At 37.5% G+C, this 288,358-nt stretch overlaps 22 protein-coding genes and 3 long non-coding RNA genes across 58 annotated transcripts in view; 10 read left to right on the plus strand and 15 right to left on the minus strand.

Moving 5' to 3' along the window:
* Positions 1-20,334: 20,334 nt before the first annotated feature.
* Arf79F (ADP-ribosylation factor 1) lies at positions 20,335-25,141 on the minus strand. Of its 2 annotated transcripts, none has more exons than XM_033484418.2 (5): positions 24,992-25,141; positions 23,624-23,795; positions 23,300-23,409; positions 22,969-23,094; positions 20,335-22,758 (listed from the first exon to the last, which is right to left on the minus strand). In XM_033484418.2, the coding sequence occupies exons 2-5, from the start codon at positions 23,769-23,771 to the stop codon at positions 22,594-22,596; spliced, it is 549 nt and encodes a 182-aa protein (XP_033340309.1). In that variant the 5' UTR covers positions 23,772-23,795; positions 24,992-25,141; the 3' UTR covers positions 20,335-22,593. The 2 variants fall into 2 exon arrangements, with proteins under 2 accessions (XP_033340309.1, XP_033340308.1); XM_033484417.2 differs by having other exon boundaries at positions 24,711-25,096.
* Positions 25,142-25,816: 675 nt separating this feature from the next.
* On the minus strand, positions 25,817-34,387 carry LOC117228620 (uncharacterized). Of its 3 annotated transcripts, none has more exons than XM_076520076.1 (18): positions 33,335-34,387; positions 32,583-32,676; positions 32,441-32,508; positions 31,872-32,004; positions 31,705-31,808; positions 31,052-31,247; positions 30,510-30,731; positions 30,310-30,438; positions 29,600-29,741; positions 29,372-29,539; positions 28,884-29,145; positions 27,726-28,103; positions 27,426-27,648; positions 27,207-27,355; positions 26,975-27,145; positions 26,732-26,894; positions 26,539-26,673; positions 25,817-26,440 (listed from the first exon to the last, which is right to left on the minus strand). In XM_076520076.1, the coding sequence occupies exons 1-18, from the start codon at positions 33,523-33,525 to the stop codon at positions 26,252-26,254; spliced, it is 3,117 nt and encodes a 1,038-aa protein (XP_076376191.1). In that variant the 5' UTR covers positions 33,526-34,387; the 3' UTR covers positions 25,817-26,251. The 3 variants fall into 3 exon arrangements, with proteins under 3 accessions (XP_076376191.1, XP_076376184.1, XP_033340352.2); XM_076520069.1 differs by having other exon boundaries at positions 26,762-26,894; positions 30,268-30,438; XM_033484461.2 differs by having other exon boundaries at positions 30,268-30,438.
* A 1,432-nt stretch (positions 34,388-35,819) lies between these two features.
* Positions 35,820-39,128, minus strand: LOC117228580 (uncharacterized). The gene is given in 8 exon segments (XM_076528573.1): positions 35,820-36,170; positions 36,710-36,948; positions 36,951-37,082; positions 37,761-38,025; positions 38,103-38,241; positions 38,559-38,709; positions 38,783-38,875; positions 38,996-39,128. Coding segments are annotated over 8 exon segments (1,290 nt in total). The 3' UTR covers positions 35,820-36,032.
* Positions 39,129-39,508: 380 nt separating this feature from the next.
* Positions 39,509-47,304, minus strand: Chro (chromodomain-containing protein chromator). 4 transcript variants are annotated; one of them, XM_033484537.2, is made up of 11 exons: positions 47,111-47,304; positions 45,871-45,968; positions 45,368-45,510; positions 45,028-45,265; positions 44,779-44,939; positions 44,566-44,699; positions 44,296-44,505; positions 44,123-44,205; positions 42,946-44,022; positions 41,686-42,861; positions 39,509-41,449 (listed from the first exon to the last, which is right to left on the minus strand). In XM_033484537.2, the coding sequence occupies exons 1-11, from the start codon at positions 47,302-47,304 to the stop codon at positions 41,352-41,354; spliced, it is 3,612 nt and encodes a 1,203-aa protein (XP_033340428.2). In that variant the 3' UTR covers positions 39,509-41,351. The 4 variants fall into 4 exon arrangements, with proteins under 4 accessions (XP_033340428.2, XP_033340427.2, XP_033340430.2 ...); XM_033484536.2 differs by having other exon boundaries at positions 41,686-44,022; XM_033484539.2 differs by lacking the exon at positions 47,111-47,304 and adding an exon at positions 46,821-47,080 and having other exon boundaries at positions 41,686-44,022.
* Positions 47,305-47,346: 42 nt separating this feature from the next.
* Positions 47,347-51,999, plus strand: Ssl1 (general transcription factor IIH subunit 2 Ssl1). 5 transcript variants are annotated; one of them, XR_013032950.1, is made up of 11 exons: positions 47,347-47,485; positions 47,587-47,928; positions 48,015-48,095; positions 48,177-48,378; positions 48,459-48,587; positions 48,660-48,833; positions 48,904-49,160; positions 49,239-49,488; positions 49,566-49,707; positions 50,690-50,966; positions 51,465-51,999. XR_013032950.1 is itself a non-coding variant. In XM_076520091.1 (8 exons), exons 2-8 carry the CDS (start codon positions 48,037-48,039, stop codon positions 49,695-49,697), a joined length of 1,203 nt encoding a protein of 400 aa, XP_076376206.1. In that variant the 5' UTR covers positions 47,503-47,928; positions 48,015-48,036; the 3' UTR covers positions 49,698-49,898. The 5 variants fall into 5 exon arrangements, 1 of the variants encoding a protein (XP_076376206.1); XR_013032952.1 differs by having other exon boundaries at positions 47,587-47,717; XR_013032951.1 differs by lacking the exon at positions 47,347-47,485 and having other exon boundaries at positions 47,502-47,928; positions 50,694-50,966.
* Positions 50,827-85,177, plus strand: slif (cationic amino acid transporter slimfast). 3 transcript variants are annotated; one of them, XM_033484540.2, is made up of 10 exons: positions 50,827-50,966; positions 81,531-81,796; positions 82,371-82,499; positions 82,573-82,833; positions 83,072-83,355; positions 83,439-83,779; positions 83,873-84,039; positions 84,117-84,283; positions 84,356-84,464; positions 84,540-85,177. In XM_033484540.2, exons 2-10 carry the CDS (start codon positions 81,568-81,570, stop codon positions 84,659-84,661), a joined length of 1,809 nt encoding a protein of 602 aa, XP_033340431.2. In that variant the 5' UTR covers positions 50,827-50,966; positions 81,531-81,567; the 3' UTR covers positions 84,662-85,177. The 3 variants fall into 3 exon arrangements, with proteins under 3 accessions (XP_033340431.2, XP_033340433.2, XP_033340434.2); XM_033484542.2 differs by lacking the exon at positions 50,827-50,966 and adding an exon at positions 79,499-79,616; XM_033484543.2 differs by lacking the exon at positions 50,827-50,966 and having other exon boundaries at positions 81,753-81,891.
* Positions 85,178-85,254: 77 nt separating this feature from the next.
* On the minus strand, positions 85,255-95,937 carry Pex23 (tectonin beta-propeller repeat-containing peroxin 23). 9 transcript variants are annotated; one of them, XM_033484550.2, is made up of 26 exons: positions 95,746-95,937; positions 95,076-95,334; positions 94,816-94,998; positions 94,352-94,504; positions 94,186-94,278; positions 93,745-93,925; positions 93,381-93,604; positions 93,109-93,312; positions 92,820-92,995; positions 92,613-92,745; positions 92,319-92,545; positions 92,074-92,205; positions 91,825-91,981; positions 91,594-91,756; positions 91,418-91,521; positions 91,196-91,338; positions 90,777-91,125; positions 90,549-90,699; positions 90,268-90,464; positions 89,927-90,136; positions 89,750-89,851; positions 89,541-89,676; positions 87,721-87,912; positions 87,365-87,508; positions 86,872-87,029; positions 85,255-86,802 (listed from the first exon to the last, which is right to left on the minus strand). In XM_033484550.2, the coding sequence occupies exons 2-26, from the start codon at positions 95,298-95,300 to the stop codon at positions 86,752-86,754; spliced, it is 4,188 nt and encodes a 1,395-aa protein (XP_033340441.1). In that variant the 5' UTR covers positions 95,301-95,334; positions 95,746-95,937; the 3' UTR covers positions 85,255-86,751. The 9 variants fall into 9 exon arrangements, with proteins under 9 accessions (XP_033340441.1, XP_033340439.1, XP_033340440.1 ...); XM_033484548.2 differs by having other exon boundaries at positions 95,591-95,937; XM_033484549.2 differs by lacking the exon at positions 95,746-95,937 and adding an exon at positions 95,431-95,509.
* A 1,171-nt stretch (positions 95,938-97,108) lies between these two features.
* On the plus strand, positions 97,109-98,268 carry LOC117228611 (uncharacterized). Its single transcript, XM_033484451.2, has 4 exons — positions 97,109-97,229; positions 97,318-97,462; positions 97,692-97,757; positions 97,958-98,268. Coding segments are annotated over exons 1-4 (312 nt in total). The 5' UTR covers positions 97,109-97,227; the 3' UTR covers positions 98,057-98,268.
* Positions 98,269-99,218: 950 nt separating this feature from the next.
* On the minus strand, positions 99,219-101,384 carry LOC143259153 (uncharacterized). The gene is made up of 2 exons (XR_013032966.1): positions 101,119-101,384; positions 99,219-100,036 (listed from the first exon to the last, which is right to left on the minus strand). It is a non-coding gene; the product is annotated as an uncharacterized LOC143259153 (long non-coding RNA).
* LOC117228609 (UPF0764 protein C16orf89 homolog) lies at positions 99,842-105,170 on the plus strand. Of its 2 annotated transcripts, none has more exons than XR_013032960.1 (7): positions 99,842-99,955; positions 100,992-101,090; positions 101,252-101,401; positions 101,869-102,183; positions 102,690-102,825; positions 103,422-103,524; positions 104,714-104,882. XR_013032960.1 is itself a non-coding variant. In XM_033484450.2 (7 exons), exons 1-7 carry the CDS (start codon positions 99,856-99,858, stop codon positions 104,847-104,849), a joined length of 1,020 nt encoding a protein of 339 aa, XP_033340341.2. In that variant the 5' UTR covers positions 99,842-99,855; the 3' UTR covers positions 104,850-105,170. The 2 variants fall into 2 exon arrangements, 1 of the variants encoding a protein (XP_033340341.2); XM_033484450.2 differs by having other exon boundaries at positions 101,869-102,164; positions 104,714-105,170.
* A 2,389-nt stretch (positions 105,171-107,559) lies between these two features.
* On the minus strand, positions 107,560-132,966 carry LOC117228616 (uncharacterized). 2 transcript variants are annotated; one of them, XM_033484456.2, is made up of 6 exons: positions 132,776-132,960; positions 132,592-132,693; positions 109,438-109,510; positions 108,920-109,081; positions 108,639-108,792; positions 107,560-107,817 (listed from the first exon to the last, which is right to left on the minus strand). In XM_033484456.2, exons 3-6 carry the CDS (start codon positions 109,507-109,509, stop codon positions 107,702-107,704), a joined length of 504 nt encoding a protein of 167 aa, XP_033340347.2. In that variant the 5' UTR covers position 109,510; positions 132,592-132,693; positions 132,776-132,960; the 3' UTR covers positions 107,560-107,701. The 2 variants fall into 2 exon arrangements, with proteins under 2 accessions (XP_033340347.2, XP_033340348.2); XM_033484457.2 differs by lacking the exon at positions 132,592-132,693 and having other exon boundaries at positions 132,776-132,966.
* A 3,800-nt stretch (positions 132,967-136,766) lies between these two features.
* Positions 136,767-147,505, plus strand: LOC117228638 (uncharacterized). The gene is made up of 8 exons (XM_033484491.2): positions 136,767-137,063; positions 138,053-138,176; positions 138,264-138,512; positions 139,811-140,202; positions 140,290-141,232; positions 142,369-142,663; positions 142,969-144,461; positions 144,555-147,505. Exons 1-8 carry the CDS (start codon positions 136,989-136,991, stop codon positions 147,377-147,379), a joined length of 6,396 nt encoding a protein of 2,131 aa, XP_033340382.2. The 5' UTR covers positions 136,767-136,988; the 3' UTR covers positions 147,380-147,505.
* A 310-nt stretch (positions 147,506-147,815) lies between these two features.
* Y-h (yellow-h) lies at positions 147,816-177,045 on the minus strand. 2 transcript variants are annotated; one of them, XM_076520106.1, is made up of 7 exons: positions 176,952-177,045; positions 172,632-175,362; positions 166,848-167,077; positions 155,317-155,456; positions 153,734-154,081; positions 152,803-153,052; positions 147,816-150,312 (listed from the first exon to the last, which is right to left on the minus strand). In XM_076520106.1, the coding sequence occupies exons 3-7, from the start codon at positions 167,068-167,070 to the stop codon at positions 149,372-149,374; spliced, it is 1,902 nt and encodes a 633-aa protein (XP_076376221.1). In that variant the 5' UTR covers positions 167,071-167,077; positions 172,632-175,362; positions 176,952-177,045; the 3' UTR covers positions 147,816-149,371. The 2 variants fall into 2 exon arrangements, with proteins under 2 accessions (XP_076376221.1, XP_033340385.2); XM_033484494.2 differs by lacking the exons at positions 166,848-167,077; positions 172,632-175,362; positions 176,952-177,045 and adding an exon at positions 159,330-159,616.
* Positions 177,046-178,552: 1,507 nt separating this feature from the next.
* On the minus strand, positions 178,553-183,128 carry LOC117228641 (major royal jelly protein 9). Of its 2 annotated transcripts, none has more exons than XM_033484496.2 (7): positions 182,963-183,128; positions 181,787-182,024; positions 181,085-181,257; positions 180,639-180,860; positions 179,959-180,233; positions 179,385-179,517; positions 178,553-178,905 (listed from the first exon to the last, which is right to left on the minus strand). In XM_033484496.2, the coding sequence occupies exons 2-7, from the start codon at positions 182,010-182,012 to the stop codon at positions 178,678-178,680; spliced, it is 1,257 nt and encodes a 418-aa protein (XP_033340387.2). In that variant the 5' UTR covers positions 182,013-182,024; positions 182,963-183,128; the 3' UTR covers positions 178,553-178,677. The 2 variants fall into 2 exon arrangements, with proteins under 2 accessions (XP_033340387.2, XP_033340388.2); XM_033484497.2 differs by having other exon boundaries at positions 181,787-182,016; positions 182,963-183,113.
* Positions 183,129-187,228: 4,100 nt separating this feature from the next.
* On the minus strand, positions 187,229-202,376 carry Y-e3 (yellow-e3). The gene is made up of 6 exons (XM_033484495.2): positions 201,407-202,376; positions 197,845-198,051; positions 196,562-196,740; positions 192,057-192,520; positions 189,749-189,992; positions 187,229-188,761 (listed from the first exon to the last, which is right to left on the minus strand). The coding sequence occupies exons 2-6, from the start codon at positions 198,047-198,049 to the stop codon at positions 188,573-188,575; spliced, it is 1,281 nt and encodes a 426-aa protein (XP_033340386.2). The 5' UTR covers positions 198,050-198,051; positions 201,407-202,376; the 3' UTR covers positions 187,229-188,572.
* Positions 202,377-209,110: 6,734 nt separating this feature from the next.
* On the minus strand, positions 209,111-225,974 carry LOC117228643 (dopaminechrome tautomerase). The gene is made up of 6 exons (XM_033484498.2): positions 225,781-225,974; positions 214,645-215,140; positions 213,797-213,899; positions 213,640-213,728; positions 212,083-212,375; positions 209,111-209,379 (listed from the first exon to the last, which is right to left on the minus strand). The coding sequence occupies exons 1-6, from the start codon at positions 225,783-225,785 to the stop codon at positions 209,202-209,204; spliced, it is 1,164 nt and encodes a 387-aa protein (XP_033340389.2). The 5' UTR covers positions 225,786-225,974; the 3' UTR covers positions 209,111-209,201.
* Positions 216,672-217,951, plus strand: LOC143260716 (uncharacterized). Its single transcript, XR_013035006.1, has 2 exons — positions 216,672-216,901; positions 216,986-217,951. It is a non-coding gene; the product is annotated as an uncharacterized LOC143260716 (long non-coding RNA).
* On the plus strand, positions 220,727-222,268 carry LOC143260726 (major royal jelly protein 9-like). Its single transcript, XM_076527153.1, has 3 exons — positions 220,727-221,090; positions 221,617-221,789; positions 222,014-222,268. Exons 1-3 carry the CDS (start codon positions 220,742-220,744, stop codon positions 222,251-222,253), a joined length of 762 nt encoding a protein of 253 aa, XP_076383268.1. The 5' UTR covers positions 220,727-220,741; the 3' UTR covers positions 222,254-222,268.
* Positions 225,975-258,577: 32,603 nt separating the features above from the next.
* Positions 258,578-266,077, minus strand: yellow-g2 (L-dopachrome tautomerase yellow-g2). The gene is made up of 3 exons (XM_033484499.2): positions 265,773-266,077; positions 263,639-263,894; positions 258,578-260,066 (listed from the first exon to the last, which is right to left on the minus strand). Exons 1-3 carry the CDS (start codon positions 266,033-266,035, stop codon positions 259,443-259,445), a joined length of 1,143 nt encoding a protein of 380 aa, XP_033340390.2. The 5' UTR covers positions 266,036-266,077; the 3' UTR covers positions 258,578-259,442.
* Positions 265,686-271,601, plus strand: yellow-g (L-dopachrome tautomerase yellow-g). Its single transcript, XM_076520192.1, has 4 exons — positions 265,686-267,400; positions 267,484-267,978; positions 269,830-270,244; positions 271,272-271,601. Exons 2-4 carry the CDS (start codon positions 267,493-267,495, stop codon positions 271,502-271,504), a joined length of 1,134 nt encoding a protein of 377 aa, XP_076376307.1. The 5' UTR covers positions 265,686-267,400; positions 267,484-267,492; the 3' UTR covers positions 271,505-271,601.
* LOC143259163 (uncharacterized) lies at positions 269,179-272,941 on the minus strand. The gene is made up of 4 exons (XR_013032984.1): positions 272,245-272,941; positions 272,103-272,174; positions 271,815-272,031; positions 269,179-271,534 (listed from the first exon to the last, which is right to left on the minus strand). It is a non-coding gene; the product is annotated as an uncharacterized LOC143259163 (long non-coding RNA).
* A 156-nt stretch (positions 272,942-273,097) lies between these two features.
* LOC117228649 (uncharacterized) lies at positions 273,098-276,062 on the minus strand. Its single transcript, XM_033484508.2, has 6 exons — positions 275,869-276,062; positions 275,513-275,762; positions 274,069-274,192; positions 273,765-273,946; positions 273,443-273,586; positions 273,098-273,368 (listed from the first exon to the last, which is right to left on the minus strand). The coding sequence occupies exons 1-6, from the start codon at positions 276,045-276,047 to the stop codon at positions 273,168-273,170; spliced, it is 1,080 nt and encodes a 359-aa protein (XP_033340399.2). The 5' UTR covers positions 276,048-276,062; the 3' UTR covers positions 273,098-273,167.
* A 118-nt stretch (positions 276,063-276,180) lies between these two features.
* Positions 276,181-279,400, plus strand: Rfwd3 (ring finger and WD repeat domain 3). 4 transcript variants are annotated; one of them, XM_033484503.2, is made up of 4 exons: positions 276,181-276,895; positions 276,980-277,373; positions 277,663-277,773; positions 277,859-279,400. In XM_033484503.2, exons 2-4 carry the CDS (start codon positions 277,355-277,357, stop codon positions 279,343-279,345), a joined length of 1,617 nt encoding a protein of 538 aa, XP_033340394.1. In that variant the 5' UTR covers positions 276,181-276,895; positions 276,980-277,354; the 3' UTR covers positions 279,346-279,400. The 4 variants fall into 4 exon arrangements, with proteins under 4 accessions (XP_033340394.1, XP_076376287.1, XP_033340393.1 ...); XM_076520172.1 differs by having other exon boundaries at positions 276,980-277,097; XM_033484502.2 differs by having other exon boundaries at positions 276,181-277,373.
* An 864-nt stretch (positions 279,401-280,264) lies between these two features.
* Positions 280,265-284,297, minus strand: Ubc4 (ubiquitin conjugating enzyme 4). 5 transcript variants are annotated; one of them, XM_076520202.1, is made up of 6 exons: positions 283,566-284,297; positions 283,094-283,263; positions 282,380-282,532; positions 281,928-282,010; positions 281,680-281,843; positions 280,265-281,630 (listed from the first exon to the last, which is right to left on the minus strand). In XM_076520202.1, the coding sequence occupies exons 2-6, from the start codon at positions 283,226-283,228 to the stop codon at positions 281,482-281,484; spliced, it is 684 nt and encodes a 227-aa protein (XP_076376317.1). In that variant the 5' UTR covers positions 283,229-283,263; positions 283,566-284,297; the 3' UTR covers positions 280,265-281,481. The 5 variants fall into 5 exon arrangements, with proteins under 5 accessions (XP_076376317.1, XP_076376322.1, XP_076376319.1 ...); XM_076520207.1 differs by having other exon boundaries at positions 283,187-283,263; positions 283,566-284,256; XM_076520204.1 differs by having other exon boundaries at positions 280,265-281,618; positions 283,566-283,955.
* The window catches only part of Prps (phosphoribosyl pyrophosphate synthetase), a 7,685-nt gene continuing 2,115 nt past the window's right edge, over positions 282,789-288,358 (plus strand). The window contains exons 1-4 of one of the 3 annotated variants that reach the window (XM_033484509.2): positions 282,796-283,085; positions 284,735-284,942; positions 285,674-285,857; positions 287,114-287,185. In XM_033484509.2, coding sequence (XP_033340400.2) covers positions 283,019-283,085; positions 284,735-284,942; positions 285,674-285,857; positions 287,114-287,185 — 531 coding nt within the window. In that variant the 5' untranslated portion in view covers positions 282,796-283,018. Of the gene's footprint in view, positions 283,086-284,734; positions 284,943-285,673; positions 285,858-287,113; positions 287,186-288,358 lie in introns of all 3 variants that reach the window. The other 2 variants (XM_033484510.2, XM_033484511.2) reach the window with 2 other exon arrangements.

Genomic DNA, 288,358 nt, shown 5'->3' on the forward strand with positions numbered 1-288,358 from the left:
CGGGATCGGACCGTCGAGCGATCAACACCATCTAATTCGAAGATCTCTAACATATTCTAATTCAGTTGTATTATAGTTCGTGTTCTCTATTGTAAATAAAATGCCGCGACGCGGGAGAAGTGTTGTAATTCGTAACAATATAGTAATATATAATACTAATAATATTATAATACAATATAATAATATAACACTAATAATATATATATAGTAATATAATACTAATAATACAATAATATAATAAAATAGAAAATTTCTACTGCTTCTATCATTCGTTTAGGTAGACTCTTATATAACATTTCGTTAGTAAACTAGTCCAAAACGTCCAAAAACAATGCAAGTCGCTTGGCCCGATTTCGAACAAATTATTTCGCTCGAAATGTTGTTCAGTTAACACGATGGAACAGCGAAGAAGACATTCACCTTTTCTGTTAATGCATGAAACGCGTTAAGATTGATGCGAGAATTTCATCGACCATTAGTAAAAGCACTTCGAAGTTATTATACGTATAAAATGGCCGGTCCGTCGCCGATCGGGGGTATTGTGTTCGAGCACTAACGACTACGAGGAGGAGGGACCTCCGAGGAGAGCTGTTGGTGCTTTCTCGGGGTCCGTAGTGGTATTACTCACGCCAACCCTGTCCTGAAACATTATCGTCGTCGAAAAAGAACCCCGCCGACCCTCACGGACGTCAGGCTTGTTATGATCTCCTGCTTTCACCGGCGTTCCACTCCAACAATTAATTAATCATGCCTTCGTACACGCGTTTCTATACCGTCGGAAGTAATTGGCTGGAAATTCTTTGTCCGGAGCGCATTCGTATACACAGCGAGGCGTCTGAATGAGTATAACGCATAAATGAGTGTGACGTGCGGTCGGGACTGATCAGGAGGGAGAATGACAGATTTCACACTTTCACGAGATAGCTTTTTCAAAATCGTATCTATACCGGCCGCGATCCGGCCCGTGTGCGCACGAACTTCTGCAGCGTCAAATCAAACATTTCGAAGGATTTAATTCGAAAGATCGGCCGATTAAAATTTCATTCGTAAAGTTTGTTCGAATCGTTATACGAGTAATACTTTATTCGAAATATTGTTCAAAGAATTCATTCGAAATATGTATAATGGAGTACGATTTTATTTGAAGAATTTATTCGCTGTATTATTCGAGTAATACTTTATTCGAAATATTATTGAAAGAATTCATTCGAAATATGTATAATGGAGTACAATTTTATTTGAAGAATTTATTCGCTGTATTATTCGAAATATCATTAAAAGAATTTATTCGAAATATAATGGAATAAAATTTTGTTTGAAGAATTTACTCGAAATAGAATGGAATAATATTTTGTTTGAAGAACTTAATCGAAATATAATACAATAAGATTTTGTTTGACGAATTCATTTAAAATATGATTGAATAAAATTGTATTTGAAGAATTTATACGAAACATAATGGAATAAAATTTTGTTTGAGAAATTTATTCGAAATAGAATAGAATACAATTTTTTATTTGAAGAATTTATTCAAAATAGAATAGAATAAAATTTTATTTGAAGAATTTATTCGAGATATAATGGAATAAAATTTTGTTCGAAAAATTTATTCGAAATAGAATAGTATACAATTTTATTTGAAGAATTTATTCAAAATAAAATAGATTAAAATTTTATTTGAAGAATTTATACGAAACGTAATGGAATAAAATTTTGTTTGAGGAATTTATTCGAAATAGAATAGAATACAATTTCATTTGAAGAATTTATTCAAAATAGAATAGAATAAAATTTGATTTGAAGAATTTATTCGAGATATAATGGAATAAAATAGTATTTGAAGAATTTATTCGAAACATAATTGAATAAAATTTGATTTGAAGAATTTATTCGAAATGTAATGGAATAAAATCGTGTTTGAAGAATTTATTCGAAATATAATGGAATAAAATTGTATTTGAAGAATTTATTCGAAATAGAATAGAATAAAATTTTGTTTGAAGAATTTATTCGAAATATAATGGAATACAATTTTGTTTGAAGAATTTATTCGAAACATAATGGAATAAAATTTTGTTTGTTCGAAATTTATTCGAAATAGAGTAGAATACAATTTTATTTGAAGAATTTATTCAAAATAGAATAGAATAAAATTTTATTTGAAGAATTTATTCGAGATATAATGGAATAAAATTGTGTTCGAAGGATTTATTCGAGATATAATTGAATACAATTTTATTTGAAGAATTTATTCAAAATAAAATAGAATAAAATTTTATTTGAAGAATTTATACGAAACGTAATGGAATAAAATTTTGTTTCAAGAATTTATTCGAAACATAATGGAATAAAATCGTGTTCGAAGAATTCACTCGAAATAAAATAGAATGCAATTTTATTCGAAGAATCGATTCGAAAAATTCTACTCAAAGAATTTATTCCAACAACAGCCAACTCCGCCATCGATCTCGGATTCGTATCGTTGCAGTTTCCCATTCCATCGACATCGAACGATCCAGAGAAGGGCTGTCTGAAGTTTCTCATCGAATAGAGACGCCGTGCGTCTGTGTCCGTCGAAGGTCCACGCGCGCCTTGTTTCCTGCGATGACGAATTTCCTCGTCGCATTACGCTCGCTGTAAATTATAGGTAATCGTGTCCGCGGTGCCTGTCCCATACCCGTGCGCTGCCTACTTTTGTTACAGTTCCGCGACAAGAAAAGACCAAACAAGTTGCTCCATTCTCTCAGCATCGGCGGCGGCGGCGGCGGCGTCGGCTCCGTAAAAATGCCGACGGTTTCAAGAATAGAATCAAGCCCACGCGTCTAACAGCTTCACCGGCATGGATCAGTGCATAAATATGAAATACACGTATGTAAATAATCTGTCCTTAATATATGTGCATAATCGGCCCGAAGTACACACCCTGTGCATTGATCCGGGCCTACGTGTCCGGAGCAGAAACGTTCTCCCTTCTTGCATCCGCAAATATACGTCCGCGTGGATATCTATTAGTCCACGCCTGTGGCATACATGCATTCGAATATATTCGACGATGCTCCAATGAGATTATCCCCTCTGCCTCCGGTGACCCTAGAACGTGTCTCTCGACCTTTTGCCGAGCCATTTTTCGAATTATTGACAACGCGGAGCAAGCTGCGCTAGTTAGGCGAGTCAGTATCTGAAGCCAATAGTAGTTGGACTTTCTATATCTTTACCATTGTTAATTCTCGGTCGCCGATGTTACACACGCACACACACACACACGTAATTGAATTTCTACGACGCTCGCGGTCATCTTTCGCTCCCCTTCTTGCGTCACATTCACGTTTAACAAACAGATTTCCTATCTGATCCAGATTCTGCGTTCTCATTCGTTTTTTCTCTTTTTATTGTCATGGTCAAAAAACGCGGTAGGCAACTTGTAAACATTGTAAATAGTTCGGAGAACGTTGAGACAAAGAAGAACGAGGAAACTGTAAAGAAACGTAGGAATGTTTCAATCAACCCTTTGCGCTCGGATGTCGCCGATACAGCGACACGATATATTCGTGTCAAAGCGGTATCACTTTTTGGTTATTATTTTTCTTCGAACTGCAATGTAATCACGTGAAACGCATAAGTGAAAGTATAAAATATTTTATTTGTCAGTTCCTATGCAATTTTCGAGCACGGCGTAATGATTTTTCTTTCGATTCAAGTCTGTAAAATGAAATCACAATGTTTGCAAAATCTGATCCGAGTGCAAAGGGTTAAAAGGGGGAAGAATGCAAAGAAACGTGCAAAACAATTAGAACGATCGTTCGATTCGAGCAGAGATAATGCAGTTTTACAAGAAAATGATACATTGTTGGAAGAATGGAAACAAAATGAACGCGTGAGATGCAGAAAGGGCAATTATTTATAATTTATAATAATTTAACCGCAAAAAATAACGACTGACTTAAATGTGCGAGGTGTAGTCGTTGCTATCACGAAGGATGCTCCAAATATGAGAATTTTCGCGATTTATGCGAGAAGCTGAAGAAATAATACCATAAGAATTACTTTCTTTATTTATAATACTTTTTGTAAGCTACGGTCAAGGCTAAATTTCGAGGTCGCTCTCACCTATAGTAAGTGGGCGCTCTAACCCGGTTATGCGGATGAGATCGTCCACTCGGAGTATTTTCGTCTTTTGCTTGAAAATGGTAGTATATATTTTAAATTAATGCAAAATATTGTTTATATATATGTATATGAAATTACTTAGACATTCCTGAAACTTGGTTAATACAATAAAATTCTCTCTAACCCGGTTATGCGGATGAGATCGGCCACTCACAGTATTTTCGTTTATTATTTAAAAATGATAGAATATATTTTAAATTATCGCAAAATATTGTTTATATTAGGGTGTTCCATAAGTTTCTTCCCTTTTTTTGATGCGAAATGAATACACGATATTTTTTGTTTAAGATGGATTTATTATGATATATATGAACCGTTCTGTTCTATAACCTTCTTCCATCTCTCAGGAAGCCTCATTATGCTCTCTTTCCAAAATTGTTGAGGCTTATTTGCAAAATATTGTTCAAGGTGCGTTTTTATTTCGCTTACGAATTTAAACCGTTTTTCATGGAGAGAATTTTTTAACGAGAAGCACAAGTAATAATCGGGTTGGAGCAATGTCTGGAGAGTACGGAGGATGAGGTAGAACGTTCCAATCGAACTGCAATAATTTTTGTCTTACGAGCAACGCAACACGCAGTTTTGCGTTATCGCGATGAAAAACGTCGCCGCGTCGGTTCACCAATTCTGGCCGTTTTTCTGCTATGGTGGCTTTCAATTCATCGAGTTGATTACAATATTTAGCCGAATTGATCGTTTCACCTTGAGAAAGAAGCTCGTGGTAGACTACGCCTTTCCAGTCCCACCAAACGCACGAAAGAACTTTCTTCGGATGAAGTCCTGACTTCGCAACAATTGAGGGACTATTTCCTTTTGACCAAGTTCGTTTTCGATGCACACATTTTGGTATAAAATCCAAGTCTCGTCTCCAGTGACAAGTCTCTTTAGGAAAGGATTTCTTCCATGTCGTTGGAGAAGCAAATCGCACGTAGAGACGCGGTTCATAAGGCTGGTGTCAACACCTATCGACGGTGTGGAACTTCGAATCGATTCAGATATTTCATCTTGAAAAAATGCTTATGTACCGTTGTCCTGGGTATGTTAGTGGCATCCGCTATCTCGCACGCACTATATCGCGAATTTTCAGCGAGCATATCTTTGACAAGGTCCGCATCCGTCGTTGTTGGACGGCCGCTGCGGTCTTCGTCTTTCAAATCAAAATTGCCAGCTCTAAATCTCTCAAATCAATTGCGGACTGTCCTAATAGTCGTAGAACCATCACTGTAAACGGTACAAATCTCGTTTGCAGTGTCCTTTGCCCTATCACTTTTTTTAAAGCAATAAAGCATAACATGCCGCAAATGCTTATTTTGGCTATCCATATCGAACGGCGCAGAAAAAATTTGATAAGGAACTTTGTCACCAACGAAACATACTCTAAAAGAGCTCTGGGACGACTGCAACCGATACCCTAAACAGCCAAGAGATAAGCCTTCGTGTTTATATAAACACAGCCAGTTAAAGTCATTCGTAGCGCGGCGCGGAAGGAACATTGTTGCAATTTGGTTAATACAATAAAATTCTGCAAAACCACAGCGATGCGATACTTTTCTCAAAAAGCGGTCGGGCTCTCGCGCACTTACCCTATTTACTTACCCCTTTCTTCGAAGAAAACGCGAACAGACTTATATCATACTTATATCATCAATTCAAGAGGATCGCGCTACGTTTGCAATCGTCGAGAACGATATCGACCGTCGTTCGTCGATCTCTTGGAGCCAGGACGACGGAGTCCTCTTAGCGGCGCGCATAACAAAGTTCTCTCATCGGCGTATAAATGGAACATTTATCGCGGGCGGTTCCCGATGAAAATATCCAATAACGAAAGAGCCGTGAGTTACGAGGGTCCGCGAAACAGTGTCTAAAACCGACATTATTGCGTTCGGACTGTACATAGCGCCGAGGCATTATTCGTCCCACACGAAGCGGTCGTTACATCGCGCGGCCGCCGCGCCGTCGAACCCTCCCGTGCTTTATGGTGAATGCGTTTTAGCCGGTGTGCACGTGTTTATGTAAATTCCGCGGGCATGCATCGAGTGACTTACACCTCGGAACGTTATCCGCCGGTGCGAACATTAAGAACGTCGCCGGCGCGGCACTTGTGCGAGCCCGATGAAAACCCCGGATACGAAGCGACGCGACGCAACGCGATGCGATACGAAGCGACGCGACTCGACGCGATGCGACGCGATACGAAGCGATACGAAGCGACGCGACTCGACGCGGCACGAGTCTACGCGACGCGACACGAAGCGACACGAGTCTACGCAACGCGAGTCTACGCGACACGAGCCTACGCGACGCGACACGAAGTGACACGAGTCTACGTCACGCGAGTCTACGCGACCCGAGTCTACGCGACCCGAGTCTACGCGACCCGAGTCTACGCGACCCGAGTCTACGCGACCCGAGTCTACGCGACCCGAGTCTACGCGACACGAGTCTACGCGACGCGACACGAAGCGACGTGAGTCTACGTAACACGAGTCTACGCGCCACGAGTCTACGCGACGCGACACGAAGTGACACGAGTCTACGTCACGCGAGTCTACGCGACCCGAGTCTACGCGACCCGAATCTACTCGACCCGAGTCTTCGCGCCACGAGTCTACGCGACACGAGTCTACGCGACGCGACACGAAGCGACGCAGTTCCGCGGAGGTAGACCCGATCCTTGGTTCCGGGGCGTAGTTACGAGCACGTGCGCCTTCGATCGAGGGTCCCGTAAGTCGTCGCAACGAACCGACGGAATTTTCGAAGATCGCCGGGGCCTCTGTTGCGAAATTTACGAGCGCGATCGAACGCCAGTATTATTGCTCGACGAAACATTTGCAATCCGGATGACTGCTCGCCGACTTCCTGCGACGATTTCTCGAGAAACATTCGATATTCGATGCTGAATATTGCGATGCTGTTGAACGCGTCTGTTAAGGGTCGAAACATACTGATTTTCATGTCACGTGAGATCACGTGACATTAGAGAAGCCAGAGCCTGCGTATTTTTATTGCTGCGGGTCTAGAAACTAGAAACTGATCAGGATTTCGCACATGATTTCATGTGATTTTCGTGTGTTTCTACCTTGAATTAATGGCAAATTAATAGATCATTAATAGCGAAAGAAGAAGGATTTATTCATTCTTTTTTAGTTGTTATTATTTTTTACTTATTGTTACTTATTTATTTAACCCTGGACCGGGTGCGTCAGTTGAAGTGAAAATCGTCGTAGCAGAATAGCTTTCTTTTTTAGTCTAATTTGATTGTTTTGTATTTTATTTTGTCTCTATTTAGTTTTTATTTAGGTTCTACTTAGTCTATTTAGCTTTTAATTAAATTTTACTTGGTCTATTTAGTTTCTATTCGGGTTTAATTTAGTCTACTTAGGTTTTATTTAGATACTTATTTTTTAATTAAGTTTTATTTAGTCTATTTAGGTTTTATTTAAGTTTTACTCGGTCTATTTAGTTTTTATTCAGATTTTAGTTAATCTATCTAGTTTTTATTTAAGTTTTACTCGGTATTTAGTTTTTATTCAGATTTTATTTAGTATATTTAGTTTTTATTTAAGTTTTATTTAGTCTGTTTAGTTTTTACTCAGATTTTATTTAGTCTATTTAGGTTTTATTTAGATACTTATTTTTCATTTAAGTCTTATTTAGTCTATTCAATTTTTATTCAGATTTTTATTTACTTTTTATTTAGATATCATCTAGTCGATTTAGTTTCTACTTACAAATTTCGTAAAATCGTTATACTTTTTGTCTGTTCGACGTAACGAATGTCTCTTTTCATAGTAAAAAATTCTAGAGTAGAAAGAACACGATCATAATCCAATTAAGGGCCAACGAAGAGCAACTAAACCGTGTCCGTTCGCGTCGTGAAAATGAAAATCACGAAATTCCGCCGGCATTCGGCCGGAGCCGAGGACAAAAGAAAAGGCAGCCGAACGGAACGTATTCGGCCGGCGACGAACAACCATCGTGATCGTAAAAGTTCGCTTATTTTTTCTCGTGCATCGTTCACGAAGGATCTTAAAAGTCTCGACTTCCGTCGGACCCCGTTGAATGGCGCACTCTCGACACCGATCCGCGCGCGCGCGCGCGCGAATATAAAAATCTGTCTGCTCGCGCGACCGTTGTTATTGGCAAAGCCTTATATTTAGCCGGCGTCGAACAAGTTTCGACGCGGTCGTTTGCTCGCGAATGCTTTAACGAGCCTAATGCATCCCGCGAGCGACCATAACGCCTCGCGCGCGCGCGCGCGCTCGCGTATCCTTCCCGTTCGTATTTCTTTCATTTTCGTTCCTTTCTCGTTCCCGCCGCCGTTTCTTTTCCCCCTTCGACTTTTTCCGTGACCCGACCGACCGGCCAGCCGCTCATTTTGTCCTCGCCGATCCGCGCTGCCAAAAATGTACGCTCGAAAATTCCCGGTCGACGCGCGCGAAACCCCCGCTCCCTCCTCCGCACGGTAAACTGTTTGAGTTTACACGGCCGTCTGTGTTTTCCCTTCGACGTGGCGCGGGTTATCAATTTCCCTCGGACATTGGGAAAATATTATTCCAAGTCCGAGGCCGGATTGTTGTTGCGCCGGCGCGCCGCCGCGCAGAAATTCCGAAGGGGTTGATCCTCGGCTGCCACGAGCCGGAGGAGTTTTTCGGGGACGAGCTCGAGCAGCTAACCCCCTCGTGTTCGCTGCCACAGCAACGTCGACGCGACCCATACGATGTCTCGACTTATTTACCGTCCTCTCGACCGTTCTATTTATTTATTTTTGTTTACACTTTCACGGGAGGATATGCGACGAATCAACCCTCTGCGCCCGCAGAATTTTCACCGGCCACGAAAACTGTAATTATTAGTTGAACTGGTCTTTGGTTAAGTGTAATTGTTACATTGCACGTTAGTTAAACTGTAATTATTAAACTGTAATTGTTATTGAACTGTAATTATTACTAAAGTGTAATTGTTATTAAACTGTAATTATTAGTAAACTGTAGTTATTATTACACTGTAATTATTAATCTGTAATTGTTATTATTGAACAGTAATTATTATTAAACTGTAATTATTAATAAACTGTAATTATTAGTAAACTGTAATTATTATTGAACTGTAATTATTATTAAACTGTAATTATTATTAAACTGTAATTATTATTAAACTGTAATTATTATTGAACTGTAATTATTAGTGAACTGTAGTTATTATTAACCGTAAATTTTAATAAACTGTAATTATTATTAAACTGTAAATATTATTAAACTGTAATTATTATTAAACTGTAAATATTATTCAACTGTAATTATTATTAAACTGTAATTATTAAGCTGTAATTGTTATTAAACTGTAATTATTATTAAACTGTAATTATTATTAAACTGTGATAATTATTAAACTGTAATTATTATTAAACTGTAATTATTAAACTGTAATTGTTATTAAACTGTAATTATTATTAAACTGTGATAATTATTAAACTGTAAATATTATTAAACTGTAATTATTATTAAACTGTACTTGTTATTAAACTGTGATTATTAGTAAACTAGTTAGCAATGCTTTAAAGAAAACAAAAAATGACAAAACGTTGGGAATAATTGCTCTGTTTAAGTAAAATTTGACAAGAGTTTGCTTCGATACAGATTTTGAGAAACCAAAATTATTCATTTTGAAAGTAGCGTAATTATCGGCAGTTTAACCTTATGTCTCCTCTCTGGGAACGTTCGAGTGCAAGGGGTTATTAACCCTTAATAATTATTATTATTAATAATAAATAATTGTTAATAATAAATGCCGTTCGCCGGGTAGGAAAGCCATCATTAAAGGTGTTTCGTTACGTCACGCTTGAACGAGACAGTCGAGGACGCAGAAGAATCCAAAGGCAGTTGGTATAGTGTTAATTCATAAGGAAACGAACGAAGTTCATTTATCACGATTTTCTTCGCTTTATAATCCACTCTTCGAAATCGTGACACACAGTATCAACGCTTCATCTGCAATCGATGTTTCTCAGGCATTAAAAAAATAACGCCACGGAACTACAAAGCATTGTTCAACCATTGAACAAACTCCGATCCAAATAGCACATTTGAATAGAATCTTCCATTCGTGTTCCCGCTGTTCCTTTCAATCAGTTCGCAGCGTTTCCCACCGTTACTCGCTCGCCATTGAACTCCGACTGAGAACAATGGCAGGAAAATGTTTCTGATTTAAATAACATCGCCTTTCCTCTACGGCCAACTAGCGAGCCGCTAATTGCTGCGGTAATAGCTACTTCTGAACCTAATCGATTCTACCAGCAAAAGGGGTCGAACGAATCTCGAATAATTCGAGCGAATCGACGAACAGCGATCTTTTAATGTTCCAACAAATACGAGCTGAATATTATTAAAAAAACAAAGTCATAGAGTAGACAATTTTTCGATAGAAATATGTATTCGAATTACAGTAATTTCTCCCTAATTCGCGCTGAGATTGCGCGCAAAAGTAGACGATCTCAGAAGAGAAGGTGCGATTATTTGAGCCTTGCGGCTCGTTTTTATAGTTACCGATTGTCAAAAATTATACTACTATAACTATAAAACTATACTGAGTTTAGTACTGCTATGATTATACTATAAATTTTGATTATACTGTATATTTACCGCTATGATTATACTAAAAAAGAAACGCAAGGCAATAATCGTATCTCCTCTTCTCAGATTGTCCATTTCTGCGCGCAATCTCAGCGCGAATTAGGAAGAAATTACTGTAATCCCTTTGAGAAATCGCAAAAATCCTCGTATATACTTGTTGCCAAAATCTTATCGTCAATATTGCAAATATTAAACGTTCTTCGAAAAGCATTTCACGTTTCAAAATCATTTTCATTATAATCAAATTCGTTTCTACACTGTTTAAACAAAATCATAGAGTAGACAATTTTTCGATAGAAATGGACCAACTTCGACCGTCGATAATTCCGCGAAAAATCATCGTAGGCAGATGATCTTCCTTTCAAATTGAAGCTTGAAACCTCTACTTTGAGACAGTGTTTCTCGATTTCAAGTTAAACGCACCCTCGCCGCTGTAACTATTTAAATCCGAGACCATGTTCGTCACATTGAAAATTGCCAACTTCGACGAAACGCGCGGACTTTGTGCAATTTTTTTCGGGGATGCCGTTTGCAGTCGAACAAAACTCCATACTTTCCCTCTAATTTGAAAAAAGCGGAACGCGGATGCGATTTTTTTCGCGAAGTTACAGCAGTTTGAAGTAACCCTTGCATCTTCGTTGCGTACGACGTGCATCGGCGTCATCGGTAACTTCGCGGAATAAAATAAAACGGAAATAGTACAAGTCGGAAAAGCTATTTTAGATTTCTAGTTAAAATGATTCCATAGGAAAATCCCAAATTGAAAACTGTCCGCAATAATTGCAAGAAGCGATCGCAGCTCAGAAATCGATTACTTTTCTTATCAATTCTAAAAAGTAGTAAACAACACATTTTTATAGTTGCCGATTGTCGATAAATGTAAAAACGAGGAACAAGGCTCGAATAGCGATATCTTCCTTTCCCAAATTGTCCATTTTTGTGCGCGATCTGAGCGCGAATTAGAGATAAATCGCTGTACAGTAATGTCTCCCTTACTGACGCTCAAATTGTCCACTAAAATGGACAATTTGGGAAGTGGAGATACGATTATTCGAGCCTTACGGCTCGTTTTTATAATTGTGGACAATTTATAACTATAAAAATAAACCGCAAAGCTCGAATAATGATATCTCCTCTTCCCAAATTGTCTATTTTTGTGCGCGATCTGAGCGCGAATTAGGGAGAAATCGCTGTACAGTAATGTCTCCCTTACTGTCGCTCAGATTGTCCACTAAAATGGACAATTTGGGGAGAGGAGATGCGATTGTTCAAGCTTTTTAGCTCGTTTCTATAGTTACCGATTGCCAATAACTATAAAAACGAGCCAAAATGCTCGAATAATCGTATCTGCTCTCCCTAAATCGTCCATTTTTGTGGACAATCTGAGCGTCGATTAGAGAGACATTACTATATGCATCTCCATAATGTTCATCTCTCCGGACCGCATAATTTCTCTCCGAAAGAAACAAGGATTTTCGACGAATGCTCGCCGCGATTGCGCTCGCGTTCCTGTCCGCGTGGACAAGGCGACCTAAAGCGGTCGGTTGAGCTTACGGGGCGGCCAGTGTATTAGGTGTCCCGATTGGTAACTTCATCGTGTTCCTCGGTGCCCGGCGCTGGCCGTAGATCGCGACCGATCGTTCAACGTTCCTCGGACGGAACGACAGAACCCGTTCGGTTCCCTGGGAATTCAATTTATTTCATTTTTGAACCGCACGCGTCCGAGCCGACAGGCAATATCACTAAATTCGCGCGGCCGACGTGATTTATGGCGGCTGTAAAATAAATGACGCCGGTTGCCCGCGGCTAGGCCGATCGGTAAATCACGGGGTGTAGAGGGCCAAGGGAGGGAGAAAGGCCGAGGGAACCGGGGGGGCGCAGGTATCACTTGCGAAAATGCTATCGGGACTCGTAAAGCCGCTTCCGCTTTCCGCCGTCTCTACCAGCAGCAAGCTATATATTCATCGGACCGTAGTGGTGGATAAATATAGACCGTCCGTTATTCCAAACAGTCATCAATACTCGCCGGTCGTGATTGTATAAAAAAAGAAAAATCACCGACGCGCCCGATCCGATCGGATTCGATCGATGCCCGACGCCGCGGCGAAACAAAACGGTCTGACAACGATTGAACAATTGATTTTCCGTAAAACTCTGAACACTGAACAGAAAATTGCTGTTATTTGAGAAACAATTAACCCTTAGCGGCTTAACCCAGAGGCTGTATATACAGGGTGTCCCAAAGATGTATCGGAATCCGGAAATGGCGGGTTCCTCGGATCATTTGAAGCAACTTCTTCCTTTACAAAAATTTTCTCCGAGGCACCGTTAACGAGTTATTAACGAAAAACGCTGACCAATGAGAGGCGAGCTCGGCTAGCACGAGGCGGCCGAGCCAACGAGCGCACGGAGCCCAATGCTGTTCACTGGCTCGGCCGCCACGCGCCAGCTGATCCCGCCTCTCATTGGTCACCGCGAAACTGGGCGCTACCGGAGCTCGCCTCTCATTGGTCACTGTTTTTCGTTGATAACTCGTAAACGAAGCCGCGGATCGTATTTTCGCTAAGGAAAAAGTTATTTCAAATGATCTCATGAACCCCTCGGTTCTTGCAAATATAATAATTTTGGGACACCCTGTATATTAGAGTATTAGTAATTAGTTACCGATTGTCGACAACTATAAAATTTTTATGCGCAATCTGATCGCGAATTAGGGAGAAATTACTGTATCTCCAAGACACTCTCGACACTTATTTTCACAATTAAAATCGGTACGGTTTTCCGAACGAATTAAAGACACTGCAGACGATCCAGAAATAGATAAACAATTACAAAAGAAAATTCGTGAAATCGCGCTCGCGCGGTGCTTTTGTTCCTCTTTTTTTTTCACGGAAACGAATGAAATCATTTCGGTCAGAGCCTGTCGAGACCAAATATGTACAGCAATACGTGCGGCCCGACGAGAAAAACGGAAAATGTCAAGCGGCGATTCCACGGTTAAAAGGCCGGCACGCGAAAACATATATTTCTAGCTGTCCAACAGGCGACGACTTCCATTTAATCGGATTTGCATGAGTGGCAATCAGCCGTCAATTAATTGCTGAATTATACGGCATTCCTGTACGCGTCTGGATTTACCTACATTGCGCGCGATTAATTCACCTTATATTCCATATGTAGCACACGCAGACCACCGTTGACCGCCACCCACCCATCCGCGTACACGCGCGCGCGCGCTCGTTCCGTTATCACTGTGCCTTGCGCACGTTTCACTCGGAACATTTTGCGGCGCATACGCGGTCCGACAGATGGGAATGTTGGCGCCAACCTCCCGTACCATTATGCGTATGCACATAGACTCGCGGTTGCCCGTGCGTGGCACAATCAACGATGATGAAGCAAGTCGAATCTCGTTTGCCATTCGAACGCTTATAATCCTGATCGGGATACGGCGATGTTGAAAGTCTAGCCGTAGATAGTTATTGTACGCGCGGCCGGGGTCGCGGAACACTATCTCGAAGTGCGGCTGATTTGCATTTCGAAGGGTTACAAAAAATCGTAGGGACGCGCCGATGTCTCTTGTTGCTCCATTTCCTTGTTTTCTTTCTTTTGCCGAGGAGAAGGAACGAAGTAGAAATCGGTTTTTCAACGAAAAAGTGTGTAAAGAGTATCTAAATATTACAGTGTTCAACTTGGAGATATTGTTATAAGTTATAAACAATTCTCTGTTTCGGTTTTACTGAAAAGGAACTTTTGTCTTCGAATGCTCGCCGTTTTTAGTCGAACAGATAATTCAGAAATATTTAGAAAATATATACATTTTTCCGATTTAGAAAATAGTTTTCGTTCTAAAAGCAAATTTGCAACAATTATATTGTAAGGGAAATTATTAACAATTATGTCTAGGGAAACGCTGAATGCGCAATCGGCTGCCTTGATACCGCCATTTTGAAATGAAGAAATAAGAAAATCCAGACAAATATTCAATAGACGTAGAGAAAAGTGCCACGAGCAGATGTCCCATTTACTGATTTGTTTACTTCTGATCGAACGAAATTTACACTTTTTGTAAACTGTAGTTTGTTTATCTCCGCAGCGGATCTCGCCCATAATGCATGGTCGCTCTAAACCCGCCGGTGAAATCGACTAGCGCTTTTTCTCGAAAGTTAAAACAAACATTTGAACACCGACGTCCGCAAGTATGACCAGCGATCCTCCCATGTGTCGCCGATGTTTGCGTTGTTGCTGCGAACACGACGCCAACGTGGTGTCACCGGTACTTGCGCGTTTCGCGAGCGACACCACGCTGGTACCGTTCGACGGCGAAGCGATGATTCGTCGCTAGATTACTGTCTTATTTCGCCCGAAACAGTAAAAATTGGAAAACCGGCGATGCTGTCATCTTTTCCAAAATGTGATGAAACTGTTCACAACTTATCCCAGATATACAGGGTGTCCCAGGTTTTAATGTTCAAACTTTGTTAGTGTATTCTATGGCACAAAGTAAGAAAAAAATGTTACGTAAACATAGGTCGTATAGAGCTTTATTAAGAAGTTATAAGAAAAATTCAGAATATAGGAATAGTAATCAACTTGCTGTTACGGCGAGCATTGGCTTGAATAGATCAGCACATGCCGTGTGTTTATGTAAGCTGTGTTTATTATGCTTATTTTGTTATTATGTTATTATGTTATTTATATGTTATTTATTATTATTTATATGTTATATTATGTTTATTATTATGTTTATTTTGCTGATTTACATTATATCCACGAGTGACACCATACTTACACGCTATGTAAAAAGAATTGTACTATTTCTCAACAATTTCGAAATGTATTAATAACCGTTGTTGACAATACATGATTGACATCGATCGAAGACTTTTTTTATTTTTTATTTTTTTTTTGGTTGATTACTATTCCTATTCTGAATTTTTGCTATAACTTCTTAATAAATTATAAGTTAACTTCTTCTTAATAACTTTATTCTTAATAACTTATAAATTATAAGTATAAGGTCCTTATAACTTCTTAATAAAGCTCTATATGACCTATGTTTACATAACATTTTTTTCTTACTTTGTGCCATAGAATATACTGACAAAGTTTGAACATTAAAACCTGGGACACCCTGTATAATGTAATTACGCAATGTAATAAATTAATACTAAGCTCCGCATTGACTTTTACACTACTGGTTGCCTATTTTGCTGATTTATATTATATCCACAGATGACACCAAACTTACACGCTATGTAAAAAGAATTGTATTATTTCTCAATAGGTTGCAAAAATAGGTTGCAAAGCAACATATGGAAATATTATCGAATTATGTAACATCGAAAAGAAGAGGCACTTTGAACCGCAAATATTTAACCCGTTGTCGACCAATATCGACGCAGTGGCGACATCACGACTATAAAACTCATTCCATAGGTTATAAATATGAAATTTGATGATGTATAATGTATACAAAAAAATATATAATTTCATGATGTATAATATATACAACAAAATATATAATTTCATGATGTATAATATATACAACAGATCAGCATATACGTACTGTTAATTGTTCCCATTATTCAAGTGTTAGCTACATAATATAACCTCCTGTGAAAATCTTCCCAAAAGTCATCCACAAAGGATATATACGTATACAGGGTGTCCCAAAAATGTCTCGCAAACCGGAGATGAGAAGTTCCTGGGATCATTTGAAGTAACTTTTTCCTTAGCGAAAATGCGACCCGTGGCTTCGTTTACGAGTTATTAACGAAACAACACTGACCAATGAGAGGCGAGCTCGCTCAACGCTTGGCGGCTGAGCCAATGAGCGCACGAAGTCCCAGTTCCGCTCATTGGCTCGGCCGCCTTGCGCCGGCATATCTCACCTCTCATTGGTTACTCTTTTTCGTTGATAACTCGTAAACAAAATCGTGGATTGCATTTTCGCCAAGGACGAACTTACTTCAAATTACCTCAGAAACCTCTCATTCTCGGATTGCGAGACATTTTTGGGACACTGTATAATATGCTTACATATCGCTAAGTCTTTGTATTGTCGCAAGATACATTAGATCTTCGATTATTAAATTGGCTAAGTAAAGTGACGTAAATGTTCCATTAATAAAACAGTTACTTTGTTACAGTGTCACACTTCGATTTGATTGATTTGTACAGCGAATCGTTTTGCAAATGTATCATCTCCTAACCTAAGCTCTGGCTCAATAGCTAATCACATGTGAAACGTATTTGGGCAACCGAAGATTTCTGACCGGATATAATCGGGGTTCTGCTGTGATTGGGAATTGTATCTGGACATCTGGACTCACCGTGTTGAGGTTAGAAGGGACAGACAGCCGAAAATGTCAACTGTTTCGACGCATCGCCTTGTCCTACCGAGCCTTTCAATACGGGTAAGCCTGTTAACCGTCGGCGCTCCGGTAGGCCTGCAAGTGCGCATTACCGCGTGGACAATTACCATTTCGCGAAGGATGTTGCGGCTACCTCGGCACGGCGTCCAGAAGCAACGGAACGCGTCGAGTTTGCTATTTGTTATTCGGCGATGAACGGTTTTACGTGGAGGTTGTGAAAAGACGCGCGCGCGAGATCCGAAAGGCCGCGATGACGAGTACCGAACGGTTCGTTATTGCCGGCGTGGAGATGCCTGGCGCCGTCTGCGAGGCATATCTATCACAAACAGCTTCGTCTGACATTCAATACGTGATCGTTACTCTCTCTCGCAGGTTGTTAATAATTCTAAAAATACAGGGGCGGGAGGGGGGAGGCACCGGATTTGCGCCGTTTCACAAGCAATACGTCCGCATCGCGAACCGCATACGAACACACGCGGCAAGCGGCAACCGTACAAACGTGATGGATAGGAAGTACGCCGAATAGATACGAATCACGCACTGGCCCACATCTGGTTGATAGCGCCATCTTTTTTTCGCATTTGCATCTCCTAAAGATAAAGAAAGAACGGGGGGGATCCTCGCCGCATCGATATTACAGTTCCCGAAATAGGTTATATTTTTCTTTCGATAAAAAGGATGAGAGAAACTGGATGGAACTGTAGCAGCTATTTGCGAAGATAAGTAATTATTATTAAAAATTAAGTTAGTTTTCCGATACAGCGAAATCGAAATACAATTTCAGCTTTTAATCCTGATCAACTTGGTCAGAATAAGGATGATTAATTTCATTTATAGTCTAATGAGAAATGTTAAATACAGTTTATGTATATATTGAATAACATTTTAACGTTTATTTAGTTTTAATAGAAATCTTTGATAAATAATTTTTTTTAAATGCTTGAATAAACACTTAACGATCTTGACATAAATAATAACATAGAATTTATGGTATACATTTTAATAACAGATATATGGGAAATAAATGTTGCTTATTTAATCATATTAATAATTACATTAATAATTATTCGTTCAAGAATATCTAAACTGTTCGTTTTATTAGGTTTTCTAGCTTCCTTTGTTGACATAATTTCGAACTTTCTTCGAATAAAAATAAAAAGGCGCACACTTATTAACATTATGCCACATAAAGTTTCTATGAAAATGATCTTATACGTAAATAATACATTAGGGAAAGAAGAGTCTTTAAACATGGTTTATTGTTAAATATAATAAAATGTAAATATACAGAGATTATAAGCTTTGAGAAGGAAATAAATCATACGCGATCATTTCGAATGAATGAAAACAAAAATCTATGGTTTAAAAGATAATCAGAATCTACACCTCGAGTTTGCACAGACCATTAGATCAACCTCAACCCATTCTCTCCAGCAAATTGCCATAACTCCTGAACCACTGGCATCTCAACCGGTCACTTAATTGTAAACTTAGATTATTATATCAGGTTAAATTTAAAAAATATCCATTTTCTTCGTATTACCTGCTTTGAGTGTCGATAAAAAAAAACTTTCAGGCAAAATATAACATATTTATAAAAAGGTAAAAAATTATTGTTCACTTTTAAACGGTTTGCAATATTGTTCATAATTGTTGATTGATTTTCACATTGATTACAGAGTACAAACCTTCGGATCATTGAAATGGCTCCGTAAATCGGAGAAATTTTTCGATACAATTCTTTCAACCGTTTCAAATCGGTGTACCGTAGGCTCAAAAAATCAGATTAAAAATCCGTCCAAAATATTCGTAAAAAATCTTATCAGTACATTAAAAATCGCGTAGTCCAACTTCGGTGGAACGAGTCTTCGAGATATAATTTTTTTTCTCGTCCGGCAACATAACATTGCAAAATCATGTTCCATTTCGCGCGTTTGTCCCTCGATCGGCCGCAGAAACGTTTCTCCGACAGCGTTTGCGCAACCGAAAAATTTCGTGAAATCACGCTAAGCCTGTACACGCCTGATTTTTCGGTAGAAACGGAATTGCATAGAGATTATATAATCCGTTAATACGGGGCCTACGGATACGATTAAGCAATCGGGCGAATTAACGATTAACTTATCGCGGATTTTACGACGGCACGTACGTCGTTAAGCGTGAAAGGCTCTTATTACATTTTCGCCTAATTTATTTACGTAGCGAATGCTCTTAATGAAACCGGATTCACTGGCGCACGTATAATTTACAGTCGAAGCGGAATGACAATGCACTGTATTGAGTACTTACTCATACAGCGAAGGTTACACGCGGGAAAATGTCACGACACTGAGGTCATGCACATAGGAGCGATGCCATGAATGCAATTTATAAGCATTTAACCCATTTATCGTTGTCGCCGGCGATAATGCAACGTGTATACAATACGAAAATTACAGTATCGGTCCCGAATCGGCCATAATCTAGCGGAGCGTAAATAACACCCTACTATACGTAATAATCAAGGGAACGAATGACACAAAACAATGACAGCGGGAACAACGACAAAACGTACAACACTAATTTTTACGACACCACCATGTTCTTAGAGTGTGCCATCTAATTTTTTGCATCTACGAATCATTTCTCTTCTAAAAGGAAGATCGTATAGGCAGATTTCAATATTCTGATACAGAAAGAAAACGAAGCAATTAATCTTTTTATTAATTGATATTTTTATATTGTAGATTGTATTCTCATATTGTAATCCGAAACAGTTTTTATTGCAGAGTTAATATTCGAGACAGTATTATTGTATTTTAATGTTCAAATGGGAAAGAAGAACACGGTTGACTTATTTTCCTTTGAAACTAGCGATAGCTATAAAAATATTGACAAAATCTGTTACATCGTGAAACGCCATGGAAGAGTGAACTTTGGAACATCCTGTATATAGGTACGTGTAACGAAACGATAGTAACGGAAAGAGTGCATACGTGGCGTTTTTTCTTTTTGTTTGTTTTTAATATACAGTTCTGGTTGCAACAGTCTATGACGATTCCAAGGCGTGAACTACGAACTATTTGAACGAACAAGTGTCTAATTCAGGATGGAGGAGTCTCCCATCGCGGCGGCGGGTCGATAACCCGTGTATCGGTAATAAAATGTTATCGTACACCTTAAATATTACGTTCTTTATTTTTGTTCTGACAGAGTCGGGGAAATAATATCCTCGTCGAAGTCCACAATTATCGCTAATCGTAAAACATACACACGTTACTTAAACAAGAGAAAAAAAAAAGTGGAAAGAAAAGTTTGTCACACAATACGTATTCGTTTTTTTTGCTCTTTCACCGCTAATGTCGTACGATCTCGCACAAGTTTTCTGTTTCTTTTCTGTTCTGGTCTTTCGGAAGATTATTTTAAAAAAAACCTACAATTCCATAATTTATATCCGTTAACTATTCCTATAATTAGTCAATAGAAAAAAAAGGTAGAAGTAGAAGTAGAAGAAAGGGAGAACTTATGCGGCTAAATGAAACATGCGGTATGAGGCGGTGCGCAGTCTTTAGTTGTTTAAGAAACAAAAGAAGAAAGGAGAAATGTAATCGTGCTTGTGAACTGAAGTACCATAGTCTGAACGACGGGGGGGGGGGGGATGCGTGCAGGCTGAGCTCGAAGCCACGAGGATAAGAGGTGTGTGTTCGTCTCTTTCTCTCTCTTCGCATGATTTTCAATATATATGTATGTAATTATGGATGTATGCGTATATACATTTTTCATACGTATACATGTATATGTTTTATTTTGTTTAACGTGTACACATATACATATATACATATCGTCTATGATATTTATGGTTCTCGCATCGGTGCGGAAATACCTTTATCCTGGTCATTCCCCGCACAATATGCATGCACCCCGTAGGGGAGGACTCTATATTCTATGTATATGTTAATCAGCCAGAACAAAAACAAAACTATTTTCAACGGCAAATAACACATAGACTACATAAAGCACAATTACAGTATATTTCACAAATTGTTTAAACATTCATATATAATTATACGAATCTTCGCATTATGACGGAAAGGCGATTTGATCAAATTTAGGGGAAGATTACTTTGTAAAAACAATGTATTTTTTGTTTGTTTGTTTAAAGGACAGGAAAACATTAGGAGATTGAAAGGGCTTGCAAAAATGGCTTTATCTGGCGGATCGCCGTGCCAGTATGGATTTCTGGCTTAGAAATTGCGAGGCCTATCCTCTCATTGCTGCGAGAGGTTCTTTCCTAGTTCTTCCGTATTTTTTTTTTATGTTTCACACGTTTTTTAGCGTCTCTCTTATCTTTTACCTTTTTTTTTATTTTATTTTTTTTTTGTTTACTCTTCTTAAATGATTCGTCTGCATTTCCCGCCACGATCGATGCATAATTTCGGAATGTTGACAATATTCTAATTCTTGTTTTACCTTATCAAGGTGCAATAAATAAATGATATCTCTTTTACACTGAGATATACATGGTTGGCTAACTGTTAGTCGGTATCGCGAGCAGGTGAAGGAGGGTGCACTTACTGCACCTGCCGATAGTCAAGCAGTAAGACAACCACTTGTATAGTTTTGCTTTGCATTTCATCGTTTCGTTTTTTGTTTTTTTTTTCGTATCGACGTATACCACTGAAAACTTAAAAAAATAGAAACAAACTTTTGTAACTAGAAACAGTAAGTCATTGCACCGTCAGTTACCACTCACTGCATCATATTTTGTTTTCGTTTTTTTTTTTTTTTATGTCAACTGATGGGCCGATGTGACATTTTGTAATGTAGTGGACAGAGCAACATTCTCTCATTCTATTGATCACATTTTTATCATCGTATTTATATAATGTAATGTACAATATGCAGCTACATTATGATAATCAGTATGTCCAACGCATTCAAACTGACAACACCGTGGGTACTTCACGTATGGTATATTTTTTTTTTTTGGTTGTTCGTAAAATTTTCTTCAAAGATATTCAAATTATTAATTAATCAAATTGTGTATTGTATGTTTCAGAGTTAGGTACTTTAATACAATTACTTCCAAGTTTCCCACTTTTCTCGTGGTATCTCTGTGTAAAAAGTGTAACTATAATGCTAATGTAATAATAATTATAATAATAAGTTGCACAAGGCAATAGTCCTGTGTGGCCGTTCGAATGTGTGCTTCCGGCCGGATTTCCCCACTCCCCTCCCCCCGGCAAAAACTTCCTGGCACAATGACAACTTTCGATAATCTTTTCACCCTCCACTCAAGATACAAGACAATCTTGCAGTTTGCACTTAGTATTACCTCTTTTTTTATATTATTACTCATTCATGGGGGGGACAGGTGTGCAGCTGATTTTTTTATGATGTTAATATAGCAACTGAATGTTGACAGAATAACGGTCCAATTAGCGATTGGCATTTTTGAGCTGATTAGAGAGCCAATCAAGACCCTCGTAAAGTCCGTCTCCACTTGTGGCACACGTTGCTTGAATGTACCAGTTACGATTACGTAGTGAGTGCAGGCCCAACTTGTCAGTAATCTCTGCCGCATTCATCGCATTTGGGAGATCCTGAAATATTATTCATTGATTAGCTTATCTACGTACAACGATTTTGCCATTACGCCTATGTTGGCACACATCCATTTTTCAAATATAGCATACGTTGTTTACACAACAAACATTAACATACTTTAAATTTTTTAACAGTTTATAAATGGCTATATTAGAACTATGTATGTACACAACTGAATGTATTAATATTATCAAGACTATACATACTTGTTTGTTAGCGAATATAAGAAGCACTGCATCTCTAAGTTCATCTTCTGCTAACATTCTCATCAATTCTTCGCGCGCTTCACCAATACGTTCCCTATCATTACTGTCAACGACAAATATCAGTCCCTGTAAGTAGGTTTAATCCATGAATAAAAGGTCCATTATATTTCATACGCATCTCAAGTCAACTATGAAATAAACATATACAGTTTGACTACAGGAATTTACAACGAAACGGAAAGCAAGGAACTACATAAATTTAATTTCAGTTTAAACATAATATGACCAGTGCAAAAAATAATAATTGAGTGAATAAATCCGTAGTACATACTTGTGTGTTCTGGAAGTAATGTCGCCAGAGAGGTCTGATTTTGTCTTGACCACCCACGTCCCATACAGTAAAACTTATATTCTTGTACTCAACTGTTTCTACATTGAAACCTAAAATTCATAATTGCGCGTAAGTAATTTGTATTAGGTCTTCTCCATTTGGCATGAAAATATCTGGAATTTAATCCCGGAACCTGCCCACAGTAGAATCGATTAACGTTACTAGTTCCTCTTAGTTGTATCCGATTCCATTGAGGATATGCTTCGCGATTAAATACCATATGTTTATCAATGAGGTTGAAAGAATTAAAAAAAGCAAAGTTACCTATAGTGGGAATCGTAGTAACAATTTCCCCTAATTTTAATTTGTACAGAATTGTGGTTTTACCCGCTGCATCAAGACCCACCATCAAAATCCTCATTTCTTTTTTGCCAAAGAGGCCTTTGAATAACGTTGTGAACATATTCCCCATGATTGGTGCTGGTTATGTAAATACCTATAACAAGAAACAATAAACAAAAATTGAATTAGTAATGTATTTGTTACTGTCTATCGAGCTTAACAAACTGTAAGAGGATATTTTAATTCAAATCCATCTTACACGATGTAAGAACACGTCAATGTGTCACTTATATATTTCATGAGTCACAATATTATCGGTTCGTTGTTCAATTCTTTAAGTTATGTTAAAACGACAGACTTTTTTAAACAATGATAAGTAATTTCGAACCTTTTACCAATCTAACCGAAAACGAGCACAAATATTTATGAAAAGAACGAGATACAGATAAGTTAGTATATGGGGCAAGAGCATCATCTGTAGGGACACAAAGATAATAAAAAGTATATACCGTCGCGAAATTATAACTAACAAATCGTTCGAACGCGGCATTTAAAATTAGTACAGAAAGAAATTAACTGTGCCCGACATATGCGAACCTACGATGCACGACCAATCGACGTGCAACAATACTCAGGCCTTTAAACTCTGTCGACGAAAGAGACGAGATATTTTCAATAAGGCAAACGGAAAAAGTAAAAAGAACCGATGGGACAACGGGGAAACAACGAGCAAAATACGATTTTCACAGAAAAGACAGAATTCACGTACACGAAATATTGAAATTTTTTAGACAGAACGAACGAAGCAGACACATGCGTAATGTACTGATACGCCGCTGACACAAAGACTAAAAAGCTAACCTGCACATTTACGAAGAGCGCGCGATCGAAAAAGGAAAGAAAGGGAAAGAACATCGCGAACAACCTGAGATGTAGTTTTTAAATTGACGAACGAAAGAGAAGGAAAGAAAAAAAAAAGAGGAACGTGTAGAGACACGCACGAGATGCTCACGCTGCCCGCTATTGATTCTCATTTTAATACATCGCTATGATTATCGGACTAGCATACCGTCAGGGATCACTCTAGAGTTTTTCGCCGGTGGTTTATGCACTTTTAAAACGTGATCGGCTAGCTAAAACGCCAATACCGAGGTATTGCAAGCAAGGCGGAAGATATTGTGCGGTTTGCGAAGCCACTGCGTACACCCGGTTGTCTGTCACCTTCGACCTACTCCCCAGCGAATCGTCAAAGGTTCCCCGCTCAAACTTCCATTATTTAGAAATGTCGTCTGATTATCGAGAGCTTCTCGTAATGTCAGGCCGCCCGTACAAGCCACTTGCGTTACTTACGTTTCAGTAAAAAAGATTATTTTCACGAGAAACGACAAAACATAAAACCAACACTCTCGAAAAGTACCGTATGTCAAAATGGCGGACGTGGAAAGGATTCATGCCTTATGCCACGTATAGGGCCCTCGAAATTCTCAGATTGGTTACATCGGTCACGTGACGGTGAGAATTTACAATGATTTCCGTTTGGTTCGCCAGGTGGCGATGCCGATGCCGCGACTCGTGTAAGTCATCAAAAATTCTATGAGTGTGTAGGCGAGTAAGTGAGCCGTGTACTCGTGGAATGGCCCACGCTCATGAAAGCGAAAAGATACTCTTCTTTTTTCCCCTCTTAATTGCGAATTCCGATAATGACGTTACAGGGCAACGAAGCACTTGGTCAATGACCAGAAGATGCATTAAGGTAAAAACTCTGAAGTTTTCTTTTATGTTGTATGATTTTAAATTCGGTCTGAATAAAGCAGTATGCTGTATATACAAAGTTTGAAGCGTGATTGAAGTATATAACGTTGATTATACCGTTGACGTGCCGACATGAAAGTCAACGAAATACCAAAATGCCGGTAGTATGAATTTTAGAACCTCAATCTTCTTATGAGATGTTGTTTTATGTTTTATTAAGAACTTCTGTCTATTCTTAACCCTTAACTGGTACAATGGGGTCATGAGTGACCTATATTTCTACTTCACTTTCTAATAAAAGTTTAATTTTCCATATTTTTATTAGTACTCACATGTTTCTATATAGAATTAAATTAACATGCTTTTGTGAAAATCATTATATCAATTAAGGATGAGTATATGGTTAGTTAAATGATAATCGAATTTGATATAAGTTTATTTTTATTGTTTTGCGTGTAGACATGGATAAACATAACCATAATAGTAAAAATGTATTTTAATGTTGTATAGTTACTTTTTATTTATACACCTGGTTTATGAAATTTTTCATCTAATGTTCCTTCTCCTAAAAGTTCACACTCCTCCACATTATATGGAAAGTCAGTTATTATCTCTAATATTTCAGTGGTCTGTCCAGGTTTTCTATATTTAGTGACATAGTTATGTATTATAAGCAATATTAATTTAATTTAACAACATTATCCATCGAGTTACTTTGGTTCGAAGAAAATTGTAAGGGTAAAGTATCTGCTACCACTGCGGTTGCTTAAAAATTTTCCTTGTTCTTTATCAACAGCGAAGTTAGCATTCTTATGTTTACCTTTCACTTTAAAATGAAAAGCAGCCTCTATATTATATTTAAATAAAGAAATATGTTATCATTGGAAAGAATTCATATAATAACTCATTGACTATAACTGTACTTGATAAATTTTCTAGAATCAATGTTAATTTTTTGGTTTCACTTATATAGACAGTACCAAAATCTAACATGTATGTTGATAATTTTAATGAAGGTATCGATATTTGTAAACATAATTCCACTTCCTGCAATTGTATAATTAAAATCATATGTATAAACTTATATTAATTGATTTAGTTTGTATTTGTTTGAAAATCATAAAAGAAAAATTCAATTTTCAAACCTGATTGGTGTTATCCGGGTATAGAATGTGCAATGGTTCCTTTAATGTTATTACTGAATTACGAAACTCTTGCACTTTGTCTGTGTGCAATATAGTATTAATTAATTCTTCATCCACATTGCAAGCAATTTCTATCTACAAAGACAGTATCATTTAAATCTTTAATAAACTTTAAAACAAACAATTTTAGTACCTGTGCACATCCATGTCCACTTATACTAACACCAGACAATGGTGTGGGTGGATTTGTAACAGAGTATACAGAAGTAGATTTGATATGAAATGGGTAATATGTTTCCATAACAACATTTGTTAGAGCATCCTGATTATTGTAGAAGAAGTATGTTTTGGTTATTCTGAAGTTAAATATGATAACATTAATGTATAATCACAGAATGTGTTTTTATATATATTTAAATTTTAAGCTAATTTGTACTCCAATTGTTTTGATCTTGATTGTATCACGTTATTGATGCAACACGTAAATGTTCTATCGGTCTTGGAAATATCGAAAATCAACCGTGGTTTAAAAGCAGTTGTAGCAACATCAAATTCTACAGGAGACAAGTATGGTCCATCCGATCTGTAATACTGATTATCTTGATATCTGAAAATTGATAATACGTTCAATATTCAAAATGCATAGAAAGTACTAAATGTATACAAACTTATCGATTGGAGCTATTCGTATCAAACCCAAAACCTTGCAGACAAATTCTCCTTCAAAATGACCATGCGACACACATTTATCTGGATAAATATTGATATCGATTGTATCATTGTGTTTTGGTATCATGAACATTTCTCTAGGTTCAACCTTAAGAAACATTACACAATAAATATTTTATATTTAAACAAATTGCAGCACAAATATTTTATCATCTCACAGTGCAAACATTATCATTAACTTCACCATAATAAGGCAATACTGAAATCCTAAATTCAACGTCTTCTTCGTAGTCTGCATCACTTCGCTCTGTATCTGACGTCGCGTTATCTTGACTACATAAGTATTTCAGAATTCTTTTGACTGCATTCATATGCAACTGTTCAACCTTTTCTGGAGTTTTATCACGCATTGTCTTAGTTGAGACAATCGAGGACTCTCTTCTAAGCAGGGATTATGTTTAAAATTATGAGTTGAAATAAAAACATTATACATTACAGAGTTTAGCCGTAATACTCACAGTTGATCACAGATGTCTTTTTCTTTATCAGAGATGTCTGAATTGTCTTTTAACAATCCTACAAGAGTGTCATTGATTATAGTAGGCTTGTAGAGTATACCATGAGTGCTTGGAACAACCGCATTTTTATCAATGGTCACACGTCTTTTCATAAATACTTCCCTGTGTCTCAACAATTTGCAGATTTTCAATTCCTTCGATAAATCATCAGTAAAAGGGGTGCAAATATCGTAAACGACATTGATAGGGGGGATCTTTTCAGTCGTAACCGGCTTTATCAAAAACACGTGCCAGTCGATTACTAAAGGTACACTGCTTGTATTTCTTATCAACACTCTCCTGGTGTGTAGACGGCTCCCGACTGGCTCTAATCCGTAACTGTAAACAATAAGGCTCCATAGAAACAGGAATTGTTCAAAATCTGTTCTCAGAAGCCAGGACTTTAAATTCGTTTGTTTACTAATCCTAAACGCTTCACTACAATTACGGATTAATTTCGCATCGATTCTAAATAAAAAAAGAAACTACGTACAGCTATTCTTGAAAATAAAGTGAGATCAACGTAGAACTGAAGTACTCAAATTGGATCAACTTAGGGCTGAGAAGCTATAATCGAATCAACATACGGAGACACTCGAATTGGATCAACTCTCGGTGTAGAGACATCGATTGTAACAAGTACAAACAAAGAGCCAGAGAACGGACTTTTAGAGTCCAAGAAAGGGAAATCTGTAAAACAAGGGTCCAAGATGGAAGACTGTAGGCTAGAAGATCCTAGAATCCAGAAATTTGGGAAATGTGATATCAGCTGCTTCGATTCTTGGATTCCTACTGCTTTGATCTTCGGATATCACTAAGTCTAGGTCTCCCACTGTTTTTATTTTTGGGTTCCTGGATCTAGGATTCTTTCTGCTTTGATCTTTGGATCCCTGGGTCCAGGATTTCTGTTGCAATAACCCTGAATCTCTAGGATCAGGATTCCTTCTGTTTTGATCTTTAAATTTTACGACTCCTCCTGCTTTGGTCTTTGAATATCTGTGTCCAGAACTCTTCCAAATCGAACCACTGAGTTCGTGATTTCTGAGTCTTGGCTCATTTTGATTTATCAACCAATTGGAGCGTCTCGGCATTGTGCTACGAAATCAGTATTTATCTTACTTGAGAACGGGTACCGCGGTTCGAGTGCTTCGCGTGATTGACAATGATATCGGCGGTTCCACAACTTCAATGTAGATCGCTAGTGTGTATCGGGGCAAACCGGTAATACTAATTTCTAATTCGTCGACGTATATGCCCCATGTGTCAGCTAAGACGTATATATCTACAGGAACGGCTACGAACGGATCAAGATCGGAACTTAAAGGATCTAAATAAATTACAACACCTGAATCCGGTTGCTTCACTCGGTTTAACATTTCCCCTAAAGATGAAACAAAATAACAGATGTCATTCATTAAGATCTTGATGCTTTCCCAAACTCTAAAGCCATCCCATATAACTAACAAGAATTATTATAATTAATAATGATATTATAATAATAATATTAATAATGATATAATAATAATGGTAATAATAATGATATTATAATAATAATATTAATAATGATATAATATTAATAATATTATTATAATTAATAATTGGTTTACCGATTGTGTTCCTAGTTTGCCCAAATGCTTGCTTGAACATGAAATTTACACGATTTTCTATTATCTGCTCCTCGCAACTACACTGAACGGGGTGAAAATTCTTCACGGAGACCGAAAAATCCGTCGGAATTGCAGTTTCATTTTTGATTATGAACGTCTTCTTTTGCACTAAAAATGATTTTCACATGAAATCTGTCACAGTGTTTCAGTGTGCGACTATTCACATACCCCTTTTAAGCGGTAAATTCAGAAATTCGATTACTACTGGTTGCGTCGGCGATGGCAAGATTGTTTCACTAAATGGTACCATGTCACAGCACGCCGTGATATCCTCTCCGTAACTCCCTTCTCCCGTCGAAAAATTATCCATCTATAATTATTTAATCGGACAATATTTTCTGGAGACTGATACAGAAAAATGTTACGGGACACGTTCTTTCTTATATTATAATTAATTATTACGAGAATGACCCACAATGCTTTATTTTTATTTATATGCCTTTAAAAAAAACTTCGATAAATTTAAGGAAATTATCATGATAAAAAGCTAAAAATCTTTGATTCTTATGGGATATTCTTTCACTGTTTCATGAGAGAACTAAATAGCATAATTGCAACTTCAAAAATAAGATGGATGGATATTTTTGTTTATTAAACAATAACGAATTTTTGTATATGTTTTTGCAAAACATAAAAGACTATAAAATTAATATAGCTTTCACTTAAATCAGTAAAAACCTATATTGATTTTTAAGGGATATTTTCACCCTTAACAAAATGTTGTATGATACTTCCATAACGTTTTCAAAAATTTCTATTTGCCTTCAATAAATTTTGAAACTTCTTTAGAGATTGAAATTTTCCTGTTATCGACGTTTCATTCTAAAATCGTTTACTTTAACGGTTTCTGAAGTACGCGTGCTCGGAAAATATTCCACCTCCAGTCCCGCCGCGTCCAGGTCAGTCGCCGAAGTATTCGCAGAAACATCTTTAAGAAAGTCTCCTTGATCCAGATTCATGTTCGTTAATTTCCGCTCCGCTCGGATCTTGTACTTGTCCAAGAGATTCTGCAAAATTGCTCGTTAACGATACGCTTTACGTACGACGTGCACCATTTACATATTTCCTTTCGACCCACCATGGCTCCTTTGGACTTCTCCTCCATACAAGAAGCCATGTATAAATTTTCCACGCGCCATTCGACTCGTGTGAAATTTGTTTTCCACTTGAAAACGTCCGAATCATTTTGGGGGAGATAAAATGTGACGCATAGCGGTTCGATGGCGCACTCGATCGTCAACATTATAATTTTTTGCGTGCCGTCGACGAAACAGGGTACACGTAAAAATTGTACGATTCCCTAAAAAATTCGAACGCGCGCGTTGCTAGATCATTATATTAATTACTTGATCTTTTTGAAGCGGACGAAATTAAAGAATATTGCTACACCGTCTAGATTATGCGATTCTATATGATTCAAAGTTTGGATTTACAAATGAAAATAATAAAATAATAATAATTAAGAATAATAATAATAATTATTTATGAAAATAATTCGTATGCAGTTCATTTCATTTGTTTCAATCACATATTCGTTCAATCGTTTAAACGTAAATGAATGATGATTTCCTGATCAGTCATTGTACGATTAAGATTCAACGAAGAAGTAAAATATTGCACCTCTTGCACTGGTACCACAGTTATTTTCACTTCTTCCGTGTCCTTAGCGGCCACTGTGCCATTTTGCGGGCATACGCAAAGTTTCAACTTGTCCACGTCAAGACCTTCCGCATCACCCCATGAAAACGTCATAGATTTATCGGAGAGATTCTTCACGGACAATAGATACGTTTGCTCGACGCCGATGTAGAGAGCCCTGTCGAACTTATTTTTATGAATAGTATACGCAGACTAATTATAGCGGATCCAAAACAAACGTCCACACACTTCGATTACAGGCGAGCTTTGCTTTTCACATGTTTACAAACATGAAATGAAGATTTTCGTAACTGCGAAAATATTCTTCTTCTAATTAACAGAAGTATGTCGAATGAATTAATTTAATGTTATTTATAATAATATTGTATTATATTGTAGTATTAACAATAATATACTAATATATAACATTAATAATTATATATATTATAATATATAATATATGTATATTATATTAATATATTTATTAATATAATTTTAATATACTTTTTATTATAATATATTTATATATAATATATATAACTATATAATATTAATAATATTGTTTAAAATATTATCATCGAAGTATGTACACGTTTTGTGAACCCGTATACTAAAGTCTTTGAAGTATCATAAACCTCGTCGGCCTGATTATCCCAACGCTGATTATGCGCTCCCATAGGTAGGGTTCAAACTGTTTTAAATCGAACATATCGTAATGAGAAAACATTTCTTCCATCGTCTGCAACAATTAGAACAATGTTAGAATGTTGCGGTTGGAAGTGGAGATCGTCGATCTACTCACTAATTTACACGGGCATAGATCACAGGTAATCCCTTCGGCTATTTCTTCGATATCTTCTTCGTCGCATCGACAATATTCATAGCTCGAAGTGGACACTGTAATACTGCTACTCATATCGCCAGATTTAGCAACACTTTAAGGAAATCAGGAGTGTAAACAATGATCTCGTAAATATACAGGGTGTCCAAAAGATGTCACGCAATCCGAAAATGGCGGGTTCCTCGGGTTATTTGAAGCAACTTTTTCCTTTACAAAAGTTTTCTCCGAGGCACCGTTAACGAGTTATTAACGAAAAACAGTGACCAATGAGAAGCGAGCTCGGCTGGCGCGAGGCGACCGAGCCAATAAGCGGAACTGGGCTTCGTGCACTGGTTGGCTGGACCGCCTCGCGTCAGCCGTACTCGATTCTTATTGGTCACAGTTTTTCGTTAATAACTCGTTAACGGTGCCTCGGAGAAAATTTTTGTAAAGGAAGAAGTTGCTTCAAATGATCCGAGGAACCCGTCATTTCCGGGACACCCTGTATAATCATCGTTTCATATTGTTCAAAGAACAATATTGAAACCAACGTTTTTATTTCGTCGTCGGTGGAATATTGCAGCCGGACTTCTACGGCAGCGACCCAGACATCTACGGACTGACGATATCGTTGACGATAATAGCTTGATAAATATTTAGCAAATATAGCGAACAAATCAATGGAGAATTTACGCTGGTAGCTTTGCGTCGTCTGTTAGTGCAGGTCTCGACGTGCAGCTGCAGTTCCGGCGAGATGGCTGCCAGCGGTATGTCCTCAACGATTAGCCTAAATACGATTGAAAACAACGACAATGCGGATCAAATTAGCAAGGAACATTATCAGAACTGAGCGCGTTAATGCGGTCGAGACAACAGAGGTTCGACAGCGAAAATAGCAGGGGTTGAAAACAGTTATGATATGGTACAAGAAGATGGCGGATTTTTGGGCATAATAAAAATTGTCTTTATCGAGTCCAAGAAGTATAAACTAAGTGGCGAGTTCTTTCTTCCTCCAATTACTTTAATGGATTGAAATAATGACATTTTTTAATTCCCCCACTACTTTAAATTGCAACTGTCCAACTTTGCCATAAATGCATCTAATCTACAGTGTAATTACAAGTAGACCCCGTACTTTATGCATTTGTGACAATAATGAGTCGATTAGAAGAATTTATGGACGCTGTTACATTTCTTTTTTTCAACTTGATACAATTATTAAAAGACGAAGGACATTTTTATCTAACTCGCGTTTCTCATAACTAACTTGGGCAATTTTTATTTTGCGTGAAAATCCACCGTTTATAAGTTACAAAATCTCGTCGATTTTTCATAATTATTTCAGTCAGAATCAACGTTTTTGTTTTAGTTTGAAACGATCATTTTCGAGACATTTTCAATCCCTGGTAAACAGCGTTCGTTTACAGAAGTTCTCGAAGACTTACTTCAGAACAGCGGAATAAAGTTTCGGCGGTAAGCCTTTGCATTCGACGGTGACATTGAAGTGATGCGCAGAGATAGGCGATAAAATCCCGCGTTCCGGGTCGACGCGAAGACGGTTCAGAGAAAGATGTTCGTAGTTCTTGCCATCCGTCTCGTTGTCGCGCGTCATTCGTTTCGTCCATCGGAAATACATGCTTATTTCGCTGAGGAATTGATCACGTGGGATTCGTTTAGCGTTCGAACGCCGAGAGTCTATGTGGCGTCCCGATCGTCGATATTCATTCCGAAGCGAACGAACGTCGAGGATCCCGGAATTAGAGACGTTTGGAACAGGCGTTACCTAACGTTGCTCACGCAAACCGTGCATTGCCCAATTTCATCCGGAACACTCGCGTTCACGTTTACGTAATAACGTGCATGTTTATCAGTGGCCACATTCGGCAGCCAGTCCTTTTCCAACTGCTGAAAGTTTAACGGTTGTTTCTGTCGGTAGCCACCTCGTAGTCGGAAGTCGAATTATGTAAAGCTTTCTATGGTGTTACCATTGGAACTATACCAAACCAGTCAAAATGTCTAATTACGGCCTATTTTTACGGTTACCGAAATTATACAAATTCCAAACGTTTTCGATCCGTGCGTATGTCATAATTAACAATTAGATCAAATACTGAACTGATCAACGTTGAAAGAATTTGAAGACACCGTCGCATCACATTCTGCTTGATAAAGTAATTAAACGGAGAAAGAAATGTACCTCGCAATTAATGCAGACAATATTTACGTTGCATAAAAATCAATGTCGCACGAAGTTCGAGCAAAGCCAATGTTGTCATTGTTCTAAAACAATGTATTAGGTTGGGGAATAAGTTCGTAGCGTTTTTATATTTTCTTTTATTTTACGACTTTTTTGCTGTTCGACAAAGTGTATAATATTCGTTCGATAGAGCTCTTTCTGCTCTACAAAACTGTGCTAATCGTCTTTTCGAGTAATTTAATTTTTTAATTACTTTCGAGACTTAGAAATGGAATATCCATAAGTTATATATTATTATTATTACTATATATTATTATTATTATTATTATATATTATTATTATTATTATATATTATTATTATTACTATATATTATTATTATTATTATATATATTATATATATTATTATATATAACCATAAAAAGCAACATTTTCGACACCTTCTCTTCTTCACTTTTCATCGAGGCCAAAAAGCTGCCGAAGCAGCCAGGGACATTTGCAACGTATACGGAGAAGGTGTCATAGGCGGAGTCTACAGCACGGAAATGGTTTGCGAAGTTCAATAATGACGATTTTGACGTCGACGACACGCCCCGGGGCCGAAGACCTTCCGAATTCGACGAAGAGCATCTCAAAGCACTTTTGAAGGACGGTCACCGAACAAGCCGTGAATTGGCCGAAAAAATGAACTGCGATCATAAAACGATTCTCAATCGTCTTCATTCAATGGGACTTGCCGAAAAATTGGGAGCCTGGCTGCCTCACGAGCTTAACGAAAACAACAAAGAAAATCGCCTTCAAATAAAAACGCTACGAACTTATTCCCCAACACAATAATTAAACGAAGATTTATCTCGCAATTAATGCAGACAATATTTACGTTGCATAAAAATCAAAATCGCACGAAGTTTCAGCAAATCCAATATTGTCATTGTTCTAAAACAATGTACATATTAGTCGCGTTCAGAGCGTGGTAGTCCCTGCGTTGAACGTAAATATTCGAAGTATACATGGTACTCCGAGCAGATGCACGAGATATAATAATAATGCAACAAAAAGATCGCCGGTGATTCATCAATTCTGTCCCCCGTTTTGTACGTTCGTAATGTCGCATTGTGCGAAACTCTTTGAACGTAAAGAGTTCGTAGGGACTGAAACGCGACAATTAGATAGGCGGCCGTCTAAATGCCACTTTACGGCATTCAGAGTTCATTGATTCTGTACGACATTCCATTGGTCGCGGCCACGTTTTCGAATACCTATAGCGAAGATAATAACAGACGTTGTATACGCATGTATCTCGTGGCCGGAATTTTCAGTTAGGACACCGAGGAATAAGAATAACAAAAACACGTTCTTCGTAATCGGACACCGGCAGAGACTACGATTTAGAAAGTGTAGAACCACGTTCTCGCCTAACTGGCAACGTGTGTTTACGTTCCCGCAGCGATCGAGAGACAAACGCGACCCTATGTTTTTTCATACTCGAGTTCATATCCGCTTGCAGTTTCGGCAGATCCTTCGTCTCTGCGTTACAGTTTCGTTTATATTAGTGCAATAATCAAAAGTCGAGCGAGAACAATTGCAATGTAAATTAATGGAAAATAAAGTTGGCGATAGCGAGGCAACGCGGAAGATTTTTCGGAACATAGCGAGATTTGGGAATACGTGGCACAAAATAAGGAACAGCTTCCGATAAATTCCAACAGGTGACCTACTTACTTTGCGAACGCGACGGGAACGCAACCTACGGCCATGTAAACAGAGCGCTATTTCGTAACGATGACGTAGATACATTACTAAGCTGGATGAAATTCGGCTCGTACGACAGACCATCCCCGATGATTTCCAGTGCCAGCATGGTGCAAGTATCGCTGAGTATGTACAGCTTGTCGACCTGGCAAAAGTAGATAGGACGAGAGGGTTTGGCTGATGTATAAAGACCGTTTTATCGTTTTACGTGAATCCCGCAACTGTCCGGCGTGAACTGCATGCGGAACGTTATCTCGTCCTGCGGCTTCAGCTTGAAGTACACGGGCCAGAACGAGAACGGCGGTATCTTCAGCACATTTTCCTCGGTGACATCCTTGAGGGGGGAAACATTGTGCGAACGGAGGAATTCGAATTATTATTATCGATAAAATTATTGATATGGTTAAGACGTCGCCGAGACGAATCGAAGGGCCGAACTGGCTGCACGTTGTATCAATTTGGAAATGCATTCAATTACCAAATTTCTATACAGGGTGTCCCAAAAATGTCTCGCAATTCGAAAGTGGCGGGTTCCTCAGGTCATTCGAAGCAACTTTTTCCTTTACAAAAATGTTCTCCGAGGCACCGTTAACGAGTTATTAACGAAAAACAGGGACCAATGAGAGGCGAGATCATTTGGCGCGAGGCGACCGAGCCAATGAGTGGAACTGGCTTCGTTTGCTCGGCCGCCGCGCGCCAACCGCGCTTGCCTCTCATTGGTCAGTGTTTTTCGTTAATAACTCGTGACGGATGCCTCGGAGAAAATTTTTGTAAAGGAAAAAGTTACTTCGTATGACCTCAGGAATCCCTCATTTCCCGGAAGTAGCATAATTTTGGAACACCCTGTATACTATGTACATGATATAATCTTACTTCTATGTACATGGAACTCCAATCGATCTCGCTTATCACGAAGAATCGTCCTTCTCCCCCTATATTCTTGAATTTCATCGGCACACTAACTTCCTCCCCCACAAAGCTTCTCTCGCAATCGAATAATTCGATTTTCGTTCTCTTGAAATCCACGTCGTTACTGTCGCTGGACGTGCTGGTATTTGTACATGTTGACTGTAAAGAACGGTATTTGTTAATAATAATAGAGCAAATTATCGTTGCTACTTTGAAACGGCACATAGATGTACTTCCGGGTTGTTCGAGTAGGCCGACCCTAGTTCCGGATGAGAAGTGATCGAGCACCTTCGGATGCTTCTCACGTTGACGCCCTGCTCGCGTGGACGGTCTTGCACTGTGGAACAAAATCTTCTCGATGCTAGATGTTCATTGATAAATCGGAGATGCTGCTTATTCAATTATATAGAAATATTCTTTCTTTCTACTTTGATACCTCGATTTACAAAATGTTTTTCTATGACAAATGGGAAGGAAATGGAGGGGTTCCTGAGGTCAATTGAAGCAACTTTTTCCTTTGCGAAAATTTTCTCCGACGCTTCGTTTACGAGTTATTAACGAAAAACACTGACCAATAAGAGGCGAGCTCGGGTGGCGCGCGGCGGCCCAGTCAACGAGTGCACGCAGCCCAGTTCCGCTCATTGGCTCGGCCGTCACGCGTCAAATGATCTCGCCTCTGATTGGTCACTGTTTTTCGTTAATAACTCGTAAACGAAGCCGCGGATTGCATTTTCGCTAAGGAAAAAGTTGCTTCAAATAACCTCAGGAATCCCCTACTTTCGGATTGCGAGACATTTTTGGGACACCCTGTATATTAAATACTGCATTTTTCTATCTATCAGACGCCATTGCTGGGTTGTTTAACAAACATTAGACCGCGGATCTTTATGCAAATTGAAGGAAGGAAAATTCCCTTCGTCGAATGAAAATTACCCGTTGTAAAAAGAAAATAAAAACACATGTCATAAATGCACGCAAGTTCGCAGCCTAATTATCAGCCTTTGCACGAGTCTACCTAACAGAACCGGAGGATCCTTAAACGCGTGGAGCCTGATGATCACTGGTTTTCCGTCTTGCACATTCACCACGAGAAGTTCTTCCGGTTCATCGGTAACGTTGCAGTAAAACGAAACGATGAATTTCATCTCCATACCAGGCGGAATGATAGAGCTGTTGTCCGTTATGGGCTTTACCACAACGTGGAAATAGGAGCGAAACGGCCAACTTTGTATTCTAAATTTCGCCGGTGACGTCGTAATGTTTTGTAATCTGATCGTTTTCTAAGACACACCGTGGCACGTTGGTTACGTAAAGTCGAATCGCATCACTATTTAACAATTTGTAGTCGAAAACGTACCTTGTAGAGCTTGTTCAGTTTGAAGTTACGAAACTGCACGTAATTCGAGTCCGCAACCAGTATTGCTTTCAGATTTTCCAGTCTCATTATACTTCTTTTCGACGAGGCGCCTCGATACGGCTGTGACTTCAACAATGGTCTGATTTTTATACAAATGGATAATTAGTGCGACGTGTTAGCGATCCAGTATTTTATTTTACATCGACTTGCATGCAATCGTAACTGTATCCACGGTTTATTGAATTATTAAGTTTAGTTATTTAAGACATTCGACATTACGAATTTGAAAAATATTTTCTACTAATTGGAATATATAATTATTATATATATATATATATATATATATATATATATATAAAATTATATATTCCAATTATATTCCAATATTATTATATATATAATTGGAATATAATTTTTTTGGAATAGTGTTATATATATATAGTTTTGGATTAATACTTGTCGACGCGGACTCTCGGATAGCATGTCATTTCTGACAACAGAGATTGCAAATCCTTTTGTTGTTTATAAGTTACGTTGAATAATTGTAATTTCTTGTATTCTTCCCAAACTTTCAATTTCGGCGGCTCCAACATCGAATCACTGCGATCTACGAATAATAATATTCGCGTATTCCACTGTGTTTATACTATTTATTTATTTATTTTTAGTAATATCCGTACTTAATTGTGTTTCATATTCTTCACCGTCGTCATCGATCCGCCTAGTTTCTGCCTTAACGCCGCCCGCATAGTCTTTCAACAGTTTTATGTCACCTGGACATGCATTTTGTAATTGACGTCTGTAAGTCTATAAAATATGCAATTATTCCTTCGATGTTACATCGTTTTAAACTTCGTTTTGAATTAGGCACAATAAAGATATCGCATCGATACCGACACAGAATGTGAAAGAAGACTTTTTTTCGAATATTATATCTCGTCGACCAGCGTTGATCGTGGTATATGACATTTTCCAATTGTATAATTTAGGATTTTGCGACTCTTTTCGAACATTTTCAGTATCCATTTTCTGGAACCCGTCTCGAGGCCTTTATACAACTAATTCGTCAAGTGCAAGTAACGTTAGTTTTGACAAGCGTTCATTACAGATTGACAAAAGAATGCGTTATTATTTAATTCGCCAATCAAACGATGCGAGGAATTGCGTGTACAACAAAGGAAAAAAGCTTACGTCGCAAACATGTAAAAAAAAGATAGGATTCTTTAAATTTTATTTTCTAATCTTTCGATATGTTTAATATAATTACGTTTGAACAAATAAATTTTTAAAAAATCAGCAAATAAAATTTCAAGAATTCTAAACGTGTAGTCACACGTATGCATTTGAAATGTCATACGGTCGAAAAGCTGACAAGGAGACAATTTTAAAAAAAAGGAACGTTTACATTAGTTTTAAGATTATGATTTATTTGGAAACAATTTTTTTTATATAAAGGTTTAGAGAATGAAGTTCTATGTACAAAAGGGTTACGTTAGTAAAATACTAGGATTTTATATTCCTGGCCGTACACCGTGCAAAATAGTTTCCTCTTACACTGAGAGACATGTATGTATAATGGATTTTTGTCACGTGCAATTTTTTCTCCTTTTTCCATTTATTGCGAGCTCTTACGGGCTCTCTATACTTAATCGCTTGAATCTAGTTTAACCCTATGTACGCTGACAAAACATGCTGCTCTCTTGTTCAACGTCGCGATCACATAAGGTACACTTATTACATTTACCATAATCCGCAATTCGTAAATACAAAGAACTCTTAATTCGTAACTGTTGTGTTGTTGCATTATTATGTTTTCGTGTTTTCTTTTTTTTTATCATTCAATCTCTCTATGTATAATTCTTTTGTAACACGCATATAGACATCATATGTATGATTTTTTTCACGTATACAAGATTACAGATTACGCTTTGTACAGTCTAACGAAAGATCATTTGTTCTCTCAGGACATCGGATCGAAATTGGACGCTTCAATCTTGTTCTCTTTCAACTACGTGTTTTCATAACGATTTCCCATCGTTTACAGGTTCGACTAACGTATGGAAAAAAATAATAATAATAATAAAAAGAAATTAATACTATGTTCGCATGATTGATAAGAGCATACGGCGCAGAAGCATTAGTCTTACTTATTATATTTGCTTTCATTTTAAATCGGTGTATCTTTAAGCTGAAAAGGAATGGGCTCAATAACGAGACGCGTGTCATGTTCCATTAAACAACACTGTATTTTCGTCTCTCTTCTTTCTTTTCGTTTCTTAAAGCCTGCATAGATTTAGAAATGATGTGATCTTTGATAAGAGTGCACTTATTTAATCTATACGTAAGCATACATAGTCCATGAAAACGCAAAACAAGATTTTTTGCGCTCGCGAGGAAGATGATTTACAGTGTGAATTTCTAAAATTCATCCGTAGACATCATCTTTTGACCTGTTACAAAAATTTAATTTAGAATCGATCGTCCATTGAGAATATTCAACACAGAGTCAAACTAGGTTCAAGCTTCCCGTGAAACTTTTCTTCTCATTTTTTTTTTTTTAATTAATCAATTACATATTATATTTACATCTGATAGCTTTTTTTTTTCAAACGCCAATTGATGTCGGTAACTACCATAGCTTGTCTGGCGAGTCCTCTATGTTGCGATGACGATAAGCTTGGACGTTGTATGCAGGGAATAAAGGTCTTTATTAAAAGCCTATTATTGTTTAGAAAATATAAAACCCCAGATTATACTTCACTATCCTACAAATACAATGCTTACTTCAAACTTGTGTATGTAATGGTGTCGGTTTGTAATGTGATATTATTCCATCCGCTTCAATCTTAGGCGAAAACCTGCGATCCCCCTCGTATATGTTTTTTTTCTTTTTTTTTATAAATTAAACGATAAAAAGTAAAATTCCAGCGGGTTCATTTTACACTGAGACATGAATTTCTAAAAGAATCGTTCCATTCATCGTAATCTAATTCTAGATTTCTCCTGGTATCTTTTTTACACAATGCACCAGCTATGTTTTATAATTCACATTTTGCATTCGTTTATTCTTTTTCAGCTGGAAAATGTCAATATATGATTTTATCCATTGCAATTGTACGAAGTGAACGTTCTTACATATATACAACCCACGATCACCCTTAAGCGTACAACTTCCATGTAGATTGTTATAGTTCGATGCACGATCGCTTATTACAATCCATTTGTGTCAGTTACTTTCGTGAGTTCTCTTCACTTGCCCAGTCCTAGTGCTGCATACTGTTCCTCCGTCACTTCTGTCATCATCAGGTTGCCATCCGGTAAGAGTAAAACTACTCTTCTGGTACCTCCTGATTTTCGACACAGAAAAATATATTGGCATGAATTTTCCAATAAAAGAAGAAATTGCATTCCGTGCGCAAGGTACGTCGAACATTTAAATACATTATTTCTTTGCACAGAAAAGACTCTACAATGCACAATATTCCTTATTATACGGTTTTGTTTCATACTTCAAGAAAAGAAATACGTCAAAGAAAAATTCAGATGTTCTGTTCAGATTCTATATAATTTCATTATACATTACCTGGTGTTGGTTCTTCTGCTTGTACAACTTGAGCTACAACTTGTCCATGACCATCGCCATCTTCCTGGCCCTCGGCCACGTCAGTCGTATTCGAATTATCCATGATAGACATCACCATTGGATTTTCAGCGGGTTCCGACGCACCTTCCTTCACATAGAATTGAGATGCCAAGTTCACCTGATCGGGTATTAGCTGCGCGACAGCTTCGGCGACTGCATGATCCAATGTCAGCACCGAGCCACCGTCTCCTTGCTGTTCCGTGGTAACGTAGACGCATTGTTGTTCGCCGTCGGCTTCACGCGTGACCAATAATGTTTGACCGTCGTCAGCTTGTCCGGTCACTTGATAAACGACACCATCCTCGCCTGTTATCGTTACTAAATTCGACGTGTCCTCTGGAGTTACCTTCCTCTCCTCTGGTAGCTTCTCTTCGGATTTGGTCACGTCAGCGGACGTGATGGCAATCGTGCTGGTAGAAGTGACCGTGGCTGTTGAGAGTGCAGCTGCGATAGAAGCCTCAGGAGTTGGTGTTGTTTCGGTTAATGGTGTAGACGTAGTTGTTGTCGGTACTGCCACAGCTGGAGCAGTGTCGTCCAAGCAGGGAAGATCCGGAGCAGGTACGGACACGTTAGACAAGTTGATTTGTGCAGGTTCGCTTGTCTGAACGATAGTGCCTGTTGTTCCACCGGGACTCATTTCGACTCTCATTATGCCACTGCCATCTGTAAGGGACTCGAGGGAAGGTAGGACCAACTCTGTAGTGGTGGTTGTAGCAGGGACACCGATGCTATCCGATGTAGTGGTGGTGGGTGTTTTGACAGTGGACAACGGTGTCGTAGGCACAGGCTCCGGTTCCGGCTCGGCTTGCTGTTCAACGGGCTCGCCATCTGGCCCAATGATACGTCCCGTTAATGGACAAAGAGTAAATGGTCGAGGTGGACTGTCCGGTTCTGTGGTGGTTATGGTATCTGTCTCCGGCGGCGGTAGCTCTGGTTCACCCTCGCTGCTACTTTCTTCGGAGCCGACCTCGTGGAATTCCATGTGAAGACCATCGCCCTCGGCCAATTTACTCTCTTTCGGTTTGTTTCCTGGCGTTGTGGCTGATGGCGACTCCGGCAACTTTCCTCTACCTCGTCCAACGCTAACACGAGCCCCTGCCAGGAGACCTCGGCCACCTGATTTAATACCCGCTGCTTCTTGAGCTTTTCTTTTAGCCATTAATAACTTTTGTTGTGGAGATAATAATGACTGTGGCTTACCGATCGGTGTTTTCGGTGATTGTTTCACTTGTTGCACTGGACTAGTTCCAGACTTTACCACTTGCTTCGACTGTTGACTAAGCACCGTGAACTTCGGTCTAATCTGCGTTACGTTTCCAGGGCTCACCGAATTACTTTGCGTGGTCACGGTTGTCGTTCGTTTCTGTAGCACCTGACGCGTTTGCTGCGATTGAATCTGTCTCGGGGCTGGTGCCCTGACAGGCGTGCGAATCGTGGATCCGATTCCGAGTACACTAGTCGGCGTCGTCGCGCGAAGCGGAGGTCTTGGTAACAGTGGTCGACCGTCTGCAGTGCGTTGGCCGGTAACAGGTCCGGGTCGCACTCCTGTACTTATTCTTGGCTGCAAAGCGATAGGAGTCGGCACTGCTGTCACGACATGTATCTGCGTCGGTAACTGTGTCGGATCCGGTTTCGGCTGGATCTTTATGGGTTCGGTTTTCTGTGTGCCTCCTGGTTTTGCTGCAACCGCCTTGGTAACTACTTTCATCTGAGTTACTACTTGATTTCCATCGATTTTGGACACCACTTTGACCGGCGTGACAGAATTCGATGGGGAGGCCGATATTACTTGCTTTCTTACCACATTAGTATTATCTCGATTTTGAACCATCAAGACACCTTGCGTAGTTGGCGAACCTTTCACAGCCAACTTTCCGCTAGGAGACGAGTCCAACTTGATGATGCCATCCTTCCGTGACATCACGTACACGCCAGACGTTAAGTTCGGCATTTGCTTAGGGTCTACTTTAACGACTCCCTTAGCATTAGCAACCAGAACGGGCGGTTGGGTTGATTTTGCTCCTTCCGGGGACTGCAATCCCAACGAAGTCGCAAGATCTGTCGATGAACTGCTCGGCCGGTTTGATCCATTCGATTGAGCATTGGCACGGTTAAACGCGCGTTGTATAACGTCACTACGGCCCAACAATCTGTCATCGTCAGATTCCCCAGTCCAATCGTCATCACTACCCGTATCACCTTTCGCTCGTTTCGCAGCACTGCTACCTCCGTCTTCCGAATCGCTATCGGAATAGTCCATTCTTCTCTTACCCAACACTAAAAGATCAACAAATCTTAGTTACTTATCCTATTCAATGTGCATTTACTAAAAAATACATAATGTTTTGTAGTCTATTTATTATCGAGAGGTACGTACAATCATTGTCTTCGTCTTTCATAGAACCACACCATTGTTTCACTTGATCCATTGCTTTTGATTTACTTGAACGCATTGGTCTCCTAAATATGTAATGTACTCAATTATTATTTAATTATTCCGAAATTTATGATATTTTTTGACGAGTGAGAGATAAAAAATCGTTGCCTTACCCTACTTGAGCTGCAGTACTTGGTCCAGGTTTAGCATCCGTTTTTATTACTGTTTTCTGAATAGGATGTGCAGCTCGCGCAGCTGCTTTTGCATTAGCTTGCTGTTGTGCTGCCTTTAACTCTTTCTGTTTTGCAAGATTTCTTTCAAATTCTTCTAATAAATGTTTACATGTTGCTACATGCTCCGCTGGCTCCCATGTATTGTGATCACTACAAATATTACACGTGTTTATTTACCCGAATGTATATGTAGCTTTTCGCAAAACTTACTGTCCATATCCTTCCCATTTTAGTAAATATTCCGAGCACCTCTTTTTCGGATTGAATCGTTTAGCTAGGATCTTTTCTACCGTATATTCTTCATCGGTTGTGACATCTTCTTCACCAGCCTTAGTAGACTTGCCCTATATAAACGAATGAATTGCTTTTATAATGAATATGAAAAATGAGAATTAGCTGAGTGATTAAATGTAGTAAGCTAACTTTAGGTTTTATAGATGGTTTCAACTTCGGTTTTTCCTTCTTTTCTCCTTCAGCATCCAAGAATTCTTTTTGATTCTTTGCTTCTGGACCTTTAACATCCTTCTTATCCGCGTCTTCCGGTTGCCCGTTTCTAATAACTTTGCGAACGACCACAGGTTTCCCTACAAAAGCACAAATTAAGTTCCAGCATTCTTTCTTTGTGAAAAATCGTTCGTTTTCTATAGTCTTAGATTCTAGTATATAATCAACCTTCTGCATTGGCTGTTTGATTTTGTCTTGGTACATCTTGCATTTTTGCATTACTAATTTTTGTGAAAGTTTGAATGGTCTTTCCAGCTGCAATCCAGGAATCCCGAATGTGCGTATCCATTTTGCACCATTTTTGATAGAGTTTCCATGAGTTTGTAGAATCTCTATCTGAACCTTCTTGCTGAATTTGTGAATCTTTCCATAGTAGAAAAGCCCAAACTTGTGCTTTCTGTTCATTCTACAAGAATTCATGATACAATTAAATGGCATTGTTGCATCTGTATTGTTTCTTCTACTAACATATACTAACTAACTACTACAACAGATTCTTGATACTAACATTACTATTTTCACGGAAGTGAGATACTTGAGTACAAGCGCCATCTTTTGTACGATGCTTTTGAAACTCTTCAATAAAGTGAAAAACTGAATGACACTGGCCACATACAAGAACATCTAGTCTTCCCATTTCTTCTTGCGCAGCTGATAACATAACAAAGTTATATTCAAAATAATAAATATAACTTGCATGAATTTCTTCCTGTATTTACATTCATTGACAAAGATCGGTACGTCAGGTTCCTCATTTTTATGTACCAATGATCTACCGACTTGCTAATTCTAGAATTCCCTATGAAACTGTACAAAAGGATGTATTTATACAAGTTTCAAAATTTAACAATATATTCTTTAATAATTACTTTTTTATTGTGCCAAAGGTTGTTATTACTGCAAAAATTTCTGTGTCTTTTAAGACAGATACAGGATACATAAAAATATTTATAAAAATACAAAAATAATTTATTGTAGCAATCTTGTGCATAAGAAAGTAGTAAATATTACCTTTAATAGCAGTAGGATTACTACTGATGGCTGAAGGGCCATCGCCTCCCTCCATTTTGTTCAGTACGATATTTGAATCTCTATCCACAATGTTCGTTCTAAAAATTAAATGTACTTTTTAATTCAATGTAAAGAAAGCTTGCATATATTACATAATGAACCAAATTAACATTGTGTCACCATGGCTTAATTATTTAATAATTAAACACATACAATGGCATAAAATTAAAATTCACTGTTAATTTTCTACCAATTGTAGCATATTACAGGTTCTTATAACAAAGAAATTTCAGATTTTCATTGTGGGAACAATGTAATGGATTGTATTGTAATTCATGGGTGATACACAAAAATCAAACAAGAAGAAATAATTACAAATAACAAGTTCTATTGTTTAACTCTCCCTATAAAATACAAAACATCTATAAATCAATATTAATAACTTAAATAGTACATCAGTGAATCCGGTTAGTATTGTTTTCATGAAAGTTTTATGGATGGCTAAAATAAAAAAAAAATTTGTTTATACCAATAAGCAGTATAATGACCCATTAATATTGTTATGCCGTAACACAAGCGAACAAAGTCAAAATTAGATAAATCGGAATTCAAAGTTTCGCGGGTCTCGGAAAAATTTACACGCAACATGCCGGTGGAAATCGAACTGCGAACATTTTTTAATAAGACACCACTGACGTTGTTACGGCGATACGGAGGTTCACTGCACTCACACACACCGTTACCAATGGTAATTTTACAAAGCGTTTGCGATCCTACAAGCTATGACGAACCTTACGCGTGGCTACTTTTTATTTAAACTAAACAAATTCCCGCATAAATGGTAAGACATCCGAGCACAGCATGGAGTCATTGTAAACGCGGCCAGTGGCGTAAGTTACCAACGAATAAAACTCACAGATAATTCGATCTTGAAATAGTAGCCGGCTCACCCGTGAAAGACCGTTACCGATACAACGTGACTATTCTAACTGTAGACAACACGGCCGTTTAGAATCGAAAGAAACATTTAGAAACGATGCCATTGCCGCCGTCGCCGTGGTCGCCGCCGCAGACTCGTCCTCCGTCTATCATGAGCAAGCCGATGCTCGTCAAGATGGCTCTCGTCACGAAAACTCTCCCCGACTATTCACTTCCTGTCCACCCATGAATATTTTTCGAACACACCTGTTCGATACTGATTTCAATGGAACCAACAATAAAACCAATGATATTCACTTACGTCTGGTATACCGTGGAAAAATCAGACTTTCTTGTTCTCGAAAATTGCCGTCGCCGCACGAGATGGGATGAAAACAGTGATCGCGTCTGACGACGGTGGCGCCGTGGCGCCTGCTCGCCGCGGGAACAGCTTACCTTTTGGCGGGAAAATATTACTCTACAATTCACCTTCCCTTCTTTTTTCCGACGACACATTTTCTAGAGAGTTCTTTTTTGCAGCCGAACTATTACACTTGATACGATTCATCTGGAAATACATTGAAAAGTTCGATTTAAAAAGCCGCGGAATCGCAAACGTTTCGTTATTGATTTCAAATCTGCCGCTTTAATCCATCGGGTTCTCTCATGTTCCGGCACTGTATTGAGTATAGAAAAGGCAAGTTTATGTTAATTAATGTCAAGACGATTTCGCAAATAGTCATTGGTTATTGCGCGCAGATTTATGAATGGTGTATGATTAATTGTTCTTTCTTTTAGCTGTATAATTGCAAGTTTTATACGCCCACGCTTCGCTTTTGTCGACAATGCGTTTCCCCTGATTTACGAGGAGAAATTTCAAATAATAGGTTCCTGTATTGACCGAGCGCACGCGGAAAAATACTGGTTCGGTGTGTGCATACATCAATATGAATTAATATTAACTTTTCAAAGAATTTTTTTTAGTAAACACCACTTCACGATATCACCAATTTGAAAGTATGGGATCACCTTGTTGTTGTTTTCTCCAACGGTGATTTTAGCCCATTGTATTTTATGTTAATAGTAGTATAAACAACATTAACCTAGTTCATGTTGATTTAGTTTATCATAACCATTAAAGTGAGTATATTTTTAGATAGACTTGTGGAAATACGTTTGAATTATGGTTTTTCATTCAAGCAAATTATATATTCTTTTTATTGTAGGTTTATTTTAGAAATTGAAAAAATGGCTGATGAAGAAGAAGAGAAAGAATATCGTTGGGAGACCGGTTATGAAAAGACATGGTATTTATTTGGTTATTGAAATGTTCTTTCTTTATATGTATTTTGTTGGCTTGTAAATAATGGAAATTGTTTTTTATTTAGGGAGGCAATCAAGGAAGATGATCATGGCCTTTTGGAAGCATCAGTTGCAGATATTATTCACAATGCTAAAAGAAAACGTCAGATGGATAAGAAGGTTGGTGCCAGGTTGGGGATGATGAGGCACCTTTACATAATTCTCGATGCTTCTGAATCAATGGGCAATCAGGATCTGAAACCAACTCGTTTCTTATGTTCTTTAAAGGTGTATATTTGATAATTGCTGGTTATTATTTTTGTTTACTGTATTATTTTATATTACTTATTATCATTATGCGGTTTAAGCTTCTAGAGGATTTTATTGATGAATTCTTTTATCAAAATCCTATAAGCCAACTAGGAGTAATTGTTACAAGAAATAAAAGAGCAGAAAAAGTCAGCGATTTGGGTGGAAACTCTAAAAAACATATTAAGGTAGATCCTTTTTTTTATTATTATCTACCTGTGATCTGTCGTGTTAAATACATCTTTTTGTTTATTTTTTAGGAATTACATGCTATGCAACAACTTCAACCAGCAGGCGAACCATCGTTACAGAATTCGCTGGAATTAGCTTTAAAATCCTTGCGACTTCTACCATCGCATGCTAGCAAAGAAATATTAGTAATTATAGGAGCTCTAACAACATGTGACCCTGGAGATATCAATGAAACGATACAAGTATGTGTTATTGTACATATAGTTCAGAAGCTGTTTTCGTTATTTTAATAATAATTTACTATAATTCTAGAGCATGAAAACAGATTGTGTAAGGTGTAGCGTGATAGGATTAGCTGCTGAGTTATTTATTTGTAAAAGAATGGCCACAGCAACCGGTGGAGAGCATGGTGTTTCATTGGATGATAAGCATTACAAAGAGCAGTTAAATATGCACATAGATCCACCACCAGCTGCAACCAGATTGGATGCTGCTCTTGTAAAGATGGGTTTCCCTCATCATGCTTTACAGTCTTCTGGAACTGAAACATCCATGGCAGTGTGCATGTGGTAAAATTTATAAACATATCAAAATTTTATTATACATTTGTTTAATTGTATAATAGAAACAACATATTTGCTTTACAGCCATGCAGTGAGCGCAGACGAAACTGTTAAACTTACAAGTACAGGATATCTGTGTCCACAGTGCCTTAGTAAACATTGCGAACTTCCTGTTGAATGTAGAGCCTGTGGACTCACCTTGGTATCTGCTCCTCATTTAGCTCGATCTTATCATTATTTATTCCCTGTTGAGTCATTTAGAGAAGTACCATTTGAAGGAACGCCCTCAATTTGTTACGGCTGCCAAAAAACTTTATCCCAAAAAGACAAAAAGGTATAGCGCACACTTTTTAGTAGATAAAGATATGTATATACACGTAACTCTATTTAAATTGAAATGTATGTTTACAGATATACATTTGTAACAAATGTAATCAAACGTTTTGTTTGGACTGTGAAATATTTATTCACGAGTCTTTACACACGTGTCCAGGCTGTGCAACAAATCCAGATACATATCAAAGGACCACGGAAATAACTTAATGTACTGAATGTATGTAGGGTAATATTAATAATTTTAATTATTTTGTACTAAATATTTTAATAGTGAATACTGTGATCTAGAATCGGTTTTATATAGAAGAAATTCTTAGAACTGATTGATTCATGATACACGTATATGAAGATCTCCTTTTCCAAGAAAGGAATAGATAAATGAAAAGATAAATAAGTTACAAAAAGTAATTATAACGGTAGTTATTTATTTTCTCACAGAAACCATTTCCTCCAACACACGAGTTAATCGTGTTATTTGGAGATTAATCTTCTAATTCATATTTTAATATCTCCAATGAACTAAAATCAATTTCCATAAAGTTGACGTGATTATAATTGATGAATGAATTAATGATGAAGTGATGAATGATTAATGAATTGTTAAGCGACGATTAATCTATTAAATGCCAGGGATCATTAATCATTATCTAACCTGATCGAACATTCGGGAAAATTATTGCAATCTGTAATATCCATGAATGAATAATTGTAATTATATGATCAATTATAATCAAGTTAAACTCAAGGAATTATCGTAGAAAGTGTGTGGTGCATACTTTTCAGTAGAATACATGTTAAACTGATATTTTATTATTTTCTCTGCATTAGGTAAAAACTATTGTAATATAGAGTTCTATATTACTTCCTTAAAACTCCCTATTTTTCTAATTAACTTTGCATGGATTGTACACTATAGTTAAACCTAATTCTTCAAGCATTACCATTACCGACAGCCGTGTCAAAAGATGATTATTGATGTGAAATAATCGCTTTATCATTTGCCGGAATCCTGGTTCGTCGTTGTATGAAAACAGAATTTGCTTTAGTTTGTGACTAACGATTAATGTTTTATAATAAGGTCCCTAAAACCGCGTTTGCCGGTTCACGATGAACCAAGCCCGTCGAAGCGAAAGCAAAACAAAACATCAAGTAGCCGTTTGTGTACAACTGAATGATACAGAGATATTTCTTTCCCCCAGACAGAGAACCCGAAGTTTTTCAAGCGTTAACGCGGCCGCTTTAAAATCATGGTGGGAGGTGATTGAAGTTTATTAGCTAGCGGACAGGTGGAAGCGAGCATCGTTATATTAGAGCACATTATTAGTTTGCGATCGTACTCCAGTGCGACCGGTTCCACAGTGTCGACCTACTTCCGATTCAGTTACGTATGTCCATCCTGCCTGGACAAAGTGTCCTCGTATGCGAGACGTTTCCCTCGCGCCTGGTTTTACTTCTAACACGCATCCCCGAAATTAGGTAAGATTTTTACCATGAAAAATTTAACATGTTTCTATTCTCTCATTTATGTTTGTTCGAAACATTTGTCGCATTTGCTTCTAAGTGGACTGCGGATCCTCTTCCGAAAGAAGATCTTTGTGGCATGAGCTGTAAAAGTTAAAGCCAAGCAGGTGGTCGTTACTTCGGTAGATTAATTTTAACATGTTAAGTTCGAAGTAAGCTAAATATTGAATTTAACAGGGATACTTCAGACTGTGTTTCTTACAATTTCATAACATTTTTGTATATTTTCTACTTTTACTAAAACCGTCAACTATTTCTTCATTCTTGCTTTTTATCAATTTATTGGTCAGTTGCTATTTACTTTTTGCTTCGCTTATGTCATGTCCTTATCGTTTGATCTACCAAGCAGGCCCAAGTGACCTGCTTCACATTTTTCGTTTTTATTTTAAAATTCAATTTGTTTATTTATGCTTGTATCACGATGAACAAATTTTAACAAGTGTTTTCTTGTAGGTTTCATAATAACTTAAAAATGAGTCACCTTGTCCGCTCGTTACTGACAATATTAACGTTTCGATTTGCAAGTAAGAGTAACGTATTGTTTAGGAGTGTGACAAGTACAATACGCGTGTATGTACACGTGCACCGGTTATGTGTGTAACCGTGTATATTTCATACGCGTACGAGATATACTAGAAATAGTCAGTCAAGGGAAAATAGAAGGCTAATTTTGCAATATTTCTTCGCGGTATAGTCAACGAACTTGTATGTTGCCATGCACATGCAACAACATGCATATTTATCTTTATTTCATCGCAACGATAGCGAGCTCTTTTCATAGCAATAAATTTGTAAATTAAAATTCTGCGAATCATTTCAATTCTATAAACGTATAAAATTGCGCTAATGAAGACAATAAGCGAATATACGATTTGCATTCTTTTTTTAATTAAGAGCATTTTCGCGAAACTACAGGAAGTTAATTAGAATAGATTCGACGAATGTTAATAAGTAAATCACTGTTAATAAATTCAACATTTACAAGTCATATATTTTTTCGTTTATTATCGTAATGTAATTGACATCGGCCCCAACGTTTCGTTTTTACCTCCTACACGTTTTTTTTTAATTTTCGATAACATCGAAAGATGAAAATAATCTAGATACCGTATCGCATGATTAATAATTGCTGGGATTCGTCGCTGATAGTACAGTATAAAAGCGTTGTCGGTGGCTATCACTACCTTGTGTAACGAAATGTGATCCATTGGGTTTCAAATTAGTTCATTTGAATTTAGTTTTTATGATTACACTATTTTTGCTCGATTTACAAATTTTTCGAAGTACTCAACTTTTGATCACAAAAATATTCAAGTTCTAACATTTGATCTCTACTCAAATTTTGATTAAAAAATGTTCAAGTAGTCAAGCCCTGATTAAAAAAATGTTCCGAGTACTTAAATCTTGATATTCAAATTTCATTCATAAATTTTAATTTTTTTAATTTTCGTACGCTTCTAGTAACTGAATAAGGAACGAAAGATAATAGAAAGTAATTACGGCTATAGAAGAGTATGTAAGTAAAACAATAAAGATTCTCAATCCTTAAAATCTATTTTGTCTTTATTTTAAATTTCGAAATTGTGTCGACAGTAAAAACATTACCGTTAAGTAAATCTAACATTTCAGTAACAACAAACTTGCATAAGGATAAACGAACCAATTTACTTAGTAACATTATCGTGTTTATTAAGTAACATTACCGTAATCGGTTCACCTTAGTCTACATTTAAAAGAACGCGTTATTTAACTGCTACCTGTTGGTATGAGTTTCATACGAATGGAATGTACCTGTTGTAATCAATATACAAACCATCAGAGGCAACTTTCATTTCATTCACTTGAGACGGTTTGCAACGCATTTTGAATAATGGTGAGGCCTAGTGAATCCTTTATCTCGCCTCTCCAACATGATAATGCTGATATGATAAAAGACGTGCGAAACCTCCCTGTTCGCGCCGGTATTAATCGTTCGATTACGCTTATTATACAACTGATTAATTGGACGTTATCGTATAACGGCGTTTATCAAGAACAGACATGTTGTTCCAAATGAATGATGGATTGTTTAAAATTGAATTTTTTTATCGTTTTTAGATTTTCGATTTCTTTTTTGTCCATCAAATTGGAACAATTCGAATAGATAGAATTTTTTTTAATTGAAAATTAGTAGTATTTTAAGTTTACATACTTTTTGACGGCACTGTATAACTAACAATGACAAAGCCGGTGTTTAACGGTGTTTATCAAGAACGGACATGTTGTTCCAAATAAATGATGGATTGTTTAAAATTGAATTTTTTTTTATCGTTTTCCGATTTCTTTTTTGTCCATCAAATTGGAAAAATTCGAATAGATAAAATTCTTTTTTATTGAAAATTAGTAGTATTTTAAGTTTACATACTTTTTGACGGCACTGTATAACTAACAATGACAAAGTCGGTGTTTAACGGCATTTATCAAGAACGGACATGTTGTTCCAAATAAATGATGGATTGTTTAAAATTGAATTTTTTTATCGTTTTTCGATTTCTTTTTTGTCCATCAAATTGGAACAATTCGAATAGATACAATATTTTTTCAAATTGAAAATTAGTAGTATTTTAAGTTTACATACTTTTTGACGGCACTGTATAACTAACAATGACAAAGTCGGTGTTTAACGGCATTTATCAAGAACGAACATGTTGTTCCAAATAAATGATGGATTGTTTAAAGTTGAATTTTTATCGTTTTTCGATTTCTTTTTTGTCCATCAAATTGGAACAATTCGAATAGATACAATATTTTTTTATTGAAAATTAGTAGTATTTTAAGTTTACGTACTTTTTGACGGCGCTGTATAACTAACAATGACAAAGTCAACTGGCAAGAAATTATAATTTCCGGTTCGTGTCAATTTCAAAATGAAATCTGAGGAACTTTAGATTGACGGATTCCGCAAATGTAATGCGAACATCGTTTAGCCAGATGCAATTGGATAATGAGGGATAATGTGTCGTTGTCTCGAAGAGAGAAGAAAAAAAAATATAAGATGTCCGCTGGAACGTTATATAATGATTCGCGTGTACATACAGTTGACCACGTGCCGTCGAGTTCTCTTTTTTCGTTTCAACCGCGTGTCGCACGGTAACCAAAAGAATTCCTTTCTCTCTCATTATTGCTTTCAGGCCGCGTAGCAATAAACTGGTTGCGCGCGTAACATTCGATGCCCCGACAAGGATAAATATCTCGAAAAGGTCTTGTCTTTGCTTGTCAGAGAATTAGTCTTGCAGGATTTCGTCATTTTCCGCAATCATGCGCATTCTTCAGAAAATGGCCATCTTTTTTTTTTTTCCTTTCCGCATCTGTTCATCAGTTAATAATCAGCTGGAACTCCGGCAATTCCGTGTACACGGTCGTTCTTCCAACAAATTCATGTTCCATTAGTTAAGCATTGTATGTTCCGCGCGATACGGTCTCTCGCAATTTGCAATAATTTCGAAAGTAGAAGTGTTAATGGATAACGGCTTTTAGCATGGAACTAGATGTGTGTTTGAATTGCTAATTTTCTCGTTCGCTAATATATTATAAATTAGACGGAACAAGTGATTTAGGATAGGAAATTTTCTTCTAGGACTGAGAAGAAAATTTTGATTTAATCATGCTTTCGAACTATTAGTCAAATTTTTTCAGATTACATTTATTGAATATTATTATTATATATTATTGATTATTATTATTATTATTATTATTATATATTATTGAATATTATTATTATTATTATATATAAATAGAAATAATTATATATATATTATTTATTGAAACTAGAGTTTCCATCAATTTACAGAATATCTGTGCTCCAGTTAATTTCACATACAAAATTCCAATCAAGCTGCAATCAATCAAAAATAATTATTTAAAAAAAAATCATACTATATTCATGTCATATGAGAACGAAAAAAATTTCAAAAGAAATTAATTACTGTATCGTGACTTCACTCTGTTACTATTGATTAGTGTAAAGAAAATCGATTTCATCAAAATCGGCAAGCCGAATTTTGCCATTGAACTATTTTTATTATTTGTTAGATAACAAATATACACTCAAAAGAAATAATGAAGTACATTTTGTAGTTCAAAGGGACTGTACAATTTTTAAGTTGATGTTAACATTGAACGCACGACAGAAAAAAAATGAAATAAACGGCTTGATAATTGAATCTCTTTAGTTTTTAATCATTAAAATCTCTTAACAATAAAAATCATCGAATTCAACATCATTGTTCTTGAAATTTTTCTTTTTTTTCTTGAAAATATCACCTATTTCCCGTTCGCGTCGTGTCGAACTGAACAGCTGTCTTTCGTCCGAAAAAATTTCGCACGTCATTAAGGACGACGGCGATATCTCGAAGTGCGGCGTTGGGAAACCGCGCGCCTTAGGAAATTACATCCTATGCAATGAAAGTATCCTGCACCGCGCGCGGAACAGGTGTTATGGTTGACAAAATATACAGGTCTGCATCGTACTTTCTCGTGTTTTCAAGGTTGTTGTTGTTTCTAAACCAAACATTAGCCGCGCGTATTCGGAAAAGTAACCGAGCCAAGTGTCGAGCAACAGGCACGCTAATTGGCCCGCTGTTCGTGCGAACACCTGACGGTTTATCTAGAGAGAGAGAGAGAGAGAGAGCGCGAGAGAGAGACTGCAAGAGAGGGAGAGCGATAAAGAGACTGCAAGAGAGAGAGAGAGAGAGCGAGAGAGAGACTGCAAGAGAGAGAGAGAGAGAGAGCGCGAGAGAGAGACTGCAAGAGAGAGAGAGAGAGAGAGCGCGAGAGAGACTGCAAGAGAGAGAGAGCGAGAGAGAGACTGCAAGAGAGAGAGAGCGAGAGAGAGACTGCAAGAGAGAGAGAGCAATAGAGAGAGAGAGAGAGAGAGACTGCAAGAAAGAGCGAGAGAGAGACTGCAAGAGAGCGAGAGAGACAGAGCTCGAGAGAGAGAGGGAGAAAAATTACCGCAGAAAATTTTTTATCGGTTATTGCGATACCATCCGGCGTATCGATCGGCCCCTCGAATTATCGATCGAATATTATACTTCTGGCGCGCACAGGTTTAAAAATAATTTTCGATGGCCGGTGCCACGTGCTTTTTTACATACTGATCGCATCAGAGACGGGTCTCCGGTTTGTCGTTACGAGGGCGTTGGACCCGATCCAGGCCCGATTAATCGGACCTGATCGATATTCAAATCGTCCGAATTAACAAGCTCAACCCTTTGCCGTGCTTTGACGAGTCTGACTGGTCACAGAGATTTCTAGCAGTAGCCTGTTTAACATTAGATTCACGAAACCCGTCGAAATGACGGTACACTGATTTTTTAATTTACGATTATTCATATCGTAAAGGTACATTTACGAGTTATTTATTCAATTTATACGTAACTCACGGCAAATGTTACAATAAAACTCGTTAAAGATCAGAATAAATGTGTTATTGTTACTTTTATAAACTAATGTAAAACATTGTTGTTTTTTGTGCTCCGTGAATCTAGCGTTAATCATTAATGTTATTCCGTTCTTTTAGTTGAAGTAAAATCCTGTTCCCTTGTCGCATCGATGTTTAAACATTCGAGTAAACGTTGCTGCACAATAAATATAAATTTTCTTCTTCTTTCGAAGAAATTATTACGATCGACGAAGAACTTGAAATCGTTGTAACTGTAAAGAAAAATCGTACGGCAAAGGGTTAATAGTCTTTTAAATATTCGAGTAAACGTTGGTGCACAGTAAATATAAATTTTCTTCTTCTTTCGAAGAAGTTATTACGATCGACGAAGAACTTGAAATCGTTGTAACTGTAAAGAAAAATCGTACGGCAAAGGGTTAATAGTCTTTTAAATATTCGAGTAAACGTTGGTGCACAATAAATATAAATATTCTTCTTCTTTCGAAGAAATTATTACGATTGACGAAGAACTTGAAATCGTTGTAACTGTAAAGAAAAATCGTACGGCAAAGGGTTAACAGTCTTTTAAATATTCGAGTAAACGTTGCTGCACAGTAAATATAAATTTTCTTCTTCTTTCGAAGAAATTATTACGATCGAAGAAGAACTTGAAATCGTTGTAACTGTAAAGAAAAATCGTACGGCAAAGGGTTAACAGTCTTTTAAATATTCGAGTAAACGTTGATGCACAATAAATATAAATTTTCTTCTTCTTTCGAAAAAATTATTGTAATCGACGAAGAACTTGAAATCGTTGTAACTGTAAAGAAAATCGTACGGCAAAGGATTATAACAGTCTTTGACCGTTTACTTGCCGAAATTTCATCCTTGTAATATTTTTTATCAAATTGTCGAGACTCGAACACAATTTTGGGTTACACCGATAAAATAGTAGTCGCTTGGTTTTTATTCTTCCAATCCTGACCTTATTAACACAAGTATCCCGTTGGCGCAACCGGAACCGTCAGCTTACCGGCCTGACGCTCGGATTCGTATCATCGCACGCTCTGTCATCGTTACTATACCCGTAACTCTTGATTCCGTTACTCCGAAACTATCATATGCGCACCGCCTTTCCATTTTTCAATTAACCGCTCGAGTCACAAGGATCATTGAAAAAAATCACGGTCGAGGAATGTCGAACACCGCGACAGCGCTTGTCATAACGCGCGTACTATCGGTTGTTTATAAATATTTCAGGTTTCGTTCAGTAGAGATTATTGTGAGAAAATATAACAATGAACTGCAAAATGTGTTAGTTGTATTATTTACGTTTAAAAAAGCAGCTGTGCGATGTACGTGCTGTCCGTAAATTCTCCGCAATTGTAAACAAAAATGGACGATTTGGGAAGAGGACATACGATTATTATTTTCTTCTTATTATTAATAATTAAGCATTATAATTACTATAATTGTAATATAGTTATAATTGATGATTCATCATTATAATTACTATAAATATGTTATTGCTATAATTAATCATTATAATTACTATAATTATATTATTGATATAATTAATCATTATAATTACTATAATTATATTATTGCTATAATTAATCATTAATAATTATAATTACTATAATTATATTATTGTTATAATTAATGATTAGTAATTATAATTACTGTAATTATATTATTATTATAATTAATGATTAATAATTATAATATTACTGTAATTATATTATAATTATAATTAATGATTAATAATTATAATTACTATAATTATGTTATTATTATAATTACCAATTATAATTATTGTAATTATATTATTATTATTATTATATTATTATTATAATTAACAATTATAATTATTGTAATTATATTATTATTATTATTATTATATTATTATTATAATTAACAATTAATCATTATAATTAGTATAACTATATTATTATTATACGATTATTGTATATAGTTACCAATTGTCAAAAACTATAAGAACGAGCCGCAAAGCTCTTCTTCCTTCTTCCTCAGGGAGAATTTATTGCATTTCGACAGTGTGTGGACTGCACCGTCGATTGTTAATAGCTTTCAAACAAAATCTTTTCGACACAAAATCTAGACAGCACGAACGGTGAACATTCGATCAGCTCGAACGGTTAATATTCGATCAGATAAACAGGATTTTGAGAGAGTCGTTTCTTTCGTGACACTCTGTTTTCGACCTATTTTTTCATTTTTTGCTCGAATTGTACGCTCTGCTCCACATTTTCAGCGTTCGAATTAATCAGCGCGATGCCAAAAAGATCTCAGAAATATTAGGGGGACCGGAAAGTTATGTCGTTTGTTTACATTAAATTCAAACAGATAAATTTTTAACTAGTTTTTATTTTCAATCAATGATGTAATCACCCTCGTTATCAACAACCTTTTTTCATTTAGTATGCAAATTTTTAGTATGCAAAAATTAGTATGCAAAAAAATAAGGAATACTGACATGCGCAGAAACGACATTACTTTCCGGCCCCCCTAATATATTCTCGTTTCAACCGCAATATCGAATGCTTCTTCTTCTTCTATCTTCGCTGTGGATCTTCGCGCGACGTGTATCGAGTCTGTTTTGATAGAAATTATCGTCGGACAGCAGAAATTGAGGTTGTTTTGTTAAAAATTATCGTAAACCCTTGCAAAAAACGCCCGATCGTATTTCGATAACTAATTTAATCTGTCAATGCGTCCGTCTAATAAAGTCGAAGCCATCGCGAAACCGATAAAAATGTCTGTCTGAACAATATTATATCTGCTTGCCGAGGATCGCAAAAACTTGGATTACGCACTTGCTTTCTATGCCATGTCAATCATGGTAATGTGTCAACAACCATAAGCGAACAGCGGTGAAGCGTGCGACGTGTCTCGCGGTGGATCCATTCAGTCTTCTTCGTCCTTCCCCCCACTCCGTTTTCAGCATACACATACATCTGCTCTCGTATGTTTACCCGAAAGATAGCCTCAATCACGTCAAGGCGATTTCTGCGATTACATTTAATCCTCCGCGTTTGATTTGATGTATGCACGTTAATGGAATTAACTTTATCATCGTGAATTAATACGCGAGATAGTGGCCGCGTTATTAAAAATAAATTTAATTATATATATATTTCATATAATATAATTTTTTTAGATATATTAATTTATATATATATATATATATATATATATAAATTATATATAATATATAAAATATAATATTATATTAAAATAAAAAATTAATTGACTACAATTAATAAAATAATATTATATTAAAATATAATTATATATATAATTATATATAAAAAATATATATATTACTATTAATTTTTTATATATATAATTTTTATTTATATTATTAATTTTATATATGTAATTATATATATACAATTTTTATTTATATTATTATATATTATGTAGATATATATTATATACATATATATGTATATAAAATTAATATATAATATAAATATAATATAAAATTAATAATATAAATAAAAATTGTATATATATATAATAAAATAATATTGTATAATAATATTGTATATATATTACTAGGGAGACACGATATAAAATGCGATGCCTAATAAAAACACAGCATGCTTTTCTTGTATCTATTGATCTTAATTTGTTTTGTGACAACGCATATATCGCGTGTCTCTAAATGATAATGCAAAGATTGATTGAAAAAAAGTGACACGAACAAATTTCGATGTATGTATATAATAACAATAACCTCGGCATTTGATTTTATCGATGCTAGTAAATGGAATTATAACCTTTATTATCGCGAATTAATATGCGAGATAGTAGCCGCGTTCTTAATATTCAATTTATTTTTAGAACGAGTCATTATAAATATCAATATAAACTGATAGAGAGACACGATATAGAATGCGGTGTCTAATAAAAAGACAGTATGACTTTTTGTATCTTTTAATTTTCATTTTTTTATTTTTTTAGGCAACGCATACATCGCGTGTCTGTAAATGATAATGCAAAGATTGATTGAGAAAAAAGTGACACGAAAAAAATTTGTAACAGAAACGTGGAGTCGAGGAAATTCAGTTTGAAGATTCATTTATTTAAGCGATGCATAATGAAACCGGCTGCTGCGTCTGATCATGACGCGCTGGTTCTACTTACAGAAAAGACTGACCGACCTGTTTGCTTCATCGTGCCGGGTTTCTTAGTATTGGTAGCACAACCAGGCAGGAAGAAATATGGAAAAATAAATAAAACAATGTGGATCACTGTATTTTATGTCAGATAACGTTTTCAAGAAAAACGATCGAGCCACATAAGATATCTGTTTATCTGTTCTGAGCTTTGCGATTCTACTTGGCTACCGATGGATACTCCACGAGTTTTTAAACTCAATCTTATCTTAAAAATTAACGATAAATTTGACTTTATTCGTATAAACCAAGAAATTGTCTCGTGCATTGTAGTCAATTAATTTTCGTTGCAATTTTTATTTAAAAACACAGCAAATAATTTAACGCTAAACTTACTATCAACCTAACTGCCAAATAATTTTTGCGATTATTGTTATCGCAAAGCTATATTTCTATCGAATATTATTGAATATATTTCCTTATGCAAGCCCATATTATTATAAAAATTTAAACAAGTTGAATCTTGTAATTTCGAATAAGCTCGCTTCTCATTGGTCACTGTTTTTCGTTAATAACTCGTAAACAAAGCCGCGGATTAGATTTTCAGATCGCGAGACATTTTCGGGACACCCCGTACATTATTCGCATTTAAGTTTCGGTAGTTCTGGTGTTAAATAAATCGTATGGCAAGTTGTTAAAAGCTGTTACAACTATACCGCGAATATTTACGAATAGTCTTATGTTCGTACATAATTTTATAAAAATTCTAAATCAGAGAAAAATTTGCTTCGTCGACTAAAAGATCGATTATTGCAAAAAGAAATGAAAAATGTTATTATATAACTCGTTAATTTCTAAGTTTCCTGACATTTAACCCTTTACCCTCCAGTGGCGACTCCGAGGCGCCGTTAAAAATTGTTGTCGCGTCTCAAAATAATTTTATTAATGAAATTCCTTCGTATTTAAAGAGCTGTTGAAAGCCTGACTGTTGCACGGGTCACGATATTCGATTTCATATGCGTTAGATCATATAAAATGGAAAAACCGTGGGTGAGAAAAGTTATTTTAAATTTTGCGTCAATTCGGCTTCGAGTGCAAAGAGTTAAAAGAACCGCGCATTTAACCCTTTACCCTCCAGTGGCGACTCCGAGGCGCCGTTAACAATTGTTGTCGCGTCTCAAAATAATTTTATTAATGAAATTCCTTCGTATTTAAAGAGCTGTTGAAAGCCTGACTGTTGCACGAGTCACGATATTCGATTTCATATGCGTTAGATCATATAAAATGGAAAAACCGTGGGTGAGAAAAGTTATTTTAAATTTTGCGTCAATTCGGCTTCGAGTGCAAAGAGTTAAAAGAACCGCGCATTTAACCCTTTACCCTCCAGTGGCGACTCCGAGGCGCCGTTAACAATTGTTGTCGCGTCTCAAAATAATTTTATTAATGAAATTCCTTCGTATTTAAAGAGCTGTTGAAAGCCTGGCTGTTGCACGGGTCACGATATTCGATTTCATATGCGTTAGATCATATAAAATGGAAAAACCGTGGATGAGGAAAGTTATTTTAAATTTTGCGTCAATTCGGCTTCGAGTGCAAAGAGTTAAAAGAACCGCGCATTTAACCCTTTACCCTCCAGTGGCGACTCCGAGGCGCCGTTAACAATTGTTGTCGCGTCTCAAAATAATTTTATTAATGAAATTCCTTCGTATTTAAAGAGCTGTTGAAAGCCTGACTGTTGCACGAGTCACGATATTCGATTTCATATGAGTTAGATCATATAAAATGGAAAAACCGTGGATGAGGAAAGTTATTTTAAATTTTGCGTCAATTCGGCTTCGAGTGCAAAGAGTTAAAAGAACCGCGCATTTAACCCTTTACCCTCCAGTAGCGACTCCGAGGCGCCGTTAACAATTGTTGTCGCGTCTCAAAATAATTTTATTAATGAAATTCCTTCGTATTTAAAGAGCTGTTGAAAGCCTGACTGTTGCACAGGTCACGATATTCGATTTCATATGCGTTAGATCATATAAAATGGAAAAACCGTGGATGAGGAAAGTTATTTTAAATTTTGCGTCAATTCGGCTTCGAGTGCAAAGAGTTAAAAGAACCGCGCATTTAACCCTTTACCCTCCAGTGGCGACTCCGAGGCGCCGTTAACAATTGTTGTCGCGTCTCAAAATAATTTTATTAATGAAATTCCTTCGTATTTAAAGAGCTGTTGAAAGCCTGACTGTTGCACGGGTCACGATATTCGATTTCATATGCGTTAGATCATATAAAATGGAAAAACCGTGGATGAGGAAAGTTATTTTAAATTTTGCGTCAATTCGGCTTCGAGTGCAAAGAGTTAAAAGAACCGCGCATTCCGCGAATGCATAAAGATCCGCAGTCCGGTTCTAACAAGCTATCAGCAACTAGATTGTTAGGATACAGTATCCTCGCCGCAGACAAACACGAGCCGCCGAATCCCGAGCGAAGCGTCATCGATTGGTGAAATTGGTAATTGGCCCGTGCGCGTATTGTAAATAAAGGCATTACGCCGAGGATCGTTCGAGGGGAATCACGCAATGGGGACACGGTACCCCGGTGCCTCGCCTTAATTGGCTTGTAACCTTGTCACGTTGGATAGTACCAGCAGAATACGTTTTATTTGACTCTCCTATGCGCGCCAATGTTATCGTGGATTCTGAATTTTCGGTCGATCCTTCTTTCAAGGATCGAAAGCGCCGAGATCACAATTAGGTACTCGCGAATTGGTACGCGAAACGCTGTCTAAAACTACTGCAAACGGGCGTATAGTTGCAAATATAGATGCAAATACAGGAAATTATCGTCGTCAATTACTCCTGCTAAGGAGCGGTTTTTTTTTAGAAAGCTGATTCGAGTTTTCTTTGTTGTAAAAAAGCCTGCTTTTTTATTGTAGAAAAGAAATGATGCAATTGACATCGTAGACAAATGATAGAGAAATTGTAGAACAATTGTAGCAACATTTAGATTCAAAATAGAAAATTAATTTAGGCAGTCTTAATTGATTTAAACAGTCTTAATTGAGTTAGACAGTCTAAATCAATTAAGTCTTAAGAGAAAATAATTTACAGAATATAATCTACAGAAAATAATTTAGACAGTCATAATTAATTTAAACAAAGCTGATTCAAGTTTTCGTGTTGCAATTGAGCCTGCTTTTTTATTGTAGAAAAGAAATGTTGCAATTGATATCGTAGACAAATGATAGAGAAATTGTAGAAAAATTGTAGCAACATTTAGATTCAAAATAGAAAATTAATTTAGGCAGTCTTAATTGATTTAGACTGTCTAAATTGATTTAGACTGCCTAAATCAATTAAAACTGTTTAAATTAATTATGACTGTCTAAATTATTTTCTGTCTTAAGAGAAAATAATTTACAGAATATAATCTGCAGAAAATAATGTAGACAGTCATAATTAATTTAATCAGTCTTAATTGACCTAGACAGTCCTCATTGATTTAGACAGTCTTAATTAATTTAGACAGAACAATTTAGTTTTACGGTGGACACGTCGATTTAGTATGATTGATCATAAAGAAGCGACTGCGAATGTTATTTAAACACCCGGTATATTTCTCTCACGTGTGCACATTAGAGAGTCGTCTGTGATCGCAAATCGGCTCTCGTGTTTGTTTTCACGACTCGTTTTCACATCCTCCTTCCAAGCGTTCTCTCGATCAATCATACGAATTTCAGTCAATTTCAATCAAATATTTGGACACATTCGCGACATCCTATGCGTCTCTTCGAATATCCAGAACGTTGCAGGTTTAACCCTCGGACAGCGGATTATTGTCACGGTTGTATTATCGACGACGTTCACAACAATTCTGAGCTTCGTTCAGCAATTTTTCACAACACATTTTCGAAGATATTCCTTCCAGACTTATTAGCCTTCCCGATGCGACAGCAATTTATCTTATTTAATCGAGCAATTAAGCGAACGATTTAAAATACTCCGAGCCACCGCCTAATGCGACGATAATTGCAATGTTAACGCAACATTTCCAATGTTAAATTGCCTGTAATCACTAGACTGCGGGTTTCGCGCATTCACGGGCAAAAATGGTCGAAGACATTAAAAAAAAATCTAAGAATCTTGTCGCACTATTTTTAACGCGTTAAAAATATCGAACGGTAACTATCGTTTGTTTGTTTACCGTACAATCGACGCGGGCAATTTTTCATGCTGCATTAGGAACCGCGGTCTAGTAATCGCTCTTGATAACATTAACGATGACCTTAAAAACAATGATTTCGTAAATTATGCGATAAACGTGACGGTATTCCCCGGAAACGGTATTTCCCCTATTCCGTTCTCCGAGATACCGCAAACGACGACGCCGGAAGGAATTGTAATAATTATCCGCGCGACGCGAACGATCGTTGCCTAATCGACGGGAGAAGAGAGACGATTATTCGATCCTTGCGGTTCATTTTTGTAGTTACGAATTGTCAACAACTATAAAAAAACGAGCTTCAAGGCTCGTATGGTATATATATAATGGTAATATAATAATAATATAATGGTAATATATAATGGCAAATAATGGTACTTTCTCTTCCCAAATTGTCCATTTTTGAACTATTATTAAACTACTATTATTAAACAGGAATCAGCTGCTACGTCTGTCAATGACTAGCCTATTCCACTTATCTCGAACACACTGACGCAAGCACATGAGAATCTGACAGGCTGGTCAAACTGATTTCCCTTAAAAATGAAGTCTCGAGCGATGGAAATGGCATTTTTCCTTTATGGACTAACAGCAATGTCTCTCTAATTGTCGCACAGATTGTCCACGAAAATGGACAATTTAGGGAGAAGAGAGACGATTATTCGATCCTTGCGGTTCATTTTTATAGTTACGAATTGTCAACAACTATAAAAAAAACGAGCTTCAAGGCGCGAATAATGGTATTTTCTCTTCCCAAATTGTCCATTTTTGTGCGCAATCCGAGCGTCAGTTAGGGAGACATTACTGTATATGGACTTTTACTCGGCGCAAATATGGACGCGATGTAGCGGCAACTAAAAACTGATGCAAAAATCATTTAAATGGGAAGACAGTGCTAAAATAATGGCGCATTTTTAATGTCAGTTCTGAAATACTATACAATAGAGCAGGGGTGGTCAAAGCGTCGATCGTGCAACTATAGTAATTTCTCCCCGATTCGCGCTAAGATTGCGCACAAAAATGGACAACTTGGACGATAATGGTCGATTATTCCAGCTTAGCGGCTCGTTTTTATAGTTATTGAGACAATCGGCGACTGTAAGAACGAGCCGCGAGACTCGAAAATCCTCTTCCCAAATTGTCCATTTTTGTGCGCAAAATTAGGGAGCACGAATTAGTATATTCCTACATTAGGAATATACTAATATAATAGGAATATATCACTATATCCCTATATTAGAAATATACTAATATTACTAATATTACTAATATTATATATACTATATTCCTATATTAGAAATATACTAATATAATAGGAATATATTACTATATTTCTATATTAGGAATATAGGATTATTATATTCCTATATTAGGAATATAGAATTACTATATCCCTAGTGGCCCGCCCGTCTGATATTATCTATGTTTATTTAAAATTTAAACTTATTTCTGGCTTTAAATTACTACTTTTCTTATGATCACTTAATACAAACTATATTAATAGACCGCCGCTTATAATTTTAAAAAAGCAGGTCGCCCGTAGAGATCAAAAGTTTGGCCACCCCTGACACACAGTAAATTCTCCCTAATTGTCCTTCAACGTTTTTCTAGTTGCTGACAATCAGCGACTGTAAAAATGAGCCGCGAGGCTCGAAATTGTCTCTTCTCAAATTGTCCATTTTTGTGCGCAAAATTAGGGAGAAATTACTATATTCCAGGTCGCTCGCCCGTCTAATATTGTGTATATTTATTTAAAATTTAAACTTATTTCTGGCTTTAAATTATTATTTTTCTTATGATCATTCAACAGAAACGATGTTGATAGACCGCCGCCTATAATTTAAAAAAAAAACAGATCGCCTGTAGTGATCGAAAGTTCAGCCACCCCTGATACACAGTAAATTCTCCCGAATTGTCCTTCAACGTTTTTATAGTTGCTGATATAATCGTCGACTGTAAAAACGAGCCGCGTGGCTCGAATATAATCCTCTTCTCAAATTGTCCATTTTTGTGCGCAAAATTAGGGAACGCGAATTAAGGAGAAATTACTATATTCCTTTATAATATATAATATAATAATATAATATAATTCATATATATATATATATATATATATATATATATATATTTATATATATTTAATTAATATTATAAAATAAATTAATAAATATAATAATAATAATATAATAATAATATAATATAATAATATATTACTATATTACTATATATTCCTATATAATATATTCCGCCGAACTATCGGCGGAATTTCAACGACGAGACGCAACGGGGGGAGAAGGGGGGAACACGCGCGCGCGTCGAGAACGAATCTTTCTATTGACAAACGCGGCGCGCAGAACGTGGATACGTAACGACGGTTGTGCCCCTCTTTTTAAACCACCGATCACGATCTCAAAGCTTAAAGGGATCAAGGCGATTCACAAAGATGTAAACGGCCGTGCAGCCTTGGGAATTCTTGTGCATATAATGCGCGCCGGAATCTGTATGTGTATGCGCGCGCGTGTCTGTGTGTCAATATATTGTACGAGAAATCGAGTTTATATTGTTCGGCGAACAAATGGCGTAAGCGCGATAAAATGATGTTTTCTGCTGCGTACTAGGTTGTTTCACTCGAAATCCCGGATGTCGTAGATTGATGCGTCCGATGATCGCCTCCCGGTTGACAAACGCGACAAGGACGCGTGTCGTGTCTCTCTCGAAAATGTGATTTACTACTGGTAGCGTTTGATCGGCCGGCTTTGCTTCCCGATAAAACAGGCGTTAATTTCTCGTTTACGGAAAGCAACGAACCGAAAGTCTTTAATCTGTTTTCCAGCGGACGCCATTTTATCTCTGCGAACGGCAGCCGTGCAGTCTCGATTCGATCTCGACGGTGCGAAAGACTCGTCGAAGACGATCGGTTTTGCTGTATATTTTAATATATTTAAAATAAATATATATTAATATATAATAATAATTAATATATGATATAAATATATATTAATCTTAATTAATATATGTGTTTTATACGGCATAGAAAAATACGGAGAAACGGAGCATATTTTTCGAGACCGACGAAAACCGTAAACTAGGCCAATAAAATCTAACAATAAGCGCAATCGAACGCTAAAATATTGTTCGATTAGTAAGCCGATTAACCGCGAAGCTATCGTTTCTATTGTCGTCGGACTTTCGTGCACAGTTTCAATAGCACTCGAACGATTTAACACGTTCGTCGCCGCGTCACTCAGATCTGGGCGACGGGTATGCTTCCGTGGGGGCCCCGTCACCCAAATGTGGGTGACGCTCTTCTTATTCAATTTATAGGACTTTCATATAAAATCCAACTATAGTTGGATTAGTAAAAAGTATAGTATAATATTTTTAGTATTTTTAAGTAAATATAAGTAAATTTAAGTAAATATAAATTAGTAAAAAGTATAGTATAATATTTTTAGTATTTTTAAGTTGTATATCCTATATTTATATTTCAGTGCTTATTCCATTTTATTCCTTTTAAAATATTATACTATACTTTTTACTAATTTATATTTACTTAAATTTAAGTTGGATTTTAATAATTTGGATTTAATAAGTTGGATTTTAAAAGGAATAAAATCGAGTAAGCACTGAAATATAAATATAGGATATACAACTTAAAAATACTAAAAATATTATACTATACTTTTTACTAATTTATATTTACTTAAAAATGCTAAAAATATTATACTATACTTTTTACTAATTTATATTTACTTAAAAATGCTAAAAATATTATACTATATGCATATTATACTATACTTTTTATTCATTTATATTTACTTAAATTTAAGTTGGATTTTAATAATTTGGATTTAATAAGTTGGATTTTAAATTATAGTTGGATTTTAAAAGGAATAAAATGGAATAAGCACTGAAATATAAATATAGGATATACAACTTAAAAATACTAAAAATATTATACTATATGCATATTATACTACACTTTTTACTTATACTATACTTATATTTTACTTTTTATTTATATTTAGTATAATACATTACATTATACTATGTCGTATGCGTTATGTTGTGCGTTGAAACATTCTAAACACATTTGACGTGATTTTGGACAATTCGAACAATAGAACGTAATTTTTTCTACATTTTCTCTCGCTTCTCGTCGTTCAGTTTATGTCAAAGTTAAATTTATTTAAAATTATTTATTTGAAGAAATTTATCGCTCTGTTTATGTTTCGGTGCTCCATCGATCGGATTTGGGCCCCGCGAGAAACTCAACCGAATTGCGCTGGGCGACGAACGTGTTAACAATGAATGAACGATACGAAGAAAATATTGCAGTGTTCTCGTCGAAATGGAATTTTATCGAGGCGCGATTGTTGGCCTCGCGTGTTGGAATGAAATGGTTATCAGACGGCAGATATCACGAATGGGTTTTACTCTTTAATCGAAACGGCAAAGATACGACGAGGAATAAGCTATCTTTCTCGGTCCGTGAGCGATCGTTAATGTCATCTTTGCACTTTCACACCAGAAGTCCCGTCGTCCCGTTAGAAACTCTCTCTCTCTCTCTCTCTCTCTCTCTCTCTCTCTCTCTCGTGTTTTTCCGTAATTTCTAAAAACAGCATAAACGTTCTCCGGAAGAGAAGTTTTCCTCGCACTTGAATGCGAGTTGGCAGACATGCCGGCGAATGGTCGCGACAACCTTCAAAACATGTAGCGTTCATTGAAGGAGCCGTTTAAGAGGCTCGACATTGAAATTTAAACCTCGAAAGTTCGAAAGCAAGGTCCGACGTTGTCGAAGCGACACGCTCCGTAGATCTTCGAGGACATCCACGATGCTTCGGCAAAGAAGATTTCCATCCCGAACAATTAATTCGTCATCGATGCGATTAATCCGAGCGCGACCTTTTCGTAAAACGCGCCCTTCGCGCGATGGTAATCGTTCTCCGATTAGTATCGCGACATCCTTTGTCGTTCACAGTACAGCATAGAATTTTTCCCATAGAATTTCTTCCTTGCTGTTTTAATTCTGTATTAATTCTGTAATAATTCTGTAATAATTAATATTAATTCTGTATTAATTCTATCCGATCTTCCCTTAGATCTTTGCTTCGGCATTAGTATCGCGACATCCTTTGTCGTTCACAGTGCACCATAGAATTTTTCCCATAGAATTTCTTCCTTGCTGTTTATCAATTCTTCTCGATCTTCCCTTAGATCTTTGCTTCGGCATTAGTATCGCGACATCCTTTGTCGTTCACAGTTTACCATAGAATTTCTCTCATAGAATTTCTTCCTTGCTGTTTTAATTCTGTATTAATTCTGTAATAATTCTGTAATAATTAATATTAATTCTGTATTAATTCTATCCGATCTTCCCTTAGATCTTTGCTTCGGCATTAGTATCGCGACATCCTTTGTCGTTCACAGTGCACCATAGAATTTTTCCCATAGAATTTCCTCCTAGCTGTTTATTAATTCTACCCGATCTTCCCTTAGATGTTTGCTTCGGTATTAGTATCGCGATATCCTTTGTCGTTCACAGTGCACCATAGAATTTTTCCCATAGAATTTCTTCCTTGCTGTTTATCAATTCTTCTCGATCTTCCCTTAGATCTTTGCTTCGGCATTAGTATCGCGACATCCTTTGTCGTTCACAGTTTACCATAGAATTTCTCTCATAGAATTTCTTCCTTGCTGTTTTAATTCTGTATTAATTCTGTAATAATTCTGTAATAATTAATATTAATTCTGTATTAATTCTATCCGATCTTCCCTTAGATCTTTGCTTCGGCATTAGTATCGCGACATCCTTTGTCGTTCACAGTGCACCATAGAATTTTTCCCATAGAATTTCCTCCTAGCTGTTTATTAATTCTACCCGATCTTCCCTTAGATGTTTGCTTCGGTATTAGTATCGCGATATCCTTTGTCGTTCACAGTGCACCGTAGAATTTCTCGCATATAATTTCTTCCTTGTCGTTTATTAATTCTTCTCGATCTTCCCTTAGATCTTTGCTTCGGTATTAGTATCGCGACATCCTTTGTCGTTCACAGCACAGCATAGAATTTTTCCCATAGAATTTCTTCCTTGCTGTTTATTAACTCTTTGCACTCGAAGCCATTTTAACTCTGAATTCAAAATAGTTTCTCTAACTCACAGTATTTCCATTTTGTACAACTTAAGCGCATTTTATATATGTGAAATTGACTTTTATAACTCGCGCGACAATTGCGCTTTTGTCAGTTTTTAAGATATAAACAAATTTGATAACGTTAAAATTATTTTGAAATGTTATACAACAATTCTCCCCGATCTTCCCTTAGATCTTTGCTTCGGTTTCCTTCGAAAACCGCCGAGTGTTCCAACCGTGACGACTTTCGAAAATGAAATTCTCTGCTGGTTACACGTTCGAAGTAAAAACGTTGCAAACAAAAGAACATTGCGAACAATTTACAAATCGTGCCGCGTTTTTCTTCCACGACGGCAGGATTTCTCGAAAATCCGGTGCTTTCGAAATCCTGAAAGGCGAAACTCCGCGAAATATCGCGCGCGAGAACGTCGGCGCGATCAGCCATTTTGTCGTTCGTTCGGCCGCTCGAAGGGAAAAGAAACGCGCTCGACGATTAGCCCATAATTGTGCAAGATGCCATAAATCAATCATAAAGCGAATTCTTTGACCGATCCACGAGCTTCGATACTTTCTTGCGATAACGCCACGCTTACATATGTATGCACGCTTATGATACTGTACCGTTGACGCGAATTAATGGACGGTGACGGCGAAATGGATGGCTGTTTGCACGGCCGTTGCAAAAACATTCCTGCCGGGTTTCTGTTTTTGCCGGGTTTTGTACCTCATCACGATCTCAGAGAGAGAGAGAGAGAGAGAGAGAGAGAGAGAAATGAAAAACTGTTGCCGGCACGTTGTAACAGCATTGTGGAATCTCTTTAGACCCATCTGTCCGCTTATGGCATGCCTCTGTGATTATTCTATTCATTAAACAGGATCTTGCCGAGCGGTTTTGAAATAATTCGGTTTTAATTGTGGAGACTGCTGAGCATACGATAATTTGTAATATAATGTAATATTTAATGTAACATTTAACATAATATCTAATATAATATACAATAATAATAATAATAATATAATATTTAGTGATTATACTAATATAATATTTAATGATAATATTAATATAATATTTAATGATAATAATAATATAATATTTAATAATAACAATAATTATAATAACACAATATTTAATGATAATAGTAATATAATATTTAATGATAATAATAATATAATATTTAATAATAACAATAATTATAATAACACAATATTTAATGATAATAGTAATATAATATTTAATGATAATAATAATATAATATTTAATGATAATAATATAATATTTAATAATAATTATTATTATAATAATACAATATTTAATGATAATAATAATATAATATACAATAATATTTCCTAAAGAAATATATCAATTATAATAACATAATATTTAGTAATTATACTAATATAATATTTAATAATAATTATTATTATAATAATGCAATATTTAATGATAATAATATAATATTTAATAATAATAATATAATATTTAGTAATAATAATAATTATAATAATACAATATTTAATGATAATAATAATATAATATACAATAATATTTCCTAAAAAAATGAATTAACCCTTATCCGTCTCTCGCGTTAATCTGACGCATCTTTCGCTGCTTCCAAAAAAGCGGCACGCGCTGCATTTACTGTTTATTGACGTCGCCGGTAATCTTATTCTAATCTCGTCCCGCCTTATCGCGGCTCTATAGATGATTAAAGAAAGACTTTATACAAATTTAATTACTTGCCTTTTCATTGTACCGATCTTTCGACGTTGCTCTTTCAATTCGGCATTAAGAGAGAGACTGATCGAGTCGAAAAAATAAAGGATGAACGAGAATTAAATGCCAAGATTAGATTCGATATCGTCAGATTCGGTCGATTTTACAAGGAAGGGGCGCACAAGGAGTTCTGATACAATAGCGTTCGTTTCTCCTCTCTAATTCTGCACGATTCGAAACCCGATTCGCTTTGAACATCGTTAAATTCGTCGACGGAAAATCAACGGAAACTTCGTTGTAAAGTCTAATCTAGGCTGTTTCCTGCAAGTGTAACCGGTTGAAGTGGTTAATCATCCGTTAAATTATTTACTGATTAACGGTATCTCTATCCGACGATCTGCCAGATCTGTCGTGAAGATAGCGAAGCCGGTGAAAATCTATTGTTTCCTCTATCCTCGTTCATTGTTTGCCGGCTGTCGGATATACAAGTGGTATGCGACGTGGTAATCGTCGTTCCAAGTATTCACGTGTGCGCGAACCGAGGAAATATCTTCTTCTCACAATTGTAACCCCGTTCATTATCTGACAGTCGATTAACGACGTCTTTCCTCCCTAAGTCTACGCACGCAAATTTATGCTATTTTATTTATCTCGTGTTGCGCGCCGCACGTGTGGACAACCTTTCCACATTCCTCGTGCCGATAACCGTCGACATTGAAGATCCTCGAACGCTATACGACGAAGCGAACAATTATAACAGAATTGTTTGCGGTATGATACACGTGTAAAAGTATTTAAAATACGCAAAGTAACGTAACGCGTTATGTAATAAAAGACAAATTGATTAGTCGCGAATATTAGAAATTGCTCCGGGTTTTTCTGTTCAACTGCAATTATTTAACAATGGACCAATGCGGTATACTGGGCTAAAATATTATTTTTTTAGATCTTCGTCGTTGTTTTCTCTCTTCTTCTCTATTTCTTTTTGCTCAAGTCAAAACACTTAAAATTGTATCAGCTAGAAATCTTTGTTAGATTAAAATCCTTATTGTGTGTGTGTGTGTGTGTGTGTGTTATCATTATAATTGATTTTAATGATACAATAATTATAATTAATTACGATAATAGAATTATTGTCATTATAATTAATTATGATAATAGAATTATTGCCATTATAATTAGTTATGATAATAGAATTATTGTCATTATAATTAATTATGATAATAGAATTATTGCCATTATAATTAGTTATGATAATAGAATTATTATAATTATAATTAGTTATTCTAATAGAATTATTACAATTATAATTAGTTATTCTAATAGAATATGATTACAATTATAATTAGTCATTCTAATAGAATTATTATAATTATAATTAGTTATTCTAATAGAATTACTATAATTATAATTAGTTATTCTAATAGAATTATTACAATTAAATTAATGACAATAATATATTTATTATAATTGTAATTAATTATAATTAAATTAATGACAATAATACAATTATTCTAATAGAATTATTATAATTAAATTAATGACAATAATACAATTATTATAATTGTAATTAATTATAATTAAATTAATGACAATAATACAATTATTCTAATAGAATTATTATAATTAAATTAATGACAATAATACAATTATTATAATTGTAATTAATTATAATTAAATTAATGACAATAATACAATTATCATAATTGTAATTAATTATAATAATACAATTATTATCGTTACATGATTTAATTATTGCAACTGTTATCCTAATTAATTAAAAATCCTAATTGGAAAGAAGTTTGATTGGCCGATACGATACCGAGCGTTCTGATAAATTCGAGACAGAACAAAACGCGAGTAGAGAGCTTTCTCATAAATATCGGCGCGGCTGTTCCGATAATCGACCGAACCGAATGTCCTATTTCATTGTTTTGAAAACGACGGCGCTTCGAAAAATTCGATTCCGACGAGATTCCGATAAGCCCGCCGAAGATTCTCTCCGAATGTGGAATCTGTGAGACCGGGGTATTATATCTCGAGATACCGCGCGAGCCGTATCATAAAATAAGGTTTCTAGGTATACTTGTTTAAAGTTCTATCTATCGGACGATCCGTATCACGTCCTCGCATCGGGCGTCCGTAACTTCGTTGTTTCTATCGATTTCGATAAATTCCTGCGCAAAAATACGTATGTAGTTTCGATCGCATCCATCCGAGAAAAACGTCGTCGGCTCTCGTTATCGCGATTATCGCGACCGTTTAGGTATCCAGATCAAAGGTAAACGATGCGAATAAAGCGACCAGAGCTTGCTGCAATCGGAAGTTATTTTTATCCAATTTCAGGTACATGGAACAATAACGTTATCGCGCTGCACAGTACTTATTGACGCGCGCGGCACCGCTTTACGATGCCTTCTATCGTTTCTTGTTTCGTAGAATCGTCGCCTCGCGATCAGCCAGTCGATCTCTTAACGAGTGCATCTTCTTCCTTTAATTGCTTACACGCTGAGATACAGTGACTCTCGACAATGTTTAAACATTCTTCTATCTGTTTTATTTTTGTTTTCTTTTTAGATAGAAGAACATTTCTAGACTTGTACCGAACTAACTGAATTTTTTCTGACAACATTGTAAGAGTTAATTTTCTGGATAACGAGTCGGGGACATTTTAGAAAATCGCTGTCGGTCGTTTTTATCGGCTATTTTTATTTTTTATTTTTATTCTGCCGCGCCGTTTATGCGGACAGGAATTCTTGTGGACAGTAATTTTTAGCAGCTCGTTCGTAATTCTCATTGGCATTGGACAGATAAATTTCTTCAATTTAATCTAATATCGATACGAGTCGCCGTGTTTGTGAAACGAGTCTGAAACGAATGTGTACAGTGGCCCACAAAAGTATTCGTGCGTCTTTTAAAACGTAACAATTTTTTGAAAATTGAACTAGATAACTTCAATTTCTTTTTTTTTAGATGACAGAGGTCATCTAAAGTCTACTAGACGATGGCTAAAAAGCTTTTTTATTTTTATTTTGCTATTGGAATGAAAAGAAAAAAATTAAAATGTCACGTTTCTTAATTAATTAAAAATTTAAAACATACCTTTCGTAGATCTCGGTAACTTATATGAATGCTGAAAATTTCATCGAAATCGGTTAACCCAGAGTCGAGCTGCAGGCGCAGAAGGATTTTAAAAACCGCAGATTTTGTACAATTTTTGGTGAAAACCGTGATAAAACTGTGATTTTTGCGATCTTTAATTTGTTGTAACTCGGAACAACGTGAAGATAAGAAAAGTTAAAAAAACGAGAGATTTTTATTTCTCTGTCATTCCAAGTAACAGCAAAATTAAAAAGAAAAAGCATTACTGTCATCGTCCCTCTATCATCTAAAAAAGAAAAATCCAAGTCGTTTAATTCAGTTTTAACCCTTTGCACTCGAAGCCATTTTATATCTAAATTCGAAATAGTTTTCACGATTTACAGGATTCCCATTTTGTTTGACTCAAGTGCAATTTATATATATGAAATTGAATTCTGCGACTCGTGCAACAGTTACGTTTTCAACCATTTTTAAAATATAAACAAATTCGATAATGTTAAAATTACTCCGAAACGTTATATAACAATTTTAAGTTATGAGTCGGAGTCACCAGTCGAGTGCAAAGGGTTAAAATACTTACTGCGCTCTTTAGAAGGTGTACGAACACTTTTGTGGGCCACTGTATGCCCACACGAGGAAACCGTGGTTTGATTAGAGGAACATTAATCGCAAAACGCCATAAACCTTGGACCGCGCAATACGATAAAGGACTCTCTTCGTGTCCGCAGCGTTGTACGCCGTTCGTGACGCATTCTGTTTTCTTTGAAATCGTATTTGAATGAAAAGTTTCGCGTTGCTAAATTGTGTCGCGTATCGCGAACGTTAGTGTTCGATTCGATAAGAACACATTTCAGTTGTGTTCTAGAATTTAGCGCTTTTACATGCGCGACGAAAGATACGTCTCGCTAATATTTACGTTCGCATGTCGCGCGCAGGTGTACAATAACGTTGCAGAAAAGTCGCAACGATACGCTAACAATGTAGAAACGATCGGTCAGTTCGGATTTTCGAAAGTGAAACAGTGAATTCGACATTAACCCTTTGCACACGAAAGCCATTTTAACTGTGTAAATTTAAAATAATAATAAATAATAATAATAAATAAAATAATAATAATAATAAAATAATAATAATAATAATAATAAAATAATAATAATAATAATAAAATAATAATAATAATAATAAAAGAATAATAATAATAATAAAATAATAATTTATTGTATTGGACAGTTCGGAAAGTTGTTTCGTTCTTCCACGAGAAAATAAAAGACAATTTTTTAACGTTTCAAATAAAAAGAAAACTTTCCGCCATTTTTCTGGTATCTTCAAAATCTTATCTCGTGGAAGCCCCGTTCGATTGCTGAATCACGTGTTTCTTTAACGAGCTTACAAAACGAAATTTTGTTTCAGAAACGAAACAACTTTCCGAACGCCTAATATTTCTATCTTATATGACAAAGCGCATTTTATGCGTATGAAATTCAGCTTTGCGATTCCTGCGATAGTTATGCATTTAACAATCTTTTAAATCTAAACATTGATAGTTTAAACATTATCTCGGAACGTGATATAACAATTTTAGCGGTGCCTCAGAGTCGCCATTCGAGTGCAAAGGGTTAACTTTGTTTCCTGACGCTCTTCGAATTTAATCCGTTCACAGTGGAATCTTGTGTACGTTTGCCGAATCGACGCTTCTGACATGAATAAACACGATCTCTGCTCGATCCGTGTTATTAGTCATTCTCCTTCGAAATCGCGAATTTCTACGGAAACTCCTGCAAACGCGAACCAATGAAAAGAAGCTCGCGGTGAAAAGAAATCTTTGATCCGATCCGCACGTGTCCAATTCTCGCAAGTCGTTCGGTCTCGTCGCGGATAAAGAAATCTCTGGTTATCGCCTTACCTTTTGTGCGAACAGTGATTTCTTTTTGCTTCGCTTCGATTCCGCGGGTACGCGTTCCAGGAAATCGATTCTCGAAACGCGCTGGTGATCGCATCAGGATCGTTGATTCGTTACATTAAATTGCACTTAACTTCGAGATGATACTTTGTACTCACCCCGATACACGGTATGTATCACGATCGATAGAGATTTGAAGTGTTCATGTGCAACTTTCTATCGATCGAGTGATTTCAAGATCAACTTGATTGCTTTGTTTTTCCTTTCTTTTTCTTTTTTTTAAAGAACGCTGTATCTGCTTTTGTGTTGCACGCGACCGATATCTCGTAGATGCTTCGCGGGGAAGCACTGTTAACGATATCGCAGATTAGGTAATTAGTGGATTCAAGGGAGCGGGCTAATATAAAAAGCCAACCAATTGCAGGACAAAGTAAATAAGGAAAGCGAGAATACCGCGAAATCTAATCTACTCGCAGACTACTGTCGGATCTATTGAGAGCAAAGAAACTGTTATCGCGTCGAAATAATTCTTTTTATCGTGAAATAATTTTTCTAATAAATATCATTGTTCGTGGCGCGTCATTTTAGATCAATACTTAATCTGTCCGTTGCGAAATCACTTTTCGAACGTGCGATCGAATTAAAGGTGATCCGAGTTGCGGTAAATTCTCCCCGATTGTCCCTCAGCTTCTAAACGAACATGGACGATTAGGGGAAGAGAATATACGGTTATTCGAGGCTCGTTTTTACAGTCACCGATTGTCTCAATAACTATAAAAACGAGCCGCTAAGCTGGAATAATCGTCCATTATCGTCCAAGTTGTCCATTTTTGTGCGCAATCTTAGCGCGAATCGGGGAGAAATTACTATAGTTGCACGATCGTCGCTTTGGCCACCCCTGCTCTATTGTATAGTATTTCAGAACTGACATTAAAAATGCGCCATTATTTTAGCACTATCTTCCCATTTAAATGATTTTTGCATCAGTTTTTAGTTGCTGCTACATCGCGTGCATATTCGCGCCGAGTAAAAGTCCATATACAGTAATGTCTTCCTAACTGACGCTCGGATTGCGCACAAAAATGGACAATTTGAGAAGAGGATTTTCGAGCCTCGAGGCTCGTTTTTACAGTCGCCGATTGTCTCAATAACTATAAAAACGAGCCGCTAAGCTGGAATAATCGTCCATTATCGTCCAAGTTGTCCATTTTTGTGCGCAATCTTAGCGCGAATCGGGGAGAAATTACTATAGTTGCACGATCGTCGCTTTGGCCACCCCTGCTCTATTGTATAGTATTTCAGAATTGACATTAAAAATGCGCCATTATTTTTGCACTGTCTTCCCATTTAAATGATTTTTGCATCAGTTTTCAGTTGCCGCTACATCGCGTCCGTATTTGCGCCGAGTAAAAGTCCATATACAGTAATGTCTCCCTAACTGACGCTCGGATTGCGCACAAAAATGGACAATTTGGGAAGAGAAAATACCATTATTCGCGCCTTGAAGCTCGTTTTTTTTTATAGTTGTTGACAATTCGTAACTATAAAAATGAACCGCAAGGATCGAATAATCGTCTCTCTTCTCCCTAAATTGTCCATTTTCGTGGACAATCTGTGCGACAATTAGAGAGACATTGCTGTAAGTCCATAAAGGAAAAATGCCATTTCCATCGCTCGAGACTTCGTTTTTAAGGGAAATCAGTTTGACCAGCCTGTCAGATTCTCATGTGCTTGCGTCAGTGTGTTCGAGATAAGTGGAATAGGCTAGTCATTGTCAGACGTAGCAGCTGATTCCTGTTTAATAATAGTTCACCCTTTTAAACGCGTCACTCGCAAAGATCCAACTGTAAAAAATGATAACGCTAGCGTGTTTGTTTTAGCGATAGCACTATTCGACTCGAAATAGCACGCAGTTGACTAATCCGACTAATCAGGAAGCAGGAAAAATTGCACCGTCATCTTACAAGTGGTCCACCTTCGTAAGTACAGGGTGGAGCAACCAACGGAACCGCTGCAAACCTTGTTTGCAAAGTCGTTCGCTACGGAGAACGAATCTCGAGAAAATGTTACAATAAAACAAGAGAATTACATATATTGCAACGATTCCTTTTCCCCTGAATTTTAGTAAAATATCGAACGCTGCGCAAAAACTGTTATACCATGTCTATAGTTAACATTAATAGCTTTTTAAATACCGTTGAGAAAATATTTTCGTGTCAAACGATGCTAGATTTAACGTCGCTCGACTATCATCCTTAAGGAGCAATGGAAAATCACGTTCGTCGTGAATCACTAGCGATCGCAGATGACACGCGAGAACGTATTATTACAGCATATATGTATGTACATACCGTAATCATTCCGGAAACGCTTCGGAAAGTGTCCGATTCTCTTATTATGCGATTGCGCAATTGCGTTGACCGTAACAGAGAACAGTTACCATATTATTGTTGTCGCAGCCAAAAACCATTGTACGACGATTTAGAGCAGGGGTGTCAAACTCAAAAGCTAACTTGGGCCAAATAAACAATGCTTAACTTTAGGTGGGCCGCAAAAAAAGATCAATGTTCATGGAAACAAATATTTTTATTTTGACTAGTACATTGTAATAAACACATATATAAAGTTAAATTATTGTTTACGTCCTGATACTTGACATCTCTTCTCTGATACTATCTTTCCTATTTCGGGAGAAATTTTATTGGCCGAGACTATTTCTATTTTATTTTTATTTTGCGTCGGATATATTGACTGGGCCGCGAGTTTGACACCCCTGATTTAGAGACTAGACCTTACAGTTGAGCTCATCGAGTACCAAAACGGTCAATCGGAGGCTGTCAATCAATTCTGGCCACCAGGAACCGATCGAATATTCGATAATAAATATTAATAATTGTATTAAACATAAATAAAATCGTCCAGCTTCTCAGATAGCTACAGCAGTCCAACTGCTTAATCCTTTGTGCTCGGATGTCACCTCTCTTGCGGATGATACATGACTGCTGCCGATTATGCTACTGCAAAGATAACAGATTTTGATCAATATATCCTCTAACGAAATTCTATTTAACCAATTAGCTGTGGTGTCTCCTTTTTTTCTAATCTTATTTATACAGTATGTCCCAAAAATGTCTCGCATTACGGAAATGTGGGATAGCTGGGGTCATTCTGAGTAACTTTTTCCTTTGCGAAAATGCAATCCGCGGCTTCGTTTACGAGTTATCAACGAAAAACGATGACCAATGACCGGCTGGCGCGAGACGGCCGAGCCAATCGGCGGAACTGGGCTTCGACCGCTCGTTGGCTCAGCCGCCATACGTCACTCACCTCGCGCCAGCCAAGCACGCCTCTCATTGGTCACTGTTTTTCGTTAATAACTCGTAAACAGAGCCGCGGATTGCATTTTCGCAAAGGAAAAGGTTACTTAGAATTACCTCAGCTACCCCATATTTCCGCAATACCAGACATTTTTGGGACACTCTGTATATAGACCTATATTGGCCTGAAAATATTCTAAACATCATGATGATAATATTGACATGATATTATCTCGATGATAATATGTTTTTGCTTTCACTAAAATTACAATTTAAATAGCCAATGGTCACTATTTTTTTTAGGCACGACGAGTATACTCGTCGTATATTATATATATAGTTATACCGCTTCTCCTTGACGAGTATACTCATCAAACACAGCTAACTGATTAAATAGAGGCCTAGCTAACATTTCCAACGTTATATTATTTTATATTATTTCGAGCTGTCGACAGCATGTCACCCGAGAAAATTCTGCAAACGCAAAGGGTGAAATTTGCACCCTTTTGAAATTTACGAACATTGAGAAATCTTGATCGATCACTTAACTGATCTCGAAACCAATTTTGTTCGCAGACAAGAAACCAGGAACTGAGAGCGAAGGCGGCTGGGGATGGCAAGTCAACTGTGGAAAGTGTTGACCAGGAGGCGCATCGATGAGAACGCCGAAAACAAAGGTGAACTCGCTCGAGTTCTCGGACTGATGGATCTCACGGGGCTCGGCGTTGGCTCTACCCTCGGTCTCGGTGTCTATGTCCTCGCCGGTAGCATCGCGAAAGAAACGGCCGGCCCGGCCGTTAGCATCTCCTTTCTGATCGCCGCCGTCGCTTCCGCATTTGCCGGTAAATCAGTATACCTCGCAACCTTCGTCAACCGGATAATTGTTCCCGTCACGCGGAGACACTTTGAAATATTTTTATTACTCCTCCGTCTGCTGGTAACTATTACACGTGTTCTATTTTTTTTATACGCGTCACGGTACGAAACGGTACAAAGACGATTTCTTCAGCGACCACAATATCTTAGGACTTTACATGAAGAAACTGCGTCGCGGGCCTGAAATAGAATCTTATTTCGATTTTTGCAAAAATTGATCGAATATTCTGACGTTTCCTGCTGGAAATCTGCGAGGTTAATTAGTATGAAAAAGAAGTAGAATGGATGGGTCATGAACAGACATTTGAGCCTTAAATTTAAGAATGTAGAAATTACTTTGTATAATACCACTGATAATTTCACTAATCGCTACCAATAATTTTTGTTTTCTCTTTTTAAGTATTAAAAAATTATTGAAGGAACTGTCATTGTGGTCGCACAGAGGTGGAACATTCAAATGAAAACTTTGTCTCTATTGGAAAATTATTTCTTCGATGTAACTGCGCAAGATTAAAATAATCACGACAATTATAATTGCAGGTATGTGCTACGCGGAATTCGCTTCCAGAGTTCCCAAGGCAGGATCGGCGTATGTTTACAGTTACGTGACAGTGGGAGAATTTGTCGCTTTTATCATAGGATGGAATTTAATTTTGGAGTATGTAATAGGTAGAGAAATTTTATAACATTTTTCTATCAGCTATCATAGTATTCGTTTCTTCATCGTCTCTTTTGTTTTCAGGAACCGCGAGCGTCGCCCGCGGCTTGAGTAATTATTTGGATGCGTTAACTGGAAACGTGATAAAAAAAGCATTGACCGCCGCTATGCCTATGAATGTATCGTTTCTATCAGAGTATCCTGATTTTTTTGCATGCTCTGTGGTGTTCCTGCTTGTGATTTTATTGAGTATAGGAGTCAAAGAGTCTTCAATCTTGAATAACATCTTATGTGTTGTGAATCTAATTGTTATTGCAATTATTATAGTAGCAGGAGCATTAAATGGTATAATCATATAGCCAGAGTACACGTTAAATATTAGGTCTAGTAGTAAGTGTCGTTTCTTAGTGTTCGTTCACCTTGACATAACCTTGACATAACCTGTTTTTAACCTGAGCGTTGGGCACAAGTAGTTTTGTTTTGTTTAAATTAATTAGTTTTAAAAATGTATTGGAAAACGACATTAATTATTACTAGACCTAGAAAATAGACTTAAATTTTAAGACGAACATTGAATTACTAGCTGATCCCGCGAATTGGAGAAAACGACCGGAAGACATACCGGACACAGTCGAACATCCTGGCGTAGGAGGTTTTATACCTTTTGGTATAAATGGAATAATGGCAGGTGCAGCCAAATGTTTCTTCGGTTTCGTGGGATTCGATGCTGTGGCAACTACTGGTGAAGAAGCTAAAAATCCTCAGCGAAATATACCTCTAGCCATTGTTATATCTCTAAGTATCATCTTCGTAGCTTATTTTAGCATTTCCACTGTATTAACTTTGATGTGGCCTTATTATGCTCAGGTAGAGTAGCATATAATTCTTTTCGAGTATAGAATCAAAACGTGTTAGAAGCTGTTTCTTTTATTTAAATTGTATGGATATAGGATATCGATGCGCCATTTCCCTTTGTATTTGAACAAATTGGTTGGTTCGTTATCAAATGGATTGTCAACATTGGAGCAATATTCGCATTGTGCACAAGTTTGCTAGGCGCAATGTTTCCCCTACCGCGTGTATTGTACGCCATGGGTAGCGATGGAGTAATTTTTAAATATTTTGCGAAAGTACACCCCAGAACCATGACACCTATTTTCGGCACAATAGTTTCCGGTTTATTTATTGGATTCATGACTATTTTATTTAATCTTCATCAATTGATCGATATGATGTCCATCGGAACGCTGTTGGCGTATACAATAGTAGCAATTTCTGTTCTAATATTAAGGTACACGCGCCAAACAAATATGCAGTATTAAGTGAGAAATATATGAGTTGTTTAACAACATCGGAATTATATTTATCTTATTGTAATTTTTAGATATCAAGGAAAAGAATGTACCTCTAACCATCATACTTTAGCAACATCAACGAATAGTTTTAAATTTTCACCAATTAATATCCTAAAGCATATATTTAATTTACACAATCAGAAGGAGGTCAGCGAAACTACTACTAAAATTGCAAGCTATGGTATTGCAATGTTATGTAAGTATTATTACTGGAATAACTGAAAATTTCAACATCGTTAACATTATCTTATTCTTTCACTGTCGTTATTGCAGGTATTATTATATTTGCTATAGCATTGTTAATTAATGTTGCGGGTGCAAACGCCTTCGGTAACCACGTAATAGAAACTGTGATACTAGTCATACTTATAATAATATTATTGCTGAATTTAGCAGCTGTTGCAAGGCAGCCTATTCAAGAAGTTGATATAGCATTTAAGGTGCGCATTATAAAAATCTGTTTCAGAAAAGTAAAAAAGATAGCTCGAGTTAAACATTACTGTTATTTCTAGGTACCATTAGTGCCATTTTTACCATGTTGTAGCATTTTTGTAAATCTGTATTTGATGCTACAGTTGGACGCTTTCACATGGATCAGATTTGCTATATGGATGATTATCGGTAAATATAGCAGTAAAGCCAATAAGATAATATATTAGCGTTTTCTTTTGTTATTAATGTTCTTTATTTTTGTAGGATTTGTTATTTATTTCTTCTATGGTATATCTCACAGTGAACAAGGAAAAAGAGATAAGATGGAAGCTGAAATGATAAAAAGAAAGTATGCGGATCAAGTTAGAAGTGTAACAAGATTCTGAAAACAATGTTGAGCTATGTAATACGTGTGGAATTAATTTATAAAGAACTTCTCAGAGAAAGCGCTAGGTGTTATAGGAAGTGATTACCATTACGACATTAAAGTACGAATGATATACAGTTCATGTAAGTGTGTTGTTGGAAAGACATAAGGACGTTAACAGTACAACTGTATAGAAAATTCTTCGCATACTTTACTATAATGCAAAATAGTTCTTATTGTGAAACTTTAATATGTCAGTAAAACGCTGGCTATTTGACATCAGTACAATTATTACGCATCATAAGATTAACATATATTGCGTGTTTTAAATATATTCACACCATTTATTCCATAAAATATTGCTGACCAACTGTATAGCGTATAAGGATTTTGTAAAACCTGTTTGTTCCTTTTTGTATTTATACATATACTACACATGTTGATATAGTGTACATATTTCTTACATAAATTTTACTACGTTTATTGATTGTTTAAGTGCTTTTCGCACCGAAGAAATATATTGTTTTATATTAAACTATTGTGTGTACCTTTTTTAAACACAATTCTTACAGTAAACTAGGAATATCTGTGTGTCGGAACAATAATACGAGATTTAATAACAATAATTACGTTTAATGAAATTTATACTGTACATACACAATTAATAATAATTTATTTATTTAAGACAAAAATTCAAAGTTTAATTAATTTCATAAGCAGTTGAAAGTAATATAATACATATAATGATCTATAAAAGTGGATCATATGTAAAGATGAAACTTATTAAAATTCATCAAGTTCATTGCAGTAGTACTGGATAAAACATAAAAATATTACTTATACATGCTATTGAAAAACCAATAAGAAAAAATTTCCTTCGTATGAACGAACACTTTTGTACACCATTGTATGTAACAAATGAATTTAAACAATCTCATGACAAGGATGCACTATCAATAATGTAAGACCAAATACATGTTGTACGTTATACATAATAAAATGAGGTACGATGTTAATAACTAAATAAATACTTATATTATTATACTTCAGCAATAAAGCGCTACTAATATTATCCAAATATAGCAAAGTTGTATTTTTCGTATAAATCTATACTATTTTGTTTTAATAATTTTGTGGAGGTATACGTTTGCTATTTTTGAATAAGTTTTGAAGACATGATGATTTAAATACATATTAACACAGAGTTACTATTATCATTACAGGAACAATTAAAATAGTTCTCAAAAAATCTTTAAATAACGACTTCATTAAACATAAACGTACATGAAATTATCAATTTCGATTAAACATTTACACAATTGATTCATATTTCATACTACTTCCATGGATTCGGTTTTTTCGGAATCTATTTCTTTTTAATTACAGCGAAATCTTTCAATATCACATTGAACTTATACATAAAACGTTGAAAGTATTAAAATAAATACGTGTACACGATTATGCATCATGATTTTAGTTTCTTAAATACTTGCGCTAACAGTCTCATATTTATCATAGAAAACTATTGTGGATATTTTTTATACTGAAATAATTAAAATAATTTATACTTACATAAGGCATCTTGTAGAATCAATATGATTATGAAAAAATAAAATAAATATTTTACCCTATTACTATTATTTATGTAAAAGTTTTCTTTGGAATGTCACAATAATTATGTTAAGTACAAAATTTTGTGGCATGATTATAAAGGACAAATTTTATAGTAATTTTCTTTTCATAATTCTGTTACTTTGTGTTTCGCGTGACTTCTTCTTACAAAGCAAAAACAAAATGAAAATTGTACCAAATGCAAACACAATTATATGTACAGTTGGCATAATCATTTGTACGTTATAGATAATGTTTTCATTTCATGAATTTGTCACGATTCAAGCTTACACCATAAGGTCGAGTGAACTGCAAAGCGAAGTCTTACACATTATAGAAAACATTTATCCCGTACGTATATGCATATACTTCTCATATCGGTGAAAAAATTTCCTATGAGAATAGAAAGCTAGAGTATCACATTGCTAGATAATAATATAATAATACTTCATGTAATTTATTACAGGAATCATCATTGATCTAAAAAAAACGAATTGTTTATTTCGCTCTATTTACAAGTCCTCCCACGGTTATGTATTGCCAATTCGCCTGTTAAAGGTAACCATAAGTTTAGACAAACGTCAACGTATTGTTTACACATAATTTAAATCGACTCACCCCAATCCCAGTCGCCCAACCAGTTCCAGCTGGATTCTCGTCACTGATTCCAATTCTACGGCAAAGTATTCCTGCACCAGAAATCGCCCATACTTGTCCTTGCTCTTTACCGACAGCTACATGTCTAAAACCTTGTTTTGCGTTTATGACAGACATATCTAAAATAAGAGAAACAAAATTATAAATTGCAACGTGTAAACTACTATAAAGTGAATAGGACATGCAGGCAAAATACAATAGAAATATTGGTGTATTTAGGGTCAACCCTTTGGGTGCTTACAGTGTCTGTAACTGCTCAATACATTTCAGTACTATCAACGGTATAGTTGATATCCGAGGGGATTAATTTAAATGGGCACTCTGTAGTTAAATAACCAATCAAAAAACATGCTCAACACTTGCATCAAAAGGGTTAATGCATAAAAACTATTCCATTGGAAAACTCGTCTAAAGTAAAAGGCCTAAATCGTAGTCATACGCTCCTAAGGTATACCTATGTCAGAGGGGTCAGAGAATGTGTCTAAATAAACAGGTGTGTCGTTTATATCAGCGTTTCCCAACGCAAAGCGTTTTTTATTGGATAACTTGCAGAGTTTTCCACGAAATACGGCCTTTGGGGAGGGCATCTTACATTTGTCTGAAATTTTTCAAACAAATTAAGTGGATAGATTCAATTATCTAAACGACGGACAGCAATAGCACAATTTAATTTGATAGCTAATACTCGTTAGCAGAATACTCGTAAATAATTAGTAGCCTACTAAATTCAAGGAAGTGTCTATAGGGTAATACTTGGATTCTACGAAATTGGGAAACGCTGGTGTGTTTTGTGACGAATTTGTTAAATACCTATATGAATAGGATCATTCGGCATCGCAGGCAAAGTTTGCCAGTAGGTTCCCTCTGGGAAAACGTTCGGTTGCACATCACGACGCACGGATAATCTACCATTGGTGTCCAACGCCCACACTACATTTCTTCCTACAGATATTTGTTTTAGGTGAGCACCTGATGGCGGCTCAACGTTTTGCCATTGCGTACCTACAAGAATTCAAATCAATATATGTGTACAACACAAAGATCAATATTATATATTGATCTTTAATATATCAAATATACAGGGTGTTCCACAATTATTTTAATAGCCGAAAATGAGGGGTAGCTGAGGTCATTTGAAGTAACTTTTTCCTTTGCGAAAATGCAATCTGCGGCTTTGTTTACGAGTTATAAACGGAAAACACTGACCAATGAGAGGTGACGGCGCGAAGTTCGAGAGTCCGCAGCATGAGGCTTTGACAGATGGTCGGGGGACGGACTCGAGCCGCGTTCGAAGTATTGAAAAAATCACGAAGCGAGAACTTTCCGGATTTTTTTTACTACGTAACAGTGATATTTTTAAGAAAAACGCTGTTCATCTTTACTTTAGAACGTCTGAAGAATATTTACTAATTTTTCGGACCCGAAATAGTAAGTAATTTAACCGTGACGGCCGTTTTAATTTTCTAGTGTGCATAACACCTTGTGTGTAACATATGAAATTTGTAAGCAAGGTGTAAGTGAAGATTAACAAAGTACGTAAATGATACTTTAATTTAAATAATTCCGTAAATGATATTTTAATTTAAATAATTCCGTGTTCGAAGTTCTCACTGTTAACGACACGTATGTACCACGTTGTGGAAACAAACTGCAGAAGACTGGCATGATGGCCGACAGTGTTCCGTTTTCAGACAAGCGAATTTCAACTGTTTCCCATCGAACGCGAACATTGTTCAGCCATCGTGCTAGTCTTCCGCAGTTCATCCCGTCAACGCGGTATGTGACGATATGAACTTCGAACGCGTCGCATAAAACAATCGGCTCTTTTCAGAGCCATACATATTAACCCAGGAATGTTGGTCCATAAATATTATTGATAAGTGATCAGTGTTTAGTGATAATGCAGTGAAAGTAAACGTTGAAATTGCCTGCCCAGAGACATCCTTCTGTTCGTCGCCGTCGGATACATGAAGTGGATTTTACAACTAAATAGGTGAGTATCTTATTGATAATATTCTTCATATTTCTAACAAACATATCCCTTACGTCCTTTAACACGATTATTATTTATTAAATTAGCTTTGCGAATCATTCGTTGAACTGTGTTCAGACATGGAATTATTTAAATTAAAGTATCATTTACGTACTTTGTTAATCTTCACTGTACAACTTGCTTACAAATTTCATATGTTACACACAAGGTGTCATGCACACTAGAAAATTAAAACGGCCGTCACGGTTAAATTACTTACTATTTCGGGTCCGAAAAATTAATAAATATTCTTCAGACGTTCTAAAGTAAAGGTGAACAGCGTTTTTCTTAAAAATATCACTGTTACGTAGTAAAAAAAAATCCGGAAAGTTCTCGCTTCGTGATTTTTTCAATACTTCGAACGCGGCTCGAGTCCATCCCGACCATCTGTCAAAGCCTCGTGCTGCGGGGTCTCGAACTTCGCGCAGTCGCCTCTCATTGGTCAGTGTTTTCCGTTAATAACTCATAAACAAAGCCGCAGATCGCATTTTCGCAAAGGAAAAAGTTACTTCAAATGACCTCAGCTACTCCTCATTTTCGGCTGTTAAAATAATTGTAGAACATACCCCCTGTATATACTATATAATATTATCCATACCAGTGGGTTTTGCAATATTGATTCCTAATCTCCAGTATGAAGAACCGTTTCTTCCTACAGCCCACACTTGACCAGCCGGACCGCACGAAATACCTACTAAAGCCTGATCACTTGGTATATGTTCCCATGAAACTCCCTATAAATAAATGTTAAACAATTTTATTCTTTAATAAATACACTATTAGTTCAATCAAATTTCTTATTTTTACCATTGGACACGATTCTGAAACGCCTCTTCTAAATAAAGCTTCACCGTTAGAAGCCACTGCCCATATATACACTTGCGCGTCTGTACCAGGACTTCCAGTTGCCTAATAAAGAAAGTTCCGAATTACTTATTAATATTTATAACATTGGCGTTATGAACTTTTTAGATCGTTTCGTACGTATAAAGAAACATCGAGTAGTTTTGTATTTCCTAACTCTTGCCAGGGGCCACTAGTCGTTAATTGACATCTTCGAAACCATCTTCGTCTTCTGACATAGTCAGTAAAATATTTTTTTCCATGATATTGAAAAGGAAAATCAGTTGCATATTGCCAGCCATCCCTGTCCACACCACCGGGAGTATGAAAATCTACTATCCAGTCTGATACCTGTTCCAAAAACATGTGTTGAACTTATTAAAAATTACTTATTAACGATCAATGAGCATACAAGAGAATAGACTATAAAGATAGTGTCAGGTCGAGAAAATGATCTCTATAGATGATATGTTACTTCTTACCCAACGCCAGTGCATCGATAACAATTTAGTGTGCTCTCGTGTACGTTTTTGACGTCCCGTCGCATCGCTCCACATATAGCGGTCTGTTGGAAGACCATGGGAAGTGTATCCAGTTACCGGATTCCAACGTTGATTTTCATAAACATAATAATTATGAGTATCCACCATAGAGTTTATTCCTGTATTGCTATCTAGACCTAAATGTATCAACTCATGTAAACTTACATTCACACACCGCTTTAGTTTTTTTTTTTCATAACTTTATAATGTTAACACATTACCTTTTACAACTAAACCACCCCATCCACCGGTATAAACCCATGAAGTACTGTCATATCCTATTCCCCACGTCACACCGACAGAACAGGTTTCAACCTTTTTCAAGTGGCCACCCATTTGTCTCCAAAATAATGACATTGGCTCAATGATTACCTAATCATAAAGTAATATTATGTTAACGTTGTTTCTGATTTAGATAATTATCAACTAACATTAAAACGATTACGTACAGATGGAGATTTATAAAGTACACTGCATAATGTCATTAGTCCCTTAATTCTTAAATGAGTGATACTCTGTGGTGCTATTCTATGGTTGTAAAAAGTAAATTCTTTATCATCGATAAGTATCCTGTATCCCCGCGCATCACAAACAATTTCTAACATGAAATCAGAGCCAGCTTTCAATGGACTATTTCCATTTCTTTCTTCATCACCCCACTGTCCACTCTGATATGTATTGCGTATGATTGCGTTCTCTTTGAGTCGTGGATTAAAATGTAAAGCTACGTCGTGAGTATCCATCATGTTTTTTTGTTTCAACGATGTCGTCGTATAACAGACAAGATTAAACGATAACCTAACGAATAAAATACTTAGAAGTTCCAGTAAATTGAATTGCATCGATCCTGTTTGAATTATATATTTACCTATCAGCATCATCATGTATGCAAACTGTAACTTTAAGGGAACTACCGCTCCCAAAACCGTTTTGTAATATACACTCAAATGGTAATTCTTTCCCTGCCACATCTAATTCTTGTACGTAACCATCATTAAGTAACTGATTTTCCTAGCAATAATTTAAATATGGAAAAGTTTTATTATAGCAATTTTACTATAATTCTATCTACGTATATCGATCAACTTACTTCTGCAGCAGTCGGATCATACACGTACACATCTCCTAATGCAGTCGTGGTCCAAATTGAATTAGGTCCCGGCCTCCCATAAACGTTATTCATCTGGCAAGAAACTAAAATTGCGGAAATATCGTATGATCGAAATCTGTTATTTTAATTATCTTTAAATTCCAGAATTATGGTACCTGAAGTTAAATGATTTAGCCAATCTTCCATATCAGTGTCGCTAAAAAATTGCAGCCTAAGAACTTTAAGACGAGCTAGTCGAGGAGTATGAATTGCTATTCTTGGACTACCTGGTTCGCTACAGCACACTGCACACATAATTTCAGATATAGGAAATTGAACCTAAAAAAAGTGTTTATTAATTTGAATCCTTTCAAAAGTATTTATCAAAAAGTACTTAAGAAACTTACGATTGTTGTCGCTCCATTTGCATTTAAAATAGTTATAGTTCCCGAATCTAAGGAACCACTGTCACTACTTATCCATTCTAATTCGATAATACAGTCTTCATATGTAGTGCTGCCTTTAACTTTACATTTTGCGTCACCATTTTTTACCCAAGATGACCTATAAGATAAAATTATGGAGGAAATGTTTTGAAAAATATTTCTGTAAAAGAAATATTAAAACATTAATCGGATCTATTTCTAAAATCTTACTTTTCAACTACTTTTTCATATATTAACGGATCATATTGTATTTTTTGCAATCTTTTTTTCAACTCATCTAAAATATGTATTCTCCATGGTTCTCCTATATCTCCATGACTTGTACCATTAGTGTCTGCAATCCTATATGTTTAACATTTAAACAGCGTGTTTAAATATATATTTAATATGTACACTTAAAGGCTACATTATGCAATGTTTTAATCCTTATCCATTCTTTTAAATATTAATTATACCATTTTGGAGGATTTGATGGATCTACGAAACATGCCCCAGCTTCTACTTTGTACCAGGAAGCATCGCATTCAGCCCAATACATTGCGCCAGAACTTTCATCTTCTCCATAAACACCAGAATCGCTTGTTAAATCAGGATCAAATATGCTACCATCCGTTTCTGGATGAGCTTCCACGCCTACCATAGACCCAACTGAATGAACAGGACTCCAAGCAGCTGGATTAATCTATTTCAATTTTTAATTTTAATTTTGATTGACAAAACAAGTGGTAAGTAATTAAGTTCGTATTAACCTTGACAGTGCTGCTCATGCCTTTTCCAGAAACTACTATGGATTCTCCAGTTTTTGTGAGTGATTCGTTTGATATAGTTATATTTGCAACACTAGCTTCAGTAAGGTCACCCATATCCAATGACTGCGTGGATCTATGTTTATATGCGTATGTATAAATATACTGAAAGGCGTAGTTATAATTAAAATTAATAAAACATATTCTTACTTTTTCTTTCCTTCATTCAAGTATATATCCTGGAAAGATGTTTGTTGAGGATTCTTGGTAGCGCCTTCGTTTGATCGTTGCCATAATTTTAAGGATGTCGGTGTTGGCGCCGATCGCGATTGTTCTTCCCATTCTCTAACCAATGTTGTACCTTCGCTAGTACTGTGTGGTCGATTCTGAAAACAAGCATTGTTTTAGTATTATGAAATATAGGTTTATAATAAATATGTAGGATTTATTATAAAATTAATAATTGACAGCATTTCCAACATTTTATTGAGATAACTACCAATGAACCCCAACTCTGATGTCTCTGTTGCTGAGGAGTACCACACATACTATGCCTGTTACTTGATGTTAAACTGGCATTACTGCTTGCTCTGCTAAGTTGGAGAGGTGCGTTTATTGATCTCCATTTTTTACCTGTTAGTTCTGATCGTGTGATACAAGTGCGATAGTATAAACACCTATCTTCGTGGCCAATGGCCCAGACCTGATGAAAATTAAATAAGTAAATCATATTGTATATATTGCTACGAACATTTTAATAAACTGAATTACCTGATCGTTCGGGGCAACTGATACTAGAGACATTTTACTCAACATTTCTACCCAGCCAGTACCAGTAGCTAATTGTTCACAAACTCCACTCATTTCACCTTTAATACCTTTCCTAAACCACACTCTACCATCTTGTGTTACTGCCCAAACAGAATCTGTACCTACACTAACTTGTACTAATTTCAAATCTTTTTGCGGAGGTTCAATCTCAGTCCACTCGTCTCCTATAAAATAAAGTTACATTTGTGATCGAAGAAGAAGAAGAAGAAGAAGAAGAAGAAGAAGAAGAAGAAGAAGAAGAAGAAGAAGAAGGATTATAAATACATATATATGCCAATTTTAAAACTTTATAAAATTTATATACCCATTGGATTTTCTCTAGTAACACCTGTACGCACCAGTGCTTTGCCAACCATTAGTACAGCCCAAACAAGACCAGTTATTCCAACACTGATTTGGCATACCTCAAAACTATTTGGTAATTTTATAGCACTCCACCTCTGCCCTTCAGGACAGGTAGTACTCGTACCAACACGAAACATTACCTGTACAGTATAATAATTAGAACCATGTTATTTAACATGTTCGCTGCCATTTTTTTGTTTGGAAAAGGATATTAGCAATCGACATACGAGTATAATCGTAGCTGGCAGAGAACTTGTTAACTTCTTTGGAACCAAAAGTTTTTATAAAAATCAGTAAAAACGTAATTATTAAAATTATATACTACATTATTTTCAACAATTCATTGTAAGAGCTTATGCTTTATTAGATTATTTAAAAAAAATTTTTTTAAGAGTTATACCCTCCCATGAGCAGTTACTGCCCAGACTACTAGGCATCCAGGATTACCTCCAGGAATTTGATTTCCACCAACAGATATGTCAATAAATGGTTCCTGAAAATTCGATAAATTCTTCATATATTAGAGTAATATGGAAGAAACTACAAACTTCCAAATCAGAAGCTACCTCTGTTGCATCTTTGTGAAGAGGTGCAATAGCACACCACGAATTCATGGCACTGTATCTTCGATAACGAACCCATTTCCTCCGTCTGACACATGACTTCCACTGTTTTCTAGTGCTATATGTAGCCGGGAAATCAACCGCATACGTCCATCCCTACCAAAATATCATATTCTCTGTGATCATAACTCTTTGTTTCGATGATGACAACTGACAACAAATCTACATATAAACAGAATGCTATTTCTAATAACAATGTAACTAATAACAATGTAACAGAAGGAAAGAAATTTGTTTACCCTAAGTAGATTTTTCACTTCTAACTTCATGAAAGGTAAGACTTTATTTAACAAAAAAATGATGAATAGAAATTACGCTAAAAAAATAACAATGAAGATTTGGTAAGACGTGTCACATACAAAGAACAAGAGTTAACAAAAGCTACAATGAAATAACTTTAAACTTACATCATGATCCAACGGTTGTCCATCCAAAGTGGTCTCTATTTGCCAGTCACCTTCCCATTGCCAAGCCATTGATGGCAATTTAACCTTATCTCGACTACGATCGACTGTACCATCTTGACTAGAAAAGTTATACCTATCCGTAGGTAATAATCTTCCGCTGAATCCTTCTAAAGGAAGCCAACGCTAGAACATTTTTTATTATTATTATATGAATATATTTTCTACATTAATAAGCTTTTTTCTGATTTTAATTAACATACCTCGTTTTCGTATATCTCTTCTTTAATTCTTATAGGTACATCTAAACCATGTACATGTACATAAACTTGACGGTCACCTCCAATAGCCCACATGAAATGTGGAACTGCTGACAGCTGTTTGAATTCAAGACCTAGGTACATAAACTCTCTCCACATGTTCCCAGATGTTGAAAGTCCGAATACACGTCCCTCATTGTTTATGGCATACAAGTGTGAACTTGGCATTTTAAAGTATTGTTGCAAGAATGTTTTAGTTCACCTGCAACATGTCACTTTTAATAGAACAACATGTTTATCCCAAGCTGTTGTAAATATTCAGAAAAAATATTTTCCAATATTGCAGAAAGAAACATACAATGTAATATTTAGTTGTAGATATTAAATCTATGAATACTAATTACTTCATATAAAACGTAAGAATTGATAACAATAGTCAGAGTGTGATGAATCAACCCATAGCGGTAACAAACTGTATATATATACATATGTGAGACATAACAATGCAAATATAATACCTTTTCCCTTACGAAATAACAGGTTATCTTTGACTTAGAGATAATGTTAGATAGATGACATAATTTTCTCGTATAAACATAATAATCTAATCGTGTACAACTGACCGAAGGTTTGATTTTTTTGTTCACTTTTATGTAGTTTATAATATATTTACATTCTACAATTGGGACTAAATTGTACTTCGATGTCGATTAAGTAATTCAAACAAGATAATTTAAACAAACAAATTGGAAATCACAAAAAACATGACTTTATAGCGATGTACAACCAATTGTTACTGACACTTGCTGTCACTGCTTCATTCAATATACCGATACCGATCATAAGTACGAACTACCGTACATACATACAATGTGTAATACATGTACGCATACGTACTGCTGCACACTGGGTGACTTTTTCGATTCACTATTTAACCTAAAAAATCAGTTGTTTCTCATTCAAAATAAAAAATAAGTGTATGCACTTAGAATGCTGCTATTGAATTATAAATTTTATAATGATATCTAATAATAATTGTTTAACAATTCCTTTTTGATACAACTGGCACCGAGATGTTATTGAATCAGGAGCCAATAGAAAATAGCGTCCGATAATTTGGAACGTCGCATTCTGTTTAGCAGAGCACGCGACGTTAATAAGGAAAGTATACATTTCATGTATGTACTCGAATACACACATCGGTCGTCTAATAAATTTTAGTTGAATCGTTTAAATTAAAACATTAATTTCATAAGTTAAATTTAGAAAATATTCTTTTATCGTATCGGGTCGTGTCCTCGGAAGACGACGGTGGCGCCTCTTCCGGAGAAAAACTGAAGGTCCGTTCGGGGTCCGTGCAGCGCCAAGTAGCGTAGTGGCGAAACGCTCAAACTATTAGCCAAATTACCGACAGTCGCTACTGGCTAACAGTTCGAGCGTTTCGTCACTATGCGTACCGGCGCTATCTTCATATTTTAAGGAGCAAATAATTCGTGCCGGATTTTGTATTGTACCGCATATCAATAGCGGCAAGAATCATCTGCTCTCTACATTTGCAATAATAAACGATGTTTTCTTGCATGCTGTAGATGCAAGAGAGTCTCGTGGACATTTATGTACCCTCGAAACAATTTTTCAATCCTTGAATTGACAGATTTCATGCCATTTTCTACATTCCCTATTCTCTTGATAGATAGATCGACAAGAATCATCCGTGTCTGTAACAAATATTAAATTTTGTCTGCTATATCACTAATAACAAATAGTTCTCCTGACACGAAATTGTTGAGATACTCTCACGGAACAAATTTTGTTAATGCATACGAATAGTTACGGAGTGGTAGCTTCAATACGAAAGAGAAAGCTACGATATTTCATTGAATTATAATAACAAAATATTTATTCGCAATGATTGTTTACATAATATTATTCGAGTCCGATACAATTAAAACGATATGGTCCGATACATATGTTTCGAAAATGATTACAACCCCATCCAGAGGGAATGAAACCCTCATTTAATTGATGAGTAATTGATTGGCTTCTCCAGCAATATAAAAGACACCTCTGCTGTAACCATTGACAGTACAATATCCTTAATCGAAGTTTACGAATCGTTCGTCTTACAGGCAGACATTTCGCATTTGACATTAGCATGTGAGTTACGTTCTACCAAATTTCAAATTTAGCTGTACCAGTTAATCCGAACATATTTTCTATTGCAATTATTTATCCAATTTTTCAGGACATCCAGCAGCTACCTTTACTGTATCATCCTAATCGCTCTTTCGGAGTGCAGAATGATCCTCGCAGCGAGAACATTGGCGTCGAACGAAATGATGAACAACAACGTTCAAAGTCCTGTAATTATGACACATCTACCCAACGTGGTAAACGTTAAAATTATTTAATAATAATTCATTGTTAAAGATGAAATATTTAAGAGCTATTTAAGAGATATTTAATTCTATTTAATTCAGAGCTATTTAATCCTATTCAATTCAGAGATATTTAATCCTATTTAATTCAGAGACATTTAATTCACAATTCTACGCGTTGTCGACTGTATATATGCTTCCGTTGTTGTATATATATATATATGCTTTCATTCGATTCTAGATTCAATCGATGCAAGAAAATCTGGAGAACAGCGACAATCGATTATGCGAGATAGAGTACCAAGTTGTAAGTATTTTTGTCGTTATATTGCCGATAATATTCTAAAATTAAATAATAATTAATAAAATAATAATAATAATAATAAAATTAATAAAATTAAGCTTTTATTTTCGAAACAATCCCTTTAATGCTAAAAGAAGAAAAAGGGGAAGCAAAAATGTTCAATTATACTAATAATGTTCTACCAACAATAATGTTCGTTTCAGACAAGAAAGACCATAGGGAAATGCGTGAAGTTGGGCCACGGATTGAACGGCTGCGTATCGGAGAACTACGTGAACCCGTTTCACCAAGACTGCATCTAAGCTTCTAAGCTCGCCTTCAAATTACCTGCGAAGCGGATTCAACGTTCGTTAAACCCTTGCCGTACCATTTTCTTCATAGTTACAACGATTACACAGTTTTTCGATTGTAACGATTTCTAAGAAAAAAAAAGAAAAGATAATTTATATGTATCCTGTGTCTACATTAATCAATTAATATCTACTTAAATGTCTAATAAATTAAATCTACTTAATTATTACTAATAAATTAAATCTACTTAAATCAGTATTTAAATACTGATGACAGGAAATTAGAATTTTATGCAGACTAAGAAGAACGGAATAGCATTCGTATTTAACAGATTATTACTAGAAATAACTAATAAATTGAATCTACTTAATTATTACTAATAAATTGAATCTACTTAAATAAGTATTTAAATACTGATGAAAAGAAATTAGAATTTTATTCAGACTAAGAAGAACGGAATAGCATTCGTATTTAACAGATTATTACTAGAAATAAATAATAAACTAAATCTACTTAATTATTACTAATAAATTAAATCTACTTAAATCAGTATTTAAATACTGATGACAAGAAATTAGAATTTTATTCAGACTAAGAAGAACGGAATAGCATTCGTATTTAACAGATTATTACTAGAAATAACTAATAAATTAAAACTACTTAATTATTACTAATAAATTAAATCTACTTAAATTAGTATTTAAACACTGATGACAAGAAATCAAAATTTTTATTTAGACTGAGAAGAACGGAATAGCATTCGTATTTAACAGATTATTACTAGAAATAAGTAATAAATTAAGTCTACTTAAATCAGTATTTAAATACTGATGACAAGAAATCAGAATTTTATTCAGACTAAGGAGAACGGAATTATTTAACAGGTTATTACTAGAAATAACTAATAAATTAAATCTACTTAATTATTACTAATAAATTAAATCTACTTAATTATTACTAATAAATTAAATCTACTTAATTATTACTAATAAATTAAATCTACTTAAATCAGTATTTAAGTACTGATGACAAGAAATCAGAATTTTATTCAGACTAAGAAGAACGGAATAGCATTCGTATTTAACAGATTATTACTAGAAATACCGAATAAATTAAATCTACTTAACTATTACTAATAAATAAAATCGACTTAAATCAGTATTTAAACACTGATTGACAAGAAATCAGAATTTTATTCAGACTAAGAATTTTTAACAGAAGTTATTACTAGAAATCTCGATCGAACTCGTCGAATTACTCGGCAAGGGGTCAATACCGCTACGGCGTCGACATCGTGAAATCAATTCTTAAGAAAATCGTCGCACTTATCGACTACTTAAGTATTCGTTCGGAGAACCGATGTAAACGCCGACTCGATGTAACGTTACCGCAAATCACACAGGTGCCAAACCGGGCCGAAATAAACATCTTCAAGCGAACACGTGTCGTCCCCTTTCGATCCGCCTCTCCGTCTTGTTTACTCGAGCTACGACGCGCGGCGAAGCGAAAGAATTACGAGAGGATCGAATGATTTCCCTTCGGAGCCTTAATTCGAGGCTGCCACGAGTGGATCGTTGGAAAATCTCGAGCCGAGAGATTGCCAGGAGCCTCGAGAGACGGATGGGCGTAGGATCGAAACCGTCGAGCGTCATGAAGAAAAACTGGCCCCCGTGTTTCCGGTGCACGTGACGAACAGACGCCGTTCTCCCTATCAATTTCGTGAAGTCCTCGTGGCACGGACGCGAGTGGGGCTGCCGCTATAAAGTCTCTGGGAACACGAGGACATTCCTCTAGATCGCAGCCGATCCGGATGAAGGGACTTCGAGGGCTCGCCGGCACCTGGGCGACGATCTGGCTGCTCTGCGGGTTCACGCCGTGGATCCGCGGAAAAATGATTCCCGAGGACTTTGGTAAGGCTCGCGTTCTCGTTTTATCGAGGTCATCGGAGCGACAATTGTTCCGTTGGCTCGTTGCTTCTTCGACGCTGCTTGCTGTTTCGCGATAATAATAATAATAATAATAATTCTTCCGACTTATGGTGTTTTCGGTTTACTCGATAAAGCGCGTTTTACGCGTATGACATTGAGTCTTGCGACGCTTTGGTTACAATTACGGTTTAAACAATTTTCTAGATTTAAACTTTCATTGTAGATGAATTATTTTGGAACGTGATATAACAGTTTTAGTTATGTTTTATTATGTTTTAACAAAGTGTTGATATCCTGGGATTCTTGTAATTTTTCCAAATCTCCCAGCTATTTTGCTCGCGAATGCCCACAGTCTGCTAATTAGCAAAAATTTATATATTATGTAATTATTTTTTATTATATTATATTATATTGTATAATTATATTGTTATATTATATTATATTGTATAATTATATTGTTATTTTATATTTTACAATATAATTATATTATAATATTATTACGTTATATATATTATACAATTATATTATTATATTATATTTTTATATCATATATTAATGTTTAGTGCAAAATAAATTCGTTTACACAATTGCGCGCCCTTGTTTTCCGGGACGAGGGTGTCGAATCAGATCAGACTGCGGATGTTTATGCAAAATAAAAATTTCCGGTATCAATTGTAAGACGACAGTAGCCACGCGCACGTCTTTTTGCTCTTCTTTAATAATTATAACAAGATCAAATTAATACATCAACCTTCTCAGTTACTTTGAATCTTTTCAGTAAAATCTGCAGTAAATTTCTGCAGTAAAATCTGCAGTCCAGTAATGATTACGTACGTATATACATACGTACGTATAATAAATGTAATTGTTACATAAATAACAATTTTAATTATAACAATATAAATTGTATAATAAATATAATTTCTCGATCACTTTCGTTTTTACGCGCGTCACTGTGAAAACAGCAAGCAAGACGTTGTTCGTTTCGCTAATATAAATTGTTTCTTCTCCGTTGCAGAGGAAAAGCTGACAGCGCTCTCGAAAGTGGTCGATTATATTCACGAGAGGCCGGATCAAATGAACGCCGACGCCACCTTCTCTATCACTATCGTCGAAGGTAACGAAGATAAAAAGAAAATAGTTACCTCGCGAGAATGCGTGTTCTGTTTTCTCGATGTCTTGGCATCCGACGCATGGCCGCGACTGTTGAAATCGATGGAACAACGAGGACGAACTAATCACGAGTACATAATTATCGGCGTTATCTTTCTGTAACAGCCAACATAGCGGCCACGCTTATGCACAGAAACGCGCGACAGCTCGATAACGGATACTGGGAAACGTTGACGAGGATCTTGAAGCTCTGCGACGCGATACGACGATACCTGCTCGACACCCTCGTCCCGGAGAACAAGGACGTGCAATTGTGTAAACGAGTTTATTTCACGCGAAAATATTATTGCTGAGATCGGCTGACTGCGGGCGTTCGCGAGCAAAATAGCTGGGAAATTTGGAAAAGTTAATTTGGAATCGCGGAATATCGATACCGTATCAACCCTTTGCGCACTCGAGTGGCGACTCCGAGGCACCGCTAAAATTGTTATGTCGCGTTGCAAGATCATTTTTGTATCGTCATAGTTTAGATTTGGAAAATTGTTTAAACTGTAATCGTAACTGAAGCGTCACGAGACTCGATTTCGTACGCGTGAAAATGTCGTATAAAATGCAAATAGCATAAGTCGGAAGAATTATTTTAGGTTCACGGTTGAAATGGCTTCGAGCGCGAAGGATTCGTTTGTGTGTTTTATTTAACAATTTTGCATTTTACGGCGAAGATCGGCAGTCAGCTGATCGCGATCGAATAATTTCGAAGAAGAACGCTGTTTGGATTGCAGTGCACCACGCGTTGAATAATCCTGTTCTCTGGCTGCGACCCATATTCTGGCAAGATGGCGGCGTGGACAGAGGCAGACCGACGCCCGACATTACTTATCAGGATATCAGCGAACTGATAATGCAGGGAACGCCCAAGGAAGAGGAGAGCGACCGATGTCTCGGCGAAATCGTTTCGAACGGACTGAACCATCGATATCGAATGCCCGATACGTGCAATCAGATTCTAATGAGACGGGACTTAACCAGAGGGTATCCTCTGACTCACAGGCTGCTGATCGTCCAAGTGGCGAAGACGGTTCGGGACATTATATATCGTTTGTATTATAAATCGGGAAAAATTCAAATTTGAAAAAAGACAAATTTATTTTAATCAAAATTTTTAATTTAATTTAATACAATTTTTTAATTCGATTTAATAACATTTTTAAATTCGATTTAATAACATTTTTAAACTTAATTTAATAAATTTTTTTAATTTAATTTAATAAATTTTTTTAAAATTGTATTTAATCGAATTTTTCTAGCAGTAATTTTTACTGCCGGTCTGACCACATTCTTTTATGCTAAACATTTTTAACCCTCTGCCAGTAAATATTGTTTTGTCACGTTGCAAAATAATCGTTACATTATTGATTATAATTAAAAAAAGAAAACTGTTGAAATTGTGACCGCTGCACGAATCACAAGATTTAATTTCATACGCACAAAATGTACGAAGTTATGTAAAATTAAAAAATAATAGGATAGAGAAGCTATTTTGGATTTAGAGATAAATTGGCTACGAGTGCAGAGAGGGTTAAGAGCTTCCGATTTGTTTCAGCTGAGGTGCGAGTACGGTTTGCCGATACGTTCTTCCGATTTGGTGGCTTCTTACTGTTCATCGATCCTTCAGGATCTGGTCGACATCGAGGCAGCTGGATTTCCTTACCAGACGCCGGACTTGATGATGGAACAAGGTGATAGAAAGTGGCAGCGGATCTTCGCTAGAAAATCGTTTTTCATATACAGGGTGTCCCAGGTTTTAATGTTCAAACTTTGTCAGTGTATTCTATGGCACGAAGTAAGAAAAAAATGTTATGTAAACATAGGTCATATAGAGCTTTATTAAGAAGTTATAACAAAAATTCAGGATAGGAATAGTAATCAACTTGCTGTTACTGCGAGCATATTGGCTTGAATAGATTAGCACATGCCGTGTGTTTATGTAAGCTGTGTTTATTAATAAATTTCAAAATGTCTACCGTTGTTGACAAATACATGATTGACATCGATCAAAGATCGAATTTATGACCGTGCGAATTTCGTCTCTATTCTCTTTCATTTCATTGAACGAATTTTTGTTATAACTTCTTAATAAAGCTCTATATGACCTATGTTTGCAGAACATTTTTTTCTTACTTTGTGCCATAGAATATACTGACAAAGTTTGAACATTAAAACCTGGGACACCCTGTATAATATATACATATATAACATCTTTTTATTTTGCATGTGTGCGCGCATTATTATATTATATTATATATCTTGAATTATTTCTTGCATGAATTCGAAGTTCTTCTGTGCGGAATGGAAGGCTTCCTCGAGTTCACCGGCGGCCATTTTGAACGGCTCGTGCTGCGCTGGGCGCATCCGAGCGGATGCTTTAGTTCCTTTGGGTGAGTTTTATCATTAATTATAATGATAATTATCAACCCCCATTCGCGATGTATCAACCCCCATTCCTGTTGTTCCTACTGCAACAGCAGCTTATTTCATTTAACCCTTTGCCCTACAACCACGTCTGGGAGACCTGGTAAAAAAATTGGGCCAGAAATGACTATCACGTCTGAGAGACGTGGTAAAAAAATCGGGCCAGAAATGACTATCACGTCTGAGAGACGTGGTAACAAAATCGGGCCAGAAATGACTATCACGTCTGAGAGACGTGATAAAAAAATCGGACCAGAAATGAGAGCCGTAGTGCCAAATATAAACATTTGTCGGGCCAAATATAAACACAACTAGTTAGGCTCGTGTTAGACTACGGAATACGTATTATGTGGTTTTTGTTTTTCGTCATTTAATTGTTTAATTGCCGAAAATTGAATGATCAAGTGAACGATTTAAACGTTACAGCCAGATTTATATAATAATACAAAAAAAATGAATTAAACGATTTAACCTTTTAGGTACGGCTGAATTCAGCGTGAGGCTATTTCTCTGGACGGCAGAGTCTGATGTGTACTGTACAGAGTCTGATACTGTATATACAGAGTGTCCCAAAAATGTCTCGCAATCCGAAAGTGGCGGGTTCCTCAGGCCATTCGAAGCAACTTTTTCCTTTACAAAAATTTTCTTCGAGGCACCGTTTACGAGTTATTAACGAAAAACAGTGACCAATGAGAGGCGAGCACAGCTGGCGCGAGGCGACCGAGCCAATGAGCGGAACTGGGCTTCGCGCGCTGGTTGGCCGGGCCGACTCGCGTCAGCCGTACTCGATTCTTATTGGTCACTGTTTTTCGTTAATAACTCGTTAACGGTGCCTCGGAGAACGTTTTTGTAAAGGAAGAAGTTGCTTCAAATGATCCGAGGAATCCGCCATTTCCGGATTGCGAGACATTTTTGGGACATCCTGTAGACTGTTGTAAATTGATGTGAAGACAAAAGAAGTGTGAAACAATGCATATGAAGACGATTATAGCTACTAGAGCAAGCCACTATAGTGGCGCGGCGTCCAGAGAGATGACATCCGCGAAAGCCACTATAGTGGCGCGTCGTGCCTAAAAGGTTAAATGCAGGGTAAACAAACTAAGTTTCAGCAGATGTAAAAAAATATGGGAATTATGTTTCTTTTGTTTCTGCCAGAAACGAGCTCCAGCCTCGAGTGATGCGACGAGCTTCGACACCGACGGACTTCGGTTGCGACAGCCATGCCACCGGCCTCGCAGCCGCAACTCTTTCGCTGTTCATCCGCGAGAACGTGGAAAACGCATTCAAATAGCTGAATAAAAGTTCTCGCGAGCGATCGCGAATATACCTCGCCTTTACCTCCACGTTCGAATTCCTCTCCGCTGACGTAAATCCGAGGATAACTCTCTTACTCGGTATTCCATTAATTTCATTCATTTATTGAGAAACAGCCTTACATAATATTTGTACTTTGCCGTTTAGTAGCAGCTTCGTAGTAGCAGCGGTAAATAATGAAACACTTCGAGCAACATAAGCGTTCGTTTGCTATATCAGACTTGAATCATCTTCGAAGAATCGCTTCTTTGTTGTTTTTCTTTACAAAATAAAGTCTTATCTGTACGCCGATGAACAACACTGTGTCGATGGTTACTGTCTCAGAGAAATAATAAAAAAAAAAAAGAAAAAAGAAAGAAGGAAGAACGAAAAGACGACGTCGAACGTATTAAAATAGAAACACGATAGAAAAATCAAAACAGTTCGTTCCCCGCGTTACAAATAAATCGGTTCTCGCCGCGGTGAAATAAAAAAAATCGGGCCTCGGAAAAATTCTCTAAAACAATTCTCTACCTAAAAAGCTACTCTGTATGTCCTGGCTCCAGATTTCGCGACCCTGTCGCCGCCGAATTTTGTAGAGTATTCGTCCGTTCGATCTCGGAAACGTCGAAAATTCGACGGGGGTGGAGAATTCGATTCGCGGCGAGAGGGTCGAAAGGAGAGACCGGCGAGTCACTCGGCGCGGAAGAAATCGGGACGACGTTACGAACGTGCGATAATTTATCGGACTCGTTCTAACAACGAATTACAAGCGGCGGTTCGTTCGGCGCGCGTTACACGGCCGCGCGTGTAACATTGCGGGTTGCGGGGTGCGGCGGGAAATGACGGAGCGAAATAAATAAAGTCAGTCGTTAACCTTGCGTAGGAGAGACTGGTTCTCGGCCGGTGAGGCAACGCGTATATTTTTGCATACGCTTTACATTTTCGTTATCCTTGAAAACGGAATCTATTCCCGTCCAGCGGAGCATCGGCGCCGCCATATTGATGCCGCGAGGCCCGAAACGCCGCGAAACGAATGGCGGCGGCGGTGCCGCCATATTGATGCCGCGATGCCCGTAATGCTGCGAAACGAACGGCGGCGGCGGCGGCGGTGCCGCCATATTGATGCCGTGACGCCCGAAACGCCGCGATACGAACGGCGGCGGCGGCGGCGGTGCCGCCATATTGATGCCGCGAGGCCCGAAACGCCGCGATACGAACGGCGGCGGCTGCAGTGGCGGTGCCGCCATATTGATGCCGCGACGCCCGAAACGCCGCGGTACGAACGGCGGCAGCGGTTCGGCGCCGCGGCTCTCGCGTCGTAGAAAAATATACCCCTCCTTTGCGCGACTCGGAAAAATAGTTTTATCGTAGAACGGACCCTCGAACGATCCTCGGTATCTCTTTGAAAGGAATTACGGAACGAAGGCACTGTTTGCGAAGAATAATTGTAGTCGTCGGTAGACCACGGATTTTGATGCGAGATAAAAATTGCCTGCGTTAATAACCCTTTGCGCCCGGATGGCGACTCTAAGGCACTCGTGAAAATTGTTATGTCACGTTTAAACATAATCTTAACGCCATCAGATTTGTTTATATTTAAAGAACAGTGTAACAGTTGCATCAGAGCATAGAACTCAATTTCGTATGTATAAAATGCATTAGGTTGTATAAAATGGAAATGTTTACAGATTCGAGAAACTATTTTGGATTTCGTGTTAAAATGCTAGCTGCGTGGACAGCTTACTTTCGTTCTTGAATTAATAGAATATTAAAAATAATAGAATTTCGTTCTTGAATTAATAGAATATTAGAAATAATAGAATTTCGTTCTTGAATGAATAGAATATTAGAAATAATAGAATTTCGTTCTTGAATTAATAGAATATATTAGAAATAATAGAATTTCGTTCTTGAATGAATAGAATATTAGAAATAATAGAATTTCGTTCTTGAATGAATAGAATATTAGAAATAATAGAATTTCGTTCTTGAATGAATAGAATATTAGAAATAATAGAATTTCGTTCTTGAATTAATAGAATATATTAGAAATAATAGAATTTCGTTCTTGAATTAATAGAATATATTAGAAATAATAGAATTTCGTTCTTGAATTAATAGAATATGAGAAATAATAGAATTAGAATAATAAAATAGAAAATTAGAAATTCTCTGAATTCTAAAAATATACATTTTTTAAATTCTTTAAATGTTTTCACTGTTCGATAAATAATAATAGGAACATTCATCATAAATGCGCGAAATCCGCGGTCTGGTGATCGGTTTAAGCCGCCGAGTTCGTCGACTGAACGAACAGAGAAAAATTCCATCTGTTCGAAGTCTTTCGAAGGAGGACGGTCTATCGTTTTCCGCAGCATTTTCTTGCTCCGTAGTTTTCATCCGAAGTTCGCGCGTCGACCACCGTTCCGGACAGAAGATAGATTGCCGAACGAACTGATAGAAAAATAACAAAACTGCTGAAATATTTGCAATCGCTCGTTTCGAAATTTTTATTCCATTTGTACCGTGTGTCCGAGCGTTCGAGAACGTTGCAAAAGTTCGTAGATCCCGATAATCGTCCGAGAGCGCAATCGCCCGTTGCCATAAATACGTTCTAATCTATCGTTCGCGATTAGCGTTGCGTCACGAGACACGACTCCGCGGTATCCGATGGATCTTCCTGCCGGCGGGAAGCCGCGGTGCCTCGTGCTTTGGTGTGATTGCGCCGATCGAACATCAAGCGACCCCACTGCGAAGCAATTGGACCGTTCTCATCGGTTAATCTTCGGGGGAAATTCGCGCGTTTTAGATCGTTCTTGTCGCGTGACCCTCCTGCCGCGGCCCTTTTCAAGTCCGCCGGTAAGTGTACGGCTTGCCGTAGGGACCGATCCTGCTGTTCAGCTTGTTGTACTTCAGCTGCTGGAAGTAGCTGTAGACCACCAGCCACAGATACGAGAAGGTCGCTGCAAGAAAACAGTGATCGTGTTTATTATTGTTTGTTTGAAAGTGGCGGGTTCCTCAAGTCATTTGAAGCAACTTTTTCCTTTACAAAAATTTTCTCCGAGGCACCGTTAACGAGTTATTAACGAAAAACAGTGACCAATGCGAGGCGAGCTCGGTTGGCGTGAGGCGACGGAGCCAATGAGCGGAACTGGGCTTCGTGCGCTGGTTAGCCGGGCCGCCTTGCGTCAGCCGTACTCGATTCTTATTGGTCACTGTTTTTCGTTAATAACTCATAAACGGTGCCTCGGAGGAAATTTTTGCAAAGGAAGAAGCCATTTCCGGATTGCGAGACATTTTTGGGACATCCTGTATACAAAAATATATGGTACAAATTTTTGGTGTCCCAAATTATGGTACTTCAGGGAAATTACAGATTCCTGAGGTCATTACAAGCAACTTTTTCCTGTACAAAAATTTTCTCCGAAGCTTCGTTCGCGAGTTATTAACGAAAAACAGTGACCAATGCGAGGCGGCCGAGCCAATCAGCGGAACCGGGCTTCGTGCGCTCGTTGGCCGGGCCGTCAAGAGCCAGCCGCCTCGCGCCAGCCGAGCTCGTCTCTCATTGGTCACCGTTTTTCGTTAATAACTCGTAAACGAAGCCTCGTAGAACATTTTCGCTGAGGAAGAAGTTGCTGCAAATGACCTCGGGAACCCATAACTTTGGAACAAGAAGTCGCGCAGTTTCTTTATAAAAAAAAAATACCCAGAAAAGGCAAACAAAAAAATCGCGTTCTAAACTAGAACAGCCTCGTAAGTATAATAGACGGTCGAAGGTACTCACCGGAAGCAGCGCTGCCGATGACAAGCCACAGAATGCCGGTTTCGGTAACATGATTGACGAAGAACATGATCGCGGTGTAGATCACGCTGATTAGAAGCCCGACCGCAAGGATGATACCCAGGGCGACCCACGGCAGCATCATGAACGTATTTTGCTATAAAAACGTATTTTTCCGTGCTCAATGAATATCGGAAAGGGGCGACGCGCTACGATTACGGTCGTTCCGTTTCACCGGCAGCCAAGGATTGCCGTTGCCAAGGAATCGCGGTTTTTCTCCTTACTTTGACTGCGCCGACGATGAGTAACGTCGAGATCAGGATCGTCATGCACAGATTCAACGCGTAGATGATCTTGACGATGCTCTGGTCCAGATTTTCGAACAGTATCGTCTTCCATTCCACGTCCATAGTGAAGATCAAGTACAGCGAGAGGATCGAGCAGGCCTGAACGACGACAAAGAGAAACCGAGTGGTGAGAGCTTCTCGTTAACCGTTTGAGTCCCAGGGGTTATTCGGAAAACACGGCCGAAAAGTGGCGAACAGCGTAATTAGCGTTCGTCTTAATTGATTGCGAAGAGAACCATGCGGCGCGATGGTGCTCGTCAAGATCGACAAACAAAACAAAAGGAAAAAAAAGAGAAAAAAAAGCAGCTACGCGATGCACGCGCGTCACTAAAGTTTGATGCTTGCTTAAGGCTCCTTTGCTGTTTGGGACTCAAACGAGAGTTTGGGTCTCGAATGAGAGTTAAGGAAGCGAACGCCGAATATTGTCGCGTTAAGAAGAATTCGACGACACTCACTATGCTGAGTACTCCGGTGATGATGGTACCAGTTTTTACCGTGTAACAACCGCAGCACGACGTCAACTGCATTCTGCGAACAATTATGAAAAATTTTCATAAATCGCTTTTTTTACTCGACTCGACACTGTTCGCTCGCTCTGTTCCCGGGTTTTGTTTTCACGGATATACGATCGCTGAACGGAGTTCCCGACGAGAACGCGACAGGGAACGAGATGGAATTTGGATCGCGGGCAGATTTAGAAGCGGGAGTATTTTTAAGACCGATCGATCCCGCATTCCCGCTCAAAGATCATTGTCTATTTAGCCACGATCCACATTCTCCCGACGCTAAATCGTCCGAATCGTCGTGGAACCTCTGTTTCAGCGATCTTTTCGATTTCCTATTCAAACAGGATCTGTGACATTAAAGATCTACCGTGCCGGTCGAAATTCACCGGCTTCACTTTTCGTATTTGAAAATTGCTGAAATTGTAAAGTCTCTTCCGTCGGAAACGATTTGAGCCGTTTATTTTGAAAGTGGCATAAGTCACTTTGTTTTTAAGTCGATATATTTAAGGGTTTGCGTTGTTATCTCAGGATACTGATATTTTTCTCAGTATAAATAATTTCGTATAAACATTAAAAAATTACCACTTTTCATTACGGTAAAGTGACTTATGCAACTTTCAAAATAAACGGCTCATTTAATGAATTTCTCAATCGAATGTATTTGTCGTAATCGAAATTGCGGAAAATTCAAATGAATTCAGTGTTATCATTCTTACATCATTCTTATCATTCTTATGTCACTATTATCATTCTTACATCATTCTTATCATTCTTATATCACTATTATCATTCTTACAGTCTTTAAAATAACCTTGACATAACCTTGACATAAACTAAAACCAAAAGAAGACCAAAACCAAAGACAAAAAGAAAACGTAATTATAGCGATCCTGTTTAGCTGCGTTTGATTCCAGAAACTCCGTTAATCGTATTTTTCGGTTCATTAAAGCAGGCAATAATAATTAACAGCGAGGATCGTGCAGATCGTTGATGATTTTTAAAGATAAGCGGAAGATTGATCGAAATCGCTCGTCGTGTTTGAAAATTGCTGAAATTATAAAATCTGTTTCGCAGGAAACGATCGCATAAATTTCTCAGTCCAAGTATTTGTCGTAATAAAAATTGTGGAAAATTTAAATGAATTCAGCCTTGTCGTTCTTACAGAGCAACACGCGCTCGTCGTTTTTAACGCTCGAAGAGGATGAAAATTCTGTGAATATGAGATTAGTTTCGAAGAAGTCGTCGCTCGTCGTCCGCGATATTTTTCAATTTACAGTTTACATTATAGTATATATGAGAATATACACATATATATATATTCTTAATATATATTTAATTTAACTTATTATAATATTTTATTCTTATATCTTTAATTTAACCTCGCGGCACGTTTCTTTAGTCACCGATTGTCAACAACGATAAAAAACGAACCGCAAGACTCGAATAATCGCGTCTCTTCCCAAATCGTCCATTTTGTGTCCAGTGAATTTTTAATAAATTTATCAATCAAGTTGTGGAGGTCAATTAGAGAGAATATACTCGCTCTTCGTTACCCTTTCATCTTGCCGCGTCGCGCGTTTATTTCGCGAACGAGCAGAGACCGTTCGCCCGGCCCAATGGCGTAATCGTCTTATTAGCATGTCGGTGTCGTTACGTCGGCGCTGACGCGGCGTCGTTCACCTTACTCACTTTTATTTCAGACGGTACACGACGCAGAAATCATGAAAAAAATTGCTCGCTATGCAAATGAGGCGCGCGCGCGCTTTTCCGATGCCGCGGCGCGGCGCGGCTCGATTCGATCGCTGGCAATCACGAACGCGTCGATCGCAAGAAATACAAGCTACGCCGAAGTGTTCGCGCGATTAGAATTCGTTCGGCGAAACGAAACGCGATATTATTTCGGGCACGAAATTATTTCTGCGCCCGAGGACGATGTTCGTCGACTGTAATTCTTTTCACCGAATAGGTCACGGTGTCCCAGTTTCCGCGCCTGTCCCAAATTCCGTGCCCCCGGATTAAAAACGCGTTGAAAAATGAGACGTTTCGTATGTAAACCGCTTCCTGGATGGTCACGGAATTAGGGTCTCGGAAATACCTTTTTCTATTTCATTAAAAACATTATTAAATATTAATAGTATTATTAATACTTTAATATTAATAGCATTATTAATATTTTAATATTAATAGTATTATTAATACTTTAATATTAATAGCGTTATTAATATTTTAATATTAATCGTATTATTAATACTTTAATATTAATAGCATTATTAATATTTTAATATTAGTAGTATTATTAATACTTTAATATTAATAGCATTATTAATATTTTAATATTAGTAGTATTATTAATACTTTAATATTAATAGCATTATTAATATTTTAATATTAATAGTATTATTAATATTTATATTTAGTATACTATTATAATAGTATTATTAATATTTATATTTAGCATACTATTATTATAGTATATTAATATTTATTATTGATATTAATAGTATTATTAATATTTAACTATTATTATTATTATTATTATTATTATTCTTACATTATTATTATAAATAATAATAGTATTAATTAAAAACTTAAATAATTATCTATATTAATTACATATTGATTATTAATACTTTTCATGCAGAAAAATATGTTTCGACATGAAAATCTCGGAGAAATTGAAATATATTTTTCGCGCGTTAAACGGAAATTATAGTATTCAATGACGGTTCCGGCGAGAGGCAAAAATTGGCCTGAGGGCACGGAAACTGGGACATCTACCCTAGTTGGCGATACGAAGCGGTTCGTAAGGCCGTGCGAAGTGCGTTCGATGATGTCAGCTGCAATGTCAGCGAAACGTTCGAACGAATTTTTGCGAGCGACAGAGGCGGGAAAGGGAAGCACCGGGGAGCGAGAAACGCGAATTCCACGTTCGCGCGGACCCGCGTGGCATTAAACGGCGCCGTTTGATTCTCGCGTCACGCCGAGAATAGAGGGAATATGGGTCATTGGCATAGGTGGCCCCCCCGGTGTCTATTTTAACTTGTTCAGCGGCTTCTGTCTCCCGTCGCTGACCTTCCCTTCTGCGTTTATTATTCCTTCGGACGGTCGTATCCGGCCGCGCGCCGACGGTGGAAAAACACCCTCGCGGCGCGAACGTTTACCGCGGAACAGAATTTCCAACGAAATAACGTTATCGTATTTCCCCATCGAATCGATTGAATTTTACGAAATCGTCGAATCGCGCCCGGTTTGCTAAACAACACTGTCCGACGAAATCAAACTTTTTTTCTGGGTTCCTATAGCCACTATGAAATTCTTGTAGAGCTTCACTCCCTGAACAAGAATCCGAAAACCGAATTGCTCCATCACCCTCAGTTTTTTAAACAAACGAACTTTTGTAAAAACCCAAAATTTTCGACAAGAATGAGGTATTGCATGAAAAGTAGAAACGTTAGAAAGTTCTAATTGGTGTTAAAAGATAGAGGAGAGTTTCCCGAATATAGTGGCATGTAATTTATTAATCGTTTTTGGTCCTAAATAGCAATGAATTGATGTCAAAGTTTAAAAAAGTGTAGACGTGCGCAGTTTCTCCGCAATATTTTTGTATTTTTACGAAAAGTTCTTTGTTCAGCACGAAAACTCTACCCAGGATCGGATTCTGTAGACATTTCTGAAGATGAAACGGCCCGGTAAAAGTGTCGGAGCGCTATACGTTTCGAGTAGATCGAGAAAATGTTCGACGACAACATGTACACGACGTTTTGCCGGACAGAAAGAAGCGAGCAGCGAAGCACATGGCGGCAAAATATCGTGTACATGTTGCCGACGAACATTTTCTCGACCTACTCAAAATGTACATCGTTTCGACACTTCTATCAGGCCGTTTCTTCTTCAGAAATGTCTACAGAATCCGATCCTGGGTAGAGTTTTCGTGCTGAACTAAGAACTTTTTGTAAAAATACAAAAATATTGCGGAGAAACTGCGCACGTCGACACTTTTTTAAACTTTAACATCAATTCATTGCTATAAAGGACCAAAAACGATTAATAAATTGCATGCCAATATATTCGGGAAACTCTCCTCTATCTTTTAACACCAATTAGAACTTTCTAACGTTTTTACTTTTCATGCAATACCTCATTTTTTCGAAAATTTTGGGTTTTCACAAAAGTTCGTTTATTTAAAAAGCTGAGGGTGATGGAGCAATTCGGTTTCCGGATTCTTGTCCAGGAAGTGAAGCTCTACAAGAATTTCATAGTGGCTACAGGAATCCAAAAATCGTGTCGCTCACTATAACGAGCGAATTTTTCGAACTCTGAAATCAGTCGGAACGGTAAGAATTATTGAAACACGATTTGTTTTATTTTCGTTGCAGGCTCAGATAAAAGGGTTAAAAGAACGTATCATCTTTAGTGTACGAAAGATGTATAAAAGAAATTCTGTACGAACGAACAGTTTCGTTTCGTATGAATTCGACGAAAGAGATAATTTCACAAAAATTCGTTGCGCGATTGTGATTGGTTAAAGAATTGGCGAAAGAAAAGATATTTTCACAGTGTTACGATTGCATTGTGGATTTTTAGGCGAAGCAAAAATCGTTTGCATCGATTGCACGGAGCACGGGTTGAATAATAAAGCTGTACTTCTTCTTTTAATAGTTCTAATAAGTTGAAAATGGCGCGACGAAATTGTTAAATTGTTCTGGTGTCTTCGTTGCTTCGTACTCCATTTGTCCATTTTTATTATAAATACATGAAATCGGTAATCCAGTTATTATTGACGTAATTACCGGTAATCGGCTGTTTATTTTTACATATTTCAATTTCATTGCACATGTAACGCGTGTTGTACAACAAAAATTAGGTTATACAGTCTGTCTCTAAAAATATTGTGAACGCTGCAAAGGGGTGATTTGAAGTAATTTATATACTCGCTAATTTAACGACTCGTTGACAAAAATCTGTTTCATCCGTTTTTATTCATAAACAGATTGCGGATCAAAGTAGACATTTTCGAAGACGATTGTAAGAGACAGGAATAAATAAAAATAAAAATAAAATAAAATAAATAAAAATAAATAAAATAGAATAAATAAAAATAAAAAAAATAAATAAAATAGAATAAATAAAATAAATAAAATAGAATAAATAAAAATAAATAAAATAGAATAAATAAAAATAAATAAAATAAATAAAATAGAATAAATAAAAATAAATAAAATGAATAAAAACAAATAAGAATAAATTGTTTCTTTTAATAATCTCGAAAAATTAAAAATAGCATAATAAAGTCATTAAATTCTTCTGATGTCTTCACAATTATATATTTACTTTTATATTCTTCACAATCTTCTGCTGCAAATGCACAAAATCCGCATTCTATTCATAAAATTGTCATTTTATTTCAAATGACCCCCGCGAATATATATATTATATAATTATTATAATATTATAATATATTATTATAATATATATTATAATATATATTATATAATTTCCATTTAACGCGCAAAAAATATATTTCAATTTCTCAGACATTTTTTTTTCAAGTGAGCTCGCAACATTTTTTAAACACGCTGCGGTGCAGACGACGCCGTGAAAACTGTTGGCGCGTTGTTGGAATTCCTATTGTACCGGACTCCACCGTAGAATGCGATCGAACAGGACGCGACAATCTCTCAGAGTCTCGAACACAGCTTTCGCCGGTGACCAAGTCGCTCAAAAGCCGAGTGTTCTCTCCGTTCGAAACGATCGTGATCGCGATCGTGTCGGTCCGCGTTTCACGGAACAACGAGCTCGTTGATCGCGCCGCGCGCCGGCCGGCCGGCAATTAAACGGCTCTTAATTAATTGAGACGAGAGCCGCGGCGCAAACAGAGATCTGGAGCGAGGCTCGGGCCCGGATCGGAGTCACGGTTAATTCACCTTCCGCGATCGGGTGTTGTGTCACCCGTAGCCCTGAATCCCGGCCCTTACATGGCCCGAGCAGCTGCCTGCGAGGCTTGTCCGCCCTCGGCTAGTAGATACTACTGATCACGGCCAGACGACCACGCGAGCCCGCGCCAGTTCCCCTTGATTTTGAAGAGCATTCGAGAGTGTCTGAACTGAAAACGAACCTCCGAGACACTAGGCGATTTTTCAAATAAGATATTTATTCATGCTGTCTTTGAAAATCTTCGAATCTTCGGATCGATATCGACGAGGGTCGTCGAATCGAAAAAAAAACAGACTGTCGTAAATCTGTTGTATCTTCGAAGGTTATGTTTTAATAAAATATTGTTTCAATCCCAAGTAAATTCAGCGTATAAATGTTAAACTCATCAAATTTCAAGTCGATACGTTCGACTGTTTCTCGTAAACATAGTTTAGCAAATTAATATACTTTAGGTCCAGTCGTAAATAACTTTCGTTTTCTGATCAGACATTTATTTTGTCTTTCTCTTCATTTATTTTTTTGTTTTTTTTCCTTTTATTTTATTTACTTCGAACTCATATCTGTTTAGTGAAAGCAAAAACTCGTTTGAATAATGAATTTTGCCTAATTGCTTCGGAAGTTATTTACGACTCAATCTAATAGTATACAGGGTTATATAATAATAATTATATAATAATAATATCATAATAATTATATAATAATAATAATATTTTATATATATATATATATATATATATATATATATAATCATGTTAATACCCGGAAAGGAGTGATTTCTGAGGTCATTTGAAGTAACTTTTCCCTCGGCGAAAATGTAATCCGTGGCTTTTCGTTTATGAGTTATTAACGAAAAGCAGTGACCAGGTGAACTTGGCTGGTGCGAGGCGGCTAGCGCTTGGCGGCTGGCGCTCGGCGGCCCAGCCAATGAGCGCGCGAAGCCCAGTTCCGCTGATTGGCTCGGCCGTCTAGCGCTAGACGAGCTCGCTGGCGCTCGGCGGCAGCGCTTGGCGGTTGGCGCTTGGCGGCTGGCGCTCGGCGGCGCAGCCCAGTTTCGCTGATTGGCTCGGCCGCCTCGCGCCAACCGAGCTCGCCCTCCCATTGGTCACTGTTTTTCCTCGATAACTCGTGAACGAAGCCACGGATTGCATTTTCGCTAAGGAAAAAGTTACTTCAAATCACCTCAGGAATCATCCTATTCTGAGCGATTATAATTTCAAAGATCACTTAAGCCTGGAGTTCTTAGTCTTCGCAGCCTTTTCCAGCGAATTCCATACGATGAATAAAAGATATCTAGTGGCCATATATTTGCTACTGTTTCGTTTATTTATCGACGTCGCGAAACTTTGGAAGATGCGCCAATATTTTCGGACCAACCCACTGGAAATAGCACGCGGAGATGAATGGAGGCTGGGAAAAAGCGGATCGCCGTGAGATCGGCGGACACGCGCGACCGTGACGGTCACGGCGAGCACGGAGCTGTGCCGAGGCCTGACGGGCCCCATAAGGAAACGCATCTCGATCTACCGATTTCTCTCGTTCACCTCGTGCAAAAAGGAAACGCGTCACCGTCCGCCGGGAACAACCAGTCGGTTGACATTGCCACCGGCTGTCCCGCCGATTTCTGCCTCGCGATAGAACGCCACGGATCCGTGATTTATCCCGTTGTCCCCGCGACAACAGCCTGTAACGTCCGCAATAAATAGACTGTCCGATGTGTTTACAGTCGAATAAATCTTCGTTGGTCAACCCACGAAAATTAGAATGGATGCACGCTGAAAAATTCTCCACCGGATTTCTGAAAGGCTTTAATATTAACATTTATTAATATGCTACGCGCGGGAGGGGTGTTAATAGCTTTCTAAAAATTTAATTTTTGTTTTCAATTTTGTTATATATGTTATCAGAATCTTATTGAATTAAATGTCTTTTTAATTAAAAAAAAAATTCCTAGATTTTTCCAAAATGTATTCGGAAAAACAATTTTTGGTGTGATCCGAGCATTTGTAGAAAAATATTTATATATTGTTGTTAATGTTAATGTTAGACTTCTTAGACTGTACGTAGATTAGCGAGACAAATAATTAAGACAAATATATATAAGAAAAATATTGGAAATAGATGATTATTTTACTGTTGTTCTAATTTTAGTATTTAACCAGAATTATTGCTTGTTTAAATCAATATTTCTATGAAATATTGGAATGTAAGAGACAGGAATTAAATAAAGATAAATTGTTCCTTTTTATAATTTCGAGAAATTATTTAAAAAAATATAGCATAATAAAATCATTAATAAAATCCGCAGTCTATTCTTAAAATTATTATTATTATAAGACCGCGGATTTTATGTACTTATAATAAAATTTACTAGAAAAATAGCAAAGTGTAAACACATTAAAAAAATTTAATAATATTGCTATTTTCTCTTCAATTTATTCAAACTCTGAAAAGAAAAGAAATAAAGTTTTGTTTCACTTCCGTTTCCGGCGAACTGCAGGTTTCGAATTTCTGGGCATTGCTGTCGAAACGGCACTATCACCATTTAGGGCAATCGAGTTAAAAGGTGTAGCGATATTCATCGTTGCTGGTCATAAAGTTGCTGACCGGCTTAAAACGCGTTATCGAGCAACATTAGCACGTAACTAACCGTGCCCGCCTATAAGCGACGATGATACATCGAATTAGGTCAGCTTAGGTGAACCGTCTGCCCGTGTCAAAGGTGAGACCGTGAAAAAAATCGCGACGATTCCGATATCTAAGCGACGTCGCGTACAATAATCGCGTATGTTCGGCTTCGTATCGGTTTTGCGAATCGCCGATCGCGAAATTCTACTCATTAACCTCTTGACATACCATTTTTTCGCGTGTACTGCGATTAAAAATTTTTCGATCGCAATAATTTCTTAGAAGAGGAAAAGAATCGATGCTTATCGTGTGCGTAAGTTTACTCGAATGCTAAATTGTTTTTTATTTAATTTATTTAATGTGGCTAATAGCAATTAGCGACCACTTGTGCAATAATATTTGTAGTGTAATATATACAATATATATAATAATATATAATAATATAATATAATAATTATTAATATTATTATATTAATATTATAATTGAATATATATTATTATAATATATTATTATATTATATATATATATATATATATATATATAATAATATATTATAATAATATATATACAATTTTGCATCACATTTTTACATTATTTTCTTGGCTTCTTAAGTAATCATATAATTTCGCTAAACAATTTGGTTTCTTCTAAGTATGACATAACTTTTGCTGTTTGTTTCTGGTTGTCCAAACATTCTTTGATGATATTGGGCATTTTTACTTTTTTTTTCTGATACTTGAATGCTTGAATGTTGATAACAACAAGTGATTCTGAGAATTTTGTTCCAATTTCAAAGGACAGAATAACATTTATACTCGATAAGTTATTTTCGCAGAAATTTTCACGAAGTACTCGTACGGCAAAGGGTTAAGCAAACGAGATGGAAACGCGAGGAACGACGAATGCAACCGGAAGTTGTTCGAGCTGAATGCACTTTGACCGCGGTGTCGCTCACGGTGTCGCAAAAAGCTTGTTGCGTAATAAGACGATGGAGATCGAAGTCGACGTCTTGTTCCCCGTCGGGCAACGTGACAACATTCTTTGCTTTCTATCCTTGTGTTGGCGAGGCGTGGTCTCGCATGATGCATTTATCTCGTTCGGGAGAGCCGCTATTTCATTTTCTGCGACGCGACGGTGCCTGACGGTGATCGCTAGGCGACGCGACGCGGCGGTTCTTTATGCGAAATAAAAATTCTCTGCCTCGACTGCGACGAACAGCAGTTGAAAAAGAATCTATTTCCATTCTCAACGTTTGTAATCAGTTGAGAATAATGGAACAGCATTGTTAGACTCTCGACTTGCGTTTAATGTCTTCCATTCGACCTACTCGTTTCTGTCGTAAGCGCATAAAATTCGCAGTCATTTGACCGCGATTAAAGAATACTGCGACAAAAATGAATTGGGAGTTGAAAAAGAATCTATTTCCATTCTCAACGTTTGTAATCAGTTGAGAATAATGGAACAGCATTGTTAGACTCTCGACTTGGGTTTAATGTCTTCCATTCGACCTACTCGTTTCTGTCGTAAGCGCATAAAATTCGCAGTCATTTGACCGCGAATAAAGAATACTGCGACAAAAATAAATTGGGAGTTGAAAAAGAATCTATTTCCATTCTCAACGTTTGTAATTAGTTGAGAATAATGGAACAGCATTGTTAGACTCTCGACTTGCGTTTAATGTCTTGTATTCAACCTACTCGTTTCTGTCGTAAATGCAACAAATTCGCAGTCATTTGACCGCGATTAAAGAATACTGCGACAAAAATGAATTGGGAGTTGAAAAAGAATCTATTTCCATTCTCAATGTTTGTAATTAGTTGAGAATAATGGAATAGCATTGTTAGACTCTCGACTTGCGTTTAATGTCTTGCATTCGACCTACTCGTTTCTGTCGTAAATGCAACAAATTCGCAGTCATTTGACCGCGATTAAAGGATACTGCGACAAAAATAAATTGGGAGTTGAAAAATATTCTATTTCCATTCTCAACGTTTGTAATCAGTTGAGAATAATGGAACAGCATTGTTAGACTCTCGACTTGCGTTTAATGTCTTGCATTCGACCTACTCGTTTCTGTCGTAAATGCAACAAATTCGCAGTCATTTGACCGCGATTAAAGGATACTGCGACAAAAATAAATTGGGAGTTGAAAAAGAATCTATTTCCATTCTCAACGTTTGCAATCAGTTGAGAATAATGGAACAGCAGTGTTAGACTCTCGACTTGCGTTTAATGTCTTGTATTCAACCTACTTGTTTCTGTCGTAAATGCAACAAATTCGCAGTCATTTGACCGCGAATAAAGAATACTGCGACAAAAATAAATTATGAAATTGAACGTTCAAAAAATAGATTGGGTTTTCGAATTAGTTTTGCGTATTCTAGGTTGTTAGAATTTTAGAATTTTTATTAAGAATAAATCGGTGGTAATAATACATATTTCATGAGTAATTAATTATTATAAGTTACTATGATCATTAGTAACTTATTCTATGACTATTATTCTATATTCTATGTATATCTACTTTTAATATCTTATTTATTTTAAGATATTGTTACTAAGATCTCTCGATGCACGATCGACGGGTCCATTCTGACCCGGCGCTTCGAAGTCTAGCTATTGAGCTCGCGGCGATTAGTTTCAATCGAATCTTGTCCAATTAAGTGCAAATAGTAGGTCTGGGCGGAGTACAGTAAATTCCCCTAATTGATGCTCAGCTCGGAAAAATTCTGCCTAATTGACGCCCAGCTTGGAAAAATTCTCCCTAATTAACGCCAAGCTTGAAAAGATTCTCCCTAATTGACGCCCAACTTGGAAAAATTCTCCCTAATTAACGCTCTGCGTCGAAAATTCTTCCTAATTGACGCTAAGCTTAAAAAAATTTCTCTAATTGATGCTCAACTCGGAAAAATTCTGCCTAATTGACGCTCAGTTTGGAAAATTCTCCCTAATTAACGCCAAGCTTGAAAAGATTCTACCTAATTGACGCCCAACTTGGAAAAATTCTCCCTAATTGACGCTCTGCGTCGAAAATTCTCCCTAATTGACGCTAAGCTTGAAAAAATTTCTCTAATTGATGCTCAGTTCGGAAAAATTCTGCCTAATTGACGCTCAGTTTGGAAAATTCTCCCTAATTAACGCCAAGCTTGAAAAGATTCTCCCTAATTGACGCCCAACTTGGAAAAATTCTCCCTAATTGACGACAAGCTTGAAAAAATTCTCCCTAATTATTAGAGAAAATTAGAGAAAATTTATTGTACCTCGTACTGTTCAAAAAGAGTTGAACAACGTGGGAATCGCGTTAAATGGCGAGAAGGTTGTCTTCGGACCGCGAAGTACCAAAAAATGGCAACAACTGATTCTCTCAACTTCGAGAGAGAAATCGAACGGGGAAAAAAGGGAGAACGTGAGTTAATCCAGCGGAAAGAACGCGAGTCGAATTGCGGAGGAAACCGATCAGTGGCCACGTTAATTTTAGTCGAGCCACGTGCGCTAAACATTGACCGGGGGGGGGGGGGAGATAGAAAAACCACTCGACACGCATGTTTACGGCGCCCGTTCAATTATTCTTGACCCAGATGCGGCCGTTTAATCGGAACCGTGGAAAAGGGCGGATCGGCCACTTGAGACTCGGGCTTCGTTTCCTTCGATCGCGGGGCGCCGTCCTTTCGTCGAACAGATACCGGATGATCGATACGCCATGCGAGCCTTTTATTTAGAATTCCTTCGGTCCTTGATTCCTAATGGAACGGCGCGTATCCGGTTGCCATACGGATTTATGGCTCGCGATAACGGAAGCTCTAAACTACGACTAAAACTATGAGTGTAGTCGGAGATTGAACCCGATTGGTCCCTCAAACTTATCTATCACTTATATTCGAACAGGTTCGAACTTTCGGATGCAATTTTTAACGCTAGATTTACGGAGCACAAAAAACTGCTGTTTTATATTAGTTTATAAAAGTAACAATCAGACATGTATTCTGATTTTGAACAAGTGCTGTTGTAACATTTGCCGTAAGTAACGTGTAAATTAAATAAATAACTAGATTTACGGAGTACAAAAAACCGCTGTTTTATATTAGTTTATAAAAGTAACAATAAGAGATTTATTCTGATTTTTAACAAATGCTGTTGTAACATTTGCGTAAGTAACGTATCAATTAAATAAATAATTAGATTTACGGAACACAAAAAACCGCTGTTTTATATTAGTTTATAAAAGTAACACTAAGACATTTATTCTGATTTCGAACAAGTGTTATTGTAACATTTACCGTAAGTAACGTATAAATTAAATGAATAACTAGATTTACGGAACACAAAAAACCGCTGTTTTATATTAGTTTATAAAAGTAACAATAAGACATTTATTCTGATTTTGAACAAGTGTTATTGTAACATTTGCCGTAAGTAACGTATAAATTAAATAATTAACTAGATTTACGGAGCACAAAAAACCGCTGTTTTATATTAGTTTATAAAAGTAACAATAAGACATTTATTCTGATTTCGAACAAGTGTTATTGTAACATTTACCGTAAGTAACGTATAAATTAAATGAATAACTAGATTTACGGAACACAAAAAACCGCTGTTTTATATTAGTTTATAAAAGTAACAATAAGACATTTATTCTGATTTTGAACAAGTGTTATTGTAACATTTGCCGTAAGTAACGTATAAATTAAATAATTAACTAGATTTACGGAGCACAAAAAACCGCTGTTTTATATTAGTTTATAAAAGTAACAATAAGACATATATGCTGATTTTGAACAAGTGTTATTGTAACATTTACCGTAAGTAACGTATAAATTAAATAATTAACTAGATTTACGGAGCACAAAAAACTGCTGTTTTATATTAGTTTATAAAAGTAACACTAAGACATTTATTCTGATTTCGAACAAGTGTTATTGTAACATTTACCGTAAGTGACGTATAAATTAAATGAATAACTAGATTTACGGAACACAAAAAACCGCTGTTTTATATTAGTTTATAAAAGTAACAATAAGACATTTATGCTGATTTTGAACAAGTGTTATTGTAACATTTACCGTAAGTGACGTATAAATTAAATGAATAACTAGATTTACGGAACACAAAAAACCGCTGTTTTATATTAGTTTATAAAAGTAACAATAAGACATTTATGCTGATTTTGAACAAGTGTTATTGTAACATTTACCGTAAGTAACGTATAAATTAAATAATTAACTAGATTTACGGAGCACAAAAAACCGCTGTTTTATATTAGTTTATAAAAGTAGCAATAAGACATTTATTCTGATTTTGAACAAGTGTTATTGTAACATTTGCCGTCAGTAACGTATAAATTAAATGAATAACTAGATTTACGGAGCACAAAAAACCGCTGTTTTATATTAGTTTATAAAAGTAACAATCAGACATTTATTCTGATTTTGAACAAGTGCTGTTGTAACATCTGCCGTAAGTAACGTATAAATTAAGTAAATAATTCACAAATGTATCCTTACGATACGAATAATCGTAAATTAAAAAAATTAGTGAGCCGCCATTTTGACGGGTTCCGTAAATCTAGTGTTAAACAGGTCGAATTTTGCTTAGCACTTCGCCGCGCGAATTTAGATTTGCGATTTCCCGATTTTAGATTCGCTCGTGATAAGAATATTGAGGAAGCGATTGATGTGCAAGTTTATGCAAGTTTATTCCACAATTTTAATCGGATTAAATTAAACGCATTTTATGCAATTTTTCAGATTATTGGCGCGGCTTTAAAAAACATCCCCATAACGCATGATTTATTCGCTAGTAGTCGATTAAACATGTGGCTCGATTATTTACTATGATCTTTTTTTAGCAATTATTCATTTTGGATAGGAAATGTCAACCAGTCAAAATGACTGGTTTCTGATCTTTTCTTTCACAATTGTTGAAATTGCTAAATTAATTCTGCGAGAAATTTCTGGATAAACTTCTTTGATCGAGCATATATTATAGTGAGAAACGTACGAAGTTTAAATAAAAATTCGATCATGTTACTATAAAACAATATGCATTAGTGGCGATTAGTTCTTGGCAGTTCTAGTGTGAAATCGTCGAATCTGCGTAAAAGTTGTGCATTCATTGCACGAAGAAATAGAATCACGGCGTAGATTCGTCTAGAGCAGGGGTGTCAAGCTCAAAAGCTAACTTGGGCCAAATAAACAATGCTTAACTTTAGGTGGGCCGCAAAAAAAAATCAATGTTCATAGAAACAAATATTTTTATTTTGACTAGTACATTGTAATAAACACATATATAAAGTTAAATTATTGTTTACGTCCTGATACTTGACATCAAAAATGTTCATCTCGGGCCGCGAGTTTGACACCCCTGGTCTAGAGACATGTTAACGTGTTTCCATGTTGTATAGTAAGTGTCTATTATGCGAGAGAGACTGATTGAATTCGCAAAAGGACTATGCTGGAGTAAGGTCGCGCGACACCTACGTGTCGAGACGCCGATGGATCATGGCAATTCTCGTTCGTGAGTCGCCATCGGAATTTCCGATTCCGATCTTTATCGAGGATCTTTATATGTGCAGCATCCGTCACGGCCGCCGCGTCAGGTGTAACGTCGATTGCGGAATATCGATTCTCGATCGCGAGTCACTGCTTTCGTAATTGGTTTCCGCGTACGCGGAGAAATGGCAGATGCTTGACCAAGAAGGTGACGTCTTCTATTCATCGATTAACTATTTTTCCATGATAGAGAACAACGCATTCGTAATTCTTATTTTTTTAAAATAGCAAAACAATTGTGGATGCAACAATAAGAAACTGAAGGTGCCCTTAAAAATTTCCTACAAAAAAAACGATTCGATAGAAAAATAATTTAAATATAATTTAAATATAATTTACTATAATTTACTATAATTTATTACAATATATTATAATTTACTATGATTTACTGCTCCCTCCGTATCAAAATGATTGTCCCGTTTGCATAAGTTATCGAAATGATTGTCCCATTTTAAAAAATAATATTTTACATCCGCTCTATCATTAATTACAAGGTGTAAGCATAATTCATTAAGCATGCTACAGCTATGCGAGTATAAGTATTTATTTAATTTGTATTTAACATATCAATTTTTATATAATAAAAATAAAAGCTTCTATTTCCTTGATTCGATGCAAATTTAACAAAATTTATTAAAAATGTACTGTAACTTACTATAATCTACAGTTATTTACTAAAATTAACTGTAATTATTTTGAAGCTTCTAAAGATTTTGTTAAACTTCCCCAACTATGGTCTGCGAACAGAATGATCCAATATCCGAGGATAAAAAACGATGGATTCGGATAAAAATTTGGAGTTTAGTAATCGGACGAAACGTTGCAAAACTCTGGCGCAGCCGCAGGTTCGCGATGGCTCGAGATCCGCGTGATCCACGTGATCCACGCTCGAGACGCTCGTCTCTACCAGCAAGCGAGTACCACGTGCGCATGTATTGTATGTACGTGTTCAGTCGCGATCGCGAGGCTGGCCTCCTTTTACATTTCGCGGTGCCCGTAGCGGCGTGCCATCTTCTTGCACACACCGGCTGCGCACGATTTTTGTGGGCCGCTCGTAAAACACCCACGATCAGGCCATTGTTGACCTTGCGCATTCGTCTTTCTCTCTCTTCCTCTGCAGGTCTCTCTCTCTCTCCCTCTTTCTCTCTCTATCTCGCGCTGTCTCCCTCGCGCTTTTCTCTCTCTCTCTCTCGCTCTCTCTTCCTCGCGCTTTCTTTCTCTTGCACTTTCTTTCACTCTCTCTCTCTCTCTCTATCTCGCGCTCTCTCTCTCTCGCTCTCTCTCTTGCACTTTCTTTCACTCTCTCTCTCTCTCTCTCTCGCGCTCTCTTTCTCTCGCGCTTTATTTCTCTCGCTCTCTCTCGCGCTCTCTCTCTCTCGCTCTCTCTCTTGCACTTTCTTTCACTCTCTCTCTCTCTCTCTCTCTCTCTCTATCTCGCGCTCTCTCTCTCGCTCTCTCTCTCGCACTCTCTATCTCGCGCTCTCTCTCTCGCTCTCTCTCTCGCGCTCTCTTTCTCTCGCGCTTTATTTCTCTCGCTCTCTCTCTCGCACTCTCTCTTTCGCGCCCTCTCTCGCGCTCACTCCCTCTTCATGTTTCTCTCTCTCTCGCTCTCTCTCTCCCATTGCATGTCTCTCTCTCTCTCTCTCTCTCTCTCTCTCTCTCTCTCTCTCCCTGCACGTCTCTCAGCTTTACAAGTCTCTTCGGTGTCAAAATGACGCATGTCTGACTTGCGTCTAGTGTTCTTAAATAGCATGAAAATTGAAACAATCAGAATTCAGAGAGCTAAACTTGAGAAAATAAACTTGAATTCTCAGCGACCTTCCCCTTTGAATAAGCTGTTGCAAACGTTTAAGCTGACCCGCGGTGCTTTGAACGATACCGACCGAAAGGTCTCGATTTCAGTTATTTGAGAAACGCAGCTGTTTTTCGCTGTACGCTCCTCTCCCGTTCCCTGTGTTCTCTCTAGTGTACACGTGTATTCGTATTCCAGCGTCGTCATCCGTTTATCGAAAGCGAGATCGCTCGACGGTACAAACAGAGTTTCGCGAAATCAAATATCCTTCTCCAGCAAGTTTCTGCAACATTTCGTGACATTCTTCCGAGCCGATCCAAAGAGTACAGCAATTTTTCCCTAATTCGCGCTCAGATTGCGCATGAAAAGGGACAATTTGGGAGGAGGAGATACGATTATTCGAGATTATATATCATTATATCATAATATAATAATCTCAAAATCTCATAAATAATAATATCATAATGATAATATATCATTGGAGCCTTGCGGCTCGTTTTTATAGTCATCGATCGTCAACAACTATAAAAACGAGACGCGAGGCTCGAATAATCGCATCTCCTCTTCCTAAATTGTCCATTTTTATGCGCAATTTGTGCGTCAATTAGGGAGAATTTACTGTACTTGGAATTAACAAAAAGGGAAAGATAAAAAATACTCGTCTTTTAACTTTGTTATCTATTTTAACCTTTTCATAAATCTATGAAGACAAGTATGCGACCCGAAAGTTGGTACAGTAAAACATTTGACCTTCGTTGAATTTTAAACTATGGTGTTTTTTCTTATGACGAACAATCGGGTTTATTTTATTAAGAATATTGCATTTCTTTATTCATAATCAATTATTATTTACTTCCCTTCTTTCAATTTCCTTCAGCTTCGAATTAGTATCGCTTTTTGAGCCGACGCTATCTTACCGAAAAATCTGAAAAGTTGCAACAACTTATCTTTGTACTGTAAAAATATAAATATTTCTTTTACATTGTAGTATCGTATCATTTTTCGAAATGTATGCCGTTTTACAGATTTCATGAATCAGGTTTTTCATCTTAGAAACAAAGAAATACAGTAAATTCTCCCTAATCGACGCTCAGCTTGTACACAAAAATGGACAATTTGGGAAGAGGAGACACGATTATTCGAGCCTTGCCTATATTTTTATAAACACCGATTGTCGACAACTATAAAAACTGGCCGTAAGTTTCGAATAATCGTGCCTCCTCTTCCCAAATAGTCCATTTTTGTGCGCGATCCGAGCTCGAATTAAGCAGAAATTACTGTTTTCGCCAAACAGAGGCGACGCTGAATTCGAAGAACGTTACTTCATGCGTTCTCTTCGCGATCGACGTCCGTCTCCCTCCATTCTCTATTGTAATAATGGCATCGCGCGTAGGCTCGCCGTTATCTTGACGCGTTCCCAGTACCGGCGACGGAATTTTACAAATTATTTGCATGACAAACACACGCGGCAATATTTATCGCTCGCACGCCCGCCGCGCGGGTTGCACTCTTTTTACATTGCAACGTTAACGCGGCCACAGCGAACAAGTTTATCTCGCCCATAATTACACTGACAATAAACTTTTGAAGAAAAAAAAGAAAACTGTCCCCGGGAAGATTTCGTGACCGGCTTCGTTCGTAAGTTTCTTAGACCTTGTATGTTGCAAATGTTTTTATTTACGAAAGTCTTGCGTTCGCCTCGGCTGGGAATAAAACGAACGACGCTCGTCGCATCAACGCGAAGTTTAATGCGCCTCGAAATTAAGAGAAATATGAGAAAAAGCCAGTGCGTCTGGCCTTTCTGGCACAGTCGAAGGAACCGACTGTGCCATACGCCGTAGTCGATTATACAATTCCCGACGGTCACCGTCAATTACTGTAATAACGGACAGTTTTCCTGTCGCGTACCGAAGGTTCATCGTAACACACACGTTTTTAAACAGGCTCGACCGGAGAATTTCATTTGGAATCCTTCGAAGATTACGCGGATCGATTTCCTTTAATTTATGCACTTCGGTAATATTATCGATGCGATGTAACGACTCCGCGTAATATTTTTCTGTTCTAGCAAAAAGAGGTCTTGGTATTTGCAATAGCGAAATCCGGGGAAATTATAACCTTTGACTTAAACAGAATTTATTTATTATATATTTATTATTAGACATATATATTATATATATTATTTAGTATATATATTTTTTATTATTATATATTATTTAGTATATATATTTTTTATTATTATATATTATTTATTTATTATTTATTTATTATTATATATTTATTATTTTCGATTTAGACAGAATCACTTCTGGCAGAGGGAACATAAACGTTAAATGAAGAACCAAGGAAAATTGAAATCAATATTAAATATTAAATTAATATATATTATTAATATTATGTATTAATATTAATATGAAATATTAAATAACAATAGGTTAAGTTAAGTGTAAGTTGGACGGTTGTAACAAAAAATCATCCGAAATCGAAAAGCAAGAATAACGATGAAAAGAGAAATAAACAAATAAATAGAAAGAATCACACAATTTCCAAGAACGTATAATTATTGTAATTGTTATAATTATTATAATTCTCTTTTTCTTTTTAGAAGTAAACTTTCCGACAAAGATGCCTGATTTTTATAAGAAGAATCGGTGTCGAGAAGAGCAAGATTAACGATAAAAAGAGAAATAAACAAATAAATAGAAAGAATCACAATTTCCAAGAACGTATAATTATTGTAATAATAATAATAAAAAATAATATATTAATTAATAATAATAGAATAATAATATATTATTAATATTATGTATTAATATTAATATTAATATGAAATATTGAATAACAATAGGTTAAGTTAAGTGTAAGTTAGACGGTTGTAACAGAAAGTCATCCGAAATCGAAAAGCAAGAATAACGATGAAAAGAGAAATAAACAAATAAAAAGAAAGAATCACACAATTTCCAAGAACGTATAATTATTGTAATTGTTATAATTATTATAATTATTGTAATTCTCTTTTTCTTTTTAGAAGTAAGCTTTCCGACAAAGACGCCTGATTTTTATAAGAAGAATCGCCGTCGAAATTGTATTTCTTTTATTTTTATATGTGTCGGTAGAACGAAACAGGATTTCGAAAATTTTTCAATTCAACGCGGCACTCCGCCGGAACGGGACAGAAAAGCGTGGTGTTCGGTTTCACAATACCGATCGGCGGATCGTAAATATTTACGAGCAGGCTGGCAACCGACGCGCGACGGCGGAAACATGTTTGCTTTTGCAGCAATTGCAAGGGGGAACAATTATCGCCTGTCGATGGCCCGTCACCGCGCCAACATCTCCTCGGTTGCTTTTAATTTCCGCGTGCAACGATTCCTGTCACACCGTTTCCAAGGTCCGCGATCGGCTACGCTCGTTAACCCCTCGGAGTATAACAACGTGTCGGGCTCGTTGACGAAGATTTCGCACGTAATCCACTAAATATAGACGTTAGGCGCTTCCATTAAAACGAAATTAAACTCTGCTCTCCTGTTGTCAATATTTGAGCTGTTTATTTTGAAAGTGGCATAAGTCACTTTACCGTAATGAAAAGTGGTGATCTTTTAATGTTTATACGAAATTATTTATACTGAGAAAAAACGCAAACCCTTGAATATATCGACTTAAAAACAAAGTGACTTATGCCACTTTCAAAATAAACGGCTTATTTAATTTATTAATTTTTTACTATTAATTAATTATTAAACGGCTTATTTAATTAATTATTTTATTGCTGATTATATTTGGAGACAGTTAATTTTCTTAGTGCGCTTGAGAACAGTTCGTTTTCTTGATACATTTGGGGACGGTTAATTTTCTTGATACATTTGAGGACAGTTAATTTCTTTAATGCATTTGAGGACAGCTAATTTTCTTGATACATTTGGGGACAGTTCATTTTCTTGATATATTTGAGGACAGCTAATTTCTTTAATGCATTTGAGGACACACAGCTAGTTTTCTTGATATATTTGAGGATAGCTAATTTTCTTGATACATTTGAGGACAGTTAATTTTCTTGCCACATTTGAGGACAGTTAATTTCCTTTATGCATTTGAGGACAGCTAATTTTCTTGATACATTTGAGGACAGTTAATTTTCTTGCCACATTTGAGGACAGTTAAGTTTTTAATGTATTTGAAGAAAGTTGCTTCTCTTAATACATTTAAGGACAGTTCATTTTCTTGATACATTTGAGGACAGCTAATTTCTTTAATGCATTTGAGGACACAGCTAGTTTTCTTGATATATTTGAAGACAGTTCATTTTCTTGATACATTTGAGGACAGTTAATTTTCTTGATACATTTGAGGACAGTTAATTTCCTTAATGCATTTGAGGACAGCTAATTTTCTTGACACATTTGAGGACAGTTCATTTTCTTGATACATTTGAGGACAGTTAATTTTCTTGACACATTTGAGGACAGTTAATTTTTTTAATGTATTTGAAGAAAGTTGCTTCTCTTAATACATTTGAGGACAGCTAATTTTCTTGATACATTCGAGGACAGCTAATTTCCTTAATACATTTGAGGACAGCTAATTTTCTTGATACATTTAAAGAAGGTCAATTTTCTTAATGCATTTGAAGAAAGCTAATTTTCTTAACGTATTCAATAACTAAAACTTTCATTTCTTAATGTGCTCCTTTATGAACTTTGTAATTACCACTATTCACAAAATTTTCACATCTTTCACCACAAACCTTACCAAATTACATTAACTTGCATGCAATAAATATACATTTTTCTTTCTCGTCTATGAACTCATTAGTGGCAAAGACTTGCTACGTCAACGTAGCTGTGAAAGAAATCGCGCTGCAAAGGGTTAAAAAAAGTCCGCGATGTCGTCCGGGAACGAGCGTATTCGCTTAACAGATGGTTCCTAAATGTTCCCACTCGAGACAATGTAAGCAAAAACGTGACTGTTTTTCCGATAAAATTGTCTTTCGCGCGAATCCCATCCAAAAATGATTTCATAGCCGCGTCTCTGTGAACCAACCACTCCGGACAAACTGACCGGTTCTACATTGTTTATTTCAAAACTGTTTGACATTATAAATAGCCTTTCTCAGAAAATGATTCAATAAATGACATCACTTAAGCGCAGATTACAACGAAGATAGCTAGACGTCTAAATAATTTCAGTATTGCAGTTCTTAAATAGCAACGCGAGTCAGGCATCTTTAGAACTCAATAGGTTTAGTGTAAACGTATTCGAAACACATCTTTGACCAAATCCTTGTCCTTGTGCATCGAAGCGCCACCATCAAATAAAATTACTGTCGTTGTTGCCAACATCATTTTCTCCATTCTCGAGCACTGTGTGAACGCACAATTCTCTAAGCGGAACCTCGCCAATACAATAGTGTTCTCAATGTCTCCGTAATTCGCGCTTAGATCGCGCACGAAAACGGACAATTTGGGAAGAGGAGATACGATCATTCGGGCCTTGCGGCCAGTTTTTATAGTTGTCGACAACCGGTGACTATAAAAATATAGACAAGGCCCGAATAATCGTGTCTCCTCTTCCCAAATTGTCCATTTTTCTCTCTAATTCGCAATCCGAGCGCGAATTAGAGAGAAAAATGGACAATTTGGGAAGAGGAGATACGATCATTCGAGCCTTGCGGACAGTTTTTATAGTTGACGACAACTGGTGACTATAAAAATATAGACAAGACCCGAACAATCGTGTCTCCTCTTCCCAAATTGTCCATTTTTCTTCCTAATTCGCAATCCGAGCGCGAATTCGGGAGAAATTACTGCACGCCCGGCACTCGTTTAATAAAATTCGTGCGCAAAGTTGGTGCCACTTGCCAAATGCGATTGCCAAGTCGCGAAAGTCGCGGTCCATTATTCCACGCACGAAATTACTTTTCATTTTTGAACGTCCCGGTTCCCGAAACTCTCCGCGGATGGTCCGCGAATTACTTCACAGCACAATTTCCTCCGGCACAGGACACGAGGCGCCTCGGCGAAGCGTCAGAATCCGCGCACTACGTTCGGTAGACATTTCGGTAGTAATTAAATAACATTTCCTAGCGAAAAGGCGCAGCGGGAAGTGGCACGAACTTCCGGCCCCGGAAACGTCCAGCACGGTTCAGCGTCGGCCAACGGTCGTTTCGAGACGAAATAAAGCAACTGGATCGGTCTACTCACTTTTCGATGGCACCGGACCGGAAACGGATTAGTCCCGAGTGGCGGAAGGGAAGGGTGGCTCGCGACGACGGCGACGGCGGCGGCGGGGTTGGTCGACGAAAACTGTAACGCGGGCGAAGGTGTCAGAAGGCGAGAGAGCGAAGCGAGGATGGAGGAGAGAAGAGAAATAGAAGCGTCTGTGTACCTTGAGGCGCGACGAAATCACGCTTAGGTCCAGCGCGCGCGGTCCGCTCGCAATAGGAGATGGTCAGAAACTGTGCCAAGAACAGTATACGCCGCCGCGGCAAACCGCGACGCGGTACACCTACGAGGCGGCGCGCGTGCACCTACACCGCCAGTGGCTAACCAACACAGCACCGCAACGCCGAATCGATATCGTTTTCCGCAACACTGTTTTCTTGTCTCCGCCGTGGCTGAGGCCGTCGCAGATCCTTGGTGAAAACGATGCCGGCGGTCACCGGTGACCGGCCGACGGAAACCCTTCGCTCTCCGAGCTCCTTGGTCGTCCTATTCCTGATAGAAGGCACGAGACTACAGGGTGTCCCATTATTATGTTAATAGTCGGAAACGGGTGATTCCTGAGGTGATTTGAAGTAACTTTTTCCTTGGCGAAAATGCGATTCGAGGTTTCGTTTGCGAGTTATCAACGAAAAACGGGGACCAATGAGAGGCGAGCTTGGCTGGCGGGAGGCGGTCGAGCCAATCAACGGTCGAAGCCTAGTTCCACTGACTGACTCGGCCGCCTGTCGCGCCAGCTGAGCTCGCCCCTCTCATTGATCTCTGTTTTTCGTTGGTAACTTGTAAACAAAGCCGCGGATTGCATTTTCGCCGAGGAAAAAAAGTTACTTGAAATTATCTCATCCCTTTCCGGGTGTTAACGTAATTATGGGACACCCTGTATGCATTGGCTCACTAATGTCGTACAATAATTTTTTAGATGGAACACTGTGCTTCAAATTTCACCAAGCGACGTCAGTTTCTTTTTTAGGTGTTAGGTGGACCAGTTTGTTAAACAATGCGTCGCTGGAGTTTTAACGTTGGTCAAAGTAACGCACAATGTTTACAGTGAATGGACACACGAGCTGCATGTTTGTTAAAATAGTCGTTATTTGATCTGCCGAACGATAACGTCGCAAACGAGCTGTTTTACTTCTAAATTCATAGGTTCGAACGATCAATGAATTGACTTAAATAAATTTACAAAACAGAATAAAGTCTGCGCGGCATAGTAGGCGTATAAAAGTGTATGAAACTGGTCGCTAAATTTTCATGTAAGAAAGTAATAATAACCGTACTTCCTCATACAGAACACTTAACGTTTATACATTTTTTCAAAACGATATCTGCAAGTCGTGGCATATGTATAATTGCGTAGAAAATTACTGTACAATTTCTAATATAAAAAAAGAATAATAAATGTTACTTTCTCATGTAGAGAAATGTTCAGGGCAGAGGGGTGCGTTCATGGAGAAGAAAGTGTTACTCGATTAAAGATTGAAATTGATTGTTAGTAAGTATAAAAAAAAAACTGATTCAGAGTTATCAGGACAATGGAGAGTTGATTGTATACTTGAACGGTAAATTGGCGAAGAGTACCGTGTAAACAGGAACCGTATTTAATGAAGTGGATTAAGCTCGTTGAAGGATGGAACGAGGGAGTGGAGTGGGAGATCGGTCGGATTAAATGGAGTTGGTCAGGGAAGGTCGTTGGAATCAGATTGGAATTCGGATTAATTGAGTTGGAATTAGCAGTGCGTCGCGATGTTTTTAGCAACGATGTGCTAACAGATATAGCAAACGTTTTGGTCTCGAGGAGTTTTCCAGATAAACAAAGCATATACGACAAGTACACGGATCGATGTAAAGTCGAAAGTACATTATAAGATCGCTAACAATTTCTGGCTCGCTCCTTTACTCCTGGCATTATGCAACCTAGTTACACGCGATGTAGGACGGTCTATAGTTCACAGGCGTATTTTCCAAAAGATTTGCTTTTCGTAACCTTATCTTCACAGATCGATGGACCTCCGAAATTTTGCGATGCAAAAGATGAATTGCTATATAATTTTTAAAGAATTGCGAAATAAAACAGGAGATAAATAAATGCTCTTTTATTAACAAATTATACGATCGTTCAAATAATGTGTATATAATGTTCACTTGCTCGCATCCAGTCTTTTAGGTGCTACAAAATAAGGACAACCATTTAATTGTTTAATAACAGTGAGATAAGACAATATAAAGCGTTCGTACGCTTAATCTTTCGTATCGCGTGCAACTATTATAAATTTCTTCTTGAAAATGTATTACTGCGGGTAAACAATTAAATCGCTATCATAATATAATTATAATTATTATATATATTAGAATATATTAGGTCTACCAGAAAGTTCTGTCCGTTTAAGGAATGAAAGCAAATAATAGATTTTTCATAAATTTAGTAATATTTATTGTACAATATAATTTCCGTCGTTACTTATTACCTCTTACCAGCGTGATGGCAATTTGTGAGCAACATTTTTCAAAAATATATGTCTCACATGAATATGTGCATATCTATTGAAATTTGCAATGACATTATCAGATAGAACTTTCCGGTAGACCTAATATAATTATATGATTTATATTATATATAAATAATTATATGATTTATATTATATATAAATAATTATATAATTTACATTATATATATAATTATATAACTTATATCATATATATAATAATTATTATTATTATCGGTATAAAAATTATAATTATCTATATGTAGATAATTTATCAAAAACCGCAGCGCCTCAGTGAAAATTTTCTAGCGCACAGTAAGCGACTAGCTTTCGCATCATCGGAACAATTCATCCAGATGATGCAATTATTTGTTTAGAGGCATTCCACGAGCGTAGCTAGAGCCGGACGGCAATAATTATGGGAAATTCGACGCAGTTGGGTTCGTAGAACCGTTCGAACTAGAAGAAACAGCGGCTGAAACGCCGGGCTTATACGCACAGCCATAACAAACGCACGACCACTTAGCAGCGTCGATAGAAGGGAAATCGTCTCTTTCGAAGAGGCGTACACTTGTTCGCAGGCTCTGTTCCAGAGATGAATGATCCTCTCTCTGTGGAAAGCCGCTCCTCCCACCGGCGCGATGCGGCTGCATCAAACGCAGAAGGGTTCGCGGTGCCGTTGCGGATCACGCGGGCACGGTTTCAAGTAGCTCGGAATCGAGGTCGCGATGCACCGTGTGTAAATGCTCGTATGCTCTTTCCTACCGAACCAACTGGACGGCCAAAGGACGCTGTTTAAAACAGCCTTGAACCGGGAATCAATGCTTTCTAATAAGCGCCGGTTTCTAGACCGTACCTCCATTCGGTATCCATCGTTGGACTTCAAATAAAAAATCAAATCAAACGTAAATAAAAGATCTTTTGTAATGAATCATGGTGGTTAATGTCGCATTGTGCTCACTTACTAATAATAATAATTATTAAAAGTTTTGTTGTATACATGTAACAACAAGTGTTGTTATATAAATATTAAATAAAGTTAAATAAAGAAGTATTGAACCACATGTCTATATATGCGTTTTAGTAATTTCCAACAATTATCAATCACGCTTTATAAGTGAAAATCGACGGAATTCCTTGGTGTATTTCATTCAATTAAACAAAAATTACGAAGCAAACTTGTATGGCATCAATTACTTCTTCACCATTCGTACTTCTTGCAAATCTTAATAAAATTAAGCGGTCATTTTTAATTGGTCGTGGAAGATTTCCCCAATCGTTCATCAATCGACTGAATTTAAAACGGGCAGATCTCCCCATTCGGTTGGCTAAGTGTTAAGTGACAGTCACCGTAAATCGAAACGGGATTTGTTTCCTTTGTTATCAAAGTCTGGAAATGAAAGTAAGTGAAGAGACAGAAAAAAAACAAAGATTGCTTCGTTCGCAGATAAATAATAAATAATAAAGATGAATAATAAATAACGGAGAAAAATAATAAATAACAAAGATAAATAATAAATAACAAAGATATAGAAATAATAAATGCGATGTTTCCTTGGTAAACACCATGCGATTTCTGTGAACACGTGTCACGGATTGAAAAAAGCGAATAGAAATCCCAGCCGTTGATCGTCTTTTATTTCCCGGTGATCGTCGCTCGATTGTTCGGCTAACCAAGCTTTCGGCCAGTCAAACGCGCTCATAGTACCGAACGCGTAGAAAATTAACGCGTCCGCGGACCAGCCTCGACCCACTGCGAAATTTACGAGTGACTCTTGAAAAAGTGGTTCCGGATTATATTGCGTTCTCCAAATCGTCGTACAGGGTAGACGATGATCGTCCCTCGAATCGAAGACTCGCTGGTTCTCCGGCTGTTACGAAAGTTTCGTGTTCCTGATGCCTAGCTTGCTCGGACGCTTCGTTGGCTTATCATTTCGGACGGAACTATTGATAATGAACATATTCGGCTTGGTAAATGAACAATCTATTTCGTCTCTCGTTAACTCAACATCTCGTAACCTCTTTAACCTTTTATAATCTTTCGTTTGGTGCTTTACCTTCCGGGAAGGCCGTTGGGCGTTGGCTTGAGAAATCGATGAATTCGTAATCGATTAGATGTAGCTATCGAGAACTGTTTCCATAGAGTAAATAATTCTTTGTAAAATAATTTTGTACACCTTTCCTTTCAGTGTTAAATAGACGTTTATGAAGCTTCGCTTTCCACGCGAGAAACTAGAAATTTAAATTGTGTGCTGTTGCATCTATGCTTCTGTTCTATTTCTTCTGCGGTTTCTCAATGGAGGCGAAGTTTGATAGAGAAAATAAGACCTTTTCTGTCAATTAATTGACACACAAACACACAACACGTTAAGCTGTTCCTATTATTCTTTAACTTGAGTATTTACTTTTCGCAAAATACTGGATCTCTGAAAGCACAAATTTCATTAAAAAACGTAATGTAAAGAAATCATACGCGTGCATATATTATTATGTTTATGTACTTATTACTGCGAGCCAAATACTGCGGACGTTCCGATTACTGCGTGTCAAGATTGAGATAATCCATTTTCTTTTAAATGTACACATACACACACAAACCGTAAGCTTGATTTGTTAAGAAATGAAAAAATGAAGAAATGACAAATGTTCTGCGCACTGATTTTTGATGCTGCATTGCAAAATTTCGGTTGAAAATGATTCAGTTGAAGAAACCGGGTTGACAATCCGGTCTCCAACGTTAATTTCAGCGACCGAAATTACACTCGTTTCGCCGACGCTATTTTTCACGACATTGTTTAATTACCGGCGATTTCAAATGTTCCGACAATGAGCATCGAAGAAGTATTGTCGTCGATAAATGAACAACGTCGAGAAAATCGGGCGTCGGTGAATCCGCATCGACGCAACATTGCCTCCGAGACCATAATCAGGCGATAAAAATCGAACGATTTGGTTCGAAGGTGAACAGCACGTTGGACTGGAGTCCCTTAAAATGGACGAACAAGCTCGAACAAATTTGGAATCTCTCCATGCCGCAAAGATCGTTGATTGTCGATACAATTGGCGAAGACACGATAAAAACTGGTCGGTCTCGGCTCTCTTCGTAATTAAACAACGCAGCGACGAACAAGATCGAGCCAGCCATTAATTACCCGCCCGTTTTGTTCGCAGTACTATCATGGATCGTAATAACGCGAATCGTAATTACCCACGTTTACACGTTCACCTACTTGTCAAACATTTATCCGATAATAACCTGGAGTAGACCGAATCTGCTGTTACCCTGGCTGATCCTGAGCTTCTTCAAGAACGTCGTCCTCGAAGTCGTCGTGATCGTGATCGGACTACTCCTGTGGTACGGGAGTCCGTTCTCGTTGGTCGTCTTCCTCGAGTTCATTTTCATCAAACTTGTTCCCCTGGGTACGTCGAACAATTATATTATTTTCTTTTTTATTACTTCATTGGCCTGGACCGCGGATTTTATGTATTTGTGATAAAAATGACTAGGTGAAATTTCAAGCAATGAAGACGTTTAATGAATTTAAAGATATGTCTACCATTCTTTTTCATCTATTGAAATCATGGAGAAAAGAAACGGATTTTTATTCAAATCCTGAGTCTTAAAAATGATCTAGAACATTTTTATTTGGTTATGGGATAAATCCGTTCGCGTTTTCTTGTAAGAAAATATAGTACCGTGAAATCGTCGTCGGGAACAGCAACTTTTAAATCTTGCAAACTCCATGATGTCAGAGATCGATTTCTTTTAATTGTTCAAAACGATCACGTCGTTCTATTGCAATATAATCTAACCTGTCTCAAAATAAACAGTTCGAGCTTTTATTTCAGCTAAGTCGCATAGAAATAGCTCTGCAGGAACGTATCTTAAAATCCATTTGAACTTTACCTTTTAAATCTTGCAAACCCCATGATGTCAGAGATCGATTCCTTTTAATTGTTCAAAATGATCACGTCGTTCTATTGCAATATAATCTAACCTGTCTGAAAATAAACAGTTCGAGCTTTTATTTCAGCTAAGTCGCATAGAAATAGCTCTGCAGGAACGTATCTTAAAATCCATTTGAACTTTACCTTTTAAATCTTGCAAACCCCATAATGTCAGAGATCGATTCCTTTTAATTGTTGAAAACGATCACGTCGTTCTATTGCAATATAATCTAACCTGTCTCAAAGTAAACAGTTCGATCTTTTATTTCAGCTAAGTTGCATAGAAATAGCTCTGCAGGAACGTATCTTAAAATCCATTTGAACTTTACCTTTTAAATCTTGCAAACCCCATGATGTCAGAGATCGATTCCTTTTAATTGTTGAAAACGATCACGTCGTTCTATTGCAATCTAATCTAACCTGTCTTAAAGTAGACACTTCCAGCTTCCGTTTAAGCTAAGTTGCAAGGAAATAGTTCCGCGAGAACATATTTCAAAATTCATCTGAACTATCGCTTTGAATTCGCGTAATTCGCCTTGTCTTTTCGTAGGTGTCCGCGAACGGACTTATCACATAACCTAATATATATTTCGCATAATGATCCGCGGTCTGCTTATTGCAACGAACAAGTTCGTTTCAGCGGACTATCGATCAGCAATCTTAATCGATCGCGTCTCATCATCGAGACGGTTCGCCTAAGAGCAATGCACGAATCGATTGCGATACACCGATCTCGGATAACCTAAATAACGCACACCCCACCGTTTCAGTTATGGCCAGCTACAACTGGTACTCGAACTCCTGCTTGTTCCTGCAATTACGACATACGGAGAAGATGAGGAAGCTGCGCAGATCGATGAGAAGCGATTCGAATCTGCTGACTAATCAGCTTTACGTGAAGATCGACGAGCCGAGGTACAGGACCGGTTCGCTGACCACGCTGTTCTCGTACGACAGCTGCGAGACTTACAACCCTGGCCTGACACCTGGTCAGAACGCGAAGAAGCTTCTCGGGATCACCGAACAGGATGTCGCGGATGCTCTCGGCAGGATTAAGGAGAGAGAAGCACATAAAAGATTAACAGAGCTGGACGACGATGACGATTTACTTGGCGACAGAACCGCGAGTAAAGGGTACTTCTTCGGCAGCAGTATTTACAGGGTAAACGATCAACGATTATTGTCACGAATTATTCGACGTTCCAAGTATTTTTATTTCGAGCACTACATCGTCAACATTTTTGTTTAGAGCGATATATTCACGGACGACGTCTCGGACATCTCCGCTATAAATCACAAAGAACCGAAGAACCTGAAAGACTTTGAGAACACGAAGAACGACGACAACTTGGAAGCACCTGTGAACCAGGAGAAGGATTCTCTGCTGAATATAATCCACCAATCACCAACGGAGAAGTACGACGACGCGTACAGTGTCCAAGAAGAGATCAAAGCTGTAGAACCCTACAGCGATGCTCCGGAGACAGTGGAAAAGCTGGAAAATCCAGCTAGTAACAATCCAAAAAATACCGAAGAAGATGTTACGGTCGTGGCAGACGTGTCAACGGAAGTCCTGGCGTCGGAGAAGGTGGAGAGCTTGGAGCTGGTGGAGTCATCGGTCCAAGAGAAGGACATCGAGCCTGCGACGGGGCCGGAAGAAGAGGTCAAAGTTGATCTGGAAGATGACGCAAGAGGCGTGGAGAGGAGCCCGAGCCCCGTGAATTCGCAGGCTGTCTTCATCTGCAGCTGCGCTCCTGCCAAGTCTGCCTCCAAAGAATCTCGCTCGGACGCCAGCAAGGCAACAGACATGACAACATCCACGCCCAGAGAACGTTCCGACAACCACGAAGACGGACAGCCTCCAGAGAACTCGAAGAAATCCTCCGATCAGCCTTACACCCACGCTTACAGCGTCACCGAGGTGAAAACGAACCGTGCCACGAACAGTGGCTTCCCTCTGATGGAGAAGGTGCTGAAGAACGACCTGGAGATACTGAAGAGCATGAAAACGGGCGAACGCTGTCAGAATAGTGCCTTCAACGGCGTACAAGATTTCCGGAAGGTGCAGGAGGATAGGTCGAACATCTTCTTGGACGGCTATGGCGGCCACTTTAACGCGTCCGTCGACGTACAGGACATTATTTCGGGCATCGCCAAGGACTTGAATGTGTCGATGAACAGGATGACCATAGGTAATGCGTTTGGCGAATTCGTGGTGTCAATGTATTCGTCAAGAATAAACCTGTTCGAATCATTCTTTCTGACGCTAGAAAGAAGGATTTATGGTTACCAATGACACTGTCCGACACGATTTTTGAGTTTCTATAGCCACTATGAAATTCTTGTAGAGCTTCACTCCCTGAACAAGAATCCGAAAACCGAATTGCTCCATCACCCTCAGTTTTTTAAATAAACGAAATTTTGTAAAAACCCAAAATTTTCGACAAAAATGAGGTATTGCATGAAAAGTACAAACGTTAGAAAGTTTTAATTAGTGTTAAAAGATAGAGGAGAGTTTCCCGAATATAGTGACATGCAATTTATTAATTGTTTATGGTCCTAAATAGCAATAAATTGATGTCAAAGTTTAAAAAAGTATCGACGTGAGCAGTTTCTGCGCAATATTTTTGTATTTTTACGAAAAGTTCTTAGTTCAGCACGAAAACTCTACCCCATTGGATCCCTCCATCGGTGTTGATTATCCATAGCCTCGGCCTTGTCGGACAGAAAGAAGCGAGCAGCGAAGCACATGGCGGCAAAATATCGTGTACATGTTGCCGACGAACATTTTCTCGACCTACTCAAAATCTACATCGTTCTGACACTTCTATCAGGCCGTTTCTTCTTCAGAAATGTCTACAGAATCCGATCCTGGGTAGAGTTTTCGTGCTGAACTAAGAACTTTTCGTAAAAATACAAAAATATTGCGGAGAAACTGCGCACGTCGACACTTTTTTAAACTTTAACATCAATTCATTGCTATAAAGGACCAAAAACGATTAATAAATTGCATGCCAATATATTCGGGAAACTCTCCTCTATCTTTTAACACCAATTAGAACTTTCTAACGTTTTTACTTTTCATGCAATACCTCATTTTTGTCGAAAATTTTGGGTTTTTACAAAAGTTCATTTATTTAAAAAACTGAGGGCGATGGAGCAATTCGGTTTTCGGATTCTTGTTCAGGGAGTGAAGCTCTACAAGAATTTCATAGTGGCTATAGGAACCCAGAAAGAAAGTTTGATTTTGTCGGACAGTGTAATTGAACAATAAGAGAGATTCCCTTTATCTTTGATTATAAGACTAACCGATTATAAAACTTTTCAGACACGAATCGTTCGGAGAATGCAACTCCGCGGTCTGACGCGTGGCCCGGAGAGATAGAGATCTCGAAGCTGAACGTTCCCGAATGCCCTTCGGACAATGCGAACCCGCCGAGGTTCTATCAAGACTTTATGAAGGTTTTTGACGGCTGCTACCAGAACGATTTCGCCAACAACTCGGAGCTGAAGTGCGCCTTTCAGCAAATGGAGAAGAAGAAGTGGAACTTATTCTCGGGCCAGACGGACCTTGAAACGTTGTTGACATCCGAACAGAGCTGCGAAGCGGATGAACCGCCGCGGTACTCGAAATATTAGGGGAACCGGAAAGTTATGTCGTTTGTTTACATTAAATTCAAACAGATACATTTTTAACTAGTTTTTATTTTCAATCAATGATGTAATTACTCTCATTATCAACAACCTTTTTTTATGTAGTATGCAAAAATTAGTATGCAAGAAAGAAAGGAATACTGACATGCGCAGAAACGACATTACTTTCCGGTCCCCCTAATATTTTACATTCTTGTTTACATTAGGAAACCTCGATTTTCTTGGTTGCTGGTTCAAAACATTGTAGAATCGCTGACGAATTATTTTTGCACAGGTACGACTCTTCCGGATCGACGTCTCGCAGATCGGCGCGCACAGAGGACAGCGAGTCTCCTAAGTCCTCTAAGATGGAGGCCGCTTGCCGACCGCCGGAGAAGCGTTTGCTGCAGATAGAAGACCTCGCGGAACCGGCCACCGTGAAATCGACGAAAAATATAGGCACGCAGACGACGGGCTACGTCGGCGCAGCGTTCCTGAATTCCGACGAATCGGTTCGCCAAAAGAAGGCGAAGGCCCGTTGGAGGTACTACAGCAAGAAGAACCAGGCGCAGCATCAGAAAGGAAGCGACTGCCAGGTGTCCCACACGAAGCTTGCCGTCGGGAAGAAAGACTCCTCGTCTTCGAGGACGCGATCGAACTCTCCTCATGCGTCGAAATCGTCCCTGAACGACTGTAGCAAGCTGAACGGTTCGAAGTCCTTCTCGAACTGGCGGGACTGCAAGTGCAAGATGAAGAAGCTAAAGAAGAAGTGCAGTCCCACGAGCCTCGACAATTGGGAGGACAAGTACAAAGCGACCGCGAAACCGAAGGTCGACAGTCTGGCGACCCTGCCGCTGGCCCAGGTGACCCGTAAACCGGAAACGAACCGAATAAAGCCCCCGGTCTACCCGAAGAAGAACAAGGAGGCTCACACGGCCGCTGCCGTCGACAAAACCTGGAGATCGTCTACAGGAAAGAGAACGGAGCAGACAGAGTCGAAGAAATCGATGGACAGTAGTCAATCGACCAGTAGTTCAAAGAGGATGTCCAGATCGAGGACCTGGGCTAGGAAGACGAAGGAGGAGATAGAATTGAGAGCCCTGAAGGCCTACAACGAGATCACGTTGTTGGAGGACAAGAAGAAGCTGGATGCCAGGAGGAGGACGCTCGAAAGGCTGCCTTCGGAGCGAGACGGCAAGGGTTCCTACAAGAGGTTCTTCGCGAGGAGGGATCTAGGCAAAGAAAATCTGTCCGCTGACTCGACGAACGCGACAAGTTCGTCGTCCAGGAGCAACAAACCCCCGCCGAACGCTGCGGTAAAGTCTGGTGGCAGCGTCTCGAACGGAAAGCAGGCCAACCCGAAGTCGTCGAAAATTGCCAAGCCTGTGAACAAGCAGGAGAACTTGGACAGGCTATTCGCGATGGATTGGCTAAATCAAGCGAGAGAGCTGCAGAACAGTGTCTACAAGGACGATGCTGAGAATATCGTTCTCAGGCATGCTTCACGGAACTATGAAATGTCGAATGCGGCATCTGTGGGGACTTTCGACATGAAGCTGAAGGACGCGAAAACAGGACACAATCTAGCGGAGGAAGACGCGAGAAGTGCCGCGTTGCCTGCGAAAGCGGACGCCGAACCGCCAGGGTCTAGAGTTCAAGGTCGGTTTTCGAGAGCGGATGCTGGCGGTGTCGAACCTGAAGACAAAGAGCTGGTGAAGAAGTCTGCGGAGGAAGACGCCGCGTCTACTGGGTCCTCCAGTTCCGACGACCTTGAAGCTGCGGCGAAAGGTGAGCAAAAGGATAACATAGCATGCCTGAAACATTCGAAGATTTGGAAGCAAGTAACATCCGTCATCCGTGTCTCGTTTTCTTTCTTTTCAGGAAACTCTGCTGAACAACAAGATCAGGATCCGCCGAAAGTGGAAGAAGAGGGTGCAAAAGTCCTCGAAGACTTTGAGTCCGCATCTGATGGTGTCTCGAAAAAGGAAGAGTCGATCGAACGAAGAGTAAAGGCTTCAGAGAATTCAGGATCGGTCAAAAGGCAAGATGAAGACGTTGGAAACGTCGTCGTCGTCTGCCAAGACAACAGCGTCGTCCCATGGGAAGAAAAAGACAGCGCCACGTCCACGGTGCCGCACAATTTACTGTCCTTCAAGCTGATAGATTTTCTCGCGACACCTCTATCCCAATTTATGTTGAAGGACAACCGCAAGTTGGAAGAATTCTCGGAAGGAAGAATTCTCAAGGAAGAATTCTCGGCCTGTCGCGCGATCGTGCCTGCCATTCCAGAGACCCAGGACCTCGGCACCGGACCTCATGAACCTATCACCGTTGGCAACATCGCCGCGGAGCAGAAGATTGCCTCGGTGAATCTTGAAACCGAAGATAAAATCGACGACCTCGAGGGTGTTCAGGTGTTCGATCTCTGCAAAGAGCAGGTGGACGACATTCTCGGGTCCGTGACCGAGGTACTGAAGAGGTTGAACATCCTGGAAAATGAGGAGAGCCTCTGCGAGACGCAGGATAAGATCGCTGAAATCGAGGAGAAGTTTAAAGAGGAGATATCCTGGCTCAAGGAGGACATCTTCACTAGCATAAAGTTCCCGATTGTGATCAAAGCAGCCGAGATAAGTCCCGATGTTTTGCGGATTCTCGATGGTCTTCTTTCGCCACCGCTTGCGAACCAGGCTGTCAAGTTGAAGAAACCAATTGGTCCGAATTTGGGTGGTCTAACGATGATCACGGAGGAAGATGAGGAGGTAGAGGCGAGTTCGCAAGATTCAAATTTGGAGAATACCGTGCCAAGGCTATCGCTGAGCCCCAAGTTCTTAAGTAACCCGATCATCGAAGAGTTGGAAAGCACTTTGGACATCGCGAATATGAGTTTCGTTACCGCGAACGACGCTTCCGCTAGTTCTTTGGACATGGAGTACACTATAGGACTGGGATCGCCAATGTTCGACGATGACAGGGCAAGCTTGGATAAAACGTACGACATATTGCAAGGGTGTTCGGACGACGACACAGGCGTCAGAACTGAAGAGACCGACGAAGACGATCAGAATACCGAGACATGCGACAGCGAGATGTCCAAAGTGGACACGTCGATCGAATTCGAGAAACTCGAGAACGATCGGTCCGAAACGAGCGACGCGGCGCTCGAAGAAATCATCGCACGGATGGTAAAGAGTCTTACAATCAACGTCGAAGAGTCCGATGAAGAACCAGTTCAGGACGAAGAGCTCGAAGAAAGGCGTTCCGAAGCTGCCAGCGAATCGGACGTCGTGGATGACAGCGCGAGGGACGAGGAATTAGTGGAGGATTCTGTTGACGAAGGCATCGACGAATTATCCGATGAAGACGCTGGAAGTGGAGCCTGCGAAGAACAGATTTGCCCCGTGAAAATTGTAGACAGTTTCCAATCGAAGGAGTCTGAGACAGCGTTGCAGAGGGTCGATGAAATTGAAGACGTTGACTGTCGGAGCATCTCAGAACTGACATTCGAGCAAAGCTGCGAAGATGGTGGAGGAGTTAGAAAACTCGACAAGCACGAACAGGAAGCGAAAATTATTATTGAAGTTTGCGAGGAAGGCATTCGCACGATGGAAGAAGCTGAAGACAGCGTCAGGGACGAAGATGTTGCAAGCATCGTCGACCGATTCAGCTCAAGTGCGGGCGAATGCGAAGGAAGGGAACAGAATGTCGGCCTATTGAAGTCCAACGAAGATGCTGAAAAGCGAGAACAACGAGAAACACCTCGGCCGGTCGACGCAGCTCGAGATGCCACGATCGCAGGAGCGGATGAGGATTTGTCGCTGAAAATAATCCTGATATTTTTTCTGCAGGTGTGTTACTTCTACATCCGGCACTTCTACCGGAAGGTATGCTCGTTCGCGCAGATCTCCAGAGCCACGCCAGCGCTGAAGCCGTTCGAGGTGCACACGGTGTCGACGTCGACGTCGACGCTGATCGAGAAAGCCGGGTTCGTAGACAAAGTCCGGGAGGAATCGCTCGTGGAAGAGAATGAGGAAACGTTCGAGAACTCCGTGGACTTCGAGACGATGAACATATCCCGTGTGATTGAAGAACGGCTGCAGGGTGTCCTGGATTTGACGACTGAGAGATGCGCGTCCAGGAACTCGGATTTCGAGGCCGACGAAATGACGGTCGCGCTCAGAAGAGAAACAGCGGAGCTGGGTCTGAGTTCCAATGTATCTCTCGTGGATGAGACAACAGAGGACGAAGTGGACACAGAGTTTTCGAAGAGGGAAGAATCTTTCGGGCTCGAAGAGCGGTCGGAAGTTCAGGCGTTCAGGTTCAAGGATTTCCGTCGACCCGGTTCGTCTATCTTTCTGCGATCAGAATCGTCGCCTAGCGGCGGCCAGCTTGGGAGAGACACGGCTGAAGTCCAGAACACTATTAGGGAATTGAGTTTGACGGTCGATGTTGGTAAGGTTGAGGATTCTTCGAAGGATGGTCGAACGATGGAGGAGGACGTCGAGGACTACGTGGAAGAAATCGAAGATGCTTCGGCTGTTCAGTTTGAGACCGCTTTGGAGGACATGGACAGCTTCAATTCGATTTACATGGTACCGTCAGAGACGATAGTACCGTCGAAAACGGCTTCGTGCAGTAAACTGGACGACGACGATGACATGGAAGAATTCTCGGCCGTTTCGAGCAGGTCCAGCGAGCCGACTCGATAACGAACTCGCACGGACGCGGATCATGCAATTTTTGGTTTGATTTTCGCTCTTTTTACAATTTCGAATGCTGCATCTCAGAAGAGTTTTCCGTTGTGTTGAAATATAATATGGATTTTGTTCAGACTATATTTGTTTTTCGTTTGTCACACGATTGTGTAAAATCGATGTTTAGTTAGGTTTACGTAGCATTTTTTTTTTTAATCGCAAAATGTGTGTTTTAGCGAGCGTACATTTATTGTGCGTACTACGTAATAGATCATCCGAGTGGATTATGTCTCGCATGTGATTTCGTCGTGATGTAAATTTTGCGAGACCGACGCCACGGATGAAACTGTTGCGCCACTTCATCGTAAGTTAGTCCGCTTTATGTATACTTAAGTGTTGTTGCTTGGATGTTGTGCTCGATTCATTGTAAGATCGGAATGTACATAGCCAGTCATTTTATTTCCATTTATTTCTTTCGTTTCTCTGTTAGCAGACGACAATTATTAGTATAGCATTTACTGGCTCTTTGTATTGAAAAAACAAATAAATTTGTTTTAAACATACATAATACAAGTTCTCTTCAGTTCGTTCGCCTTACGCTTTACCCTACTTTTAAACTGAAATACGATATTTTATACGGTTCGTGATCAACTATATCTAGGACTGATGACACTGGGAAACACTTTCACCTCGTGATACATACTTTGTAACAGAATAATTCATCGGATAGCACGCCTTTCATGTTGCATTTGGTTAACAATAAGCTTTCGCCTGTTGCATAGTTTTCTCGATCGCTTTGTAGAATAGAATTATTATTATGCAAAATGCCTGATTATTAATGAAATTTTAGTTCTATTCATCTGTTGATTGTTTAACTTTTTAATGCTTCAGTTTTCATTCAGAGCACAATTCCACTGTTTTTTAAATTATTTTTATTGGAGAAATTTAATGTCTAGAGAATATTCGGAGGGTACAGAAATCATCAGCAAACTATCTAGCATTTCTATCATGTAAAATAAATTTATTTATCATTGTAAATATAGCGAACGAAAGATTCTTGCACATATTTTCATAAGGTACCGTATAAACCGCTGTTTACGCTGCTCGCCAAAATCATCCGCAGATGATAATTTTTAAATATTTTTAATAAACAACAAATCTTTAGTTGATTAACATAGTGATGCCACCCGTGTAGAAATTTTAAATCTTCAGAATCATCATCTGCCGATAATTATGGCGAACAGTTCGAGCGTTTTGCCACTACGTGTAGTGGCGCAGATGATTCAGGAGCAGATGATTCGTGCCGGATTTTATATGGTACCTTATGGGAATACTGCCAAGAATCATCCGTTCTCTGTATTTACAATAATACATAAATTTGTTTTGAATAATACAGACGCGGAAAAGTCTCCTGAACATTTTTGACCTCTCAGAATAGAAAATCTGTCCCTTCTTCGATAATTTACATAGCCATTCTTAACGCTAGAACTACCAAACCAGTTAAAATGACTAGTCTCTGATTTTTTCTTTTACAATTCTTGATGTTATAGAAATGTTTGTGGGAGAAATTTTTAGATAAACTTCTTTATCCAGATTATGATAGAAATCGCACGAAGCTTAAATAAATCTTGACATTGTTACAAAACAATATACAACAGACTCGTTAAGAGCTCGGTAGATCTAGTGTTAAATTCTTTCAATCTCCTTGCTATGTATCTGAAGTTCCACTCACTTTCTAACAAATCCATAAAATCCGCGGTCTGTAAATGCCGAATATTTCGGTCGTGAATCGTGAGAAACTCGGGCGCCGTCGTGACCAGCCTCTTATCTCAATAAATCTCTTAACTAAAAGGAACATGTCTTTCGTACAAAATGCCTCGTTGATCCGACGCTGTAAATGTCTCGGGAAACACTTGCCTAGAAGAAGAAGAAGAAGAAAAAGAAGATGAAGAAGAAGAAGAAGGAAAAGAAGATGATGAAGAGAAAGAAGAATTTCTTTCAGCACCCCTAGCAGGTTTCGTCGTAGCCGTGTTCGTTGCCCGGCACGATGTAATTCGGGTCGCAAACAGTGTCCTTGACCGCCTCCTTGACGTTAGCCTTGAACACTCTGTAATTGACCTTGCTGTTGTCGACGCTGCCGTAGAGGTACATGGCCAGCTGGTTCGACAGCATCCACACGCTTTGCTCGTACTCGTGGTCGACCTTGATGTCGTTCGGGAAGACGAGCGACAGGTTGCTGGTGCCGATCACGCCTAGGTTCTGCGGTATGTACTCTTTCCTGGTGTCCCAGCACCAGACGGAGTCCCTGGTGACCATGTTGAAGAACATCACGCCGTTCCGGTCCACCACGGACCCCGACGAGTGGCCGTAGTCCTTGGCCCTGGGCCGGCCGATGGGCATGAAGAGGTCGGTGCTCGTGTCGGCGGTCCTCTTGTCCCTGAAGACAGACGTGGACACGGCGAACTCCCGGAAGCTTGACATCGGATGGAAGAACAGGGTCCTGTCGTCGTGGATGTCGACCGGGCTCAAAGCGATCCCGAAGATCCCGTCCGTCCACTGGAACTTCACGCCGTGGATATCGTACTTCGACGCGAGGGGGTCCGGGAAGAACAGGTGGTGCTGGACCCGGAACGACGAGTCCTTCAGGAAGTCGTAGACCAGCAGACCGTATCTGAAGACGTCCGCCGCGTAAGCCACGGCCGTGTCGCACTCCTCGTCCCTGATGTCCACGACGATGTTCGTGTACAGAGAATCCTGCTTCACCTGGTCATCCGGGAATGTGTACTTCCTGATCAGCGTGTCCGTGAGCAGGTCGAAGACGAAGATCGCCGGCGGACACACCTGCTTGCCGCCGGTCGAGATCTCCGTCTTGCCGGAGTCCAGCACCCATAGACGGTCGCACTCGTCCACTTGGACCCTGAAGACGGAGGTTAGACCCTCGCAGTTACCTGGAAGATGATATTCCGGTTAGAGTAAATTCTTCTTAATTGATGTTCAGCTTGGAAACAATAATGAACGATTTTTGGAAGAGGATTGTTTGAGCCCTGCGGCTAGTTTTTATAGTTACCGACTCTGTCAGTAATTATAATACAAAAGCGAGGTTATGTCGTCGTACCTCCTCTTTCAAAATTGTCCGTTTATCGTACAGTGAAGAGCAAAGGTGTCGAAGGATCGATTAGTATTCGAGATCGATTTTTCAGAATGATCATTGCTGAAGTGAGTTCAGAGAGAAAAAACTCACGAATGCAGAAAACTACAGAAAGGTGAAGGAGAACGGTCTACGCGCCAACAGATACTTGTTGTTAGAGTACATAATGTAGTTTCTCCGAAACGAGTGTATTGTGACAAGTCGCAGCAAAGAGGTTTTATCGCCGGTGAACGGTTGTCATGACGAAGCATGCTCGAGAGGGAAAATAAACGGCGCAGAAAGACAAGCGTAGAAATCTACGTGGACGAATGCGCAGCAAAAAAGGAATTTTTTCTACAGGGTTATTCAGAGTATGTATATCGCTTTCTTTTTTTTTTCTTACCTACAATGATTGACGATTTTAACGATGGAATTAAGAGACTGGAGAGCGTGTTGAGGTTGTTGAAATTTATTTTAACACTTCCACGACCGCGTTAGAAATCTGAACAATTTTATATCATATATTCAATCGGTATTGAATCAGATTTCCAATCGCCGACCATAAATTGATGTCGTCGCTGAATCTACCACGGTTGAAACGATCAGTTTCTCTCTCTCTCTCTCTCTCTCTCTCTCTCTCTCTCTCTTATTTTAGAATTTTTCTTTTTGCGCTCTTAGAGCACAACGTCACAATTTTTTAAATTGATTCTTTATTCAAGAAACGTAAATTTAGATTTTTATTATAATCGTCGTTCACTTTTTAATCTGTTAGATTATTAGATTATAATAATTGTAGTAAATTGGAAACGTCAAGTTAATCATATTGATTATATTATTATGTTATATTAATTCTACAAATAATATTATATAAATTTAAATAGTATTTTAATAATTGTATTATTGATTATTAAAATTTTAAAATTATATATTGAATTATAAGAGAATATATGAAAATAAATATAAGATATATATTTAAATAATTCTAATTAGGAGTAATATACAGGCAAAGTGTTTAAATTTTAATATAAAATATAAAGATTAAACAAAAATTATGAAGCAAACTTATATGGCATCGATTACTTCTTCAGCATTCGTATCTCTTGCAAATGTTAATAAAATTAAGCAATCATTTTTAATTTTTCATTAATTATCAATCGACTGAATTTAAAACGGGGAGATCTCCCCCTTCGGTTGGCTAAGTGTTAAAAATTAGTGTCTAAAATAAAAAATATCCATCGTAAATTACATGATTTTTTCGGTATTTTTTAATCGTTCGTCTGAGCAAACAATTCGAAATTTGGTTGAAAAATTTGATAAAACCGAATCCGTTCATGATAAACCAAAGTCTGGCAGACCGAAAACGACTCATTCGAACGAAAACATTATTGCCGTTCGTGAAAGTGTTGCTAATGGACCATTGACATAAATTCCATGTCGTTCATAAGAATCGAACATTTCTTATGGCAATTTGTGGCGAATTTTGCATAAGGATTTGCGTTTGCATGCAAACCGCGGATTGCATTTTCGCTACAGAAAAAGTCACTTCGAATGACCTCAGGAACCCTCTATTTTCGGATTGCGAGACATTTTTGGGACGCCCTGTACAGTAAATTTTCTCTAATTGACGCTCAGATTGTACGCAAAATTACACTTTGGGAGAAACAATTACAGTTTGGGAGAAGGAAATACGATTATTCCAGCCTTGCGGCTCGTTTTTATAATTGCCGATTGTTAACAATTATAAAAACGCGGTGCAAGGCTCGAATAATTAAATCCCCTCTTCCCAAGTTGTCCATTTTCGTGTACAACCTGAGCGTCAATTAGGGAGAATTTACTATACATATAACTATATTTATATTTACTATACTATATACTATTATTAGTATTATACTATATATATATATATATATATACTATATTATAATATATACTATTATTTAATAATATATAGTATAATTAATTAGTATAATAACTATATACTATTACTATATACTTATTTACTATACTATACAATTTACTATACAGTAATGTCTCCCTAATTGTCGCCGAAATTGTGCAGAAAAATAGACAATTTGGAAAGAGGAGATACGATTATTCGAGCCTTGCAACTCGTTTTTATAGTTGCTGACAATCGATAACCATAAAAAACGAGCCACAAGGCTCGAACAATCGTAACTCCTCTTCCAAAATTGTCCATTTTTGTTTCCAAGCTGAGCGTCAATTAGGGAGAATTTACTATACTATTTAATTTTGTCCTTAAAAAAGAGTGTAAATATATAGAAAACTAAGCTGAGAAAATTATTCCAGTAACCTGATCGATTCCAACTCCAGTCAGGATAAGGCCTCAACTTCGGGCTCTTCGTCTTCGAGTGTCTAGGCACGGTGGCCAAGGTGACCGGGATACCTTCCTTCCACTTAGGAAGCGTAATGAACACCTTCTCCCTCCAGACGTCAAGACCGAGAGGTAAATTGTTTTCCGCTATGAAGTCTCCGTCGTAAATGGCTGAATCCCTGGCCTCGACGCTGTCGTACGTAAAATCGACAGTGGACCAGGCGTAGACCTGCGGCAATTAATTTTACGCGATCTATATCCTAATTAAGTACAACTATAATTACATATTACTGCATTATTACCACGCATGGTACGTTATTGTACTAATTGTAAAATTATTAGGCCCTGAAAGCACCCTGATCGAATTTTTTCTTAATCTGAACACCCATTTTAGATACAGATAATTTCTAATTTACTATTCTCTGTGCCTTAGAAATCTTGAGATATTTGTACCATTAACTCTCGCTTGGGTTAAGTGCAACTATAATTACATATTACTGCATTATTACTACGTATGGTACATTATTGTACCAATTGTAAAATTGTTAGGCGCTGAAAGCACCCTGATCGAATTTTTTCTTAATCTGAACACCCATTTTAGATACAGATAATTTCTAATTTACTATTCTCTGTGCCTTAGAAATCTTGAGATATTTGTACCATTAACTCTCGCATGGGTTAAGTACAACTATAATTACATATTACTGCATTATTACTACCTATGGTACATTATTGTACCAATTGCAAAATTGTTAGGCATTGAAAGCAGCCTGATCGAATTTTTTCTCAATTTAAACACCCATTTTAGATACAGACAATTTCTAATTTACTATTCTCTGTGCCTTAGAAATCTAGATATTGCTCGATAGTACCGTTCGTACTAATCTTCGAAAACATGGGAGCATCTTACTAGTTCCATGGCAGGGCCGACATAATCGTCCTCCACGTGATCTCGGCCAGGATCGTAATTGAACCCGTGCGTCTCGAGTTGGTTCACCGTGTAAGGGTCCGCCTTGAATAAATTCAGGTTCCTTCCGATCGGCCTCGAGTGAACCCCGCTTCTGTCGAAATTCCGGGAGAAGTAGTTGCTCGAGTCCGGCGTTGAACCGTACAGATGATTATTGTACTCCGGAGTGGTGGGTAACAATCTGTCCACCGAGTTCTCTAAAGTCGACACGGTGTCCCCGTGGCCGGGGCAGTTTATGTGGCCAGGAAGCTCGTCGTGGCCCGAGATGAGCGTCTTGTAGTTCCTCAGGGACTGGACAATGGCGAGGAAGAATATTTCATCGAAATCGTTTCAAATATTTCATCCACCGCGAAATCCAAATGTTCGTTCATATTTATCATATTTATGTTTTACTTGATTTACACTAAGTGGTAGTTAACCCTTGGCGCTCCGTTGGCTCCGCTATGGAGACATCCGTCATTTGTTCCCTAAATCCGAAGGCTCTGCTGCGGAGCCCAATGCTTTTAGCATGATTACACCGAAGATGCTATGTTTTTGTCGACGTTGGAAATTGTTATTTGTAGCGAAAACGTGCTTAGCGCGTCTACCATTACGATTAAAACATTTTTTGCCCATTTTTATACTTAGCAACGTAAAATGAATAGAATCAAACGCTTTCGCAAGGACGCGTAATCTTCTCCGCTCAAAATAAGACTTCCTTTATCTCGGGCGTTTTGCTCCAAAAATGTGCCGGAGTTGCCGGTAGTGATATTTTTCAGAAAAACGCTGTTCAACTTTATTTTAGAACGTCCGAAGAATATTTCCTAATTTTTAATTTAATTAAATTATTAATCGAGCCGATTCCAGTGAAGATTAACGATAAAACAATTCCGGCAAACTCGCGCAAAAGATATTTTTGTTTCGATAATTCCGTATCCAAATAGAATTCAACGGACGATTCGCGATGCTAATTTTACAATAAATCGCGTCAAAGAACACGAGGGATATATTTATTTAAGAATTGCGAAGAATATCATTGATAGTAAATTTACCCATTTCGATGTGGATGCATTTGCTGCTTGGAAATTTCGGTCACAATTCACGATGTCGATGCACCGACCTCGCACAATGTTAAGTAGATACCATTACGATTAAAACATTTATTGCCCATTTTTATACTTAGCAACATAAAATGAATAGAATCAAACGCTTTCGCAAGGACGCGTAATCTTTTCCGCTCAAAATAAGACTTCCTTTATCTCGGGCGCTTTGCTCCAAAAACGTGCCGGAGCGCTAAGGGTTAATATCGGTTAAACAATATATTTCGGTCGCGTCAAATTCCGTTCTATTTGTATGTGAACAGGTTGAGAAGAGAACGAAGCAATTTCATTGCGCGAGAAAAGAAAAGAACGGGCGAGAGCGAGGCGCGTAAACGCGGAATTCGCGTTCCGTGAAAACAGTAGCGGTTTCTGCCGTTATCGCCGCGGTTATTACGACAGGAAGCTGATCTTCATCAGTCGGTTGCGCAAGGGAAAAGCGATCCATACCGAGCGGAACCCCGGAGACACACTCCTCTGGCCGGGCGTTTCAAGATCGCGTGAAAGCGCGTTGCTTCCAGGTGGCGAGGAGAGCTCCCGCACGCCAAGGAGGCACATCGACATCAGCCACGGCAGCACGTTCGCCATGCCTGAAAAGAAAGGAGATTCCGTTGCGTGTGCTGTGCGATACAATGATTCCAAAGCGATCGACGGCCTTCGTTGACCGATTTCTCAACCGAAGTTCAACGTGGCGTCCCCTGCTTGCCCCGGCAGATGCGCGGCGATCCAGCGATCGAACGAACACCCCGGGCGACGTTCAATTTGATAAGCGCGTTGCGCAATCGGTATTGAATCAGATTTTCAACCGCCCACCATAAATTGTTGTCGTCGTTGAATCTACCACGGCCGAAACGATCAGTTTCTTATTTTAGAATTTTATTGAAAGGCTCTTCTTTCGTGAGCAGCGCTCTTAGAGCACAACATCACAATTTTTTAAATTGATTCTTTATTCAAGAAACGTAAATTTAGATTTTTATTATAATCGTCGTTCACTTTTTAATCTGTTAGATTATTAGATTGTAATAATTGTAGTAAATTGGAAACATGAAGTTAATCATATTAATTATATTATTATGTTGTATTAATTATATTATATTAATTCAGATTTTGTAATAGAAACTTTAGAAACCGAATTTCATATTCACATATTTTAACCGCAAGTGTTTCGATTACAAATAATTACCTACAAATAGTATTATATAAATTTAAATATTATTTTAATAATTGTATTATTGATTATTAAAGTTTTAAAATTATATATTGAATTATAAGAAAATATATAAAAATAAATAATATATAAATAAATCTAATTAGGGGTAATATACAGGCAAAGTTTATAAATTTTAATATAAAATATTAATTAGAGAGGGTTATATTTGTAAGTAAAGTTTTATATGTTAATTTAATTATTTAAGAAATTGTATAATTAAATATTTATTATAGGGGATTTTTCGCGCGTTGAATCTTTTGGTAAATTTTTAAAGATTATTTGTATAAAGTTGAATTAATATATAGAGATATCTTATACTATTAATCTTAGAACCAATATTATTTTAGAAAACAATACATAGCTCGACGTTGCTAACAAGTGAATTTTCGGTCGTTCAATATTGTTAATAATACGACCACGGTGCACATTAACAATCTGCCAATATATTACAGTAAAAATGAATTTCAATTTTTCGCAGAAACTTTTCACTGCATTTTAAGAATGAAAGATAGCAACGAAAAATATGTTCTATTGCTTCTAATTATTGTTTACAACAGAGCACTTCTCTGACATTTGCAAATATTCATACTCGATGACTGCGTTCATAGATTATAAATTACTAATTTATAGTAAATTTTTATATTAAATATTATTTATATTAATTTTATTATATTAAATTATCTATTTGTTAAATTATTATTTATATTAAATATTATAGTAAATATATTTCATAAATTATTAATTTCCACTCTAAAAGAGGAGATCGACAGCAGTCTATTTATGAATGATCGCGAGGCCACTGATATAACAAATTGGTCGACGTGTAATCAGCTGCTGCTGCTGCAGCGCCGCTCGATTTGCAATAAATTTTTGCGATGCGCTGTGCCCCATGAAAGTCACTGGAGCGAGAGAATGGCGGGCGCGACATGCGATTGGAATGGTGTACCATACTTGGCGATATCGTGACACGATTCTACAATTATCGTTACTTTCCTATCGATGCGCCTCTGCCAGTGTGCTCTTTCTTGTTCGAGATCGCGGTTCGAGCAATGCGCCGCCGACGGTGGATCATGATCGAACGTTTATTTCAAAAGGATATCAGCTACTTTTCTTACGCCATCTTTGCAACCGATTCTCGTATTTACTCCCCCTACGCCATTTTAGAAATATTTCATGGTGTACACTGTTTATTGTTATGCTAATATTCTGAACTCAAATACGTTGCTGATATCTTCAAATTGATCTCATTGTTTTAATCTAATTTTCGTTTTGATATTTTATATTTGATAATATGATTAATATAATATAATTAATATAATAGAATGAATGTAACAGAATTAATATAATAGAATGAATGTAACAGAATTAATATAATTGAATGAATTTAATAGAATTAATATAATAGAATTAATGTAATGGAATTACTATAATAGAATTAATATAATAGAATAAATATATTAGAATGATTATAATAGAATGAATATAATAGAATGAATGTAATAGAATTACTATAATAGAATTAATATAATAGAATAAATATATTAGAATTAATATAATAGAATGACTGTAATAGAATGAACATATATAATAGAATTAATATATCAGAATTAATATAATAGAATTAATATAACAAAATTAGTACAGCGTAATTAACATAATAAATATAGAATTATTATAATGATTAACTTGATTATGATACTTGATATGATTAACTTGATATTTTCAATTTACTATAATTATGACAATCTAATAATCTAACAGATTAAAAAATAAACAAGGATTATAATAAAATCTAGATTCATTTTTCATGAATTAAGAATCAATTTCAAAGATTTGACGCTGTGCTTTAAAAAATAAAAATTCTAGTATCTCTTATTTAAGAAATGGTTACAAAATTGTAATAATTGTGACAAAGGTAGAATGTTTTGGTCGAAACATCTGCCTGCGGGCAAACACGGAAGTCGATCGTGTAAAACGTAAATTGTTCCGGTAATTCTACGTTTGATAGCAAATTGCTGGCGGGACGGTCGCTTCGAAAATTCAATCAAGCGATAATCTCTGCACGGCGGCTTGCATAATTTTCTGCCCGGGAAACGCGTGTAACGTTCAATTAGCGCGCCGACGTAGATACGGCGGGCGCGGGAATACAGCGAATTCTAAAGGAAAGCGAACCTCTCTCGAGATCGAAGCTGCGGTGTAACGACTTTCAAGGTGACGACGACTCCTCGTGATTACTTTCCCCCGAGATATGCCCAACAAAAGCTATCTGGAATGATCGCAAAGCTGCGATTATTATTCAAAGTCGATCGCCCGTTTCCAACATCGGCTCCGATCAAAATGATCTGCCATTGTTCGCGCGAGCCAAACACCTTTAATTGCATACTATTATTTTGAACTCGACGCCGTTGCAGCTGATCTATCTCGACGTAGATCGTAAACAATAGAAATTAAATGTACACTGATCCGTGCTAATTTTAAATGCGAAGATATCTAATCTGTGCATCGAGTTAATTGAGAAACGGCAGGGGTGATTTTACGAAGGAGGGAAGATCGGCTGATTAAATCGGAAACTTTGTTCTTTTGACAAATTGTCGCTGTGACAAACTTCGTTCTTGCGATGTCTTCGAATAAAATTGTAATTGTAATTTTTGGCAATAAGATAAATATAAATCGCGTTAATTATTATCAGAAAAATGTCAATGGTACTTGATTTAATTCGCAACGCGGCGGGTCGCAAAATTTCATAAAATGCACCGCGATCGCTACGGAATAATTCCAATAAACAAAGTACAGTAAATTTTCCTTCAGCTTGTAAACAAAAATGGACAATTTGTTAAGAATAGAATTATTCGATTATTCGAGCCCTGCGCGCCGTTTTTATAATTGTTCACAATCGCCGACCATAAAAATGACTCGCGCGATGCTCCAGTTTTGTTCACAAGCTGAAGGAAAATTGGAGAAAATTTACTGCACACAGAATTCGCCTAATTTTCACGAAAAGAGCCACGTGCGTGCCAACGAACAATTGTAATTAGCTAAACGCTAAAAAATCGAGCGCAATTGAAATAATTTCGCAATCGGAATCCGCGAAGCAGACTTTCGTTTTCACGCGTGTCCATCGCGACAAAAGTTTGTGAAAATGTTAAAAAAAAACATTATCCACCCACGGGAGACCGAAACGACGAAAACGACGAAATTGACCGGTTACCGGACGGTCGCGGAATTCCCGAAATCTCCGTTCGATTCCGATTACCTGATGGCTTTCCGAAGGCGGGTAAAAGTGTTCCTCAAGGTGACCCACTGACTCTTGGCTCCCGGATAGGTTGTTCACATCGGCGGAAAGCGGCGCGAACAAGAACAAGAAGAGGAGACGTGGATTTCGACGGGAACAGAAACGGGAAGACGAGGAGGATCTCGATCTCCGCGGTCGCAGGCTAGGCCACGAGGAACACGCGTACTAACGTTGACGGTCAAATAGAGATGTTCGCTCGGGATGAGACCGTGGATGTTACCCGACTGCCATATTCACTATCCGGGTCATAAGTGTGTCTGGGTGTACTACGAAAGGAGAGAATGGCGGATCCCTTCTCTCGGAGAAGATTTTCCCTCTCGTCCGTGTTACGAGGCTGCGGTATAGGTCAGTGGCGGCTGGCTTATGGGAGCTCGTCTCGTGCTCGCGAAATCGCGGAAAAGGGAGCCGCCTACTATCCGAACAGCCGGCACGCAGGGAGGAATAATAGGGCGCAGAGGAATCTCGAGGAACGCCGACGAAAGAATCGCGACAAATTATTGTGCTGGGAAATCGATCGGAGAGGGAAAATTCAGGCACTCGACCAGTTAAGCTGCGGCGCCTCATTTTCAGAACGAGTATACTCGTCGAACACGGAGTAAGTGTCGCTGTTAAAATATTGAAATAGAAAGATTCAACTCGAAAAGATTTAATTCAATTTAATTAAATTAAATTCAATTCAATTCAATTCAATTCAATACAATTCAATTTTATTCAATTTGATTTAATTTTATTCAATTTTATTCAATTTTATCCAATTTGATTCAATTTGATTCAATTTTATTCAATTTAATTCAATTTAATTCAATTTAATTCAATTTAATTCAATTCAATTCAATTTAATTCAATACAATTCAATTTGATTCAATTTGATTTAATTTTATTCAATTTGATTTAATTTTATTCAATTTGATTCAATTTTATTCAATTTTATTCAATTTGATTCAATTTGATTCAATTTGATTCAATTTAATTCAATTTAATTCAATTCAATTCTATTCAATTCAATACAATTCAATACAATTCTATACAATTCAATTTTATTCAATTTTATTCGATTTGATTCGATTTGATTCGATTTGATTCGATTTGATTCGATTTGATTCGATTTGATTCGATTTGATTCGATTTGATTCGATTTGATTCGATTTGATTCGATTTGATTCGATTTGATTCGATGTGATTCAATTGGATTCAATTTTATTCAATTTTATTCAATTTTATTCAACTTTATTCAACTTTATTCAATTTAATTCAATTCAATTCAATTCAATTCAATTTAATTCAATTTAATTCAATTATTTAACATTAACCCTTTGCACTCGAGTGGTGACTCTGAAGCACCATTAAAAAAAAATGTTGTATCACATTCCAAGATAATTTTTATAGTAACAAAGTTTAGATTTAAAAAATGGTTAAAAGCGTAACTGTTGTTACGAGTCACCACAAGACTCAATTTCATATGCATAGAATGCGTAGATATATTTTTATAAAATTACGTGGGAATCAAAAACAGTCGTGAATTATTCGCATCATTGTTCGAATCATTCTACGATCTGTATTTGAATAATTCGTTCGAATAAAGAATTATTCGCATTATTATTCGGTGAATTTTGCAATCTGTACTCGAATAATACGTTCGAATAATTTTACAATCTCAATTCGAGTGATTTATTCGAACAAAGAATTATTCGGATAAATAGGTAGAATAATATATGACAAATAACTAATAATTGTTAATAAAATATTCGACTAAAAAGTATTCGTTAGGAGAATTATCTTGAATAAACGTTTATTCGAAACGATTCGAAATTCGAGAAGTTAAATTAGCGATGAAAGAGTTGGCGATGGTTTTCCAATTTTTTTTGAGACGTGAGAAAGAAAATAAAAAAAAACATAAGAAACCCGACGATATCGTGGATTTTCGGGAAGAGAGAAGAATAAGAAAATTGAGGAGGTCGCGGTAAAAGCAGAAGAGTCGTCCCACGTTTCGCAAAGACGATGGCATTTCAGAGTCTCTACCGTTCCCGAGTTAATTATCGACAGTCCAAAGGACGTACCGTTTGCTCGGTACGTTCCAAGAACGTGCTGTCAACGCACCACCTATTCACCGTTTATTTGAAATAACTTCGATTTTGTTCCAAAAAATTAGAAAACAGCGTCGACCAGAAAACAATGAAGCAGGGAATGAACAGAAAATATTATTCATTAAATTTCTATTAAAATAAAAGTAAAATCGTATGATCGCTTTTGGTGCACGGTGAACCTAGTATTAATAATTCTCGACGAGTTGAAGGTTGCGACGATAAGTTCAAAGTTTTATGAAGAAAGTAAATATCACAGTTATATGTCAGAATTAATTTTTCAAGTGGACATTATAACCATCGGCTCAACCGTTTTCTATTTCTAACAGCTCAACCATTCACTGTTTTGCAAATAATTGTATTAATAGATATTATATTAATATATAATTATATTAATAGATATTATATTAATATATAATTATATTAATACATATTATATTGATATATAATTATATTAATACAAATTATATTGATATATAATTATATTAATATATAGTTATATTAATACACATTATATTAATATATAGTTATATTAATATATAATTATATTAATACATATTATATTAATATATAGTTATATTAATACATATTATATTGACATATAATTATATTAACACATATTATATTAATACATATTATATTGACATATAATTATATTAACACATATTATATTAACATATAATTATATTAATACATATTATATTAATATATAATTATATTAACACATATTATATTAACATATAATTATATTAATACATATTATATTAATATATAATTATAATTACATATTAATTGCAATAAAATTGAGCGGATAAAATTGAAAATAATAAGAAGCTTGAAAGAATTAAAAAGTGTCAACGTATTATCTTTAATCTATCATTGAACATTATCGAACACAGAAAGAACTTGCTATTTGATCCACATTTCTCGCAATCGATGCGAACAATTTTGATTTTTCTAGGAAACGAAAAATTGATTTCTCGCATGCCGCTAAACGCGATGTTAAAACATAACCGAGTTCGTAGTTCGACGAATCGGCGGGAAAGGTCCGTAGGATCGAACTGGGCCGATCGAAGGAGACGGGGAAAGGCTGTTATTACGAATTACGATGTTAACACAGAGATAGTCGAGGATATAATGCGGTCGGAATAAGTGACACAATTAGCCGGCGGTAATTAAAAATGTGTTACACACGGTTGCAAATCATTTTCTGTGCAAACAGGCGATTAAGTAACCGTGTAATTAGCATCGGAACGGCGGCACATTCTTCTGTGGTCCCGTTTTCTCACAATATTTACACTGAATCCACGGTAAAGACGATCGCTGCGATATTTAGAGCGCGGTCTCAGACGATCGTTCGCTCGTTCGTTCGTTCGTTCGGTTCACGCCGTTGCGAAACGGGGAATCCGTTCGGCCGAATGCATCGGCGCATCGTTACGCCAGCATTAATCTCGTGAGAATCATTCGGTTTCTTTGATCCGCGGCGATAGAGCGAAAACCGCGGAAAGCGGACGGGCGCCGACGAGGAAAACGAGTTGGCGAACAGATCGCGAAACGAACGCGAAACCCGATGGAAAATTCCGCGATAATCGCCGCGACTTTTACGGTGAAAGCTTTTTCGCGCCAGCTTCGCGCGATTGTTCGCCGTGAAAAGCGTGAGCAATTTGCACCATTGTCGTCCGCTCCGCGCCGCGTCGCGCCGCGTGTGTTTTCCTTTTATGAGCGGAATCATTACGCCGCGTATGTAATTACGCCCGGGAATTTCTAAAAGAGCCAGGTGAGAAGCGGCAGTGCGGAAACGTATGCAAATTCGGGTATCGAGAATTTCGAAAAACCGCGATCGGGATCGCGAAACATCGTCGGCGAATCGGCCGGCGATTTTACAGGCTTGCCGAGTTCTTCGTTGATCGATCGTACCTGCGAACAACGTAATTTTTCCCGACGATGCGAACGTACGGAGATATTCGATTTTCTTCGCGACGAGTTCGCGATTACTGCGAATCGATTGGACGATTCTTTAGATTCGTCGATTTCGGAATTTCGGATCAAGCGTCCCGGAATTTGGATTCGTTCCCGAGGAAATTTCGAGGCATTGGTGCCGGAGAATACGCGATTGGAATTCCTGTACGCGTAAAGAACTCGATCTTTATTCTATTCTTTCCATTTGTTACTGGATTTTTGTGCAAAATGAAAATTGTCCGCACTGATCGCAAGATGCAGAAACATTTGGGCCGTTTATTTTGAAAGTGGTGTAAGTCCCTTTTTTTAGAAACAATGAGATATCGTGTAATTTGTGCTCAATTTAGTGTAAACTTTTTATTTATAACTAGTTAATATTTGATATTTTAAAAAATTTTAGTGCTTTGTTCAATTGAAAATTGTCCGACAAAAGAAATCGCGTAGCCAAAGAATTTCATGTACACATCGTAAATTATGATGTTATGAAACCACGTGGAAGAAGTAATAAATTTATTTTACACGAAATGAAACGGGAGAACTTCGTTTCAACGAAAAAGAAAAGTAAAAAACGAAAAATTACGGATGAAAGGTAACGCTACTTGGTAAATGCTACTCCCATTTTATTTCCTGTTATTTATTAATATAAATAAGTATGTAATAATATATAATAATTTATATTAATTAATATTATTATAATATAAATAAGCAAGTAATAATTTACTTACTTATATTATTACTTATATTATTATTATTTATTTATATTATTTTTTTATTATATTACTTTATATTATTATTATTATTATCGTTACTTATATTATTTATAAACAAAATTGGATCAATACGGAGTATATTCCAAGCGATATTTAGTTTCTCATAATTAGAATTAAACGATTCTTACAATTGACCAATTATGAAAGTGGTGTAAGTTAATTTACAGCAAATTACATATTGATAAATTAGTATATAAATTAGTAATTGGCAGACTCTTGACATGATTAACCTGCATTTTTTAATCGACAAATACGCTAACCTCGAATTTTCTCGAAACAACGAAAAATGGATTTGAACGACTTTCGAAATAAACTGTCCATTTCTTTCTTTTCTCAATAATTTCAACGATCTGCAAATAATGTTATTTGCAATAACATTGGTAAATTCTCTAAATCTTTTCACCGTTTCGTATTCGACCGTTTTCACTGTTGCCGTAACCGCGTAAAATCCGCGCGGTCTATTCGTCCCCGAAAACAAACAAGAAACTTCGATTTTCGCTTCGGCGAAAAATTCGCCCACGCAAAATACGTGTTTGCAGAAAGTCCCGCGGCCGGCTTGCGACACAGCAGATGTTTAGAAAGTATGTTTGCCGCGCGTTACACACACGCGGCAATGCCGATGGACCGTTCCGACGACGCGTTTTATTTAACAACAATTCGGCACGTGTCGATGCCATTGCCGCACAGTGGGCTCGATCGAGAAATTCAGTGACATTCTGTTATAACTTTTGAACCGTCAAAGATATTGCAATGAAATTTTCACGAAAAATATTTAAAAAATAGTTATTTTCAACTATAGATAATTCGATCTTTTTTGCATCTGTTAACCCTAGAAAGATAACCATATGACAACGTACGTAAAAGATAACCATACGCTTCAGAGGCGCATGCTTTTCTAAGGCGTCAATTTTATACTAACAATGGATATTTATTTAAGTTAATCTAGTCATTTTAAAGGTTTGGCATTATTGTAAAAATAAAATGCATTTATATTATATTTTTTTATATTTTAAGTAATTTTACACTTAAATCACTAGACCTCTATGAAAAATTAACAAAAATCAACAGTCTTCGCAGGCGCCTCTGCGACGTAGGTTATCTTTCTCGGGTTAAAGAATAATTTTTAATTAATTTTCATCGACATTTTTTGTGAAACAAAAATTGTTCAAATATAATGTTACAAACTATTTGTAACATTACAATACTAACGTACCTGGAATTACTAGTGGGTTCTTGTAACCAGTGTGGGTGTAATATATCGACTGGAACACAGAGAGATTATCTCCGATATCTTTAACCTCAAAGCAACGTAACGTTGATATCTTTAAAACGTAATAATTTACAATCTGGTTCGTCTTGGTATGTAACTTTTACAGAATTATGTGGAGGAAAGTATCCTGAAAATATACCGTTTGTCCGAAACCGCGAGTCCTTAGGTGTCGAAAGATATTCCTTGTCGAATGTAAAGAATTTTTACACTTTTCGTATTTTATTGAACATTATATTTTTCATATATAGGATACGATAATCTTAATTCGAGCTACTGTTTCCTAACGAGAAATATTACCTCCTAATGTTGAAAAAGAAAGCAAAGGAAAAAATTAATTAGGTTCGTCGGGACATTGCGAGGAAAAGAAGCATATTTTTTGGCGTCAAATGTAGCGTTCAAAATGTTCAACTTTAAATTGTCGTGTCTATTACAATTTATGATCATTTTTATTAATATTCCCACTTTCGAGGGTAATGGACATTTAACAAGCGATAAAAATCGACTGGACATCGATATGAAAAAATTAGGTTTTTGTCAAAAAGTCGCTAAAATCTTCGATCCGGCCCACTGTGTGCCGGTTCTCGAAACTCCGATTGCGCAACGCGTAAATCGCTGCAGTCCTTTTTTTTCTTCGTTCGCAGCGTCGAAGCAGGACAAGATTAGAAGGAACTGCGCGCGTTTCTGCGGAAAACAATTTTGCTTCGCGGCATCACGGCCAGCCATAACCGTATTTTTACGAGGACACACCGGCTGCGCGCCGCCATTGTTTTTGCGCCGTCGTGGCTCGTTTTAATTTTCCTATGGTGAAACGGCACGCGGCTCGTTTCCGGCACCATACGCATTCGCAATCGCGGAATTTCTGCCCGCGAATAAATAATACTAGTGCAACGTTTTTCTCTTGAAATTTTTTCCTGTTTTCTACAAATTAACATAAGTGAAAATGCGACTGGCAAAGAATATGTACGTAAGCAGTCGGTAGGCTAAAGAATATATTATTCTTGAATATTTGATTTTTATTGAAATAAAAAATTATGCGCTGTAAAATAAGCCATTTAAAAAATGCGATACTTTTAACTCTTGAGGTTTAACTCTTTTGGGCACAGGATTTCAGACGAATAAAATAGAAAGATGTTGCACAGAAATTTGATTCCGTTTTAAATTGAACAAAATTGGTATATTTTTATTAACGAAGGAATCGCGTGATATTAAAACATAAAAATAATAATAATAATTCAATTCGATTTGTTGTTATAGGGTGGGGCTCGAATAATCCTAAAAATGGTCTAAAAATGTCGCACCATGCATTACCGTGCATCAAAAAGCATTTTTAATCCCACCGTGGACATTTTTAATCCCAAAGAGTTAACAAAGCCTAACAGTTTAAAAAGAAAATACTTACTCGTGCTGGACAGTCCTCGGTGTTTCTGTATTTTCCGCTGGAGACAGTCGCGATTATACATGAGAGCGTCGCCATCGTTCCAATTGTAGACGAAAGAGTGAGTTGGCGACAGAAAGACGTAGCCGTTCGTCCGTTTCGGCAGCTTTTTCGGCGACCATTCGTGATCTATACGTTGACCATAGTGGTCGGCTACTGGTCCGAAGCTCCTCTTCTTAACCGTCATGGCATCTCTGTGGAAATTAGAACAGACTGATTAGAACAAATGTGATTAAATTCGTCGATTCTCGCGCATCTTTCTTCTTTCATCCATTGCGTTTTCCTTCCTCTCGCATTCTCTTGCGAAATCTTTCTTCTAAACGTTTAAATATTTCCCAAGATTTCTAATTTACAACAAATATTTTAGCTTACAATCTTTTAAATGCGCGCGGGCCGCATGAACGATCGAATAGACTGCGGATCTTTATGCATTTATGGCACGTGCAGGTTGATAAGATGCAATTAGACAAGCGTATCAACGAAAATAATTGTGTCGTTAATTTTATTCTCGCCACAAGGAATCCTTTATTCGATGCGATTAATGTTCTTCGCGATTATCAGCAAATAACGCACGAAAATTGCACTGAGTTCAATGATTAGACTCTGGAATTTATGCATTTATGAGAAAAATGGTAGGATAAAATACAAAATATGAAGAACGTTAAAAGACTAGAAGAACACAGCGTGCTATTTTGAACATAATTGTGAACTATTAACAGAAAGAGACGCAGTCTTATTCAATTTTTATCTATTGAAATTCATGATGAAAACTTTTATTTTGCATAAAGATCCGCAGTTAGCTATTTTTGACGAGTATACTCGTCGTAACATAAAATGTTACTATTTCTTCATAACGAGTGCACAACACTTTTATAAAATATATAATTTAATAAAGTATATCGAAGCATATATCACTCCTAGCCGGTTAGGTGTTTTTCACGAGTATACTCGTCATCGAAAAATAATGACCATCACAATTATAAAATCATCAAATACAGTTAATTGGTTAAGAAGGATATACAGAGTGTCCCAAAAATGTCGCAATCCGGAAATAGGGATTCCTGAGGTCATTTGAAGTAACTTTTTCCTTAGCAAAAATGCAATTCGCGGCTTCGTTTACGAGTTATCAACGAAAAACGTAGACCAATGAGAGGCGAGCTCGACTGACGCGAGGCGACTGACGCGAGACGGCGCAGCCAACGAGCGCACGGAGCCCAGTTCCGCTGATTGGCTCGGTCGCCTCGCGTCAACCGAGCTCGCCTCTCATTGGTCACCGTTTTTCCTTAATAACTCGAAAAATAAGCCGCGGATTGCATTTCCGCAAAGGAAAAAGTTACTCCAAATGACCTCAGGAACCCCCACTTTCTGATTGCGAGACATCCTGTATACTTTGATATTCTTTCTTAATTTGTATACTTTCTCAAAATGTTGTAATTAAGCAAAATACGAAGAAAATAAAACACGCGTGCTAGAATTCCAGTGACCTGCGCGCTTTTCAAAGGAATCGCAAGAGCCAGCCGGTTATGAAAGAACATTTAACGAGCAATCTTGTGGCTCCGAGGAAGATGACAGGAAAGTTGTTCTGCATTTCCAGTTCGAATAAACTAGACCATAAGGAGTCGAACCATTAGCGGCCTAAACGACTGAATCAATTCGAAAGTCGACGTTGCGAAAAGCGACGTTGAATGCGACGCGACGAGTTAACTCGTCTTTCCGCTGATCATTCGATGCCCGTCGCGAGAAATCTTTGACTCGGCGCAGCGAACCTTCTCCTATCGCGAGCCTCTGAAAAATAACGCGCGAAAACTGCAGGCATTGCATAAATTCGAACGATTAAGAAAGAAGATTTAATTGAGCAACACGATCTCCCTCGGCGCTCCGAGGAAGATGGCAGGAAAGTTGTTCTGCATCCAGCTCGAATAAACTGGTCTATTAGAGTCGAGCCCCATTAGGAGCATAAACGAGTTTAAGCGGCGGAAAGATTTGCGAAAGACGACGCGAGCGACGTGTTAACTCGTCTTCCAAAGATTGCCACAGAGGATCTTCGACTCGACGCAAAAACCTTCTGCAGGTTTTTAGGAGATAACGCAAGAAATTTACACGATGGGGGAGGAAATGCGGAGAGAAATTCCACGGAGATCCACAGTCGAATGATTAAGAAAGGAGATCCAGTGAGCAATTATTTCGCTTCGAGACCCAAGGAAGATGACAGATCGAATAAACTAACCCGATTAGGGTCGGATCATTAGGAGCATAAACGAGGACAGTAAATTCTCCCTAATTGACGTGCAGCTTGGAAACAAAAATGGATAATTTGATAAGGGGAAATACGGTTATTCGTACGATTATGTCAACAACTATAACAAAATAAATCGTGTAATAAAAAATAATCGTATCTCCTCTTCCCAAATTGCCCATTTTTGTCTCCAAGCTGAGCGTCAATTAGAGAGAATTTACTGTAAACAACAGGAAGCATCGTAAAAAGCGGCGTGGAATGCGAGCGACGAGTTAACTCGTCTTCCACCGATTGACAGGTTAGAGGACGTAATTGGGTTGTCGAGAAAGTGTCGTGGAAAAATGTGGCTCGTCGACGTAACTAATTACGTCGGCGCTGCTGCCATTCAAGGTGGAATTTCGTAACGATTGCGCGAACCAGAGTAGAATCGTTCGCCCGATTAGGGTAAACCGTGGATCCCGAGGGCCCGGTCTCGTTCACCGATGATATAATCCGTGGATAGAGCGAAATTCGATTGGAAAATGTGACCAGGAAGAGGACGAATGGCTCGATTACAAGTCGCAGTGGTCCTCGATCTCATCAACAACGTCTCATGGATATGTGTAACGAAGTTTATGTAATTACCAAAGACTTTGGAAAAGCGTAATGACAGCTCGAGTTCGTACATTTTGAAAACGGTTCTGTTAAAATCGGAATTTGCTTCGATTCGCGACGCTAAGTTTTATAATTATTATGATCGATAGAGCGAACGAAGAAATTATTGAAATGCTTCTGTTTTTTTTGTGCGATCTTATTGTCATTCGGCGAAATAAATATTGTCTGCGTCAATCGCAGGAATTAAATAGAATATTTTTTTTCGTAATTTCTGAAACTATTTTTTAAGGAATATCTGCTCAATAAGTTTATTTCTTTAGACAAAGACTACGATAAAAATTGCTGAAAAACTAAATGAACACATTCTTGTTACGCATGTAATAATATATTGTATGTATATAATATTATATAATATTATTATTATTAAATATCTATGTATATAATATATATAATATTACAATATATAAATATATAATATATATAATATTATAATATATTATGTATATAAATAAATATATTACTTATAAAACGTAAACGTTTTGCAACCTCTTTGATTGACTTTAAACCAGCGTGGTTATTTCACTCAAAGTCATTCAAAGGTCACAGTGTCTCAGATCATTAAATTCGTCTTGACATGCGCTACAGTGCTGTGCCATAAACGATAGGCGTTAATGCGCGAGAAATGACGACGACCTTTCAAGCTCGGAAAAAATGACCTTGAAAGAAGAAATCCATCAATCATAATATTTCTACTTTTGAACCGAACAAATTTGTTACGACACATTTTTTTCATATAAACAAACTCAACGAAGATGTTTGATTGATTGCAGAATAAAAGGAACATCTTGTATACAGATATATAGTGCAATTAATTACTGCCAAAATCAAAATAACTCGAACAAAAGTAAAGTTTTCAAGCTGAAATTTTTACTATGATTTATGCACATGATACAGAAGAAAATTGTCTATGGATTTTGCGATCCGATAATTTTGTCACAAAAAAGATATTTTTTGTCGCTCAGAAATAGAAGTTGGAAAATTAATTCGTACATAATTCGATTCTGCGTAAAAAAAATACTATAGAAATATATTTTATCAAAATTTCATTTGGAAAATTACTAGTATTTGATTTTCAGCTGAATGCGTCCGATGCTCTTTCGCTATTTTTTATTTCATCCACTCGGTCCTGTAAACAATTAATTAGATGCACGATCTTGTTAAAGATCATTATCAAATTATTAGATAACTATTTCGGAAGAACGCGAAAAATCAAGGAAAATCGAGTACCGCCGCGGCGTTGGGAACCGGCGATCGTCGTCATTTTTTTCTACCAGAGAATATTGTAAATTGAGACGTCGACAAGAGATTTCGCGGTTCCCAGGGGGAAAAAATGACACGCGAATACGAAATTACAGGGAACAGGTGGCAGTTGGTTCCAATGAAAGGATAATTACCACGGCCACGATCCTCGGGTGCGCGTGTTTCGATTGCAAAATTCAAGCTCACGGCCGACGAACTGGTTCCGAATGATTCGCGTTACCTCGGGGCTCGGACAGCGTCTGGTTCCAATGACTCGGCCCGTAAATGACGCGAGACCGCTCGATATTTAACATAAATGCCGCTTTCCACCGTAGATCGGGAACACTTTCGGTTTCGCGAGCGACTTCCTCCTCGGAACGCCTCGGGACCGTGGAATCTTGTGAATAAAGAAAGTAATAACGTGGTTAATTTATTCGCCGTTACGATACCTTAAGCCGCGCTCGCGCTTGCCGGAAGACACACGCGTTCCTCTACGCCATTTTTGTTTCAATCATTCCTCGAATCTAACGTAACGCACGAAATTATTTATTGCTGTTAACCAGACCGCCGTATTTTATGGAAAATACATTTTTTTACGAATTTGGTTTACCGTCGATGATAATCATTAGACCGCGGATTTTACGCAATATTGAGCGACCGCTATTTAAGACGATAAGAAGACCAGAAGAATTTCAAAATGATTGAGTTTTGATGAATTTTATATTAAATATTATATATTTTATTATATATATTTTTTACTTTATGAAAATGGTGATTTTTAATTTATTAAAATGACTGAAGATAGAAAGAATATTCCATTTAGTTTTCACTTTTCTTGCAATCGACGCGGACAATTTTTTATTTCGCACGAAAATCCGCAGTCCGATTATGATTGAATAATCGTTCTTATTCTATCGATACTTTTATTTATAAACTTTTAGTTTACTTGTGAACTTCTAGTTTATTTGTAAACTTCTATTTTATTTGTAAACTTCTAGTTTATTTGTAAACTTCTAGCTTATTTGTAAACTTCCAGCTTATTTGTAAACTCCCAGCTTATTTGTGAACTTCCAGTTTATTTGTAAACTTCTATTTTATTTGTAAACTTCTATTTTATTTATAAACTTCTAGTTTATTTGTAAACTTCTAGCTTATTTGTAAACTTCCAGCTTATTTGTGAACTTCCAGTTTATTTGTAAACTTCTAGTTTATCTGTGAACTTCCAGTATATATTTGTAAACTTCTAGTTTATTTGTAAACTTCTAGTTTACTTGTGAACTTCCAGATTATTTGTAAACGTCTAATTTATTCGTAAACTTCTAATTTATTCATAAACATTCATAAACACTGACGATTGTAAAAATCAATTAAGTGGGAACAGGATTTCGGGCCAACAAATTCCAACAAACCGTTCCTTAATTTTCCTCTTCGTAAACGGTTTAATTCACTGACAATTAGACCAACTCTACATCTACGTTATTATACACAAACACGTACACACATATACTATATTAACACAAAACAACACGGAAATTACATTTTTCTGCGACGAAATTGATTGAGTCGATCACGAAGTAAGATTTAGATGTAAGATTATTAAGTATTTTTACGTTGCTTACTAGATCGATTGAAAATTGTGTTATCGTGTTAGAACAACGCTCGAGGAAGATTCCGATTATCTCGTGCGTTAGAGAATACAAATTTCTGCGACGGAAGCGCGAAACATTCGACGACAATTCGAGCGGTGTTTCCGTTCTTTTGCCTTGATTTTTGCGAATCGAACGTGATTTTTTTAAACGGTCAACATCGTCGAATAGTTAAGCCTGTCGAGCGTGACACTTTGCAACGACGACCCGTGCCCACCGTCTGAGATTGTTTAGTCCCGCGAACTGACGGCCAGAGAACCGTTTGCCGGTCCGAACGATCCGACCGAACCGAGAAAGCAGAAACGAGCGTTTTTCTATACGCGCGGTCGCTTTTCTTTCCATTGTTTGTTTTATATGCACCAGCGACGTCCCCCCCTCCACCCGGTTATCAATGCATCGAAAAGCAGTTTATATCGTATTTAACGATCGATTCGTGATCGCTAGACTGTGCGAAGGAATCGATCCAAGGGAACCAATGTATAATGATTAAGCAGGCTCGTAACGATTTGTGTAAGTGCACGTATCAATCACCCGGATTTTCACCTCAATAAATAACCCGGTATCTGGTCAGCGATCCGAAGGGAAACTCGATTCTTAGGAAATTTGTCGGGATGTATCCTCGAATTTTATCGTTAAAGGAAATCTTTATTTTACATATACGCGTATCGTAAAACTTGCGGGCGTTGATACTTAAAAGTGAAATCTCAAAAAATTAGCTGGAAAGCAGCGAACAATGTTATCGAGTCGAATCGCGTGAATCGTGTGAAATCGAAAATTCACGAGGACTTTGTTAATGTATTGTTTTAACCGGTGAACGGACGTTGAGTTTATGGTTGAATTGATTTTTTCACAGCGGATCGAGGAAAAAGTATGATATTTTTCTGTTTTCGTGAATTAAAAAGAATTTTTTGAGATAATATGATACAGTAACTTCTCTCCCGGAAATGCCAAATTACGGGTTGCTCTGAATTTCCTTGTGATAGTTCTACGTTTATGTAATTTATTGCTGCGTTTGGGTGTGAGTCAGGCAAATAAAAAATGCGGAGGTACGTGGTACGTGGAGGTACTAGATACGTGACTGTCGAATCGTGACATGTGGCCTCCGAATTGTCTTGGAATCGTTGCATATGGTCTCCGAATTGTCTTCGAACCTTCAAATTATGACATTTGGTCTCCAAATTGCCTTCGAACCTTCAAATTATGACATTTGGTCTTCAAATTGCCTTCGAGTCGTGTCACGTGGCCTCCGAATTGTCTTCGAATCGTGGCATGTGGCCTCCGAAGTTGCCTTCGAACCTTCGAATTGTGGTATATGGGCTCCGAATTGCCTTCGAACCTTCGAATTGTTGCATGAGACCTCCGAATTGTCTTCGAACCTTCGAATTGTGACATTTGCTCTCTGAATTGCCTTCGTATCGTGGCATTTTGCCTTCGAATTGCCTTGTAATCGTGGCATATGGCCTCCGAATTGCCCTCGAATCTTCGAATCGTGGCATTTGGCCTCCGAATTGTCTTCGAATCTTCAAATTGTGACATTTGGCCTCCAAATTGCCTTCAAATCGAGTCACGTGGCCTCCGAATTGTCTTCGAATCGTGGCATTTGACTTCCAAATTGACTTCGAATCGTGGCTTGTGGCCTCCGAATTGCCTCTGAACCTTCGAATCGCGACATTTGCCCTCCAAATTGCCTTCGAATCGTGGCATGTGGCCTCCGCATTGCTTTCAAACCTTCGAATCGTAGCATTTGCCCTCTAAATTACCTTCGAATCGTGTCACGTGGCCTCCCAATTGCCTCCAAATCTTCGAATCGTAGCATTTGGCCTCCGAATTGCCTTCGAATCGTGGCCCGTGTTCTCCGAATTGCCTTTGAATCGTGGCATGTGGCCTCCGAATTGTTTCCGAACCTTCGAATCGTAGCATTTGCCCTCCGAATTACCTTCGAATCGTATCACGTGGCCTCCCAATTGCCTCCAAATCTTCGAATCGTAGCATTTGGCCTCCGAATTGCCTTCGAATCGTGGCAAAAAATTAGAAATAGAAAAATCTAAATCATCATTTTTATTTTAGCATCATAATTAATTACACCGCCGCTTTTCTTGCCGACTACCCCGAGTTTCCATAAAAACGAGCCACGAGGCTCGAAGAATCGCGACTTAGCATTCCCAGATCGGCCGGTTTCAATTCCAACCACCGAACATTTCCGGGAGAAATTACTCTACACGATTACGTAACATAAAAGATACGGCTCTATCTATGTATTTGTAAGAAAAATTCTCAGACATTTTTTACTTTCACGCAAGAGAGAAGAACAAAGTTGTTCAATCAAAAGAAGGTTAAATTCGGTAATTTATCCTCTGTCTACAGGCCACGTTTTCCTCGGATTGTTAAGCAAGCCGTCGATACAAAATGGCGCATCTCCATCGGGAACCACCGCTGCGTAACAGATCGTACGAAAGTATGCGTTCGAACAAATCCGTATAATTATTACGAGGAACATCGGCATTCGCGGTTCGCTAGGAACTTCGCGGTGCTCGTTACCTAATTAATGTCTAATGATTATTCACACCGCCGGACGATCCGAATCAGACGTGTTCGCGCGCGCGCGCCTCCAAAGGCGGCAACCGTGCGCGTGACTTGAATTCCTCCGCGACTCTTACGGCAGCGTTTCATTGCTTTACCTCGCCGCGTGATTCAGCATCGCGTGCTGTAAAACAGAATAAAGTGTGTATGTTAAAGTCAAATGTTAATATTACGATCTTATTATACGAAATTCCATCGAAGATGTAAGAAGTTGTTTTTTTGCTGACAAGTTCAGGTTCAAGGACACGATACTATCAACCAACAAATTCGGCGTTCGAAGACGTAACCCTTTTCACTCGAGAGGCGACTCCAAAGCGCCATTAAAAATTGTTATCATAACGTTTCAAAGTGATCTTAACATTATCAAATCTGTTTGTATTAAAGAAAAAACCGTAAAATGTGCAGCTGATGCATGCACCGCGAAATTCAATTTTATATGTATAAAATGCAGTTGATTGTATAAAATGGGAATACTATAAGTTAGGAAAAGTATTTCGAAGCTCGAGTTAAAACGGCTCCGACTGCAAAGAATTTAATTGTTATTACAGATTAAATTGACACCTACAAGGACATCTGCACAGTTGACAATCTTTTCAACATCGAATGCTAAACGAGATGTTACCAGATGTTACCGAACTGTTTACACTCTTTATACACTGTTATAGTTTATTATATTTTGGAAGTATAAATTGTTGAATTTATAAATTAGAAACACGTCCCTTTCGCAGATATTTTAGCATTTCTTCGTCGTTAATGGACTTCTACAGAAGAAAGGTTAAATTAATATTTATCGTAGGTGCATACCAATTGTAATTAATTAGTCATTTTAAAATAGATATTTATTGTAAGCGTACATTCATCGTAATTGATTAATAACTTATAAATAAATATTTATTGCAAGTGCACATTAATTGCAGTTAATTAATAATTTAAAAATTAATATTTATTGTAACTGAATACTAATTGTAATTAATTAGTAATTTTAAAATAGATATTTATTGTAAGCGTACACTCATCGTAAATGATTAATAATTTTTAAATAAATATTTATTGTAAGTGTACATTAATTGCAGTTAATTATTAATTTAAAAATTAATATTTATTGTAACTGAATACTGATTGTAAATAATTAGTAATTTTAAAATAGATATTTATTGTAAGCGTACATTCATCGTAATTGATTAATAACCTTTAAATAAATATTTATTGTAAGTGTACATTAATAGCAGTTAATTAATAATTTAAAAATAAATATTTATTGTAAGTGTTCATTAAATGCAGTTAATTAATATTTTTAAAATAAATATTTACTGTAAGTGTATATTCATCGTAATCGATTAATAATTTTTAAATAAATATTTATCGTAACTGTACATTAATTGTATTCAATTAATAACTTTTAAATAAATATTTATTGTAACTGTACATTAATTGTATTCAATTAATAACGTTTAAATAAATATTTATTGTAAGTGTACATTAACCGCAATTAATTAACATCTTTAAAATAAATATTTATCGCAAGTGTGCATTAATCTCTCTCGTATATAATTACCAAATATCGTCATCTGAGAAATCTATTTCAATCTCGATGTAAGATAACCGCGAACAACGTCCACATTCAATAGATTACGTTCGAAATAGATTACGTCTCGAGAAACTCGCGCGCGCAAAAAAATCATCGCGCTCGCATGATCGATATTATAAGCTTACTTTCTCTCCGGCCGACGCTTAGTAAAACCGCAAATGTTTAATTTGAAATCGCGAGAAAGCGTTTCGTTGATTTGAAAATAATCACTGAGCCGCCGGCTGGCCGAATTCGCCGCTTATATATAGCCTGCCCATACGGGGATGCTGAAAGAGTTAAACTCTCGCGTTTTATCCCCCGGCGGTCTAATCATAATCCGTGCCCCGTGAATCGACGTCGACTTCGTTGCCTCGTATAAATCGGTGCCGAACCGATTGCGCAATCTTCCGATCCAATTTCTCGGTCACCGGGGCTACTTATTATGGTCAGCCAGCGATAACGATTACGCAATGTCAACAAGCCGAGGAGCAGTTCTCTATTTTTTCTTTTTTTCTTTTTTTTTGTCGGGACGACGACGCGATTGCGTAAGCGAGTCGTACGAGCGACGCGGACCCGGAGCAACCACAAGGAGAGGATGATTGATAGTTGCCAATCGCGGGTAGAGCGGGACCCGACCGACTCTAAAAGAGCAATTTCGCCGGCCTCGGTTTCGCTAACGAGCACAGGCTGTCGATTTTCGTTCTAAGCCTTCTTCGCGCGAAAGACGGCGCGGAACGTGAAACGTAATTAACGGGTTCGTTATGCAATTAAAATTATCGTTCGTTAGCGAAGGAGAAGCGTAAGGATGGAGTCGCGTAAAAGGATCGTACTACGAGAACGTGCCCGAAAAATTTCTATTCCAACTTTCCTGTGGAGGTTGTTCTTAAGGGTAGATTTTCGTTCGGTATTTTCTGTGGTGATAATAATATAAAAAATATGTAAATGTATATAAATATATATAAAATAATATAAAAAAATATATAAATATATATAAAATAGTATAAAAATAATGTATAAATCTATATATAATAATAATAATATAAAAAGATATAAAAATATATATATAATATATATAAATTTATAATTAAATGTGAGGTTGTTCTGTGGAGGTTGTTCTTAAGGGTAGATTTTCGTTCGGTATTTTCAGTGGGGCGATTTCGGTGTTTTCGAATCTTCGATTAGAGAACAAATCGAATCAATTGATACCGAAACTAGGTGTATGTTCGTTAGACTATTATCGTGTTCTTCGATTTCTTTCGTTTAATTGAAAATGCAATTTTTTATCGCTGCTATTATTAAACCGCTGATATTTATGGTAAATAAAAATTCTCTTCGTCAATTGCGACGAACAGGAGTTAAATAAATATTGATTTCCATTGCTGGCACCTTTAATGAATTGAAAATAATCTGACAGCTTTCTTTAATCTATCCTCTGCGCTTACTGTTTCGCATTCCGTCTATTAACTTTTCTAAGTTTTTTTAACTTTTTTATAATTTATAATATAAAAATATACATATATATATAATAATATAAAAAATATATAAATGTATATAAATATATATAAAATAATATAAAAAGATATATAAATGTATATAAATATATATAAAATAATATAAAAAAATATATAAATATATAATAATAATAATAATATAAAAAAATATATAATAATATATATAAAAATATATATATAATATATATAAATTTATAATTAAATATGAATTCAGGGAAAGTAGTAAAAGATAACGGTAACATGCACAAAAAAAGATGTTTATTTTCAGTATACGAACATCGTACTAGCGCCAGAGATTGGTTTAAACGTGCACTATGCGTGCATTACAAAGTAGAAGGCTATTTTCGAGGACTTGTACGAATTAGATGTAACCATACCATGGAACTTCGCAGCGCGTGTCTTTTACCAAGTCCGACACGCATCTGCTCAAAATTCGGAAATTGACTTCTGTCACGTTCAAAGTGTTGGTAGCTAGTTTTTGGTATCTGCACGTTAAAGCCCATAAACGCTCTTGGCCCAGATTAGGGTCCTGTCTCACTTTCATGCCGCTGGTGAATTGTAGAGTTTCGGAGTTTTCAGCGATTATGATCTGCGATTCAGAAATCGTAATATCAAAGTTAGACCCTTGACCAACATTAGGTGTCCCCTAACTATGTTAACACCCGGAAATGGATGATTCCTGAGGTCATTTCAAGTAACTTTTTCCTTAGCGGAAATGCGATCCGTGGCTTTGTTTACGAGTTATTAACGAAAAACATTGGCCAATGAGAGGCGAGCTCGGCCGACGCGAAGAAAAATTGTTTAGAAAGAAAGTTCCAGTTCTGGAACTCCTGGACTTTCTGGAAATTCTGGAACTTCTGGACTTTCTGGAACTCCTGGAACTTCTGGACTTTCTGGAACTTCTGAAACTTCTAGAACTTCTGGACCTTCTGGACATTCTAGACTTTCTCGGCGCTAGCCGAGCTCGCCTCTCATTGTTCACCGTTTTTAGTTTCCCAAATATCAAATACTTCGATCGTTTTTGTCATACTTAAAAATTTCTACGTAAAACGTTGCTTGCAAACCAACCATATTGTCCTGTCGAAGAGACCGCCCCTCGTACCAGCATCCGATAGATGTGCTGTTCACAAGTCCAAAGAACAGAATGCCCGATTGAGAGAACGCTTTGGCACTCGACTGAGTAGGCAGAATGTTCTTGTATCTACGATTACAAAATTGAAAACATTAATGAAACATCAGCCTCGAAAACGGGAAATGATGGGTTCCTAAGCTAATTTGAAGTAACTTTTTCCTTAGCGAAAATGTTCTACGAAGCTTTGTTTACGAGTTATTAACGAAAAACAGTGACCAATGAGAGGCGAGCTCGACCGCCTCGCGTCAGCCGAGCCAATGAGCGGAACTAGGGATTCGCGCGCTCGTTGGCTCGACCGCCACGCGCCGGCTGATCTTCGCTTCTCATTGGTCACTGTTTTTCGTTGATAACTCGCAAACGAAGCCGCGGATTGCATTTTCGCTGAGGAAAAAGTTACTTCAAATGGCCTCAGGAATCTCTCATTTCTTGCTTGTACAATAATTTTCGGACAACCTGTAAAACTCTATTTCAATTTTCATAAATTCTATAAATAATCGACGTCATAATTACACTTGGAAGTTTGCGTTGCGTTCCGCGAATAGGAGCGTTATATAGTCGGCGTCGATCATGTTATAGGAGGACATAGGGCTGGCGTAAAGTCTCTTGGATTTAGGAGACACGGCCATTCCTACGATGCCATCTTCGAGTTGGAAAGATTGCCCGTTGATCGTGTAAGTCACTGCGGCTGGATCGAAGTTCATTGCGCTCGATGTCAGTCGCTTGAACGAGTTGAACAAGCCGTTGTAAACGATCAATGCGTGGCCAGTCGGATCTGCTATATAAACCTGTGGTAAAATGACGAACAATCTGATCAGTTCGGTCGAACAGATATCCGATCGGAATGAAACGGCAAAGTTTAGATATAAAATCTAACTATAAAATCGTGCCGAAGCTCTACTATAAAAGGCTCGAATAATCGTATCGCCTCATCCCAAATTGTCCATTTTTGTGTGCAATCTGAGCGCGAATTACGGAGAAATTACTGTATTTACACTGGCCGGTCGCTCTCGCTGGCCGAACTCTCCCGGACTTACCCTAATCGAAATATTCGGTAATTGATATCACGAACTGATATCTACCGGTAACATTTTCAGAAATTTTGGTATTAACGTTATCGCTGCAAGAGCGCTCTCTTACATTTGTTTCTTATCGCTGAAAATTCTATAGAAAAGTTAAACTGCTTCGCTTACTCTGCTGGCCAGTGGGAATATTAGCTCCGTCAGGGATGGCACAACGATCGGTGTGACCAAGAGCCCCTGTCCCGTCGTGCTGTTGAACGCGATATCGTGCGGTATCGTCACGTTCATCACAATTTTGTCGGTATACAGGTCGAAACAGAGAAGCCTAGGCGGGCAAACCGCATCGTCGTCCAATTTTCCGTTGTCCAGCACGTACAAGTAGTGCCTCAGGATCTGTACAGAATAAAAACTTCTTGGATAAATAGATGCGAACGTAATCGCCACTTCTCGCTTTGTGTTTTACGAATGTTTCGATGAAACGGTGCCGCTTGTATCGCACGGTTCGTATCGTTCGAAACGCGATTAATTCGGGGTCGTGCGCGCTCCTCCGACAAAGTGAAATTGTTAACCGAACGTTTCGATCAACTGGGTCCAGCTGATTTTTAAATTCGACTTACGTCGACTCTGTAGACGCTGTAGATGCCACTGCAATCTGTTTTGGCCAGCGACCAGTTAGGATAAGGCTTGAGAAGAGGACCGCCGTCGCCCTTTTTCTTGGACACGGTGTTCAGTGTCGAGGGCACGCCCTTACCCCTTGGCACGGTGACGAATATTTTCTTCTCCCTGGTATCTAGAGATCGCGTCGCAGAGAAGAATCGCAATCAACGTGCATGAAAAACCGTGACAACTTAAAACCACGATTGCACTTTCGCATCAACATTAATTACAACAAACGCAATTCGAACGTCGAGCGGGACGAAGAAAATAAATATTCGACGTTCACCCTTGGCATCGGGATTCAAGATTTCCGTTTCTATTTCGATTACGTGTATACTATTTGTAGTATTATAGTACATATATAGTATGTATAGTATATATATAGTATATATAGTACATATATAGTATGTAGAGTATATATAGTATGTATAGTATATATATAGTATATATAAATAAATAAAAAATAAACAAAATTTATGGAAAAAGATCGTTCAAAACCATTTTACGAAGCTACTAGTCTTTTTAACATTTCTCGAACGAAGATCAAATTTTGTCAGGAAAATAGCACACGTGTTAATTGATAGAAGGTTGGACACTGTAACATCTGATCCTTAATTTTTTCTGAACTAATTCATTTTGATACAAGAATAAAGATATCTTACAACTATTATACCAAACGTCGACATCGATAGGGCTGTTGTTCTTCTTCACGTAACCAGTGCAGTTCAGGACTGCTTGTTTTTGTTCTTCGCTTTCGTATTCGTAGTCCAAGTATTTGAACTCGACGATCGTCTCCAAGTCATGGTTCCGAAGTTCCAATGATGCAGCTAGTTGGTTCTCGAGGCAAATTGCGCCGATGCAGAATGCTAACAACCACGCGGCTGACATGTTCCTGAAAAACTGCATTCGATAATGACAGTAACATAGTAACATAACTTACTGACTTAACTAACTAACATAACTAATACAGTAAAATAACTTTTTCCTTAGCGAACATATAATCTGCCGCTTCGTTTTCGAGTTATTAACGAAAAACAGTGACCAATGAGAAGCGAAGATCAGCCGGCGCGTGGCGGCTGAGCCAACGAGCGCGCGAATCCCAGTTCCGCTGATTGGCTCGGCCGCCTCGCGTCAGCCGAGCACGAATCTCATTGGTCACCGTTTTTCGTTAATAACTCCTAAACGAAGCTTCGTAGAACATTTTCGCTTAGGAAAAAGTTGCTTCAAATGACCTCAGCAACCCCCCATTTCCGGATTGCGAGATATTTTTGGGACATCCTGTATAGGATTTTATTAGATAATAATATTGGTATTATATTTATATAATATAATACTATTAGTACTATATTTATATAATATAATACTATTAGTACTATATATATTTATGTAATATAATACTATTAGTATAATATTATTATATTTATATAATATAACACACTATTAGTATAATATTATTATATTTATGTAATATAATACTATTAGTATAATATTATTATGTTTATATAATATAATACACTATTAGTATAATATTATTATATTTACATAATATAATACTATTAGTAAAATTTTATTATATTTATATAATATAATAATATCTCATATTACTATCTATTATATTACTAATCTACTATCGTCGTCAATTAGGGAGAATTTACCGTGACTGATTAAAGGAACGAAATATTGAATCGGCCTCGTCAAAGTACAGCGAGAGGTTGACAATTAGAAAAAAAGCAGTGTTTTTACAAGAAAAAGTAGGAAAAAATCTTTTCGCGGAGCTTCCAGTCAACGTTTCCCTTACTTCCGCGTGAAATAGCCGCCGTACAGAAGGGTCTACTTACGTCGAGGGGTTTTCTCACGCCGCTAATGAATGGAGTTGGACGGTCAACGAACACTGAGGCAGAAGCACAGCGACAGGTGGGTGTATAAATGTCGGCGCAATAAATATACAATGCCGGCCTTCTACCTTGCGAACTGATAAGCCACAAGCGATAGCAATAAATGTACATAGTACTAGGAAAAGAAGAATAATACATATATTTACAATATATATGTGTGTGCAATATCTTTTTTTCCTCTCTCGAGGGCAACGTATAATGGTTACCATTCAGACAATCGATGACACCGTTCGATGAGGCGAATGAATTATTATCGGGCTGAAAATGATTATCGGTTCGGAAAATTACGACTGCTTTTAATTTTTCTCGATTTTTAACGCGTAGAGAACAACGGGGATCGATAATACTCTTTTCTATTATTAATAAATAATGCGTGTTCGATGATAATTTTAAACGAGACGGAATTGCGAAAATGAGAAGGTTGAAAAAGAGATCTAAAAATATTTACAATATATTCATACGATAACAATTATTACTGAATCGAGGTGAACGTAAGAAAAATGTCATCATTCGTGATACGTTTATTACTTGTTTACCGAACGTCGACAACGGTGCAGCCGCCGAGGATGAAGGGCATTTTATTAATCCTCGCTATCGTTATCGCGTTTGCTTTAGGTTCCACGCGAAAATTAGGGAAAATTACGACTGCTTTTAATTGAATTTTTTGGGGGGAGGCGGCATCCTCTGTACAGTTTTATCGATTTTTAACGCATAGAGAGCAACGGAGATCGATGATATTCTTTTTATTATTAATAAATAATGCGTGTTCGATGATAAATAAAATCAGCCGTAACTATTTCTGAATTTTAAACGAGACGGAATCGTGAAAATAAAAAAGTTGCAAGAGAGATCTAAGAATATTTACGATATATTCATACGATAACAATTATTACTGAATCGAGGTGAACGTAAGAAAAATGTCATAATTCGTGATACGTTTATTACTTGTTTACCGAACGTCGACAACGGTGCAGCCGCCGAGGATGAAGGGCATTTTATTAATCCTCGCTATCGTTATCGCGTTTGCTTTAGGTTCCGCGCGAAAATTAGGGAAAATTACGACTGCTTTTAATTGAATTTTTTTGGGGGAGGGGGCATCCTCTGTACAGTTTTATCGATTTTTAACGCATAGAGAGCAACGGAGATCGATGATATTCTTTTTATTATTAATAAATAATGCGTGTTCGATGATAAATAAAATCAGCCGTAACTATTTCTGAATTTTAAACGAGACGGAATCGTGAAAATAAAAAAGTTGCAAGAGAGATCTAAGAATATTTACGATATATTCATACGATAACAATTATTACTGAATCGAGGTGAACGTAAGAAAAATGTCATAATTCGTGATACGTTTATTACTTGTTTACCGAACGTCGACAACGGTGCAGCCGCCGAGGATGAAGGGCATTTTATTAATCCTCGCTATCGTTATCGCGTTTGCTTTAGGTTCCGCGCAAAAATTAGGGAAAATTACGACTGCTTTTAATTGAATTGTTTTGGGGGAGGGGGCATCCTCTGTACAGTTTTATCGATTTTTAACGCATAGAGAGCAACGGGGATCTATAATATTCTTTTTATTATTAATAAATAATGCATCTCGTAAACGAGATGGAATCGCGAAAATAAAAAAGTTGCAAGAGAGATCTAAGAATATTTACAATATATTCGTACGATAACAATAATTACTGAATCGAGGTGAACGTAAGAAAAATGTCATAATTCGTGATACATTTGAGCCGTTTATTTTGAAAGTGGCATAAGTCACTTTTTTTTCTTTTTTTTTTAAATGAAAAGATACCGTTCAATTGTAATTAGTGTTACCATTAACTCGATTTTTTTGAAAAAGTGACTTATGCCACTTTCAAAATAAACGGCTCATTTATTACTTGTTGACCGAACGTTGATAACGGTGCAGCCGCCGAGGATGAAGGGCATTTTATTAATCCTCGTGTTATCGCGTTTGCTTTAGGTTCCCCGCGAATTATTCGGCAAACATGTACAGTAATGTCTCTCTAATTGAAGCACAGGTTGTCCACGAAAATGAACAATTTGGGAAGAGTAGATACGATTGTTCGAGCCTTGCAGTTCGTTTTTATAGTTACGAATTGCCAACCAACTATAAAAACGAGCTACAAGGCTCGAATATCTCCTCTTCCAAAATTGTCCATTTTTGTGGACAATCTTAGCATCAGTTAGAGAGACATTACTGTAATTTTCCAAAGTCGCTTAATTTACAAAACCGCGCAGCTCGCCTCGATCGGTCTTTCGTAATAGTTGGCCGTAAATGAGCCGTTTATTTTGAAAGTGGCATAAGTCACTTTACCGTAATGAAAAGTGGTGATTTTTTAATGTTTATACGAAATTATTTATACTGAGAAAAATATCAGTATCCTGAGGTAACAAATACAAGTAAATTTCTCGAAAGTTAGCATCCATATTTTTAAACGTGTTCAAACGCAAACCCTTAAATATATCGACTTAAAAACAAAGTGACTTATGCCACTTTCAAAATGAACGGCTCAAATACTTCAAGGTATCGAAGTATCATAATTTCGCTAACAAAATCAACACCGAATACCCTGCAATCCGTAATTCTACAATTGTAAAATCCCGCATTTTAAAACTGTTCTTCCCCGCGTGTAATCTTAGTTCGAAGTATGCGCATAATTATCAGACGGAAAATTTCGAGGAACTATAGTTATTCGTTAAACGATGCGGCTGTCACATTTTGTTAAATTTTCCGCGTAATTAGCACTAACAGACATCTAAATTACAAATATACCGTATATGCGTTTATGAAGTCATTCGCTGGCATGAGTAACAGCAAATTTATCGCGTAGAGCAAATACGAAATGGTACTAGTTAATGCTGTAGAAAATTTGTTTTTAAATATGTCATAATTGTAGATTATATGACATCGGTCGGTATGAATTTCTGATCGTCTTTTTCGGGTAAGCGTTCCATTAGCGTTACAAAAAAAAAACAGTCGAGCGAAAAGTTTCTGTAACCATTAACCCTTTCGGTACGAGCGCCGGATATATCCGGCGTCCATCTGATGACCAATATGGACGAGTGCCGAATACATCTGGCATATTTCTGTAGGCCCTTTACAGAATGTTTACAGGAAACATTTAAAGAAAGATTTAGAAACGGATTAAGCACAGTCATTACTTAACGCTTAAGAAAATCTTCGTACAAAAGTCGACTGACCCTGCGTTATGTGCGCATTTTCGGCGCGGCACCCCGTACAGTGGAAGTGTCACGGCGGACAACGCGCTCGCGTGTACCGAAAGGGTTAATTTTCTTCTTTAAATTTCTTCGAAATTCTCTTTATGAGGTCGAAAACAGCTTCGAGAAATTTCTAATGTTCGTGTCATATCATAACTTCTATATTTTCCACAGGATAACCTCGAGTTTATATGATTATTTATGAATGCGGCCGGCAGAAATAATTTGTATGTGCATCACCGGCCGGTAAATCATTGACGAAAACAGTTTAAGCAACTTCGTAGTTCTATTATCAACGTTAACATGAAAAAGCTACGACGTCGCGAGTGCTTAGGAAAATGAAAAATATAGAAAATAACGCTTTTCGCGTGTTCTCGGAACAGCGACAGCGTTCTCGAGCGTCGAAGATACGGACAAATAATTAACCCTTAGGGGACCAAAACTATTTATTTCCAGTTTACACACTGCCAAGTCCAGTCCACTGTTTTTCACAGACGAAGAGAAATTTTTTACCGAAAATTTTTCTATCAAATATAGAGAAGAGATATAATATAATATAATATAATATAATATAACATAATATAACATAATATAATATAATATAATATAATATAATATAATATAATATAATATAATACAATATAATATAATAAATATATAATAAATAAATATAATAATATAATAAAATATATTTATTATATAAAAATATAATAAATATATAATATAATATAATATAATATAATATAATATAATATAGAGAAGAGATTTTTTAAATAAAACTTCGTTGATATATTTTCATCGAAACAATCGTGCCTATTCGTCCAATGTTTAAGGGTTAAAAGGGTTAAAAAGTTGCGACTTGAATTACGAAAGAAGGTGTTCCAACCACAAATGAGTAATTATCGCAACGTTTGAAACGATAATATTGGATCGAGTGTGTTCGGAGTAGATGTCGGAATAAATGCACAGGACAGAAACTGAGGACAATATTTTGTTGTTATTTCCCTCGTAGTTTGTACATTATTAATACAGAAAAATGCGTATTTATGAGATACAAATTGTACGCGATCTTTCGATGAATTAGGAACTATCCGGTGTAGACCTAAACTCGACGGCGGATTATCGACGAAAGAAACAAAAGTCAGTCATTCCGTTCTACAGGCTCTCACACAGGCAACATGCTCTCTAGACTCGTTTGCACAATTACGCACGCAACAATAAATATACCGATCGACTAAATAAATCGAAACCCTGGAAAAGAACTGGAAAAGCGGCCTCTCTGGCATATCGACGCCGAAATCTTCCCAATTCCAAGAATGTCCATTACGTTTGCAGCACCGCGAGCAGCGACACAGAAATCTCAAATATTATACTGTTTCGTTCTAAAAAATAAATTTTCTCCGATTTTCCTTCGGCTTGTGAACCAAAATGGACAATTTGGTAAGAGGAGAATATAATTATTCGAGCCTCGTGACTCATTTCTATAGTTACAATATAACTATATATTTAATTTATAATATTTAAATTAATATTTATAAATATAATATTTATAGTCATTTATATAAATATTAATATATATTATTACATAATATATAATAATTTAAATATAATATTCGCAACTATTTATGTAAATATTAATGTATAATAATATTCATATATGTATCATTATATAATATATAATAATTTAAATATAATATTCACAACTATTTATGTAAATATTAATGTATAATAATATTAATATATGTATCATTATATAATATATAATAATTTAAATATAATATTTATAATCAATTACATATATATATATATATATATATATATATTATAATATTTAAATTAAATTAATATAAATATATATTTATAGTTATATAATTATAAAAACGAGCTGCAAGGCTCAAATAATCGTATCTCCTCTTCCCAAATTGTCCATTTTTGTTAACAATCTAAACGAAAATTAGGGAGAATTTACTGTACTTTGTTCAGAATTTTGCAGAATTCTGTCACGGTACAAGGAGAGAAACATTTAAATGCAGATACAATAGGTTTGCAGCAACCGCGGTAAAAACAATGGTATATTAAAATTCGAGAAAATGACAAATGCTCCGTTGTACGGTTCGATCAATCGTGATCGACGAAAACTGTGTAACCGTGATCCACAGATCGCAAATAAGGATAATGACGGCTGTAGAAATACTTTCGCGGATAGGACGACGTATAATATTCGCTGGCGAGGAACGGCCTGCTCGTGAAGACCGAGTACCGCCAAAACGGCGACGATCTCTCGCGATAATAGCTGAAGAACTGTCCGCGGTGCCATTGTTTTCATGTCGAGGTCTGACGTATCCCCGAAGGGCTGGCGAAGTCGCATTTTGTGCCGCGAATCAGCTCGTTCACGAAGCCAGCTTGGATCCGGAAGTTGGTCTCGGTGTGATTCAACGAGCCGCTCATGTACCTTTGGAACGACGCAGACAACACCCACAGCTCCTGTTTCCCCTTATGCGTGGTGATGATCTGCAATCGAGACACGTTCGTCAGTCGAATACACTGAGAAAATGTTAGCCTGAAATACCGTCAGTTACAAAGAAGACTACGGGATGTCGCATAATTATGTTAACGCCGGGAAGGGGTGATTCCTGAGGTCATTTCAAGTAACTTTTTCCTTAGCGAAAATGCAATCCGCGGCTTCGTTTGCGAGTTATCAACGAAAAACGCTGACCAATGAGAGGCGAGCGCGGCTGTCGCGTAGCGGCGCAGCGAACGAGCGCACGAAGCCCAGTTCCGCTGATTGGCTCGGCCGCCTAGCGCTAAGCGAGCTGGCCTCTCATTGGTCAGTGTTTTTCGTTAATAACTCGTAAACGAAGCTTCGTAGAACATTTTCGCTAAGGAAAAAGTTGTTTAAAATAATCTGAGGAATGAACCCCTTCTGTATATTAATACAATTATTGGACATCCTGTACAAGTACAATGTTTGAACGTGTTTTAAATATTAGGCTACGGATCCTTGCTCAAAATAAAAATGATCTTCGTCGATTGCGACGAACACGAGTCAGATGGAAATTCTCTTCTTTCTTCAATAACTTATAGTGAGTTAAAAATAACGCACAGTTGCTCTTAAATTCTTTTAACTATTTTGCGAACGGGTAGTTCGAAAAGAGAATATCTTCCTCGAGACGAATTAAATTACATACGGAAAAACTAAATAAAAAGGAAAAGTGAACAATATATCTTCGTTGTACGCATCGTCGTCAAGTTGTATTAATATAAGAGATACAGTCCTAATGTCGTCGCTAGTTCGTCCTCAAAGGGTTAATATTAAATAATAATATTAATAATTTAATAATATTAATTTAATTATATATTATATATATTATTAATTTAATAATATTAAATAATAATAATATTAACAAAATTAATGTCGATGATTTTTCTCAGCAGCACATTTTAGTCGTAAAACTCGCGGTCTGTTACTAAAGAAATCATAGTATTCGAAGACATCACCTTCATTCCAGAAGGGAACTGCAACGTGTCCTCATTGGTGACGAGAATATCGTTGTTATGACTGCCGTATTCCGGGTACTTCTTGCTGTTCCAGCATCCGATAGCCAAATCGGACATTAAACCGTAGAAGAGTACACCGTTGCGGTCCATAGCCTGCGCCGCTGACTGCGAGGACCTCTCGTTCGCGAAAGGAACGAAGGACCTAGGCGAAGCTTCGACGTTGCCATGAAATAGAGAGTGATTCCTGAACACAGAACCGGGTACAGTGAATTCTCAGTAATGTCTCCCTCAGCTTGTAAACAGAAGCGGACAATTTGGGAAGAGAGGAGGCACGATCATTCGGGCCTCGCGGCCTCGTTTTTATAGTCGCCGATTAGTCAACAACTATGAAAACGAGACGCGAGGCTCGATTTGCCTCTTCGAAAAGGGCCATTTTTGTTTACAAGCTGAGAGACAGAATTTAGAAAGAAAATTAGAAATTTAGAAAGGAAACTATTAGGTCGAATCGTAAATAACTTCTGCTTCTTTATCAAACACTTATTTTGCTTTTTCTTAATTTCATTTATTCTGTTTTATTTAATTTATTTTCATCCCTTATCTAAACTATTAGGACGAGTCATAAATAACTTCTGCTTCTTTATCAGACACTTATTTTGCTTTCTTTTTTAATTTAATTTATTCTGTTTGATTTCATTTATTTTCATCTCTTATCTAAACTATTAGAACGAGTCATAAATAACTTCTGCTTCTTTATCGAACACTTATTTTGCTTTTTTTAAATTTCATTTATTCTGTTTTATTTAATTTATTTTCATCCCTTATCTAAACTATTAGGACGAGTCATAAATATCTCCTGCTTCTTTATCAGACACTTATTTTGCTTTCTTTTTTAATTTCATTTATTCCGTTTTATTTCATTTATTTTCATCCCTTGTCTATTCGGCGAAAGCAAAAATTCGTCCAGGTGACTCGGAAGTTATTTATGTAGAATGCGTTGCGTCGTGTCAGCTATACAGGGTGCCCCAAAATTATGGTATTTCCAGAAAATGACGAGTTCCTGAGGTGATTTGAAATAACTTTTTCCTTTACAAAAATTTATTCCGAAGCATCGTTTACGAGTTATCGACGAAAAGCAATGACCAATGAGGAGCGAGCTCGCTAGACGGCCGAGCCAATGAGCGGAACTGGGCTTCGCGCGCTCGTTGGCTGGACCGCCTCGCGTCAGCCGAGCTCGCCTCTCATTGGTCACTGTTTTTCGTTAATAACTCGTTAACGATGCCTCGGAGAACATTTTTGTAAAGGAAAAAGTTGCTTCGAATGACCTCAGTAATCTCTAATTTCTCAGAAGTACCATAATTTTGGGACACCCTGTAAAATACTGAGGATTGTTTAAGAGAATTGTTTAACCCTTTGCACTCGAAGCCATTTTAACTGTAAATCTAAATTAATTTTTCTGACTTATTTCCATTTTATACCACAAAGCGTATTTCATGCGTATGAAATCGAGTCTTGTTGACTCGTACAACAGTTAGACTTTTGACAATTATATTATAATATTTTATATTATATTATTTTTTTATATTATATTATTTTATATTATAATATTTTGGAACGTGGTGCGACGATTTTAGTGGTGCCTCAGAATCATCACTCGAGTGCAAAGGGTTAATACATTCCACGACGTTTATTCGTTTCGACAAAAGGCGAACCGACGTTAAAAACAGTTCGCACCGAGCCTTCATTAACACTAAACCTACCAAGCAGTAATACTAACTGGCGTGTACTGCTTCACAAAAGTAAGAAGACCGAATTTATTTAGATTTTGTAAAGTTTTCATTATAAAACTTGCTCCAATAATGTAACATATTCAAGCATTTTCCACGAAACAGTCTCGGAACTTTGCAGAATTGCAAAATAAGAAAAGGCGGTCACTTTGACCGCGGTAAGTTTAGTGTTCATATTATTATTTAATATAATTATATTAATATAATATAATAATATATATATAATTATAATATATATAATAATATATATAATTATAATATATATAATAATATATATAATTATAATAATAATATAATAATAATATATATATATAATAATAATATATATAATAATATATATAATTATAATATATATATAATAATAATATATATAATTATAATATAATTATTTTATATTATTATTTAGTGTTTATACACGTTCGAAACTTCGACTCTGAATAATAAATCTGCCGAATCACTATCTACATTCACCGCTCGACCTAATAAATGTACGACCTTGCTGAACGATTGCTCGATTAACCGACCTGATCACAGAGGTAGGCACCTTGGATTCGACTCTGCTGGCCAGCGAATGGAAGTACAGGGTCCTGTCCGCGTCGTCGGCGGGGCTCAAAGCGAGTCCGATGATGCCGTCCATCAGATCGAACGTGTCCCCTTTGATGTAGAAGGTGCCGTACGGCGGATAAGGATAGAAAAGATTGTTGTTGATCTTCCAGGACCTCGAGTGCTCGTGGTCGTAGACGATCAGCGCGAAACCTGTCACGTCCGCGATGTAAGCGTAGGTGGTGTTGCCGTTGTACGGTTCGTTTCTGACGTCCACGGCCACTGTGACGAACAGGGAGTCCTCCTTGTACTGATCCTTCGGGAACTTGTACCTGGTGATCAGCTTGTCCGTGTGCAGGTCGAACACGTGCAACTTCGGCGGACAGATCCAATCGTTGCCAAATTTGCCCGTGTCGACCACCCATAACCGGGACATTTCATCTATCTGCAGGAGAAAGGTGTACGATGTTAGGTAAACTCGATGGTTTTTTCTACTCGCAGCGATGCAATACGTTGCAAAGAACGGGCGATTTTTTATTGGAAAACGTCGGAACGCGGCGAAAGAGCGCGGCGAACGATTTTCAGCGTTTCGATAACGAGGACTTTGTTAATTGAAGTTTCTCTGTTGCTTGGAGACGAACATGTTTTTTATACATCTAGATAGATTTGTGATAGGTTTTTGATAGGAATATAATAATTTCCTGAACTCGTACAGTGTTCACACACAAAATTTAGTCAAATTGATTTTGTTGTGTTCGAAGCTTTGCGTGGAATTGTTTTCGTCTTCTTAGTGAACTTCTATTTTTTTATTTGTTTATTTTAAGGAAAATATCTAATATTAACAGATGTTCTCTGTTTTTTCGAGCCACTCGTTTGCTTTCCCTTATTTGCATTAGATTTGTGAATCTGCGATTTTCGATAGGAAAATAATAATTTCCTGAACTCGAACAGTGTTCAAAATTTAGTCAAATTGATTTTGTTGTGTTCAAAGCTTTGCGCGGAATTGTTTTCGTCTTCCTAGTGTACTTTTATTTTCTTATTTGTTTATTTCCAGGAAGATATCTGATATCAACAAGTTTTCTTTGTTTCTTCGAGCCACTCATTTGCTTTTCCTTATTTGCATTAGATTTGTGAATCTGCGATTTTCGATAGGAAAATAATAATTTCCTGAACTCGAACAGTGTTCAAAATTTAGTCGAATTAATTTTGTTGTATTCAAAGCTTTACATGGAATCGTTTTCGTCTTCCTAGTGTACTTCTATTTTCTTATTCGTTTATTTCAAAGAAAATATCTAATATTAACAGATGTTCCCTGCTTTTTCGAGTCACTCGTTTGCTTTCCCTTATTTGCATTTTATTTGTGAATCTGCGGTTTTCGATAGGAAAATAATAATTTCCTGAACTCGAACAGTGTTCAAAATTTAGACAAATTGATTTTGTTGTATTCAAAGCTTTGCGCGGAATCGTTTTCGTCTTCCTACTGTACTTTTATTTTCTTATTCGTTTATTTTCAGGAAGATATCTGATATCAACAGGTGTTTTGTGTTTCTTCGAGCCACTCGTTTCCTTTCCCCTATTTGCGTTAGATTTGTGAATCTGCAGTTTTCGATAGGAAAATAATAATTTCCTGAACTCGAACAGTGCTCAAAATTTAGTCGAATTGATTTTGTTGTGTTCAAAGCTTTGCGCGGAATCGTTTTCGTCTTCCTAGTGTACTTCCATTTTCTTATTCGTTTATTTCAAAGAAAATATCTAGTATTAACAGATGTTCCCTGCTTTTTCGAGTCACTCGTTTGCTTTCCCTTATTTGCATTTTATTTGTAAATCTGCGGTTTTCGATAGGAAAATAATAATTTCCTGAACTCGAACAGTGCTCAAAATTTAGTCGAATTGATTTTGTTGTATTCAAAGCTTTGCGCGGAATCGTTTTCGTCTTCCTAGTGTACTTCTATTTTCTTATTTGTTTATTTCCAGGAAGATATCTGATATCAACAAGTTTTCTTTGTTTCTTCGAGCCACTCATTTGCTTTTCCTTATTTGCATTAGATTTGTGAATCTGCAGTTTTCGATAGGAAAATAATAATTTCCTGAACTCGAACAGTGTTCAAAATTTAGTCAAATTGATTTTGTTGTGTTCAAAGCTTTGCATGGAATCGTTTTCGTCTTCCTAGTGTATTTTTATTTTCTTATTTGTTTATTTCAAAGAAAATATCTAGTATTAACAGATGTTCTCTGTTTTTTCGAGTCACTCGTTTGCTTTCCCCTATTTGCAATAGCTTTGTGAATCTTTTCGATAGGAAAACGATAATTCCGCGAACTCGAATAATTCTCAAAATTTAATTGAATTGATCTTTTGTATCTAAAGTATCGCATGGTGTTGTTCGAATTTTCTGTTCATATCTCATCGTTAAAATTTCCTTGTTCGTTAATTTCGAGAAAGAGATAATCAACGGTAACAGGCTCGAAATTGGGACAAAACATGGCCTTCGCTTTCTAATCACTACGATCTCTTTCCTACTAAAGTAGGTCCAGTTAAGTGGCACCTCGGTTTTCCTTATACGTATTTCGTCAATTTTCCCCTTAAGATTGCTTTGCCATGATAACCGCTCGCTATCAACGCAACCTGTTTAGAATCATCGCCGTGTTGTCCCAAAGAAGCATTCGAAAGGCGCATTATGTATTTCACGCGCGTGTACGACACACGCGTGACATGCGTGAATACGTAAGTACGACAGCTCTCTTTAACGTGGCGAGTCTCGAAAGGAATTATCTAAACAATTTTTATCGAAATGTAAACACGGCGATCGTCTTGTAAATCGAAAAACGAACGAATCGAGAAAAACGGCAGATGCTTCTTGCATCATTTTGTTCCTGTCAGATCGTATTATGTGCGGTCAATTTCCGAATGGAACCGGTTCATCGGGGTCCGGTTCATCGACCGGGACTCGTTTTGAAGTAATTTTGTGTACGGAGAAATTTGATGCGGTCACGCCGATGACACCGCGGTGCCCCGTTATCTTTTCATTCAGCGTTCGGGATTTCCCAGTGTCAATTTAACGACGGTTCGTTGTCACTTGGGATTTGCCCATTTCTCACATGACGCGCACGTGTATGCCGGAAACAGATGCTTTCCTTACGAGCTTCTGATGTCTTTCGAACGTTAATCATTGTTCAAAAAAAAAGGAAAGAAACAATCGTTACGGGAGTCTCGTTATCGCGAGTAACGACCACGTTTGCCAGAATAAATCAAAAGATTCCTGTTATTGATATAGTTGAAACGTAGGAATTCAAAGTCCGACGAGCCGACTCCTAAACTGTTCGATTGGCAAACACGATGGTGTAATAGTTCTCGCAAGCAGGAACGCTTAAGTAATTCAACAGCTGGAAGAGATCCGACCGTTCGCGAGGTTCATTGGTTTGTTAGGGAAATCGGAGAGAAAACTGTAGTTGCTCGGAATTACTGGAAGTTCTTAGGAATCTCGTCTACTGTATCCGGTTTCTAGACAATTGTGCAAATAATTCTTCCGTGATCGCCAGAAGCTTCGAGGTGTTTCCCAGAAGTTCTGAGAGCATTGGGGAATTTCTAGAAATGGCTAAGATTTTCTAGAATTTTCTACAATTTTCTAGTATTTTCTAAGACTTTCTAGAATTTTTTAAGATATTTTTGAATTTTTAAAATTTTTCTAGAATTCTCTACGATTTTCTAGAATGTTCTAAGATTTTCTAGAATTTTTTAAGATTTTTTAGAATTTTCTACGATTTTCTAAAATGTTCTAAGATTTTCCAGGATTTTCTAAGACTTGCTAGAATTTTCTGAGACTTACTAGAATGTTCTACGATTTTCTAGAATGTTCTAAGATTTTCTAGAATTTTTTAAGATATTTTTGAATTTTTGAAATTTTCTAGAATTCTCTACGATTTTCTAGAATGTTCTAAGATTGTCTAGAATTAAGATTTTCTAAAATATTCTACGATTTTCTAGAATTTTCTACGATTTTCTAGAATATTCTAAGATTTTCTGGAATTTTCTATAATTTTCTAGAATTTTCTACGATTTTCTAGACTTTTTTTACGATTTTCTAGAATTTTCTACGATTTTTTAAAATGTTCTGAGATTTTCTAGAATTTTCTAAGACTTACTAGAATTTTCTACGATTTTCTAGAATGTTCTAAGATTTTCTAGAATTTTCTACGATTTTCTAAAATATTCTACGATTTTCTAGAATTTTCTACGATTTTCTAGAATGTTCTAAGATTTTCTAGAATTTTCTACGATTTTCTAGACTTTTTTACGATTTTCTAGAATTTTCTACGATTTTTTAAAATGTTCTAAGATTTTCTAGAATTTTCTAAGACTTACTAGAATTTTCTACGATTTTCTAGAATTTTCTACGATTTTCTAGAATTTTTTAAGATTTTCTAGAATTTTCTACGATTTTCTAGAATGTTCTAAGATTTTCGAAAATTTATAATCACCGAGACTTACATGCACCCTGTAGACGCTAGTGATGGAGTCACAGCTTCCCATGGTGTTGTAACTCCAATTAGGATAAGGTGCTATAATTGGATTCGCGTTCGACGACACATCATCGGTGACGTAACCCAAGGTTACTGGCACACCATTCTGAAACCTCGGTATGGTGATAAAGACCTTGGACTTTTGACCTAGAAAAACGAACCAAATTATACCGCATTATAATAATAACACCCTATAATAATACCCTATAATAATACCATTTTCGCAAGAACGACACCGCCAATCTAGTACGTTATCATTTTCTACAGCATTAATCTTTATTGTGTTGCGAATGAAACACACAAAGACTTTGTTAAACATTCACAGAAGTTTTCCTGTAAAAATGTCTTCGTGATAATTCTTCTTGGTTAAATTCTTTTCTAACACGTTATGTACCGACAATTTTCTAATAACTTATTTATTTTATCTCTCAAGGTTACAATCCATTACGAAAAGTTCACTTAGTCTACCTTAATCTATCCTAACTCTTCTTTATTTACTTTTGCCCTATTTTGCAATAATCATTTCAAAATTGTCAATAGTAATTTTTTCCGTAATTCAACAAATTATTTGGATTAAATTTATGTATTAATTGCTCGTGAAATTATTATGCAGAGTGTCCCAAAATTATATTAATTCCGGAATTAGGTGATTGCTGAGGCTATTTCAAATAACTTTTTCCTTTGCGGAAATGCAATCCACGGATTTGTTTACGAGTTATTAACGAAAAACAGTGGCCAATGAGAGGCGACCTGGCCTGACGCGAGGCGACCGAGCCAATGAGCGGCCGATGCCCAGTTCCCCTGATTAGCTCAGCCGCCTAGCGCTAGCTCGCCTCTCATTGGTCACAGTTTTTCGTTAATAACTCGCAAACTAAGCTTCGTAGAACATTTTCGCAAAGGAAAAAGTTGCTTCAAATGACCTCGGGAACCCCTTATTTCCCAAAAGTAACATACTTTTTGGACACTCTATATAAAAGAAAATTGTCGAGCTATTTTTACTGCCGAATCATTAAAAAGTATTAATTGCTTTGAATTCCATAATCGTGGTTCACCAACTATTTCGATAGCAGTCTTTCGTTGTTCCCGAACCGGTCATTAATTCTTTATTTCTAATAGAAATCTTGTTAACAGATTTTCAGCAAATAAAGTGTCAATTCCTTCTAATTTCATAATCGCGGAGCGATGACCTCTTCTCGATGGCTTTCGTTCTTCGTTCTAAGAGGCGCGATGGTTAGTTTTCCGCATCTTTACCTGCACTGTAGACGTCGACGTCGATGGGAACCGGCGCGCCAGGTATATAATTTCCGCTTTGGATCGCCGCGATTCTATCAGATTCACTCGGGAAATCGAATTCCAACGACTTCCACGAATAGATGCCCTTCAGCTGCTCGATGGTCGGCGAACCGGAAGCGGCAACGGCCACCAGGACCGGCCACCAAAGACACCTCATCTCCATTTCTGACGGCACAAACAACATAATTATCGCGCATCGTTCGTAATTGCTCTCCCCGAAGCGATCGATCGATCGTTCGTCGACGTTATAACGACCGATTTCGCACTGCAATTTCGCTCGACGCCGGAAACGTTACAAGGTGTTTTACATTTTACGACGGACGACGCTACGGTCCTTCCGCAATTCTACGGAGGAGCCGGTGACTCGCCTTGAATTTTAATAACCGAAGTTATTATGGCCGCCGCCGTAACTCTCCCGAACTGTGCGCGCATCGATTATACAGGGTGTCCCAAAAATGTCTCGCAATCCGGAAATGGCGGGTTCCTCGGATCATTTGAAGCAACTTCTTCCTTTACAAAAATTTTCTCCGAGGCGCCGTTAACGAGTTATTAACGAAAAACAGTGACCAATAAGAATCGAGTACGGCCGACGCGAGGCGGCCCGGCCAACCAGCGCGCGGAGCCCAGTTCCGCTCATTGGCTCGGTCGCCTCGCGCCAGCCGAGCTCGCCTCTCATTGGTCACTATTTTTCGTTGATAACTCGTTAACGGTGCCTCGGAGAAAATTTTTGTAAAGGAAAAAGTTGCTTCGAATGACCCGAGGAACCCGCCACTTTCGGATTGCGAGACATTTTTGGGACACCCTGTACACGAGGATCTCGTTCGGTATTATTTATGAGCCTCGAAGGTTCGTGGTGGGTTCGTCCGAGAAACGCGACGATCGATTGTTACGCGCGAAAATTTCGCGGAGCTTCTAAGCTACCAGGAATTTAATAATAAACGATTAAGTCTCTTGTTGCGTAATCGCGCGGTTTCGCGAATTAGCAGATTTCCATCGTATAATCGAAGTAATAAGTGTGTTCGAATGAAAATCATGAAGATGTTAACGACGATAGGGTGAACGAGGATCGTGCGCGTTCACCGTGTTGTAAACAATATTACGTGTTACGTGGAATGTCATAACATCGATAGCGTCCGCGACGTCGATAATTGAGGACGTTCCATTATCGTGCGCGTTCATTGTACAAAGTGCAGCACGTGCGCTCGATCTACGATCAGTTTTCATCTGTCGTTTTCATCAGTTTTCATCGTCAGTTTTTCTATCGTCGAGGAACTCCTCATCTTATCTTCACGGCGGATTAACGATAGATTTACGGTGCACAAAAAAACAGCTGTTTTATGTTAGTTTGTAAAGGTAACGATAAGACATTTATTCTGATTTTTAACGAGTGCAACATTTGCCGTGAGTTGCGTATAAATTGAATAAATAACTCGATTATAAATTAAATTAAATAACTCGGATTAACGATAGATTTACGGAGCATGAAAAAACAGCTGTTTTATATTAGTTTATAAAGGTAACGATAAGACATTTATTTTGATTTTTAACGAGTGTAACATTTGTCGTGAGTAGCGTATAAATTGAATAAATAACTCGATTATAAATTAAATTAAATAACTCGGATTAACGATAGATTTACGGAGCGTAAAAAAACAGCTGTTTTATGTTAGTTTGTAAAGGTAACGATAAGACATTTATTTTGATTTTTAACGAGTGTAACATTTGTCGTGAGTAGCGTATAAATTGAATAAATAACTCGACTATAAATTAAATTAAATAACTCGGATTAACGATAGATTTACGGAGCGTAAAAAAACAGCTGTTTTATGTTAGTTTGTAAAGGTAACGATAAGACATTTATTCTGATTTTTAACGAGTGTAACATTTGCCGTAAGTAGCGTATAAATTGAGTAAATAACTCGATTATAAATTAAATTAAATAACTCGGATTAACGATAGATTTACGGTGCATAAAAAACAGCTGTTTTATGTTAGTTTATAAAGGTAACGATAAGACATTTATTCTGATTTTTAACGAGTGTAACATTTGCCGTGAGTAGCGTATAAATTGAATAAATAATTCATAATTGTATCTTTACGGTATGAATAATCGTAAATTATGAAATTAGTGACCCGCCATTTTGACGGGTTCCGTAAATCTAGCGTTAACGCTGACAGCTAGCAGATGGTAAAAGTGACTCGTCCGTGTTGCCTTATACAAATTACAGTATTGGATTTATTTAGATTTTCTTCAATTTTTATATTAATATATGTTGGGATAAATAAATTTATGGTAATGTATCTTGTTATAAAACATTGTTTTATATGAAATAATCGTTGAAAAAATTTTAGTATTTTCTTTCTAAAAATAATAAAAATACTTCGAGAACAGCAAATGATAGTAAATTTAAAAAAGTCGAAAGAGAAATTGCATCGTTTTACTGTGCCCACAAAAATGCGTCAAAATATTCTTCTTGAATCTCATTCAAAATTTAAGCAAAATTGACAAAATTGCATCTTTTTCGTAAGATATCGATCAAGACCAGTAAACAATTTTAGAAAAAGTTGAATAAAAACATCGCATCGTTTACTGCGTAAAGTGTTTTTATGAATGAAACTTTAGACGAGATTTCAGAAGAATTTTTTGACGCATTCTTGTGAACACAACGAAACGATGTATTTTTCTTTCGACTTCTTTTTATTTAGTACGCATTTGCGGTTCTCGAGGTATTTTACGAGAATGAAAATATTGAAATTCTTTCAAGATCTGTTTCTTAAAAAATGTTTTATTTGCTTTATTTTATTTATTTATGAGACTGTACAGAATAGTCTCATAAATTCTTAACTATCATTTAAAATTTAATTTAAATTTAATAACTTGATAATTTAAATTTAATAACTCGATAATTTAAATTTAATAACTTGATAATTTACATTTAATAACTTGATAATTTAAATTTAACAACTTAATAATTTAAATTTAGTAACTTGATAATTTAAATTTAATAACTTAATCATTTAAATTTAATAACTTGATAATTAAAATTTAATAACTTGATAATTTAAATTTAATGACTTAATAATTAAAATTTAATAACTCAATAATTTATATTTAATAACTTAATAATTTAAATTTAATAACTCAATAATTTAAATTTAATAACTCAGTAATTTAAATTTAATAACTCAATAATTTAAATTTAATAACTCGACAATCTAAATTTAATAACTCAATAATTTAAATTTAATAACTCAATAATGTAAATTTAATAACTCGATCATCTAAATTTAATAACTTGATAATCTAAATTTAATAACTCAATAATTTAAATTTAATAACTCAATAATTTAAATTTAATAACTTAATAATCTAAATTTAATTTTAATTTAGTTACATAACTTTAGTTACATAATCTCATAAATTTAGAATTCTACAAATCAGTCCAAGTATCGATTTGTGTATTTGTCTGAAAATACGTCTGAAAAAGATTTGTGTATTTTATCAGAAAAAATGCCTCACCTCCTCCAAGAAAATTCTCTGGTCTCCCGGCTCACTTCCGGTCCCGGACCGTGAAAGATTTCCAATTCGGCCGAGGTAACGGTATTTCCGGCGCTATTAAAGAGATCGTTGACAGGCAGGCAGCGTTCGAGAACGTTAAGGGCGACGTCCTTCTCGTTGTTTCGCTCAGCCGGAGATCTTTTCGGTGTCACCGGCTTTTTCTTTCGGACGTAGCTTTCACCGTCACGGATATCCCGATGAGAACGGTGCCGTATCGGTCCAGTTTTTAGCAACTTTTCGCAACCAATCGTTCACTTTCCTCGGTGCAAAATCAACTACGAAAACTGTGTAAAAATAAATGATAAAACCGCAGGTCGAAAGTCGACGTTACTATGTTTTATTCACGACAGATCAGTCACATCCGCACGTCGACGAACGATATTGTCTTTTTTTAAACCGCGGTTCAACGGTCTCCGTACAATTTAATCTTCGCGGCAACAACGCGAGCAAAACGTTCGAGCATGAAAAGAAGAGACGTCCGATAAACAAATTCGCAGACTTATAATAACAGACTTGTAAGTCGTTAACGCAGATTTCTTCTTAAACGGTCCTTGCGTATTCTGCGGCGAAGCGAGTGTTATCGCAGCAAACACGATTGCAATTGCACAACGACGTCTGTTCCCGTCGAGATGAAAGAAGTTTGCAACAGCTGAATGGTAAACGAACGAGGATCGATCCTCGATCGACAGCGTCCTTGATCAGCGTCGAAACTGTGCGCGTCGATCACCGTCGACTCGTAAAGAAACGTTTAGCTTTGTCACAGAACGCCAGCGAATTTCCTGGCGAAGGAAATCTTCTGCGAAGAGTTTCGTAGCAGTCGTCGACGTGCAGCAACGCGGTAGATCGTTGGATCCAACGATCGCCGAGGAAGAGAAGAATCCCGTGGATCGCTGCGCACCCCGTCGCGTCCGTGGATCGACTGAGGAGACGCGCCGATAGCGGCGGAGCAAACTAATCTCCGTCGCCGATCAGTCATGTCCTCTTCCCCGTGGTCGAACTTGTTCGTAGAATAGATTAAACAAGCCCCGCCGAATGTCACGGTCTCTTTGGCCACGATCGCGGAGCAGGTTTCCCTGTTTGCGAAAGGATCGTGGGAGAAAAAGTGGACCCGAATGGACACGTTCCATCTTACGACGGCGGAAAGGATGCTGAACTTTGGAAGTTCAAAACCACAAGTTCGATCTACAAGATTATGGTACGAAAGTTGATAGTTGAATTCTTTTTGTTTTATTGTGTTTTGTTTGATTTGATTACTTGGAATAATCGAAAATCGAAATAATAAAGATCGGGGGAAGCGCAGTTCGGTTAGTCGAGGTTCTACCATATTGCGTTTAGCGTTGTAATTATTTTGAGCTTTTTTTTAAGCACAAGACCACACGCGAAATACAAGATCGTAATATTGTATTTGTGCAATTGTAATTATAATAATTATAATTCATTGTAAACATAATAATTTTAATTAATTGTCATTATAATAATTATAATTAATTGTCATTATAATAATTATAATTCATTGTAATCATAATAATTATAATTCATTATAATCATAATAATTATAATTAATTGTCATTATAATAATTATAATTCATTGTAATCATAATAATTATAATTAATTGTCATTATAATAATTATAATTCATTGTAATCATAATAATTATAATCCATTGTAATTATAATCGAGCTTCAGTTTAAATTTTATTTTGATAAACTGAAGCCAATTATTATTGGACTGTATATAATAATAATAATAATAATAATAATATAAATTTGTATACCATAATAATTGCATATAAGAATTGTATATAATAATTGCATCTAATAATAATTATAATTAATTGTAATTATAATCGAGCTGCAGTTTAAATTTTATTTTGATAAACTGAAGCCAATTATTATTGGACTGTATATAATAATAATAATAATAATAATAATAATATAAATTTGTATACCATAATAATTGCATATAAGAATTGTATATAATAATTGCATCTAATAATAATTATAATTAATTGTAATTATAATCGAGCTTCAGTTTAAATTTTATTTTGATAAACTGAAGCCAATTATTATTAGACTATTATTATTAGATATAATAATAATAATAATAATAATATAAATTTGTATACCATAATAATTGCATATAAGAATTATATATAATAATTGTATCTAATAATAATAATTATTAATATGTAAAAAAGTTTCTTTGAAACTGTTATTCGAATATTAAATTTCTGACAACAAGTTTCATCGAGATTTATAAAAATACGAATATATCCAGAAGGAGAACCTTGCGAAATATAATATAATAAAAAAAATGATAAATAAAATTGTAAATAACAATAATCTTCGGTTATATTTTTGTCAGACCGGTTTGATGTCCGAGTGTTAAAAGCAACTATGTCCGCCACCTTAATAAGGCTCATAATAAGGCTGCGTTTTCGATTTAGATGACAGAAAAGTATCAAAATATATTCTAGAATCAGTAGATATTCGAATGGAACAACTAAATCGATAAAATGTCGTTCGCGAATGAATGGACTATTTTCTAAATTTATAAATTCACAAAATTCAATTGAATCCGTGAATTTACGAATTTATGAAGTTCACGTCTGAATTAATTTCAGCTGTTTCGGCCCATTGTCGTCGTCCATTGTGATCGGACCTTCTTAACGAATTCCAACGTTCCAGGTCACTCCTTTGTTTTCCTTCTCGCGAAGAGTGCCCGCAATTTCACCACATTTAAGGAACACCGTTCGAGGAAATCCGCTGGAAAAAAGGAGACCGTGTAACGGATACCTAGAACGCGTGTTGGTAACTGTTGTAAAATCGCCATATAAAAAATCCAAACAAGAATTACTCATCGACGGCGACCTAAGGTATTTCCAATTCACGCGTATAATACCGTTGTATTTCCCGTGGAAATGGCACTTTCAAGTACACCCGATACAGCGGTAAAAATAGCTGACGGAGACGCGGAGTCGTATCTAATAACAATCAGCTCTCGCGTAGGTGTTGAACGTGAACGATGAATGGTGACATTCGACGGACCCAATTGTTGTGTACAGTAAATTCTCCCTAATTGACGCAGAGATCGTGCATAAAAATGGACAATTTGGGAAGAGGAGGCACGATTATTCGAGCCTCGCGGCCAGTTTTTATAGTTGTCGACAATCGATGACTATAGAAATATAGCCAAGGCTCGAATAATCGTGTCTCCTCTTCCCAAATTGTCCATTTTTGTGTCCAAGCTGAGCGTCGATTAGGGAGAATTTACTGTATTTCTTTATTTCTAAGTTGAAAAACCTGATTCGTGAAATCAGTAAAACGAAATAAATTTCGAAAAATTATACGATACTACAATGTAAAAGAAATATTTATATTTTTACAGTACAACGATAAGTTGTTGCTACTTTTCAGATTTTTCGGTACGATAGCGTCGGATCAAAAAGCGATAATAATTCGAAACTGGAGGAAACTGAAAGAAGGAAAGTAAATAATAATTGATTATAAATAAAGCAATGCAGAATTCTTAATAAAATAAATCCGATTGCTCGTCATAAGAAAAAACACCATAGTTTCGAATTCAACGAAGGTCAAATGTTTTACTGTACCAACTTTGGGGTCGCATACTTGTCTTCATTGATTTATAAAAAGGTTAAAATAGATAACAAAGTGAAAAGACGAGCATTTTTTATCTTTCTCTTTTTGTTATTCCAATTATAGTAAATTCTCCCTAATTGACGCTCAGGTTGTACACTAAAATGGACAATTTGGGAAGAGGAGGCACGATTATTCGAGCCTCGCGGCCAATTTTTATAGTTGTCGACAATCGATGACTATAGAAATATAGCCAAGGCTCGAATAATCGTATCTCCTCTTCCCAAATTGTCCATTTTTGTGTCCAAGCTGAGCGTCGATTAGGGAGAATTTACTGTATTTCTTTATTTCTAAGTTGAAAAACCTGATTCGTGAAATCAGTAAAACGAAATAAATTTCGAAAAATTATACGATACTACAATGTAAAAGAAATATTTATATTTTTACAGTACAACGATAAGTTGTTGCAACTTTTCAGATTTTTCGGTACGATAGCGTCGGATCAAAAAGCGATAATAATTCGAAACTGGAGGAAACTGAAAGAAGGAAAGTAAATAATAATTGATTATAAATAAAGCAATGCAGTATTCTTAATAAAATGGACCCGATTGCTCGACATAAGAAAAAACACCATAGTTTCGAATTCAACGAAGGTCAAATGTTTTACTGTACCAACTTTGGGGTCGCATACTTGTCTTCATTGATTTATAAAAAGGTTAAAATAGATAACAAAGTGAAAAGACGAGCATTTTTTATCTTTCTCTTTTTGTTATTCCAATTATAGTAAATTCTCCCTAATTGACGCTCAGGTTGTACACTAAAATGGACTATTTGGGAAGAGGAGGCACGATTATTCGAGACTTACGGCCAGTTTTTATAGTTGTCGGCAATCGGTGTTTATAAAAATATAGGCAAGGCTCGAATAATCGTGTCTCCTCTTCCCAAATTGTCCATTTTTGTGTACAAGCTGAGCATCGATTAGGAAGATTTACTGTATTTCTTTGTTTCTAAGATGAAAAACCTGATTCGTGAAATCTGTAAAACGGCATACATTTCGAAAAATGATACGATACTACAATGTAAAAGAAATATTATATTTTTACAGTACAACGATAAGTTGTTGCTACTTTTCAGATTTTTCGGTACGATAGCGTCGGCTCAAAAAGCGATAATAATTCGAAACTGGAGGAAACCGAAAGAAGGAAAGTAAATAATAATTGATTATGAATAAAGCAATGCAGTATTCTTAATAAAATGGACCCGATTGCTCGTCATAAGAAAACACACCATAGTTTCGAATTCAACGAAGGTCAAATGTTTTACTGTACCAACTTTGGGGTCGCATACTTGTCTTCATTGATTTATAAAAAGGTTAAAAAAGATAACAAAGTGAAAAGACGAGCATTATTTATCTTTCTCTTTCTGCTATTCCAAGTACAGTAAATTCTCCCTAATTCGCGCTCAAATTGCGCACAAAAATGGACAATTTGGGAAGAGGAGGCACGATTATTCGAGCCTTGCGCCTCGTTTTTATAGTTACAAATTTTCAACAACTATAAAAACGCGCTGCGAGGCTCGAATAATCGTATCTCCTCTTCGCAAATTGTCCATTTTTGGACAATTTTTGCACAATCTGAATGTCAATTAAGGAAACATTACAGTAATATGCTATGAAATAATTCCCGTGGAATTTAGATTGTCGATTAGAGAATCAAAGACACGCTCTGTCAACTTATAACACGAGCTGCTCATATCATCGGTGATATAATTATCCACCGATAAACGATTTATTTTCTTTTTCTCTTCCGAATATATAAAACCGGCCGTAGAGTGTAATTTCAATTCGAATGTAGTCGTCGAGCCGAATTCCGAACGAATTAACAGTCGTAAATAACTTAATAATAATAGACGGTCGTAAATAACCTAATTTATGCGACGTTTATTATACCGCGATCACCCGTGCGACTCGAACGATTGCATAAATATCTGGTGGTTGTGCAATCGCGCTGGTATGCGCGCGGGATTTGGTAAAAATTCTGCACACGAATCGTTTGTATACGGTTCAACGAATCCAGAATTTCGTCCCAAGAAAAAGTGGAACGACTTATGGGGTGACGGGCGAAGGAAAACACTTGAACCGTTTCCGGGATTCGGTGACATTTTATTCGTGCCGCGTTCGTAGACAATTTTCCGTACCGACGGAAAATTGTGTGTACAGATGAACGAAATTACGAGATTCTTGTGATGTTCTTTCGACGGTCTTAACCCTTTTAGTGCCGGAGGCCGATATATCGGCCGTCGCTGCACCGGCGAAAAGTGCCAGAGCCGATATATCGGCCCGCACCTTGTAGCGTTATAAATAAATAAATACGTTATAAATAGTCTAATTTCATTACGAGAGAAAAATTAGCGTCACTGTTTTATTCTCTATTTTGTCCTTAATACACTGCTTTTTGAATTATGTAAATATTGCTTTTCGTTTGGTTTTTATCAGCCTTTTTCCAAATTCTAGTGAAATCGTAAAATTCGGCCTGTTATCTTCGCATAAGCGCCTCTTTTTCGCCCGGCACTAAAAGGGTTAACCGTTCGAGTCCCAGGGATTTATTCAGGAAACACCGTCGAAAAATGCCGAACAGCGTGATAACGCTTGTCTCAATTAATTGCGAGGAGAACCAAGCGGCGCGATGGCGCTCGTCAAGATTGACGAACAAAACGAAAAGAAAAGAAGAAAATGAAAAAAAGCAGCTACGCGATGCACCTGCGTCGCTGAAGTTTGATCGCGACGCAAGATCTGAACAGCGCGATCGCGCCTGCTTGGGGCTCAAACGGTTAATCGGTTATTATGAATTAATAAACAACCTTCCCCCCCCCCTTCTTCGTTTACAAAAATAATTCACTATACGTTTGTTCGTGATATTGTTCGATTCTTAACAGCTACGGAGCTCGTTCCTTTATTTTCAACGTGTGTTTACATTCTTGTATGTATGCATGCATGCGTTCGAGCCCTCACCCCGCCATCACCCACCTATCGATGATTTACGACGATGCCAAACACTACATAAAAACATATCCGAACACTTCTCATTGAGCTATCGAACCAGCGATACACGCTGCAGTTAAAACTATCGTCATTACTCATTTATACGCAACAATCGCACGATACATTCATCACTCGATTCCGTGATTACAAGGCTGCGGATTTTTATGCGAAATCAATTTGTCATCGCTTATCTTGTAAACAATTGTTGGCCGCGACGTTTCTCTTCCGATCGAAACAGATGAAATATGAGTAGTTGCATTTTTCTTACGCAACTTTCGGCAAACTGATAACAACAGATTGTGTCAGCAGGCATTTTAATATCGACGCCATATTAGAGCGGGTTAGAATCACAGCGGAGTGAGCCACGTTTTCCTGATCGCGGGAAATACGCAGCGTTATTGTTTACTAACGCGTTTACTGGTCGAATTTGTTGTTAAGATAATTTAGAGTTGAGATAGCTCGATTAAATTAATTTGTATTAATTTATTATTATTATATTATGTTATTTATTAATTTAATATATATATTATTATATATTATATATTGTAATATATATAAAAAAATGTTAAAATAAATGATAAATAAATAAATATATATTAAATTATATGATATATATATTAATATATAATAATATATAATATATATAATACTATATAATAATATATAATAATATATAATATATATAATATATATAATAATATTATATATTAATATATATATTATATAATTTAATATATATTTATTTATTTATCACTTATTTTAACATTTTGCCACGTATAGACTACATTTTAAGACGTAAGTCAACATTTTCGAAATTGTCGCGGCGCTATGATTCCAACCCAATAATTTGACACTTTCGAATATTCTCTTATAAATCGTAATTATTCTTTTCCAATTTCGACTCTATGTTCACGTGACTCCTCCATCGCCTCGAGAGATTTCTTAAATCGAGGATAAGAATATCTGAACAAAAGAATTCGAGCCGTCGGAGCTCCTCGTTCTGTAACAATGAAAATGGACAGAACCTCGCACGCTGAACGTTACATGTATTTAACGTTTAATATAACGTCATAATGAACGTTATATTAACATTCCAAGAGGTGGCTATCTAAAAGTGATGTCAATACACGACCAGCGGTACCAGTCTCATTAATCGGATGTTGATCGTGTGAGGGTTGACCTCGCGTCTGAAGAACTTCTGGAAGCTGGTGCTCATTATCCAGAAGTTGCCATGATCTTGGTCTTCGCGTCGAATCTCGGCGACGAACTGCAGTTTCTGAGGGCTGTACGCCAACGTCCTGAAGGAGAATACTAAGTCAGCAACTCATGTTCCAGCATAATTTTCAACGGAAACGTAAGGAAAAAGCTGCTTCGAATGACTTTCTTTGACAAACCCTTCGCTTACCGATTTTGAGTAACTTTTGGAACACACCGCGCACCACGATCTCGTGTCATGTATAATAATTCACCCTTAGTTCTAAAATACAGTTGAACAGCGTTTTTCTGAAAAATATCACTACCAGCAATTCCGGCACATTTTTGGAGCAAAGCGCCCGAGATAAAGGAAGTCTTATTTTGAGCGGAAAAGATTACGCGTCCTTGCGAAAGCGTTTGATTCTATTCATTTTATGTTGCTAGGTATAAAAATGGGCAAAAAATGTTTTAATCGTAATGATATCTACTTAACATTGTGCGTGTCGGTGCATCGACATCGAGAATTGTGACCGAAATTTCCGAGCAGCAATTGCATCCCCACATCGAAATGGGTAAATTTACTATCAATGATATTCTTCGGAATTCTTAAATAAATATATCCCTCGTGTTCTTTGACGCGATTTATTATAAAATTAGCATCGCGAATCGTCCGTTGAATTCTGTTTGGATACGGAATTATCGAAACAAAAATATCTTTTGCGCGAGTTTGCCGGAATTGTTTTATCGTTAATCTTCGCTGGAATCGGCTCGATTAATAATTCAATTAAATTAAAAATTGGGAAATATTCTTCGGACGTACTAAAATAAAGTTGAACAGCGTTTTTCTGAAAAATATCACTACCGGCAACTCCGGCACATTTTTGGAGCAAAACGCCCGAGATAAAGGAAGTCTTATTTTGAGCGGAAAAGATTACGCGTCCTTGCGAAAGCGTTTGATTCTATTCATTTTATGTTGCTAAGTATAAAAATGGGCAAAAAATGTTTTAATCGTAATGATATCTACTTAACATTGTGCGAGGTCGGTGCATCGACATCGAGAATTGTGACCGAAATTTCCGAGCAGCAATTGCATCCACATCGAAATGGGTAAATTTACTATCAATGATATTCTTCGCAATTCTTAAATAAATATATCCCTCGTGTTCTTTGACGCGATTTATTATAAAATTAGCATCGCGAATCGTCCGTTGAATTCTGTTTGGATACGGAATTATCGAAACAAAAATATCTTTTGCGCGAATTTGCCGGAATTGTTTTATCGTTAATCTTCGCTGGAATCGGCTCGATTAATAATTCAATTAAATTAAAAATTAGGAAATATTCTTCGGACGTTCTAAAATAAAGTTGAACAGCGTTTTTCTGAAAAATATCACTACCGGCAACTCCGGCACATTTTTGGAGCAAAACGCCCGAGATAAAGGAAGTCTTATTTTGAGCGGAAAAGATTACGCGTCCTTGCGAAAGCGTTTGATTCTATTCATTTTATGTTGCTAAGTATAAAGATGGGCAAAAAATGTTTTAATCGCAATGGTATCTACTTAACATTGTGCGAGGTCGGTGCATCGACATCGAGAATTATGACCGAAATTTCCGAGCAGCAATTGCATCCACATCGAAATGGGTAAATTTACTATCAATGATATTCTTCGCAATTCTTAAATAAATATATCCCTCGTGTTCTTTGACGCGATTTATTATAAAATTAGCATCGCGAATCGTCCGTTGAATTCTGTTTGGATACGGAATTATCGAAACAAAAATATCTTTTGCGCGAGTTTGCCGGAATTGTTTTATCGTTAATCTTCGCTGGAAACGGCTCGATTAATAATTCAATTAAATTAAAAATTAGGAAATATTCTTCGGACGTTCTAAAATAAAGTTGAACAGCGTTTTTCTGAAAAATATCACTACCGGCAACTCCGGCACATTTTTGGAGCAAAGCGCACGAGATAAAGGAAGTCTTATTTTGAGCGGAAAAGATTACGCGTCCTTGCGAAAGCGTTTGATTCTATTCATTTTACGTTGCCAAGTATAAAAATGTGCAAAAAATGTTTTAATCGTAATGGTACATACGCTGAGCACGTTTTCGCTACAAATAACAATTGCCAACGTCGACAAAAACATAGCATCTTCGGTGTAATCATGCGAAGAACATTGGGCTCCGCAGCAGAGCCATCGGATTTACGGAACAAATAACGGATGTCTCCATAGCGCAGCCAACGGAGCGCCAAGGGTTAACTGCCACTTAGTGTAAATCAAGTAAAACATAAATATGATAAATATGATCGAACATTTGGATTTCGCGGTGGATGAAATATTTGAAACGATTTCGATGAAATATTCTTTCTCGCCATCGTCCAGTCCCTGAGGAACTATAAGACGCTCATCTCGGGCCACGACAAGATTCCTGGCCACATAAACTGCCCTGGCCACGGGGACACCGTGTCGTCTTTAGAGAACTCGGTGGACAGGTTTGTTACCCACCACGCCGGAGTACGATAATGATCTGTACGGTTCAACGCCGGACTCGAGCAACTACTTTTCCCGGAATTTCGACAGAAGCGGGGTTCACTCGAGGCCAATCGGAAGGAACCTGAATTTAGGCGGACCCTTACACGGTGAACCAACTCGGGACGCACGGGTTCAATTACGATCCTGGCCGAGATCACGTGGAGGACGAAGCGCGAAGTTCGTTTGCAACTTCAGGAATCGGATACGTGATACCACATCTTCGTACGACGACATTTTCGCGTCGACGTTCTCCGCCAAAGCGTGCAAAATGGTACCTTAGCTCGTTGGTGTGAGGATTCCAGCTGGCGACGATGGTTTCGGTGAGCGGGGCCAAGAGAACCATGTCACTGTGAGGATCAACGGCCAAGGCAAGGCCTTGACTAGACTTGCTGCCAACCACGATGACCGGTAATTGTTCACCGAATGGTAGAGGGCCTGCCTGAAGCGCGGCAGTTGGCACCGAGAATAAACGCTTCGTTGCCAGAGGTTGGAAATACAGCATTCCTTGTCTCGTGGAGAGCGCTAAACCGACGATACCGTCCATCAACTCGAACATGTCGTTCCCAATCTAAAATAACACAATTTCTGTCATCTCGAACGAAACCTTCTGTAGCTGCTAACTAATGGTCTAAATAAGCTAATGTTCTCTACTATATCAAATTTTATGCTTCGAAAGGGTATATTTTTTTTTTAGATCTTTTTAGATTTTAGACCGTCAAGAAATGAATATACTTTTCCATTTTCTTCAAGTATACGCGTTGTAGAACACGTGTGTGCAGAACGATTTGTTTAAATTCGTGAAAATAACAATGTCATAAATGGTACTTTCACATCATTTTAAACGCTTTTTCTATATTTAACTCATTAATTAATATAATCATTTTAATATAATTATATTAATTTAATGTAATTATTAATTCAATATAATTATTAATTTAATATAATTATTAACTCAATATAATTATTAATTCAATATAATTACTAATTTAATATAATTATTAATTTCATATAATCATTAATTCAATATAATTATTAATTCAATATAATTACTAATTTAATATAATTATTAATTTCACATAATCATTAACTCAATATAATTATTAATTTCACATAATCATTAACTCAATATAATTATTAATTCAATATAATCATTAACTCAATATAATTATTAATTCAATATAATTACTAATTTAATATAATTATTAATTTCATATAATTATTAACTCAATATAATTACTAACTTAACGTAATTATTAATTTCATATAATTATTAACTCAATATAATTACTAATTTAATATAATTATTAATTTAATATAATTATTAACTCAATATAATTATTAATTCAATGTAATTTCTAATTTAATATAATTATTAATTTAATATTTAATATTTTAATTCAAATTGCTAACATTTTGTAAATAATCAAGATCGCTATATGTATACTATTTTAGTTTAAACCATAACCTGCATAATATGCTAAAGAAGACGACTTCTAATTACGGTAAATTCTCCCCAATTGTCCTGCAAACTGTGAACAGAAGTGAACAATTGTTCGAGTCCCGCGCCTCGTTTTTATAGTCGCCGATAATCGGCAACTATAAAAAAGAGCAGCAAGGTTCGAATAATCGTATCTCCTCTTCCCAAATTGTCCATTTTTGTTTACAAGCTAAAGTACAATTACGGAGTATTTACTGTATTTGGTCTAAGTTGGCAGAACGATCGACATGATGGCATCAGTCGAAATAATGTTTAAAAAACACTGTAAAAGTTGTTCGAAAACGTTCAAAATCAGGATATCCGTTCGAACGAAGCGATGTCAAAAGAAGCTTACCCTGTACATAGAGAAATTCGGATCGGGATACATCGAGGCGTGGGTGAGTCGCCAGCTTCTATCTCTGGCACTATCGAAGACCACGAGACCTGAAAGAAGAAGCGACAGTTTAACGACACCGAGGTTAAATTCGTAGACAACTATTGCGACTACGAACCGGGTCCTGCGGTGTCAGAAATGTACAAGAAGACGTCGTCGCAGCTGGTCGCAGAGGCGTCGTCGATGACCATATTCGTCAGCAACGTGTTGGGCCGCAGAACCTGCGGAATGACAAAGTGACAAAGTTATGAGAACACAATTTAGCGTGTAAAAAAAAATGTATATTTTAAGTGTATAACTATTATTAATTATTAAGATAGTATATTGAGACCGGAAGTAATTCAAAACCGCAAGCTGTATAAATGTATAAATAATAGTAATAATACAATAATAGTATAATAACAAAATAATAATAATAATAAATAAATAATTGAATAATTGAATAATTTAATCGAATAAACGAATAATCTAATAAACGAGTAATCGAATAATCGAGTAATCGAGTAATCGAATAATCGAGTAATCGAATAATCGAATAATCGAGTAATCGAATAAACGAGTAATCGAATAATCTAATAATCTAATAAACGAGTAATCGAATAATCGAGTAAACGAGTAATCGAATAATCGAATAATCTAATAAACGAGTAATCGAATAATCGAGTAATCGATGAATCGAAGAATCGAGTAATCGAATAATCGAGTAAACGAGTAATCGAATAATCGAATAATCTAATAAACGAGTAATCGAATAATCGAGTAATCGAAGAATCGAATAATCGAATAAATGAATAAACGAGTAATCTAATAATCTAATAAACGAGTAATCGAATAATCGAATAATTGCATAATAAATAATAATAAATAAATAACAATAATAAATAATAATATTTGTATCAAATCATGTCGTTTCTGTTATCATATTCTACTATAAAACAATTACGGAATAAGAAACCAAACACTGACCTCCCTGGGGAAGACGTACATCCGCAACAGCTGATCAGTTTGCAGGTCGAAGATCAAGAGTTTCGGCGTGCAAGCCGGCGTGAAGTCGTCGATTGACGTCATGATACCGCTGTCGAGGATCCAGAGCCTGTTGCACTTGTCGATTACGGACCTGTACACGGAGATCAGCTGCGAGCAGTTCAGGTACCCTTTACCAGCGGCGTGCCAGTCCCAGGAAGGATAGGCATGGAGCTGCGGGCTGCTTCCGGTGATGTTTCTCGGGATGTAGTTGAAGGTCGACGGTACACCGGCGCGCAGCCTTGGAATGCTCACGAAGATCCTGTCCGAGCCGACCGCGATCCCGGTGGGCACCACGTTCTGCGGACGTATTTGGCTGAGGAGTTCTGCGTCGTACGGGAGCGCGAAGTCCAGAAACGACCATTCGTAGATCGTTTGCAACGTTAAGGCGCCCGTCCCGACAGAGCAGAATCCTGCCAGCAGGATAATGACGATAATCCTGTGGGAACGTGAAGGAGTCGTCGTGAGATCTTGCAGTTTTTAATTGCAGACGTGCTCAGTGAAAAAATATATAATATATAATATGTATAATAAATAATAATATAATTGTAGTATTAATAATAATATATTTATATATATTATAATAATATATTTATATATTATTATTAATAATATATTTATATATTATTATTAATAATATATTTGTTATATTATAATTATTTGTTATAGTTTTTGTTGATTTTTTATTATATTAAATGTGATCACATATAGGGTTGTTTGAATATGTATTTAAAAATAGATTAAATAAGATTGAATATGTGTATTGAAAAAGAATATATTAATATTTGTAAAAGTAAGATTTATTTGTTTACCTTTTGTATCAGGTTTCGTTGAATTAAGAATAAGATTTTATTGATCTCGAAAATAAAACAATTCATTTAATATAATTTTTTGTGTAACGTAATAATTATTAATATTAAATTGGATGTGAAATGTAATTCGACTTTATTTATATCTAGTTCTTTTAGAGAAGCGAATTTAATTTATATATTAAAATTATTTATAATATAATTATGTATTATATACGTACATATACATATAAATTAACTTTATATCTTTTTATCTTTTAATATAAAAAATTTAAACATTAAAATTTATTTTATAATTAAATATAGTTTGAAACATGAAATTGTAAATGCGCGAGAAGAATTTCATAACATCGTTACACTATCTTCGAATTATCGATATTATTAAAAAAAAAGAACTAATTAGTTCTTACTTAATTTCAGTTTTTTAAAATCGTCTAGGCAGTCTAGCGATGTTTAATAGGATTTTCTTTTTATTTAAAGGTTTACAGTCGCATCGACGTTTAGATTATTAACGACTCAACATGATTTTTATATTGTATTTATATAATATTTATATTGTATTTAATATAATATTATATATATTATATTATATATAATATTTAATATAATATTATATATATTATATTATATTATATTATGTTATATTATATTATATTATTATATATATATATATATATATATATATATATATATATATATATATATATATATTATAACATTATTATATATATTTATAATATTTATATTGTATTTTTATAATAGACCAAAGTGTCTACTTTGTATGTTTTCCACGGAAGCAACAATTATTCTATTATCGCGACACAGTCGCCGACCGTTTCATCGATTAACGGTCGATCCACTACACTATACAAATTGTTGTTTAATAAATCGGATTGACGCCGACCGCGAACAAAACTAGCGAATATTATCCTGCACGTACGATCGATATTTGAAACACGTCACGCCACATTCTCTGCAAGCAATCCGGTTTTAACCGTGCGTGAATATATTCGCCGCTTACACTCTTGAACCGTGGGACATGTCAATGTTTGCAAATCACGTGTCCGTCGTGTCTTGTAACAATAGCCGCTCCGCGGCGCTTGCGAACAATAACGTCGGCTAAACAGCGGTTAACGAAACTGCGATAACTATATCGTGCGACCCCTTTTGTTCCGCACGTTTGGATTCTGTGGAAACGATCTTGTGCCGTTGATACGAAACGCAATCGTGAACAATTCAAACGGAGTGCGGTAATTTCTCCCGGAAATGTTCGGAGGACGGAATCGAAACCGGCAGATCCGAGAATAGTAAGCCGCGATTCTTCGAGCCCGGTGGATCGTTTTTATGGAAACTCGGGGCGGTCGGCAAAAAAGGCAGCGGCCAGCATGCCGGTATACATTAATGTGAATACATAGCAATGCTGGAATAAAAATGGCTTAACTTTTTTGTTTCTAATTTTTTGTCATGATTCGAAGGCAATTTGGAGGCCACGTGACACGATTCGAAGGCAATTTGGAGGTTATATGGCACGATTCGAAGGCAATTTCGAGACCACGTGCTACGATTCGAAGGCAATTTGAAGGTTATATGCCACGATTCGAAGGCAATTCGGAGCCACGTGCCACGATTCGAAGACAATTTGGAGGTTATATGCCATGATTCCAAGACAATTTGGAGGCCACGTGCCACGATTCGAAGGCAATTCGGAGGCAATCTGGAGGTTATATGCCACGATTCGAAGGCAATTTGGAGGCCTCGTGCCACGATTCAAAGGCAATTTGGAGGTTATATGCATCGATTCGAAGGCAATTTGGAGACGATTCGAAGGTTCGAAAGCAATTCGGAGGCCACATGCCACGATTCGAAGGCAATTTGGAAGCCAAATGCCACGATTCAAAGGCAATTTGGAGGCCACGTGACTTGATTTGAAGGCAATTTGGAGGCCAAATGTCATAATTTGAAGGTTCGAAGACAATTCGGAGGCCAAATGCCACAATTCGAAGGCAATTCGGAGACCACATGACACGATTCGACAGTCACGTACTTAGCACCTCCACGTACCACGTACCTCCGCCTTTTTCTATTTGCCTGACTCACGCCCAAACGCAGCAATAAATTATATAAACGTAGAACTAGCACAGGGAAATTCAGAGCAACCCGTAATTTGGCATTTCCGGGAGAGAAGTTACTGTATCATATTATCTCAAAAAATTCATTTTAATTCATTTCAATTTGAAGGCAATTTGGAGGCCACGTGCCACAATTCGAAGGCAATTTAGAGATTATATGCCACGATTCGACGAAGATCGGTCACGTACCTTAAAACAAAATTCTTGTTCACTTTTTACAGCATAAATCCTATCTTTAACTTCACTTGCGCACGGCATATTCGTGCGAAGATCCGAAAATCATTAAATAAACTATCAAGTAGCAGCGAACAATTATTTCTTTTTTATTTAGCACAGCTCGGCGGAGGTTTCTTTTTCTACTTACATAGATACAATTTAAATAATTAAATATATCACGTTCGTTAATTTGTTTAACAGTACAAATGACTAGGTAAGTTGCATTTCTCGTGGGATAATTTTGACTGCGTTTATTATTATGCATTCGTAACGAAAATGTCAGAACCGGCAACGAAATATTAAAAACATTTCAAGAATCACAAAAAAATACTGGTAGCATTACTTCCGACCGATTAAATTGATCGAGAACGAAACTACACGTATGTACACAGCTCCTGTCTTTTGCAATTAGCGGGGACAATATTAACGTTGCAAAAAAAAATCCGCCATCTAATTACATGCTCGATGAAGCGCGAAGTTATTAATAGCGGAACCGGCGAACTTGATCTTGAACGCATCCGATCATTCCGCGTCTCGCCGCACGTATCGTAATCGCCAGGTTTATGCAAATTAAACGCAAGATCGCGGCCGATCGTATCCGTTCCTGTCACCGGGACGATCCGCGACACGCATTCCCTTTGCCGAGTAATGTCTCTCTAATTGACGCTCAGATTGTGCAGAAAAATGGACAATTTGGGAAAAGGAAACGCGATTATTCGAATCTCGCGGCTCGTTTTTATAATTGTTGACAATCGGTAACCATACAAAAACGAGCCATAAGGCTCGAATAATCGCATCTCCTCTTCCCAAATTGTCCATTTTTGTGGACAATCTGAGCGTCAATTAGAGAGGAATTACTGTAAAACCGCTAATAAACGTGGTATAAAAATTCTCGGCGCTCTGTTATGCGAAGATAAAAACTGATAACCGCGGCATCAATTATTCCAGCTAACGAACAATGAATTATTTTAACGAAATGTGATATGTCGCTCTTTCTCTGCCGGTAATAAATTATAAACCCTGGCTACCGCGAGCCAAGGAAAACTACCACCGATTACAATGTAGATTATTTCACGAATAATGGAGAGAATGATAAATCACTGTGTTACTGGCTACTATAACTGGCTACTGTAACTATCTACAGTAATGTCTCCCTAACTGACGCTTAGATTGTGCAGGAAAATGGACAATTTGGGAACAGCAGATACGATTATTCCGGCTTTGTACTATGTTTTTATAATCGTTGACAATTTATACAACTATAAAAACGAGCCGCAGAGCTCGAATTCGCAAGGCTCCTCTTCCCAAATTGTCCATTTTTGTGGACAATCTGAGGAGATGCAATTATTCGAGTCTCGCGGCTCGTTTTTGTGATTGTTGACAATCGGCAACCATAAAAAACGAGCCAGAAAGCTCGAATAATCGCATCTCCTCTTCCCAAATTGTCCATTTTTTTGGACAATCTGAGCGTCAATTAGAGAGACATTACTGTACAGTACATTTTCCCTAATTGACGCGCAGCTTGGAAACAAAAATGGACAATTCGATAAGGAGAGGTACGATTGTTCATACGATTATGTCAACAACTATAACGAAATAAATCGTGTAATAAAAAATAATCGTATCTCCTTTTCCCGAATTGTCCATTTTTGTCTCCAAGCTGAGCGTCGATTAGGGAGAATTTACGGTAAACAGCAGGGAGCATCGCGAAAGGCGGCGTCTTCCAAAGATTGCCACAGAGGATCTTCGACTCGACGCAAATACCTTCTGCAGGTTTTTAGGAGACAACGCAAGAAATTTACACGATGGGGGAGGAAATGCGGAGAGAAATTCCACGGAGATCCACAGATTGAGATGATTAAGAAAGGAGATCCAATGAGCAACCATTTCGCTTCGAGACACAAGGAAAAGGACAGATCGAATAAACTGGTCCGTTAGGGTCGAATCATTAGGAGCATAAACGAGGACAGTAAATTCTCCCTAATTGACGCGCAGCTTGGAAACAAAAATGGACAGTTTGGTAAAAGGAAATACGATTATTCCTATGATTATGTCAACAACTATAACAAAATAAATCGTGTAATAAAAAATGATCGTATCTCCTCTTCCCAAATTGTCCATTTATCTGCACAATCCGAGCGTCAATTAGGGAGACATTACTGTAATCAGAGAATTGCCGCGAACGCTCCGACGATCGATCCACCGATCGGGAACGATTTTTGTAACGCTAGAAAGTTCCACGTAGCGTTTGCTTGTTGCGCAAAAAAAAACAATGCATAATAAAATATGTATATCCGACGTATTAGTACAGACGCGATCGTAAACGCGAAAGATACGACCGATATTTACACCCGCTTCCCGTGTATTACGATCGACTTTTGAACGAACTTTTGCATTACTCGCTTCGAAGAATCGATATTCGGTTTTCACAGTTCGCCCGTTCGGATTCTTTCATTTCGCTGTTGCTGCCACGCTGCCTGAAATTCTAGCTCCGCCCGATCGTTATTTATACGAACGGCGCGCCGAGAATTACGTCGCCGCTGCGTGTAAGACAACAATACAAACTCCTTATCTCTGATCGGGTAAACGTGCGGACACCTAGGCGTGCCGTGCCACAGGGTGGCATTTACGCTTTTGTATTCGCCGAGCGAAAAGCGTGAAAATCGTTCCCGATACTAAACGGTTTTAGTATTAACATAGCCATTAACGATGCCACAGTCACGCTCAAACCCACGCGTCTAATTATTTGCAATTATATCGCGTGTCACTTAGCATTCGAACAGCCGATAAGACTTCGCATTCGATATGCCGTGTGCTTCATAAATAATACGACAGGGAACGTTAGTTCGCGAACGACGCAACGGGGACTCGACTGGCAAGTCGAGTATGCAGATCATTTTTCGACAGGATTTACAGCAATATCTCCCCAATTCGCGCTCGGATTGCCGACCTGGAGATTGCAGAATCTTGGATAATCGAAATAGAAACGGAAATCTTGAATCAGAAATCTTGCCAGCCGCGTGGTTGTTAGCATTCTGCATCGGCGCAATTTGCCTCGAGAACCAACTAGCTGCATCATTGGAGCTTCGGAATCATGATTTAGAGACGATTGTCGAGTTCAAATACTTGGACTACGAATACGAAAGCGAAGAACAAAAACAAAGTGTCCTGAACTGCACTGGTTACGTGAAGAAGAACAACAGCCCTATCGATGTCGACGTTTGGTATAATAGTTGTAAGATATCTTTATTCTCGTATCAAAATGAATTAGTTCAGAAAAAATTAAGGATCAGATGTTACAATGTTCAACCTCCTATCAATTAACACGTGTGCTATTTCCCTGACAAAATTTGATCTTCGTTCGAGAAATGTTAAAAAGACTAGTAGCTTCGTAAAATGGTTTTGAACGATCTTTTTCCATAAATTTTGTTTATTTTTTATTTATTTATATATACTATATATATATACTATACATACTATATATACTCTACATACTATATATACTATATATATATACGATACATACTATACATATATGTACTATAATACTACAAATAGTATACACGTAATCGAAATAGAAACGGAAATCTTGAATCCCGATGCCAAGGGTGAACGTCGAATATTTATTTTCTTCGTCCCGCTCGACGTTCGAATTGCGTTTGTTGTAATTAATATTGATGCGAAAGTGCAATCGTGGTTTTAAGATGTCACGGTTTTTCATGCACGTTGATTGCGATTCTTCTCTGCGACGCGATCTCTAGATACCAGGGAGAAGAAAATATTCGTCACCGTGCCAAGGGGTAAGGGCGTGCCCTCGACACTGAACACCGTGTCCAAGAAAAAGGGCGACGGCGGTCCTCTTCTCAAGCCTTATCCTAACTGGTCGCTGGCCAAAACAGATTGCAGTGGCATCTACAGCGTCTACAGAGTCGACGTAAGTCGAATTTCAAAATCAGCTGGACCCAGTTGATCGAAACGTTCGGTTAACAATTTCACTTTGTCGGAGGAGCGCGCACGACCCCGAATTAATCGCGTTTCGAACGATACGAACCGTGCGATACAAGCGGCACCGTTTCATCGAAACATTCGTAAAACACAAAGCGAGAAGTGGCGATTACGTTCGCATCTATTTATCCAAGAAGTTTTTATTCTGTACAGATCCTGAGGCACTACTTGTACGTGCTGGACAACGGAAAATTGGACGACGATGCGGTTTGCCCGCCTAGGCTTCTCTGTTTCGACCTGTATACCGACAAAATTGTGATGAACGTGACGATACCGCACGATATCGCGTTCAACAGCACGACGGGACAGGGGCTCTTGGTCACACCGATCGTTGTGCCATCCCTAACGGAGCTAATATTCCCACTGGCCAGCAGAGTAAACGAAGCAGTTTAACTTTTCTATAGAATTTTCAGCGATAAGAAACAAATGTAAGAGAGCACTCTTGCAGCGATAACGTCAATACCAAAATTTCTGGAAATGTTACCGGTAGATATCAGTTCGTGATATCAATTGCTGAATATTTCGATTAGGGTAAGTCCGGGAGAGTTCGGACAGTGGGAGCGACCGGTCAGTGTGAATACAGTAATTTCTCCGTAATTCGCGCTCAGATTGCGCACAAAAATGGACAGTTTGGGAAGAGGTGATACGATTATTCGATTATTATTTATATATTATAATTTATAGTTACCGATTGTCGACAACTATAAAAACGAGACACAAGACTCGAATAATCGTGTCTTCGCTTCTCAAATCGTCCATTTTTATGCGCAATCTGAGCGCGAATTGGAGAGAAATTATATATATTATTAATATAATATATAATAATAATAATATATTATTATTATTATTATTATTATTGTTATTATATAATAATATATATATTATTATTATTATATATATATTCCGACAAAAATATTACAGATTCGAGATACGATTGTTTCTCGATCTATTGGTGCATAAATTCGATCGAAAGCCATCGATTATTATTGGATTTCACAAAGTCACGGCCCCGGTTCCGCGGTCCGACCACTTTTTCGACTAGGATGTCATTAGTCGCAGACTAATGTTGTTGTTTTTAGATTATTACGACACTCGCTCGCTGGCCGAGCTCGCCTACCCTATAATCTTGTATCTATTCACGTGAAAATATTACATCGCGGTCGCTGTTGCTGTCCGCCATTCTCGCGCATAAAATGTTCACGCATTATACGTTTACGAACGCGTAATCGGTACTCGGGCATTTACAAAATAGAAGCGACATAAATCATTTTCGTCGAGACTTTCTACTTGCCGTTCACGGGAATGTTCAACCCACTTTTTTCGCAAGATCGAATTGATTTGTGCGAACGAAAGAAAAATATTAATAAATATCCGTGGAAATTCAACCCCTTTGCAGAGATTGCAATTGTTATTTGAGCACTCGTCGATTTCTTTTCATGCGAACAGAACGTTGCGAAACACGTCTGCGATTCAGATTTCATTTTCTATACAAAATCGGAACATTATTGCGAGAAGAATAACCCTTATCTGAAAATACAAAGAAATATATATTTATTATATTATTATATTATTAAATTAAATTATTATAATATATATATATTTAGCATATAATAATGCATATAATTTATAATATAATAAAATATAGCATACATAATAATAATATATAATATAATTTATGCTATATAAATATAGGGGTATATATATAATATAATAATAATAATATAATAATATAATAATAATAAATATATTTCTTTGTATTTTTTCGCCCGACTTAACTGCTAGTGACAAAACCACATTTAATAAAGTCCTGTTCATAAGAAATAAAAAACCAGGATTGCTATGTGTTAGGTGTTAATTTATGCTATATATATATATATATATATATATAGCAATAAATTATTTCGTAACAATAAATTAATTTTTGCAATAAAGCTCCCAATAAAGCTCGAGCTTCATAAACTACGAAAAAATCGTCAGAAACGTTCTCGACTTTTCTCCTTTCGAAAGCAAAATAATAGATAACCGCGCGACATAATTTATTCCAGGTAAAAAGAAAACAGTAAGTCGTTCAAACGAAATCATAAATTACCGTCCCCGCCGGATCCGAGTAACGCTAAACTCGACAAACCGAGAAACAATACTGGCAAACACAGCGCGCCGAATAAATTATTTAGAATAAATTATTTTAATGAAATCTTGGTTCGCTGTCCCTGCCGGTCATAAATTAACAACCCCGACTTTCAAGGAAAACCGCTAATAAACGTTGTATAAAAATTCTCGGCGCTCTGTTATGCGAAGATAAAAACCGATAACCGCGGCATCAATTATTCCAGCTAACGAACAATGAATTATTTTAACGAAATGTTATATGTCGTTCTTTCTCTGCCGGTAATAAATTAACAACCCCGGCTACCGCGAGCCAAGAAAAACTACCACCGATTACAACGTAGATTATTTCGCGAATAATGGAGAGAATGATAAATCACTGTCTTACTGGCTACTATAACTGGCTACTGTAACTATCTACAGTAATGTCTCCCTAACTGACGCTTAGATTGTGCAGGAAAATGGACAATTTGGGAAGAGGAGATACGATTATTCCGGCTTTGTACTATGCTTTTATAATCGTTGACAATTTATACAACCATAAAAACGAGTCGCAAAGCTCGAATTCGCAAGGCTCCTCTTCCCAAATTGTCCATTTTTGTGGACAATCTGAGGAGATGCAATTATTCGAGTCTCGCGGCTCGTTTTTGTGATTGTTGACAATCGGCAACCATAAAAAACGAGCCAGAAAGCTCGAATAATCGCATCTCCTCTTCCCAAATTGTCCATTTTTTGGACAATCTGAGCGTCAATTAGAGAGACATTACTGTACAGTAAGTTTTCCCTAATTGACGCGCAGCTTGGAAACAAAAATGGACAATTCGATAAGGAGAGGTACGATTGTTCATACGATTATGTCAACAACTATAACGAAATAAATCGTGTAATAAAAAATAACCGTATCCCCTCTTCCCGAATTGCCCATTTTTGTCTTCAAGCTGAGCGTCGATTAGGGAGAATTTACGGCAAACAGCAGGAAGCATCGCGAAAGGCAGCGTCGAACGCGAGCGACGTGTTCATTCGTCTTCCAAATATTGCCACAGAGGATCTTCGACTCGACGCAAAAACCTTCTGCAGGTTTTTAGGAGATAACGCAAGAAATTTGCACGATGGGGGAGGAAATGCGGAGAGAAATTCCACGGAGATCCACAGTCGAATGATTAAGAAAGGAGATCCAATGAGCAACCATTTCGCTTCGAGACCCAAGGAAGATGACAGATCGAATAAACTAACCCGATTAGGGTTGGATCATTAGGAGCATAAACGAGGACAGTAAATTCTCCCTAATTGACGCGCAGCTTGGAAACAAAAATGGACAATTTGGTAAAAGGAAACACGATTATTCCTATGATTATGTCAACAACTATAACAAAATAAATCGTGTAATAAAAAATAATCGTATCTGCTCTTCCCCAATTGTCCATTTATCTGCACAATCTGAGCGTCGGTTAGGGTGACATTACTGTACTATAAAGATCTGTAAAGATCTGCTGTAACCACAGAAGAATTTTCACAGATCACAGTTGTTGAGAAATTGCGGGCCGCGCGGGCCGGCGAATAATTTCCGATTACAGTAAATTCTCTCTAATCGAGGCTCGGATTGTGCACAAAAATGGACAATTTGGGAACAGGAGACACGATTAATCGAGCCTTGCGGCTCGTTTTTATAGTTATTGACAATCGGTGATGGTAAAAACGAGCCGCAAAGCTCTCCTCTTCCTAAATTATCCGTTTGTTTTTTTTGTTTTTGCATAATGTGAGCGTCAATTACGGAGAATTCCCAGTAATTTCCAATGAACGCGACGCGGACCAACCTCATTTCTGGAAAATCGCTGGCACAATGGAAGAAGCGTGGCCGGTGAAAAGTAACTTCGTGGTATCCGTCGAAGCCGATAACGCGTTCCAAAGTGAATTCAACACGGTCTAACTGGCGCGGCCGTTCGGCGAACGTGTACCAAGTACCGCTGGTTGAACACCGACTGATCTAATTTCCTAGCATCGACTGGGATCCTGGCTGTCTGCTGGACACCTCGCCCGCGATATTGTGTAACCACGCACAGGACGCGGGTTGGTGTGCGCACACCCACCGCGGCGGGACCCAATCCGCGATCTTTTGTGACATTCAAACGAGAGCTCGTGGGACCCAGCCGATCACCTTCCCTCGAAAGGTTAACGATCGAGGCGATTGTTGCACCTGAAACCGCGTCGCTGAAGTTTCTAAGAACGCGCGTATATACGGCTACTAGCGGGAGCTTATCGCGGTTAATTCAATCAATTGCACGAATAAGCTGAAGACAATGCTTGCGCCGATATCGATCGAAGTTTCTTATTCGCAGTTCTGTTGGCAGATGTTCGTTAATAGGAACCGCAGGCTCGTTCGACGAGTATACTCGTCATGAGAAAAGATACTGCCGCTTCTTCGTGACGAGTATATTCGTCGTGACACAAAATACTGCCGCTTCTTCGTGACGAGTATATTCGTCACGACATAAAATACTGTCGCTTCTCCGCGACGAGTATACTCGTCACGATACAAAATACTGCAATTTCTCCATGGCGAATATACTCGTCACGACACAAAATACTGCAATTTCTCCATGACGAGTATACTCGTCACGACACAAAATACTTCCGCTTCTCTATGACGAGTATACTCGTCAAGACACAAAACATCGTCACTTCTCCGCGACGAGTATACTCGTCACGATATAAAATACTGCCAACTTCTCTGTGACGAGTATACTCGTCACGCCGTAAAATACTTCCGCTTCTCTATGACGAGTATATTCGTCAAGACACAAAACATCGTCACTTCTCCGCGACGAGTATACTCGTCACGATATAAAATACTGCCAATTTCTCCATGACGCGTATACTCGTCACGCCGTAAAATACTTCGGCTTCTCTATGACGAGTATATTCGTCAAGACACAAAACATCGTCACTTCTCCGCGACGAGTATACTCGTCACGACATAAAATACTTCTGCTTCTCCGTGACGAGTATACTCGTCAAGACACAAAACACTGTCACTTCTCCGCGACGAGTATACTCGTCACGACGTAAAATACTTCCGCTTCTCTATAAAATACTGCCAACTTCTCCGCGACGAGTATAATCGTCACGACATAAAATACTGCCGCTTTTTCATGACGAGTATACTCGTCGTGACACAAAACACTGTCACTTCTCCGTGACGAGTATACTCGTCAAACACAGCTAACTGGTTAAATCGAGAATTGCTTCCTCGGATTTCTCGACGCTGATCTTGCAATTTCATGAAAAATCAAAGTTAGGAAACTTTCTCTAAATTCTGATCGATTGAATTGTCTTCGAGAACAATCGAAATGGTAAAATTTCGTCGACTCGTAAGAATCGGCGTGTGACGAAAACACACATTTTGCACGATGTATAATAACAACTCTTACGCAGCTTTTTAGAATATGTGAGACAATTTCCAGCGGGGAAAGTGTGATTGGAAAAGAAGCGCGATCACGTCGAGGTGATAATTTTTCAGGCACTGTAGCACGGGGCAACGGTGAACACCATCGTAGATTAATTATTAAGTCGTCACAGCGCACAAGTTACGACACTTCAATTCGTTCCGGGAGAAGCGTTTACAAGGATGAAGGTAATACAGACTTTGAAGTTCAGGACTTCGATGCGGTAACGCGGCAGATATGGATCAGACGTCGCCGGAGAAAGTATTTCGCGGTCGGCGCTAAAAGGAGAAGTCTGCGTCGGGGTTTTGCAGCTGTGGAATAAGCGGAACGCCCACCTGGAACGCAACAATTGAATTGCGATCCGGGCAAGAGTTACTGGAATTTCAGGAATTTCATTTTACAGTAGAAAAAGTCCTCGATCGCGAGCTTCCGCGAAGTACAGTAAATTCTCCTTAATCGACCCTCAGCCTGGAAACAAAGATGGACAATTTGGGAAGAGTAGGTTGGATTATTCGAGTCTGCCGGCTCATTTTTTATTGTACGAGTATAATCGACATGGAGAAGTGGTCGAACTTGCGCGAAGTACAGTAAATTCTCCTTAATCGACCGTCAACCTGGAAACAAAGATGGACAATTTGGGAAGAGTAGGTTGGATTATTCGAGCCTGCCGGCTCGTTTTTATTGTACGAGTATAATCGACATGGAGAAGTGGTCGAACTTGCGCGAAGTACAGTAAATTCTCCTTAAACGACCGTCAACCTGGAAACAAAGATGGACAATTTGGGAAGAGTAGGTTGGATTATTCGAGCCTGCCGGCTCGTTTTTATTGTACGAGTATAATCGACATGGAGAAGTGGTCGAACTTGCGCGAAGTACAGTAAATTCTCCTTAATCGACCGTCAACCTGGAAACAAAGATGGACAATTTGGGAAGAATAGGTTGGATTATTCGAGCCTGCCGGCTCGTTTTTATTATACGAGTATAATCGACATGAAGAAGTGATCGAACTTCCGCGAAGTACAGTAAATTCTTCTTAATCGACCGTTAACCTGGAAACAAAGATGGACAATTTGGGAAGAGTAGGTTGGATTATTCGAGTCTGCCGGCTCATTTTTTATTGTACGAGTATAATCGACATGGAGAAGTGGTTGAACTTGCGCGAAGTACAGTAAATTCTCCTTAATCGACCGTTAACCTGGAAACAAAGATGGACAATTTGGGAAGAGTAGGTTCGATTATTCGAGGCTGCCGGCTCATTTTTATTGTACGAGTATAATCGACATGGAGAAGTGGCAGTATTTTGTGTCGTGACGAGTGTACTTGTCATGCGTAAAAATGTAGTGGCCATTGGCTATCTGAATTGTAATTTTAGTGAAAATAAAAAGATATTCTCAAATTTCTAGATGTTTAGAATATTTTGAAGCCGATCCTGCACGAAGGTGTTTACATTGTTATAAAAAAAAGATTAGGAAAGAATCACGATATTGGTATTCGACGTGCAAAGCGCCATTAGTTCCAGAAGTTCCAGAAATTTCAGAAAGTCCAAAAGTTCCAGAAATTTCAGAAAGTCCAAAAGTTCCAGAAGTTCCAGAAATTTCAGAAAGTCCAAAAGTTCCAGAAGTTCCAGAAATTTCAGAAAGTCCAGAAGTTCCAGAAAGTCCAGAAGTTTCAGAAGTTCCGAAAGTTCCAGAAGTTCCAGAAAGTCCAGAAAGATCAGAAATTCCAAAGTTCCAGAAGTTCCAGAAAGTCCAGAAGTTCCAGAACTTTCAGAAGTTTTAGAAAGTCCAGAAGTTCCAGAAAATCCAGAAGTTCCAAAAAGTTCAGAAGTTCCAGAAGTTCCAGAAAGTCCAGAAGTTTCAGAAAGTCCAGAAGTTCCAAAAAGTCCAGAAGTTCCAAAAAGTCCAGAAGTTCCAAAAAGTTCAGAAGTTCCAGAAATTCTAGAAAGTCCAGAAGTTTCAGAAGTTTCAGAAAGTCCAGAAGTTTCAGAAGTTTCAGAAAGTCCAGAAGTTCCAGAAATTCCAGAAAGTCTAGAAGTTCTAGAAGTTCCAGAAAGTCCAGAAGTTCCAAAAGTTCCAGAAACAACCGACTTTTTAGTTGCCGATTATCAACAAGTACATATTCTCTCTAATTCTCCTCCAGCTTGTAAACGATAATGGACAATTTGGAAAGAGGCGGTACGATTATTCGGTCTTTTTTACAAGCTAAAATTAGGGAGAATTTGCTGCACCTAAGACTGAAATGTCATCGAGCCGACAGCACAAGACGTTTTATGATCGAATGAAGCGATAATACGACGATTAAAGTTGGCCGTATTAGACACGGTGCACGATTACGCCGGTTCGCGAAGAAAACGACAGTGGCACGAGCCTGGATAGTGGTAAATGTTATGTGGATGTCCTTGATAGGTAACTCCGGTCGAAAGTGCCCCGGAACTATAGGCCGCACCCAACGTTCCCAGTAACCTCCTACGTTTTTGGCGATTGCCCGAGGACACGGCGAATTTCTCCGTAAATGGCTCATCGAAAGCAACAATTAGGTAAGCTCGGTTTTCCGTAAGCGGGCGCGGCGTGCGTTGATTTCTTTTTTTTTTTGGTTTTTATCTGGTCCGTCGACCGATCGGATCGGAACAGCTTGTCTTCCAGTCTAGAATTCCGCTCAATTAAGTTCCGCATTATGTATGAAGTTGTATATAATCGTAGTTACTTTCAGACTAGCTCCACGACAACCGAATCTGAACAACGTTAAAATACATATTTTTAACGTGCCGGCCATTAAAAGTAATTATCAACTGTTGCCTTCGAACGACGATTGTTTAGACCTTCGTCAATTTTTGTTGCAACAGAGGAGTCAATATAATTTCAACTTGGAAATAAAAAATGGGAAATCGGTGAATTTAACCGGCTCGGTAGATTTATTGTTAGAAGATTAGTAAATGAAAAGATATCGAGAAATGAATGACTTGTTGACATTTATATAATATGTAATATGTAATAACAATATGCAATGTGTAATATGTAATGCGTAATAGGTAATGTGTAATATGTAATGTGTAATATGTAATGTGTAATATGTAATATGTAATGTGTAATATGTAATATGTAATATGTAATATGTAATGTGTAATATGTAATATATAATATGTAACATATAATATATAATGTGTAATATGTAATATATAATATGTAACATATAATATATAATGTGTAATATGTAATATGTAATATGTAATGTGTAATATGCAGTTATGTAATATGCAATTATGTAATATGCAATTATGTAATGTGTAATATGCAATTATGTAGTGTGTAATATGCAACTATGTAATGTGTAATATGCAACTATGTAATGTGTAATATGCAATTATGCAATGTGTAATATGCAACTATGTAATGTGTAATATGCAATTATGTAGTATACTATACTGAGAAGGTATAATATGTATATCATACTATACGTATAATATTGTCGCAGTGGCTACCAATATTTTTATTTTGTTCATTATCTCGCAACAAATATGTGAACGGCACCTGTTACTTCGCATAGAACCCGCAACGCGCCGTATGTTTTCGAAAGCGATTTGCCGTGTCTTGTGAAAGGATGCAAGTTTTGCTTCATCGACTACGGAACGTGTTAATTAAAGCTCGGGCACTATCATTATCATACAAATTGGCAATCCCTGAGTGACGCACGCGCATACAAAATAATCTAATTGGTACCCATTACGACTACCTTTAAAAGGTGAACGCGAAACGATTTATATTTATTGGTGCGCATATTGATATACAAACCGCGGTTATTTATAACCCGCGAACAGGAAGCGTCGGCGGGATTACACGAACACAGATTACATGTTCTATTATCGAAATTCGTTCAACTTTCTCCGACTCCGAATATCATTCGTTGTTAACGGTTCTCCGAATGTTCGATTTCCTGTTCGAACAAAGCAGAATCTCCGCCTTCGTGACGATGATTTCAGTGATCAAGGGACAACCAAAAATTACACCGACACTTGGACTTGTTAAAAAATTACAAAAAATGAGAGCACTAGATCTAGGTTGAAGTTTTAGATTAATAGATGATGTAAGCTTTGGACACGTTCTGATCGAGCTAAAGATTTCTTTTCACCTCGATCGTAGGGTCCGCGGTTTTCGCTGACAATTAATAATAATACAGATTAAGCAGCGATCACGTTTACTTATGTCAGAAGAGTCGTTCAGCAAACGTAAACAATATGATCACAATGCGAGCTAATAAAATTCGTAGAACACTAGAAACAAAGTCACTCTAAGCTAAGGGTCGATTAGGGAGAATTTATTGCACAATGCTGTCATAGTGTAACTAAATCCCCTGAACGTTCAATCCGACTGTTCCCTAAAATATTGTAACAGAGAACCGTGGACGCGGATCCGCAGTTTTCGCAGACAATTAATAATAATACAGATTGAGCAGCGATCACGTTTACTTATGTCAGAAGTATCGTTCAGCAAACGTAAACAATATTCTAACGTGAGCTGATTAAATTCGAAGAACACCGGAACAAAGTCACTCTAAGCTAAGGGTCGATTAGGGAGAATTTACTGCACAATGCTGCTACAGTGTAACTAAATCCCCTAAAATCCCTAAAATATTGTAACAGAGAACCATGGACGCGGATCCGCAGTTTTCGCTGACAATTAATAATAATACAGATTAAGCAGCGATCACGTTTACTTATGTCAGAAGAGTCGTTCAGCAAACGTAAACAATATAATCACAATGCGAGCTAATAAAATTCGAAGAACACCGGAAGAAAGTTAATCTAAGCTAAGGATCGATTAGGGAGAATTTATTGCACAATGCTGCCATAGTGTAACTAAATCCCCTGAACGTTCAATCCGACTGTTCGCTATAATATTGTAACAGAGAACCATGGACGCGGATCCGCAGTTTTCGCTGACAATTAATAATAATACAGATTGAGCAGCGATCATGTTTACTTACGTCAGAAGTATCGTTCAGCAAACGTAAACAATATTCCAACGTGAGTTGATTAAATTCGAAGAACACCGGAACAAAGTCGCTCTAAGCTAAGGGTCGATTAGGGAGAATTTACTGCACAATGCTGCTACAGTGTAACTAAATCCCCTAAAATCCCTAAAACATTGTAACAGAGAACCGTGGACGCGGATCCGCGTTCCCGTCTACGCTTTCGAGCGATCGGAGCGCCGATCTGCGAAAGGATCTGCGATCGAAAAAGAACGTGTCCTTGCGGAATGCTTCATGTTCGATGATGCAGGTCGAGGTCGGGCGACTGAAACAAAAGCACAATAGGGGCCGCCTAGACTCGATTCGCGCCGAGATCGAAGGTAATTGTATAGGATAGACGGGGATCGTTCTCCGGTTGCGAAAGATCGTTCTCCGAGTTCGCGTTCCGCGATGACACGGGCGGAGGTCGAACGGGTCGAACGAACGCAAAAGGGGTCGGTAAACTCGGTTCGCATCGAGATCAAAGGAAATTACGGGGCACCGTGCAATCGTTGCGCAAGATTATTGTACCGGGGCTAATGCAACAGCGCCGCACCGGTGAGATACAGTATTTTGGGGTTTCGTAAGGCTGCCAACTTGAAATATCATGGGAATCGCCATGCGTGGTCCCACGAACGCGACGAAATCTCCATTGTCTGCGTTTCGACGATTGCCCGCGGTTTGATTCGATTCATTGTCTTCGTGATAAGTCGGCTGCGAGAATCTTTATGCAAAGTCCCTTTTTCGTACGTCGTTCAATGAAAGTTGCGACTATTAGATCTGGTTAGTCTCTTTCAGAGCTGACTAAAATGAGACGATATAGTTGAAGGAATAAATGTCCATCGGTTACATTGTTTCTATGGTTTTGTATTATACTTTCTTTTACAAAAATATTCAACAAAAGCTAAGACCATTAATATAACCATTTTGTATTATACTTTCTTTTACAAAAATATTCAACAAAAGCTACGACTATTAGATCCGATTAATCCCTTTCAGAGCTGACTAAAATGAGACGATATAGTTGAAGGAATAAATGTCCACCGGTTACATTGTTTCCATGGTTTTGTATTATACTTTCTTTTACAAAAATATTCAACAAAAGCTAAGACCATTAATATAACCATTTTGTATTATACTTTCTTTTACAAAAATATTCAACAAAAGCTACGACTATTAGATCCGATTAATCCCTTTCAGAGCTGACTAAAATGAGACGATATAGTTGAAGGAATAAATGTCCACCGGTTACATTGTTTCCATGGTTTTGTATTATACTTTCTTTTACAAAAATATTCAACAAAAGCTAAGACCATTAATATAACCATTTTGTATTATACTTTCTTTTACAAAAATATTCAACAAAAGCTACGACTATTAGATCCGATTAATCCCTTTCAGAGCTGACTAAAATGAGACGATATAGTTGAAGGAATAAATGTCCACCGGTTACATTGTTTCCATGGTTTTGTATTATACTTTCTTTTACAAAAATATTCAACAAAAGCTAAGACCATTAATATAACCATTTTGTATTATACTTTCTTTTACAAAAATATTCAACAAAAGCTACGACTATTAGATCCGATTAATCCCTTTCAGAGCTGACTAAAATGAGACGATATAGTTGAAGGAATAAATGTCCACCGGTTACATTGTTTCTATGGTTTTGTATTATACTTTCTTTTACAAAAATATTCAACAAAAGCTACGACTATTAGATCCGGTTAATCCCTTTCAGAGCTGACTAAAATGAGACGATATAGTTGGAGGAATAAATGTCCACCCGTTACATTGTTTCTATGGTTTTGTATTATATCTTCTTTTTACAAAAATATTTTACATGAATATCATTCAGATTATGTTACTTGCAGTTGTAGTGCAGTGTTTATATTATAAATTACGCGAAGGCCATGGAAAATCAAATATTTTTGTAAATATCATAAATTAACATTTCGTATTAACGAAAACATAGACAATATAACTCTGATCACGTGTAAAGGATAATCCCATGGTTTCTTCAGGGTGTCCCAAGAGTGTCTCCCATAATTACGTAAAGAAAATCAGGTTAATATTGTTGTGCATATTACGTCTGCGTCAAAGTGTATTCTTATGTTTACATCTCGGCCTAAGTTTGTAACTAACACTCGGTTTTCAAGAAAACTTTGTATCGTGCTAAGTATAAAGGCGGTATAAAGTATAAATATAAATATAAATGAATAAATATAAATATATAAATGAATAAATATAATATGAATGATATAATATGAAATATATAAATGAATAAATATAATATGAATGATATAATATGAAATATATAAATGAATAAAATATAAATAAATAAATGAATAAAAATATAAATATAAAGTATAAAGCTACGTATAAAAGCGGCCGTATGATTGCGGCTATTTACAACGAAATGAAACATTTGTTTAATATCGCACAACCCAATTATGAGACAAACAAACGAATATTCAGCCGGGTGTTTTCGTCGAGGGTAGTTTTCGGTTGATAAGTATCAACGGAGATCGTCGTATCGACAGCTTCTCGGTTCGAGTAGACGTTGCACAATGCAATGGGAACGCGGACAGGGCTGTTGTCTTGTTGCTCGAGGAACGTTGCTTATCAACAGTCGCGCCAACAACGCTAATCGCCGGTCTGCGTTGCGCACGACAATATGGTGCACGGTCGAGTGGTCGCGTTCAAACTTTCCATCGCGCGCACAGGCTCGCATATATCGGAGCCGGAACGAAGAAAAATGAATTCGGCGTGGTAAAACACATCGCCAAGAACGTGCAGCTGGCCTTTGCGTAATCCGTGCAACGGTCTTACGGTTCTCGCTAAACGCGCCGGTTCGCAAGAACCATTGCGCGTTCGCATGGCTCTACGCGCGAACAACGCGAAAATTATGCAACCACGCACTCGGGTATCGTAACGTTTTACGAACTCCGTTAAAGAGGCTTTATCTTTTTTACTGTGATTATTTACAGTCCGCGTTCCATTGCGAAGTAGTGACAATGAACGTTGAATGACGTGAACGTCGGAGAACGTTGGCGCGATCGTTCATGTTGATTTTCTCGCTGCTCGGAGATCCAGATTGGGTCTATTCAATGATATACAGGGTTTCCCAGAAATGTCTCGTAATCCGGAAATGGGGGGTTCCAGAGGTCATTTGAAGTAACTTTTTCCTTAGCGGAAACACAATCCGTGGCTTCGTTTACCAGTTATTAACGGGAAACGGTGACCAATGAGAGGCGAGCTCGCAGCTAGCGCCGGGAAAGTCCGGAAGTTCCAAAAGTTCCAAAAGTTCCAAAAGTTACAGAAGTTACAGAAGGTCCAGAAGTTCCACAAGTTTCAGAAAATCCAGAAGTTCCAGAAGTTCCAGAAAGTCCAGAAGTTCCAGTAAGTCCTGAAATTCCAGAAGTTCCAGAAAGTCCAGAAATTCCAGAAAGTCCAGAAATTACAGAAAGTCCAGAAAATTCAGATAGTCCAGAAGTTCCAGAAGTTCCAAAAATTCCAAAAAGTCTAGAAGTTCCAGAAGTTCCAAAAGTTACAAAAATTACAGAAGGTCCAGAAGTTCCAGAAGTTTCAGAAAATCCAGAAGTTCCACAAGTTTCAGAAAATCCAGAAGTTTCAGAAGTTCCAGAAAGTCCAGAAAGTCCAGAAGTTCCAGAAAGTCCTGAAATTCCAGAAGTTCCAGAAAGTCCAGAAATTCCAGGAAGTCCAGTAGTTCCAGGAGTTCCAAAAATTCCAAAAAGTCTAGAAGTTCCAGAAGTTCCAGAAGTTCCAGGAAGTCCAGAAGTTCCAGAAGATTATTATTATTAATTATTATGATATTTAATATATTATGATATTATGGTATTTATTATGATATTTATATTATTTTTATATATGATATTTATAATATATTTATATTATTATGATATTATGATATTTAATATAATATATTATTATGATAATTATTATGATTATTATTATTATTAATGATTAATTAATTAATAGGTTACTATTGATTTCAAGTCTTTAAAAATAGATTTTTATAGAGGAAATATTTTAAAGATTATTTGTATAGTGAGTTAAGGCGTTCGAAAGTTTGTTTGACGCATCTGACCTCAAAGGGTTCTCTTACTGGGCGTTTCTTAGCCCTTAGATTACCTGATCTTTTCAACGGAACTTGCCAGTACAGTTTATGCATCGTATAAACTGTCACGTTACACAATTAAAACATTTGAGAATATTTGTTCAACGTTCTTGCCACATAACCAACCGTGACGCGTTTAATATAGTTAATGATAATATAATAATATAATAATAATAATAAATGATAATAATATAATAATAATAATAAATGATAATAATATAATAATAATAATTAATGATAATATAATAATAATGTTGCATGATTCGATGTCGTACCTTTAAATATTCGCCAAGGAAACTTTATCTAGGAAGTACAGTTTTATGTAAGCCTATCTTCGCGAAGTTACCATCGAACGACTTTCTAACATATTTTGTAAAGGTGCAGGTTGTTAAGAAATCAAAACAGAAGATTACATCGAATTTACGAGCGAGGGAAGCAACGGGGAAAACAACATTATAATTTCAAAATGCAGGGTGAGCCAGGACGATCGAGTTAAAACCGAGCCCCTTTGAACATCGAGTTGATTTGTGGTTAATTAGCAGCACGGTTATCAAACGTTATGTTATTCGAAATCGGAGAACGCGCGCGCGCGCGCGCCAGGCGCGTTACAAAAGCAGGAAAAAACTTCGTTTCGATCGAGCGAAGAGTTAACGAGGTGCAATCGATCAGCCACGCGTCGGAATTAATCCGATTCCGAATTCGATAAGGACAACGTCGACCTGTTTTCCGGATTTCGACCGTGTTCGAGGGAAAATAGAAAAAAGCGTTTCGTGTAACAAGGGGAACCAACGCGATTTGCAAGGTTCAACGGCTCGCTGGAGAACGATTACGAGACGTTTTACAGTAATTTACAGTAATTTCTCCCTAACCTGACCGATTGTCAACAACTATAAAAAGGAGACGCAAGGCTCGAATAATAAAAATATGTAGGACTTTTCTACGCGAACTAAATACCGAGCAAAGATATAAATAACAGTTCGAACAAGGGGAGAACATTTTCGTTCACGTGTCGCAGCCTCCATGGTGCATTCTATTGGGTTGGCAACTAAGTAATTGCCGATTTCAGTTATAGATGTCTCTCACTCCCATTTTTATGATATCCGTAAATGTTATATTATAAAATTATTATTATTATTATTATGTTATTTTTTATTAGCCGTGAATGTTAGCAACTGACCAAATTGAATGCAGCGGTCAAGGAAAAGCGACCAGAATTGGTCGATCGTAAAGGTGTCATTTTCCAGCAGGACAATGCTAGGCCGCACACGTATTTGTCCACTCGGCAAAAATTGATGGATATTGGTTGGGAATTGATGTTACACCCACCATATAGCCCTGATCTCGCGCCATCGGATTACCACTTATTTCGATCCCTGGACAACTCCCTTCGTGGTAAAACTTTTAACGATGATGACGCTGTAAAATCTCACTTAACTCAGTTTTCGGCCGAAAAGGATCAGACTTTCTACGAGCGTGGAATTTTCAAGTTGTCAGAGAGATGGCGGAAGGTCATCGAACAAAATGGAAAATACATTACAGATTAAACTTCATTCCAAGTGAACAAAATTTTTTATTTCATCGAACAAATCGGCAATTACTTAGTTGCCAACCCAATGTGACGGTTACATCACAGAGAAGTACTACACATCGCGAACTATTGGGTTGGGGAATAAGTTCGTAGCGTTTTTATCAAAGACGATTTTCTTTGTTGTTTTCGTTAAGCTCGTGAGGCACCCAGGCTCCCAATTTTTCGGCAAATCCCATTGAATGAAGACGATTGAGAATCGTTTTATAATCGCAGTTCATTTTTTCGGCCAATTCGCGACTTGTTCGGTGACCGTCCACCTTCAAAAGTGCTTTGAGACGCTCTTCGTCGAATTCGGAAGGTCTTCCGCTGCGGGGCGTGTCGTCGACGTCAAAATCGCCATTTTTGAACTTCGCAAACCATTTCCTTGCTGTAGACTCGCCTATGGCACCTTCTCCGTATACGTTGCAAATGTCCCGGGCTGCTTCGGCAGCTTTTTGGCCTCGATGAAAAGCGAAGAAGAGAAGGTGTCGAAAATGTTGCTTTTTACCTCCTGGATATTCCATTTCTAAGCCTCGAAAGTAATAAAACATTAAATTGCTCGAAAAGACGATTAGCACAGTTTTGTAGAGCAGAAAGAGCTCTATCGAACGAATATTATACACTTTGTCGAACAGCAAAAAATCGTTGTAAAATAAAAGAAAATATAAAAACACTACGAACTTATTCCCCAAATAATAAAACTCACTAATACTTAAACTCATCAGAACTGGCAAATATGGCATCCATCAAAAATTATATAATTATTTATATTATCAAAATTATTATATATTATATTATTATATATTATTATATATTATTATATATTATTATATATTATATTATTAAAATATTATAATATTGTAATACAATATTACATATTAACGCATATAAACGACATAATATTTCGCTCTAGATCTCGAATATAATAATAAAGAAGTATATAAGAAACATAATAAAAAGATATATAAATCGTCGAGTTATTTACGGAACATTTCTTTTTACATTCAACGCGAAGGCACAGAAATTGGAACGGGCGCAGAAATTGGGACATCCGCCCCAGTCGCGACGAAAATTTCCCGGAGAAAACTGTTTCAATTAGCCGAGTCGCACGTATCGCCTAAAACTTATTTCCTACGAACTTATTCCCTAACCTAATATTATCGACGGTAATTTCAAGTGGTTGTCACCAGTGTCGCAGGAAACAGCGAATTGCTCGTGTCCGGAGTTCCGCGATCGATAATGGCAGTCGATGATCTAAATCGCATTGATCGTGGTTCAAAGAAGCCGGAGAAAGTGGAGAACGGTACGTTTGGTTCTATTTTCTCTGGAATTACGCCTTCCGATTACCGCATCGGAATTAACCTCGTCGGCGTAACCACGTTCGACGATGAATAAACATTGAGCTGTCAATGAAACGGGTCTGCATTGTGTCGCCATGTAGGCGCAACGAGTTTCAGCTCGGCATGCCGTATTTCGCGAATTGCTCTACCAACGACCAGAAAAACCGTCACAAGTGGAAGGTTTCACTTAGGCTTTGGGATTTGTTCACTTAATTAAATTAGAATTTAGAATCAAGTACGTTAATCTCTTAAGCACGATGCGCCACTACAGTGACTTTCGCGGATGTCATCTTACTTACGACACGCCTCGTCCCAAAAATGTCTCGCAATCCGGAAATGGCGGGTTCCTCGGATCATTTGAAGCAACTTCTTCCTTTACAAAAATTTTCTCCGAGGCACCGTTAACGAGTTATTAACGAAAAACAGTGACCAATCAGAATCGAGTACGGCTGACGCGAGGCGGCCCAGCCAACCGGCGCACGAAGCCCAGTTCCGCTCATTGGCTCGGTCGCCTCGCGCCAGCCGAGCTCGCCTCTCATTGGTCACTGTTTTTCGTTAATAACTCGTAAACGAAGCCGCGGATTGCATTTTCGCTAAGGAAAAAGTTGCTTCAAATGACCTCAGGAATCCCCTACTTTCGGATTGCGAGACATTTTTGGGACACCCTGTATATTACATAAAATGGAAATACCGTGGGACTCGAGGAATCCGCCACTTTCGGATTGCGAGACATTTTTGGGACACCCTGTAGTGGCTCACTCTATTGACTCATTCGCTCTCCGTTTGAACTAAACAATGCGCGTTCAGCTTGCGCAAAACAATGGACAATTTGGACAATTACAGTTGTCGCCAATCGGTAACTATAGAAACGAGCCGCAAGGCACGAACAATCGCATCTCCTCTTCCCAAATTGTCCATTTTTGTGCGCAATCTGGCCGCGAATTAGGGAGAAATTACAGTACATTGATGGAGCAAAGTGGAGCTGCGTTGCACGCTCGATCAATTTTACCGTGAAAAATCGAAGCCGAACAGCCGTCGGCGTTCGCACTTTGCATTTTCTGCGTCCTATCTGATGCATCTGCGTCGCGTGAGCATTGTACACTTGCAAAAATCGCACGTTGCGCGGCGGGGAACACGATCGCCGACAAACCGTGTTCGTTAAACCGTTTCCGTTTCCCGCGATCCGATCGTGTTCACGTTCGTATTAAAATTAATCCTACAAATTCGACGCTCTACATACGTATTATTGAACAATAAATTGGAGAACTGGTTCGTCGTGTCTCGTTATTTGCAGATCCTGGAGCGCTTAACACTTCACGCGCCGGCAGTTTTCCAATAGCCGCTTCGAAATCGGTGATCAACGGTTTAGAACGTACTCTTAAGTACGATGCATCATTATAGTGGCTTTCGCGGATGTCGTTTTACTTATGAGGCGCTACTATAGTGCCTCACTCCACTGACTCATTCACTCACCGTTTTAACTAAACGATCATTTTCGTTTGTCTTGCTTCACACTTCTTTTCCCTCGCAACGTTTTACTACAGTGTCAATAATATACAGACAGAGTACACAGGGTGTCCCAAAAATGTCTCGCAATCCGAAAGTAGAGGATTCCTGAGGTCATTTGAAGCAACTTTTTCCTTAGCGAAAATGCAATCCGCGGCTTCGTTTACGAGTTATTAACGAAAAACAGTGACCAATCAGAGGCGAGATCATTTGGCGCGAGACGGCCGAGCCAGTGAGCGGTACTGGGCTCCGCGCACTCGTTGGCTGGGCCGCGCCGCGCGCCAGCCCAGCTCGCCTCTTATTGGTCAGTGTTTTTCGTTAATAACTCGTAAACGAAGCTTCGGAGAAAATTTTCGCAAAGGAAAAAGTTGCTTCAAATGACCTCAGGAACCTCCCATTTCCGGATTGCGAGACATTTTCGGGACACTCAGTATAGTTTTTGTTTTCGACTCATCAGTGTCACACATTGCAGTTACTTTAATGTAAAAGTATGGACTGAAATAAAATTATTATTATTATTATTATTATTATTATTATTATTATTATTATTATTATTCAAAAAACCGGAACAAAAATTGTTCTCTCGTCTGTTACGTTTGATTTACGCTTTCATTCGAATCGTCGGAAATACCAGAATTGTATCGAATAACGGAACGATCGAAACGAATGGAACACCTTCTATATAGATCCAATAAATCTCGATCGAGAATAATCACATTTCCCTGCCATGCTACTTTAATACTGTAATCGATGGTTTTCTCGAACTTCAAAGGGGGAAAAAGGAAGTATCGCTCATTCAGTAGTTACTCTGATTTATGTGAATCCGGTGTTAACGTTACGCGATTGCCAAGCGTGACTGATCGCAGTCCGCTTCATTTAACGTAGTAATTATTGCGGCGATCGGTTACGTTAATATTCGACGTATCGGCGCGGCGTGATCGCGCGGAATCGCGATTTACTGGCTTTGTACGGTGCGCTGTTGCGGTATCAATTTCTTTTTTTCCAGTTTATGCCGTAATGAGACACGTTTCGACAGCAACGGTGAACGCCCATCGGCGTTGCCAGTAGTCTAATTAAACGAAATCGTGATCGAAACCGGCGACCAAGCCTTCGAATATGCCGTCGGTGCTGAATAAATTGCGTGCACGATTTTTTTTTAACAAACGTAAACGTAACGGCGATCAGTTATAATTTTTCCCTGCAATTGTAGATCTTCAATTGTTCATATTTCTTCATTCGGTAGTATGCGACATCTTGCGCATTAATGTTTGATCCTCGAAGAAATTAATTAACACTAAATCTACCGCGGTCAAAGTGACCGCTTTCTTATTTTGCAATTCTGCAAAGTTCCGAGACTCTTTCGTGGAAAACGCTTGAATAAGTTATATTATTGGAGCAAGTTTTATGATAAAAACTTTACAAATTCCACGTAAATTCGATCTTCTCACTTTTGTGAAGCAGTTCATGCCAGTTAGTATTACTGCTTGGTAGGTTTAGTGTTCGAAATAAATCAAAACCGAACAAATAAATCATTCGTTGCGGTTGTTCATTAAATTCCGATTGTTTTGAATAATAAAGCAATAAAGCAATAATTTTGATTTTTATATACAAAATCAAAATTGATTTGATTTTTATATACAAAATCGAAATTGATTTGATTTTTATACAAAATCAAAATCGATTTGATTTTTATACAAAATCAAAATCGATTTGATTTTTATACAAAATCAAAATCGATTTGATTTTTATACAAAATCAAAATTCATTTGATTTTTATACAAAATCATAATTCATTTGATTTTTATACAAAATCAAAATCGATTAATTAATTAATTGCGAGACACAAAATCACGTGGACGTGTCTTCCTTTCTTTAAGCATTCTATTGAGTTGAAAATAATGCAATAGTATTTTTTAAATTGTTTAAACGTTTTCGTAAACTGCTTCGTATTCGATCTATCCCCCTTTCTGCCATAAATCCATAATTTCAGCAATCTAGTAATAAATACGTAGGGCAATTAGTGGACGTAACTCTGCGGAGACGTAACTCTACACGTTTAAACTTTAGCTCTAAACACACCGCGCGCCGTTCTGAATGGCTGCGATCTAGGAACCAAATTCGATACCGATTCCGATATATCGGTTTTCAGCGAAAGTTGCAATCCTCGGCACGGAGGAACCCGATCCAAACGACCGCTTCGTTTTCGTTGTCAGCGATCCGGAGAGGAAATACTCGCGCATTTTCACCGTAACCAGAATATGGTCCGAGAGGTTCAAGAGGTTCAGATTACCGAAAACAAGTGGCGTCGAGTTTCCCAGCGAAGTCCGACTATGCTTGCGATTTGATATCGACATTATAAAAACCCCGCGTAAACAGAAATGACGTAAAATGCATTTTAATAATAATAAAGTACACACTCTTCGTTCAAAGCGTGGCAAAATCGCGTGAAAAAATTGTGAATCGACTTTTAAGGAGTCGTTGTACAGAGGAGACTTTCTTTTAGCAAAAACAAATCAGCGAACAAAATACTTAATATATTTAATAATACTTATACTTAATATAAGATAATTAATATATACTATATATATATATATATATACTTAATAATAATAATATACTTAATATACTTAATTTCGTCCAAAAAGTAAAATACCGAATGGTAGAAAGCAATCTTAATTTTTGTACCCTGTTTTATGGTGAAAAACGGACCGAAAATTAACGCGAATGGCGAGAAAGTATTGGGTTGGCAACTAAGTAATTGCCGATTTCAGTTATAGATGTTTCTCACTCCCATTTTTACGATATCCGTAAATGTTATATTATAAAATTATTATTATTATTATTATTATTATGTTATTTTTTATTATCCGCGAATGTTAGCAACTGGCCAAATTTAATGCAGCGGTCAAGGAAAAGCGATCAGAATTGTTCGAATCATACCAGTTATATATATAATAATATATATAATAAATATAATGTAATATATAATATATATAATAATTATATAATAATGTTATAATAATAGTATTAATAATAATATTATAATAATAACATATATATAATAATATATATAATATAGATAATAAATATATATATTTATATTATAATATGAATGTTATATGATAAAATTATTATTATTATTATTATTATGTTATTTTTTATTATCCGTGAATGTTAGCAACTGGCCAAATTGAATGCAGCGGTCAAGGAAAAGCGACCAGAATTGGTCAATCGTAAAGGTGTCATTTTCCAGCAGGACGATGCTAGGCCGCACACGTCTTTGTCCACTCGGCAAAAATTGATGGATATTGGTTGGGAATTGATGTTACACCCACGATATAGCCCTGATCTCGGGCCATCGGATTACCACTTATTTCGATCCCTGGACAACTCCCTTCGTGGTAAAACTTTTAACGATGATGACGCTGTAAAATTTCACTTAACTCAGTTTTCGGCCGAAAAGGATCAGACTTTCTACGAGCGTGGAATTTTCAAGTTGTCAGAGAGATGGCGAAAGGTCATCGAACAAAATGGAAAATACATTACAGATTAAACTTCGTTCCAAGTAAAAAAAAATTTGTATTTCATTGAACAAATCGGCAATTACTTAGTTGCCAAACCAATAGAAACTGCGCCCTTCGAAACGAGCACAGACACGAGCACAGACACGTCTTTTCGCACACAAAATAGCGAAAGCTCGCGGATCCACAATTTTTCATTTGTTCTACGAAACAGGACGCTCGAAATTGTTTCCAATAAATGAGAAAATTCGAGGCGAAGCATTTTTAAAATACTGTTGTAAAAATCTACACTGTTTTGAACTGTTTCCCACGGTAACTTTTTCCATATAAAAGCTCTGTGGCTCCAGATTATCCTGCGTATAATCTGAAACGAAATGGACCTCTCGCTGTTTAGCACACAAAACGGCGTGGTCGTGACTGTTTCCGTTCTAAACCGGAGCCAGTCTCGAGCGTCGCGTACCGAAAGCTAAAAAAAAATATTACATATTCCGCCGTGTTTTTATACCTTTGCCGAGCGTTCGAGTGAATTATGCCCGGTCGCATTGAAACGGGATTGTTTCACGTAGCCGGCGATTAATCGCGATCGAACGCCGCCGAAGCCGAAGCGGTGATTGTAAGAGAGAAAGGTTCCGTTTCAGATATTTTTTTTTTCGTCTCCCCGTGTCGGCCGAGTTCTCCCCTGTGCACCGACCGCGCGGTCGACATCGCGGAACCGATTTGCATCTTGAGTTACGAGCCCAGCTCGGGCCCGCGATCATTGGTGTAGACGCGAACAAAAGAATGATACGTCGATACACGGTACCCCTTTCCATCGATTTTGCCAATGATCGATTTCCTACGTTCTTCGATGCTGGCGACCGATCTGAAGAACTTCGTACTCGCGTTTAGGGTACTATTTTTGCCGATTGACTTTTAATTTAACTTTCAGTTAATTTTCTTCGATTTACTTTGCCCCGATATTCGTCGCAACAAAAATATTCATAGCCGATACCAATGGATGTCTTAAAAACGTCCATTTTAGGTCTGAACGTCGTACGTTCTAAAATGGACGTCTTGTTCCAGACGTTAAAAGGATGTACGATTTGGGACGACTTAACCTCTTAGGCACGGCTGAATTTTGCGCGAGCTGTTACTCTGTACGACAGAGTTTGACGTGAATTATGCGTAAACAATACAGCACTGCAATGTGTAAGACTGCAGAGTATCAAAAACAAAGACTATATATTCTGTTTCTATATTAATATAATATATAATATATAATATATAATATATAATATATAATATATAATATATAATATATAATATATAATATATAATATATAATATATAATATATAATATATAATATATAATATATAATATATAATATGTAATATATAACATATAATATATAACATATAATATATAATATACAATATACATATATAAATTATAATTTATATTAATTATATATATTTTCTATATTAATTGATAATAGCCCTAATTTATTATTCTCCCTAATTTTCCTTCAGCTTGAAAGCAAAACTGGACAATTTCTTAAGAATTGTTATTATTATTATTTGATCTCATCAACACCTTATTTCTCGCCTAAACAAAATAATTTTGGGACACCCCGTAGATCGTCTGACAAAACTGAAACAAAATGATAATTCCAAGAAAATATTGCAAGAAAAATAAAATAAAATTTATAATATATATATAAAATAAAATTTGAAAAAATCGATTGAATTTTATCATATAAATAATAATATACAATTTTATTGTATAGCATATTTCATACCTTTTCGAACGTCGAATCGGCAAAGCCGGACTGAAAACGATGATACCGATTGCCCGGGTCCCACCGCGAGGAGGTTGCTGCTTTAGAGACCCGAAAGGAAGTCAGAACGAAGACGGAATTCGCTATGGCTCCCTTTCTAACAACGACGACTTATAAACTAACACACACGCTCGCCAGCTAGCTAGCACACACCCACACACTCACTCGTTCGCATATGTGAAGTACTATCGCGGACCAAGTGGATCAAAGAAGAAGACTCTGATCCACGGGGAACAAAATGAATCAGTGCAGAAGGCAGTGATTCTTTCAAAGTAAGAAACAAATGCGAGTCGGGGCAGAAGGCACCGACTCGAGGGTGACGCGACGGGTACAATGCTTGCACAAGACCGGAGCCTTACAAATCTCGAAGTCCGGCGCGATCACATGAGGAGTGAAGATCCAAAGTCGGATCCTCCCACACAGTGGGATGCCATTTCTCGCCCTGCGATCTAAAACTAAGTTAGACCGCCTTACCCATCTGAATCGGCACTAGGCAAGAGCCTACACAGGTAAACCTGTGTGACCATTTCTCGCCCAACACCCCGCCCCTCATAGGAGCTAAGGGCGGATTACTGGCCGAACAGCGACCAGGGAAGAGCATTCACGCCGCATGATCACTCGTCGAACATCGAGAAGTGTTCGTACCTACCCAAGAGATTGCGCAAGCAAGGCCACCACAACTTTCTGCTGTGGCGGAGTCAAAAACGAGACGCGAAAAAGTAATGCTAAGGCAATAATACTCGACATATGCGAAATTAGCGAATCGGGTACCTCGGGGACGCTAGCCCCCGTGCCCCCCACGGGCGCTCCCGTGGATCGGGGGCCCCTGAGGGAACTTAACCCCTTGCCGCACCATTTTCTTTAAATTAATAATGACTAGAAATATACCGATTATAATTATTTCTCAGAAGGAGAAGAAAATTTCTAATTATTGTGAGACTACATTTCATTGAACAAGTAAATATTGTAGTGAAAAGAAGAGAAATTTAGACGAAATTGGAAGAATAAAATAATGTTCATTCTTAAGAAAAATCTTTAGTAAAAGCTAGACCCGTTAAAGTAAGGCAAGAGGTTAAGAATCTTAAACTAAGTCACACACACTTATTAACTAACTCGCACGCACTTATTAACTAAGACGCATCCCTCGGCGGATGAAAATCCCACGGTGGATGATAATATCTGCAATAAACCTGAAATAAATGAATTCTAGTTAGTACCAATACAAAATAGGTGACAAGTCGAATTAGGAAACCTAAGACCAGCACACGAGTGCCAAGTTGACCAGCACACGAGTGCCAAACTAACGCGCACACGAGTGCAAATTTTGTGAATATGGAGAAAACGAAATTCAGCAAACATAAATTAAGAAACCTAGCAACCTACAAGCGCCTCGGGTACCTCGGGGACGCTACCCCCCGTACTCGCCCACGGGCCCCACCCGCAAGCGAGCCCCTGAGGGACCTCCGATCGGAGGAACACCAATTTCAACAATTTACGAACGAAACATTATTTCGAGCCCTAACTTGAAGTATAAATCCACATACTTTTACAATGCACACTATTTTATAATATAAAATTTGCAGCTATTTGCTCGGTATCATCCTCGACTCAGAAATTCATTGCAATTCGCAAGAATTTTTGAACCGAGGATGATACCGATTGCCCGAGTCTCACCGCGAGGAGGTTGCTGCTTTAGAGACCCGAAAGGGAGTCAGAACGAAGCCGGAATTCGCTATGACTTCCTTTCTTACAACGACGACTTATAAACTAATACACTCGCTCGCTAGCTAGCTATCACACACTCCCACACACGCACTCATCCGCATATGCCAAGTACTATTGCGGACCAAGTGGATCAAAGAAGAAGTCTCTGATCCACGGGGACCAAAATGAATCAGTGCAGAAGGCAGTGATTCTTTCAAAGTGAGAAACAACTGCGAGTCAGTGCAGAAGGCACTGTGTCGAGGGTGACGCGACGCGTACAATGCTCGCACAAATCAGGAGCCTCGCAGATCTCGATGCTCGCCGTTTTCACATGAGGAATAATGATCCAAAGTTGGATCATCCTACAATGAGTCGGATCGCCCTGCGCCCCGCCCCCAAAAGAGAGCTAAGGACGTCTTACATTGCGAATACGCGAAGCGAGAGCCTCCCCAGCAGGAGGGTCCGCGTTCGAATCACCATGCCGCATGGTCACTCGTCGAACAACGAGACGTGTCCGAACTTACCCAAGAGTTTGCGCAAGCAAGGCCACCACAGCTTTCTGCTGTGGCGGAGTCAAAAACGAGACGCGAAAAAGTAATGCTAAGGCAATACTACTGGACATATGCGAAATTAGCGACTCGGGTACCTCGGGGACGCTACCCCCCGTGCCCCCCACGGGCGATCCCGCGGATCGGAGGCCCCTGAGCGATCTTAACCCCTTGCCGTACCATTTTCTTTACATTTATGATGACTAGAAATTTCTCGATTGTAATTATTTCTCAGAAGGAGAAAAAAATTTGAGTTTACTGTGAGACTACACTTCTTGAGCAATTAAATATTGTGGTGAAAAGAAGAGAAATTTAGATAAAGTTGTAAGAGCAAAATAATATTCATTCTAAAGAGAAATCTTTATTAAAAGCTGGACCCGTTACAGTACGGCAAGAGGTTAAGAATCGTAAACTAACTCACATACACTAATTAACTAACTCGCACGCACTTAATAACTAAGTCGCACGCACTTAATAACTAAGTCGCACGCACTTATTAATTAAGACGTATGCCACGACGGATGATAATCCCACGGCGGATGAAAATCCCACGGCGGATGACAATCCCACGGCGGATGAAAATCCCACGGCGGATGAAAATCCCACGGCGGATGAAAATCCCACGGCGGATGAAAATCCCACGGCGGATAAAATCCCACGGCGGATGATAATCCCACGGCGGATGATAATATCTGTAATAAACCTGAAAAGATTGAATTAAAGTTAGTCTGAATTCAAGTCAAAATAGAAAACCTAAGACCAGCACAGGGGTGCCAAGCTAACCCGCACACGAGTGCCACACAAACCAGCACACGAGTGCCACACAAACCAGCACACGAGTGCCACACAAACCAGCACTCGAGTGCATATTTTGAGAGAATGGAGGAAACGAAATTCAGCAAACCTAAATTAACAACCCTAAGAACCTACAAGCGCCTCGGGTTCCTCGGGGACGCTACCCCCCGTACTCGCCCACGGGCCCCACCCGCAAGCGAGCCCCTGAGGGACCTCCGATCGGAGGAACACCAATTTCAACAATTTATGAACGAAACATTATTTCGAGCCCTAACTTGAAGTATAAATCCACATACTTTTACAATGCACACTATTTTACAATATAAAATTTGCAGCTATTTGCTCGGTATCATCCTCGACTCAGAAATTCATTGCAATTCGCAAGAATTTTTGAACCGAGGATGATACCGATTGCCCGAGTCTCACCGCGAGGAGGTTGCTGCTTTAGAGACCCGAAAGGGAGTCAGAACGAAGCCGGAATTCGCTATGGCTCCCTTTCTAACAACGACGACTTATAAACTAACACACACGCTCGTCAGCTAGCTAGCACACACCCACACACTCACTCGTTTGCATATGTTAAGTACTATTGCGGATCAAGTGGATCAAAGAAGAAGTCTCTGATCCACGGGGACCAAAATGAATCAGTGCAGAAGGCAGTGATTCTTTCAAAGTGAGAAACAACTGCGAGTCAGTGCAGAAGGCACTGTGTCGAGGGTGACGCGACGCGTACAATGCTCGCACAAATCAGGAGCCTCGCAGATCTCGATGCTCGCCGTTTTCACATGAGGAATAATGATCCAAAGTTGGATCATCCTACAATGAGTCGGATCGCCCTGCGCCCCGCCCCCAAAAGAGAGCTAAGGACGTCTTACATTGCGAATACGCGAAGCGAGAGCCTCCCCAGCAGGAGGGTCCGCGTTCGAATCACCATGCCGCATGGTCACTCGTCGAACAACGAGACGTGTCCGGACTTACCCAAGAGTTTGCGCAAGCAAGGCCACCACAGCTTTCTGCTGTGGCGGAGTCAAAAACGAGACGCGAAAAAGTAATGCTAAGGCAATACTACTGGACATATGCGAAATTAGCGACTCGGGTACCTCGGGGACGCTACCCCCCGTGCCCCCCCACGGGCGCTCCCGTGCGTCGGGGGCCCTGAGGGAACTTAACCCCTTGCCATACTATTCTCTTTAAATTTATGATGACTAGAAATTTTTCTCGATTGTAATTATTTCTCAGAAGGAGAAAAAAATTTGAGTTTACTGTGAGACTACACTTCTTGAGCAATTAAATATTGTGGTGAAAAGAAGAGAAATTTAGATAAAGTTGTAAAAGCAAAATAATATTCATTCTAAAGAGAAATCTTTATTAAAAGCTGGACCCGTTACAGTATGGCAAGAGGTTAAGAATCTTAAACTAACTCACATACATTTATTAACTAACTCGCACGCACTTAACAACTAAGTCGCACGCACTTATTAGTTAAGACGTATCCCACGACGGATGATAATCCCACGACGGATGATAATCCCACGACGGATGATAATCCCACGGCGGATGATAATATCTGTAATGAACCTGAAATAAATGAATTCTAGTTAGTGTGAATACAAAATAGGTGACAAGTTGAATTAGGAAACCTAAGACCAGCACACGAGTGCCACGATAACCAGCACATGAGTGCCAAGCTAACCAGCACACGAGTGCCAAACTAACCAGCACACGAGTGCCAAACTAACCAGCACACGTGTGCATTTTTTGAGAAAATGGACGCAACGAAATCTAAGAAACTTAAATTAAGAACCCTAACAACCTACAAGCGCCTCGGGTACCTCGGGGACGCTACCCCCCGTACTCACTTGCGGGCCCCACCCGCAAGCGTGCCCCTGAGGGACCTCCTATCGGAGGAATAACACTAAATTAAAACGCATCCCACGACGGATGATAATCCCACGGCGGATGATAATCTCTGTAATGTACCTAAAATGATTGAAAATGGTTAGTCTGAATACAAAAAGGGTGACAGGATAAAATAGAAAACCTAAAACCAGCACAGGAGTGCCAAGTTAACCCACAGACGAATGCAATTTGTGTGAAAATAATTGGAAACGAAATCTAACAAACTTACATTAAGAACACTGCTTGACTAAGACGCAGGCAATTATGAACTAAGACGCGCGCAATTATTAATTAAGACTCATCTTTCGGCCGATGTTTCTCCCTCGCGGATGATAAACCCTCGGCGGATGATAATCTCGACAGAAGGAGCTCGAAGACTTGGACATAAGTAACGTGCGTCGCGATTTTGCGCCAACTGCTACGACTTGTAAATTCTCGGATCGCAAAAATGAATTCCTACTGCCCGCAGTGGTTTTTCGGGCATTTGCACCACGTGCTCGGACCTGGCCTAAAAAAGTCCGAAGGTAGGAATAAAATATTCTCGCTCCCTGTGGTGACGATCTTCCACTGCTTTGCAAAGATATTGTCTGCGAATATAAGAATTACGATTTGATTTTGGATGCCAGAGAGGAAATCAAAGTGGAAGTGGCAAAGAAACGCGGACTCATTTTTCGCGCGACGCTAATCCACGAGAATTAGATGTCGATATTAATTCGTGTTAATTCGTCTGAATATTAATCCGATGTTAATTCGTCAGATCCGAAAGCGAAAACTCCCGTGCACTTTGATTTGTTTTCACGCAACTCTAAAGGAAATCGTCGACGATTGCGAGACAATGCTGCGATCCTTGGAACGGCAACTCGCAGTGCGGCATTTATTTCGCGACTCTAACACAACGCGTTGGCAGTTTTCGCAATTCTGATACAACGCATTGGCAATTTTTCGCGACGCTAATACAACGCGTTGTTAATTTCGTCTCGCGACTCTAAGGAAAATCGCGAATGCCTGCACTGCGGAGCGTTGCAACTGCGGCATGGGCTCTGAAAGACGAACGAAGCTACTGCAACGCGATTATTCTCGCAACGCTAACTTCGAAGCTAATTCGAAGAAAAAACGCGATAATTCATTTCGCAACGCTAGGATGGAAAAATCGCGATGTGCCCAACCCAGTTGATCGTTGGGACCTCGGTCCATTGTTGCAACTGCGGAATGGGCGCCTGAAAAGACGAACGAAGCTACTGGCAACGCGATTATTTCGACGCTACGCTAATGCATCGAACAGAAATCCGAAAGATTTAACTTTACTTTCTGGAAAGAACGAGTCTGTAGACTTCGAGAAATCTGATAGAATTGCAAAGTTGAAACGCGATTAGTTCGCAACGCTATATTCAAAGCTATTGTGCTTGATAATACAAAGAAAACTCGCGTCTATTTTATTCGCAACGCTATGATTTCTGTTCGAAATTAATTATAGCAACGCGTGAATAATTCGCAACGCTATGGCAAGTCGCGGATGTGCCCATCCGAGTTGTTGTTGGGGCGGCGAGGCCCTTCGTTGCAGCTGCAGCATGGGCGCCTGAAAAGTCGGAAGGTAAACTATTGCAACGCGATTGTATTGTCGCGACGCTGATTCAATGAACAGAGATGCAAAAGCGAGTGGACTTTGATGATCTTCGAAAATTTCAAACTTGAAACGCGAGCGTACTTAGTCGCAACGCTATCTTTGACGCTTCTTGCATGTCGAACCAAATGAAATCGCGAATCTTTCATTCGCGACGCTATACTTTGAATAATTAATTTCGATGCTAATGATAATCGCGATGGTTTTATTCGCGACGCTTATTTTTATCTCTGTTAAAAATGAAGCGAAACAACGCGAGATTATTTCGCAACACTATTGCAAGTCGCGGATGTGCCCATCTGCGCTGATCGTTGGGTTGGCAAAGCCTGCTCGAATACTACTATTGCTATGACAAGAACTACTATTGCTATGACAAGAACTACTATTGCTATTGCAGCGAGTACAGTGACCAATTAACAATACATATACATAATAATATACATGATAATATACACCATAAGTTTTGTCTTACGATAGTATTAACCTGAAAATAAAGAATCTGAAAATAAAGAACCTGAAAATCCTAGCTAAAATGGGGTTATTAGTTTCGAATTATTCGTCAAAATTAATCTGTTTCGATGACTACGCGTGAATTTAATTGCTCGAGAAGTAACGGCAATAGCAATGGCAAAAAAGTAATGGAAGTAACGATGATAGAGGTATTGGCGAGGGTAACGGCAATAGTAATGTCACAAATTTAATGGAAGTAACAATGACAGAAGTATTGGCAAGGGTAACGGCAATTGAATTCGAACGGAAAACGCAAGTCATTGAAAAGAATACATCCTAACTAAATATACAATAGAATTCGCACTGGTCACTGTACTCGAAAAAATTGAGAGAACTACTGGTCAAATAAGATCGACTTACATTTCGATGCGATGTTGGTCCTGGAATTTGTAGTAGGAAGAAGTAGAAGAGAGTAGCAGCGTAGAGAGAGTAGCAGCGTAGAGAGAGTAGCAGCGTAGAGAGAGTAGCAGCGTAGAGAGAGTAGCAGCATAGAGAGAGTAGCAGCGTAGAGAGAGTAGCATCATCAAGAAGTGTCCAAGTTTCCATAGCACACGCATTTAAGATTTTAATCGAAAATATTAATTTCCATTCGCGGAAAAGATTTAGAAATTATCGGAAACCATTTGGAAATTCGCGTTGAAATTAGAGATACGATTTTGACAAATAACTATTAATAATTTTACCGAATGTTAAGTAAATTTAGATTCGAATTAGATAGAAAATTAATTAACATTGATTTTAGAAGGAAGCAGAACGAATTTCGATTAACAATAAACTTTCCGAAAAATAAAATTTATTGTGCACTGCCTGACACGTGTGAAAATATCCAATTTACTTCGATTCTGTACACTTTCTGTTATATTCTATTATAGTAGTTGCTCCAACAATTAATTAAGTAATTTAACGCAATAACGTTCCTTGAAAATTATATTATATCTTTATTCTTAACAATTTAATTTATAATAATATCACTTTTGCAAGAGCTTTCCTCAAATGCAACTGATTCTTCCACTAAACGAGTAACGACTAATCGAGCAATGACATTGAGCCGAGCGAGCACGAAGGGTACACCCCCCCCCCCCCGCCCCCAATGACTTTGACGATCGACATTATTGGAAGAGCTGTCTTGAAACACGTCTGATTCCACCATTAATCAAGTCCCGACTGATTGAGCTTTGACATTCAGCCGAGCGAGCACGAAGGGTACACCCCCCCCCCCCAATGACTTTGACGATCGACATTATTGGAAGAGCTGTCTTGAAACACGTCTGATTCCACCATTAGTCAAGTCCCGACTGATTGAGCTTTGACATTCAGCCGAGCGAGCACGAAGGGTACACCCCCCCCCCCCCCCCCAATGACTTTGACGGTCGACATTATTGGAAGAGCTGTCTTGAAACACGTCTGATTCCACCATTATTCAAGTCCCGACTGATTGAGCTTTGACATTCAGCCGAGCGAGCACGAAGGGTACACCCCCCCCCCCCCCCCACCCCAATGACATTGACGATCGACGGCGATCGATAATATCGATAACTGCGATTATTTCCAATTATTTAATATTCGCGATAATTTATTTTGCACTAATGCTATCCGGTGCCCGATAAATTATTTCATCGCTTAAATTGTTTATGAAAAGTACCAACGAGGTTTAATTAACAAGAGAACAACGGTTGCACAAATCGGTCGATGAGTTATTAAAGTTTTATTTTCCTTTAAAATTATATTACATCTTAATTCTTAATAATTTAATTTATTATAATTACACGCACTAATTTTCCTTTAAAATTATATTATATCTTAATTCTTAATAATTTAATTTATTATAATTACATTATTGGAAGAGCTTACTTGAAACACGTCTACTTCCAACATTAGTCAAGTCCCGACTAATTGAGCTTTGACTTTGAGCCGAGCGAGCACGAAGGGTACACCCCTCCCCCCCCCCCCACCCCCCAATGACATTGACGATCGACGATCGCGCGATCGACGGCTATCGATAATATCGATAACTGCGATTATTTCCAATTATTTAATATTCGCGATAATTTATTTTGCAATAATGCTATCCGGTGCCCGATAAATTATTTCATCATTTAAATTGTTCATGAAAAATACCAACGAGGTTTAATTAACAAGAGACTCGCATAAATCTATCGAATTGTTCAAGTTATTATATCGAATAATATAGTAATATAGTAATATAATAATATAGTAATATAATAATATAACAATATAACAGTATAACAGTATAATAGTATAATAGTATAACAGTATAACAATATAACAATATAACAGTATAACAATATAACAGTATAACTGTATAACAATATAACAACATAACAACATAACAACATAACAATATAATACAATAATATAATAATATAAATAAATAAATAAGTAAATAATAGATAACAAATAAATTGTAATAATTTCGGTACACCATGTACGTCCTTCACAACTATAACAAATAAGAGATCGATCATTCAATATCATTGCATCGTCGTTACGCAATCGACGTGGTCGAAAACCCAGCGAAACCTCCGCCGCGGTTATATTCCGGAATAAATCGGACATTTCATACGCGTCGATCGAACAGCTTCCTAAACAACAGATCGGTCGATAGAAGCGCAATCGTGCGCGTCCGGAAATGCCTTTAATCGTAGACCGCAGCACACAAACTATACCCCTCGAACTCGTTTCGCGAACAAGTGTCGGTCAGCCCCGGTTCAACAAGCAGTCTTACCGTTTCCCTTGTCCGATAATCAAAATCTGGAACAATCGGGGTGGCGGTGATCGATTGATCGACACGGTCGTGGAGAGCGGGTGACTCTCGACGCGGAGTTTTCGGACAGAGGAAGGCCCGCTCGATTTAATATAGAATTCTATTTACGCCGTCGGCGTGCATTGTTTGTTCGTGCGTTGACGTAGCACGCGCACGGACCAACACCCGGCAGCAGCCTACAGGCACGACGTCCTTGATCCGCCGATCATACACGGGTATAATTAAAGCCTGATGATCGCTCCATGGCTCGCAGATTGATCGGCGGCTTATCCGCCGAATCAGTTTACGGTAATCCAGAGGGAGCCGAGTGGTCCGCGTTGCACCGCCGAGGTTTCTGATCGCCTATCGAGCGTCTACAATTTCCCGGAAAATTTCGGGTTTATCTGTAGCAATAGCAATCGATCATTACTTATCCGCGTGTCTTCCAATTCTCAGAATTATTCGATTATTGTTGATAATGACACGAGTGCATTGTTACAAAACGTGTATGCGTTGTTATTAGCATTTGTATTGTTTAGACTTTACGGAGAGGTTCCCGAGGTGATCTGGAGCAACTTTTTCCTTTGCGAAATTTTTCTCCGAGGCTCCGTTCACGAGTTATTAAGGAAAAACGCGGACTAATCGGAGCGCCAGTGCGGCCAGCGCTTCGCCCTCGCGGCCAGTGCTCCGCCCTCGCGGCCAATGCCTCGTCGCGCCGGCCGTCTGACGCGGCGAGGGCGGAGCGCTGGTCGCACTCGCGCTCCGATTAGTCAACGTTTTTCGTTAATAACTCGTAAACGGAGTCGCGGATCGCATTTTCGCAAAGGAAAAAGTTGCTCCAAATCACCTCGCGAACCCGCTTGTCCAATAATTTTTGGACTAATAATAATTTCTATGATTATTTTAAGCTGTTTGTATCGTATAAACGCTGTTATAATATAACAACACTGTCGTTCGATCTTTGCATATTTATGGCGTACGCGAATCTTAAAAGTGCAAGAAATAAATTAGCAACGTCTAACAGCATCTTCGTGTTATTATTCAACATTCCCGTTATTTCTGAACGCTCGAATTACAGTTACATGTTATTGAGTGGCATTATACATATAATATATAATATATAATACAGGGTGTTCCACAATTATTTTAACAGCTGAAAATGAGGGCTACCTGAGGTCATTTCAAGTAACTTTTTCCATTGCGGAAATGCAATCTGCGGCTTTGTTTACGAGTTATTAACGGAAAACACTGACCAATGACAGGTGACGGTGCAAAGTTCGAGAGCCCGCAGCACGAGGCTTTGACAGATGGTCGGGACGGACTCGAGCCGCGTTCGAAGTATTGAACAAATCACGAAGCGGCCGTCACGGTTAAATTACTTACTATTTCGAGTCCGAAAAATTAGTAAATATTCTCCAGACGTTCTAAAGTAAAAGTGAACAGCGTTTTTCTTATAAATATCACTGTTACGTAGTAAAAAAAAATCCGGAAGTTCTCGCTTCGTGATTGGTTCAATACTTCGAACGCGGCTCGAATCCGTCCCGACCATCTGTCAAAGCCTCGTGCTGCGGGCTCTCGAACTTTGCGCCGTCACCTCTCATTGATTAGTGCTTTCCGTTAATAACTCGTAAACAAAGCCGCAGATTGCATTTTCGCAAAGGAAAAAGTTACTTCAAATGACCTCAGGTACCCCTCATTTTCAGCTGTTAAAATAATTGTGGAACACCTTGTATATAATATATAATATATAATATATAATATATAATATATAATATATAATATATAATATATAATATTATATATTAATATATAATATTATATATTAATATAATTATATTATAATACTGTTGTAAAACGTTGTGAGGGCAAAAAAGTGTGAAGCAAGACAAAGGAAAATGTTCGTTTAGTTAAAACGGTGAGCGAATGAGTCAATAGAGTGAGCCACTACAGGGTGTCCCAAAAATGTCTCGCAATCCGAAAGTGACGGGTTCCTCAAGTCATTAGAAGCAACTTTTTCCATTGCGAAAATTTTCTCCGAGGCATCGTTAACGAGTTATTAACGAAAAACAGTGACCAATGAGAGGCGAGCTCGGCTGGTGCGAGGCGACCGAGCCAATGAGCGGAACTGGGCTTCGTGCGCCGGTTGACTGGGCCGCCTCGCGTGAGCCGTACTCGATTCCTTATTGGTTACGGTTTTTCGTTAATAACTCGTTAACGGTGCCTCAGAGAAAATTTTTGTAAAGGAAGAAGTTGCTTCAAATGATCCGAAGAACCCGGCATTTCCAGATTGCGAGACATTTTTGGGACACCCTGTATAGTGGTGCATCGTACCTGAGAGGTTAAAGACGTTTTTGTGCTATCTGGATAAGGATCCGAGGTGTATTAAACTCACGAAAATCGACGACTTTGCGTCAAATACGGACACGAGAATTTCTAGATAATAGAATTTATCACTAAAATCGTTGAAATTACAAAGGCTCTTCTAATAGTCATTTTAAAGCTGAACAGCAACCGGTCGAAGATTCGTTATACAATTGTTCGAAAGCGATAACAATTTCGTCCGCAATTCAACAAATTATTTGGACGCGTACGCCGCGACAACATCCTCCAGAATTTGTTATTCGATAGAAAATTATTCGGTTCCTTTTACATGCGGCTCGGTCGTTCATAAGTGTCGATGCAAGCATACATTACAGTAAAAATGATAAAAATACGTAGCTTCAGCTGTGTTCGGTGTCGAAGGTTTAGCTTGCGTCAGTCGTATACAGGGTGTACCAAAATTATATTAACACCCGGAAGAAGGTGATTCCTGAAGTTATTCGAAGCAACTTTTTCCTTAGCGAAAACGCAACCCACGGCTTTGTTTACGCGTTATTAACGAAAAACCCTGACCAATGAAAAGCGAGCTCGTCTTGCGCACGGCGGCCGAGCCAACGAGCCGACGGAGTCTAGGTTCCGCTCATTGGCTCGGCCGCCTAGCGCTAGCTCGCCTCTCATTGGTCGCCGTTTCTCGCCAATAACTCGTAAACGAAGCCGCGGATCGCATTGTCGCTAAGGAAAAAGTCGCTTCAAACGACCTCGGGAATCCCTCATTTCCCGGAATTACCATAATTTCGGGACAGCCTGTATCGCCAAAAGTAGACGCTTCCTAAAAATAATTCAATGTCGAATTTCAGGGGACCGAAGATCGACGCCATAAAAACCCACGGCTGAAAAGCGGAGTAAATTCGTGGGAGTCGAGAGTGAGAGAAAAAGTCGCAGTATTCAACGAAAAAGATGAATTTATAAAAAAAAGCTACATGAGACTAAGCGCCTGATTGGCCCCGCAGCCGACGGTTCCCTGCATGTAATCGGGGAAGTTGGACTCCAATACGCGCATCCTGCCTCTGTGATAGTCCGCGGCGACGTGAGTAGCAAGGTTGCACTCCGGGCTTGTGTAGACCAACTGGAACATCTTGGGGTCGAACGGGTTGCTGGCGTCCCACCGGTAGACGTCGGACTCGCCCTCGTAACGGAAGAAGATGGCGCTGCCGTTGTCGGTGCCCAGGAGCACCATTTTCCTCGGTTTCGGGCCGAGGTCGTGTATACGCCCGTTCACGGAGCCGTTTCTCAAGTGCTCGGTTCTGACGGAGAACAGACGACTGCTGCTCAAGTAGGTGAACAGCAAGCAGGTGCTTCCGTCGGAGCGACGCAGAAGGGCGAGGTACAACACGTCCCGCCGGGTACAGCCCATGGTAACGGCCTGCGGGAGGACGACGCGATAGCCAAGACCTGACGTCACTTCGTAGACGAGGATTGCTCTTGTCGCAGCGTCGGACGCGTAGATGAACACACGGCCGTCCGGACTGTAGTCCGCCACCACGTACTGGAGCCTCGACGACGGACTCGTCAGACCGGTCAGATCCACCGTCTTCACCAGCTGCGGCAGAAATCAGGGGAGACGTGAGTAACGTCTGCGATTACCAACGGAACAGTGAATTAACCAGTTAAAATTGGCGTAACTGTATTCATAAATTCTTTCAATTTTTCTACTTATAGAACACTTATAGAACACACAAGGACGATGAGTAACAGAACTCTCTGGTTGGTCTAAATTTTTGGGATATTCAGGCGTCTGTGAGGAGGCAAGCTACCTTCCTTGATGGTGCTTATTGGTGGACAGCGGACTTTTAGGCAAGATAGAAATTGTCTGCATCTGTTACAAGCTCCAGGAGCTATGTACTTTATTTTTTTATTCAATTATTTTGACGAGTTAAAATTAACGTAACTGTATTCATAAATTCTTTCAATTTTTCTACTTATAGAACACTGAATTAGTACCTGCCCAGGAGCCACAAGGGCGATGAGTAGCAGAACTGTCTGGTTGGTCTAAATTTTTGGGATATTCAGGCGTCTGTGAGGAGGCAAGCTACCTTTCTTGATGATGCTTATTGGTGGACAGCGGACTTTTATGCAAGATAGAAATTGTCTGTACCTGTTACAAGCTCCAGGAGCTACGTACTTTATTTCTTTATTCAATTATTTTAACGAGTTAAAATTAACATTACTATATTCATAAATTCTTTCAATTTTTCTACTTATAGAACACTGAATTAGTACCTGCCCGGGAGCTATAGGGGCGATGAGTAGCAGAACTCTCTGGTTGGTCTAAATTTTTGGGATATTCAGGCGTCTGTGAGGAGGCAAGCTACCTTCCTTGATGATGCTTATTGTGGACAGCGGACTTTTAGGCAAAATAGAAATTGTCTGCACCTCTTACAAGCTCCAGGGACTACGTACTTTATTTCTTTATTCAATTATTTTAACGAGTTAAAATTGACGTAACTGTATTCATAAATTCTTTCAATTTTTCTACTTATAGAACACTGGATTAGTACCCGCCCGGGAGCCACAGGGGCGATGAGTAGCAGAACTCTCTGGTTGGTCTAAAGTTTTGGAATATTCAGGCGTCTGTGAGGAGGCAAGCTACCTTCCTTGATGATGCTTATTGGTGGACAGCGGACTTTTATGCAAGATAGAAATTGTCTGCACCTGTTACAAGCTCAAGGAGCTATGTACTTTATTTTTTTATTCAATTATTTTGACGAGTTAAAATTGACGTAACTGTATTCATAAATTCTTTCAATTTGTCTACTTATGGAAGTACAGTAAGTACAGGAAGTACAGTAACTGGTCTAAATGATTTGAACTTTCTTTTTGTAAATGTTAGAGGGTCTGGTTCACTGTGCAATGACTAAAATACTGTCTTTCAAATTTCGCTATTACTTGCAACAAAGAATAATTTGAAAAAACAGTTACTTTTTACATGTATCAGTGGCTGTAACTTGACTGCTGATTTATATCATTTATTATGCATTTATATAGCATTTATTATAGCATTTATTATAGCATTTATATAAATTACCGAGAAGTATCAAATGCATTTTCTAAATTTGCATTGTAAACTCAGATTAAAAAAGTGGATAAAATGTGAGTTTTATACTCGTTGAAGTTATTAAAGAGAGAAAAAGATGTTTACTAGACTCATCTTCAATTGCAATTGATGAAGATACGTTCTATTTTGGGTAAAGATCCGCAGTCTACTTATTATACTATAATTTAGAATTCAATGTATGGCGATTGTAAGAATTTCAGGTCCGGTGGCAAATAATCAACGTAATCTAGTTAATTACTGTTGTAGAACGATTATGCGACTAACCGCGTATTGCACACTGGTTGCACGCTAGATGCATGCTGAAATAACTCCGAACGAACATCGCGGAACTTCAAGGTTCCCGTTTAAAGGCTACCGGCGAGGTAAAACGCATTGCTCGAGCGCACGCACCCATCAAAATAGATTAGAAGTTCCGATTTTTACAATTGATCTTAATCTAATAGTAAACAAAAATAGAAACGTTTTTTTCTTTTTAAATAATCTGCTTCAGAATGCAACGAAAACAGCGGCCGGAACCTGACGATGAATGAAACGGCGCCGCTTTCAAGCCAGGAATGAAACTGATGCGATAAATGATAAAAAGTAGGCTTTATACGATTATACGAATCGAGATTCGAGTGAACGCTATCGCGCTCTTCCTATGTTGTGCCAAAAATGCGAAGAGCGCGATAGCGCTGCTATTTTTTTTTATGCCAAGACTGCAGAGAGCGTAATAACGCTGCCCTAAATCACTAGAATTTGTGCTTATTACCAATTTTATTCGCAAAATTAATGAAAACAAATTTATGTAAATAAGTGGTATTTTTTAATTGTTGTTGTTGCAAAGCAATACAAGCGAGTTTATTGTATGAAAAGTGTTTTACATTTTTCCCATACACGCGCAATTAGTGCCGCGGTTTTGGCATATAAAATATACGTCAATATAAATAAATATAAATATAAAATATACGAAAAAATACGTCAGCAGCCAAACGATTAATAATGACAACAGGGGCGCCTGTCGATCATGTAAACAGTCTCGCAGTTGCCGAGTATGGCAATGATAGCGACCGGTTAATTTACGTTCGCTGGCGAAAGATTTCCGAAGCCGGAAAAATCTGTCGCGTATGCCAAGTGAAAGGATAAAAAAAGAACCGCTCTTTGATAGATAATCGATCGTTCGATTGCCGGCGCGGTAGCATACGTTCGACGTTCGCGCGTTTCAATCGCGCCCGGTCATCGACGTGTCAACCTCTCCTGTTCATTGGAAATTCGTCTTGTGCAACGCTTGCTGAAATAACGACGGCGATTATATCTCTAAGTGACACGATTCAAGATCGTTTCTGACGTCCGGCTACGGCTGCCGATTTCACCGAAATGGCAGTTCCAGCTTGGTAACAAAATAGACAATTTGGGTAGAAGGATGTACGATTTATTCCAGCTCGAATAATCGTGTCTCCTCTTCCCAGATTGTCCGCTTTTGTTTACAAGCTGAGGGACAATTGGAGAGAATTTTCTGTACCTCGAATCAATCATGAACGAGAATGTTGATCTGTAGAATTTCTTTCTGCTTTGTACGAGTTGACGTATGTGCAGGGTGTCTCAGAATTATGGCACCTCCGGGAAATGAGGTGTTCCCGAGGTCATTTGAAGTAACTTTTTCCTTTGCGGAAATGCAATCCGCGGCTTATTTTTCGAGTTATTAAGGAAAAACGGTGACCAATGAGAGGCGAGCTCGGTTGACGCGAGGCGGCCGAGCCAATCGGCGGAACTGAGCTTCGCGCGCACGTTGGTTGCGCCGTCTCGCGCCAGTCGCCTCGCGTCAGCCGAGCTCGCCTCTGATTGGTCACCGTTTTTCATTAATAACTCGTAAACCAAGCCACGGATTGCATTTTCGCTAAGGAAAAAGTTACTTCAAATAACCTCAGGAATCCCCCATTTCCAAATTGCGAGACATTTTTGGAACACCCTGTATAATGCGTATATAATTTCGAAAAATCGAAAAATCTATATTACGTTCGAACAGTTTACAGGACAGGTACAATGGCGTCTGCCCGAGAGAACAGCGTTGGACTCACCTTTCCGGTGACGACGTTGAACGCCAGAACCTTCGGCGGACATTTTCTGATTGGCTCCTCCAGAGTGTTCACGACACCGGTGTCCAGCACCCAGAGGATGTTTTGAGGGTCCAGATAGATGTCCACAACGTTCTGCAGAGCGGTGCAGGTTCCCTCTTCTTGCACGGACCAGCAAGGATAGGGAATCAAGCTGGCTTGGCAATGGGGGTCCTTCAGGGAGACCTTGGCCAGGGTTGCTGGTACTCCGGACTTGAACCTGAAAGTTGTGACATTTCCTTTACATTCTGAATATTTCAGGAAAGATATTTCAATGTTTTTGCAAGGAACACGAGGTTAAAGGAAAAACAAACATCCAAGTCCAGGGAAATATTTGCATGTAACTCGATCCTAATCTGCGATAAACATTCGTTAGGAAATCCTTCAAACAGAAAACTGTAAAGACAACGAAGAGACCGGATGCGACAGAATAATTTAGCTTTAAGGAAAATGTGACGACGAATCCGCGATAAAGAAGATACACGTATTTGTTTAAGGAACGCGAATGTATTAGTCGTAGCTAAAGAAAGAAAGGACAATGACCGTTTATTTTTTATAAGAGCAGGTAAACGTTGTCCGTGTTAAATAAGATACATTTTGTTCTAATGTTATGTTGATTCTCAGGTCGATATGGTAAATTCTCTCCAGTAAAACAAAAATAGATAATTTGGGAAGAAAAGACACGATTATTAAAGTCTCCTCTTCCCAAATTAATTCCTCCTAATTAACGCTCAGCTTGAGAAATAAAAACGGGCAATTTGGGAAGAGGAGACACGATTATTCGAGCCTCCTCTTCCCAAATTGTCCTCTTGGAAACAAAAACGGGCAATTTAGAAAGAGGAGACTCGAATAATCGTGTCTTCTCTTCCCAAATTGTCATCTTCCCAAATTAATTCCTCCTAATTAACGCTCAGCTTGGAAACAAAAACGGGTAATTTAGAAAGAGGAGACTCGAATAATCGTGTCTCCTCTTCCCAAATTGTCCCCTTCCCAAATTAATTCCTCCTAATTAACGGTCAGCTTGGAAACAAAAGCGGGCAATTTGGGAAGAGGAGACACGATTATTCGAGCCTCCTCTTCCCAAATTGTCCTCTTCCTAAATTCATTCCTCCTAATTAACGCTCAGTTTGGAAACAAAAACGGACAATTTAGAAAGAGGAGACTCGAATAATCGTGTCTCCTTTTCCCAAATTGTCCTCTTCCCAAATTAATTCCTCCTAATTAACGCTCAGCTTGAGAAACAAAAACGGGCAATTTGGGAAGAGGAGACTCGAATAATCGTGTCTCCTCTTCCCAAATTGTCCCCTTCCCAAATTAATTCCTCCTAATTAACGCTCAGCTTGGAAACAAAAACGGGCAATTTGGAAAGAGGAGACTCGAATAATCGTGTCTCCTCTTCCCAAATTGTCATCTTCCCAAATTAATTTCTCCTAATTAACGCTCAGTTTGGAAACAAAAACGGGCAATTTGGGAAAAGGAGACACGATTATTCGAGTCTCCTCTTCCCAAATTGTCATCTTCCCAAATTAATTTCTCCTAATTAACGCTCAGCTTGAGAAACAAAAACGGGCAATTTGGGAAGAGGAGACTCGAATAATCGTGTCTTCTCTTCCCAAATTGTCCCCTTCCCAAATTAATTCCTCCTAATTAACGCTCAGCTTGGAAACAAAAACGGGCAATTTGGAAAGAGGAGACTCGAATAATCGTGTCTCCTCTTCCCAAATTGTCATCTTCCCAAATTAATTTCTCCTAATTAACGCTCAGTTTGGAAACAAAAACGGGCAATTTGGGAAAAGGAGACACGATTATTCGAGTCTCCTCTTCCCAAATTGTCCTCTTCCCAAATTAATTCCTCCTAATTAACGCTCAGCTTGGAAACAAAAACGGACAATTTGGGAAGAGGAGACACAATTATTTGAGCCTCCTCTTCCCAAATTGTCCGTTTTTGTTTCAAGCTGAGCGTTAATTAGGAAGAATTTACTGTATATTGATATATGGGAAATGTTTAATATAGGACAAGGAAAACGTAGACCAGCGTATTAAGGAGTTCCAGCCGTCGCGCGTGAAACGAAAAACGTGAACGTGAACACGCTTCTACCTCGGGAGAGCAACAATGGCGTGGTCCTTGTGGATCGCAACCCTGGTCGCGATCACGTTCTTCGGGATGTACCGACCGCTGCTCTTGAACATGTTCTTCGTCGTCGGACAAGGCCATTCGAAGGGTCCTCCGGTCCATTTGATACTCGTAGAGAACAGCAGCGGCTCCTCCTCGATGACAATGACCTCCTCTTCGGTCGCCGCAAAAACGGCGACCACGGTAATCGCCGCCGTTATCGCGAGACATCCGGCCTTGAGAAACATCGCTAATAATTTACAACGAAGAACCACCGTCGATTCAGCTGAACCAAACTGAAGAATCATTAAGATTGCACCAGTTTTATACGAGGCGTCGTTTGCGCCGTTGTTGCGAAACTGCCGGGTTTAGTAAAATATTTATTATCCCGTCGAAACTGTGTCCGCACGTTCTCCGCGTTTACCTGGCCATTCACGTCGCAAGCTCGGACGGCCAGGTGGGTCGCGGCTCCTCGTCCGGATGAAAAATGCCCGCGTAAACAGTAAACAATCCTGTTCGTCACGTTCGAGCGCCGGAATTCGCGTACTACGGAGCAAATTGTTGTTTCGCCTCGAGTGATTGAAGTAACGCCGACGGAATGCGATTTTAGATAAATAAAATACGTACTCTTGTCGATCTCTCGGCCTCTGGCCGTTGAAATTGGAAAATGGTAAAAAAAAATTGGTAAATTGGAAATTCGACTGGACACGAGGTCCGGCCGAAACTGGGCCGCGGATTATTTTTCGTGCGAAATCAAAATTGTCTGCGTCGATTGCAAGATACAGAAGCTGCAGAGACATTTGTCCGATTCTTGAATTATTTTATTCGGTTGAAACTAATGCAACAGTGTTTTTAAATTCCTTAAAAATCTCTCAACTGTTCTGCGTTTGATCTATTTATTTTGGGAATGCGTAAAATCCGCAATGTAGTTTTTATATCCGTTTAAACCGAATTTCTTGTTCCAGGTTTCAGTCGCCGTGCAAAATTTCGAATGCTACGGTTTTGGACACATTGGCTATACGTGCGCACCGATTACACACGATTTTGGGGATGATGATGCAACAGCGAACACGTCAACACTTAGATCTACCGAGGTCTAAAAGCAGCTAACAGAAATTGCCTCGCAAGAATCACAAGACAGAATTTGTCCAAATTTTCTCACAATTTTTATAACAGCGTGCACCCGAATAAGGAAATATGTTCAACAATTTCTGATCGAAGCAGCTTCAAGACTTCAATAATCACAAAATGAAAAGTATGAAACCGATTTGATTTAACCGGCGTTGGTAGATTCAGCGTGAAGAAGAGGATGCTCGAAGACATGAAAATTCTCGTTTAATTACACGCCGAAGATCGGATAAGTTTCCAAAGCGACGCTGTCAAATGAGCCGTGCGCTCCGTTGTTTATCAAACAATCGTCGACAACAAATTTCCTTGTTACCTCCTGCACCTCGGGCAGCCTTGTCAGGACCGGAAGCGTTGCGACACCGGAAACAGTACGTGCATGATCCAGAACATGACGAGCTTAACCGTCACCGAATGTATATAAGCATAATCTCGATTATAATCAGCGCATATTTGACCGTCGGCGTCCGTCATCGGCTGGCAATCGCGTAAGCATTCGTTCCCATCTTATTTAACGAGAAAAGAGGCATTTAGATGATAATCCTAGGCGTTCGGAAATCTTGCGAAATAGGGTATCACGATGATGAAGAGGTTTCCAATCGTCGGCGTCCTAGGAGTCCTGCTGCTAACTGCAGCCGATGCGAACCTGTTGGTGAAGGACCTGTCGGTGACGCTGTCCGGACAGACCCTGGACTGGCCCTGTCAGAGCACGAAGAACATCTACGAGACCAGCGGCCGTTACATCGCGAGGAACGTGATCGCGACCAGGGCACAGGTGTACAAGGATCAAGCGATCCTGGCGATGCCTAGGTACAAGGCGGGTGTGCCATTCACTTTGGGCGTCGTCCCGCTGAAAGCCAACGAGTGCGCGCCGAAGGTGGCTCCGTTCCCTTGCTGGGCGATCCAGGAAGAAGGGAACTGCCAGGCTCTGCAGAGCGCCGTTGACATTGTCCTCGACATTCAACACATCCTTTGGGTCCTCGACGTTGGTATCGTCAACACCCTGGAGCAACCTGTGCGTAGGTGTCCCCCCAAAGTGGTCGGGGTCGACGTGAAGAGCGGCAAGGTAAGCAACGGGACTACGGTAGGACCTCGATTAACCGAACTGGAGCTTCCCCGATCTTTGTTGTTTCGATTTTCGATTACTCCAAGAAGCTATGGAAGGGATCAAACCTCGACCTATCATACTGTCCTGGTATATTAACACTATGCCGTCCGCAGATCTTAGATATGATTGTTTCGTTTGACGCCGGCGTAATAGCTTGGAAATTTTAGATTTTTAAAAAAATTTCGAAGATGGCGGTAATATAAATTCCTGAAATTAAGATGTGTCATCCAAGAATTTTCGTGCTTAATTCTTAGTTTTATTTATTATTATTATAATTATTATATATATATAATAATTATATTATATTATATATTATATATTTATTATTATATTATATTATATATATATGTGGTACCACTTTGGTGCCATTTTAAAAAACTGAAATAACATTTGAACTATATTTCTCGGATGATAAAAGAAAAATAATAATAATAAATAAATAAATAATATATATAATTATATAATATAATAATAAATATATAATATATAATATAATATAATTATTATATATAATAATTATAATAATAATAAATAAAACTAAGAATTAAGTATTATATTATATATATATATATTTATTATTATATTATATAATTATATATATTACTTATTTACTTATTATTATTATTTTTCTTTTAACATCCGAGAAATATAGTTCAAATGTTATTTCAGTTTTTTAAAATGGCACCAAAATAGTACCACCGGCATACAACAGATAGTTTTTGCATGGCGCCAGCGACGGCATAGTGTTAATAATTATGTAATCGGAGATAAAAAGAATTTAACTAGCAATTTTGTGCTCGGACAATCGAAGTTCTACTATAATTCTATAATTCACGGTCCTGTACACGGACTTCGAAGATCGAAGTTGCATTTCTACGTGCTCCTCAGGGTGGAATATCCAGCCGTTGTCTTTTCCTTTTTACTAAATTCTTTTACTTCCTGTTACGACATTTTTAGGCTTTCAGACGTCCAGACGAAATAGTTGTAAATGGAAAGTTCGAGACCGAGACCGTATTTAAGTACCATTAACCTTTTGTTTCGCAATCTCCTGAAGACTTTTGTAAGGCGTAAATGTTTAAAAATTCGCAGATCAACGTGTTGAGCGCCTTATCGGTGACAGGCACTTATGGAATTGCATTAAAACGATTGTCATAAGACTTAAGCTGTCAAATATGAATATTTATCGCAGGATGGCAATTAACCAGGGGTGGCCAAAGCGCCGACCGCGATCGACTTGGTCGCTGTATCTATTCCTAGTCGCCCGCCTGTCTGATATTACCTACGTTTATCTTAAATTTAAACTTATTTTCGGCTTCAAATTATTAGCTTTCTTATGATCACTCATAATGTTGGTAGACCGCCGCCTATAATTAAAAAAAGAAAAAAGAAACAAATCGCCCGTTGCGATCAAAAGTTTGGCCACCCCTGAACTAAATTACAGTTCAAAGTGAAAGCCGCGTGATTAAACAACTAAGAATTTTTGCACCGTAATAGAAATCGCTGCCGCGAATGGAAACAAAAATGTGCACAAATGGCATATGCGATTCGATAACCAGGTTTCAATTTTTCTTGATCTCATCGAAACTTCTAATCAACCTTCCGGCAGTGATGCACTCCATTTCCTGCATTCGTAAAGCTTCCGATTATTATTTATAATAATTATTATCGACCAAGTGCGTATAATAATAATAATAATAATAATATTGTATATTAATCGTATATTAATAATTTAACTGGCCCGACAAGTCTCTTTCGCCTCCCGCAAAGTGACATCTCCGAGGTAAATATGATCCGAAACTGCGCTTTTAGGTGGTGAAAGTGATAGACCTGAGTCCCCTCGCAGACATCTCGTCGCGTCTGCAATACATGGCCGTCGACTACGCGTCGGACGGCCAGGTGTACGTCTACGTGTCCGACGCTGGTACCAGAGCCATCATCGTCTACAACCTGACCGCCGACAGCGGTTACCGCGTGGTTCTTCCCAAGGCAGTGACTTCCGGCGCGGAGAAGAAGGACGCGCTCTACTTGGCGCTGATCAGGAGAAGCTGCGGCAGTCAAATCCTCTATTTCACCTACTTGGGCTCGAACAGAGTCTTCGCCATCAGAGCCACCAGCCTGAGAGCCGGGAACGCTAACGGATCGGTGGTGGAAGTTGGGCTGAAAAAGAATAAGATCGTCATTCTTGGCACCGACAACGGTGCCGCGATCTTCTTCAGATCGAAGGGTAAGGAACATTGGACATTGAAACGTTGGTCGACGATTTTGCTGGTTCCAGAAAAAAAACCATCCCTATAAGGGAATATTATTCGTGGAAATTGATCGCTAAAAGAAAATTAACCCCTTGCCGCACCACATACTTAAATATTGTGGAGAAAATGGCAGAATTTTATTCCAAGTTAAAAGATTATTATTAGAAATCTTATTAGAAATCTCCGTTATGAGTTAGACTCGTTAAAGTTCGGCAACGGTTTAACTCTTTGCTCTCTCTCTCTCTCTCTCTCTCTCTCTCTCTCTCTCTCTCTCTCTCTCTCTCTCTCTCTCTCTCTCTCTCATGGCCAAATTAACGTAAAATTTAAAATAGTTCTTCCGACCCACGGTATTTCCATTTTATGTACTATACAGGGTGTTCCAAAAATGTCTCGCAATCCGAAAGTAGGGGATTCCTGAGGTCATTTGAAGCAACTTTTTCCTTAGCGAAAATGCAAACCGCGGCTTCGTTTACGAGTTATCAACGAAAAACAGTGACCAATGGGAGGCGAGATCATTTGGCGCGAGACGGCCGAGCCAAGGAGCGGAACTGGGCTCCGTGCGCTCGTTGGTTGGGCCGCCGCGCGCCAGCCGAGCTCGCCTCTTATTGGTCAGTGTTTTTCGTTAATAACTCGTAAACGAAGCCTCGGAGAAAATTTTCGCAAAGGAAAAAGTTGCTTCAAATGACCTCAGGAACCTCCCATTTCCAGACTGCGAGACATTTTCGGGACACCTTGTAGTGCATTTTGAACATACGAAATTGAATTTTGTGGCTCGTGCAACAGTTGCGTTTTCAACATTTCTTCAAATATAAACAAGCTTGATTAGTAACATTATTTTGAATCGTGACGTAACAATTTTTAACGGCGCCTCGGAGTCGCCACTCGAGTGCAAAGGGTTAATATTTTGCCTGCCGGAAGCCTGTCGACAAGACCTTCGACGACCATGTTCTGCAGGATTATTTGATAACCGAATGTTCGATCGTTTCGTTGCACGATTCTCAGGTGATCCGAACATCTACATGTGGAACACGGAGACTCCATTCATCCAAGACAACTTCCTGCTGGTCCAAAAGGCCAGCGACTGCAGGCTGCCGACGCAGGTCGTTCCTGGCTACAAGAAGCTGATGTGGGTGATCGAGAGCAATTTCCAAGACTACATCGACAACACTGTCAGTTGTTCCGGTGCATCGGTTTCCCTTCATCCATTGATAAACTCCTGCGACGATCAGTATTGAGGATCCAACGAAATCGATCGATTTTGGGTGCTGCGGGAATGAATCGGATGTTACGATTAATATATATATATATATATATATTAATAAATATATATATTATATAATATATTAATAATATATATATTAATATTTATTAATATTATAATTATATATTATATATATATATATTAATATATATATATTATATTATATTATTAATATATATAATATAATATTATAACATTATAATATATAATTATAATATTAATAAATATTAATATATGTATATATATATATATATATATATATATATATATATTAGCAAACTCACCTTGGAGAAGGGTTTCGTAAGCAGTTTGTTCATGAAAATCGTGTTCCTTCAGAATGCAGCACTCGAATGATCGATCACCCTAAACGGCCGCCATCTTTGAAACTTCCCCTCGGGGGATAAATACAATCTCTACGAGTATCAACCAGTGTCAGTTGCGAAATTTGACGACGTTTCAGCCTCCGATCCAATTAAGAGCACGCTTTTGTACAGACAGAGCCTGAAAGACGTAAATACATTGAATTGTTAACAATAATTGAACAACTTCTTTCTCGGTGTCCTTCTATTCACCAGTTGTCTGTGCAATCCAGAAAGTAATTCCGCTCGCTGTAACACGCGCGCATCAATGGATGTAATTCGTTTCTGTAAATAATGCGAAACGATCGTTAAACAGATCAGAACCATTAAACATTTTTCCCAGTTATATAATTACCTTTTCGCATGCATATGCTCGGCATCGATCACGTAAACGTGTCGAGATAAGTGAAAGTTAGCGATAAACATTAGGAAGTTTCTTATACACTAAGAGATAACTAACAGTTTAATTAAACTCCGAGCTATAAAATGGTCGTATAGTTTATCCGCAGCAGTAAAAAAGAACGTAGAAACATAGTTAATGAACCATACAGTTTACTCATTGATTTCTCGCTGCGATATTTCTCAACTAAAGTCAACGAGTTACTTGATTTTGCAAGTCGAAGAAGAGCTCGAAGAAACAGATCTAATCTTCGTTAGGAAAAGCTGTTTCACTTGCACAATGCGACGCGGCAGTTTCACTTTATTTTTACGTAATTATCATGCTCCGAGGAATATTATAAATCGCTCATAAATTCAATTAACTTATGACTAACTTATGATTACGATGATTGCGATCCATATACATATGTATTTCGATGTAACGCCGATATGCTGCACGCAGCCTTCCGTTTCGGTTTTAATTATCATTAAACGGTAGCCACTTCGATCACCAACGGAACAGGTTATTCAGTAAATTACTTATTACGGTGACGAACTATTTTTATCGTCAATAAAAGTCACAGGATATCGCCGTGCTAGTAAAAGTTCAATTAACGACCCTGAAAACGGCATGATGTCACCTTTGAGAACTGTATAATTTACTCGTGCAATAAATCACAGTAATTTCTCGTTGTCACCCGATGCAATTTTATAGAACGATCTGCGATGGTAATTGAATCACTTCCTAATCCGAATCGATTTTAGCATTTAAATTGCGAAACCCGTCTATTTGCAAGCGCCGAAGTTGTAAAATTACCGTTATCTCTAGCTCGCGAATAAATTAATTTATTTCCTGTGTTGCGTACAAAATTTAAATAGAAGAATCGTATTGCGGTAATTCTAGTGTTGGCAGAGATTACAAGATATCGGATATTTCCCGATCTTAATGGTCCTGGATCTCAGAGACGATTTCGGTGAATCGTCCCTCTGGTACGGGCATTCCGAGTTTATCAGACCCCATAGGTTCTTCTGGCTATCCGTGGCGTAGTCGGTTATGCACGGGCAATCCTCATTCTGCACAAGAACCGTGTGGCTTTCCGCCTGGAAGCGAGGAAAAGCGATTTCACAGGAATACTTGCATATAAAATATAGCATATAAAAATGTATGTAATTACTTTGAGGGGAAGTCTCGTGTCCCAGCGAACGCTGGCTCTTTCCGTCGACATGAAGTAGTGAAGACCGTCCTTGATGTCGCAGAAGAGCGCAGACGAGGCGGCCATTTTGGTACCGTGCCATGTCACCGTCGCGTTAAATGATTTCTGTTTCATTAAAAATTATCATTTATGATTAAACAACGAATTCTGTGAATTTATGAGGAAAAAAAACATGTAGCAGGAACACAAAACAATAGAAATCTTGTTGCAACTGAAGTACACAATTTTTGTTTTGTAAAAAGATCTGCGACGTTTTCTTAAAATATTTATTGTTTATACTCACGCTATTAAATAAGTTATCTTTCTCGGTCCACAAGCCTTCCAAATTTATGCTAAATAAATCGAGACTAGCGGACCCAGTTACATATAACACCGAACTATCCCTGGAGATGGCAAGGTCGGTGCTAAACACTCGAGGCACTTCCGGTCCGTGGATCATCTTCAACGTCCACCAATTTCCTTTTTCTGGAACAGATCGTAGAACGACGATTGCAGTTTAGGTTAACATGTTTATTGACAAAGTTCATAGAATAGATTGCTTCTTCGATGATCTACGATTATTCTGTTTAGAATATTTATTTAATTACCTGGCATGAAAGCTATGATCGATTCTTCGCCAGCATCCCCGATATACGCTGTGGATCCAGATAGATCGATAACGAACGCTCTTAAGTTATCTGTTGGCACGTTCGTCAATTCGGTAGACGAAATCTTTCCAGTCAAAGAATTCAATTAAACATTAATTGTAATAAATACAATAACAATCGGCGTAATTGTAACAGTAGGGTAGAAAAATTAAATTTTGTTGTAATATTGATCGTGTCACTGGTCACTCATTTGTTTGTTCGTTTATACAGAGTGTTCCACAATTATTTCAACAGCCGATAATGAGGGGTAGTTGAGGTCATTTGAAGTAACTTTTTCCTTTGCGAAAATGCAATCTGCGGCTTTGTTTACGAGTTATTAACGGAAAACACTGACCAATGAAAGGTGACGGCGCGAAGTTCGAGAGCCCGCAGCACGAGGCTTTGACAGATGGTCGGGACGGACTCGTGCCGCGTTCGAAGTACTGAACAAATCACGAAGCGAGAACTTTCCGGATTTTTTTTTTACTACGTAACAGTGATATTTTTAAGAAAAACGCTGTTCACCTTTACTTTAGAACGTCTGAAGAATATTTACTAATTTTACGGACCCGAAATAGTAAGTAATTTAACCGTGACGTCCGCTTTAATTTTCTAGTGTGCATGACACCTTGTGTGTAACATATGAAATTTTTAAACAAGATGTACAGAGAAGATTAATAGAGTACGTAAATGATATTTTAATTTAAATAATTCCGTGTCCGAACACAGTTCAACGAATGATTCGCAAAGCTAATTTAATAAATAATAATCGTGTTAAAGGACGTAAGGGATATGTTTGTTAGAGATATATGAATAATATTATCAATAACCTCCTAAACAATGTCGTATCCTACAATATGCATATGCGAGCGATGGAGCAGACTTTTCGGAACAGTTCTGTGCTCTTGGTTTACATTTTGGTTGCCTAATTTTTCCATAATTAATGTTTTTCAGCAAGCCCTGTATGCTGCACAATGGTGCATATGAGGATAACGGTGGCGCCTCATTCGGATAAAAAATGAAGCTCCGTTCGGGGTTCGTACAACGTCAATTAGGATAGTGGCAAAACGCTCAAGCTGTTAATCAAAAACAACTGTTGGTAATTTGGCTAACAGTTCGAGCGTTTTACCACTATCCTAATTGGCGCTGTGCGAACCCCGAACGGAGCTTCATTCTTTCTCCGAACGAGGCGCCACCGTCATCCGCATATGCAACATTGTGCAGCATACAGGGTTGCTGAGGAACATTAATTACGGCATAATCAGGCAACCAAAATGTAAAGCAAAAACACATAACTGTTCGGTAAAATCTGCTGCATTGATCTCGTGTACGAAAACCAAATGACAATAACACAAAATATAATTAATTAATATTACAAAAGTTTCGATTGGATTGTTTTCCTTACCAATTGATTATTCCTTTTCAAGTTGTACAAAATAATCCTGGCAGAACAATCATTATTGTCCGGCACTTCCAGAGCCCACAAACGTCCCTTAATGTCGACGTTCACATCGACAGTCGATCGAGGACAATTCATCTTATCGTATAGGCCAGATGAGAATGCTTTTCTGGCTTTGACAGCGGGAAAGCTCATTTCCGGCCAAACCGCTTCGAACAGCGTGCCGACGTCTTCGGAAGATCCATTTCTCTGCCATCTTTACGTTGCAATATTTTATATTACATCTTGTCCCTCTTACCATCTCTTTGTGTTTCAAACAATTGGATTACATTGTATACATAATACACGATAAAAAGAAATACCTAGGAACAGCTAAGAAAGCACGATTCCGCCAAATGGAGAATCTTGAGATAAAAACGTTTTCTGGAAGATCCACCGCCTCGAAATCCCAACTGGTAAATTTCCCGGAAACGAGAATAAACGCGACAAAGACCACCAGTTCACTGCTGATAAGAACATTTTTATAACTGTGGACAACCATGATGAGAATTGGAATGAATTAAATAGCATTTTGCTGATCGATCGACGCAATCAATTAGGCGGTGGTACTGTAGATAGCCAGTCAGCAAATGCTAAAGTATTTGCTAATCACGAAATCAGCATTCTATGCAATTCCGCAGAGTTGCATTCAACATGCTTCGATATCGGATAAATAATTTTCCTATTCAATACGTTATTAACACACATATTTAAATGTTGTATAAAATAAGATGGCTACGTTGACCAACGTTTAATACTGTAAGAAATTGTTATAACGATAGCTTGAAGTTCTCTCTTTCCAACGAGTTCAACAACATATTGTCCTAGGAATGATCTCTTGGTACAATTCTATAAAAAGTAGGGCCGCAACAATTGAATTTGGCACTTTTTTTTAATTGTCCTGCATTTGCCTTTGAGGACAACCAATCAACACAAAATCTATTATCTTATCTAAAGCCCGAAAATTACACGACAAATTATGAATTAAAACAATAAGTTGCTAGTAATCCTTACTAGTGGTTGATGAGATGCTGATTAACTAATTAAAAAAGAAAGCATATTTGTTAACTTAATTAATTTATCATCGCTCAATACGTGTCTCGCTGTAAACGTGTACATACTGTAGTTCTGATACATAATAATGTTATTTGCAAATGGCGATCAATATTGTAAACAAAATAACCTACAAGTATACAATTTGAAAATATTGACTTGATTGACGTTAATCATATGTGTTAAAAAAGTGACTGAAACTGTAATACGTTCTATATATGTAGTTGGTGAAATTGAAAAAATCGTATACGCTACAAATGTTTGTGAGCTACTGTTCATTGTTCGGCATTGATATATGTAATTCTTTGTAATAAGAAATAAAATACAATATTGCAAAGAGCATTTCGATGTGAAATTAAACAGGATGTTTTATTTTGTTAGTTATACATAATATACTTGGGATTTTGTATGCTGCACAAAGCTTAACTGACACACAAAAACAAATTACGCCGAGATAGAAAATTCGTTCAAATAAATTAACATTGAAACTAAATATTGTGTAAGTAGTACATTTATTGTATGCAATGTGAAAGCAAATATTTCGACGAATTGTGGCAATAGTTTCGTTCGGAAAAGGTCATGTGAAAATTCCATTGTATGTAAACATCTTTGTTGTCAACGACATACCACTTTGATTGTAAAGAAAGAAATACATTACTCTACCTTCTACGAAGGAGGAATTTGATCTACCTAATTTAAGTTGCTCTTAGTCCTTAAAAACTTACAAATACATATTTTCTATTCCATTCTTACCAAATGGAGGTTATGGACTACAGTAAGTGTTCACAATAAGTCAATTTTGTATAATATTTACGACAAAATGTCATGATTATATTGTTCTTAAATATTCAATATACTGTAAATGTGTAGACAAAATATTGAAACACTTTCATATAGTTTTATGTCATAAAGTAATGAAAATTGTGAGTTATTCCCTGTGTATTAATTTCTTTTATGTGTCTTTTGATATGTGTACTATACAAGTGTTTGTAGCAAGCGTATGCAGAATATTGTGACTATCTGCAGTTATACTAATAAATAATATTGTTAATTAAATACTAAAGGTGAAGAGAATTCACAAATGGAAGATATGGAAGATAATCACTCTGAAGAATCTGACAGTAACGACAATACTGATAATAATATACAAACTGAAGATCATGAGGAAGATACAAGTAAGCAATTTAATATATAACGCATATAATATTTATATTGTATAATGTGTACATTTAATATTTTTGTGTCTATCTGATACTATAGACGATAATGACGAATCAAAGGCAAAGAAAGCAAAAGAAGAATCTTTAGATGAATCTGAAGTTGATTCTGATCAGTCCTGCCCTATATGTATGGATTTTTGGACCAGCTCAGGAGAGCATCGTCTGTGTTGTTTACGTTGTGGTCATTTATTCGGACACAGTTGTATTTTGAAATGGTTACAAAGTTCTTGTACTAGTGCAAATCGCCGTTGTCCCCAATGTAATATGAAAGCTTCCGTTAAGGACATTAGAATGTTATATGCCAAAAAACTGACATCAATAGACACTGCTGAATTAGATGCATTGAAAACACAATTAATCAATGTCACGACTGAAAAGAATCGTGTAGAAATGGATTTGTCAAAGTATGTTCTTAGGCAGAAATTGTTCGAGCAACAAATAACTAGTATGCGAAATCGTATATCCGAGTTAGAAGCTCAGCAGTCAGAAATAACTTTGCATTCCGGTCAAAATATTTCCAAACATGTGATTAAAAAATTCCACCTAGATCGATCTATAGAGATATGTAAGGACGGTGGTTGTCGTGTACTGGACTATAACCCCTGGCACGGAGTCCTAGTTGTTTCTCAAAAATCAACGAACTCATTATTTTCGGGTTACGGTATTAAAAAGATTGATTCGGATAAGTTTCAACCACGCCAGTTCATTTTTCTACATTCGCAAGTCATAAGAGACGTTACGTTTAACACGAGCCAACACTCGATATTGCTTAGCGTTGGTTTTGATAAATGTGCGAAACTGATGGACATTAAAAATCACATTGTTATGCACACTTATCAAACGGATTTTCCACTGTGGAGTTGCTGTTGGTCAGGCGATAATTCAAATATATTTTTCGCTGGTGCCCAGAACGGATCATTAACGCAATTTGACATTAGACAAACTTCTGGAGCTGTAGAAACTTTGGATAGCCCTGGTGACAGATCACCAGTGGTTTCTCTAGCAACAGTACCTTCTAATCCTGGTAGTGGCATTAGTCGAGGAGGTTTCATTGCATGTCGTTTAAATACATGCTATGCATATGAACAGAAAGAGTCAAAGTATGTACCTAAACAAATATTTCTTGAGGGGCCATTTGTATCTGTATGTTACGATGAGAAAAGCAATCATGCTCTAATATCTTCTCGGCCAAATGCAAGGCAATCTCATGCTAGACACATAGTATGTACCATAGAAAAAGGTAATGACGAATCAACTATCTGTAATGTTGTACACACATTTCACGCTGGCAACTCTCAGCAGTTACTCTCGCGACCATGTTACATAAATACTGAGAATGATACGTTAATTGCTGCACACCAAGAATCTACAAGTTGTATATCTTTGTGGAGCATGTCCACTGGCAAACAAGTAAATACACTACCTGTATCTGACCCTGTTCTTGATATATGTGCAGTCGATGTTAATAGTAATTTATTTTTAGCGACGCTTTCTGCGAAAAAAGTTAGAATTTATAGTCATGGATAAACGAAATTGTTATAAAAGTAATGAAAAGTTTAATATAATATTTTGTATACCACAATCCATGCCCAAAGTGTCTTTAGCGTATATATCACATAAAGTCATCATTCAAAAAGCACAATATGACTGCCAATATCAAATTCCTTGCTGCATTTCCTACTTTAAAGTTTGAATACTGCTTCCATGCATAAGGTCATGTGATAAAAATTAATCTAAATAATTAAAAACAAATCTGTCAAGTACAAGTTTTTACTTGTTAACGTTTACTGTACATGCATAACTTGAACTGAGAAGAAATAGCAAAAATAAACTTGATAAGTTATCAATTACTTATTAACGACATATACAAAGAGTAAACATTTTGTGTGATTGTTATAAACAGCATTTAAAAATAAGATAATGGTTATAGAAATAATAAGTATGTTTATATATATATATATATTTCAGTAACGTGATTGATGATAGTTTGGAAAATGTACTGAACTTAAAATTATTGTGTACATATGTATGTATATATATTTTTTGTTACTAAATAATAGTAATTTCTGTGAAAGAAGTGAATCATATGATAAAAGGGAACTTGTATAAGTACTTTCAATGCTAGTCCTGAAAAAGTTATTTATTAATATTTTCGAAATATTAAATTACATTTAGGACGTTTAATGATATTGTAACGAATTATTTTCACAAATTAAACCATGTATACTTATTGCTTTAAAATAAGAAACTTTAAATCAAACTGATCGAAATTCAGAATCTAACACAGCCTCCATATAAATTATAAAAAGATGTAAAAAAAAAGTAGTAAAACTCCGTCTTTAACACTGCCATGGATATGATATTGTTTAATTATATTTAAACAAAATCTATGTAACATATATGGGATTATAATGCTGTACAAATAGTGTTTTAAACAAGTTCGAAATGTATTCTACATGTGCTAGTATTATATTTTATTCAGTTTATAGGTCATCATATTTCCTTCTTAAATTATTTATAAATCGGCAATTGTTCACAAACCATTCAATTTTATAAATACTAATACATAAGTTATATAGAAAATTGTATTTTCTGCCATTTTTAAACTGGATGTTTAGTGTGACTTGCAATACAATATTATCTGATGCTCTTTTATCAGTTTATTATAATCACTTGCAAATCGAATATTATCTCTAATAAGTGTAGTGAGTGCAATTTGCTTTTTAAATGTGGAATGTACATCTCCAGTTTCAAACACGGAAATCGATGCATATTCAGTAATGTATTTATAATTAATATAGCAAATTATAGAGTACGAAAACATAAACCATCACCGAAGATGTACAAATTTAAATATTAATAATACAGCATTTATGTTTACGATTCTTTTTACAAAGTTCATGTAACGCTAACAAGTTGTTATCTATTTCTGTAATGTACAATCAGGTCTAATTAAGATTAACTTCTATACGTTGTATAGAAATTTATAAAAAAAATCCATAATGAAATTATGAAATAATCATTATCTTTGTATTGATATAACAGGGAATAATGCACAGATATTAATCTACAAACAAAAAGATATCAAACACTGCGCTTTGCAAAAATGAATTATATTGTTTACTAAGTCTGAAAGAAATTGAACGAAACAATTTACAAAAATATAATTTTATAAAATATAAGGAAAGGCCAATGATTTAAAAATATTATTATTTATACAAAGAGATTTAATGAATGCTCAACACGTAAATCTACCCTTTTTTTTTTTTCTTTAAAAGAAACTTGATAAATGCATTGTTTCCTCCTTGTAACAATAAAAAATTTCGTTGCTTAAATAACATCATTAAAATTTTAATAAACGTAAGATGAAATTTTTCTTGATGAGATTCCTTTTCAAAACGTGGCTATCAAGTTGGACTTAACAGATTTTATTAGTTACTGTTCTCCATGCCTATCTTACAAGTTAAATAAATGACTATTATTTCAAGAATATTAAACCAATTTCTTGTGAATGTTTTTTACCACTGAAATATTGTCGTTACAAGTGCTGAATTTGATTATGAAACTGCTATGGTATCAATACTTGAGTGTGGTATTACAGAAGTTTTTGTAATGACAAAATGAGCAGTGCTTTTATATGACAGATTAACTATACAGTTATCACTAACTGAAGAGCTGCTCAGTGGCACGTTCCAAATCCCAATTATAAGATGATAAAGCAACTCTTGCATTGTGTTCCTCAATTCCCATATCTGTTAGCCGCCTTATTTTGTCATCTAAATCAGGCATCTTTGCTGGTCCTATAAGCATTCCTTTAATTAGACTAAAATATATCATCATTGATAAAACTGGTATACTTACCACCTGCATACACAAATGTCCAATGCTTGGCAGTTTGACGAAACATTTCTGGATGTTCCTTATACTGTTTAGCTACTACTGCATCTTGTGGATCATCTGGTTCAGCTGCAGCTAATAAAGCTTGCAATGACAACAATACTGTACGTAATGTCATGGCAGCAGCCCTAAAACGGTTATATTTATAATATTAGATGCGCTTACAATACTGAATAAACATACTATATTTTATACCATGTATCGGTATTTACCATTGATCCTTCAATATATCCAAACAAATAGCACCTGTTACTGAAGATATATTAGGATGCCATATTTTTGTTATAAATCGTACCTATAAGAAAAATTAAATTATTAGTAAATTATAATATTTATACTACAGAAGATTTACACATGTATTTAAATGATTACTTTTCATGTTTTAAACCTAGATGATGAATAAGAAAAGGGTAATATTAACAAAACTTAAATGTATATGAAATGTTTACCACCATTCTAGTACTGCAGTAAAAAGTAATTGGAAAATTATAATCATTGAACACTAAACAATAAATTCAATCATGTGACCCCACTCAAAAAAGATAAACTTAGAAATTGCTTTGTCATGTTTTAGGTTATATTAATCTGACTTAATCTCAAGCAGCATAAAATTGATTTTATATCATTAACATATATTAATCATATTGACTTACAAAGTGCTTACTTTAGGAGGATTGAAGGGATATGTCTCGGGAACTTTTATCTCGAGTACAAAATTACCTCCTTCATATGGTGTGTCTGGTGGACCCGCGATCTCACCTTTTAATTCAGTATAACTATCATTTACTAATTCAACCTTTATCGCACATTTTGCAACCTGCAACATAGTTTAGAGAAATTATTAGCAGAAAACATGTTTTCTGAAAGGATCGATTATATTCAAGTTGACTTGAAATTCTTTTTATAGGGACTTACATGACTGAATATATCAATAGTTTGCGTAACATAAAATTCATCTTATATCATAAACAATTGAAACTAATGATTTGCTAATCTAATGATTACTTCATTGCACATATTTCATACATAATAAATGTTTTATTGACATGTTTGTTCTCCTAAAGGCCAATTAAGTGCCATATATTAATAAAATGTAAATCATGGAATTTTTCAAATTGCCTACAGAAAATAACCAACGACCTATTGACACCAACGTTTGATAAGGAAATGACGTTCTCTTTCATAGTGATAATCGGTAGAATGGTTATAACACAAAGATTGTGATACAGCAACGCAATGTGCCTACGTATAAACATGTGAAATCAAACATTTGCATCAAAACATACGTAAGTGTGCATACAAAATGGATCTCCTAAGACAACATAAGGCCAAACAAGAATGTCAGTGCTCTCCAAAAATGAACAATCATGGTACGTACCATCCAAAAACAAAGATTTTCAGAAACATAGAAGAGATAAAACTTAATCAACAACATAACAAAAGAAAAATCAAAATTCACGCCGATACGCACGATTAAATTATCTTTTAATTCATTGAAGTATCTCTGTAACATGCAGGCAAGCTATGTACAGTCATATTTCTTCTTAACTGAAAATAATGAATAGAGAAATTCGTTTAACGTAATACAATGCATGCGTTCGTCTGTCGCATTCAAATAACAATTTTAAAATTAGGTGACAGTCAAAAATATCATACAACAGGTGCCTACGCTTTGTTCGCGGTGATTTTATCAACCAATGAATCGCGGTACATTTTTGTCACGCTACACATGAAATATCTTTGGAGCAATGTCATATAATTGTAAGATATTGTTAGGCAAATTCAATATCTCCGTTTAGCAAGAAAGGAATCGTATTCCTTAAAATCGTACGACGCTATTATTCACTCACCTCTTCGCTTTTTATAACCTCTTTAAATTCGCGTTTGATTCTCTGTGCCGCAATGTTCGCCATAGCTCCCGTATCGATGAGACGGTCAGCACACTGTCATCGTCATTCAAATAGATTAACGAAGTTCTCTGAGAGCGTCAACGTGCGCGAACTTTTCAGGTAATCGTACTCGAATTCGCTCTCTCTTTCTATTCAGAAAAACGATCGTTCTAACTCGTGCTCTATGCCAAAATCTCCGCTCACGGACACATCCAATTTATCATTCAATCGCCGCCGGCGCCACATTGATGGAGCAAGTTGACTGTCACCCGCTGGTGTCACCCTTTTGAATTTCGTCTACGTTCACGTCATTGTTTATTACGGCGCCAAATTGCAAATAGCGACGACTAAAACTCGATCGTATTTTAATTATTTAAAGATTTCGGGAAAAAAAACATTCTATAAAAATAGTTATTCTAAAGAAATCGCACAAAAATCCCCAGTATCTTAAGAAAAACCATAATTACGGTTCAATCGTTACGTAACGTACGATGACAGAATTCCAATTTCGCATTTCGCAAGAAATGTATGTCTGTAATACGTTAAACCGTCGTTAATTATATTTAATAAATACATGTATTTTTAAAAAATACGATTTATATTAAAAATTTGAAAAATGTTTCACTTTAATATCAGATATTCATACAAAACCACACAAAAATCCCCAGAATGATAAGAAAAACTTTAATCGCGTTTCAATCGTTCTATAAACGTACGATAATCATATAATTTTCGAATTGTGTACAAAATGCAATAAGCTAACTTATCGACAATTAAATTTCATGTACATGTGTACTGAAAACAATACGATCTATAATCGTAATTTGAAACACTTCATTCTAATAGTGACAGTTACTCGGCTCGGTGACTGTGAGGTTTAGTATTGCAGTAATCATGGCAGATGTAGTTGATGACGCTTCTAAAGGTATTATAAATTTCTCTCGCATTATCAAACAAGCTCGTTGATTTCGCAGTCTGTTATTCAGTCAGTAACAAATAGAAAACACACGATAAGAGATACGTTTGCGCGGTTATGCCCGACATTTGGTGGGCGGAGCATAGCAGTTACGTCACGTCCGGTTTTGGAAATGATCCCTGATTGGATAGTCCCTCCGTGGTTTCTGTTTTAGTGATGCCTGTGTCCCAGCCAGTGCGTGCCAAGAGTTTGTTACGCGCAAACTTAGAAAATTCTCGCGGACGACTTTTGCAAAGCAGAATGCCAAACATCAAAGTCTTCAGTGGCACCTCGCATCCAGATTTGGCTCAGCGTATTGTCGACAGGCTCGGCATAGACATTGGAAAGGTTGTCACCAAGAAATTTAGCAACCTCGAAACATGGTAATGGTCGCAATCACCGCTATAACCACGTTATTGTCATTGCCTTAAACTGAGCTTACGACCACGTGTCACACGATATTTCATTCACGTTCCTTCTTTCTGCTGTATTTTTTTACGGCCGATAGAGAAATTCAAGTATCCTGGCGTTACATTGTTAATATCTTTCGTTAATTTATCAACCCTATCGGGGTACAAACAACCCTGTCGCGCAAGGCCGGTTTCCCCGTGTTGCTAAACCGCGACGTTTAAGTTGAAGGTCAACTAGTACAATTATTAATACATCATCGTAATGAATTCTCACATCAATGAATCTTTGTAAGCGTTACTACACAATGCCGAGGAATCAGAGCGTCTATAGAATTTTTTAAACAAGTATTTAACTACCACTCCATTGTTCGCTCTTTTGTTTGTTTCTATTATGTAGTATGTAGTACAGGAATCCTTTTATGGAAAATATTTGATTATACAGAAAGCAATTTACATCTCGTAAATTAATCAATTCATGACATATATTATCGAGCGCCCGAAAAATTAGCATATAATAAAAATATTGATCAAACATGAATAATTATATCTACTAAATATATCGATTTTTTAATCTACTTGTACTCGTGTGCTATCGAATTGTACATTTTTATTTAATGTTTTCTGCATGTTTGCGTTCATGTTGATTATATAATAATATACTTATGAATATTTTCAATTATAATTATGGTTGATTTATGCTGTAGTGTGGAAATAGGAGAATCCGTTCGAGGAGAAGATGTGTACATTGTACAAAGCGGAAGTGGAGAAGTAAATGACAATTTGATGGAATTATTGATTATGATCAATGCTTGCAAAATTGCTTCAGCGTCGCGTGTGACAGCAGTAATCCCTTGTTTCCCATATGCGAGACAAGATAAAAAGGATAAGGTAAGCTATTCCATAAAAGGATAAATAATATATTATTATATTTTTGTGATCTAGCATAGTTTAATCATGGACACTTAACAGAATAATTCTGTAAAATTAATATAATTATATTAGTTATGATCTTACAGTTCTGTCCTTATTACATGGTATCTTTTAGCACATACACGTATGTACTTTCACTATAACATATCAAGTATGTGTCACAATGTTGTACCTGAATTGAACGTCAGTTATCTTCACAAAAAATTTGTCTATTAGTTCTTTACAAAACCTCTAATAAGTAATTAATCATTTTTACTGATGCAAGTCAATGTAATACTTGCATCATATGCTACAGCATTTTGTTACCATTATGATTGATGTAACTTATGTGTGTGATATCTGTTTTAATATAAAATATCTATATCATTATATAGACACATATTCACAAATTTGTATATATTCTCTTTTATCGATTAATATTTTGCCAATTAAAGAAGTATATATTAATTCTACTAAATAATTTAAGGGAGTATTCTGGTTTAGAAAAATGAGAAAGAATGATGTTTTTAAGTCAACATTTGTAGATTTTATTATAATATTAATAAAAATGTAAACCAAGGTTTATAGTGAAAGGCTTTGCAGTTTTGTGGTAAAAGAATCTGGAAATTAGCTCAAAATACTATATACATATACTTGTTTAGAATACCCCCTTAATATGATAATTTAATATTATTTATTAGTGCAGGAAAGAATGGAAATATACTGTGTGCAGTAGTACTCTGTAACATCATTAAAACTAATAAACTGTGTGAAGATGAAAAACTTATAAAATTAAACAGCTTACAGAAAGAAATTATGCTTCAGTGATTTTAATATTTTAGGTATATATGTAACAGTTTCCTAATTGATATATGCCATTAATTAACATAATTAAACTGCTTTGCATATGTAAATACAGTAGCCAATTATGTAGGAGAAAGTAATATTTTTAGAAAATAGTATCAAATGTAGGTTTTTTGATTCACGTTTATCATATGCCTACACTTTTGTAATTAAATGTTTTTTTTTATGTTTATCCCCTTAAACAAAGTATCTTTGACATGATATGCATACCCTGTACATACTGCAGATATTCCATGAAAATAGATTAGAATGTGGAACAGACTGTTTACATTTTCTGTAAACATAAGTAATTAAAACGAGGATATCACTGAATGTAGGTGGATATCTCGTTTGAGAAGAAGTTAAATTTTTTTTCTATGATATCTTCACAGGGTGGTGATGGAGGTGACAACTCAAATTCTAAGAAACAAATTGTCATGAAGTCAAACGAGTGGAAATTCAGGGTAACTTGTAGCGGTCTTTTTACACCCAATTTACGGTTTTATAGCTTTGCAACAAATCAATGGAGCAATATCATTTTTGGAACGCAAAACTTGATTTCTCATCATCACATAAAATGTGCTTGCAACATTTTTGCTTGTCTCATTGGGATATATTAAATGATAGAATTTATACTACAGATTATATTAATGTTGTCCCATGTAATATATATTATTTCTGTAAGATATAACTAACAGATGAAAATCAGATTCTAAATGAAATTACACGAAAAGTAACATGCAGTTTTAAAAACAAATGGGAGCAATTTGTCTGCTATAACTATACACAATGGTCCATTAGAGCATGAGTTTAGGAAATTAAGGGTATTTATCATACTACACGAATTTATATATCTTTAAAATTGTAGAAGTAAACTGTAAGATTTAATATACATTTGAATTTTAAAGAAAATGATAAAACATTTAAATCGTACACATGTTTGCATGAATTAATAATTGGAGAATATTAATATCGATTATGTTATACATTTGATATTATCGTAGTGCTTCATTTTATATTTCATATATAAAAAATTCTATGAATTGTATGGAATGTCGTAAGCACTCAGATAATATGTATGGAATAATATTGATGTCTATTACTCAAAACTAAATTGCCGAGGCTGTAAACAACAAATACATTATAAACTGAAGCATTGCGTTCAGTAAATAATCCAAGGTTATCAAGAGTTTGATAACCCATCTGAATATTGCAAAATCAGTATTCATCGAGGGGGGCCTTTCGTGCATTATAAGACCTACACCACTGCATATTAAATAAGCTTTATTCTATTAAATTTCTCAATTAAACAAATTATTCTTATGATACGTTTCAAATATTATTACTTGCATGATATAATATTTTTACGAACATAAATACAAAAATATGATTTATTTTATAAAGATTTAATAGAGCATGCAATACCATTAAAATAATATAATGGTATTTTAAATATATATTAAACATTCACAAATAAAATAATGTAAATTCTAGTGTTGGATAAACAATTTTTAAATAAATTTTTAAGTATTTTGTAGGTTTCTTATAAATTATATTGTAAGACTGTTAAAGATAAGCCTTCTTGTTAAAAGATTTATAATACATGCTACTAAGATTCTGAATAGTTGGGTATTTTC

The sequence above is a fragment of the Megalopta genalis genome, chromosome 1, assembly GCF_051020955.1.
Source record: "Megalopta genalis isolate 19385.01 chromosome 1, iyMegGena1_principal, whole genome shotgun sequence".
Classification (NCBI taxonomy): Eukaryota; Metazoa; Arthropoda; class Insecta; order Hymenoptera; family Halictidae; genus Megalopta; species Megalopta genalis.

What these genes read in the sequence shown, in the direction of transcription:
- Arf79F (XM_033484418.2), bottom strand. Translation starts at nt 23,771, where the DNA reads ATGGGGAATATGTTCACAACGTTATTCAAAGGCCTCTTTGGCAAAAAA. An exon ending in ATTACTTCCAGAACACACAA is followed by an intron (nt 23,095 to 23,299) that starts GTATGTACTACG and finishes ACCTACTTACAG; the next exon opens with GGACTGATATTTGTCGTTGA. An exon ending in TTATATTCGCTAACAAACAA is followed by an intron (nt 22,759 to 22,968) that starts GTATGTATAGTC and finishes ATAATATTTCAG; the next exon opens with GATCTCCCAAATGCGATGAA.
- LOC117228620 (XM_033484461.2), bottom strand. Translation starts at nt 33,525, where the DNA reads ATGTATTTCCGATGGACGAAACGAATGACGCGCGACAACGAGACGGAT. An exon ending in ATCTATGCCCGTGTAAATTA is followed by an intron (nt 31,809 to 31,871) that starts GTGAGTAGATCG and finishes TAATTGTTGCAG; the next exon opens with ACGATGGAAGAAATGTTTTC. An exon ending in CGAATAGCTCCAATCGATAA is followed by an intron (nt 27,146 to 27,206) that starts GTTTGTATACAT and finishes ATCAATTTTCAG; the next exon opens with ATATCAAGATAATCAGTATT.
- Chro (XM_033484536.2), bottom strand. Translation starts at nt 47,304, where the DNA reads ATGTGTCGTCGGAAAAAAGAAGGGAAGGTGAATTGTAGAGTAATATTT. An exon ending in AAATGGGAAGGATATGGACA is followed by an intron (nt 44,506 to 44,565) that starts GTAAGTTTTGCG and finishes TAATATTTGTAG; the next exon opens with TGATCACAATACATGGGAGC. An exon ending in AGCAGAAGAACCAACACCAG is followed by an intron (nt 41,450 to 41,685) that starts GTAATGTATAAT and finishes GTCGAAAATCAG; the next exon opens with GAGGTACCAGAAGAGTAGTT.
- Ssl1 (XM_076520091.1), top strand. Translation starts at nt 48,037, where the DNA reads ATGGCTGATGAAGAAGAAGAGAAAGAATATCGTTGGGAGACCGGTTAT. An exon ending in TCCATGGCAGTGTGCATGTG is followed by an intron (nt 49,161 to 49,238) that starts GTAAAATTTATA and finishes TTTGCTTTACAG; the next exon opens with CCATGCAGTGAGCGCAGACG. An exon ending in TATCCCAAAAAGACAAAAAG is followed by an intron (nt 49,489 to 49,565) that starts GTATAGCGCACA and finishes GTATGTTTACAG; the next exon opens with ATATACATTTGTAACAAATG.
- slif (XM_033484540.2), top strand. Translation starts at nt 81,568, where the DNA reads ATGGCAAGTCAACTGTGGAAAGTGTTGACCAGGAGGCGCATCGATGAG. An exon ending in CGTCGCTTCCGCATTTGCCG is followed by an intron (nt 81,797 to 82,370) that starts GTAAATCAGTAT and finishes TTATAATTGCAG; the next exon opens with GTATGTGCTACGCGGAATTC. An exon ending in AATTTTGGAGTATGTAATAG is followed by an intron (nt 82,500 to 82,572) that starts GTAGAGAAATTT and finishes TTTTGTTTTCAG; the next exon opens with GAACCGCGAGCGTCGCCCGC.
- Pex23 (XM_033484550.2), bottom strand. Translation starts at nt 95,300, where the DNA reads ATGCCAAGTTCACACTTGTATGCCATAAACAATGAGGGACGTGTATTC. An exon ending in AAGAGATATACGAAAACGAG is followed by an intron (nt 94,999 to 95,075) that starts GTATGTTAATTA and finishes AAAATGTTCTAG; the next exon opens with CGTTGGCTTCCTTTAGAAGG. An exon ending in TTTCAGAATCGTGTCCAATG is followed by an intron (nt 89,677 to 89,749) that starts GTAAAAATAAGA and finishes ATTTATTTATAG; the next exon opens with GGAGTTTCATGGGAACATAT.
- LOC117228611 (XM_033484451.2), top strand. An exon ending in TGACACATCTACCCAACGTG is followed by an intron (nt 97,463 to 97,691) that starts GTAAACGTTAAA and finishes ATTCGATTCTAG; the next exon opens with ATTCAATCGATGCAAGAAAA. An exon ending in GCGAGATAGAGTACCAAGTT is followed by an intron (nt 97,758 to 97,957) that starts GTAAGTATTTTT and finishes TGTTCGTTTCAG; the next exon opens with ACAAGAAAGACCATAGGGAA.
- LOC117228609 (XM_033484450.2), top strand. Translation starts at nt 99,856, where the DNA reads ATGAAGGGACTTCGAGGGCTCGCCGGCACCTGGGCGACGATCTGGCTG. An exon ending in AATGATTCCCGAGGACTTTG is followed by an intron (nt 99,956 to 100,991) that starts GTAAGGCTCGCG and finishes TCTCCGTTGCAG; the next exon opens with AGGAAAAGCTGACAGCGCTC. An exon ending in CTCTATCACTATCGTCGAAG is followed by an intron (nt 101,091 to 101,251) that starts GTAACGAAGATA and finishes TTTCTGTAACAG; the next exon opens with CCAACATAGCGGCCACGCTT.
- LOC117228616 (XM_033484457.2), bottom strand. Translation starts at nt 109,509, where the DNA reads ATGCAGTTGACGTCGTGCTGCGGTTGTTACACGGTAAAAACTGGTACC. An exon ending in TCACCGGAGTACTCAGCATA is followed by an intron (nt 109,082 to 109,437) that starts GTGAGTGTCGTC and finishes GTCGTCGTTCAG; the next exon opens with GCCTGCTCGATCCTCTCGCT. An exon ending in CATCGGCAGCGCTGCTTCCG is followed by an intron (nt 107,818 to 108,638) that starts GTGAGTACCTTC and finishes GTTTTCTTGCAG; the next exon opens with CGACCTTCTCGTATCTGTGG.
- LOC117228638 (XM_033484491.2), top strand. Translation starts at nt 136,989, where the DNA reads ATGCCTAGCTTGCTCGGACGCTTCGTTGGCTTATCATTTCGGACGGAA. An exon ending in GATGAACAGGATGACCATAG is followed by an intron (nt 141,233 to 142,368) that starts GTAATGCGTTTG and finishes AAAACTTTTCAG; the next exon opens with ACACGAATCGTTCGGAGAAT. An exon ending in CCTTGAAGCTGCGGCGAAAG is followed by an intron (nt 144,462 to 144,554) that starts GTGAGCAAAAGG and finishes CTTTCTTTTCAG; the next exon opens with GAAACTCTGCTGAACAACAA.
- Y-h (XM_076520106.1), bottom strand. Translation starts at nt 167,070, where the DNA reads ATGACGGTTAAGAAGAGGAGCTTCGGACCAGTAGCCGACCACTATGGT. An exon ending in TCGGCCCTGCCATGGAACTA is followed by an intron (nt 153,053 to 153,733) that starts GTAAGATGCTCC and finishes TAATTGCCGCAG; the next exon opens with GTCTACGCCTGGTCCACTGT. An exon ending in CTGGAGTTGGAATCGATCAG is followed by an intron (nt 150,313 to 152,802) that starts GTTACTGGAATA and finishes ATCATCTTCCAG; the next exon opens with GTAACTGCGAGGGTCTAACC.
- LOC117228641 (XM_033484496.2), bottom strand. Translation starts at nt 182,012, where the DNA reads ATGTCAGCCGCGTGGTTGTTAGCATTCTGCATCGGCGCAATTTGCCTC. An exon ending in CGACGTTTGGTATAATAGTT is followed by an intron (nt 181,258 to 181,786) that starts GTAAGATATCTT and finishes CGCGATCTCTAG; the next exon opens with ATACCAGGGAGAAGAAAATA. An exon ending in ACAGCGTCTACAGAGTCGAC is followed by an intron (nt 180,861 to 181,084) that starts GTAAGTCGAATT and finishes TATTCTGTACAG; the next exon opens with ATCCTGAGGCACTACTTGTA.
- Y-e3 (XM_033484495.2), bottom strand. Translation starts at nt 198,049, where the DNA reads ATGGAGATGAGGTGTCTTTGGTGGCCGGTCCTGGTGGCCGTTGCCGCT. An exon ending in CTAGCGTCTACAGGGTGCAT is followed by an intron (nt 192,521 to 196,561) that starts GTAAGTCTCGGT and finishes TTTCTCCTGCAG; the next exon opens with ATAGATGAAATGTCCCGGTT. An exon ending in AGTTCCCTTCTGGAATGAAG is followed by an intron (nt 188,762 to 189,748) that starts GTGATGTCTTCG and finishes TCTCGATTGCAG; the next exon opens with ATCATCACCACGCATAAGGG.
- LOC143260726 (XM_076527153.1), top strand. Translation starts at nt 220,742, where the DNA reads ATGCAGATCATTTTTCGACAGGATTTACAGCAATATCTCCCCAATTCG. An exon ending in CGACGTTTGGTATAATAGTT is followed by an intron (nt 221,091 to 221,616) that starts GTAAGATATCTT and finishes CGCGATCTCTAG; the next exon opens with ATACCAGGGAGAAGAAAATA. An exon ending in ACAGCGTCTACAGAGTCGAC is followed by an intron (nt 221,790 to 222,013) that starts GTAAGTCGAATT and finishes TATTCTGTACAG; the next exon opens with ATCCTGAGGCACTACTTGTA.
- LOC117228643 (XM_033484498.2), bottom strand. An exon ending in TGTACGTCTTCCCCAGGGAG is followed by an intron (nt 213,900 to 214,644) that starts GTCAGTGTTTGG and finishes GTCATTCCGCAG; the next exon opens with GTTCTGCGGCCCAACACGTT. An exon ending in TTCTGACACCGCAGGACCCG is followed by an intron (nt 213,729 to 213,796) that starts GTTCGTAGTCGC and finishes TTCTTCTTTCAG; the next exon opens with GTCTCGTGGTCTTCGATAGT.
- yellow-g2 (XM_033484499.2), bottom strand. Translation starts at nt 266,035, where the DNA reads ATGTTTCTCAAGGCCGGATGTCTCGCGATAACGGCGGCGATTACCGTG. An exon ending in GCCATTGTTGCTCTCCCGAG is followed by an intron (nt 263,895 to 265,772) that starts GTAGAAGCGTGT and finishes CACAACTTTCAG; the next exon opens with GTTCAAGTCCGGAGTACCAG. An exon ending in TCAACGTCGTCACCGGAAAG is followed by an intron (nt 260,067 to 263,638) that starts GTGAGTCCAACG and finishes TTTCTGCCGCAG; the next exon opens with CTGGTGAAGACGGTGGATCT.
- yellow-g (XM_076520192.1), top strand. Translation starts at nt 267,493, where the DNA reads ATGATGAAGAGGTTTCCAATCGTCGGCGTCCTAGGAGTCCTGCTGCTA. An exon ending in TCGACGTGAAGAGCGGCAAG is followed by an intron (nt 267,979 to 269,829) that starts GTAAGCAACGGG and finishes CTGCGCTTTTAG; the next exon opens with GTGGTGAAAGTGATAGACCT. An exon ending in GATCTTCTTCAGATCGAAGG is followed by an intron (nt 270,245 to 271,271) that starts GTAAGGAACATT and finishes CACGATTCTCAG; the next exon opens with GTGATCCGAACATCTACATG.
- LOC117228649 (XM_033484508.2), bottom strand. Translation starts at nt 276,047, where the DNA reads ATGGTTGTCCACAGTTATAAAAATGTTCTTATCAGCAGTGAACTGGTG. An exon ending in GCTTTCTTAGCTGTTCCTAG is followed by an intron (nt 275,763 to 275,868) that starts GTATTTCTTTTT and finishes TGCAACGTAAAG; the next exon opens with ATGGCAGAGAAATGGATCTT. An exon ending in TGAAAAGGAATAATCAATTG is followed by an intron (nt 274,193 to 275,512) that starts GTAAGGAAAACA and finishes TTGACTGGAAAG; the next exon opens with ATTTCGTCTACCGAATTGAC.
- Rfwd3 (XM_033484502.2), top strand. An exon ending in AGATCATGAGGAAGATACAA is followed by an intron (nt 277,774 to 277,858) that starts GTAAGCAATTTA and finishes CTGATACTATAG; the next exon opens with ACGATAATGACGAATCAAAG.
- Ubc4 (XM_076520202.1), bottom strand. Translation starts at nt 283,228, where the DNA reads ATGTTACAGAGATACTTCAATGAATTAAAAGATAATTTAATCGTGCGT. An exon ending in AAAATCTTTGTTTTTGGATG is followed by an intron (nt 282,533 to 283,093) that starts GTACGTACCATG and finishes ACTATGTTGCAG; the next exon opens with GTTGCAAAATGTGCGATAAA. An exon ending in GATATATTGAAGGATCAATG is followed by an intron (nt 281,844 to 281,927) that starts GTAAATACCGAT and finishes TAACCGTTTTAG; the next exon opens with GGCTGCTGCCATGACATTAC.